Genomic DNA, 284,908 nt, shown 5'->3' with positions numbered 1-284,908 from the left:
TTTAGTGCATTGTGTACTTTACAAAAGCATTCTCAACTTTATCCACAGTAAGTAAAAACCTAAATGAACAGACAGTATACGTTTTAAAAAGCAGGAAAAAATGCCTGAGAAATAGCTATATATAGCTGTATCTATCTATACATATAATATTGCTCTATTCAAAGTAGTTTGGCACCTGCTCCATGGAAATAAGACACCATGATTAAGCGTGTTCAAATACAGCATTTCAAAACAGTGAGGGAAAGAATGGAGTATTCCAAAGAGCATGTCATTCTGAACAATTTGGAATATAGAGATGTACATAGATCACACGTGATAAAATTAACATGTATACAATATTGAAACATTTAAGCCAGTAAACGAGTATAAATTTTTGAAAATTGACATGTGGGCCAGGCACAGTGGCCAACACCTGTAATTCTGGCACTTTGGGAGGCGGAGGCAGGAGGACCACTTGATCCTTGGAGTTCAAGACCAGCCTGGGCACTATAAGATGGGACCCCCATCTCTACAAAAAATTAAAAATAACAATTAGCCAGGGATGTAGGCAAGCGCCTGTGATCCCAGGTACTCAGGAGGCTGAAGTTGGACGATCACTTGAGCCCTGGGTTGCAGTAAGCCATCATGGCACCACTGCACTCCAACCTGGGTGACAAAGTGAGACTTTGTCTCCAAAAAAAAAAAAAAAGAAAAAAAAAAGAAAAGGGATGTGATGCCAAAGACAGCAACTATAAATTTAGTATCAGTTACATTTTATAATAGAGAAAAATAAGCAGCTCCATTCCAGCAAAACTTTTAAAGTCCATTATGATAATTGAAAGAAATGCAAATATGGCCAGGCATGGTAGCTCATGCCTGTAATCCCAGCACTTTGGGAGGCTGAGGCAGGCAGATCATGAGGTCAAGAGATCCAGACCATCCTGCCCAACATGGTGAAACCCCTTCTGTACTAAAAATACAAAAATTAGCTGGGCGTGGTGGTGTGCACCTGTAGTCCCAGCTACTGGGGAGGCTGAGGCAGGAGAATTGCTTGAACCCGGGAGGTGGAGATTACAGTGAGCCAAGATCAGGCTACCGCACTCCAGCCTGGTGACAGAGTGAGACTGCGTAAAAAAAAAAAAAAAGCAAATATTTGGATAAAAATATGTGAAACTTTTATTGAAATTTACATTTTTAAATTTATGCTTTATATACTGAAAAGTTCACTTTATTTGGTGCATAATTGTATGAGTTTTGACAAATGCATAGATTTGTGTAACCACCACCACAAGCAAGATACAAAATTGTTTCACCTCTGTCAATAAAATTCCTCCATGCTACCTTTTTAAAGTCAGATTCTCTCACCACTCTTAGCCTCTTGCAACCACTATCTATTCTTTGGGCCTATATGTTTGCCTTTTTAGAATATTACATAAATGGAATCATATAGTATGTAGTCTTTGAATCTGGTATATTTTACTAACACAATGCAGTTGAGATCCTTCCGTGTTGTTTTGTGTACCAATACCTCTGTTTTTCTTGCTGTTAGAAACAAGTGCCCAGTACCTCAAAGAAAACCAGCACATAGGCAGAAAATTCCTAAGCAGGGCAAATTTACTTCTGCAGAAGGGTGCAGCTTGCACGAGTCACGATCACAAGAGTACACTCAGAGGGGTGGGGCAGGGGTTTTTATCCCTGATGCAGTTCCTAGCACTTCTGTGTCCCTTCCCCATTGGCTGGGGTTGGACCTCACAATCGAAGCTAACTCAATTGGCTAAGGTTTAAAATTGAATAAGTCTATTAGGCGGGAAGGAAGTGGCACTGTCTATTACTAGGTGGGAAGGCATATCTGGACTTGTCTGGGCACGGCAAAGGCGGGAAGGTTGTTTACAGAACAGGTAGCTAGGAGACAAGGAAGTACAAGGAAGTAGGTCTTAAGCAACAAAGAACAGGGAACTAATGCTTTTTGAAGAGGAATGTATCACCTCTGACATTGCTGACTCCTATTTCTTGGTATGGATTTACCAGTTTCCTTATCCATTCCCCTGTCCAGAGATATACAAGTTGTTTCCAATTGGGGAAATTGTAAATAAATAAAATATTTTTAAGTTTAAGATTTGAAAATACTGAAAAAAACACTAATATACACCTATGGTATGGGCTTGGGGAAATGCTTATTCCCAGTGTATTAGTCAGGATTCTCCAGAGAAACAGAACCAATAGGAGGGAGTAAGAGAGAAAGAGACATTGATTATGAGAAATTGGTTCACATGACTGTGGAGGCTAAGAAGTCTCACAATCTGTCATTTGCAAGCTGGAGATCCAGAAATGCTGGTGGTGTAATTCTGGTATGAGTCCAAAGGCCTGAGAACCAGGGAAGCCAATGTTGTAAATCCCAGTCCAAGGACAGAAGAGGATGAGATGAAATGTCCCAACTCAACAATGAGGCAGAAAATATGGGTTAATTCCTCCTTCCTCTGCCTGTGTTCTATCCAGGCCCTCAGTGGATTGAATGATGTCCATACACATGAGGACGGCGATCTGCTTTACTGAGTCCAGTGATTCAAAAGCTAATCTAATCTGTAAACACCCTCATAGACGCACCCATAAGTGATGTTTAATCTGGACACCATGTTACCAAGTCAAGCTTACACACAAAATTAACCATCACAGCTATACTTTTTTTTTTTTTTTTTTTTTTTGAGACGGAGTTTTGCTCTTGTTGCCCAGGCTGGAGTGTAATGGCATGATCTTGGCTCACTGCAACCTCTGCCTCCCAGGTTCAAGTGAGGCTCCTGCCTCCGCCTCCAGAGTACTTGGGATTACAGGTATGCACTACCACACCTGGCTAATTTTTTGTGTTTTAACTAAAGATGGGGTTTCTCCATGTTGTTCAGACTGGTCTCGAACTTCTGACCTCAGGTGAGCCACCAGCCTCGACCTCCCGAAGTGCTGGGATTACAGGCATGAGCCACCACACCCAGCCACAGCTATTCATTTTTATTATGAATTTGATTAAATCTGGAGGCTCATTTTTTCCTCTCATTTCTTCTTCTTTTTTTGTACCTTTTCCGATTTTATATTTAGTTGACACCTAATAATTGTGCCTATTTGGGGGATATAGAATGATATTTTGACGTGTATAAAATGTGTAATGATCAAATCAGGCTAATTAGCATATTCCTCACCTCAGACATTTGTGTGTGTGTGTGTGTGTGTGTGTGTGTTGTAAACATTCAAAATCCTCTCTTCCAGCTTTTTGAAAATATACAATAAATTACAGTCAATCATATTTATCTGACAGGGCTGTGGAACACCAGAGCTCATTTCTTCTCTCTAGCTGTAATTTTGTATTCATATACCAACCTTTCCCCACCTTCCTCTCCCCATTACCCCAACACCCTCTAATGCCCGTAATTCTACTCACTTCCTCTATGAGCCCCAATTTTTTTAGCTCCCAAATATAAGTGAAAATGTGCAGTAATTATCTTTCTGTGTCCGACTTATTTCACTTAATGCATCCATGTTGTTGCAAATGAGAGGATTTCATTTTTATAGCAGAATAATATTCCAGTGTGTTTATATACCAGATTTGCTTTTTCCATTCATCTGTTTGTGGATGTTTAGGTTGATATTATATCTTGGCTATTGTGAATAGTGTTGCTATAAACACAAGAGTGCAGGTATCCCTTTGAAATATGGATTTCCTTTCCTCTGGATATGTGCCCAGCAGTGTGATTGTTGGATTGTGTGGCAGTTCTATTTTATTTTTTGAGAAACTGCCACACTGTTTTCTATACTGGTTGCACCAATTTACATTCCCACCAACAGTGTCTAAGAGTTCCCTTTTCTATGCATCCTACCAGCACTTATTTTTTGTATTTTTTATAGTAGACATTCTAACTTGTGTGAATGATACTGCATTGTGATTTTGATTGGCATTTTTCTGATGATTAGCGATGTTGAACATTTTTCATACATTTGTTAGCCATTTGTATGTCTTCTTTTAAGAAATATCTATTCAGATCCTTTGCCCACATTTTAATCAGATTACTTGTTTTTGTTTTTGTTTTTGCTGTCGAATTGTTTGAGTTATTTGTATATTCAGGATATTAGTCCCTTTTGGATAGTTTGCAAGTATTCTCTACCATTCTGCAGGTTGTTTCTTCACTCTCATAATTGTTTCCTTTGCTGTGCAGCTTTCTAGTTTAATACAGTCCCACTTCTCTCTTTTTGTGGTGGTTGTCTGTGCATTTATTTATTTATTTATTTAGAGACAGGGTCTCACCCTGTTGCACAGGCTGGAGTGCAGTGGTGTGATTATAGCTCACTGCAGCCTCTACCTCCTGGGCTCAAGTGATCCTCCTGCCTCAGCCTCCTGAGCAGCTGGGATTATAGGCACCCACCACCATGCCTGGCTAAATTTTGTATTTTTAGTAGAAATGAGGTTTCACCACATTGCCCAGGCTGGTCTCAAACTCCTGTGCTCAAGAATCTGCCCACCTCACCCTCCCAAAGTGCTAGGATTATAGGTGTACGCCACTGTGCCTGGCCTGTCTGTGCTTTCTCTTTTTTTTGATGGAATATTGCTGTGTTGCCTGGCTGCAGTACATTGGCATGAACTTGGCTCACTGCAATCTCCACCTCCCAGGTTCAAGCAATTCTCCTGCCTCAGCCTCCCGAGTAGCTGGGACTACAGTTGTGCACCACCACGCCCAGCTAATTTTTGTGTGTGTGTGTGTGTGTGTGTGTGTGTGTGTGTGTGTGTGTGTGTATTTTGAGTAGAGATGGGGTTTCACCATGTTGGCCTCAATCTCCTGTCCTTGTGATCCACCCACCTTGGCCTCCCAAAGTGCTGGGGGTGAGTCACCATGCCTGGCCCTGTCTGTGCTTTTTAAGTCTTAGTCATAAAATTTTTGCCTAGACCAATGCCATGAAGAGTTTTCTCTAGGTTTTCTTCTAATATTTTTACAGTTTTGGTCTTATGTTTAAGTCTTTAATCCATTTTGAGTTGATTTTTGTATATGGTGACAGGTAGGGATCAAGTTTTGTTCTTCTGCATATGGATATCCAGTTTTCCCAGCACAATTTATTGAACAAGGGACCCTTTACACAATGTACATTCTTGGCATTTTAATTACACTTTAAAGGACTTATAATATTGTAATTCCACTTATATGACTTTATAATACTAAAATAAATTTGTATTGATGTATGTGCAAGTATATTTACATCTATCAGGGTTCAAATGGTAAAAGAGAGATGATTCAAGTATTACAACTGAGAGAATTTGATGAAGATTAGTTAAAGCAGGTATTTTAATGGTAAAAATGAACACTGAACTAACACAGTATGACAACATCAGGTAGCAGCTACCTGTCTAGGGCTGGGAAACAATGGAAAAGATTAAGGTCCTCAGAACCTAGAAACTCACAAGAGCAGCCCCAGAGATCTAGAATTAGACAGACAGCGGAAGCAGGGGCAGTGCCAGGATCATACTGATACCTCAGGTATTCAGAGAAGAACTTTGCAGAACTGGCATTCAGACCTCCAGAAGGGCACTGTCCAGTTGCTAACTGAACTTTCAGAAAGGCATGTTGAGGCACGTTGTGTTCACCTCTGAGAGTCCTTACTGTCCAGCTGGTGCTGGCAGCCACAGTGGGATCAATGTGGAGAGTTCTGGGAGAGCTAAAAGAAGCTAGAGGGTGATCAAAATGTTCTGGAAGTAGATAGTGGTGATGGTTGTGCAACTTTGTGGCTATAATTATTATTGAATTACACACTTTTAAGGGAGTAAATTTTGTATGTAAATTGTATCCCAATTTTACAAATCTTTTTTTTTTTTTTTTTTTTTTTTTTTGACAGAGTCTAGCTCTGTCACCAGGCTGGAGAGCAGTGGCATGATCTCGACTCACTGCAACCTCCACTGAAGAAGGAATTCATGAATTTTACAAGTATAATCAAAGACCACCAAGAAATTTTTACTTTTTCCTTCAAAAGCTAAGTGTAGTGTAGCACCCCTCGCCCATAGTCTATGTTAGAGAATAATATTAACTGCCGGTTTTTCCTTCTGTGCTCCGTGAGCCTTATCTGTACTCAACAGTTTCACATTCCTTGAGGCTCAGTGAGTTCCTGTTTCACCTCTCTAGGGCAGCTGCAAAGTTACAAGGTTGGTAAGCATATGTTACAGAAACGTAGTTTCCCAAGGATGTGGAACATGTAGTATAGATAAATGTAAAACACTGATCAACTGCCTTTGTTCTCCCTTCTGTAAGTATACTTCCCGCATCACATAGCTCCCGGCCACTGACTGCTTAAAAGGTGGCTGCATTCTTTTTCCAGGGCTTAGACTTTCCTGGATGCTAGTCCTACTGAGCCAGGTGATCACCTCAATAAAGGCTTTCCTGAATTCTATTCGGTCTCTCCCATCTCTGATTGTCCTGTAACATTTTCTGGGGGCCTGTCTGGGATTGGAGATGGCACATTTCTGTCTCCTTTGCCTGTGGGCTAAAGCCACAGGATGTGGGAGATTTTGGACCCTTGGTGCTACCGAGGAAGACTTAGCCCAGAAGGAGAACAGCTCTCCTGTGTATTGGAGCCTCGCCCTGACAGCTCAAATGGAACTGACTCAGGAGTTGCAGGACAGTCACAGAGCAGCGCGCAGGCAGAATACTGAACCATGGTAAGGTTGGGTGCTGGAAAAGCCCATTCCATAAGGACAGAAGGGGAGCTTGATCCCCTTCCCGGGAAAGACCAGTTATCCAACCCAGAGTGGCTTGGGGTGGCAGGAGTGGCCTGCAAATTGGATGAACCTCGTGTCCCCACTAACAAGTGAAAGTGGTTTACTGGATCTGGAGACAGAAACTGGGAGTGTGTGGGTGCATGTGAACCTACCCGAGACATGAGAAAGGCTCGTTTCATCTGATGAGGAGTCCTGGGGCAGGAGTGCTGTGTGCATGTGTGTGAATGTGGAAGCCTAACTAGGCTCACCCAGGACATGAGAGAGGCTCATTTCATCCGATGAGGAGTCCTGGGGCAGGTGAGGTATGTGAAAGTGTGTGAAAGAGACGGTCTCAGGAGAAGCCAACGTGGGGAGTGATGTGGAGAGGTGCATATTTCTGAGTGCAGACTGTATCCTCTGAGGTGAGTGTGGGATGAGCCAGACCTAGGTAACTGCATAAGACCAACAAGATTCACTTCATAGCTTTACAGCAGTAGTTGGCTGTGACCTGGCCAAGCAGCATCCAAATCTCCCATAATAGGACCCCATCTGGTGAATCTGAGAGTGAAAGTGAGAGTGAAAGTGTGCCATGAGGGAGGAAATAGGAGGAAAAATGTCAAAGCCAACTTCATTAGAATGTATATTGAAGAACTTTAAGAAAAGCTTTGATGGTAATTATGGAATGAAGTTAACACTGCAGAGGCTAAGAACACTTTGTGAAATTGACTGCCCCTCCTTTAACCTAGGGTGGCTGGCTGAGGGAACCATAGATAGGAAAATAATGGGCCGACTGTTCTCACTGGGGTCGGAGAACAGCCTGGGCACCCTGATCAGTTCCCATACATAGACTCCTAGCTGAGCATGATTCAGACCTGTCCGAAATGCCTACAGGCCTGTTTTGAAAATTATTGTAAGACTCTAGTGGCTAGTACAAAACAAGGAACCACAGAAAAGACCTGCAAAGTGTAGGCCCAGGAGAGAGAGCGGCAACTCCCTCCGGAGGGTCAGACTTGGAGGAGAGTACCCCGCAAAGTTCACCACATAGGGAAGAGCCAGGGCCACTGCCTGATAAATCAAAGGAGGAACTCCAGGATGAGATTGGCCATCTCCGGTCAGGACACGCCTGAGCTATGCAGATACCCCTCAAAGAAACTAGGGGACAGATCTATTTAGATGCACAAAATGAGGTTCAAGGAGGAGAACGGCTTTATGTTTATCATCCCTTCTCTACTATAGATATTTTCAACTGGAAACAGCATACCCCCTCCTATACAGAAAAACCCCAGGCTCTTATTGACCTGATGCAGTCCATCTTCTTAACTCACAACCCAACCTGGGCTGACTGCAAGCAGCTCCTTCTGTCACTGTTCAATACAGAAGAACTCCACGGAGTAATACAAGCAGCTCATCAGTGGCTAGAAAGCAATGCTCCAGTAGGCACAGGAGATGTCAGACAGTATGTTCAGCAGGCTTTGCCAATAGAAACTGACCCAGGCTAGGACCCAAATGAGGCACAAGGGCTGCCGAACTTGCTGAGATACCAAGAGGCTCTGATACAGGGAATAAAGGCTGGAGGGAAAAAGGCAACAAACATTGGAAAGGTTTCAAAGGTCCATCAGAAACCAGATGAAAGTCCCAGTGCATTCTATGAGAAGTTTTGTGAGGCTTACTGGCTCTACACACCTTTTGACCCAGAAGCGGCAGGGAATCAGTGCATGGTTAATGCAGAATTCGTGAGTCAGGCACAAAATGACATTAAGCGAAAGTTGCAGAAGCTGGAGGGGTTTGAAGGTATGAACATTTCCCAGCTTATCCAGGTGGCAACCAAAGTGTTTGTAAATCGAGATGAAGAAGCAAAGTGGGAAGCCAAGCATAGAGCAAAGGAAAAGGCAGAGTTCTTGGCCGCAGCCCTGGTTGAAAGAGGCTGGATTTGCAAGAGGACATGGACAATGTCGTGGATGTGGTCATGGTAAAGGACAAGCTAGGGCTAGGCCAGGTCAGGAGACCAGGACAGGTCAGGAAGGTTGGCCTAGACTAGAGAGAAATCAATGTGCTAGATGCATGCAAAGAGGGCATTGGAAAGATGAATATCCAGAGAAAGGAAAGGACAAAGGCAACAACCAGGGACAGAATATCTGGACAAGGTCTGCTTGCACCACTGAGCAAGGCATAGTAGTATCCGATGTGGATCTAATTGGGCTGGCAGAGCCACTGACTACCTTGAAGACTGAAACTGACCGGGCTTCATCTCATTAGGCCCTGAGGAGTCCATGGTCTCAATGGTAGTAGGGATGGTAGTAGGGGGCGGAAAAATAGACTTTATGGTAGACACAGGTGCTGAACACTCAGTTGTGATTCAAACAATTGGGCTATTGTCAAAACACTATGCTAATATTATTGGGGCCACAGGTATCACACAAAAAAAAAAACACCTTTTTTCAAATCAAAGAGATGTATAATTGTAAACTGAGAAGTCCAACACAAGTTCTCATACTTGCCAAACTGCCCAGTGCCCTTGTGAGGAGAGACTTGTTGCAAAAGCTGCAGGCTCAAATCTCCTTCACAGCAAGCAGATATATGACCTTGAGCCTATGGCAAAAGAAGGCGATAGTACTAACTCTTACAATACTCAAGGCAGAAGAGCAGATATTTTATAAAAGTAGTTGCCAGGAGTGTGGAAAGGAGTACAGCACAGCTGAGAAAGAAAAACTGTTCAAGGACTTACTCCTTAAGTTACCAGGAATCTGGGCGGAGGACTATCCCCCAGGGTTAGCAGTAAATCAAGCACCTGTCATAGTAGAGGTACTACAAGGAACCTACCCAGTGCAGATCCATCAGTATCCCATTCCCATAGAGGCTAGCCAAGGACTTGCAAAACACTTAAAATGGTTCCTTGAATTTGGATGTGTCTCCTCGTGGAATACTCCCCTATTGCCAGTGTTAAAATCTTCTGGCAACTACCAGCCTGTACAAGATTTAAGGACAGTCACCAAGGTAGCCGCTACACTGCATGCTATTGTGCCTAACCCATACACTATGCTTGGAATACCTGCTAGTGCTGCTTGGTTCATATGCTTGGACATTAAAGATGTGTTCTTCTGCATCCATTTAGCCCCCGTAAGTCGAGACATTTTTGCCTTTGAGTGGGGCCCATCTCAGTATACCTGGATGAGACTTCCCCAAGGATTTAAAAACTCCCCAACTATCTTTGGAGAAGCACTAGCCTCAGACTTAAAGGCTTTCACACCACCAAGCAAATGCTGTGTCTTACTGCAATACATAGAGGATCTGCTGTTAGCCACACCAACAAGAAAATAATGTATCCAAGGAACAGAGAGTCTCCTTCAAGTGCTGTGGGAAACTGGCTATAAAGTGTCTAAGGAAAAGGCACAGATCTGTGGCCAAGGACATCGGTATCTTGGCTTTTACATCTCCCAAGGGCAGCATGAGCTTGTGCAGGAGTGAAAAGAGGCTGTCTGTAGCATTCCTTGACCAGACACAAGGCAGCAAATGTGGGAATTCCTAGGGGCAGTTGGTTTTTGCCTCATATGGATTCATGACTACTCACTGCTAGCAAAGCCTTTATATGAGGCAACCAAAGAAGGGGAAAAGGAGCCCCTCCTTTGGAGAAAAGAACAAGACATGGCTTTCAAGGAAATCAAGAAAACTTTAATCCAGCACTAGGACTGCCAGGCATGACAAAGCCCTTTTACCTGTATGTTAATGAAAGAAAAGGAATGGCTACAGGAGTCTAAGTGCCAATGCTAGGGTCATAGTATCAGCCTGTAGCATACTTGTCCAAGCAACTAGACTTGGTGGCTATGGGATGGCCACCCTGTTTCAAGGTGCTGGTTGCCACTGCCTTGTTAGCTGAAGATGCTAACAAGCTCACATTTGGGCAGAAGCTGATAATTTGGGTACCCACACAGTTGTCAACTTGATGGAACAGAGAGGACATCGTTGACTCTCTAACCCTAGGATGCTAAGATACCAAGGACTCCTATGTGAGAATCCATACATCACCTTAGAGACTGTGAATACCCTAAATCTGGCCACACTGTTACCAGTAGAATGTGCAGAACATGGAAGGCCCCTGTTGTGTGCCCCAGGGTACCACTGCTGTGTAGAAACAGTGATTGAGGTCTTTTCAAGCCAGAAAGACTTAAAGGATCAACCCTTAAAAAACCCAGATGTTGACTATTTTACTGATGGAAGCGGCTTCATATCTGAGGGTATCAGAAATGTTCTGTCATCACATTAAGCTCAGTGGCCGAAGCCCGCCCGCTACGGGTAGGAACCTCAGCACAGAAGGCAGAACTAATAGCTCTCACAAGAGCACTATTTCTAGTGAAGGGAAAGTCAGTGAATATCTATACTGACTCAAGATATGCTTTTGCCACCTTGCATGCTCATAGAACCATTTACAATGAAAGAGGACTGTTAACTACTGAAGGAAAAGAAATAAAGAACAAAAAAGAAATAGAGCAGCTCCTAGAGGCTGTATGGGCTCCAAAGGAAGTAGCAGTCATCCACTGTAAAGGACATCAAACAGGAGGAAGTGTTAAAGCTACAGGAAACAGAAAAGCAGACAATGAAGCAAAATAGCCTTCAATGACAGAAAAAACAAAGACAGAAGAGACTTATGCCATGCCGTTATTACAGCTTCCCCTTGCATGCACTCCTAACTACTCATCCAACAAGAAGGTGGAGTTTGTGCAGGAAAACAGGAGATATCAGAAAGGAGGCTGGTGGAAGTTTTCAGACGGGAGGCCTGCCATTCCAGAAGCCACTGCTTCCTGACTTATAGAGCAGTTTCACCAAGGAACACACATGGGGAACACAGCTTTAGAGATTCTCATAGGGCAGTATTTCTATGTGCCATGCCTAACTGCCATCACTCAAGCCGTCTGTGAGCAGCGTGTTACTTGCACCCAGAATAACTCATGGCAAGGGCCTACTTGGCCTCCAGGAATTCAGGAAACAGGAGCGGTGCCAAGTGAAAACCTACTTGTAGACTTTACTGAACTGCCTCAGGCTGGAGACTATCGGTACATATCGGTGTTTGTCTGCACTTTTCAGGGTGAGTCGAGGCATTCACCATCAGGACAGAAAAGACATGAGAAGTAACCAGGATATTATTAAAAGACATTATTCCTAGATTTGGACTTCCTCTAAACTTAGGTTCAGACAATGGACCAGCTTTTGTGGCAGAAGTAGTACAGCAACTAACTCAGATGTTAAAAATTAAATGCATACAGCCTATCACCTACAAAGATCTGGAAAGTTTAAAAGGATGAACCAGACACTGAAACAACTGTTGAAGAAGTTTTGCCAAGAGGCTCATTTAAGGTGGGACCAGGTATTGCCCATGGTCCTTCTCTGAGTCAGGTGTACCACTACAAAAGTACCTGGGTATTCACCCTCTGAGATAGTGTACAGCCCACCATCCTACTTGTATCTCAAGTAAAAGGAAATTTAAAGCAAATTGGAGAACTGACCCTAAGAAGACAAATGCAGGCATTAGGTAATGAGGTAATGCAAGAAGTACAAGGGTGGGTAAGAGAAAGAAAACCTGGCCGGGCGCGGTGGCTCAAGCCTGTAATCCCAGCACTTTGGGAGGCCGAGGCGGGCAGATCACAAGGTCAGGAGATCGAGACCATCCTGGCTGACACGGTGAAACCCCGTCTCTACTAAAAAATACAAAAAAACTAGCCGGGCGAGGTGGCGGGCGCCTGTAGTCCCAGCTACTGGGGAGGCTGAGGCAGGAGAATGGCGTGAACCCGGGAGGCAGAGCTTGCAGTGAGCTGAGATCTGGCCACTGCACTCCAGCCTGGGTGGCAGAGCGAGACTCCGTCTCAAAAAAAAAAAAGAAAACCTGCTAGCCTTACAGATGCAATACATCACTTTCAACCTGGGGACCCTGTATGGGTTAAACGCTGGAATCCTACAACCCTCAGGCACTTATGGGATGGCCCCCATATTGTGACCATGTCTACCCGTACTGCTGTTAAAGTTGCAGGTATTACACCTTGGATCCGTCACAGCTGACTGAAACCTGCAGCCTTAGTTCAAGACCAGTGGATGAGGCAGCAAGATCCAGATCATCCAACTCAACTGATCTTGCAGAGGAACCAAGGCACAGCAGGAAAAGACAACTGCCCTGCTCCTACCACACTGGAGGCTGGTCGGTCGACGTACAGTTGAAGCTTAAGGAAATGTCAAACCCTGCTCTTGTCATACAACTGGAAGGTGACTAGTCTATGCATGGCTGAAGCTTAAGGAAAAGTCAAGCCCTGCTCTAGTCACACAACCGGAAGCTGACTAGTCTATGCACGGCCAAAACCTGAGGAAGCCAGCACTAGATAAGTAAATGTAGATTGAATTTGCAAGTGTAGTTATACTATTACTTATACTGATTGTCTTGCTGTCATGCTATCTTTGCAATTGCTATCAAACTTGTTGCCAGGGAGGATGCCCGTGCATAGTATAAACTTAATTGCACTAATGACAATAATGTTAACAGGCACGGGAGGAAACCAAGATAACTGTCATCATTGTATGTTAGAAGGTTGGTCTAGTAAAGCTACAACTAAAACCCTGTTATATCAAACTTATTATGAGTGTACAGGAACTCCCCTGGGGACATGTGTTTATAATCAAACCAGCTTCTCCATCTGTAACCCAGGAAATAGGTAACCTCAAGTATGTTATAATCCAGGCCTCCTACCCTATGACTTCTAGTCTGAAATTCAAATAGGGAAACTTTTATTACCCTCATATGCCAATCCTAAAGACATTAGAACTGGGTAACTCATAAGCAAAACACAGGTATTCCCTTATTTACATAAACGATCTGTTTCTATATATTTTGATGCCTGTCAGGCTGCACACCTCAGCAACCCAAACAATCTAGGCGTAGTCTGCAAGAACTTAGGAAAAGAAAGAGTCAGCAGCAAGGCTGCTAAGACCATAACAGGAAAACTAGAAGAAGAATGTCCTGATTGTAACATTCAATGGACTACATATGAGTTCAGCCAATGCCTTTATGCAGGGAGAGTAGCTCTGCTAACCAACCAAGAAGCAAAGATTGGTTGTGTGACTAAAATATGCAACCCCCTTAATATGACCATATTAAATCCAAACATGCCTTTTTGGACTAAAGAATACTAAGGAAAGCTAAGCTTTGCTCGAGAAGGAGCAAATCTAGGTGTTCCGTTAATCATTATTAAAAAGACACAGCGAGCTAAAGCTCAAGTCAGTCCAATGTCACAGTTCAGATTTTTCAAATCCTTCAATAAACATTTTAACCCCAAGGAGCCAAAAGTTCAGATTCCACCGATGTCAGCCAAGAACCTATTCACTCAGCTAGCTGAAAGTATTGTTACTAATCTTGGAGTCACCTCATGTTATGAATGTGGAGGTATCAGTATAGGTGACCAATAGCCCCAGGAGGCTAGAGAACTAATGCCACAAGATAACTTTACCATACCAGAATCTGTTACAAGGTTCAATTCAAGCCCAGGTGTCTGGCTATTAAAAACCCCTATCATTGGAAGATACTGCATAGCACAATGGGGAAAAGACTTTCAAGTAGGAGATATGACTTGTTTAGGTCAGCAACATTTTGAAGAGTCTAAGAACAAGACAGAGTGGAGAAGCTTTATAGACAATTTCTCTGTACCATATTTTAACCCTCTCTCAGTTTCCAGTGCTAAATCAGTTGTGGTATCAACTAGACACTCCAAATGTTTGGAAAGCACCGGCAGGACTATATTGGATCTGTGGGACAAAAGCCTATTAACTATTGCCCAAGAAGTGTACTGGAGCCTGTGTATTAGGGACAATAAGGCTATCCTTCTTCTTGCTCCCACTGAAACAAGGGGAAGATTTTAGTTACCCAGTCTGCAATGAAGAAAGAAAAAAGACCAAAAGTAATGTCTTTACTCAGATAAGTACTGTGGAAAAGATAAGCACAAATATAAAGAAAGACATTGAGATAGGTAGCTGGAAGATAAAGAATGGCCTCCTGAAAGAATTATCGAATACTATGGGCCAGCTACATGGGCCCAAGATGGATCATGGGGCTACCACACCCCTATTTACGTGTTAAACCAAATTATAAGATTGCAAGCAGTACAAGAAATCATAGTCAATGAAACAGCCTGAGCCTTGGATCTCTTAGCCATACAGACCACTCAAATGAGAGATGTTATATACCAAAATAGGCTAGCATTAGACTACCTCCTAGCCTCAGAAGGAGGAGTTTGTGGCAGGTTTAATTTGACCAACTGTTGCTTACAAATCAATGATAATGGAAGAGCTGTTATGGAAATTACTGTTAGAATGTGGAAGTTAGTCCATGTCCCAGTCCAGATTTGGTCCGAGTAGAGCCCAAACTCACTTTTTAGAGGATGGTTCTCATGGTTTGGAGGCTCTAAAACCTTGATAATTGGTTTTATAACTATGGTAGGATGATGTCTAATACTGCCTTGTCTTTTACCTCTCCTCATCAGAAGCATGCAGTCTACTATTGAAGCAATAGTGGACCAAACAACTACCACCAAAATAATGGCATTACAAAAATACCAACCATTCCCCCCAGAAGAATATGAGCCTACAGAGGAAGAGATAAATGATTGTGGTGATTTTTATTAATCTACATTTATGGTGAGCACCAAAGGTGGGGAATTGTTGCAGGAAGTCAGGGACCCCGAATGGAGGGACTGGCTGAAGCTGTGGCAGAAGAACATAAATTATGAAGATTTCATGGACATTTATTAGTTCCCCAAATACTTTTATAATTTCCTACACCCATCTTTAAAGCAATCTCTGAACATGAATTGTGAAGATTTCATGGATATTTATCACTTTCCCAATCAATACTCTTGTGATTTCCTATGCCTGTCTTTACTTTAATCTCTTAATTCTGTCATCTTTGTAAGCTGAGGATGTATATCGCCTCAGGACCCTGTAATGATTGTGTTAACTGCACAAATTGTTCATAAAGTATGTGTGTTTAAACAATATGAAATCTGGGTACCTTAAAAAAAGAACAGGATAACAGCGATGTTCAGGGAACAAGGGAGATAACCATCAGGTCTGACTACCTGAGAGCCGGGTGGAACAGAGCCATATTTCTCTTCTTACAAAAGCAAACAGGAGAAATATTGCTGAATTCTTTTTCTCAGCAAGGAACAGCCCTGAGAAAGAGAATGCATTCCTAGGGGGAGGTCTCTCAAATGGCCACTCTGAGAATGTCTATCTTATACGGTTGCAGATAAAGGATGAAATAAGCCCCGGTCTCCTGTAGCACTCCCAGGCCTATTAGGATGAGGAAATTCCTGCCTAGTAAATTTTAGTCAGACCGGTTGTCTGCTCTCAAACCCTGTCTCCTGATAAGATGTTATCAATGACAATGCATGCCTGAAACTTCATTGGCAATTTTAATTTTGCCCCAGTCCTGTGATCTTGCTCTGCACCCATTTGCCTTGTGATATTTTATTGCCTTGTGAAGCATTTGATTTCTGTGACCCACACCCTATTCGTACACTCCCTCCCACCCAGGGATTTGAAAATCACTAATAAAAACTTGCTGGTTTTGCGGCTTGAGGGGCATCACGGAACCTGGTGACATATGATGTCTCCCTTGGACACTCAGCTTTAAAATTTCTCTCTTTTGTACTCTTTCCCTTTATTTCTCAGACTGGCCGACACTTAGGGAAAATAGAAAAGAACCCATGTTGAATTATCGGGGGCTGGTTTCCCCCGATAGGGGATGAAGAAGGAATTCATGAATTTTACAAGTATAATCAAAGATCAAGAAATTTTTACTTTTTCCTTCAAAAGCTAAGTGTAGTGTAGCCCCCCTCCCTGCCCCATAGTCTAAGTTAGAGAAGAATACTAACTGCCTGTTTTTCCTTCTGTGCTCAGTGAGCCTTGTCTGTACTCACCAGTTTCACATTCCTTGAGGCTCAGTGAGTTCCTGTGAGTTCCCGCTTCATCTCCCTAACACAGCTACAAAGTTACAAGGTTGATAAGCATATGTTACAGAAACATAGTTTCCCAAGGATGTGGAACATGTAGTATAGATAAATGTAAAACACTGATCAACTGCCTTTGTTCTCACTTCTGTAAGTATACTTCCTATATCATGTAGCTCCTGGCCACTGATTCCTTAAAAGGTGGCTGCTTTCTTTGTCTAGGGCTCAGACTTTTGTTGATGCTAGTCCTACAAAGCCAGGTGATCACCTTAATAAAGGCTTACTTGAACTCTATTCAGTCTTTCCCATCTCTGATTGTCCCACAACATCATCTCCCAGGTTCAAGTGATTCTCCTGCCTCAGCCTCCGGAGTAGCAGGGATTACAGGCACACACTGCCACATTCAGCTAATTTTTGTATTTTTAGTAGAGATGAGGTTTCACCATTTGGCCAGCATGGCCTCAATCTCCTGACCTCGTGATCTGTGCACCTTGGCCTCCCAAAGTGCTGGGATTACAGGCATAAGCCACCGTGCCCAGCCCAAATACTTCTTTAAAAGAAGAAGCTGGAGACTAGAACTAATGGATAAAATAAAGGGCTATTGCTGGGGTGAGATTAACAAGCGCATACTGCAAACAGGAAGGAGGAAATTCCTTAATCTGTTATCCTTCATACAGTCATCATTATAAAAGTTAAAAATTAGGCCAGGTGTGGTGGCTCACACCTGTAATCTCAGCACTGTGGGAGGCTGAGGTGGGCAGACCACTTGGGGTCAGGTGTTCAAGAGAAGCCTGGACAACACGGTGAAACCCCATCTCTACTAAAAAATACAAAAATTAACCAGGTGTGGTGGCAGGTGCCTCTAATCCCAGCTACTTAGGAAGCTGAGGTGGGAGAATTGCTTGAACCTGGGAGGCAGAGGCTGCAGTGAGCAGAGATCGCACCACTGCACTCTAACCTGGGCAACACAGCAAAACTCTGCTTCAAAAAAATAAAAATTAGGCTGGGCATAGTGGCTCACACCTGTAATCCCAGCACTTTGGGAGGTTGAGGCAGGCAGATCACCTGAGGTCGGGAGTTTGAGACCAGCCTGATCAACATGGAGAAACCCCATCTCTACTAAAAATACAAAATTAGCCAGGTGTGGTGGTGCATGCCTATAATCCCAGCTACTCTGGAGGCTGAGGCAGGAGAATCACTTGAACCCGGGAGACAGAGGTTGTGGTGAGCCAAGATCGCACCATTGTACTCCAGCCTAGGCAACAAAAGGGAAACTTCGTCTCAAAAAAAAAAAAAAAAAAATTAGAATGATATTAAATGTTAAAAACAATGCTTCATTAACTCACCCAAAAAAGATTCCAAACCACATAAGACAATTCTATGCTTTATTTGTAGGCCCTTGACATAAACGAAGTTAAGGGCACCACCACATAGCTTTCACATAAATATGGGTCACAAGGCACTGCTGACACTGAAATTCTGTAATTCCTATGACTCTTTCAAAAATTTTGAGGGAATTGAACTATTTCGACTTTTGAGCATAACAGGAGACTTTATTTATAAACATGATTTAGAATTCCCTTAAAGTATGACAATTTAAATTCTTATAAAATATGGAGAATATATGTTTTCTATAGACTCATGTATAATGTATAAAATACAAGGGAAAGGTTCAAAAGAGCTTCACGAAACTGACAGCAGTCATTACCTTTGTGGAAGAGGCAACACTGGGAACGCTGGTCAAAAGAGCTTTTATACTTACATGAAAAGGTAATGCATTTTACTATTACTTGTGACAGTGTAAATTAATAATTTTAAAAGATAGACAACACAAACCTGATACATACACTCACATGCAGGACAGCAGGAGAGGGGACAACCTAACATGGCTCTTTCTCTATGGCATGGGAACTTCTCCTCCCTGGTTTTCACTCTTGCCATCTTCAAACTGGGTCAATCTACTCTACCACCCAGGGTTCTGAAAATAAAATGCAGGAGCTCCTAGCCCAAGACCTACCTGGAATATTGTAATTCCTCATTAAACGTGCTTTAAGTATTATATCAGGGTTCTCCAGGGAAACTAAGTGTGTGTGTGTGTGTGTGTGTGTGTGTGTGTTTGTACATTTGCACATATATGTGTGTGTATATACGTGTGTGTATATATTTATGTATATATTATGTGTGTGTGTTTGTACATTTGCACATATACATGTGTGTATATATTTATGTATATATATTGTGTGTGTGTATATATATATAGAGAGAGAGAGAGAGGAGAGATTTAGTATAAGGAATTGGCTTATGCAATCATGCAATTATGGAGGTTCACAACTCCCTTGAATAAAAGAACTGCAAGCCTCATTCCAGGAGAGGCCCTTTACTTCCAGGAGAAGCAGCCCCTCTTACCAGGATCTCCTTCATACCTATTCCCCCTGAGCAAAAGGGGCTTGCTGGCTGCTGCAATCTGCCTTGCTCCCACAAACACAGTGGTAGAGCCCCAGAGGACTTGCAGCCTCAGAAGAGGGGCTGAAAAGACTAGGGGACTATGGCAGCCTCAGAACAGCCACAAAGAGTAACTCCTGAACATGTCAGTGGTGGGAGCAACAGGTTCAGTGTGGACAGTGGTATGATATAGTAACATACAATGATCATGCCTTTGCTTCTCTTATTTTCTGGAATATATAAATAGCTATGGAACTTATGCTTTTAGCCAAGATGGAGTAACAGGAACCAAATTTATCCTCCCATCTGAAAGAACTAACAGCAGACAAAATATAGGAAATGGTGGCGCACCAGACTACATCAGGCAGTCAAAGGACAGAGACAGGGATCAAGTGAGGTGAGTCCCCGACTGCCCCAGCTTACAGCCTGAGACATTCTAAGCAGTGGCATAGGGAGGAGAACCCCAGGCAGAGCTCAGCGCTCTTCCTGGTTAAAGGAAATGAAGCTGGGGCCAGGTGCGATGGCTCACGCCTGTAATCCCAACATTTTGGGATAGGTGTGGATGGCTTGAGGTCAGGCACTCAAGACCAGCCTGGCCAACATGGCGAAACCCTATCTATCTCTACTAAAAATATAAAACTTAACCAGGCGGTAGCGGCATGTGCCTGTAATCCCAGCTACTCAGGAGGCTGAATAGGATAATTACTTGAGCCTGGGAGGCAGAGGTTGCAGTAAGCCGAGATTGTGCCATTACACTCCACCCTGGGCGACAGAGCAAGACTCTGTCTCAAAGTATAAAATAACAATAAAAATAAAGGAAATGGAGCTGGCATTTGCAGGACTGAGTCTGCAGGGGAGGGAGCTGCACCAAGAGGAAGCTCCAGAGATGATAAGCAGAGGGAAAAAAACAAACAGAAGAACTTAAGGGAACAGTGTCAAGCATTAAACTCTAGCTTTTTAAATATACTTTACCCATCATTCTGTCTTTTCCAGCTGGGCTCACTTAGCACTTCCAAGTTCCCAGGGAAGTTCTGGAGTGGGTATGGCATTGGAACTTGCCAAATACAAGTTATCTTTCTGTGATTTGCTCCCTTCAGAACCCTGGGACTTATACCTTAGTCCAGTGCCCCTCTGTGCTGGAAGAGAAGGGTCTGTCACTCTGTGATAAGGCAGTCCCCAGGCAAGCAGGCAATTCCCTTGGACTTCTCTCTGGAAGCCACCACACAGTCATGGCCCTGATGACACCCAAGGGTGTGTAGAGCACAGGACTCCAGATGGAGCTCTGAGAGCAGATCTATCCTCTTACTTTCAAAATCATGGAAGTGAAGTTTGTGGATAGGTCAGAATTTGAATCTCCTTTGGAAAGTGACTTGTTTGGGGAAAGGGGGCACAGGTTAAGAATCTGATGTGTGCTATGAGCTGTCTCTTCAGAAACGTGAACTTACTCAAGCAGTGACACAATTTTGCTCATTCAGTGAAGTTCATTAACTTCCTGCATCTCCTTAGCAGGCACCAGCTCAACAACTGCTGGAGACAAAAATGTCAGTTTTCTGCTTATCTGCATATGGAATCTGTCACTGTTCTTCAAAGTGGGGACTTGAGGAGCCTGAGCTTGATAAAGAGAGCCAGTTGGTCACCCCAGGCCATTCCATTCCATCTGGGTTAGGTGCATATGGCCTCCTGCTGGCCATTCTGATCCTAAGACCAGAGAAAGGGTCGACAGTAGTCATTTAGCCACTTAATTATGCAGATGCTCGGGGAAGTCTGTATGTAGTCTAGATTTTAAGGCTTTGTTGGTGAGAGCTGGGCAGGTGGTTGGTTAGAATTCAGTCAGCCAGTGAATCAGGCAAGCAAGAGGGGTTTGGCAAGGATCAAATCATCAAGCCAAAGTTTCCCAAACACAGCAGTGTGATAACCTCTGTGCACAGATCCCCTCCCTCTGTGATGGGCTGAACTGTGTCCCCTTCAAAATTCCCATGTTGAAGTTCTAATGCCCAGTACCTCAGAATCTCACATTTTGAGACAAGATCTTGGAAGATGTAATTAAGTTAAAAGGGGAGCATAATCCAATATGACTGGTGTCTTTATAAAAAGAAGAGATTAGAACACAGACACACACACTGGGATGACCATGAGACAGACACGGGGAAAAGATGGCTATCTACAAACCAAGGAGAGGCCTCAGGAAAAATCAGCCTGCTCCATGATCTTGACCTTCCAGCCTCCACACAGTAAGACCATAGATTTTCATTGTCTTTGCTGCCCAAGCTGCAATGCTTTGTTATGGCAGCCGCAGCCACCCTGCCACCCTGCCACCCTGCCACCCTGCCAAAGCACACTGAAGATGCTTTAGCATGGGTGTCCAAGGGAGAGAATACAGTCATGGGTTCTTAGTTTCTGTTTCTGGATGGACCAGCAAAGCCCATTCCTCATCCTTCTTTTCCACTTATCACTAGAGACAGAAACTAAAACCCATGGCCTCAGACTGCTAAAATCCTGAAACAAAAAACAGGACAACAATAACAACAACAACAAATAGGGTGGGTTAGACAATTTTGGGAGAGTAGACAGAAAGTCTTACTCCTCCTGGGAGTCCAAATGAGACTTCCGTTTGCTGAATGAAAGACAGAGACTTGGCTAGGTACAGTGGCTCATGCCTGTAATCCCAGCGCTTTGGGAGGCTGAGGAAGGAAGATCACTTGAGTCCAGGACTTCAAGACCAGCCTGGGCAACATAGTGAGACCCGGTCTCCACTAAATATTTAAAAAAAAAAAAAAAAAAAAACTGGCCAGGCACGGTGGCTCATGCCTGTAATCCCAGTACTCTGGGAGGCTGAGGCAGGAGGATCACTTGAGGTCAGGAGCTCAAGACCAGACTTGTCAACATGGTAAAACCCTGTCTCTATTAAATAATACAAAAATTAGCGAGGCATAATGATGGCACATGCCTGTAGCTACTTGGGAGGCTGAGCTGGGAGAATCACTTGAACCTAGGAGGGGAATCTTGCAGTGAGCTGAGATCACATCAGTGCACTCCAGCCTGGCTGACAGAGTGAGACCCTGTCTCAAAAAAAAAAAAAAAAAAAAAAATAGGCATGATGGTACATGCCTGTAGTCTCAGCTACTCAGGAGGCTGAGGTGGGTGGATCGCTTGAGGCCCAGAGGCAAAGGCAGAAGTGAGCCAAGATTGCACCACTGCACTCCTGCCTGAGTGACAGAGCGAGACACTTGTCTCAAAAAAAAAAAAAAAAGACAGCGACTTGGTAAGGAGGAGGAAGGAGACCCAGGCAGGGAAAGATGGCACTCATGACCATGGCCCAGAGAGCCCTCTTCAGAAGACAGTGTGGGGTGGGGCGTGAACAGTGGGAGAGAGGAAATGGGGAAGGGCAATTGCAGCTCAAGCCCCTAGGCACTGGATCTGTCTCCTGGTCTTCATGGAATGGCTCTAGCAAGCTTGTTCTATCCAGTAGAACAAAAGTTGAATCCAAATCTTAAAAATTCCATCCCTGAACGTGTAGAGGTGGGGTGTCAAAAAGATTCTAATAATTCTAATACATTCTACAATATATTAAAAAATATTAAAAGTTGGCTGGTTGCAGTGGCTCACACCTGTAATCCCAGCACTTTGGGTGGCCAAGGCAGGTGGATCACCTGAGGTCGAGAGTTTGAGACCAGCCTGCCCAACATGGTGAAACCCCATCTCTACTAAAAATACAAAATTAGCTGGGCGTGGTGGCGCATGCCTGTAATCCCAGCTACTTGGGAGGCTGAGGCAGGAGAATCGCTTGAACCTGGGAGGCGGAGGTTGCAGTGAGCTGAGATCGTGCCATTGCACTCCAGCCTGGACAACAAGATCAAACTCTGTCTCAAAAATGAAATAAAATAAAATAAGTCATAGTGATTAAAATATGTTTAGCACAGTATCAATGAATAATTGATTGCAGCAGAACTCAAAACAGATGATGATACATAGAAAATAGTGATGTGTATGTATGCATTAAGTATTTAGAGACAGGGTCCTGTTCTGTCACCCAGGCTGGAATGCAGTGGTACGATCACAGCTCACTGTAACCTTGAATGCGTGCACTCAAACAACCTACCACCTCAATCTCACAAACAGCTGGGATGACAGATGCACATCACCCCACACACCTAATTTTCTTTTATTTTTTTTCTGAGACGGGGTCTCATTATGTTGCCCAGGTTGGTCTCCAGCTCCTGGCTTCAAATAATCCTCCCAAAGCACTGGGATTAGAGGTATGAGTCACACATGCCCAGCCAGATAATTGGTATTTATTGTCTTCATAGAGAAGCCACAGCAGAGGTATGGTGTGGGTCTTTGAGCTGTAGAATCAGCAGCTCAAACACTGCTTGAGCCTGTTCACCATCATACTTCTCTTTGCTTTCCTACATTTCCACACATTTTTTTCTCTTACTGAAAATGCATTCCAGTCACCAAGTAATTGGAACATAAACACCTCCAGTTATGAAAATCTTAGGATAAGCTATCAGTGGTTCAACTTAATCAAATACTCATCAATGAAATCTTCAATGTGAGACTAGGAGGGTGAGGTCCTGTGACTGGCCCATCTGGGTTAAGCACTAGCAGTAGAGTACTGTGAAAAGTAACGCAGAGCCTACAAATGCAATAGCCACTCCAAAGGATAATTTTGCATGCAAACATGGTGAAACCCATCTCTACTAAAAATACAAAAAGTAGCCGGGGGTGGTGGCTTGCACCTGTAATCCCAGCTACTCAAGAGGGTGAGGCAGGAGAATTGCTTGAACCCAGGAGACAGAGGTTGCAGTGAGCCAAGATCATCATCATGCCATTGCACTCCAGCCTGGGCGACAGAGCCAGACTCTGCCTCAAAGAAAAAAAAAAAAAAAAAAAGGACAGATTCTACAGATTCTACATATATTAAAATTAAGCAAGAGGCTTAATTTGACCCATGGGTCAAATTAAAAATTAAAGGTGGGAAATTAGAAGGCAATTTGAACTGAATGAAAATAAAACACATCACAATTTGTGGGATGCCATTAAACTGAACTTGGAAGAAAATTTATAGCACTAAACATTCAAAAAAGAAGTCTCTAGTGAATGATGTCAGCTTCCCACCTTAAGAAACCAGAAACATTTAAGAGCAAAAATAGCTAAAAGTAAGCAGGAGAAAGGAAATAATAAGCATCAGAGTGGAAATCAATGAAATAGAAAAAAAAATAGAGAAAATAAATGAACTGAAAAGCTGGTCCTTTGAGAAGAGAAATAAAATTGACAAGTCTCCAGCCAGAGCGATTAGGAAATGAGGGAACAAACAAATGACTAATATCAGGAATAAGAGTGGTTACATTGGCCAGGCACAGTTGCTCATGCCTGTAATCCCAGCACTTTGGGAGGCCAAGGCGGGCAGATCACTAGGTCAGGAGTTCAAGACCAGCCTGGCCAACAAGGTGAAACTCCACCTCTACTAAAAATACAAAAATTAGTGGGGCATGGTGGCATGGGCCTATAATCCCAGGCACTTGGGAGGCTGAGGCAGAAGAACCACTTGAACCCGGGAGGCAGAGGTTGTGGTGAGCCGAGATTGTGCCGCTGCACTACAGCCTGGGTGACAGAGCAAGACTCTGTCTCAAAAACAAAAGAAAAAATATATTCCATGTCTCTGCTTGTCTCTGAACATCCAGAACACAGTTATGGAAACTTGTTTAATGTCCTTATCTGCTAAGTCTGACATGTGTATCAGTTCTGGGTCAGTTTTGCATAGTTGATTTTTCTCCTCATAGCGAGTTATTTTCCTGTTTTTTCGCAAATCCTTTTTTTTTTTTTTTTTTTTTTTGAGATGTAGTCTCATTCTGTTGCCCAGGCTGGAGTGCAATGGTGTGATCTCAACTCACTGCAACCTCCATCTCCCTGGTTCATGCAGTTCTCCTGCCTCAGCCTCCAGACCAGCTGGGACTACAGGTGCCCACCACCATGCCCAGCTAATTTTTGTATTTTTAGTAGAGACAGGGTTTCACCATGCTGGCCAGGCTGGTCTCGACCTCCTGACCTCAGGTGATCTGCCTGCCTCGGCCTCCCAAAGTGCTGGGATTACAGGCATGAGCCACTGCTACTGCCAAGTCTGCTAATCTTTGAATGAGATTAGCAGATATTATGATTTTATGATGCTTTTAGCCCCATAAAATGTTTTTATATTTCTCTAAATATTCTTGAGGCTTCTTCTGGGGTGCAGTTAATTGATAGTGTTGGGTCTTGCTTTTAACATTTGTAGTGTTTATTCTAGGGCTAATTATTCTTTGTTGCGGAGGTGAGACCATTCTGAGTACTCTACCCAGTCTCATGAATCATGATTTTTTCACCCTGGCTGGTGACAGCAGGCACTTTTCCCAGCATCACTGGGCTCTATTCTCTTTCAGTCTTTTTGGATGATTCTGCAGCCTCAGGTGGTTTCCTCATAAGCATGTTCCAGATAGCACTCTGCTGAGTTATCAAGGGGACCTTCTGAAGATCACCAGAGTTGTGTCTCTGTGCAGCTCTCTTCCTTGGTAATTTGTCCTGCAAACTCTAGCTGCCTTGGTCTCTCTGGACTCTCAGCTGTGTCTCCTCAATTCAAGGTCTACGATACTCAACCTGGGATCCCCCTCCTTGTGCCACAGCCTAGAAACTCCTTTAAGGCAGTAAGCTGTGGCAAATGTAGAGTTTACTTATTTCATGTTTCATGGGTCACTGTGCTCATTGCCTGATATCCAGTGACTTGAAACCATTGTTTCATATATTTTATCTGGTTTCTTCAGTTGTTTTAGGCAGGAGGGTAAATCCAGTCCCTGTTACTCTACTTTGGCCAGAGACGGTTTTTGTTTTGGTTTGTTGGTTTAGACACAGTCTCCCTCTATTTCTCAGGCTGGTGTGCAGTGGAGTGATCTCGGCTCATTGAAACTTCTGCCTCCTGGGTTTAAGCAATTCTCCAGCCTCAGGCTCCAGAGTAGCTGGGACTACAGACGCGGGCCACCACGTCCGGATAGTTTTTGTATTTTTGTAGAGATGGGGTTTCACCACGTTGGCCAGGCTGGTCTCAAACTCCTGACCTCAAGTGATCCACCAGCCTCAACCTCCCAAAGTGCTTGAATTATAGGCATGAGCCACCACACCCAGCCCAGAAACAGTTTTTGAATTGGATCTTGAATCAGAAGAAGAATTATCTATAAAAGTCTTCATTGAAGGCTGGGCAGGGTGGCTCACACCTGTAATCTCGGCACTTTGGGAGTCTGAGATGGGTGGATCATGAGGTCAGAATATTGAGACCATCCTGGCTAACATGGTGAAACCCCGTCTCTACTGAAAAAAAATTTAAAAATTACCCAGGTGTGGTGGTGCATGCCTGTAGTCTCAGCACTCAATCAAGTGATTGAGGCAGGACAATCACTTGAACCCAGGAGGGGGAGATTGTAGTGAGCCGACATCGCACTATAGCACTCTAGCCTGGGTGGCAGAGTAAGACTCCATCTCAAGAAAAAAAAAAAAAAGACTTATTTGAGACAATCATTGAAATTTGAACATGGACTGTACATTATAGATTAAATATTATATCTTTGTTAAATTTTTCTGATTTTGAGCACTATACCATGGTTACCTAAGAATTTTATCCTTGCTGATAGGAAATACACAGTTAAGAACTTAGGAGTAAAGTGGAATGATTCCTACAACTGACTCTCAAATGATTAAGAAAAATAAATACATGATATACACAAGTAGCACAAATTATGAAGCAAACGTGCCAAAATATTAATGATGGAAATATCTTGGTGAAGAATATATGATAATTCTTTTTTCTTTTTTTTTTTTTTTGAGGTGGAGTTTCAGTCTGTTACCCAGGCTGGAATAAAATGGCATGATCTCAGCTCACTGCAACCTCCACCTCCCGGGTTCGAGCAATTCTTCTGCCTCAGCCTCCTGAGTAGCTGAGATTACAGGTGTGCACCACCACACCCAGCTAATTTTTGTATTTTTAGTAGGGACAAGATTTCACTATGTTGATCAGGCTGGTCTCAAACTCCTGACCTCATGATCCACCTGTCTCTGCCTCCCAAAGTGCTGGGATTACAGATGTGAGCAACCACGCCTGGCCTATATGAGAATTCTTTATCCTACTTTTGCAATTTATTTTATAAGTTAAAGATTACTTCAGGCCAGGTGCAGTGGCTCATGCCTGTAATCCCACTACTTTGGGAGGTGGAGGAGAATGGATCACCTGAAGTAAGGATTTCGAGACCAGCCTGGCCAACATGGTGAAACCCCAACTCAGCTAAAAATAGAAAACATTAGCCAGGTATGGTGGCACATACCTGTAATCCCAGATACTTGGGAGGCTGAGGCATCTTAAACCTGGAAGATGGAGGTTGCAGTGAGCCGAGATTGCACCACTGCACTCCAGCCTGGGCAATATAATGAGACTTTCTCTCAAAAAAATTAAAAATAAGATTACCTCAAAATAAATGAATAAAAGAAATTGCAATAATAAATTGCAAAACTGGTCTTTATTGTTAGAAGTGAGGATGGGGGCCAGTTGTGGTGGCTTACACCTGTAATCAGCATTTTTGGAGGTCGAGGTGGGTGGATCATCTGAGGTCAGGAGTTCCAGACCAGCCTGGCCAACATGGTGAAACCCTGTCTCTATTAAAAACACAAAAACTTAGCCAGGTATGGTGGCACGTGCCTGTAATCCCAGCTACTCAGGAGGCTGAAGCAGGAGAATCACTTGAGCCAAGGACGCAGAAGTTGCGGTGAGCTGAGATCGTGCCATTGCACTCTAGCCTAGGCAACAAGAGAGAAACTCCATCTAAAAAAAAAAAAAAAAATAGAGATCAGGATGGGGCACTACTTCTGAGAAGGAGAGTCATAATAGAGAATGGGTCCTTCAGGGAGACTTCAGGCACTGATAATACTGTCTTTGAATTCTTTGGTGTTTACATGGTTGTGTTCACCTCTCTTCATCATTCACTTATCAATTATACAGTGATACACATGCCATTGCATACTTTTGTATTTTTTATACTTCAATAAAAAAATTTTTAAGTAAAAAATAAATTATTCAGATATAATACCTTAAGGATTGCTTTCTTTCTGTGTCTTCTTTCCTGAATCCCTAGTGAAGTCCTCAGGTCAGGGTGATAGTCTCCTAGGTGGTTCTCTTCTTCATTTCACAAGAACAGTTTTATTCCTTATGCTGTGGAGAAACCAAACGTAAAAATTCACCTTGTGTGAAGCCTTCACCAGTGACCTCAAATTGCTACCTCTCTTGGAACTCACTGACTTTTAAAAATTAAGGGTGGACTTTTAGTAAATTTGAAATGAAACTTTTAACATATGGCACACCAAATATCCATGACACCAAATCCCAGGAGCCCCACAGGGATAGTTTATAGCCACCCTCAGGTGAGAAAGACCTCAAGACCAAATTAGAAAGAAAAGAAAGAAGAAGTATATACATATATATACACACACACACACATATATCTCCACACTATTTTGTTTTCAATGAAAATTTTAACATATACTAAATTCTCATGTATATTTGGATCTTTCTGTGCTTTTTCGAAACTAGCACCAAGCTTAAATTACTTTTTATTTTATTTATTTATTTTTTGAGACAGAGACTTGCTTTGTCATCAGGCTGGGGTGCAGTGGTGCTATCTCGGCCTACTGTAACCTCTGCCTGCCAGGTTCAAGTGATTACCTGCATCAGCCTCCCGAGTAGCTGGGACTGCAGGCATGCACCACCACGCCCAGCTTATTTTTGTATTTTTAGTAGAGACGGGGTCTCACCATGTTGACCAGGATGTTCTCGATCTCTTGACCTCGTGATCCGCCCACCTCGGCCTCCCAAAGTGCTGGGATTACAGGTGTGAGCTACCATACCCAGCCTTAAATACCTTTTAAATTTGCATTTTCAAAAAAAGTTCTGTCCATAAAAAATGTCAACTCTGTGAAATATTTAAAGAGATTTATCCTGAGCCAAATGTGAGTGGACACGGCCCTTGACACAGCCCTCAGGAGATCCTGAGAACATGCGCCCAAGGTGGTTGGGGGTGCAGCTTGGTTTTACACATTGTAGGAAGGCATGAGACATCAATCAAATACTTTTAAGGAATACGTTGGTTTGTTCCAGAAAGGCGGGACAAAGTGGAGGGGGTGGGTGTGCTTCCAGGCTATAGGTAAATTTAACCATTTTCTGGTTGACAATTGGTTGAGTTTTTGTCTAAGGATCTGGGATCAATAGAAAGGAAGTGTTCAGGTTAAGATAAAAGATTGTGGAGACCAAGGTTCTTTCGAAGTCTCATAGTGACTGTCCTTAGAAACAAGAGATGACAAATGTTTCCTATTCAGACCCTTTAAAAGGTGCTACACACTCAGTCAATCTATTCAGAATTGGAAGGGCCTGGAAGGAAAAGGTCTAGCTATGTTAACAGAGATTATTTAGAGATGTGAATTTTCCCCACTGTGATACCCTACCTTGTTTTAACCTGAGTGACTCTCTCCTATCAGAGAGAGCCAGACTCCATTTTAGTTTCTTCACCTGCAGCCCCCTTTCACCTCCCTCCCTTAAGGCATAACTAGTGTAAACCTGACTCAAAGCACGTCCAGGAATGCACCTACTGATAAGATATTGACGAAAGCTGCACCAGCAGCTCCTGGGGACGCGCTCAGTGGATGGCACCCAAAACCCCTGCATTTATCTCTTTGTGATAGTTTAAGCCCCTGCACCTGGAACTGTTTATTGTTTTGTAACTGCATTTGTAACCAATTACTTTTTTAACCTTTTGCCAGTTCTGCTTCTGTAAAAATTGCTTCAGCTAAAATCCCCCCTCCCCTATTTACACCACGGTATTAAAAAAAAAAAAAAAAAAAAAAAAACTAGCCCGTTCCTCAGAGACGAGAGAATTTTGGGCATTAGCTGCCTCTCAGTAGCTAATAAAGGACTCTGATTTGTCTCAAAGTGTGGCATTTTTCTATAACTCGCTTGGTCACAACACCACAAAGGACGGCTTGCAGGGCCATTCCAAAATATGACAAAGAAACATGTTTTGGGGGTAAAATATTTTATTTTCTTCCTTGTCTCGTAATGTTATGCTAGAGTCAGGTTGAAAAGTAAGTCACATTATGTAGGGTTAAATAAAACCCATGTGAATCTATGGTTTGTAGGGCATAACTCCTGAGACCCCTTAGATAGAAATTTGGGTAAGATAAAAAAATCAGAGTTTAGTCCTCAGTTCCTTGCTATTCCCTGAGGTTGTTTCCTGAGGAAGTTAAAAATTATTTTATCAAGTAAAACAAAACTAAGCTCCCCATTAAGATTTATTTAAATTTGATTGAAATTGTGTTAAATTTTATAGTTTTCTGTAAGGGTAAATATTAAACATAAAAATTTGGGCTGGGCGCTCATGCCTGTAATCCCAGCACTTTGGGAGGCCGAGGCGGGTAGATCACGAAGTCAGGAGCTCAAGACCAGCCTGGCCAAGAAGGTGAAATCCCGTCTTTACTAAAAATACAAAAAAATTAGCTGGGTGTGGTGGTGGGCGCCTGTAATCCCAGCTACTCAGGAGGCTGAGGCAGAGAATTGCTTGAACCTGGGAGGCGGTGGTTGCAGTGAGAAGAGACCATGCCACTGCATCCTAGCCTGGGCGACAAAGGGAGACACTGTCTCAAAGAAAAAAACAAAACAAAAAACAACTGAATTTTTCTTCTTGCAAAAAGGGAAAAAGACCTTTCCTCCTCTCTTTTCTTACAGCATTTCCTTAAGAAAACTTGTAATTTTTTGTTTGTTTGTTTGGAGACGAGTCTCCCTCTGTCGCCAGGCTGGAGTGCAGTGGCCGGATCTCAGCTCACTGCAAGCTCCCCCTCCTGGGTTTAGGCCATTCTCCTGCCTCAGCCTCCCGAGTAGCTGGGACTACAGGCACCCGCCAACTTGTAATTTTAAATCCTTTCTCTGTCTCTGTGAGATTTAGCAAAACTTTTAAAAAAGTAAATAAGCTTCTTGCTAGTTTAACAGCCCAGGAAGGTCTTTCTTAATGGCCTTGGGTCATGTCTTTGAAATGTAAGCATCAAGGAAGATCGCACCCCATCTCCCTGCCTCTGTGGTAAACTCCCAGGCTCCTGCCTACCTGTTATTAACTACCTGCGTGTCATAGAGACACCAGAAACTTTACTTTTCATTTGCATAACGGCAATTAACTAACACTGATGGCTACCCTAATTATCACTTGAATTTCAGATGAATTATGCATAGCAAATGGTGTTGTACAGTCGTCTTGAGGACACGTTATCTTTTACCATGAGAAAATGGAATGCGTTATACCAGAATGGCTAATATAAAAAAAGATAGTTCTTCCTGTCTTCGTAAACTCATTAGTGGGCTGCGTGTGACGCACATAGCAGTCTGGTTTAATGTTTATTCAATAATGTAACTGTTTTGTCCTTTTCTCCATCTGTGGAGAGAATTTTCTGGATTGGCAAGAGGCTTTATTTTAAATTATTTCCTCAACACCTCGCATCCAGAAAAGTGGTGTGTGTGTGTGTGTGTGTGTGTGTGTGTGTATGTATTATGTGTGCATATTTTTTGTATATATATATGTGTGTGTTTATACACATGACTATACATACATATTTTTTCTAGATGATTCTACATATTTTAATATAATAAAGTTATTGACCAGGAAATAATTTGTTTTACATATACAGCCAAGTCCTCTTTCTGTATCCGAGGGGGAATTAGTTCCAGGACCTCCCTGGATTACTCAAATCCAGGGATGTTCAAGTCTTTGGTAGAAAATAACCTGGTATTTGCATAACCTACACACCTCCTCCCCTATACTTTAAATTACGTCTAGATTAATTGTAAACCTAACACAATGTAAATACTATGTAAATACTTTTACTGTATTGTTTAGAGTATGACGAGGGGAAAAGTTTGTACCTGCTCAGTAAGATATAATATTTTAAACCATTTCTTTTTTTTAGAGAAGGTCTCACTGTGTTGCACAGGCTGGTCTCCAACTCCGGGCCTCCAGTGATCCTCCCAGGTGGCTGAGATCACAGGCACAAGCCATCCCCGCCCAGATCATTTTTAAGTATTTTCAATCCGAGCTTAGTTGAATCCATAGATATGGACCCCCGGGATAAGGAGGGACGACTATATGTATTTCTTAGTGAAATGATAGTCATGATATTCTATACAATTAGATTAAAACTTGTGTAAATTCATGAGAAGGATGTACACCTAACATTACGCGCTTTTGCTTTTGGGAAGTGGTATACTCGTTTTCTGTTTTAGCTTATACATACTTTGTAGTTTATTACGATTCGCGTATCGTTTGCACAATTGTCAAAGGTACCATTCCTAACAGGAAGCGGTTACAGGACATTATCCTTCATTACTCCACGTACTCCTGCACCCACCGAGTTCAATCACTTTAACAAAACTGCCCATCAGTGATCCCTGGAGCACCTCACGGGGGCCTTCTGTCTTCAAGCCCCGACGTGAGCAGTGCAGCGCTCCAGCCATCACTGAGCAAGGCCAGCGCCCGCTACAGGAAACCCGACAGCAATCACTCAGGCCGCTGGAGGAGGGCGCGCCTCACGACGTCATCCAAGATGGAGTCGCAGCCGGGCCTTCTGGGAAGCGTAGTTTTGGAGTAGGGCTCGGGGAACGTTCTGCGCATGTGCAATGCTATCTCCTTTCTGGAGTTGGCGTTTTTCGCGCTAGGGTGGGGAGAGGATGTTCTGCGCATGTGCAATGCCATCTCCTTTCTGGCGTTGGCGTTTTTGTCTTACGCCCTATGGTGGGGAGAGGACTCTGGTGCCCCCGGGTCGCGGCTAGGCCGCAAAGGGCGGGGCCTGGGCTCGGCGCAGGCCGGGAGCAGAGGCCGATCCCCTACAGCTGTGCCAAGGCCCTTGCGGGCGGGCAGGACGTGGGAGGCGGGATCTAGAGCCTGGAAGCCGCCTCCAGGCCCCGAAGCGGCCTCCGCGGAGGGCCCCGTGTGGGAGCCGCCTGGCTGGGAGGTTGGCCGTCTGCGCTGGCGCCCCTTCCGGGAATGGCGTTTGCGCTACCTGCTTGAGGGGCGGCCAAAGGAGGCTTGCAGTGGCGGGGCAGTGGGCGCCCAGAGCAGCCGCATGTATGACGTGAACCGGAGCCGCCACGTCAGGCGCGTTGGCCGCTGCAGACGCCGCGCTCAAAAGCCGCCGCGACGTGGGCTCCGGTCCTGCGTATGCAGGTGGTCCCAGGGCGGCTGGATGCCCATCTGGCAAATGATGGGGGCCTTTGGGTACTGAATAGGGTAGTAGATGTAAAGTATGATACAGAACTAAATAAAGGTGAGCTGCTTCTGTTACAAGACATGCTGTTTTCATTATTGGCTCATTTAATCATCGTAACCATTCTTTCGATTTAACCACCTCCATTTAAATGTGACTACTAAAGATTCAGAGAGAGAAATTCGTTTACCCACGGTATTAGCAGGTGGGATGTAAATCCTCACTTTTTTCTGCGAATTCATGCGCCTTCCCACACTAAAATCCAGTCTTGCCTTGTATTTAGCACAGCATTTGTCCCTTGAGCACCACCAGAATGTAGCTGTGGAGTGTACTGAACCCAGTCTTAACCACGTAGTGTTCTGTTTCCAAAAATGCTTGGGGGAATCTTCAGAGCCCTTGAATCAAAAGGTTAATTATTTAAGGCCTTCCTGCATCCTTAAACCTTAGTTTCTTCTTAGAGGACTGTGAAACCTGTAAATTGAAACCACAATTTGAGCCCTCAATTTTGCATTTTACAGAAGCTGGGAATCCCATCCATCCCAGACGCTAGTTTCTGAAGAGAGGAAATGGGTCAAAGAATTTTTTTTAAAGATGAAAACTGCAGTTCATCAGTTCCACAATTTTATGGTGGTGATATAATACTTCTCATTGGCTGATAACTGAGCTTAGGTATTTTCTAAGCACTATGCTAGCTGGAAGTGGTTTTTGCTGCTTATTTTAGTTTTTCTTTTTTTTTTTTTTGGTACATAATGTACATATTTGTGGGGTACATGTGATATTTTGATATATGCATACAATGTGTGATCAAATACAGTATCCACCACCTCATTTCTTTGTTTTGTGAATATTCCAAATCTTCTAGCTACTCTGAAACACACAATAAATTATTGTTAACACTTGTCACCATACTGTGCTATTGAACACTAAGACTTATTCCTTCTACCTATTTTTGTACCTATTAACCTCTCTTCATGCCTCGCTCCCTGCTTCCCTTCGCAGCCTCTGGTAACCATCATTCTACTTCCTACCTTCATGAGATCAACTATTTTAGCTCCCATGTATGAGTGAGAGCATGATATTTGTCTTTCTGTGCCTGGCTTATTTCATGTAACATAATGTCCTCCAGTTCCATCTTTGTTGTTTCAATGACAAAATTTCATTCTTTTTATGGCTGAATAATACTCCATTGTGTATATATACCACAATGTTCATTACCTATTCATGCATTGATGGGTACTTAGGTTGATTCTGTATCTTGACTATTGTGAATAGTGCTACGATAAAAATGGGAGTGCAGAGATCTCTTCAATATACTGATTTCCTTTCTTTTGAATATATACATAGCAGTGAGATTGCTGGATCATATGGTAATTGTGTTTTTTATTTTTTGAGGAACCTCCATACTGTTCCACAGTGACTGTACTAGTTTACATTGCCACCAAGAGTGTATGAGGGTTCTCCTTTCTCCATATCCCCCAGCATTGCTTTTTTGTTTGTTTGTTTGTTTGTTTGTTTTTGCCTTTTTTATAATAGCTATTTTAAGGGGTAAAATGATATCCCATTGTGGTTTTGATTTGCATTTGTCTGATGATTAGTGATGTTGAACATTTTATCATATACCTATTGGCCATTTATATGTCTTCTATTGTGAAATGTCTGTTCAGATCATTTGCTCAATTTTTTTAAATCAAATTTTTTGTTTTCTGGCTATTGAGTTCCTTATATATTCTGGTTATTAATTCCTTGTGAGATGGGTGGTTTGCAAATATTTTCTCCTATTCTTTAGGTGTCTTTTCACTGTGATTGCTTACTTTGCTGTGCCGAAGCTTTTTAGTTTGATGTAATCCCATTCATCTATTTTTGCCTTTATTGCTTATGCCGTCAAGGTCTTACCAAAAAATTTTTGCCCAGACGAATGTTCTGAAGCATTTCCAAATGTTTTCTTCTAGTAGTTTCATAGTTTCAGCTCATACATTTAAATCTTTAATCCACTGTCATTTGATTTTTGCATATGATGAGAGACAGGGTCTAGTTTCATTCTTCTGCATATGAATATCCAGTTTTCTCAGCACCATTTATTGAAGAAACTGTCATTTCTCCAATGTATGTTCTTGGTGCCTTTGTCAAAAATGAAATTGGCTATAAATGCATGTATTTATTTCTCAATTCTCTTTTCCATTGGTCTATGTGTCTCTTTTTATGCCCGTAACCTACTGTTTTGTTTACTATAGCTTTATAGTATGTTTTGAAGTCTGGTAGTGCAACACCTCCAGCTTTTTTTTTTGCACAAAATTGCTTTGGCTATTCGGGGTCTTTGGTGGTTCCATATAAATTTTAGGATTTTTTTCCTATTTCTGTGAAGAATGTCATTGGTATTTGGATATGGATTGCATTGAATCTGTAGATTGCTTTTAGTACTGTGGACATTTTAACGATATTAATTCTGCCAGTCCATGAGCATGGGATATCTTTCCATTTTAATGTCATTCACCAGTGTTTTTACTCTTTTTTTTTGAGACAAGGTTTCAGTTTGGTGCAATCTTGGCTCACTGCAATCTATGCCTCCCAGGTTCAAGCGATTCTCCCATCTCAGCCTCCTGAGTACCTAGGATTACAGGAGTGTGCCACCACACCTAATTGTGTGTGTGTGTGTGTGTGTGTGTGTGTGTGTATTTTTAGTGGAAACAGGGTTTTGCCATGTTGGCCAGTCTGATTTTGAACTCCTGACCTCAGGTGACCCAGTCGCCTCCGCCTCCCAAAGTGTTGGGATTACAGGTGTGAGCCACAGTGCCCAGCCTGTTTTATATGTTTAATTGTAGCATCTTTTACTTTTTTGGTTGAATTTATTCCCAGGCGTTGGGAGTTTTTTGGTAGCTATTGTAAATGAGATTGCTTTCTTGATTTCTTTTTCAAATTATTCACTGTTGGTGTATGGAAATGCTACTTTTTTTTTTCTTCTTTTTTTCTTTCTTTCTTTTTGTTGAGACAGAGTTTCTCTCTTGTTGCCTAGGCTGGAGTAAAATGGCATGATCTTGGCTCACTGCAACCTCCATCTCCAGGGTTCAAGCGATTCTCCTGCCTCAACCTCCCGAGTAGCTGGGATTACAGGTATGTGCCACCATGCCTGACTAATTTTGTACTTTTAGTAGAGACGGGTTTTCTCCTTGTTGGTCAGTCTGGTCTCGAACTCCCGACCTCAGGTGATCCACCCACCTTGGCCTGCCAAAATTCTGGGATTACAGACGTGAGCCACCGCACCTGGCCTGCTACTGATTTTTAATGTTGATTTTGTATCCTGCAACTTTACTGAATTCATCTATCAGTTCTACCAGTTTTTTTGGTGGAGTCTTTATGTTTTGCCAAATATAGGGTCATGTCATCTGTAAACAAAGATAATTTGACTTTTTCCTTTCCAATTTGGATGCCCTTTATGGTTTCTGCTGCTTATGAAAAGGACCTTAGGATTATGACATGTAGTTGTCTTTTGTTACGTACATGAAGTGCTTTTAGAAGCTAGATTTGTGTCACTGTCAGCAGATTAGATTCTCAAGTCAGAGTTCATCAGGGCCCAATTAAATTTTACCTTAGGCCTAGCCCAAGTTTTGAGGGGACAGTGCATTGCTGGTACTGTCTGTGTTGGTGATCCTGGGTGAAGACTTATAGAATCAGAATGGTACCTGAAGGGTTGTTCAAGATTATCTCATTCCTACTCATTTTAAAGACAAAAGCGTTGAAACTAAGACAATCACTAAGTTTACTAATAGCAGAGCTTAGGGTAGAACTGAGTCTTTAAGTTCGTTATATCATATGTACATCAAAAGAAGGTTCTTGGAGAAGTGGTTTTTGAGAAATTGCAATTTAGGGAGAAGAAATGTCCTATTTTTGACAACTTTGAAGAGACTTTCTAACCTTGGGTTTATAATAGGAAAAAGTGGTTATAATATGTAACTTAATTACCTTTTATGTGCCAATAAATATATCTCTTCAACATCATTTATAGTGTCAGCAAAGGGTTCCATACATTGGATATATCATACATGTTATTTAATCTGTCGTTATTGGATATTTAAGTTTTGATTCTTTTGTGTTATTCAGAAAATGGAAACATAATTTTCAAAACAGCCAATAGGAAAGAAATGTGTAGATTCACTCAAAAATGTCCCAGGCTCATCAAGATTAATATCAGAGTCAGAAGTGGACAGGTGGGTGCTACTTCATCATGCTCCTTACTATTCTTTCTAATGGGTCAAAGGGACGTTTTCTCAAAGGTTTTGCTAAAATGTTGTATGGAAATTTCTCACTGTTGATTCCTGGAACTGCCAGATAAGGTCCCTTATGATTTCTGCTCTGGCTTTGTAGTTTTCAGCCTTTCCCAAGAACAGCAGAAAATGAACAAGCTCCAGGTGAGTCATTTATTTAGCCCTTACTTTGTTTCACTGTGCGTGTGTGTGTGTGTTAATAGTGAGTTTTATGAATGGGACCCATATACTAAATTAGAAACGTAGAAATAGTTAAAAATCACCTTCAGGCAAAATACTATTTGAATAAAATAGCAATTCTCAAAATGTGGTCTGCAGATCCCTGGGAGCTCCAAGACCCTCTCAAGGGGTCTATGAGGTTGAGACTCAGAGTGCTAAGATGTAGATTACCTTTTACACTGTTGATACTTGCACTGATGGCATGAAAGCAATGCTAAATAGGCTACTGCCTGTTTGGCATAAAATAGACAATGACATTGATACAAACAAATTTTTTTTTTTTTTTTTTTTGAGATGGAGTCTTGCTCTGTTGCCCAAGCTGGAGTGCAGTGGCATAATCTCGGCTCACTGCAGCCTCTGTCTCCCAGGTTCAAGTGATTCTCCTGCCTCAGCCTCCTGAGTAGCTGGGATTACAGGCACCTGCCACCATGCCCAGCTAATTTTTGTATTTTTAGTAGAGAAAGGTTTCCCCATGTCAGCTAGGCTGGTTTCAAATTCCTGACCTCAAATGATTCTCCCACCTCAGCCTCCCAAAATGCTGGGATTACAGGCGTGAGCTACCGTGCCAGGCCACAAATGTGATTTTAAAAGTATATTTTAGCCAGACACGGTGGCTCACGCCTGTAATCCCAGCACTTTGGGAGGCCGAGGCGTGAGGATCACAAGGTCAGGAGATCGAGACCACCCTGGCTAACACGGTGAAACCCCGTCTCTACTAAAAATACAAAAAATTAGCCAGGTGTGGTGGCGGACGCCTGTAGTCCCAGCTAATCGGGAGACTGAGGCAGGAGAATGGTGTGAACCCGGGAGGCGGAGGTTGCAGTGAGCCAAGATCGTGCCACTGCACTCCAGCCTGGGTGACAGAGCCAGACTTTGTCTCAAAAAAAAAAAAATATATATATATATATATATATATATATATATATATATATATAAAATATCTTTTATAACAATGTGTCAACATTTGAGTAATATTTCTGAGGTATATGTTCAGAGACAAACTCAAGCAATTTAGGAGGACAAAGTGATACAGAGAAGTGAGGAATAAGTTATAGGTTGATTAGGATAATACTACCCTAAAATATAATATTTGAGGAAAGTCTGGAATTAAATGAGAGAGAGCGCCAAGTAGAAATCTGAGGGAGCAGCATTGTGGGTAGGAAAAACAGCAATACAGACACCCCAAAGCATGTTCCAGAAACAGTATGTAGGATATTGAAGCTAGAGAGATATGACTTAGGGAAAGAATGTTAAGAGGTAACATCAAAAAGGTAGAGGAAGCTAGAATATGTACGGCCCCTGTAGGCTGTAGAAAACATTGAATTTTGATTTTTTTTTTCTCATTTAAAAATAATCCTTTACATAATCAAAGGAATATACATAATGAAACCTTAACTTAGTGTGGAAAGAATTTAGCCATTCAATAATAAGAATGGTATAAGCTATAGATTTTATATAAATGTCTTTTAACAGATGAAGGAAGTTCCCTTCTTTTCCTAGTTTGTTCAGAGATTTTGTCATGAATGGATCTTGAATTTTGTCAAATGTTCTTCTGCTTTTTTTTGAGATAATCATGTTGTTTTTCTTTTTTAGTTTGTTAGCATAGTGAACTACATTGATTGATATTGAAATATAGAATCAACCTTGCATTGCCAGGATAAGTTGGTCATAATGTGTATATTTTTATATATTGTTGAATTGGATTTGCTAACATTTTGTTGAGGATTTTTGCATCTATCACCATGAGGAATATTGATCAGTGATCAATATACTAGTAAATGTTTAATAATCAGATTTTAGGGATTGGGAAAGAAATTTGGTTTATACTGTTTACCAATTTCTGTGGTATAAATACTCCCACCATGGCAAATTTCAAGCTACAACATGCTAGCCAGTTCCTGAAAACTTAACCATCAGCTCTTCTGAGCTGATACAAACTGGTGCCAGCAGCCACTGTAGTTGTCATTTCTGATAATGTTTTTGTTAGATTTGGGTCTCAGGGTCATGTGAGCCTTATAAAATGAGTTGAGAATGGTTATTTTTTCTTGGTTTTATGGAAGAAATTACATATAATTGGTATTGTTTCTGCCTTATTGTTTGATTGAATTCACCAATGAAACTATTTAGGCCTGAAGTTGTCTTTGTTCAAAGGTTTTGTATACTTGTTTTAATTGAAGTGAAATTCACATACTATTCATCATTTAAAATTATACAATTGTGAGGTATTAATATATAGTACATTCACAGTGTTGTGTAACACCACTTCTACCTAGTTTCAAAACATTTTCACCATCCCAAAAGAAAACCCTGTACCCATTAAGCAGTCATTCCCTGTTCTTTCTCCCACTATCCCCTGGCAACCACTAACATGTTTTCTGTCTCTATGGATCTACCTATTCTAGATATTTCATGTAAGTGAGATCATACATTATGTGACCTTTTGTGTCTGCCTTCTTTCACTTAGCATATTTTACAGGTTCATCCACCTTGAAGCATGTATCAGTACATCATTCCTTTTTATGGCTAAAATGCCATTGTGTATATACTCCACAATTTGTTTATCCATTCATCCATTGACAGACATTTGGTTGGTTTCCACTTTTTGGTTATTATGAATACTGCTGTTATGCAAATTTATCTATAAGTATTTGATACCTAGTTTTAATTATTTTGGGTATATACCTAAAAATGGAGTTGCTGGGATGTATGGCAATTCTATGTTTAAATTTTTGAGAAACTGCCAAACTTCCACAGCAGCTGCACCATTTTACATTCCCATAGCGATGTACAAGGGTTTCAGTTTCTCCATATACCCCCAACACCTGTTCTCCATTTTTAAAATTATGCCCATTATAATTGGGGTGGGGGGGTGAAGTGTTATTGTTGCGGTTTTGCATTGCATTTCTTTAGAGTTGAATGATGTTGAACATCTAGTTTGCTTTTTCTTTCTATTTTTTTTTCTAGTGTGCTTTTTAGCCATTTGTATATACTGTCATTATTTGGTATATGCAGGTGATTGGTTCCAGGACCCCTGCATGTACTAAAATCCACACATACTCAAGTCCTGCAGTCAGCCCTTCAGAACCCATGTATGCAAAAACTTGGCCCTCCATATGGGTGGGTTTCCAATCTTGCAAATACTATATTTTCAATCTATGTTTGATTGAAAATAATCTGTATCCAAGCCTGTGTTGTTCAAGGGTGAGTTGTGTGATTTGGAGAAATGTTCACTCAGGTTCTTTGCCCATTTCCTAACTGGACTGTTTATCTTTTTGTTGTTGAATTATAAGAATGTTTTATGGCCAGGCACAGTGGCTCACGCCTGTAATCTCCGCATTTTGGGAGGCCAGGGTGGGCGGATCACTCAAGGTCAGGAGTTCAGACCAGCCTGGTCAACATGGTGAAACCCTGTCTCTACTAAAAATACAAAAATTAGCTGGGCTTGGTGGTATGTGCCTGTAGTCCTAGCTACGTGGGAGTCTGAGGCAGGAGAATCACTTGAACCTAGGAGGTGGAAGTTGCAGTGAGTCGAGATGGCACCACTGCACTCCAGCCTGGGTGACAGAGCAAGACTCTTCTTTTTTTTAAAAAAAAAAAAAAAAAAAAAAAAAAAAAAGATCGGTCGTGTGCAGTGGCTCACCCCTGTAATCCCAACAATTTGGGAGGCTGAGGCAGGTGGCTCATGAGGTCAGGAGTTTGAGACCAGCCTGGCCAACATGGTGAAACCCCATGTCTATTAAAAATACAAAAATTAGTTAGGCATGGTGGCGCATGCCTGTAGTCCCAGCTACTTGGAAGGCTGAAGCAGAATTGCTTGAATCCGGGAGGCAGAGGCTGTGGTGAGCTGAGATGGCGCTGCTGCACTCCAGCCTGGGCAACAGAGGGAGACTCTGCCTCAGATGATTTGCAAATATTTTCCACATTGTGGGTTGTCGTTTCTCTATTGTGACAGTGTTCTATAATGCACAAACATTTCAAATTATGATGAAGTACAATTTATTTTTCTTTTGTTTGTGCTTTTGGTGTCATATAGAAGAATCTCTTGCCAAATTCAAGGTAGGCTGTGTTTTCTTCTAAGATTTCTCCGTATTTAACTCATATATTTAGGTCATTGATCCGTTTTGAATTTATTTTTGCATATGATGTGAGGTAGAGGTCCCATTTAACTCATGCATGTGGGTATTCAGTTTTCCCAGTATTATTTGGTGAAGAGACTATTCTTTTCCCACTCAATGGTCTTGGCAGCCTTGTTGAAAATCAGTTGGGGCTGGATATAGTGGCTCATGCCTGTAATTCTAACACTTTAGGTGACCAAGGTGTACAGATCTCTTGAGCCCAGGAATTTGAAACCATCCTGGGCAACACGGCAAGACCCTGTCTCTACAAAATACAAAAATTAGCCAGCTGGGTGGTGTACACTTTTAGTCTCAGATACTTGGGAGGCTGAGGCAGGGGAATCACCTGAGCCTGGGGAGGTCCAGGCTGCAGTAAGCCGTGACTGTACCATTGCACTCCAGCCAGTGAGACCCTGTTTCAGAAAAAAAAAAAGAAAGGCAAAGATGAAGAAAATCATGTGGTGGTAGATATGTGGGTTTATTTCTGAACTCAGTTCTATCCCATTAGACTGTATGTGTGTCGTAATGCCAGTACCTCACTGTTTTGATAACTGTAGCTTTGCAGTAAGTTTTGAAATTGTGAAGTGTGAGTCCTCTGACTTTATTCTTCTTTTCCAATGTTGTTTTGGCTACTGGGAACACCTTGCAATTCTGTATGAATTGGAGGGTAATCTTTTCCATTTCTGTGCAAAAGATAGGGACTGGTTTGAATATGTAGATTTCTTTGGGTAGTATTGTCATTTGAACCATATTAAGTCTCCCAGTCCAGGAATACAGGATGCCATCTCATTTATTTAGGTCTCATCTTAGTATAGCCAGCCAGCTCTCTTTTGGTTACTGCTATTTTTGTGAAATGCCTTTTTCCATCCTTTCTTTTCAGCCTACTTGTGTCTTTGCGTCTAAATTTAATTTTAGAAGGCATGTATTCAAATCATGTTTTTAATATCCATTCAGTCAATATCTGCCTTTAACTGTTGAGTCTAATCTATTTAAAGTGACGTTTGATAAAGACTTACTTCTGCAACTTGGCATTTTTCTTTGACATACTTTATATCTTTTCCTTTAATTCCTCTGTGATATGGTTTGGCTCTGTGTCCCCAACCAAATCTCATATCAAATTGTAACTCTCAGTGTTGGAGGAGGGGCCTGGTGGCAGGTGATTGGATCATGATGGCAGACTTCCCCCTTGCTGTTTTTGTGATAGTGAGTGAGTTCTGACAAGATCTGGTTAAAAGTGTGTAGCACTTCCCCCTTTGCCCATTCTCTCCTGCTGTGCTGTGTGAAGATGTGCCTACTCCTTCACCTTCTGCTATGATTGTAAGTTTCCGGAGGCCTCCACAGTTATGCTTCCTATACAGCCTGTGGAACTGTGAGCCAATTAAACCTCTTTTCTTTGTAAATTACCCCGTCTCAGGTAGTTCTTTTTTTTTTTTTTTTTTTAAATTGAGATGGAGTCCTGCTCTGTCACTCAGGCTGGAGTGCAGTGGTGCAGTCTTGGCTCACTGCAACTCTGCCCCCTGGGTTCAAGCGAGTCTCCTGGCTTAGCCTCCCAAGTAGCTGGGATTACAAGTGCATGCCACCATACCTGGCTAATTTTTGTATTTTTAGTAGAGATGGGGTTTCACCATGTTGGCCATGTTGAACTCCTTGCCTCAAGTGATGTGCTTGCCTCAGCCTCCCAAAGTGCTGGGATTACAGGAATGAGCCACCTCACCCAGCCTCAGGTAGTTCTTTATAACAATGTGATAACACACTAATACCCTCCAATAGTGCTTTCTTTTTACGTTTTTTCTAATATACCATTTTGCTTTCCTCCTCATTTCTTTTTGTGGATATTTAAAGGTGTTTTTAGTGATTACTCTTAGCATTACAATTAACCTTTCTAATTTTTAACCATCTTCTTTGAATTTGTACCAACTTAGCTTCAGTAGTATATAAAAATTGCTGATATATGGCTCTGTTTCTCCCCCCTTTATGCTGTTACTGTCACAAATTACATTTTTGTATGTTGTGTGGCCACTAACATATATTTATAGTTACTATTTTATGCATTTGTCTTTTAAATCCTATAGGAAGCAAAAAGAGGAGATATAATTTAAAAAATACAACAACATTGGCTTTTATATTTACCTATATAGTTGCATTCACCTGTGTTCTTTATAGCTTCATATGGCCCTGAATTATTGTCCAGTGTCCTTTCATTTCAGACTGAAGGACTCCTTGTAGCATTTCTTATAAGGCAGGTCTACTAGAAACAGAGTCCTTTAGCTTTTGTTTATATTGGGATGCCTTACTTTCTTCTGCATTATTGATGGATAGTCTTAATGGAAAAGAGTTGTTGAAATAGAATTCTTTTCTTTCAGCACTTTAATATGTCATCACACTGCATTTCGGCTTTCATAGTTTCTGTTAAGAAATCTGCTTTAATCTTAATGGATTCATGGATTAATCTTAGTGGTTGGAGTTGACCGCTTTCAGCTTTTCCATGCCGAGGTTGCAAGTGGCTGGTGGCTCTAGCATTCCAAAGTATGCAGGCCCCCTTCCCACAGCTCCATTAGGCAGTACCCTGGTGGGGGCTCTTTGTGGAGGCTCCAACCCATTTCCCCTCAACATTGCCCTAGTAGTTTCTCTGTAGGGGCTCCATCTCTGTGGCAGACTTCTGCCCGGACACCCAGGCTTTCTAGTACATCCTCTGAAATCTAGGGGGAAGCTGCCAAGCCTCCTTCATGCTTGCATTCTAAGCATCTGCAGACTTAACACTAGATGGAAACCATCAAGGATTACAGATTGTGCCCTACTGAACTGTGGCTCAAGCTGTACCTGGGCCCCTTTGAGCTGAAGCTGGAACCAGAGCAGCTGAGATGTGGGGAGCAGTGTCACAAGGCTGCACAGGGCAGCACTGCTCTAGGCATGGCCCCTGAAACCATTAATTCCTCCTAGGCCTCTGGGCCTGTGATGGAAGGTGCTGTCCTGATGATCTCTGAAATACCTTTAAGGCTTTTTCCCCATTGTCTTGGAGTGTTACTTGGCTCCATTTCAGTCATGCTAATCATTCTAGCAAGTAGTTGCTCCACAGCTGCTTGGGCTTGGAATCTTTCTGTACCATAGGCCCAGGCTGCAAACTTTCCAGACTTTATGCTTTTATTCCCTTTTAAATATCGGTTCCAACTTTAAGTCATTTCTTTGCTCCTGTATTTGATCATAGGCTGTTAGGAGCGGTCAGGCCACATCTTGAATGCTTTGCTGCTTAGAAATTTCTTCTGCCAGATACCCTCGGTCATCACTCTTAAGTTCAGTCTTCCACAGATCCCTAGGACATGCAGCCAAACTCTGTGCCAGGACAAAACATGGGTGACCTATACTCCAGTTTCCAATAAATTCTCATTTTCTTCTGAGACCTCATCAGCTTAGCCTTCACTGTCCATATCCCTATCAATATTTTGGTCACAACCATTTAACCAGTCTCTTAGAAGTTTCAAACTTTCCCTCATCTTAGTATCTTCTTCTGAGCCCTCTGAATTCTTCCAACCTCTGCTTGTTACTCAGTTCCAAAGCTTCTTCTGCATCTTCAGGTATCTTTATAGCAATGCTTTACTCCTCAGTACCAATTTTATGTTAGTTGTTTTTTGCATTGCTACAAATAAATACCTGAGGCTGGGTAATTTATAAAGAAAAGAGGTTTAATTGGCTCATGGTTATGCAGGCTGTACAGGAAGCATGGCACTGGCATCTGCTCAGCTTCTGGTGAGGCCTCAGGGAGCTTTTACTCATGGCAGAAAGTGAAGCAGGAGCCAGTACATCACATAGTGACAGTGGGAGCAAGAGAGAGAGATAAGGGGTAGGTCCTAGACTCTTTATTTATTTGTTTATTTATTTATTTTTTTGAGGTGAGTCTCGCTCTATTACCCAGGCTGGAGTGCAGTGCCATGATCTTGGCTCACAGCAACCTCTGCCTCCCAGGTTCAAGTGATTCTCCTCCCTCAGCTTCCCGAGTAGTAGGAACTACAGGCATGGACCACCACACCCTACTAATTTTTGTATTTTCAGTAGAGACAGGGTTTCGCCATGTTGGCCAGGCTGGTCTCAAACTCCTGACCTCAGGTTATCCACCCATCTCGGCCTCCCAAAGTGCTGAGATTACAAGCGTGAGCCACCACACCTGGTGCCAGACTCTTTTAAATAACCAGATCTCATGTAAACCGAATGAGAACTCACTCATCATCAAGAGAATGGTGCTAAACCATCCATAAGAGATACACCCCCATGACCCAAATGCCTCCCACCAGTCCCCAACTCCCACACTGGGGATTATATTTCAACATGAAATTTGGAGGGGACACACACCCAAACTATATCAGTAGGCCAGTAAGAAAAACGTGCCACACACTTTCTCCCCAAAATTTAGCAACCTCTTTCTTTATTAAGTACTCCACTGAGGCTGAGTGCAGTGGCTCATACCTATAATCCCAGCACTTTGGGAGGTTGAGGTGAGTGGATCACCTGAGGTCAGGAGTTCTAGACCAGCCTGGCCAAGATGGTGAAACCCTGTCTCTACTAAACATATGAAAATTAGCTGGGCATGGTGATGGGCACCTGTAATCCCAGCTACTTGGGCGGCTGGGTGGAAGAACTGCTTGAACCTGGGAGGCAGAGGTTGTAGTTGCAGTGAGCTGAGATCATGGAGTTGCACTCTAGTGTGGGTGACAGAGCAAGACTCTGTCTCAAAAAAAAAGAAAAGAAAAGAAAAGAAAAAGAAAGTACTCCACTGGTTGATGGTTTAAAAAAAAAAAAAAAAAAAAAAAAAAAAAAAAAAAAAGATTCTAGAGTCCCAAAAAGTTGATTCTATCAGTTTTTGTCAGCTTTAATGATTGCCTTAGTGGAGGGACCAATTCTTAGAGCTCCTGAAGTCACCATTTCTCGTGAAGTCACTCTTGTTGAAAGGTTTTTAACTACAGATTCGGTTCATTTAATATAATTGATACTAGGATTATTTATCTTAGGTATTTTTTCCTGAGTGAGTTTTGGTAGTTATCTTCTTTCAAGGAATTAATCCATGTAATCTAAGTTGTCAATTTTATGCACATAGACTGGTTCTTAGTATTCTCTTATTATCCTTTTACTGTTTGTATGGCCTATAGTAACTATTTGCCTTTTCGTTTCTGATATTGTTAACATGTATTTTTTATCTTGGTCATTCTGGATACAGGTTTATCAGCTTTGTTAGTTTTGTTCAGAGAACCAACTTCAAATGTTATTTTCCAATAATATTAAACAAAGTGCTCACCTATTATTTTCAAGGATTTGATGACATTGCAGATAAGTTTCTGTTACTGATTTCTAGTTTAAGTCTACTGTGTTCAGAGAATATATTTGGTAGATTTCAATTCTTTTAGTTTAAGATATTTTTCTGGCCCAGAAAATGGTCTTTCAGTGAATATTTCATGAAAAGATGTGAGCACTTTGTTAACATATTTATAAGTATTTTGAAGGAGGGTTTAGTATACAAAATAGTCTTTTCCTTTTCCCTTCTTCTGTAAGCAGTCTGTTTTAAATTTTATAGTTTAGTTATGGCTATATGAGATTTTTTTTTTTTTTTTTTTTTTTTTTTGAGATGGAGTTTCAATCTTTGTTGCCCAGGCTGGAGTGTAATGCCACGATCTCGGCTCACCAGAACCTCCATGTCCTGGGTTCAGGCAATTCTCCTGCCTCAGCCTCCCGAGTAGCTGGGATTACAGGCAAGAGCCACCACGCCTGGCTAATTTTGTATATTTAATAGAGACGGGGTTTTTCCATGTTGGTCAGGCTGGTCTCGATCTCCCAACCTCAGGTGATCCGCCCGCCTCGGCCGCCGAAAGTGTTGGGATTACAGGCGTGAGCCACCGCAACCGGCCCTGTTAGCTTTTATATCTGATTTGCCATGTGGTTTTTTGTGTAGTTTCTATTAAGTATATTCTAGAATGCCTTGCAAAATTAGTGCTTCATTTGTATGCTTTTAACATCTTTGTATTTATGAAAACATCTTTTTTTATTATCCTTGAATGAAAAATTAGGCAGGGCATGGAATTCTAGGTTCAAAACCTTTTTCCTTTGTGGGTGTTTTTTCTTTGTCTTTAACATTGGGTTCTACATATGAAAAGTCATATGTCAGTTTTGCCCTTATTCTCTTAGGTAATCTCTTAATTGCTGAAATAGAATTGCTGTCATCAAAGAAACTAGTACTTGTATGTTTTCACAGAAATAGAAGTGTTGCTTTAAATAAATACAGATGTATTTCAACAGAATAAAATGTCTACCTGTGTATATCACACAATTTTGTGTTTCTCTTTTTGTCTGTATTGTGCCCATATTTAGGGACCTTGGTGAAGTAATCGTGTTGCCCAATTGACCCTGGTACCATTATGTGGTGGGGTCTCTTCATCAGCTCTTGCTTTATACTGGATGCTCTTTGGTTTTTGTTGTTGTTTTTTAAGTGGGGAATCTTTAATAATTTTCCTATCAGTCATTCTTCTGTCCTTGCCAAACCCCAGCCCTTTGACTCTGAGCATAGAAGTTGACATGAGCTCTTTGTTAGGATGTGTGTCCAAGAGCTGGATTCTCTTATCTGGTCTTAGGAATTCTAGATATTTCCAAAATTTCTCAAAAGGCCTGCTTACTAATTACAGCTTTCACTCCTTTGCTGTGCTGGTGTGTGGTTATGCAAATTTGGACTCTTTACATTTGGATTTTGAACTACTACTGTCCCTTATTTGTAAATCTCCCTTTCTTTGGTTTCCTAGATACTCCTCCTGGTCTCTTATGTTTAGAGAAGTTCTCTCAGGCTCCATAGTCTGGGCCTAGTCTCCTGCCATTATCTCAGATACTGCTGTTCCTACAGCTGCTGCTGCTTCTTCTTCTTCTTTTTTTTTTTTTTTTTTTTGAGACAGAATCTCACTCGGTCATCCAGGCAGGAGTGCAGTGGTTCGATCTTGGCTAACTACAAGCTCTGCCTCCCAGGTTCACGCCATTCTGCTGCCTCAGCCTCCTGAGTAGCTGGGACTACAGGCGCCTGCCACCATGCCCAGCTAATTTTTTTTTTCTTTTTTTTTAGTAGAGACGAAAGTGCTGGGATTACAGGCGTGAGCCACCGTGCCCGGCCCCCACAGCTTCTTTTTTGGGCTCTCCTAGAACTCTATTTTTTATATATTTGAAAATTCTGTTTGTGGAAACTTACTCATATGTGTATCTGCCAAAATGGACAATTCCAGCTTTATGTTCCACAGTCACTTTAAGCACAGAATAAACGAAATTCAACTCATTAACTCCTGCCCAACTCATCCTTTTCCTTGTATTCCTGTTTCATTTACAGACTTCCTTGTTGCCACACAATAATGTTAGTTTGTAAAAAATTAGCTGGGTGTGGTGGCGGGTGCCTGTAGTCCCAGCTACTTGGGAGGCTGAGGCAGGAGAATGGTGTGAACCTGGGAGGTGGAGCTTGCAGTGAGCTGAGATCCCGCCACTGCACTCCAGCCTGGGCAACAGAGTGAGACTCCATGTCAAAACAAACAAACAAACAAAAAACCAAACCGACTGGGCATGGTGGCTCAGACCGGTAATCCCAGCACTTTGGGAGGCCAAGGCGGGCAGATTACCTGAGGTCAGGAGTTCAAGACCAGCCTGGCCAACATGCTGAAACCCTGTCTCTACTAAAAATACAAAAATTAGCAGGGTGTGGTGGCAGGCGCCTGTAATCCCAGGTACTTGGGAGGCTGATGTAGGAGAATCGTTTGAACCTGGGAGGCGGAGGTTGCAGTGAGCCGAGATTGCGCCATCCAGCCTGGGAGACAGAGCCAGACTCCATCTCAAAAGAAAAAAGAAAAAAAAAAAAAAAAAACAAGAATTTATATCCAGCCAAGATGTTCTGCAAGTAAAAATACTGCCTTTCAGATTTCATGGAATATAAATAAAGCAATGATCAGAAGAAATTTCATAGCCTTAAACAGTTCTACCAATAAAAGTGAATGAATGAAAATAATTGGCACTATGACTGTACTCACAAGCAAGGCATACAGACACTATGGGAGCTGCCCTCCCTCTTTCTGTTTTGTTTCTCTATTACTATTATTAATAGACACAAAGACTAAATAGCAATAAAGGCCAAAACGAGCAAAGAAAGTGGCAGCCCTTGCATTTGCAAATATGCACACACTCTTGGGTGAGGTTCACTGGTCTGCGGGAAAGGGCCAGGGAAGTCACACCTGCACTCTGGGGTGAGGTTCTCCAGTCCACGAATGCAGGGGCCAAAGAAGTCACGCCGGCTCCTGCTGGTGGCAGACTTTTATGCATTGGTACTGGAAGGGGGAGGGCAGTGGGTGGGATAAGGGCATGATAGGGGCGTCTCCATAGGCATGGCCAGGTAAGTTTCGACCTCTTTGGATTGATGTCACCTGGCGCATGCTTGGTTGATCTGCATCTTCCCAGGCATGGGCTGCATTTTCCCACCTGCAGGAAAGTTGGTGAGGAAGAACCTGGAAGCAACATGGATTGTGCCTTCTTGTTCACCTTCCTCCATCTTGTCCTTTCTCCCTCACCCAAACAGTCCAACCTCTTATTGATTATAAGAATTTAGGGCACCATTTTCTGTCTGGCTGCTTCCTGCTGTTAGGGGGCGTAGTTAGGGCCTGAGGTTGGCAGTTGGGTGTAGGGATGCAGGAGCATTTGGTTGAAGGTGACTCAGGTGATCTCTTGGACCCTGACTCAGAGAAATTTTATTAGAATGGGAGCAAGACATAACATAAGACAGAGGATTAGTATGGGAATTAGGAATGGAAGCATCTGCTGTACTACAGGCAGCAGCCATACTGGTGGTCTGGGGGTTAAGGGGGTGTTAAATTGTTGAAGCTCCTTTTTGATTTTGTTTAATGTTTGGACGTTGGTGTCAACCAGGCCTGATTCATTTACATAGTAGCAACACTCCTCTCCTAGGAAGAGGCATGTTCCTCATTTTTCAGCAGTAAGAAGATCTAATGCTCATCTATTTTGTGCTGCTACCTGGGCCACTGAGGTGATTTGACGTTGTAAAGAGGCTAAGCTTTCAGCTGAAGCCTCTATGGCTGCCTGGACCTGAGTGGAGAGGGTCTGTGTGGATTGAATCGAGTGGGTGAGGGCCCCTGTTCCAAGTCGTGAGGCTACTAGGGACGATGCTAGGGAAACTCTGATATTTAAGGGAAGAAAAACGGCCCACTTTTGGATGTTATTGCTGGGGCTGAGCTGGGAAGCTAGTTCGGACAATTCTCCTTCCCTATATAGGGTTAAGCTAGGCACTAAAGATACTGGAACACAAAGGGATTGGGTGATGCAGGTGTGGTTAAGAGTTTTATATAGAGTTTGGTTACACCAAAAGTAGCCTCCAACAGGGGCCATCTGGGTCCTGCTGGGAGCTTGGGTGCAATTACACCATGAAGAGTTTGGAGTAGAGTAGCAGAAAGGAAGGGTTTGACTGTGGATTACGGTATAATGGGACTTGAGGCAAGGATATTGCTTGAGAGGAGCTGGTAGAGTTAGTGGTGATATTGAATGCGGCTGGTAGAGGGACTGCCACTAAGGGAGCTTTTCCAAGTGCAGTGCAAAAAAAGCAGTTGGAGAGGTTTCTTACTCCAGCAGCCTGGGTTAAGTCCCTAGCGAATAAGTGTTAGCCATGAGAATGGGTCCTCATTGTTAGGGGGGCTTGGGGGCTTAACAGCTTCTGTATTTTTTGTTCATGAGATTCTATGGCTGAGGTTAAATTTTGTAGGGTCTGTACATTCTTAGGAAGATGTACTTGTTTACTCTTAGGGAGGTGTACTTGTTGCACGTATAGTCTCTTTATTTGGAGGGTTGCGGTGGGATATGAGGACCAAGATGTTGCATATACTCCACCTTTAACTCCCTGAGCCCACCGGGGGTCCCAGGGATCCTTAATATTAAGAATGTATCCTCCTGATGTTCTATTTCTTACAAAAGGTCGATCATTGGGGGTGCAAATGCCATTTGCACACATTAAACCTATCTCATGCATGTTGCAATAGTTGTATGGACACCCCAGGTTGGTCTCTTGCCAGTCATTTTTACACTTATATTCAGTTTGGTTGTACAAGAAACATATGACTGGGCGGTCGTAGTTGCCAACAGAACTCAGGTGAAAGTTAAGGAGGAGGGCAGCTTGACAGCCCTGAGGGGAGCAATCTGCAGTACCTTGCATTTGTGAGTGAGCCTGGTTGTCCGTAGACCAGGTTTCAGTTATAGAAAATCTCCATACAAATTTAGGATTAGTAAGGCTAGCAGGAATAATTAGAGTGAACCATAATAGTGGTAACAAAGGTGTAGAGGGTAAGTTCAACATTGCTGAAATCATAAAGGGCACCTTGCCAAGCTAGGTCTTCTATGAGAGTAAAAAGTCGGGAAACCCACTGATTGGGGGAAGGGTCAGGAAGGAAGGTTTCTGGAGGGTCTATGAGGGGAAATTCAGTTAAGTTGAGATGGAGAATAGTGAGAAAGCGGGAGAATTTCAGAAGAGCATAGCTCATTTAGTTTTTATTTAGCCTGGTTATTCTCAGACGGGTGGGTGACAGTTCAGTGGACTGCCACTGAGCCTGAGGGGGTGGGGCTCTTTTCAGTTGAGTAAGGTGGACCCAAGAACTGTGGCCTAAGAGTTTGGCTGCTGTGGAAGTGGTAAGAATTAGTGTGTATGGACCTTTCCACTTAGGGGTAAGGCGTTTTTCGTGCAGGTCCTTGAGTAAAACCTGGTCGCCTGGTGAAAGGGCTGAGGGGGCTTCTGAATTTCCTTGTGTAGGGTGGGAAAGTGACCTCTCAGCGTGTTCTCTAAGTAAATTGTCTTAAGAGAGAAAAGTATGGAAGGTATGGTGCTAACGGCGTGGGGAGGGTAGTGAGTTCTTGTAGTGAGAGGGGGCGCCCGTATACTAATTCAAAAGGACTGAGGCCTGTGGGGCCTCTAGGTGTAGCTCGTAGCCGGGTAAGGGCAAGGGGAAGCAAGGTTACCCATGATTGACATGTCTCTATGGAAAGTTTGGTTAGTTGTTGCTTGATGAGTCCATTGGCCCGTTCAACCTTTCCAGATGACTGGGCAGACAGGAGACATGATTTAAGGTGTGTGAAGTGTGTAGCTATTAATTTTGGGTCTGATAGGGGTCCTGTTGGGGATTCCTTGGCAGCTTGGTAGAGGGGTTTGGCCAAGACCCCAAATTTGTAGCTTCCAAGTAATGTTGAGAGAATCTGCCACTAGCTGGATCACTTGGAAATAAAAGCCGGGCCGTTATCAGATTGGATTGACCAGGGAAGCCCAAAATGAGGAATGATTTGTTCTATGAGAATAGAGGCTACAATGGATGCACTTTCTCCTGTGGTGGGGTAGGCTTCTATCCATCCTGAAAAGGTATCTACCAGGGTGAGTAGGTAACAAAGCTTTTTGTGCCTAGGCATGTGGGTGAAATCAATCTGCCTATCCTCTCCAGGTTGATGACCTCTAAGCTGATGACTTGGATGGGTGTTGCGTATTTCCCCCTGAGCATTTGCCTTTAGGCAGATTAAACACTGTTGGCTAATTTTCTTGAGGTGAGAAAGAAGGGATGGACACTCAATTATGGGGTTTAAAAAGTTGTATAGAGCCTGGTGTCCGATGTGTAAAGAGTTGTGAATATCTCTTAAGATGTGTTGTGTTTGAGCTTCAGGGAGGATGACACGGTTATGGATAAAGATCCATTGGTCGGGGGTAATAGTTGCATGTGGGTTCTGTAAAAGCTTGTTTTTTTCTTCTGAGGAATAAGAAGGGGTGTATTGAGGAGTTAAGAAACATAGTGATTGAGGGTTTTCTGTAGATAGTGCTATGGATTTTGCAGTGGCATCGGCCAAGTTGTTGCCTTGGGCAATGGGGTTGGTAGGTTTTTGATGTCCTCTGCAATGAACTATAGCTACCTCTTTAGGGGAGGTTAGAGCTTCTAGCAACCATTGGATATGTTTCCCGTTTATGATAGGGGTTCCTTTGGTGGTTAAAAACCCACGTTCTTGCCAGAGGATGGAGTGTGTGTGTGCTATCATGTATGCATACTCAGAATCAGTATATATATTAACTGTTTTTCCTCAGAGAGATGGAGTACCCAGGTTAAGGCAGTGAGTTCTGCTTTTTGTGAGGTTGTGCCTAATGGTAGAGGCTTGGCTTCTATTACCTGTGTGTTAGTGACTACTGCATATCCCACGTGTCTGTTTCCATGGGGGTCAATGAATGAACTCCCGTCCACAAAGGATGTCAGTTGTGGGTCTGGGAGGGGTTGATCCTGTAAGTGGAGATGGGTTGGGAGAGCTAACTGGATAATCTCTGGGCATGGGTGTTCTGGGGTGTGTGAGGTATTTGGGGTAGGCAGGAGAGTAGCAGGATTGAGAGAAGAACAGGTGGCTATTTTAATGTCAGGATTTTCTAAAAATAGGACATGGAATAACTGTATGCAGGAAGGAGTGAGATGACTGATGCATTTGTGGGAAATTAAGTCTTGAAGACGATGTGTGGAATGGACCATAAGGGGGCCTCCTAAGGTAAGTTTTAAAGCTTCTTTGGTTAGTTCTGCCGCTGCAGCAAGAGCACGTAGGCAGGGCTGCCATCCCTGTACTGTGGTGTCTAGTTATTTGGAGAGATAAGTGACCGGTCTGAAGGTTGTGCCTATTGGCTGGGCCAGGAGACCTGTAGCTATCTTGTGACGTTCATCAGTGAAGAGGTAGAATGGGTACAGGGGGTTGGGTAAGGAGAGAGTAGGGGTGGACAGAAGACATGATTTAAGGCATGTGAAGTGTTTAGTTATTAATTTTGGGTCTGATAGGGGTCCTGTTGGGGATTCCTTGGCAGCTTGGTAGAGGGGTTTGGCCAAGACCCCGAAATTTGGGATCCAATGTTGGAAGAATCCTACAAGACCTAAGAAAGATAGGATTTCTTCTCTGTTAGTTGGGGGGGTGAGACTCTGAATGAGACTTAATCTGTCTGTAGTCAGTGATTTGGACACCGAGGTAAGTTCTATGCCTAGGTATATAACCTTGGGAAGGCAAAGTTGGGCGTTTTGTTTGGTAATCCTATAGCCCAGCCTACCTAAGAAGTCAAGTAGGGTGGCAGTATCCTGTTAGGAAACGTCATGTGAGGGGCTACATAGAAGTAAATCATCAACATACTGGATAATGGTGCTGGAGCAGAATGGGCACTGGGCTAGGTCTTTGGCCAATGCCTGCCCAAAGAAGTGGGGGCTGTCTTGGAAACCTTGGGGAAGAACCGTCCAAATGAGTTGAGTAGAGACATGGGTTTTGGGATCTTCCCAAGTGAAGGCAAAGATAAAGTAGCAATCAGGATGTAAAGGAATAGAAAAGAATGCATCTTTTAGATCAAGGACGGTGAAGTGGGAAGTCTCAGGCGGTATGCATGAAAGAAAGGTATAGGGGTTAGGGACTACTGGGCGTGTTGGGATTACTGCCTCATTAATGATACGTAAGTCTTGAACTAGTCTGTAAGCTCCTGAGGGTTTCTTCACAGGGAGGATGGGGGTGTTGCATGGAGAATGGGTAGGGATTAAAATCTGCTGTTGGAGTAGACGGTCAATGATGGGTTTGATTCCTTGCCAGTGACGCAGTGGGAGAGAGAACTGAGGGCGAGACAGAAAGTGGGTAGAGTCCTTCAGGTGGATAAGGACTGGTAAGTGATGTCGAGCAACAACTGGGGTAGATGTATGCCACACCTGAGGGTCAACTGGCACTGGGAACACTGGGGAAGGTGTATTGGGGCCCTGATTATGGGTACACAAAGGCATTATTAGGGTAACATTGGAGCTGGGGAGGGGATGAGAGGGCAGGTTAATGGAAGCCTTGAGCTTGGTTAAGATGTCTCATCCTAAGAGGGGGGTGGGACAGGAGGGCATGATGAGGAAAGAGTGGGCAAAATATGCATAGTCCAGGCAACAGTTTAACATTGGGGTCTGGCGAGGGTTAGATGGCTTACCGTCCACCCCCACCACTGAAATCGTGGAGGATTGGCTAGGTCCACTATAGGACGACAAAACAGAGTAGGTAGCTCCCGTATCGATGAGAAAAGAAGTTGCCTTACCCGCTACCTGTAGCGTTACCCTGGGCTTGGCGAGGGTGACTGGGGTCTCCGAGTGTGGGCACCGTCAGTCGTCATCAAGGTGTAGGAGTTGGAAGGAGCCTTCCGACCTTTGAGGAGAAGCACCACGTTGAGGCGCGGTGCCTGTCCTGACAGCGGGGCAATCAGACTTCCAATGCCCTTCCTGATGGCATACTGGACATGGCGCAGTAGGCGAGTGAGGATTTGGGCACTTCCTGGCCCAATGCCCAGTTGTGCCACACTTGAAACAAGGATTGGACGGTAGACTCCCCTTTGCCTGAGGGCACTTATCGGTCCAATGCTTGTGGTCTCTGCATTTGAAGCAAGCATCCTTAGGAGACTTGCCCTGTGTCTTCCCTGCCAGCAGAGTGGGCAACGCTGGTTGGAGGGCAGCCACTAGAGCTTGCGCCTGAAGCACAGCCCTTCTTTTCTCCTTGTCTAGCTCTGCGGCCTCAGCTGCTTCTTCTCTGGAGTTAAAAACTTTAAAGGCCAATTTTACTAAGTCCTGTATGGGGGTTTGAGGCCCATCTTCAACCTTTTTTAGCTTTTTTCGAATATCTGAGGCTGACTGGGAGATAAAATAGGAGGCTAGGACAGCTGCTCCGGCTGGGGAGGTAGGGTCCAGCTGGGTAAATTGGGCTAGTGCCTCTGTAAGGCGATTTAGGAAGGAAGCCGGGTTCTCATCTGGGTGCTGGATGATTTCCTTTAGTTTATCAAAATTGACCACTTTATTAGAGGCTGCCTGCATACCAGCCAAGAGACATTGAACCATAATGTCTCTCCTATGGCGGCCAGGCTGCTGTGGTTGGTAGTCCCAATCTGGTTCTATGGACGGGACAGCCATCTCTCCTAACGGGACGGTGGCATCAGTTTAATGCCATTGATCTGCATGTTGCCTGGCGGCTGCAAGAATACACTCTCTTTCCTCTTGTTTAAGGGAGGAGGACAAAATGACCTGTAAGTCATGCCAGGTTAGATCATATGCCTGACATAGGTATCTAAACTCCTTGGAATATAAGATGGGGTTAGCAGAGAAATCGCCAAGCCATTTTTCAATCTTGGAAAGGACTGCCAAGGAAAAAGGGACATGGACTCTAACTAGTCCTTCAGCTCTGGTGACCTCTCGGAGGGGGGCCAACAAACTAACAGGGGAAGTTGAAACAGACTGACCAGTTGGGTAGGTTGAGACCAGCTGACCGGTAGAGGGGGTTGGGGCAGGCTGACCGGTAGAGGGGGTTGGGGCAGGCTGACCGGTAGAGGGGGCTGGGGCAGGCTGACTGGTAGAGGGCTGACTAGTGGGGGCTGCTACCGCGGTCTTGGAGCAAGTGTGGATGGAAATGGGAGAGGTAAGAGGAGCGGCTGAGCGAGGGGCGGTAGGAGGAGCATAGGGAGGGGGGTTGGTAGGTTGGGAGGGAGGTGACCCACTGTCGGCCCTGTCTGAGATGGAAGTAGAATCTTCCTCTGCTTGTGGTGTGGGGGCCGAGGGCTGGGTTTTAGCTAACAAGACCTGGGCCATTGAACACTGGGCGCACAGGTCTGGGCGAGAGTGCAAGTCCCAAAAGCCTTGGACATAGATAATCTCTGACCACTTTCCAAGCCTTTGGCAGAAATTAGAGCGATCTAATAGAATGTTATAGTCAAGTGTGCCCTCTGGTGGCCACTGAGATTGGTTGTCTAATTTATACTGTGGCCATGCCTCAGTGGAGAGGAAAATTAGCTGCTTTCGTTTTAAATCCTGAGCCAGATGTAAGGCTTCTAAATTTTGGAGTAGACACCCTAAGGGGGTGTTTCTGGGGACTTTTGATTGTGAGGCTCCCATTGTTTAACCAACGGAAATAGGAACCGATCTCACACGGTGACAAAGCGTCCCTTGCTGCTGCAGGAGACTGGGGGCTCTGGAGCGAGCCACTAATGGAGAATTGAGGAGCTTCAAGTTGGACGTCTCCGGGTTGAAGACCTCACTGCACCACAGAGTGGCTACATCCTTGGGCATACGTATGACTCTAGGCCAAGGACACGGAAATGGATAGAGATGGTTAACAAAGGGAAGTACTCACGGAAGAAGAAATTCTCAGAGCGGCACCAGTGAAAAGCTGGAACACTTACTCGGTGTTGGTGGCTGGTTGGGTTGGGAGCTGGTTCGCTGGGGAGGAGGTTCCTCAGACCCCTAGGGGATGCTGAGGAAGTGTCTCCTCCCAGGTTTGCGGCACCACCTGTTTTGTTTCTCTATTACTATTATTAATAGACGCAAAGACTAAATATCAATAAAGGCCAAAACGAGCAAAGAAAGTGGCAGCCCTTGTATTTGCAAATATGCACGCACTCTTGGGCGAGGTTCACTGGTCCGCAGGAAAGGTCAGGGAAGTCGCGCCTGCGCTCTCGGGTGAGGTTCTCCCATCCATGAATGTGGGGGCTGAAGAAGTCACGCCGGCTCCTGCCAGCGGTAGACTTTTATGCATTGGTACTGGAAGGGGGAGGGCAGTGGGCGGGATAAAGGTGTGATAGGGGCGTCTCCATAGGCGTGGCCGGGTAAGTTTCGATCTCTTTGGATTGACGTCACCTGGCGCATGCTCGGTTGATCTGCATCTTCCCAGGCATGGGCTGCATTTTCCCGCGCATGGGAAAGTTGGTGAGGAAGAACCCGGAAGCAACATGGATTGTCCCTTCTTGTTCACCTTCCTCCATCTTGTCCTTTCTCCCGCACCCAAACACTTTCTCCTGGTGGTTATTAACTAATTTCCAATTAATTACAAAGTCACATTATACTTCTTTCCCCCACTGCTATTGCTTTCATATAAATGTTTTTCTGATTTTTCTAATTTGCCATTTGCTACTTCTACATTAAAGTTTTCTCCTAAGCCACTGATTTACCCCTGTAACTCCAGTGCTTACCTGACACATCTCTTCAGTGGCTCCTAGTGTCTGTATTTTCATCTACACAGTGAATGGTGAGCATCCCAGAGATATATGACATTTCACATAATATGAAATAGCAGAATATCTATTTATGTTTTCTCTTATATGAACAAAAGAAACTTGTTAAGTTTATTATTATTGTTATTATTATTATTGAGATGGAGTCTCGCTCTGTCACCCAAGCTGGAGTTCAGTGGTACGATCTTGGCTCACTGCAACCTCTGCCTCCCAGGTTCAAGCCATTCTCTTGGCTCAATTTCCTGAGTAGATGGGACTACAGGTGCGTGCCACCACGCCTGATGAATTTTTGTAATTTTTAGTAGAGATGGGGTTTTGCCATGTTGGCCAGGCTGGTCTCAAACTCCTGCCTTCAGGTTATCCACCTGCTTCGACCTCTAAAAGTGGTGGAATTACAGGCGTGGGCCACTGCACCCAGCCTAATTTTTTTTTTTTTTTTTTTTTTTAGGTAGAGTTTCGCTGTGTCTTACTGCAGCCTTGACTTCCCAGGTTCATGAGATTCTCCCATATCACCCTCTCAAGTAGCTGGTGTTACAGGCCTGAGCCACCACATCCACCCCCTTAATTCTTAATAAACATTAATGCATGCAAATGTATGTAATATATTAATAAGCAGAGATTTATTTGTTAAGTGTGTATGCAAAATATACTTTACTGGTCCAAAAGACAGATTCAGAATTTCTTCTTGTCCTGACCCTTGACTTTACACTGTAACCTTCTAACTAATCTTGGTCCTATGCCCTACCATAGGTATGTACCTACCAAGGTATATACCTACTATAGGTATATACCCACTGTAGATATCATACCTACCAAGTTACATGTGGTTTCCTAAACTTGCCATTTCTATGCATCCATGCCTTTGCCAATTGTGTTTTCTTTATTCCTAAAGTTAGTCAGTTTGACCACCTAATAAAATCTAACATGACAATATGAAATGCAAATAATGACCCCCATTTGTGATAGTCTCATATTGTGTACATGTTTCTATCATGGCACCTGCTTCACATACTGTGTTTTAGCATTTGTCTCATATTGTGTACATGTTTCTATCATGGCACCTGCTTCACATACTGTGTTTTAGCATTTTCACCTTTGTCTCCCTGGCAAAATATAAGCTCCTTGATCACAGGAATAGAGTCATGTGTCACTTAGTGATGGGGATATGTTCTGAGAAAGGTATCATTAGGTGACTTCATCATGCAAACATCATAGAATGTCCCTACACAAGCCTAGATAGTATAGCTGACTGCACACCCAGGCTATGTGGTGTCGCCCTTTGCTCCTAGGTTACAAACCTATATAGTATGTTACTGTACTGAACACTGTAGGCAATTTGTGACACAATGGTAAGAATTTATGTATCTAAACATAGAAAACAGACAATAAAAATACTGCATTTTCTTACAGGATCTTCATCATATATGGATTCTGTCATTAACTGAAATGTCATTATGCAGCATGTGACACTCGTTTTTTTTTTTTCTTCTTTGTATCTTCAGTAGAGTTCCAGGCATGGAGTGGGAATTCAGTAAATATGTACTGAACAAATATTCCTTCTATGAATAAAGCAGGGTACAGCATGGCACATATTCTAACTCTCCAGAGTGAACTTTGCAGTTAGTACACTAAGAGCTAGCTCACATGTCTTTTCAATGGTATGCTATCTATTCTGGTTACTTTAGATTGAACTGAAGTTTGTTATTCCAGTGACCCATGACATTAAAGGATGTTATTGTGGAATTCACCAAGGAGGAATGGAAGTTACTGACCTTTGCTCAGAGGACTCTGTATAAGGATGTGATGCTGGAAAACTATAGTCACCTGGTCTCAGTGGGTGAGGAAAACTTCCGCAGGTGTAAATCCCGCTAGTTTGCATCTCCCTTCTTGGTTGCTGGAATGTAAGAGGTCCCTATAGGGTTGAATGATTGACATTAGCTATGATTCAGAGGTTGAAGTTAATAAATCCATTTTGGGTACTAGAAAAAATATTTGTGTCCCTGTCTCCCCACTGAAAGAATCTAAATTTGCCAAGCCTAACTGCAACCTTCATCATTCTCCTGAAACTCCACTTCCTCATCTTTCACAGTCCCTAAATTCCAAACAATTTGTATCATTTCCTTCATATTTTCATTCACAGGTTACCATGTGAATAAACCAAATGCGGTCTTCAAGTTGAAGCAAGGGAAAGAGCCGTGGATATTAGAAGTAGAATTTCCACATCGGGTCTTGCCCTGTGAGTTAGAAGAAATTATATCCCATGTTACTGGTGAGTGGTTGGTGCCTCTTGCCTTCTGAAATATATTTTTCGGCAATCTCTCACTTTTTTTTTTTTTTTTTGAAACATAGTTTCACTCTTGTTGTCCAGGCTGGAGTCCAATGTTGCCATCTCAGCTCACCGCAACCTCCACCTCCCAGGTTCAAGTGATTCTCCTGCCTCAGCCTCCCGAGTAGCTGGGATTACAGGCATACACCACCATGCCTGGCTTATTTGGTAATTTTAGTAGAGACGGGATTTCTTCATGTTGGTCAGGCTCGTCTCGAACTCCAGACCTCAGGTGATTCACCCTCCTCGGCCTCCCAAAGTGTTGGGATTACAGGCGTGAGCCACCACGCCCGGCCTTGGCAGTCTCTTTATAAATGCCTTATAGTTTTGGCAACGATTAAGGACACTTGATTTGCACATGTTTAAAAAACCTAAGTCATACCTCCAATTTTTGTTCTCTCCACTTAAATTCTCTCCTTTGCTAGACATGTTTTAAATAGATTTACTTCTCTTTCCTATATACAAACTCTAATCCCTCCTTACCCTTGTAAGATTTTTTTTGTCTTTTTCTCTAGAATCACCAGTTACTCCCTGCCATTAGAGTATGCAACTATAAAGTGTTTGTAAATCTGACTTATAACGTTTTTAAATGGCATCTCCCTCCTTTTATTAACAACAAAATACCTCAGTTATTTTGGCACCAATTTTAACTTCCCATTTTTTCTTTAAACTCTGAGCTCAGATTAGAAATTGTTATGCCGCTCATCAATTCTTTCATTTCAGAGTTACTACTTCCTACTATGCAGTGTTTATCCTTCCCACAAAGCACTGCTTAACCTCCCTAAAATCTACTGCACCTTATTTAGATAACACTACAACAATCTCATCCTGCCTCCTTAAATGTTTGTCATGTATTTCCTAACTTGTGCACAGATGTGTTGCCAGTATCAGGAACAATGCCTAGTACATAGTAGTTGCTCACTAGATATTTGTTGAAAGAAAGAATATTAATTAACAAGAGACTGGCCGGGCATGGTGGCTCACGGCTGTAATCCCAGCACTTTGGGAGGCCAAAGTGGGTGGATCATAGTGAGACTCATGTTCATGAAAAAAAGAAATAAAACATATATAAAATAATTAACAACAGACAGACACTCTCTACTTTCTGCTCTGTGCTTTTTAGTAAGTCCTGAAAGAGCTCATCCATTCTTAAGGCCAATGCACTGGTTTTTATGATGAGGACTCCTAAAATTGACCTCTCCAGCATCTTTGCCCTGTTTATATTCTGATCCTGTATTTTTACTTTCTTATAAGATAGTTCTGCTTATTCTACTTCCTTCCTTGTTAGGCCAAAACAAAAATTGTTGATTTAAATTCCCACAGTAGCTGTGTAATGCAGCATATGTACATTGCCAGAAGCCTGCATGGTATGACTAATACTGACTCAGTATTAAGTCATTTAGTATTAAGTCATTTAGACAAAATAAAAATCTTACAAGAGTAAGGAGGTATTAGTAATATTCATTTAAATAAATTTTCTGTCAAGAGCTAGTCTGGCCCTCTCCTGCCTATGCAACTTATTTCTCCTTGTGGTGTCAAGACACCTGTTAATCTCCATTTTACTCTGCTCTTAAATGTTTTCCAAACATAAGATTTATTCTTTTTTTTTTTTTTTTTTTTTTTTTTTTTTTTTTTTTTTTGAGATGGAGTTGTACTCTGTTGCCCAGGCTGGGGTGCAGTGTTGTGATCTCAGCTCACTGCAACCTCCACCTCCCCAGTTCAAGTGATTCTTCTGCCTCAGCCTCTTGAGTAGCTGGGATTACAGGTGCCCGCCACCACGCCCAGCTAATTTTTGTATTTTTAGTAGAGGTAGAGTTTCACCATGTTGATCAGGCTGGTCCCGAACTCCTGACCTCATGTGATCCACCCACCTTGGCCTCCCAAAGTGCTGGGATTATAGGCATGAGCCACCATTCCCGGCCCATACATATGATCTTATGTCATGTGTATCTGAGTTAACATTGCATAAGTCCCTGTCAAGTGACTTTTCTTATGTATTCCCCACCATTGCTATGAAATTCCAACCCCAAGCCTCTACTGATAATCTTTCACTTGCTTTCATGGATTTAAAGATGCATAAATATGAAGGTCACTAAAGATTCTAGAAAGATGTTTAATAACTGAACCTTTAAAGATCCTGTAGTAAATTGGAAGCAGAGATGGAGAAAGCAAGAGATGAAATTGAAATTCAAGACTAGTGCTGAGTCATAAGTAACAAGTGCTTTAGAAGTGCAGGATTTGGTGGTCAGGATATGTTCAGGATTGAAAATCTCTGGTGTTACAACTAGGAATTCATCCTCATATAGATGGCTTATCCTGATGCTTTTAAGAAAATCTTTCCTTTTGGATATATGTGGTCCTCCATCTTCCTGTCCTGAAAACAAAGCCAGCTAGATGGAGAGTGAAAGCCCAAGCTACAGGACTCTTCCTCTAAGCCTGAGGAAACTGATGTTCTGAGAAAGTCCCTTTAGTATTGACACATAGATTGCTGTAGATGGATGAAGAGGAAATAAAGTAGAAGTTTGTCTGCTAAATACTAGCAATCCTAGCACAGTAATCTAGGTTTGAGGGAATAAAGACCTATACTTCAGTATACTTCAGCTCCTTCTTCCAGTTTAGTCTTCCATGTAATTCCAGGGAACACTGTTGTCCAGTAGTTTTGCTTAACCTGCTTACTGTTCATGGTCCTTAAGGGGCTCACAGCATTCTCTATACTTCCCACACTCTTGTTCAGCAACACTTCAAATGTCCTGTGTTCTCCGCTCCCAGTTTTTTGTTTGTTTGTTTTTGTTTTTGTCGTTAACTTTTGCCTCCAGGCTCTTAAGGTCATACTTGTAAAAATGTCAGAGTACATGGGTCTACAACTAGATTCCTTCTTCTTTGTGTGACAGCAGTTTTTAGTGTTTGTTTTAGTTTATTTTTCCAAAACAATGGGCTAGAGGAAATTTGCATTTGAGGTTCTTTCATTATGAGAAATTGACCTGAAGCCTAAGAATCAATGCTATGACAATATTAATGTGTTCATGTTTATAAAGTATTAAATTTTTGATTCCCTTGTAGAAGACCTATGGAGTATTCATGATCTAGAATCAAGATACCGGGAAAGCCAAGCTGGAAATTCAAGGCAAGTTCAAGAATTAATGTTTAAGATTAAAGATTTGTAAGCAAGAGTCTTGAAGGAGTTACTGGAAATGGGAGGACACTAGTTAATACTAACTATGAGAAAACTAACACTGCAGAGCAAATCCCGAGGAATATAATCCAAATGGGAATACCCCTTTTCATAGAAACTTTGTGCAGGATCAGGAGACTGAAACTTTGAAGTAGTCTTTTTACTCTTCTGAATTAAATAATAAAGGGAGTCTTGATTACACAAAACAGAAAGCAGGCAATTGAGAGACCCTGTGAATAGAATGCAGATGCAGATTCACCTTACTAAGTGTTAAACTACAGTGCAGGTCAGAGAATGTTCACAGTGGAGAAACCCTATGGAACCAATAAATATGGGAGCATCTCTAGAAATCAGTCCTCAGAGGTACTTGGAAAATACACCTAGTGGGGGGAAAAAGCCTTAAAAGTCTTACACATTAGTGAATGTGGAACTTTCTGTCTAGGAAAGTTAAACATCAGAAAACTCGTACCACAGAGAAAGCCTATGAATGTAAGGAATGTGGGAAGTTCTTCTGTCAGAAGTCTGCCCTCATAGTACATCAGCATACTCACTCAAAGGGCAAATCCTATGACTGTGACAAATGTGGGAACTCTTTCTCCAAAAATGAAGACCTCACAAGACATCAGAAAATTTACACGAGAGATAAAACCTACGAGTGTAAAGAATGTGAGAAAATATTTTACCACCTATCATCTCTCAGTAGACATCTGAGAACCCATGCAGGAGAGAAACCCTACGAATGTAATCAGTGTGAGAAATCCTCCTACCAGAAACCACATCTCATAGAACATCAGAAAACACACACAGGGGAGAAACCTTTTGAATGTACTGAATGTGGGAAGTTCTTCTATGTGAAGGCATACCTTATGGTACATCAGAAAACACACAGAGGGGAGAAACCCTATGAATGTAAGGAGTGTGGGAAAGCCTTTTCCCAGAAGTCACACCTCACAGTACATCAGATAACACACACAGGGGAGAAACCCTATAAATGTAAGGAATGTGGGAAATTCTTCTCTAGGAATTCACACCTCAGAACTCATCAGAGAACTCACACAGGAGAGAAACCCTATGAATGTAAGGAATGTAGAAAATGCTTCTACCAGAAGTCAGACCTCACAGTACATCAGCGAACTCACACAGGGGAGAAACCCTTTGAATGTAATAAATGTGGGAAAACCTTTTACTATAAATCAGACCTCACTAAACATCAGAGAAAACACACAGGGGAGAAGCCCTATGAATGCACAGAATGTGGTAAATCTTTCTCTGTGAATTCCGTCCTCAGATTACATCAAAGGACTCACACAGGAGAGAAGCCCTATGCATGCAAGGAATGTGAGAAGTCCTTTTCTCAGAAGTCACATTTTATTATACATCAGAGAAAACACACAGGGGAGAAGCCCTATGAGTGTCAGGAGTGTGGGGAAACCTTTATCCAGAAGTCACAACTCACTGCACATCAGAAGATACACACAAAGAAGAGGAAGGCTGAGAAGCAAGATGAGTTGAGAAATTCTCTTGACTGAATTCATCCTTCAGAACAATCAGATAAGTCACACAAGAGGTACATCTTATGAATCACATCAATATAGGGAAATTTTCAGCTACAATCTTTGCTCATTCTGTGTATCAGCAAATACATAGAGAGAAATTCTGTACATTTATTTGGGAGAAAATTTTATCATATTGTAGACTTTTCTAAATCCCAGATAACATAAATGGCAGAAGTCATGCAAATTGTAAAACAGGAGGGAAGCCTTTCAGAAGGCATACTTTTGTTTTGCAACATAGAAATCACACAGGAGAGAACTCCTGTAAGTAAAGGAATGTCAGTACATTTTCTGTCAGGGCAGCCAGCTGTAGACATCCAAAAGTTCAAGAGTGAGAAGCTCCTTAAGTATCCAGAAATCTCTTTACACAATTGGAGGTCATATACTAGAGAATTCAAAGGGATAACTGCAAAGACAGTGGTAGATATAGAAACCTTTATTAAGAATTGCTGTTTCATTCAATGTCAGATCACTGGTACTTGGATAGATATTTTAAATATTTGGGAGGTGTTCAACAAAAATTCAAATAATTTGTACTGAGGGAAACAGTTATACTAGAAATCATGTCGCCGATCTGATGCCAAGATTGTTCTATTTTAAAAGGAAACCTGCAAATGTCTACATATATGAAGCTTTTAAAAAGCACAAATTATCAGGCAACATCATTAAACATACATTAAATGTCTTTTAGTATATAGGACTTTGTATGTGAGTGTGCTATAACATGTAACTTACGGATGTTCAACATGCATGTGGAATCCATCCATAATTGTACATATGGAATATGTAACCTTAGTTCAGTGACTATTATGTGTATGAAGATGTTGCACATTAAGTCTCACTAGTGACTCTTGTTAATATTTGTATTGTAAGTGTAGTATTCCTTTTAAATTATAAGGCTTATTTTTCTCCTATTTTTTAGTGTTTGTAAATGGATATAGACAGGGGTACTAAACTAATCCTTCAAAAAGAAGTTAAAATGTTTTTGTAAAATTTTCAAATGTCAGCCAAGTTTTGCGTTAGGGACACATTTATATATAGCAAAAGCCTGAGCTGTTTTTAAACAGCTAAAAACAGTAATATTTATTACAATCTATACAGTGAAAACAAATAGTGTAATGTAAGAAGTATTATGTATCTTACTGTTGATGTGTGAGCAGGGAGCAGAGCTATCTGCATTTGTATTTTGTCAGAGAGTCCTAAGTGTTCTTCACCAACATTTTCTTCCTCATAGAAGCAACATGAAATAGTTAAGGGTGTGAACTCTGTACTCCTGCTGCCTGGGCCCCAATTCCAGCCTGGGGTATGCTACTCTGTGTGCCTCATTTCCCTTCCCATAAAAGAGTAGTGATAGTGACAACATCTTAGGATTGCTTTGAGGTCTAAATGAGTTGAAATTTTCAAAGCACTTAGAATAGTGTCTGAGACACAAGAGCTATATGTTAGAGGTTATTATCATCATTATTTGTATTTTGTGAATTACGCTGCAAAAAAAAAAAAAAAAAAAAGTTGGCTACCCAACATTCATCCCCCACCTTCTTGCTGCCAGTGCCTTGATTTGGTTGTTTGTTGTTTGTTTTCCTAGAAGTGATTTAGGGGCAGATCCTGACTATGCTAAGTCAGGGTTTGACAAATGATGGTCTATCGGACAGATCTAGCCCACTACCCATTTTTGTATCCTGCAAGCTAAGAATGATTTTATATTTCTAAATGGTTGAAAAAAAATCAAAGAATATTGTGACACATGAAAATTATATGATATTCAAATATCAGTGTCCATAAATAAAGTGTTGAAAACACGAATACAAACAAAAACATCTGTTTATGTTTGACCTGTGGCTGTCTTTGCACTACTCCAGCAGGGTTGAGTAGTTGTGGCAGACACCTTATGCCCTTGAGCCTATGATCTAGCACTTTACAAAGTAAGTTTTTCTTTTACTTAGAACTGAAAATAAAAGCAATGTAGAGTTATGCTTTTATAAATATTACATGTTTCAGAAATGACGCATACAGCAATTTGTAGGTGGGTAGGGTTTTTTTTGCAGTATATTTATTTTGTGCATTATATTTATATGTTAAGAGCCTGAGCTTAGAAGTATTTTTTCAAAGAAATGTGTTTTTTACTTGCTGACTTGTCATAACATCAAAACAAGAAATTTCTTGATGGAATGTAGCAGTAAAATATGAAATAAAACACTGTCTAAATTAAATTGAAGCAATTCTTGTGCCTCAGCCTTCCAAGTAGCTGGGACTACAGGCATGCACCACCATACCTGGCTAGGTTTTGTATTTTTAGTAGAGATGGGGTTTATCCATGTTGACCGGGCTGGTCTTGAATTCCTGACCTCAAGTGATCTGCCCACCTCAGCCTCTCAAAGTACTAGGATTACAGGCATGAGCCACTGTACTCAGCCCACGTCTTCTTTGTTCATTCATCTGTTGATGGACACTTAGGTTGCTTCCAAATCTTGACTATTGTGAACAGTGCTGCAATAAACATGGGAGTCCAGATATCTCTTCAATATACTGATTTCCTTTCTTTTAGGTATATACCTAGGAGTGCTGGACTGTACAGTAGCTCTATTTTTAGTTCTCCGAACCATTCTCCATAGTGGTTGTATAAGCTCAGTTTTGGATACATTACGTGCAAATTTGGATACATTTCTGCAAAATGGAAAAGGAGAGTAGTCATTTGGAAATACAAGTTTGAACCTTGGGGAAAAGCTCATACGATAGGTAGTTACAGATTCTGATAAGAGACTCATCACTATACACACAGACAAAGTTCCTAAATGAAATCACCAGAGTAGGTAAACTCATCCAGAGATAGCATACAGTCAGGGAAGGAAAGAGGTCCAAATGATGTCAAATGTTGTGACAAGATGAAACAGTGTGAGAACAAAAGGAGGCTGCTGAGTTCTGCAAGCAAGTCATCACAAACGAGAGCCTTTCATTGGGATGGTGGACACAAAGCTTGGCTATAGTGGCTCACAATGACAAAAGGAGTAGAAGAAAGACTGTTGAGGTAGTTTGATGGTAAAGAAAAAAAAGGCACAGAGAGTCTGAAGAAGAGATAAGCTTAAAGGAATTTTTATCTTAGGATGGAGAAAACCTGAACATATTTACAAAGAGTCACTAGGAACAGACAAAATATATATGTATATGCCCAGAGACCTGCCTCTGAAATAGCAGGGAATGTGGTGAGGACTGGTAAAGACTACAGATAAATTGAGACATAAAAGGTAAATTCCTTATTGAGTTTATAAGGTGGGGTGGAGTAACAAGTTTGAAGAGAATGAAAGTCTGGAATGGCTGCTGTAGAAAAAAATGAATGGCAGTCAACCAGAAGAGAATAAAAAGGTTTCAGGATAGGATTGAGAGCCAAGCTGTGACTGGAGCTCATAAATCTGTAATAGAGTCAGTCAGCACAGTGTTATGGAATGGCACTCGGTAGCTCAGTGGAGACAATGAACACAGGTCCAGCAATGGGGATAGAAAAGACAGGTGTGGAAGAAAAACAAAGATCTGAGAATGCCAGTATAAGCCCTGTTGTAAGTGATAGATCAGGAAGCACTGACACCATAAAGGGGCTGATAGACTGGGAAATAGCGGAGAACAGGTTTAATGTGCATATAGAAAAAGAGTAGTGGAAAAAAGGAGGTTGTGACCAGATTCTGGGATGTCTAAGAGGAATAGAGCAATTGCACATCACCTGAAATACCCTCCCCAAAACACTTAGTCATCTATAAGACCAAAACTGGTGAGGCACAGTGGCTCACACCTGTAATCCCAGCACTTTGGATGGCCAAGGAGAGAGGATCATTTAAGCCCAGGAATTCACGACCAACCTGGGCAATATAGTGAGGCCTTGTCTCTATTAAAAAAAAAAAAAAAAAAAAAAAAAGACCAGAATTGATGCCATGATGACTTGACTTTCAGGCCATGCTCTGATATATAAACTAGTTCTTCAAATGGGGCTGACACCTCACACGTTGTTTGAAGGAAATTCCAATGAGAGAGTGGCAGGGTGAAGTTCTCCTCTAAGCTTCTTCCTTCCTTAAGATTTGATCTGGATCCCTGGGTGCAATATCTATAGCTTCAATAACTTTTCTTTTTATTGACTAGGACATTATGAGAGCTCTCATATATGTGGAGTTGCTAAAAATAAAAGTTTAAGAAATTACTGGCCGGGCGTTGTGGCTCACACCTATAATCACAGCACTTTGGGAGGCCAATGCAGGTGGATCACCTGAGTTCAGGAGTTTGAGGCCAGCCTGACCAACATGGTGAAATCCCTGCCTCTACTAAAAATACAAAAATTAGCTGGGTGTGGTGGCGGGCACCTGTAAGTTACTCAGGAGTCTTAGGCAGGAGAATCACTTAAACCTGGGAGATGGAGCTGGCAGTGAGTCGAGATCATGCCATTGCACTCCAGCCTGGGCAACAGAGCAAGACTCCATCTCAAAAAAAGAAAAGAAAAAAAGAAAGAAAAGAAATTGCCTAATTACTGACTTGGTGATTCCCTCAGGGTCTTGGAACTAGCCAATGTAGGACAACTGTCACTGTCCTTTCCAGAGCCTTGGATCTTTCTCCCATTGGTAATGTACAACAGTAAGGGCAACCTGCATAAGAAGTGTATTCAACAGAGAGGCAGAAGTTGGGGTCTGCAAATAACATAAGTAACCTCCAGGATGAGGGTGGGAAAGTGAGTTTTCTTCCTTTCACTGCAAATGGAGGGATTAAATCTAATCCTTGAGCCCCTACCTCACAAGGGCAGGAAACCCTAAACAAGTCACCTTCTCATTCTCTACAGATCTGCCGTCCCTTTTCTCCTATTGTCCTGGCCTGATACAGAAAGAAAAAGAGATTCCAATCTTCTCCAAGATGTTACAAATAAATCAGACATTGCCACCAAAAAGTGTATCTTTGATATACCAAAACGTATATCAAAAGCTAGCTTGTATCAATGATTCACTCTAAGAGCCCCATCTTCCTTCCAAACCTTTTCCTATTGCCCAAAGACAAGCAGTACAATGGTTATGAAAAGTAACTTCTGATCTTAAGGTACATTGATAGAAAGAATAAATATTCAAGGGTTAGTTGGCTATCGTGATAAGCCTCTGGAATGTGGTTACCACATTTAGCCTGATCTGCCATTCTATTTGGACTGAGATGGACCCTCCTGTGTACGATAGAAAAAGTAACTCCAAATGTGTGTTTAATGCAGCTCTGCTTCACCTTCACTCGGGTCACCGCCTTCCTTTGCTCACTTAATTGTCCCTGTAAAGTAGGTCAGCACCTTGTGTAACAAGTTGGAAGGAGAGCTAAGACCAAGCCTATCACTCCAACAGACTTGGAGAGGTACAGGGTGTAGGGGACATAGTTCAGGCTTGGTAGCCAGATATGCTCAGATTTGAACACTCAAGAGTAGCTTCATCTTTCACTGGCTATGTGACCTTGGTTGGGTAAGTTTCTTTGCCCTCTGCCACAGTATTCACAACTATAAAGTGGGAGTTATGGAGGGGCCTCTGTGGAACACCACAATGGCTACATACCCCCAGCTCCAAGGGCCATCATGCAGTTGTTGTGAGGGTTAAAACACCTGACACATCAAGGGCGCTTAGGAAAGGGCAGCCCATTCTGGTTTTATTCCAGTTTCATTTGTTCAGTCATTCTTGGAATGGCCAGTTGTATTCTGAAGCACTGAACCTTAGCCCTAAGCAAAGCAGTCCAAGCTCATGACAGATATATTCCCAGAGATGTCAGCCAGAAGGCCAAGGCATTGGAGACCCCTTATTTTCTTCTCTGAAGTTTGTCACAGCTGACAGATGATGGATGGGTATGCATCAGTCCAAGTGACACCACAGAATCCATTTGATTTTCTGTTTCTCATTTTAGCCTCTTGAGCTTGGCTCTTTCCCTCTGTCTGTGGATAACCCCCCACCCCCTCCATCTCTCCACCCATTTCTCCCCAACCCAATCCCTGACCCCAATCACATCCCCCACTCACTTACAATCACAGATATGTGGAGGATGTGCATCTGCTCCTCAACAATCTCTGAGGGCTCTTGGAGAGTGGGGGCGGTGACTTGGGCCAGCTGCCTGGAGCTGCTCATGGAGACGTGGAAGTACAAGGTGCTATTCTCCAGCCACTGCTGTCTCCAGTGCACCAGCAAGATGTCCGCCACCATGCCAGACATCTCTGCAAGACAAGACCTGAGGCACTGGGTGAGCTGTACACCTGGTCTTGGTGCTGCAGGGAGGAAGAGAACCCACATAATCAGGAGCTCAGAGGCACCTATTTTTTGCCAGGATGCCTTTCCTCACATCAAGTCCATGAGCCAGGAATCATCACTTTCATTTATAGATGGGTCAACTGTGACCAAGATTCACCTAAAGTAACAGAGTAGTGGAGGCAGGGTTTGCACCCAGATCTGCCTGAGCCCCTTTTTAATACACCATGCATGATCAGGTAATTCATTCTACTCTGATAGTGGACTAAAACTAAGGATAATATGCTTTCATTCTTTTGAGGCTATGGAACTAGAAGAAGACAAAGGAAAGAAATCCATGAAAGGAGTGGGAGTTGAGAGTGTAGATTCTTTAGAAGTTGAGCTGGAAGTACTCATGTCCAAACCTCACAGCCAGAAAGGCCCAAAAAGGCACCAGCTCAGCTGAGGTAGCTCAGGGTCATCTTGCACAGGAAAGGAGCTTGGCAAGAGGTTTGCCCTGACCGTGTTCCTCTTGCTTCCACGAGAGCAGCTCCATTTTTTGGTAAGTTATATAGTGTACTCCCAAGCAAGAGAATGTTGGCACAAAGGTTTCCTTGGCTAAAAAATACTTGCAAAGCTACTGCCCCATCCCAACATTCTCATATAGCCAGTGGGGTTGAGGACTTTCTAGTAAATTATAAAATTCAATCTCCTGACTTGAAGTTTCTTACTCTTATCTCTATGCTAGTTTTCCTTCTGTAAATAGTTTTAAAATGATTATCGTTTGAATAGTATTTTTGTTCAATGTGTCATACCTTTTTATTAGTGAAAAAGGGTGATGGCATAAGGTGCCAAAAGTGTCATCACAAGGGATTGTACAATTGTTCCACAGTCCCCTCGACTAAAGGGGTGTGTACCTGCAAATATCCTAGAAAGACAAGGCCTATCAGTGCATCTTATGGATGAATACAAGAGAAGGGTGGTGGAGTTCTTGGAGGATTGTTACATATGCACTCAAGGGGGACAAATAGGAGACAAATAGCCTTTATAGTGTCCATCAGTAGACAAGTAGCCTTAGTAGTGTTGGAGGCTTAGAATCTTGGCTCCTCCCTCCTGAGACAGCTATGACCTTGGACAGTATTCCTACAGTCCCCAAAGGCATCAAGTGCATTCACACACACACACACACGCAAACACACACACATAACGAGGACTGATAAGCAAACTGAGTTAAGCCTCTTATCCAATCAGCTCTCCCCATGTCCCACTGCAGGGCCCATCATATCTGGTGACACGAAATGAAAAAGAATCATCTTGAAAAGAAGGGGAGATGATACCACCAAATCACCTACTCATCACCCAATTCTGCTGAATTATTCTTTTTTTTTTTTTTGACAGAGTCTTCCTCTGTCGACCAGGCTGGAGTGCAGTGGTGCAATCTTGGCTTGCTGCAAGCTCCGCCTCCCAGGTTCACGCCATTCTCCTGCCTCAGCCTCCCAAGTAGCTGGGACTACAGGCACCTGCCACCACGCCCAGCTAATTTTTTGTATTTTTAGTAGAGACAGGGGTTTCACCATGTTAGCCAGGATGGTCTCGAACTCCTGACCTCATGATCCACCGGGCTTGGCCTCCCAAAGTGCTGGGATTACAGGTGTGGGCCACTGTGCCCGGCCTACTGAATTATTCTTATATCACCCATGTCCAATAGACTTTCCCTCCTTAAGGTTCACAATCAAAAATCCTTAGGAGGTGTTTAGCACTTAATAAGGGCTAAAAAATGTTAGCTATGAATTTTTAAGTTAGGTATTGATTTATTATCATCGTCATCATTACTGATAGGAACAGAATCTAATTCATCCTTCAACTGCTCTGAAAAGAATAAAAAACAAAAACTGTGAGCCATCTTTGACAGTTTGCTTTCTCTCCCACTTCTCATCCAGTAAGGGCTTCTTAACCTGACTCTCTTCTTCCACTTGTCCATTCTATTCTCAATCAGGAGCCAGAGGAATCCTGCCAAGCAAAAGTCATCTCACATCACTAAATCCTCCGTTTACAGTTTTTCCATGGCCTCCTACTCATTCCAAGTAAAAGTCAAAGTGGCGAGAACATAGTAAGTTATTAGGCCAAGTGAACACACATTTGGGCTTCCCTTGCAGCTGGAAGAGTTGAACAGGCCTTCAGACAATCACAAAGGTTTGTCAGCACTTAGAGCACAAGCCCCAAAGGGCCCTGCAAACCCGCTGTAGTGCCCAGGGGGAGGGACTGGCTGGGTGACCAATTTGAACAGCAGGTCTCCTCTCAGCACCTTCTCTTCATCCCAGGCTGGGGTGATCTGCTGCCCCACTGACCCCCTCCCAGCCTCAGCACCCGAGGCCTTGGCAGTAGCTTCCCTGGCAGACAGCCAGCTGGGCCAAGGCAAGGTGAAGACATTATGGTAAATGGCCTGGTTCATTTTTCTCTCAGTGCATCAAAGCCCAAAACCAGAGTTTCAGGGAACCCAAGGCTGAGAGCTAGACTAGAAATAACAGCGTCTAATTCTGTAGTTCCACGTGCTGCTGGCTAAGCAGGCACTCCATATGCTGAGTGTCCCTGGAGTGGTGCCAGAGAAAAAGCTCCAAGGTAGGCTACATCTGGTTGACACAGCCTGGCATAGATGAAGGCGGAATGAACAGAGGGGTGCTTGTGGAAATCTGAGGTCCTCACTTCTAGCGCTGTCTCCAGCCAGTGCCTGAAATCTCACTATTAAAGAGGCTTCCCTTTTCCTTGTTCAGATGAGAAAGCAGAAGGTTGCAGAAGGTTAGTGACTTGTTTAAGTTCACTGGTGAATTTGTACCTAGCTAGAACGAGTGGATTTCCAGTCCATGCAATTTCTACTATGCCAGTTGCATTTAACATCTCCTTTTTCTTGACTAAATTAGCCCATGGACCAAAACTAGATTGAGCTCTTTGTTTGCTACAGTGATGAGTGCACAGTCAGCAGAGAGTAAATGTTAAATGATAATAACAGTGTGTGAAACACAGTAAATATTTAATTACAGAGAGTAACTCCAGACTTACTTTATTACAAAGAAAAGAAACTGTTGTTGAAGACAAGAGAGGAGGGGTATGAAATGTTAAAGGGAAAACTGCTTTAGCAGAAGCAGAAGGCCGTGCTCATTCATTCACTCATTATTCGTTTATTCATGCATTTGTTTATTTATTCAACATATTTATCAAACACCTACTCAATTCCAGGCAGCTCAGTAGCTCAGAATATGGGGTTAAATGAGACATAGCCTTGCCTTCAGGGAACTCATAGCCATTTGGCAGTGGATATTCTACCCAGCCCACTGTCTCTTCTCTCATGTTACTGTCCACACGCATGCACGCTCTCCATTTACCAAGATCCAGGTGACTGTGTGTTATTGGGACTATCTCCTGCCATCACCCCTTCATCATATACTCTATCCCTGCAGGACTTAAAACTATTCCTGAAACAGGCCAGACTCCCACTTGTCCCAGGGCATGAGTATTTTCTGCCCAACACTCCTAGCACTCTCCTCCAAGAACCTGCAAGCTGGCTTCTTCTCAGTGTTTGTCTCTCAGTCCAAATGATACCTGCTTAGAGAAACTAACCCTGTCCACTCTAGCTGAAGTAGTCCTCTTCATGCACATCCAATCTTTATTACATACCTTTTACAAAAACTTTCGATAGCAGTTATCACGATTAGAAATTCAGGCCTGGTGCGGTGGCCCACGCCTATAATCTCAGCACTTTGGGAGGCCGAGGCAGGCAGATCACTTAAAGCCGTGCATTTGAGACCAGTCTGGCTAACATGGTGAAAGCCCATCTCTACCAAAAACGCAAAAATTAACTGGGCATGGTGGCATGTGCCTGTAATCCCAGCCATGACTCAGGAGGCGGAGGCACAATAATTGCTTGAACCTGGAAAGTAGAGGTTTCAGGGAGTGGAGATCATGCCACTGCACTCTGGCTTGGGCAACAGAGTGAGACCATGTCTCAAAAATAAAAATAAAATAAAATAAAATAAAATGAAAGAAAGAAAGAAATTTATGCTCTACATTTCCTTGAACATGTATTTATTGTCTCTCTCTCGAGGAGAGCAGAAACCTTGCATGTCTTATTTCCTGCCATCTCTCAAGCACTTTGGAAAGTGCTTGGCACATAATACATGCTCAGTAAATAATTACTGAATCACTGAAATACATATAGATATATGTGTATGTATATATATTTCAAATACTCATGCCCTTTTTCATATTTAAAATGCTTAATGCACATGTATATATATTTCAGTGATTTGGTATATATATATTTTTGTATTTACATATATTTCAGTGACTCAGTAACACACTTACTTACACACATTCATAATAAAATGCTGGAGGGACTAAAAAGTAAAATTCAAAGAGTGTTACATTTCATCAGAGAATTTAAAAAAAAAAGAAAAAGTAAAGGTCTATTGAAAACTCAAAAGACTCTCCTAGGTTGCAGCCAAGAACTACTTCCAAAAGGTGGTGGTAGGAGCAATGTAGAAGATGGACATACTGGTGTCCCTCAGAGGAAAGGAGGAGAAGGCATAGAGATCAGCTGGCCATCTCAGGGGCATGAAGCTGTGTGTGTATGTTGGAGTGGAGCAGAATGCCAGGTTAGAAATGTAGTTCAGGGCTGGGTACGGTGGCTCATGCCTGTAATCCCAGCACTTTGGGAGGCCAAGGTGGGCGGATCACAAGGTCAGGAGTTCGAGACCAGCCAGACCAATATGGTGAAACCCTGCCTCTACTAAAAATGCAAAAATTAGCCAGGTGTGGTGGCACACACCTGTAGTTCCAGCTACTCGGGGGGCTGAGGCAGAAGAATTGCTTGAACCCGGGAGGCAGAGGTTGCTATGAGCCAAGATGGCGTCACTGCACTCCAGCCCGGGTGACAGAGTGAGACTCTGTCTCAGAATAAATAAATAAATAAAAATAAATGTAGTTTAGACAGAGTTAAGGGCTTAAGGGCTTTGAATGCTTGGTGATACTGTGCACATTTTATTCAGAACTAGTAGAGTACACTTGGTCAGAAAACCAGTCCTGTGTCCCTTAAAAACAGGTGAATAAAACAGTAGCATGACCAAAACCAACTATTGAAGTTCTCTGCTGATTGATTTTCCAATTGCATCTTCCCTTTTTTCTTCCCCTACTCCTTCCATATAAACATTTCATTAAGTCTTCAAGTCATATTACAATCCATCTTAAAGCAAAAGGGGGACTAAATGCATTTGGTCGGGAACCAAGATGATTCCCATAAAGGCAGATTATGCTGACATGATGAATATAAAATGAAACAGCAGATATTAAAGTGGGAGAATTGGTGTACCATGCCTTCCAGCAGTAAGCTGACTCCAGCACCTGCCTCCCTCCCACCCTGGATAGCTTGGTTTTGTGTTGGAATCATAAAGAAACACAGGGATTGCATTTTCACCTTTTTCTGTTCTCCCCCGTGGACTACAACTCATGAAATATTCAATAGGCTCAAATTCCCTCAACTGCCCCACAAAAGCCGAGAGAGGATCAGCCTTCATCAGTGATTCTGGGTAGACTGCCATCCTGCCTCGGTGGCCACTGATGCCTTTCAGCCTCCTGGAAAAGAAATGAAAAATCCCGAAGGCATGTTGTGCTTTTAATCGGCTTGTTCCTCCTAATCCAGGCACTCACTGTATTTTTATTTAATTCCTGAAGGTCATTAAGAAAATAAGCAGCTCGGCCGGGTGCAGCGGCTCATGCCTGTAATCTCAGCACTTTGGGAGGCCGAAGCAGGCGGATCACAAGGTCAGGAGATCGAGACTATCCTGGCTAACACAGTGAAATCCTGTCTCTACTAAAAATACAAAAAAATTAGCCGGGCATGGTGGCTGGTGCCTGTATTCCCAGCTACTTGGGAGGCTGAGGCAGGAGAATGGCATGAACCCAGGAGGCAGAGCTTGCAGTGAGCTGAGATTGTGCCACTGCACTCCAGACTGGGTGACAGAGAGAGACTCCGTCTAAAAAAAAGAAAAAAGAAAAGAAAAGAAGCAGCTCTTCTCATCACCAGCCATCTTGGTAACATCTCCCAAGTGGCTAACCGACCTTCTGATTCTACGGCACCAGCTGACCCCCAGAAGATTATTTGCTGAAGCCCAGAGAAAGTTTCCAATGAGTTTGCAAATGGTCTTTTTCTTGCCATGGAGAAAGCAGACATTACATGAGATGAGCTCACTGCCTGGGCAGAAAGAACTGGGAAATGTAGTGATGTTTACTTTAACCAACCTTGCCACTAGTTGTTGCAGCATTCATGGGTGATTGTCACACATCAAGTCTTGCTGAGTGGGCCTGGGAAATAATCACAAATACTCACGGCCTTTTTGATCTCTAAAATGCTTAATTAATGCAAAGCTTTATATCTCTCTCAGGGGCTATTGCAAATGGTTCTGTGCCAGTCAGAGTCTCACCAGAGAAGAGGAGACATACTCAGGAAGGTCATTGGGAAGTGTTTAATGAAAGGAGCATTCACAAAGGCTTGGGCAGTTTTAAGGCAAACCAATAATGAGCAACAAAGTACTCCAAGATCAACAACAGCAAAGAACTGTCACCACCCTAGGCCTGAAGGCACAAGGGATGGTGGGGGATGGAGTATTATAAAACCCAAAAAATCCAGAGCTGTAAGAAAGGGCTACCATATAGCTGCCAGATAGGAACTATAGCCTTTACTAGAATAACCCAGCCACTGCCAATGCACAACCCAGGATGGAAGTTTTCAAGAGAGTAAATTCCCAACCTCATTCTCCTTCTACCCACCAATTTTTTTGTAGGTGTCTCACACAGGTTGACCTCAACCAAACACCCAAGGATGCTTAAATGAAACAAATCATACAAGTCAGCCTTCCTGAGGACAGCAGGTGGGAAAGGGGATCTCAAGAAGCAAATGAAGACTATTCAGTAGGCCCCTTAATAGGTATCCCTACCTTCAGGCTTCCTTCCTTCCAGCCATCCATCAAATGGCTACCAGGATGAAATTTCTAACTTCTCAATCTGACTATATAATTCTTTTGCTCAAACCCCTCCAATGTTTTCTACTGTCCCTCAGGATAAAACCTAATTTATTGAGCCTGACACACAAGGCCCTTCCTGGCCTGTTATATGCACTTCTCCCCAGTCTGATCTCTTGCTATGCCTTTCCTTGCACTTATGTATGAATTCTGACCAGATATTTATATAACGTACCACATATACTATGATTTTTTCCTAATTCAATATGTTATGGTCCTCCATGCTTTCATAAGGAGGACTATTGCATGCTGCATAAGATCACAGGGTCTGAAGACCAACTACTTGAATTTGCATCCCAGCTCCCCCATGTTCAACCTGTGTGATTTTGGGCAAGCTCTTCACTTCTTCATGCCTCAGTTCCCCCATCTACCAAATGAGGGTAATAACAGCACCTGCCTCACAAGGTTGTTTTTATAATCAAATGAGATAGTACAAATTAGCTGTAAGGTTGGTCTTGGTATTTAGAGAGCACTCCATAGTTACATTTATTATATATATAGTTATAGCGTCCTCTTTTACCACCATCTTGAGATATATATATACACACACACAAACACTATATATATATAATATACATACAATATATGTTATATATATATATATATGGTCTCTTTATATAGCTGACTTCCCTTATTGGATCCTAGTGCAGGGACATGTCAGAATTATTTATGTAGCCTGGTGCCTGGCACAGCAGCTGAAGAGGGTAGGGTAAATGTTCTGTATGTTTAACATAAATGTTCTGTATGTTTAACTGAGCTGTCCCATATTTGAAGTCAGATAAGTATTTCCAGAGAACAGAGAGAAGAGACAGCAATTTGGGGTGTCAATAATGGCTGGATTCCTGTACAGCAACTCTACAGAAATTTACCTAACATCTGGCTTAAATTCAGGCATCATGGAGAATGCACATGAAAAGAAAGTGTTAACTTCCAAGGAGCTTATATTTTCATGAAGCGAGATAGGGGAAGTTCATATAGAAAATGGACACCCTTATGATTCTGTTTAGACATGAATATATCTATATACAGCTGGAAAAATAATGGACCACAAAGAATGGCACTTTCTAAATAGTGGGATCAGAGATGATTTTAATCATGTTCTGATTCATTTTTCTATGTTTTTCTATATTGACTATATATTACCTCTATAGCAGATACAAATAGACACTCACTTTAAAGATTCATTTAGTCAACCAGCTTCTTCTGAGATCTGGCATTGTGGGACTCTGTCCTTAGGAACTTAGTCTAAGGGCCTGAGAAAAGACATGCTATAAATAGCTATAAAGCAAAGTAGGAAGCTTAGAGGAAAGGAGATTACTTCTGGCTAGATCTAGAAAGTCTTCATGGAGGAGTCTCAAATAATTGGCAAGATTTTGACAAATGGCTATGGCAGAGGGTACTTCAGATGGAGGAGCGGCATAAGGGCAGGAGGGCAAGAAGGTCACAAATGTACAAAGGGATACAGTGGGGGAAAACCAGTATAAAATGCAGAAGCCACCATTACAGAGAGAGGCTGGGGGCTACCAACGCTTGCCCATGGACCATCACCTAGCAGAATAATATAAGTGCTGGGTTCCACTTGGGGCTCTCTTATGCAATCAGACCAAGGGCAAGCTCAGAAGTTAATGAAGCTCTCCATATACCACGAATTAAGATGACAAGGTAGATTGACTGGTCGGTGAATGGATGAGTGGATGGACCCCAGTCATTCCAACCTACTTAAACAGCCCGGGTTAGTGAAAAGCCTGGGTTACTGAATTTTGAGTCAGAAGCTTATATTTGTGTGATCCCTCTACAGTACCTGACTGGTATCTTTGAGCACAAATTACAGAGCATCTGTGATTTTCTTTACTTGTAAAATGGGGGTCACAGTCTGGCCTACTTACCTCACATCTAAAGTAGAATGGAAAGAAAATAAGGCCATACATAGCAACGTGCTTGGAAATCTGCAAAGTTTTACAGTTAGTTCTGAAGGCAAATGCAATCATTCAATGACATACTTCATCCACCAATATACCTTCCAATAATTATCTACGGACTGTTTAAAATGTGCCAGGCACAGTGCTAGGTCCTAAGGATAGATTAGAGGAAAAGATTGATTTGACTACTACCTCATAGACTTTCCAATTTAGTCTCGATATTCTTCTGTTCCCTCTAAGCAGCAGCAAACATTTCCCCTTGCTTCATTTTTTCAGTCATCCACCCATTTGATCATTAATTCATAGTAGAAGAAGATGCCTTCTAGGACATTGCAGTCTTCATTGTTTAGCATGCAGCAGATGTGCAATAAATATTTGTCTAATCAATGCATCACTAAATGTACATTTCCTGAGTTTCTTGTCCTCAAGAAAGTCACAATCTAGGAGAGCAGAAAAAGGAAAGTCAGCAAAGGTGATGAGTGTGTGGTAATGACCTCAAGATAGGAGGCACAGCATGTTACAGGAAAACATGTGATAGGTCAGTTAACGCTCCTCATTTATCAGGGGTTTGGAGAGGGCAAAGTGGGAGAGTCTATAATCTGGACATTTCATAATTCTAAGAGATCCTGATGTCAGGCCAGGTTAAATGCCCACAGGATAACGCCAATGGTGTGCTAGGTTTGGGAAGTCGCCCATGGGGACAGAAGGTGGAGAGGTGGCAGGGACCATGACATGGCCAAAGTTCCTTGACAACAGCTGGAGAAGAGATTCAAGCTCCTATGGAGGGGATGGTACTCTTTAAATAGTGGGACTAGAGTCTCCAGACTCCAGAGGTGCCTCAGACTCCTCATCCCCAACCCCAGCTGTCAGCACTCATCTCTGCCTCTGCCTTCAATCTGCCCATTTCCACCTCCTTTGCTTTGGGGGGCTAAGGTCGGCAGATCAATTAAATCTATCCTGGTTTCTTAAGAGCTGTATATATTCCTTTTAAATGTATTAAACACATAGGGACCCATGGTTAGGATGGGTCCCTGGAGGCTGGAGGTGACACCATCCCACAGGACCCAGTGCCAAGATAATCCCCAAAATGACCCCTACGCCCATGGTCTCATGAGAGCAGGGACCAGGGCTGGGCTTGGCCTGAGTCTCTTGAGCATAGAAGGCTCAATAAAGCCCCTTCTGAATCTGTCCCAATTTAGTTATAGGGACACTATGGCTAGTGCAGGGGTCATGTGACAGGGGAATCCTGAGAGGCAGGAAGTTGAGGAGGCCTTTCTGAACTGAGATCCTAGAGCTAAGACAGGAAGTGAATTCCATGCAGAAGAAACAGCAGGTACACAGATCTCAAGGAGGGAGAGAAACAGCAGTGAGGTTGGAGTGGTTGGGGAAGGCAAGAGGCCACAAAGGCTGGGCCACTCTGGGCCTTCTGAGTTATGGGAGACTCTGAGTTTTAGTCTAAGAGCAAAGAAGAGCTACGAGAGGGTTTTGAGGAGAGAAGGGATGGCGCTGATTTATTATTTTCACATGCAGCTCCTGGCTGCCATGGAACGCAGGACTATCAGAACTGGGAAGGTGATGGCAGGAGGCTGGAGATGAGGTCAGCGCTGTGATCATCTGAGCAGAGCATGTGGTGGTACCCTCTCTGTGCTGGTCTGTACCTCACACTGTAAGTCACTGTGTCCCAGGACTTATCTGACCCTCCAGAACATCAGGAGGTCCTCCACCAACTCTGGCGCGAGGGGACAGGTACAGATGAGCTCCTGTGGGGCTTGACTCTCCTGACCCCCCATGACACTGGAACTCTCCTGATTCCCTCACCCAAGAACCAAACTGTCCCCTACTCTTGCCCCTGAGAGATCAAGCTCTAATCATGGCCTCCCTTGCTCACATATTCTCCATGGTTCCACACTGGCCTTGTGAGAAATTCCTGCACCCAGCCTGACATTAAAAGACCCTGCCCTAATCAGCTCCTGCCTACTTCTCTCTATCTTTGATAAATATTTCTGTCTAGAAGGCCTTTTTTTCCCTTCTTCACCTGCCCAACTCCTATTCACACTTCAGAACTCAGGTCAGGTCAGATGAGGTGGCTCATGCCTATAATTCCAGCACTCGGAGAGGCCAAGACAGGAGGATTACTTGAACCCAGGAGTTCAAGACCAGCCTGAACAACATGGTATAACCCCATCTCTACAAAAAAATACAAAAATTAGCCGTGTGCAGTGGCATGTGCCTGTAGTCCCAGCCTGAAGCAGGAGGATCAATTGAGCATGGAAGGTCAAGGCTGCAGTGAGCAGTGATTGTGCCACTGCACTGAGCTACAGAGAAAAAATAACTCAGCTGAAAAAAAACCCATTCCTCCAGCAAGCCCTCCTTGCCATTCCTCTGGAATCCCACAGTCCCCATCCTTCTCCTCTAGTTCTGACCCCATGGGGCTGGCAGTAGATCTATCCAGACTTGTCTCACCTAGACTAGACAGCCCTCTAGATCAGGCCTAGGAAAGGACAGTAAAATTTGGAGAGTGCAACAGGTCAAGAGAGACATTACTGACTGCCTCCTCTTTAGCTTCCCTTGACAACTTCCTCTCAGACTGCTCCAGCTGACACCCTGCCCTGAAATACACACGCTTGCAAATCCAGCCACTCACCATTGACCTGTCTTAGACTCAGGTGTGAAGAGCCAACCAACAAATGCAGGTGTGGAAGCCCAGGGTGTGCATGTGTATTCGTAGTCATGTGAGAATCCCACCCAAGCTCCAGACAGACCCCTGCTACCCAATTGGCAGATGCTGGTGAGGCTGGTATTTCTGGGGAGATGTCAGCAAAGGCTGAATGTGCCAGACATGAGGCAAAAGACCAAGGTTTAGGGAGGCATCTTCTATACACACACACACCTGCCCCCCTTGGCTTGTCCAGCCAGAAAGCAGAAAGCTGTGGCATCTGCCCAGAACAAAGGAAGATGGGTGGATCCACTGACCCGAGGATAGAGCAGAGCAGAAAGGATAGGAAAAATCCAAGAGAGCTTTTAAGGAGAGGAGTCATGTAGTTGGGCTTAGATGCAGAGGCTAGACAGGGGTGGGAGCAGATGAGCAGGGGACTGGGCATTTGAAGCTGAGAGTCTTGCACCTCCCTACCCCTTTCTTTGCACCCTCATGCTTAAGCATTTATTATCAACTTGTGCTAACCACTGAGCTAAGCTGACCTCCAAATAATTAGAAAGCTGAAGTAAACCAACATCCATAGAAGATGAGACAGGTGACTGAGGACCTACTGTTACAAAGCCAAGGTGGTTTGAGGCTGCAATGAGCTATGAATAACTATGTTTTAGCCTGGGAGACAGAATGAGACCCTCTCTGTAAAAAAAGAAAAAATAGTAATAACAAAGTATAAATTAATCTCAATTTAAAAAAAAAAAAGGCAGATCAGATGACCTGTAGTCCCAGCTAACCAGGAGGCTGAGGCAGGAGAATGGCGTGAACCCAGAAGCTGCAGCTTGCAGTGAGCCAAGATTGCGCCACTGCCCTCCAGCCTGGGTGACAGAGCAAGACTCCGTCTCAAAAAAAAAAAAAAAAAGAAAAAAGAAAAAAAGGCAGATGGTTTTACAGTTGTTTTATCAAAACTCAAAGAACAGGAAAGCCCAAGTTATTTCACCAAAGTCAGACCTTTTAAATAGATGATAGCTGCCCAAGTCATTTTTACGAAACAACTTTTTTTTCTTTTTATTTTTGAGACGGAGTCTCGCTCTGTCACCCAGGCTGGAGTGCAATGGGGTGATCTCGGTTCACTGCAAGTTCTGCCCCCCGGATTCACGCCATTCTCCTGCCTCAGCCTCCTGAGTAGCTGAGACTACAGGCACCCGCCACCACGCCTGGCTAATTTTTGCATTTTTAGTAGAGACAGGATTTCACCGTGTTAGCCAGGATGGTCTCGATCTCCTGACCTTGTAATCTGCTCGCTTCGGCCTCCCAAAGTGCTGGGATAACAGGCGTGACCCACCGCGCCCAGCCGAAACTTCTTTATGTCAAAACCTAAGTCCAAAAAGAAAAAAGTGTCGACCATGATAGGGGCTGTTAGGCAGGGATTTCAAGGAAGTCCTCTCCAAAGAGGTGACATTTGGGCTGAGGCCTGAAGCATCAGAAAGAGGCAGCCAAGCCAGGAAGAGGCAGGAATAGGAAGGTCTGGGGAAAGACTGGTCCTGGCAGGGGAAACTGCAAAGGCAAAGGCCCAGGGGTGATCAGGAGCTTGGCATTTGGAAAAATAAAGAGTCTATGTGACTGGACAGCCTGATAGTGTGGGCGAGTGGGCAGAGGAGGAGACGGTGACAGGGTCTGCACTGGTCAGGCCACCTAGGTCCTGGAGCCCACAGTGAGAAGCATGTGCTTCACTCTGAGGACAAGAGAGAGCCACGGAGAATTTGGGGACAGAGGAAAGTTGGCATTTAATTTTATAGCTTTTTGAGATTGTTTTGTTTTGTTTTCTTACAAACAGGGTCTCAGTCCGTTACCCAGACTGGAGTGCAGCTCGAAATATTTTCAAATTTATCTTGTGGTTTCTTTTTTGATCCAATGATTTAGAGGTGGGTTGTTAAATTTTCACATATTTTCAGATGTCCAATATTTCTTTCTGTTGTTAATTTCTAATTCTGTTTCAGTCAGATAACTATTTGTTTTTCCTCTCTCCTGTCTTCTGATCCTGTTTTTCCATTGACTACCATTTTTAAAATAAACTTATTTCAGTGTGGCATTTACAATCCTATTTTATTATTTTGCTCTATTTCTGACGTATTTTTCAGTGATTGTTCCAGGGATTATGATGTGCTTTTGATTTTTTCCAACGAATGACGGACGAAGTGATAGACTTCTTGCCCCGGATGGGGCTCTGGAGCGCTGCCCGGAGGCAGTGGATGGAGGGCGCCGGGCATGACATCAAGAGCTCTGCAGCCAGGGTCTGGGGCACCCTCTTGTTCCACCTCCCAGGAGGCACGCAGCCAGCACCCGCAGCGGCCTGTGCGCCCCAGCCAGGCTTGACCTCAGCGCTGTGGCAGCCGTATACCTCACCTGGGCAGGCCAAAGGCAAGCAGAGAGCTGGATCTGCACCACGGCCCTGGGGAATGGATGATGTACAGGCGACGAAGCTACACTGTCTTTCCTTTTGGAGGGGGGGAAGAAAAAAGAAAACAAGGAAATGGAAGATTGAAAATGTATGGGCTCTCCTTCCTTTCCTTTGCTCCTGCGTGCTTTCTGGGGTTGAGGGGCGCAGCGAGCTTCAAGACGTGGCCGGGATTCCCCCTGCCTCACCCCCAGTTCCCTGGGAGAGGTCAGTAAGGCCCCTCCCGTGGGCGTCACAGAGACCAATGCGGGTCCCCCTCTCTGGGAAGGGGCGGGTCTGGAGTCCGCAGGGCCCCTCGCAGGCGCTGACGCAGAGGGAAGCTGAGGTGGCACCGTACCCCAGGGCCCCTGCCTGCCTTCTGGGGAGCCTGGTGACCCAGGCAGCCCTGGTGAGGCCGCGGTTGTCTGGGCCCTACCGAGGCCGCCGGGCTCCCACAGGATGGATGCGGACAGTGAGGCCGGGGAGGCCCTGCTGCCCTCGGTACTGTCCCTCCAGCTCCCAGCTTTCGGTGGTTCTCTGGGCCTCCTCTGCAGAGGGTCAGGGGAGCCCATCCTAGATCCTGAGGCGCCGAGTTTGAGGGACCCCAGAGCTCCGGCCAGGCCGCTTCCTTTGCGGATGGTGAAGCTGAGGTCCAGAGGAGTGCAGGGGCAGGTCCCAGGCGCTAGGGAGCCGATCTCGGGGCTGGGGTCATAGGGAGGCTCCTGCGACCTCCAGGGCCTTAGAGCCGGGGAGGATGAGAGACTGGGGGCCTTTCGTCCAACCCTGTGGGTGGGCAGAGGCTCAGCCTATGCCGCAAGGCAAGCTGCTTCTGGCCAATCCGAGCCGCGGCCCCTTTAAGAAGGGGTGGTGCTTCAGCCTGGCGCGAGGGACGCCGCCAGCCTGCATTCCCCTGGAAGCCGAGACTGCGCTTCGGGCGCGGTTCCAGCAGCAGCAGCAGTTGCGTGGTCAGAGCGAGGTTCGGAGAAGCGGTGGTGGTTTCTATATGACGGTGGAGGAAGAGGCAGGTCTTGGAGGTAAGTGGCGGGGGCATGGACCCCGCCGGGAACCCTCCTGGCCTCCCTGCACCTTCCTGGCAGCTCTCTGCTCCTTTCTGGCCGCTCCCTGCTTTCGGGCTCTGACTTCTTGGTAGGCATCTGGGCCCGAGTTGTCTACGTGGGGTCGGTTGTGGGGCCTTGGCCGCGGCAACGTCTGCATCCCAGACAGGAAGGCTATGCCCCTGTCCGACCCGCGTTCAGTGTACAGGAGCGCCCTGGCCTAGAGCCGGCGGTGAAGCGCGGGACCTGGGTCCCTGTGAGCCCCACGGGACTCTGAGCTGGGGTCTAGGGTTATTTTTGATGCCCCAGGACCGTTAGAAAGAGATCTTGCTAGAGCAAGAGACCTTGCTAGAGCAACTACAGCTGTAGTTTCAATTCTTTGAGGAGTCTCTAGCTATTTAGCTGTTTTCCATAGTGTGTATCGTAGTTTTCATTTCCACCTACAGTGTATGTATGAGTTCCCCTTTTTCGAAAAGCACACCCACATTCCTTTTTTTTTTTTTTTTTTTTTTTTGAGATAGAGTCTCGCTCTGTCTCCCAGGTAGAGTGCAGTGGCGCCATCTCGGCTCACTGCAACCTCTGCCTCTCAGTTTCAAGCAATTCTCCTGTCTTAGCCTCTGAAGTAGTTGGAACTACAGGCGCCCACCACCATGCCTGGCTAATTTTTGTATTTGTAGTAAAGACAGGTTTCACTATATTGGTCAGGCTGGTCTCAAACTCCTGACCTCGGGTGATCCTCCCGCCTCAGCCTCCCAAAGTGCTAGGATTACGGGTGCGAGCCACCGCTCCCGGCCCCTCCTATTTTGAAAAAAATTTCTAGGAGTATTCAATAAGTGTGAGATTATCTGCGTGTGGTTTTGAATTACAGTTTTCTAATGAATAGTTAATTTTGAGGACCTTATCCCTTATCTGTTGTTAGATTTTATGTCTGCGCAGAATTGTTCAGGTTCTTTGCGACATATTAGATTGGATTATTTTGCTACTTTGTAGTGTTTTTTTTTGTGTGTGTACACATTAGATGACAACTCTTCATGAATTACCTGATTGCCTGAAGTTTTTGCCTAATCTATAGGATACTTTTTTTTTATTTGGAAAGTAGTTTTCTTTGCTGTGTAGAAACTTTTCAGGTTAATGTAGTCCCATATGTTTATTTTTGCGTTTCATGCATGTAATTTTGGTCACCCATATAAGAAAATATATATCAGTGACAAAGCACTTAATTGTCAATGAGGTTTTTCTTCCAGGGTATTTCTTCCACATTGTGATGTTCTTTATCAAAGTCGGTTGACTATGTCCATATTTGTGTTGGCCATGTTTTTGTCCTCCTTGTTTTTGTCCATAGTTCTAGGTATTTGTTTTTATGCAAGTACCATATATCTGCTGCATAACTACAACCTGGCAGTGTAATTTGATATCAAGCATTGTGGGTCCTCGCTTTGATTGTATTTCTCAGGATTCCTTTAGATATTCATTACTTTTGTGGTTTCCTGTGATTTTTAGCAATATGTATTTATTTCTTTTAACATTTTTTCACAACATAAAGGTCCATAATTAGGGGTACATTTTCATACATGTAGATTGGGTAATGATCAAATTAGGGTACTTCAGGATGTCTATTCTCTCATCTAGGTATTTTTTCTGTGTGTGTAGAGAACATTCAAAATTCTACCTTCTTGCTCTTTAAAAAAATGTAATCTTGTTAACTCCAGTCACCAGGCTGAGGAGGAGAACACTTAGATTTATTCCTATAAAGTTAAGGTAACTTTGTTTCCTTAACCAATCCTTCCCCATTCCCCCTCTATCTCCCAGACCCTGGTAACCAATATTGTGCTTCCTACTTCTTTAAGATAAACATCTTAAGATTTCACATGAGTGGTATCCTGCAGTGTTTGTCTTTCTAGGCATAACTCATTACATTTAACATAATGTTTTCCAGGTTCTTCTGGGTTGCTCTAAATGACACTGTTTCATTATTTTGATGGCCAAATAGTATTCCCTAGTATATGTATATGAGAATTTCTTGATCCCTTTATCTGTGAATGAACAGGTAGGTTGAATGCATATTCAGGAGTGCTAGATGGTATGTTATTTCTTGTTTTTCTATTATTTGCAGGACCCCCAACTGTTTTTTGTAGTGTTAATACTAATTTACATTTCCACAAACAGTTCCACTTTCTGGAAATTTATACCAGGAATTATCTTTTAAATATTTTTATTTTTTTGTAATATTCATTCTAGTTGGAGTGAGATGAGATCAGAGTGTGGTTTTGATCTACCTTTTTTCCATGAGTAGTAGTGTTAACCACGTTTTTGTAAACGTTGGGTCAGTTTCCTGTCTTCTTTGCACAAATAGCTGCTCAGGTTATTTGCCCCATTTTGGACTGGTTATGTTTCTGTTTGTTTGTTTGTTTGCTTTTCTGCTAGCTGGTAGTATTACTGGCTTATACCTTTTCAAAAATAACCACTTATTCACTGTATGTTTGCCCAAACTTTTCTTTTTTTTTTTTTATTATTATACTGTAAGTTCTGGGGTACATGTGCATAACGTGCAGGTTTGTTACATATGTATACTTGTGCCATGTTGGCATGCTGCACCCATCAACTCGTCAGCACCCATCAACTCGTCAGCACCCATCAACTCGTCATTTACATCAGGTATAACACCCAATGCAATCCCTCCCCCCTACCCCCTCCCCATGATAGGCCCCGGTGTGTGATGTTCCCCTTCCCGAGTCCAAGTGATCTCATTGTTCAGTTCCCACCTATGAGTGAGAACATGCGGTGTTTGGTTTTCTGTTCTTGCGATAGTTTGCTGAGAATGATGCTTTCCAGCTGCATCCATGTCCCTACAAAGGACACAAACTCATCCTTTTTTATGGCTGCATAGTATTCCATGGTGTATATGTGCCACATTTTCTTAATCCAGTCTGTCACTGATGGACATTTCGGTTGATTCCAAGTCTTTGCTGTTGTGAATAGTGCCGCAATAAACATACGTGTGCATGTGTCTTCATAGCAGCATGATTTATAATCCTTTGGGTATATACCCAGTAATGGGATGGCTGGGTCATATGGTACTTCTAGTTCTAGATCCTTGAGGAATCGCCATACTGTTTTCCATAATGGTTGAACTAGTTTACAATCCCACCAGCAGTGTAACAGTGTTCCTATTTCTCCACATCCTCTCCAGCACTTGTTGTTTCCTGACTTTTTAATGATTGCCATTCTAACTGGTGTGAGATGGTATCTCATTGTGGTTTTGATTCGCATTTCTCGGATGGCCAGTGATGATGAGCATTTTTTCATGTGTCTGTTGGCTGTATGAATGTCTTCTTTTGAGAAATGTCTGTTCATATCCTTTGCCCACTTTTCGATGGGGTGGTTTGTTTTTTTCTTGTACATTTGTTTGAGTTCTTTGTAGGTTCTGGATATTAGCCATTTGTCAGATGAGTAGATTGCAAAAATTTTCTCCCATTCTGTAGGTTGTCTGTTCACTCTGATGGTAGTTTCTTTTGCTGTGCAGAAGCTCTTCAGTTTAATTAGATCCCATTTGTCAATTTTGGCTTTTGTTGCCATTGCTTTTGGTGTTTTAGACATGAAGTCCTTGCCCATGCCTATGTCCTGAATGGTATTACCTAGGTTATCTTTTAGGGTTTTTATGGTATTAGGTCTAACATTTAAGTCTCTAATCCATCTTGAGTTAATTTTCATATAAGGAGTAAGGAAAGGATCCAGTTTCAGCTTTCTACTTATGGCTAACCAATTTTCTCAGTACCATTTATTAAATAGGGAATCCTTTCCCCATTTCTTGTTTTTCTGAGGTTTGTCAAAGATCAGATGGCTGTAGATGTGTGGTATTATTTCTGAGGATTCTGTTCTGTTCCATTGGTCTATATCTCTGTTTTGGTACCAGTACCATGCTGTTTTGGTTACTGTAGCCTTGTAGTATAGTTTGAAGTCAGGTAGCGTGATGCCTCCAGCTTTGGTCTTTTGACTTAGGATTGTCTTGGCAATGCGGGCTCTTTTTTGGTTCCATATGAACTTTAAAGCAGTTTTTTCCAATTCTGTGAAGAAACTCATTGGTAGCTTGATGGAGATGGCATGAATCTATAAATTACCTTGGGCAGTATGGCCATTTTCACGAAATTGATTCTTCCTATCCATGAGCATGGTATGTTCTTCCATTTGTTTGTGTCCTCTTTTATTTCACTGAGCAGTGGTTTGTAGTTCTCCTTGAAGAGGTCCTTTACATCCCTTGTAAGTTGGATTCCTAGGTATTTCATTCTCTTTGAAGCAATTGTGAATGGAAGTTCATTCAAGATTTGGCTCTCTGTTTGTCTGTTACTGGTGTATAAGAATGCTTGTGATTTTTGCACATTGATTTTGTATCCTGAGACTTTGCTGAAGTTTCTTATCAGCTCAAGGAGATTTGGGGCTGAGACAATGGGGTTTTCTAAATATACAATCATGTCATCTGCAAAGAGGGACAATTTGACTTCTTCTTTTCCTAACTGAATACCCTTTATTTCTTTCTTTTGCCTGATTGCCCTAAGCAGAACTTCCAACACTATGTTGAATAGGAGTGGTGAGAGAGGGCATCCTTGTCTTGTGCCAGTTTTCAAAGGGAATTTTTCCAGTTTTTGCCTATTCAGTATGATATTGGCCCTGGGTTTGTCATAAATAGCTCTTATTATTTTGAGATGCGTTCCATCAATACCGAATTTATTGAGCGTTTTTAGCATGAAGGGCTGTGGAATTTTGTCAAAGGCCTTTTCTGCATCTATTGAGATAATCATGTGGTTTTTGTCTTTGGTTCTGTTTATATGCTGGATTACGTTTATTGATTTGCGAATGTTGAACCAGCCTTGCATCCCAGGGATGAAGCCCACTTGATCATGGTGGATAAGCTTTTTGATGTGCTGCTGGATCCAGTTTGCCAGTATTTTATTGAGGATTTTTGCATCAATGTTCATCAGGGATATTGGTCTAAAGTTCTCTTTTTTTGTTGTGTCTCTGCCAGGCTTTGGTATCAGGATGATGTTGGCCTCATAAAATGAGTTAGGGAGGATTCCCTCTTTTTCTATTGATTGGAATAGTTTCAGAAGGAATGGTACCAGCTCCTCCTTGTACCTCTGGTAGAATTCAGCTGTGAATCCATCTGGTCCTGGACTTTTTTTGGTTGGTAGGCTGTTAATTATTGCCTCAATTTCAGAGCCTGCTACTTCAGGAATTCAGCTTCTTCCTGGTTTATTCTTGGGAGAGTGTAAGTGTCCAGGAAGTTATCCATTTCTTCTAGATTTTCTAGTTTATTTGTATAGAGGTGTTTATAGTATTCTCTGATGGTAGTTTGTATTTCTGTGAGGTCAGTGGTGATATCCCCTTTATCATTTTTTATTGCGTCTATTTGATTCTTCTCTCTTTTCTTCTTTATTAGTCTTGCTAGCGGTCTATCAATTTTGTTGATCTTTTCCAAAAACCAACTCCTGGATTCATTGATTTTTTGAAGGGTTTTTTGTGTCTCTATCTCCTTCAGTTCTGCTCTGATCTTAGTTATTTCTTGCCTTCTGCTAGCTTTTGAATGTGTTTGCTCTTGCTTCTCTAGTTCTTTTAATTGTGATGTTAGAGTGTCAATTTTAGATCTTTCCTGCTTTCTCTTGTGGGCATTTAGTGCTCTAAATTTCCCTCTACACACTGCTTTAAATGTGTCCCAGAGATTCTGGTATGTTGTATCTTTGTTCTCGTTGGTTTCAAAGAACATCTTTATTTCTGCCTTCATTTTGTTATGTACCCAGTAGTCATTCAGGAGTAGGTTATTCAGTTTCCATGTAGTTGAGCAGTTTTGATTGAGTTTCTTAGTCCTGAGTTATAGTTTGATTGCACTGTAGTCTGAGAGCCAGTTTGTTATAATTTCTGTTCTTGTACATTTGCTGAGGAGTGCTTTACTTCCAAGTATGTGGTCAATTTTGGAATAAGTGTGATGTGGTGCTGAGTAGAATGTATATTCTGTTGATTTGGGGTGGAGAGTTCTGTAGATGTCTATTAGGTCTGCTTGCTGCAGAGATGAGTTCAATTCCTGGATATTCTTGTTAATTTCTGTCTCGTTGATCTGTCTAATGTTGACAGTGGGGTGTTGAAGTCTCCCATTATTATTGTATGGGAGTCTAAGTCTCTTTGTAAGTCTCTAAGGACTTGCTTTATGAATCTGGGTGCTCCTGTATTGGGTGCATATATATTTAGGGTACTTAGCTCTTCCTGTTGAATTGATCCCTTTAGCATTATGTAATGGCCTTCTTTGTCTCTTTTAATCTTTGATGGTTTAAAGTCTATTTTATCAGAGACTAGTATTGCAACCCCTGCTTTTTTTTGTTCTCCATTTGCTTGGTAGATCTTCCTCCATCCCTTTATTTTGAGTCTATGTATGTCTCTGCATGTGAGATGGGTCTCCTGAATACAGCAGACTGATGGGTCTTGACTCTTTATCCAGTTTGCCAGTCTGTGTCTTTTCATTGGAACATTTAGTCTATTTACATTTAAGGTTAATATTGTTATGTGTGAACTTAATCCTGCCATTATGATATTAACTGGTTATTTTGCTCATTAGTTGATGCAGTTTCTTCCTAGCTTCGATGGTCTTTACATTTTGGCATGTTTTTGCAATGGCTGGTACCGGTTGTTCCTTTCCATGTTTAGTGCTTCCTTCAGGGTCTCTTGTAAGGTAGGCCTGGTGGTGACAGAATTTCTAAGCATTTGCTTATCTGTAAAGGATTTTATTTCTCCTTCACTTATGAAACTTAGTTTGGCTGGATATGAAATTCTGTGTTTAAAATTCTTTTCTTTAAGAATGCTGAATATTGGCCCCCACTCTCTTCTGGCTTGTAGAGTTTCTGCTGAGAGATCTGCTGTTAGTCTGATGGGCTTCCCTTTGTGGGTAACCCGACCTTTCTCTCTGGCTGCCCTTAAAATTTTTTCCTTCATTTCAAGTTTGGTGAATCTGGCAATTATGTGTCTTGGAGTTGCTCTTCTCGAGGAGTATCTTTGTGGCGTTCTCTGTATTTCCTGGATTTGAATGTTGGCCTGCCCTACTAGATGGGGGAAGTTCTCCTGGATGATATCCTGCAGAGTGTTTTCCAACTTGGTTCCATTTTCCCCCTCACTTTCAGGCACCCCAATCAGACGTAGATTTGGTCTTTTTACATAGTCCCATACTTCTTGCAGGCTTTGTTCATTTCTTTTTCTTCTTTTTTCTTTAGGTTCCTCTTCTCGCTTCATTTCATTCATTTGATCCTCAATCGCTGATACTCTTTCTTCCAGTTGATCGAGTCGGTTACTGAAGCTTGTGCATTTGTCACGTATTTCTCGTGTCATGGTTTTCATCTCTGTCAATTTGTTTATGGCCTTCTCTGTATTAATTATTCTAGTTATCAATTCTTCCACTCTTTTTTCAAGATTTTTAGTTTCTTTGCGCTGGGTATGTAATTCCTTCTTTAGTTCTGAGAAGTTTGATGGACTGGAGCCGCCTTCTCTCATCTCATCAAAGTCATTCTCCGTCCAGCTTTGATCCGTTGCTGGCGATGAGCTGCGTTCCTTTGCAGGGGGCAATGCGCTCTTATTGTTTGAATTTCCAGCTTTTCTGCCCTGCTTTTTCCCCATCTTTGTGGTTTTATCTGCCTCTGATCTTTGATGATGGTGACGTACTGATGGGGTTTTGGTGTGGGTGTCCTTCCTTTTTGTTAGTTTTCCTTCTAACAGTCAGGACCCTCAGCTGTAGGTCTGTTGGAGATTGCTTGAAGTCCACTCCAGACCCTGTTTGCCTGGGTGTCAGCAGCAGAGGCTGCAGAAGATAGAATATTGCTGAACAGTGAGTGTACCTGTCTGATTCTTGCTTTGGAAGCTTCCTCTCAGGGGTGTACTCCACCATGTGAGGTGTGGGGTGTTGGTCTGCCCCTAGTGGGGGATGTCTCCCAGTTAGGCTACTCAGGGGTCAGGAACCCACTTGAGCAGGCAGTCTGTCCGTTCTCAGATCTCATCTTCCGTGTTGGGAGATCCACTGCTCTCTTCAAAGCTGTCAGACAGAGTCGTTTGCGTCTGCAGAGGTTTCAGCTGCTGTTGTTGTTGTTGTTTAGCTGTGCCCTGTCCCCAGAGGTGGAGTCTACAGAGACAGGCAGGACTCCTTGAGCTGCTGTGAGCTCCATCGAATTTGAGCTTCCCAGTGGCTTTATCTACTTAAGCCTCAGCAATGGCGGGCGACCCTCCCCCAGCCTTGCTGCTGCCTTGCCGCGAGATTGCAGACTGCTGTGCTAGCATTGAGGGAGGCTCCATGGGCATGGGACCCTCCCAGCCAGTTGTGGGATACAATCTCCTGGTGTGCCTGTTTGCTAAGATCCTTGGTAGAGTGCAGTATTGGGGTGGGAGTTACCAGATTTTCCAGGTGTTGTGTGTCTCAGTTCCCCTGGCTAGGAAAAGGGATTCCCTTCCCCCTTGCGCTTCCCAGGTGAGGCGATGCCTCGCCCTGCTTCAGCTCTCGCTGCTCTGGCTGCAGCAGCTGACCAGCACTGATTGTCCCGCACTCCCTAGTGAGATGAACCCCGTACCTCAGTTAAAAATGCAGAAATCACCTGTCTTCTGTCTGCCCAAACTTTTCTTATAATTTTTAGTATACTTTTTCATTGTGTTCATTGTTTCCTTTGCTGGGCCCAAACTCTTTGGTTTGACGTGGTCCCAAATGTGTATAATTTCTTGGTTAGCTGTGCTGTTGTTTACTAATCAAGGAAAAAAAAATCAGCAAAGGAGTTCATTGTCAATTATTTTTTTCCCTTGTATTTTTGTTACTTTTTGCATACATGAGCAAAAAGTGAGCATACATCCGAGTATATGCACATCCCTAAGTATATGCACACCTGAGGTTGTCTTTATAGTAACTTTATGGTTCCAAGTTTTGTGTATAATCATTAATCCTTTTGAGTTGATTATTGTGTATTTAGTACCATAAGAGTCTTGTATTTTTCTTTTGCATATGGATATCTAGTTTTTGAAACCTTTTCCATTGTGTCATTTTGGTGGTGTTTTGAAAAATGTGTTCACTCTATATAAATTTATTATTGAGTGTCCTCATTTTGCTTATTGGTCTGTGTTTCTCTGTGTATGCCAGTAACATATGGGTTGGTTAACTAGGGATTTTCATTTAATTAGAACTCAGGGAATGTGATGCATCCTGTATGGTTTGTATTTCTCAGGATAGCTTTGGAAATTCAGGGTGTTTCACATTTCTGCATAAATTTTGGCATTGTTTCTTTATATTTCTTAAAACACTATTTGCTATATACTAAATGTATATATTTAGAGGGTACAAGGAAGATTTTGATACATGTATATGTTGAGTAATGATAAAGTCGGGTTATTTAACATCTCTATACCTCATATAGTTAATATTTTTTGAGTGGTAACAATATTCAGAATCTTTCCTTCTAGCTACTTTGAAACATATGATACATTAGTGTTAAGGCTAGTCACCCTGCTGTGGAATGGAAGACCAGAATTGATTACTGTTTTCTGAGAGTAAGTTTGTACCCATTACTGATTCCTTCCCAGACCCCCTCCACCTCCCCGGCAGCCTCTGGTAACCCCTATTGAACTTTCTACTTCTAGGAGACAAAACTTTTTTCAGTCTACATGCCTGCGATCACATGGCATGGGACTTTCTCTACCAGGCTCATTTTTTAGACCTGATGTTCTCCAGATTTCTTTATGTGGCTGCAGATGGCAGGACTTCCCAAAGCTTTGTGGCTGAAACATATTTCGTGGTGCATCTGTACAGCAGTTTCTTCATCCCTGCAGCTGTGTACGGACAGGTAGGTTGGTTCTGTACCTTGGTCACAGCTACAAGTGCTTTAGTACCCATGGGAAGGCAGATAGTTCTCTTCAACCTAGGGATTTCAACTGCTTCAAATGTGGAACCAGTGGTGGGGGCTGCAAGCTGACATGGTAGTTCTACTGTGAATTTTTTCAGGAACCTCTAGCTGTTTTTTCATAGTGTATATACTAATTTACAAACCCACCAATAGCGTGTAAGAGGTTACCCTTCTGTAAATTTATACTGGCTATCACCTTCAAACATTTTGTTTTGTTTGTTTTTGATAGTATTCATTCTGAGAGGAATGAGATGGAATCTTGGTGTGGTTTTCATGGACATTTTTGTGAGGATTAGTGATGTGGAGAAAATTATTTGAGAAATCCCCACATTGCTTTCCATGGTGTCTGAACTGGTTTGCATTTCCACCAACAGCAGACCAGCATCCCTCTCCTCCCCTGCCTCACCGGCATTCATTCTTGTGGACTGTGTCATAATTTTCATTCTGACAAATGTAAAATGCTATCTCATGGACCTTTTGCTTTGCATTTTTCTGATGATTACTGAGGTAGAGAAATGTTGTCCTGTCCGTTGGTAGCTGTAAACCTTTGAGATGGCGTGTTTTCATGCCCCTTGCCCTTTTTCTTCATTGAGTTTTTGTTTTGCTGATTTATTTACTTAACATATTTGAGGTACATTCTCGATATTAGACTTCATCAGGTGCATATGTGGGAACATTTTCTCCCGTTGTGTAGGCTGTCTGTTTACTCTGTTGGTAATTTATTCTGCTGTGCAGCAGCTCTTTTGTATATTAGGTCCTACTTGTCAATAATTGTTTTAGTTGCACTTGCTTTTGGGGACTTAGGCATATCCATGCTCTGCCAAATCCTCTGAAGAAGGGTATTTCCTAGGTTCTCTTGCAGGCTTTTCATAGTTTGAGGTCTTGCATTTACATATTTCATTCATCTTGAGTTAATTTCTGCACATGATGAGACACAGGGGCCCGCCAGTTTTTCTTCTGCAACTGGCTAGACATTTATCCCAGCGCCATCTATTGAGAGGAGGGAGTCCTTTCTCCAAAGCTTAGTTGTGTGGATTTTGTTGAAGATCAGATGCTGTTTGGGGTGCAGGTTTACGTCGGGGTTCTCTAATCTGTTCCACTGCTCTGTGTGTAATGGGGTCCTTAGCTTTTCAATGAAATTTAAAATCGGGAAGTGTGACACAACTGATGTAGTTTGGATTTCTCAGGATTGCTTTGGAAATTCAGGGTGTTTTGTGGTCCATATGAATTTTAGCCTTGCGTATTTACATATTTTTCAAAAGGTTGGCCACATAGTAAAGTTATACAATGGGGGAAGTTAGAATGGGGCGTTTTGGTTAATGCAGACACAGAGGAATGGTAAAATCAGGATATTTAGAGTCTCTGTTGTCACAAACAGTTGTTCATTTCTTTGTGGTGAAAACAATTTGGAATCTTGCATTTGCAAGAGTCTGTATTATCACAAACAGTTGTTAATTTCTTTGTGGTGAAAACATTTGGAATCTTTTTTTCCAGATTTTGTGAAAAAGGTATAATGTTGTGTTAACCTCTAGTCACTGTACTGTGGAACAGAGAGGAACATCTCATTCATCTAAGTGTAACTTTGCACCTATTTCTGATCCCTGCCCATGCCCCCTCTTCCCCCCAATATCTAGTAGCCACTATTGTGTTCTCTAGATCTATGCAATAAAGACTTTTATTTTGGATTCTACGTGAGTGAGATGTGGCAAAGTTTTTCTTTCTCTGCCTGGCTTAGGTCATTTACCATGATGTCCTCCAGGTTCAACAGTGTGGCTCCAAATGATGAAATTTCATTCTGTTTTTCTGGCTGAAGAATATTCTATTCGTGTACATCCACCACAGTTACTTTATCCCTTCATCTGTGGATGGACAGGTAAGTTTATCCTTTATCTTGGCAATTGTGAATAGTGCTGCAGTCCACATAGGATGGCAGATATCTCTTGCATGGACTGATTTCTTTTGCACTGAAAGTGTACTTAGTAGTAGAATTATTAGTGAATTCTAGTAGTTGAATTGTTAGAACTACCACTGCAGTGGTAGTTGTAGGTTTAATTTTTGGAGGAACCTCCCACTGGTTTCTGTAGTATGTACACTAATTAACATTCTTATCAAATGAGTTCCTTTCTGGAAATTTACACCAGCATTTTTGTCTCTTTTAATATATTTTATCGCTTTGGTAACATCCATTTGAATTATAGTGAGATGATATGTGTGCTGTTTTGATTTACATCTTTCTCATCATTTGTGATGTTATCCAAGTTTTAAAAACTTGTTTTCAATGTTATGTCTTCTTTGCAGAAATGTCTATTCAGGTTATTTTGCCCCATTTTGTTTGGTTATTAGTTTCTCTTTTGTGTTTTTGCTGGTAAGTAATGTTAGTTGCTTAGACATTTTGAAGACAATCTTTTTTCAGATGTGTGTTTGCTGAACCTTTCTTGTAAACTTCAGGATAATTTTTAATTTTTTTTCATTTTTTTTTTTTAATCTGCTTGGGCACAAACTCTAGAGTGTGATGAGTCCCACATGTGTCTGTTTTCTTGGTTCCCTGTGATGTAGGTGACTGATGAAGAAAATCAAATTATAACCAAACTAATCCATCACCCATGAGTTTTCCCCCTGTATTTTTTGTTTTGTTTTGGCATACTGTGAACACAGATCCACGCTGACCTAAATATACCCACATCGTATGTCTTCTCATTGGAGGAGCTTGATGCTTTCAAGTTTTGTGTATGAGTTTCTAATTCATTTGAGTTGATTGTTGTGGCTTTTATACAACAGGGGTCCTATTTTATTATTTTACATAGGAATATCCAATTTTCAAAACAATTTATTAAACAGATTCCCCTTTCTTCATTGTGTTTTTTGGTGTTCTTTTACAAAATGTGTACACTACCTAGGAATTTGGGTTTGTGATTGAGCTCCCTTATTCTGTCTGTTGGTTTGGGTTTCTTACTTAATGCCAGTCATCTATTGTTTAGATAACTAGCTTTTCAATATATTTTGAAATGGAGGACAGTGATGCATCCCATGTGCTTTGTATTTCCAGGATTGTTTTAGAAATTCAGGATGTTTCATGGTTCCATGTGAATTTTAGCATCATTGGCATCTTTTTTTTTTTTTTTTAAAGAAATCGCCCTAGAGTGTATGTATATAACTAGAGGGTGCAGGAGCCATTTTGATATAGGTACACCTAGCATATTGATCAAATCACAGTATTTAGCGTCTATGAAGTCCTCTAAGTGTTACTTGACTATGGAGAGGATATTCAGCATCCTTTCCAGCTATTTGAAAAATTCGCTACAATATTAACCCTAGTCACCCTGCTATAGAAGAGAAGGGCCGGATTGATCTCAGTTTTCTAAGTGTAACTTTGTACCCATCACCAATCCCTGCCCAGGCCCCCTCTTCTCCCCAGCCTCTGGTAACCACTGTTGAACTTTGTACTTCTATGAGGTCAAGTATTTTAGATTCCACATGCGTGTGTTTTAGATTCCATATGCGTGAGATTATGCAGTATATGCCTTTCTCTGCCTGGCTCATTTCATTTAACATAATGTCCCCCAGGTTTTTCCACATGGCTGCAAATGACTAGATTTCACCCATTTCTATGGTTGAAGAATATTCCGTTCTGGATGAACATTGCAGTTTCCTCATCCCTTCATCAATGGATGAAAAGGTAGGTGTATTTCCTATCTTGGCTATTATGAGTACTACAGTATACAGGGCAAGGCGGGTAGCTCTTCCACATAGGAATTTCATTGGCTGTAAATGTACAGCCAGTGGTGGGTGGCTAGATGAAATGGTGTTTTTACTTTGTTTGAGGAGCTTCCAGCTGTTTTTCCTAGTCTGTGTACAAATAGACATTCCCACCAATAGTGTATGAGAAGAGTTTCTGCAAGTCTATACTGGTGGTTTCCTTTTCAAACTTTTATTCATTTATTTATTTTTTTGTTTTCGGTAACATTCATTCTATGTGGATGGAAGTGGTATCTCAGTGTGGTTTTCCTTGACATTCTTGTGAGGATTAGAGCTTTGGAGAAGCTTTTCTTTTACCTGTGAGTCAATTTCACATCTACTTTTCAGACATATCTATTCAGGTCATTTGCCCAGACTTAACTTGGGTATTTGTTTTTGTTTCTTTTTGTTTTTCCCTCACATGGTACTGTTAGTTTCTTACACATGTTTTATAATGACCCCTTTCAAAGATAGGATTTTCCCTAGTTTTCTTTCAATCTGTGAGATGCTTTCTCTTCTGGTTCATTGTTTCCTTTTCACTACATAAGAGCCAATGTTTTCCATAGTCCCACATGTTTATATATTAGTGGTGATTTGTGTGTGCAATTAAAAACAGTGAAAAAGATTGCCAAACCATGGCATTGTCTATGGGTTTTTTTCTTCTAATTTTTCTTTTATTTTTCTTTTTGTATTTTACATTTTGCAACTTGTGTGTGTAGATTAGTCTTCTAAAGTATACTCTCACTCTGTGTTTTCCTGAGAGAAGTAAGTGGTTTCAAGGTTTAGTTTAGGACTTCAGTGTAATTTACCTTGACTTTTGTCCTATTTCACTGTTTTTCATGTGGTTATCCAGTTTGCTCAAAATTGTTTATTGAACAGACTTTCCTTTTCCCATTGTGCCTTTTTTTGTTATTTTGAAAAATGTGTTCCCTGTATATACATTTGGGTGGCATATGGGACTCCCTCATTCCGTCCATTGGGTAGCCTTTATATTTTTATTCCAGTAGCAGATTGTTTGGATAAATATAGTTTTTAGTTGTTTTGTCTTTTTGCCCACTTAGTACCTTTAGTCTCTTGTGTATGTTAGATAACAGTTCCTTTCAGATACATGATTTTCCGTAATTTTATTCCAATCTGCAGGATGCCTTTTCTTTGGGTTCATTGTTTTCTCCTTGTTTAGAAATTTTAAAGTTGTCCCTTGTCTAACATGTTTATATTTGCTTTTGTTAGCAGTGATTTCTGTGTCCCATTGGGAAATAAGAGAGATGGCGAAGCTATCGTATTATTTATCATTATATTCTCCTTAATTTTTTCTTTTTGCAACTGGTGTGCACAGATTCAGGTTTCCCCAAAATAGACAGTCACCCTATGTTTTTTCCTAGGAGTTTTTTTTGGTTTCAGGATTAGACTTAGGTGTTCAGTTTATTTTGTGTTGATGTTTGTGTCTCGTGCAACATAAGGGTCTTTAGTCCTTTGCATGTGACTATCCAAGTTTCTCAACCTGGGTGCCTTTGGTGTGTTTCTAAAAAATGTGTTTACTCTATATAATTTTGGTCTGATTATCTGGCTCTCTCATTTAGTCTGTTTGGTTATCTTTCTGTGTTTATGCCATTAATGGATGGAGAGGATCGGTGTTAAGTTTTATTTTGTTCCCTTTGTGTGTGTGTGTGTGTGTGTGTGTGTGTGTGTGTGTTTAAGCTTTCAACCTTGATTTTCTAAAAGAATACCTACTTTTGCTGTGATTAACGATATTACGAACACAGTACCAGTCAGGTGGTTCATCAATTTAGAATCAACAGGGGTAAACGTTAATGAAATAATAGAAATCAGAGAGATATTTATCAAAAGAGCGCTCTAATACACAAGTAAGTTCCAGTATAAAAAGTTTCAGTAGGCCAGGCACGGTGGCTCATGCCTGTAATCCTGGCACTTTGGGAGGCCGAGGCAGGCAGATCACCTGAGGTCCAGAGCTTGAGACCAGCCTGGTCCACATGGTGAAACCCTGTCTTTACTAAAAATACAAAAATTAGCCAGGCGTGGTGGTGTGCGCCTGTAGTCCCAGCTACTCGGGAGACTGAGGCAGGAGAATAGCTTCAATCCCAGAGGCGGAGGTTGCAGTGAGCCGAGATCATGCCATTGCACTCCAGTCTCGGGGACAGAGCGAGATGCCATCTCAAAAAAAAATAAAAAATAAAAAAGAAAGGTAAACAAATGTCACTTAAACTGTGTAAGAGTTATAAAGTAGTTAAACATTACCCCCAAAATTTTGGGGTGATATAAGATCATTAACTGGATTGAGACACGCAGAATGCCACAGACAAATAGGACATATGGATGTAAAAGTACAATTTACAAATATTAGAAGCCATTGTATCAACACATTAGGATATTGTAGCATGACCAGACATCCTTTGTGGCAGGAGCGCAAGTGAGGTTCAGCATTAGGGAATCCACTAATACTATTAAGCACATTCATAGAGTTGATGAGAATGCCATGTGTTCATCATCATGGATGTAAAAAGACGTTGTCAGGATTCTACAGCACAGTATATTTTAAAAATTTAACCAAATTAGAATTGCTGTAAAAATGTATAAAATATTAAATGGATTTGTACAAATAAAAAACCCCACAATTTTAGAAAAGTATATTTAACAGTATGAAGAGGTCAATGATTGTTTAATCAGTTGATAAATTGAGCTTTACTGCAATATAGCTACTATCTGATTGTGCTCTGGAGATTAGAAAATTCATTGTAAAGAAGAATAAATAAAAATATGCATGAAAGTCTGAATATAAAAAATAACTTTTCAGACCAGGCGCGGTGGCTCACGCTTGTAATCCCAGCACTTTGGGAGGCCAAGGCAAGCCTAGATCACGAGGTCAGATCGAGACCATCCTGGCTAACACGGTGAAATCCCATCTCTACTAAAAATACAAAAAATTAGCCAGGCATGGTGGCTGGTGCCTGTAGTCTCAGCTACTTGGGATGCTGAGGCAGGAGAATGGCATGAACCTGGGAGGCCTAGCTTGCAGTGAGCTGACGTTGTGCCACTGCGCTCCAGCCTGGGTGACAGAGGGAGACTCCATCTCAAAAAATAAAAAATAAAATAACTTTTATTTTCATGTATTGTAAATACTTGGAAATTGAAAGTGAGATGTTGATTCATGACTGAGAGAACAATGAAGTATAGAATTCAAAAAATAGAATTAAACATATATGGAAATGTGCTGTACAATAAAAGCAGCAGTGGTAACAGAGGAGATGTAGGCTCTAAGTATCTCACTGGAGACTGAAGCCCACAGATATGCAGCAAAACCTTTGTCTCCCTGATGTTTTTGCCTCCTGTTGGTCGTGTGCTTTCACACATCAAGAGAGGACATTTAACATTTGAGCCTGAGTGTCTTTTGCTGTTGTCTTATAGGTGATACTTTTGCTGGGATAATCCATATTGTAATATGTTCTTGGGCCCCACAGGATTAGTCTTGGTCATCTAAGATGTTACTGACATTTTATCACCTCAAGATGTTACCGACCTTATCACCTTCAACTGACTTATATTTATTCTTTGAAATAACCAGACACACACATTGTTTCAGCAATTCTTTCAGTTGGTGATTTTCCTGGTGCAGTACTCTGTGAGGTCACCTCCCCTCAAGTGGACCCACGGGTGGTAACAAACAGTTTATAGGAGGGACCAACCATGTGTGGACATGGAGTGGGTCATTTCAAGGTGAGGTAGTCAGCCTGTACCCTAAAATGGCACAGACAGGAGAAGCCACAATCCTTTAGAGAGAGAAAAAAATTACAAAGTATAGATATCCTTTGTTAAGAGAAACAGACCATCTTCAGAGGATGTAATAGTAGTAAAATGTGTTCTTATTGTTCAGCTCCCACTTATGAGTGAGAATATGCAGTGTTTGGTTTTCTGTTCCTGTGTTAGTTTGCTGAGGGTCATGGCTTCCAGCTTCATCCATGTCTCTGCAGAGGACTTGATCTTATACCTTTTTATGGCTGCATAGTATTCCATGGTGTATATGTAGCACATTTTCTTTTTCCAGTCTATCACTGATGGACATATAGATTGGTTCCATGTCTTTCCTATTGTGAATAGTGCTGCAGTAAACACATGGAGCAGATGGTGCTCACAGCAAGATGGACCTCTGAGCAAGATGAGCTCCAAGCATGTTGAGCTCAGAGCAGATGGAGCTCCAGAGGAGAGATGGAGCTCTGAGCAATATGAAGCTAGGAGCAGATGTTGTCAGAGTAAGATGGAGCTCCAAGCATATGGTCTCAGAGCAAGATGGAGCTCAGAGCAGATGGTGCTCAGAGCAAGATGGAGCTCGGAGTGATTGGAGCTCTGAGCAAGGTGGAGCTCAGAGCAGATGGTGCTCAGAGCGAGATAGAGGTTAGAGTGATTGGAGGTCCGAGCAAAATAGAGCTTGGTGCAGATGGAGCTCTGAGCAGATGGAGTTCAAAGCAAGATGGAGCATGGGGTGATTGGAACTCAGAGAAGACAGAGTTCAGACAAGAAGGAGCTCCAAGCAAGGTGGAGCTTGGAGCCGATGTTTCTCTGTGTAAGATGGAGCTCAGAGCAAGATAAAGCTTGGACTCACTGGAACTCCGAACATTGCTTTGAGCAGTTGGAGCTCTAAGCAAGATGGATCTCTGAACAAGATGGTCCTCAGAGCAGATGGAAGGCTGAGCAATAAGGAGCTCTAAGCAAGATGGGACTTTGGTGCAAATATTGCTTGATTTTAGATATAGCTCTGAGCAAGATGGATCTTGGAGAAGATGGAGCTTTGAGCAACATGGAACTCGTAGCAGATGTTGCTCAGGGTAAGACGGAGTTCCAAGCAGATGGTACTCAGAGCAAGAGAGAGCTCAGAATGATTGGAACTCCAAGCAAGCTAGAGCTCAGAGCAGATGGAGCTCTCAGTAAGGTGGAGCTCAGAGAAGATGTTGCTCACAGTAAGATGGAGCTCCAAGCAGATGGTGCCTAGAACAAGGTGTAACACCGAGTAGATGGCGCTCAGAGCAAAATGGAGCTCAAAGTGATTGGAGCTCTTAGCAAGATGGAGCTCAGAGAAGATTGAGCTCAAAGCAGATGGTGCTCAGAGCAAGATGGAGCTCAGTGACTGGAGCTCCAAGAAGTAGGTTTGAGCAGATGGTGCTCAGAGCAAGATGGAGGTCAGAGTACTTGAAGCGCTGAGCAAGACGGAGCTTGGAGCAAATGGAACTCCGTCCGAGCAGATGGGGCTTAGAGCAGATGGTGCTCAGAGCAAACTGGAGCTCAGAGTGATTAGAACTATGAGCAAGATGGAGCTCAGAACAGATGGAGCTCTGAGCATATTGTGCCCAGAGCGAGATGGAGCTCAGAATAGATGGAGCTCTGAGCAGGATGAAGCTCGGAGTAGATGGTGCTCAAAGTAAGATGAGCTCTGAGCATATGGTGCTCCTAGCAAGATGGAGCCTGTCAGAGTGATTGGAGGTCGGAACAGATGGAGCTCACAGAAGATGTTGCTCACAGTAAGATGGAGATCCAAGCAGATCGTACTCAGACCAAGATGGAGCTCCAAGCAGATGGTGCTCACAGCAAGATGGAGCATAGAATGATTAGAATTCCAAGAAAGATGAAGCTCTGTGCAGATGGTGCCGAGAGCACGATAGAGCTTGGAGTGATTGGAGCTCTGAGCAAGATGGAGCTAGGAGGAGATAGAGCTTTGAGCAGGAAGTACCTCCAAGCAAGATGGAGCTTGGAGCAGATGTTGCTTGGTGTAAGATGGAGCTCAGAGCAAGATGGAGCTTGGAGTGATTGGAACTGTGAACATTGCTCTGAGCAATTGGGACTCTGAGCAAGATGAATCTCTGAGCAAGAAGGAGCTCTAAGCAAGATGGAACTTGGAGCAGATGTTGCTCGGTTTTAGATGCAGCTCAGAGCAGATGGTGCTCAGAGCAAGATGGAGCTCAGCGTGATTAGAGCTCCAAGCAAGATGGAGCTCAGGGAAGATGGAGCTCAGAGCAGATAGCGCTCTGAACAAAAATAAGTTCCAAGCAAGATGGAACTTGGAGCAGATGTTACTCGGTGTAAGACGGGAGCTCAGAGCAACATGGCGCTTGGAGTGATTGGAACTTAAAAACATTGCTCTAAAGGATTGGAGCTCTGAGCAGTTGGTACTTGGAGCAAGATTGAGCTCGCAGTGATTGGAGCTTCGAGCACAATGGGGCAGATGCAGCTCTGAGCAAGATGTAGCTCAGAAAACATGTTGCTCATAGTAAGATGGAGCTTGAGCAGGTGGTGCTCAGAGCAAAACGAAGCTAGAAGTGATTGGAGCTCTCAGCAAGATGGAGCTTGGAGCAGATGGATCTCTGAGCAAGATGGAGCTTGGAGCAGATGAAGTTCTGAGCAAGAAGGAGCTCTAAGCAAGATGGAGCTTGGAGCAAATGTTGCTTGATTTCAGATGGAGCTCAGAGCAGATGGTGCTCAGAGCAAGATGGAGCTCAGAGTGATTGGAGCTCTGAGCAAATGGAGCTCTGAGCAGAGGATGCTCAGAGAAAGATGGAGTTTGGAGTGATTGGAGCTCTGAGAAAGATGGAACTTGGAGCAAATGGAATTCTGAGTAGATGGAGCTCTGAGCAGATGGTACTCAGCGCAAAATGGAGGTCAGAGTGATGGGCGCTCTAAGCAAGATGGAGCTTGGAGCAGATGCAGCCTCAAACAGATGGCGCTCAGAGCAAGATGGAGCTTGGAGTGATTGGAGCTCAGAACAAGATGGAGTTCACAGATCAGACAGACCTCTGAGCAAGAAGGAGCTCCAAGCAAAATAGAACTTGGAGCAGATGTTGCTGGTATAAGATGGAGCTCAGAGCAAATGGTGTTCAGAAGAGCAAGAGGGAGCTCGGAGTGATTGGCACTCTAAACATTGCTCTGAGTGATGGGAGCTGTGAGCAAGATGCAGCTCAGAGCAGGTAGGGCAGAAAAGGAGCTCTAAGCAAGAGGGAGTTTGGAGGAGATGTTGCTCGGTGTTAGTTGGAGCTCAGAGCAAATGGAGCCCATAGTGATTACAGCTCCAAGCAAGGTGGAGCTCAGAGCTCATGTTGTTCAAAGTAAGATGAGCTCTGACCAGATAGTGCTCAGAGCACAATGGAGCAGGAAGTGATTGGAGCTCCCAAAAAGATGGAGGTTGGAGTGATTGGAACTCCCAGCAAGACAGAGCTCAGAGTAGATGGACCTCTGACTAGATGGAGCTCCAAGTAAGATGAATGTCTATGCAGATGGTGCTCACATCAAGGTGGTGCTTGGAGTGATTGGAGCTCCCAGCAAGATGGAGCTTGGAGCAGATGGAGCTCTGGGCAAGATGGAGCTTGGGGTAGATAGAGCTTGGAGCAAGAAGGAGCTCCAAGCAAGATGGAGCTTGCAGCAGGTGTTTTTCAGTGTGAGATGGAGCTCAGAGAAGATGATGCTCAGAGCAAGCTTGAGCTCAGAGTGATTGGCACTCCCAACATTGTTCTGAGCCATTGGAGGTCTGAGCAAGATGGAGCTTGGAGCAGATTGTGCTCAGAGCAAGATGGTGCTCAGAGTGATTGGAGCTCTGAACAATCTGGTGCCCAAAAAAGATGTTGCTTAGAATAAGATGGAGCTCTGAGCCAATGGTGCTCAGAGCAAGATGGAGCTCAGAGTGATTAGAACTCTAGCAAGCTAGAGCTCAGAAAAGATGTTGCTTAGAGTAAGATGGAGTTCCAAGCAGATGGTGATCCAAGCAAAATGGAGCTCAGAGTGATTGGAGCTCCGAGAAGATGGAGCTTCGAAAAGATGTTGCTTAAAGAGTAAGATGGAGCTCCGAGCAGATGGTGCTCAGAGCAAGATGGAGCTCAGAGTGATTGGAGCTCCAAGCAAGCTGGAGCTCAGAACAGATGGAGCTCGAAAAAGATGTTGCTTAGAGAGTAAGATGGAACTCCAAGCAGATGGTGATCAGAGGAAGATGGAGCTCAGAGTGATTGGAGCTCTGAGCAAACTGGAGCTCGGAAAAGATACTGCTTAAAGATGGAGCTCCAAGCAGATGGTGCTCAGAGCAAGATGGAGCTCAGTGTGACTGGGGCTCAGAGCAAGCTGGAGCTTGGAGCAGATGGAGCTCAGAAAAGATATTTCTTAGAGTAAGATGGAGCTCCGAGCAGTTGGTACTCAGAGCAAGATGGAGCCCAGAGTAATTGGAACTCCAAGCAAGCTGAACCTCAGAGCAGATGGAGCTTGGAAAAGATGTTGCTTAGAGAGTAAGATGAAGCTCCAAGCAGATGGTGATCCGAGCAAGATGGAGCTGAGAGTGATTGGAGCTCCAAGCAAGCTGGAGCTCAGGGCAGATGGAGCTTAGAAAAGATGTTGCTTAGAGAGTAAGATGGAGCTCCAAGCAGATGATGCTCACAGTAAGATGGAGCTCAGAGTGATTAGAGTTCTGAGCAAGCTGGAGCTCCGAGCAGATGGAGCTCAGAAAAGATGTTGCTTAGAATAAAACGGAGCTCCAAGCAGATGGTGCTCAGAGCAAGATGGAGCTCAGAGTGATTGGAGCTCTTAGCAAGCTGGAACTCAGAGCAGATGGATCTCCAAGCAAGATGGAACTCAGAGATGTTGCTCACAGTGAAATGGACCTCTGAGCAGTTGGTCCTCAGACCAAGATGGAGCTTCGTGCAGCTGCCGCTCAGGGCAAAATGGAGCTCAAAGTGATTGGAGCTCCGAAGAGGATGGTTTTCTGACCAGGTGGTCCTCAGAGCAAGGTATACCTCCATGCAGCTGGTGCTCAGGGCAAAATGGAGCTCAAAGTTATTGGAGCTCCAAAGAAGATGGATCTCTGAGCAGATGGTGCCCAGGGCAAGATGGAGCTCAGAGTGATTGGAGCTCTGAGCAAGCTGGAGCTCAGAGCAGATGGAGCTCTGAACAAGATGAAGCTTGGAGAAGATGTTGCTCACAGTAACATGGAGCTCAGAGCAAGATGGAGCTCAAGGTGAATGGAGCTCCAAAGAAGATGGATCTCTGAGCAGATGGTGCTCAGGGCAAGATGGAGCTCAGAGTGATTGGAGCTTGAAGCAAGATGGAGCTGGGAGTAGATGGTGCTCAGAGCAGGATGGAGGTTGGAATGATAGGAGTTCTGAGCAAGATGGAGCTTGGATCAAATGGAGCTCTGAGTAGACAAAGCTCCGAGCAGACGGTGCTCTGAGAAGATGGTACTCTGAGCAAGATGCAGCTCAAAGGGATTAGACCTCCAAGCAAGATGGAGCTCAGAGCAGATGGAGGTCTGAGCAAGATAGAGCTCAGAGCAGATGTCGCTCAGAGCAAGACAGAGCTCCGAGCAGATGCTGCTTAGCAAGAGGGAGCTCAGAGCAGATGGAGCTCCAAGCAAGATGGAGAACCTTGAAGATGGTGTTAAAGGCAAGACAAAGCTCGAAGTGATTGGGCCTCTTAGCAAGATATAGCACTTGGAGTAGATAAAGCTCTGAGCAAGATGGAACTTGGAGCAGTTGGAGCTCTAAGAAGATGGTGCTCTGAGCAAGATGGAGCTTGGAGCATGTGGAGCTTGCAGTTATTTGAGCTCCGAGTGAAATGGAGCTCAGAGCACATGGAGCTCAAAGCAAGAGAGAGGTTGAAGCAGATGTTGCCTGGAGTATGAGGGAGCTCGGAGCAGTTGGAGCTCTGAGCAGATGGAGCTACAAGCCAGATGGAGCTCATAAGCAGATAAAACTTTGAGCAAGATAGAGCTCTGAGTGAGATGGAACTCGGAGCAGATGGAGCTCTGAGTGTGATGGCACTTCAACTAAGATGGAACTCAGAGCAGATGGAGCTCCAAGCAATATGGCGCTCCGGTCAAGATTTAATTTGGAGTAGATGATGCTCGGAGCAGATGGTGCTTGGAGCAAGATGGGGCGGATCACATGGAGCTCCGAGCAACATGAAGCTCAGATCAGATGGAGCTATGAGCAAGAAGGAGCTCAGAGCAGATGGACCTCACAGCAGTTAGAGCTCTGATCAAGGTGGAGTCCTTATCAAGGTTTAGGTTGGAGCATATGGAGCTCAGAGAAAAAGGTGCTTGGCGTAAGATAGAGCTCGGAGTGATTGGAGCTCCAAGCAAGATGGAGTCATTTATGTTTGTCTCTAAACTGTTTATTCTAGTTAGCAATTATTCTAACCTTTTTTTTCAAAGTTCTAAGCTTCCTTGCATTGGGTTAGAACATCCTCCTTTAGTTCAGAGGAGTTTGTTATTACACACCTTCTGAAGCCTTCTGCCAGTCTGTCAAGCTCATTCTTCATCCAGTTTTGTTCCCTTGCTGGTGAGGAGCTGTGTTTTTTTTGGAGGAGAAGAGTCGTTCTGGCTTTTGGAATTTGCAGCCTTTTTGCGCTGTTTTTCCTCATCTTCGTGGATTTAGCTTTCTTTGGTCTTTGACGTTGGTGAGCTTTGCATGGAGTTTCTGTGTGGATGTTCTTTTGGTTGATGTTGATACTATTCCTTTCTGTTTGTTTTCCTTCTAACAGGCCCCTCTGCAGCAGGTCTGCTGGAGTTTACTGGAGGTCCACTTTAGGCCCTGTTTGCCTGTGTCACCAGCACAGGCTGCAGAACAGCAAAAATTGCTGCCTGTTCCTTCACTGCTTCCCAGAGGGGCACCTGCCAGATGCCAGCCAGAGATCTCCTGTGTGAGGTGTCCGTTGACCTTTACTGGGAGGTGTCTCCCAGTCAGGAGGAATGGGAGTCAGAGAATCCCTAAAGGAGAGCTCGAGTGCTGTGCTGGGAGATAAGCTACTCTCTTCAGAGCCAGCAAACAGGCACGTTTAAGTCTGCTAAAGTTGCTCCTACAGCCTCCCGTCCCCTAGGTGCTCTGTCACAGGGAGATGGGAGGTTGACCTATAAGCCCCTGACTGGGGCTGCTGCCTTTTTTTCAGAGATGCCCTGCCCAGAAAGGAGGAATCTAGAGAGGCTAAGCTGTAGTGGCCTCCACCCAGTTCAAACTTACTGGCAGCTTATACTGTGAGGAGAAAATCGCCTACTCAAGTCTCAGTAATGACAGATACCCCTCTCCCCACCAAGCTTGAGCATCCCAGGTTGACTTCAGACTGCTGTGCTGGCAGAGAGAATTTCAAGCCAGTGGATCTTAGCTTCCTGGACTTTGTGGGGGTGGGATCCGCTAAGAAAGATCACTTAGCTTCCTGGCTTCAGCCCCCTTTCCAGGGGAATAAACAGTGCTGTCTTGCTGGTGTTCCAGGTGCCACTGGGGGATGAAAAAATACTCCTGCAGCTAGCTCAGTGTCTTCCCAAACAGCCACCCAGTTTTGTTCTTGAAACCTAGGGCCCTGGTAGTATAGGCACTGGAGGGATTCTCCTGGTCTGAGGGTTGTGAAGACTGTGGGAAAAGTGTGCTATCTGGGCTGGAGTGCACCGTTCCTCACAGCACTGTTCCTCAGGGCTTCCCTTGGCTAGGGGAGGGAGTTCCCCAACCCCTTGCACTTCCTGGGTGAGGTGATGCCCCACCCTGCTTTGACTCACACTCTGTGGGCTGTATCCACTGTCTAACCAGTCCCAACGAGATGAGCCGGATAACTCAGTTAAAAATGCAGAAAGCAGCTGCCTTCTGCGTTGCTCTTACTGGGAACTGCAGACTGGAGCTTTTCCTATTCGGCCATCTTGCCACTCACCAAAAATGTCTATTTCCTATTGAAATGTCTTGGCATCTTTGACAAAATAAGCTTACCAAATTAATATGATTATTAATGGACCTTCAGTTTTATTCTACTCGTGTACTTAATCTCTTTTTTTTATTTTTTATTTTTTTTATGAGATGGAGTTTGCTGTGTCGCTTAGGCTGGAGTGCAGTGGCATGATCTCAGCTCACTCCAACCTCTGCCTCCCAGGTTCAAACAATTCTCCTGCCTCAGCCTCCTGAGTAACTGGGATTATAGGTGTTCGCCACCATGCCCAGCTAATTTTTTGTCATTTTAGTAGAGAAGAGGTTTCACCATGTTGGCCAGGCTGGTCTTGAACTCCTGAACTCAGATGATTAACCCGCCTCAGCCTCCCAAAGTGCTGGGATTACAAGCATGAACCACTGTGCCTGGCTAGATTTATCTTCATAATAGCACTATACTGTTTATTTACTGTAACATTGTAATAAGAATGGATATTTTTAGTATAAGCCATTGAATTATTTTTCAAATTTTGTTGTGTATATTTGATTTTCTTTGGACATTAATATTTTATAAAGAGCTTGTTGGTTTCTATTTTAAAAGGTAGTTGGGAATTTGAATTGAATCTGTAAATGTTTTGTTATTTTTATCTAAATACGAAATATTGTTATCCCAAAACATTGACTGGCTCTCAATCTATTCAATTTTTCTTCAATTTATTTCATTATTTAAAATATTTTATTTCATCATTTAAAATATTTTAGTGTAAAGAACTTATGTGTGTCTTGTACTTCTGGTGTTAATTATTAAGTTTTTAGTGAATTTGTCACATTTTAATGTAGAAGAGCATGTATTGTGTAATACAATTTTTTTTTTTTGGCTAATCTGGATAATTTTGCTTATTTTTCTAGTATAATTTTCTTGGATAATACCTCTAGTACAATGTTGATTAAATTGGTTTAATACGAAATTCTTGTCTTGTTTCCAAGCTTATAAATAATGCTTTCATTCTTTTACTATTATGTATGTTAGCTCTAGGTTTTAATAGATGATTTTAAGCAGGACTGAGATGTCTATATTAGTAGTTAGCTGTGAGTCTTATTCCAAATTGATATTGGATTTCTTAAGTCTTTTTCTATGTCTGTTAAAATAATCATTTCCCCTTTATTAAAGTAATATTATGCAATACTTTAAATTTTGAATATTTTGCCAACATTGCATTTTTGAAAATATCTTACTTTGTCATAGTATATAATCCTTTTTATATGTTGTTGGATTCAGTTTGTTAGTAGTTTTGATAATTTATGTGTCTATATTCATATAACATATTGGTTCATGGTTTTTTTACTTGGGATTTTTTTGTATTTTTTTTTATCATGCTAATACTAACTAATAGATGGATTGGGAAATGTTACCTTTTCTTATATTGCTGGGAGTTTTTGTATATAATTTGCATTAATTCTTCATTAAAAGCTGATGTAATTTACCATTTAAGCAATTTGTCACTGAGCTTTATGTCAAAACATTTTAATTAATATTCTCTTAACATGTAATTATTTATAAATTTTGTTTCTTCATATATGTCTATATAATCTATTTTTAGTTAACTTTGATAGTTTGTACCTATCGAAACATTTGTTTCTATTTTGTAGTATTCCATAAAAATTTTGTTTTTTGTTTTTTGGTTGTTTTTTTTTGAGGCAGAGTTTCGCTCTTGTTGCCTAGGCTGGAGTGCAGTGGCACAATCTCGGCTCACCACAGCCTCCACCTCCTGGGTTCAAGTGATTCTCCTGCCTCAGCCTCCCGAGTAGCTGGGATTACATGCATGTACCACCAAGCCCAGCTAATTTTGTATTTTTAGTAGAGACGGGGTTTCTCTATATTGGTCAGGCTGATCTCGAACTCCCAACCTCAGGTGATTCACCCACCTTGGTCTCCCAAAGTGCTGGGATTACAGGTGTGAACCACCACACCTGGCCCCGTAAAAATGAATTTTCTCGGCAGTTGACATGAAAAACTCTGGAGTGGCCAGGCTTAGTGGCTAATGCCTGTAATCCCAGCACTTTGGGAGACTGAGGTGAGTGGATCACCTAAGGTCAGGAGTTAGAGCAGCCTGCCCAACATGGTGAAACCCAGTCTCTACTAAAAAAAAAAAAAATAAAAAAAATAAAAATCCAGGCATGGTGATAGACACCTGTAATTCCAGCTACTCAGGAGGCTGAGGAAGGAGAATCAATTGAGCCCAGAAGGCGCAGGTTGCAGTGAGCCAAGATCATGCAACTGTACTCCAGCCTGGGTGACAAGAGTAAAACTCCATCTCAAGTGAAAAACAAAAAAACTCTGGAGTAATAATACAGAATAAGGCTTTAGCCCAGTTAATGAATGACTTAAAATTTTCTGTGTTATAGGACAGAGAATATAACTACTGTTTAAAACATGTATTTACTGTTTGATAAAAATGAGTTACTGTATCTAAAGGAAATTCGTGAAACTGCCATTTCACTTTGGAATTTATAAAGGCGGAATATGCCTACCTCCAATTTTTTAGCAAAATTGAGGAAGGTCAAATAATAAATTTTAATAAAAATACAAAATAATACTGTATTTGAATAATTGTTTGAATAAAAGACAATTTTGTGAATAAGAGTTGCCAGCACTTAGCATATACAATATGCTAGGTATAATTCTAAGGTATTATTTATAAGGTTAATACCTTAGAATTTCAATTTAATAACCCAAAGATTCCTTGGAAAGAATAAAGTTCACACATTTTTATTTATATATTTATATTAAAATTTTCATAAAAAGCAACTGCTTTGGCATATAACAAAAAATATACATGAATAATGTTATATAACTTTATTAGAAAGCTTGAGTAAAGCATATAAATAGGCAGCCTCTTTGACCAATAAAGAGAGACTGTACATTACTTTCAAATATCAAAGTATATTAAATGGAAAAACTTAAGGTTTAAAAAATGTCTTTTACTTCATAATGGCAGAAACCCAGCAGGTCGTACATTTTGGCCACTGAAAATGATAATAGAAACCATTAAAGTGTAAGCAACAAATAATATTTAGCCACATAGTCATTTCGTTAAGATCTTCTTCATTAACTTCTAGATTCAGTGAGAAATTCAAATGTATTATTTTTATGGATTCAGGAAAAGTCTAAGGAGGAAACATTGTGATTGCAGCCAAAAACCTTAATACAAATAAATAATTCTACCAATATAGCTTAATGCTATGGAAAAAATGATAATTTCTGGCCCTCTGTAGGTATTATTCTTTGTAACAGAGTATTATTAACTCAGCAAGTTGTGTAAAACATAAAATAAAAATACACTCTATAAATTATTTTTATCTTTTGATATACTGGGGAATGGGAGTGTGTTCCACTTGAGAATTCTCATGAGATGCTGATGTGCCACAAAACAATACATGGGAAATGTTTTCATAAGTAGTAATGAATTGATGTTTGTGCTTTTTGGAAAAATATATATTTTTAAAAGTCTAAGCAGGCAGCTGCAATTTTCAGAAAAGTACAAGAATAACTAAAAATATCTGACATCCCTAAAGCAGGATTTGAAAAAAATTTCTTATGAACAGAAACCAAAAGCATGTAGAAGTAATTATACTTATATAACATAAGATAGACTTTAATTCAAAACCAGTAAAAGAAGAAGGACAGTATGCAATGATAAAGGAATGAATTCAGCAAGAGAATTTAACAATTTTAAATATATGGGCACCCAACACCAGACCATCCAAATATATAAAGGAAATATTATTAGATCTAAAGAGATAGACTTCAATACATAATAGTTGAAAACTTCAGTACCACACTTTCATCATTATACATATCATCTTGACAGAATATTAAGTAACATTAGATTTAAACTGAAAATTAGACCAAATGCATCTAACAGACATTTACAGAACCCTTCATCCAACAATGACAGAATGCATATTTTTCTTAAAAGCACATGAAACATTCTCTAAGATAGATCATATGTCAGGACACAAGTCTCAACAAATTTTTAATCAAAACCATATCAAATATGTTTTCAGGCCACAATGAAAATGAGATTTCAATAACATGAGAAACTTTTGAAACTGTACAAATACATGGAAATTAAACAACATGCTCTGGAATGACGTTTGGGTCAAGATAAAAATTTTAAAAAGACATTTTTTAGAGTTGTTGAAACAAAAATCAAAACACAATTGCACCAAAACTGATGGAATACTGCAGAAACAGTGCACAACTATACTAACAAACTAGAAAACCTAGAGGAAATGAATAAATTCCTGGACAAACCTACCAAAATTGAATCAACAAAAAAATAGAAAACCTGAGTAGATAAATAATGTGTAATGAGATTGAGTCAGTAATAAAAAGTCTCCCAACAAAGAAAAGTCCAGGCCTGGATGACTTTACTGTCAAATTCTACCAAACTGTCAAAGAAAAGTTAATACCGGTTCTCAAACCATATCAAAACAATGAAGGGGAAGAAATTCTCTCTAACTCATCTTATTAGGTTAGCATTACCTTGATATCAAAATCAGACAAGAACAGAAGACTGAAAGTGTTGCAGGAAGTCAGGGACCCTGAACGGAGGGACCAGCTGAAGCCGCGGCAGAAGAACATAAATTGTGAAGATTTCATGGACATTTATTAGTTCCCCAAATTAATACTTTTATAATTTCTTATGCCTGTCTTTGCTGCAGTCTCTAAACATAAATTGTGAAGATTTCATGGACACTTATCACTTCCCTAATCAATACCCTTGTGATTTCCTATGCCTGTCTTTAATCTCTTAATCCCATCATCTTCTTCGTAAGCTGAGGAGGATGAATGTCACCTCAGGACGTGTGATGATTGTGTAAACTGCACAAATTGTTTGTAGAGCATGTGTGTTTGAAAAATATGAAATCTGGGCATCTTGAAAAAAGAACAGGATAACAGCAATGTTCAGGAAACAAAAGAGATAAGACTTCTGGCCGCTAGTGAGCCGGACAGAACAGAACCATATTTCTCCTCTTTCAAAAGCAAATGGGAGAAATATCGCTGAATTCTTTTTCTCAGCAAGGAACATCCCCAAGAAAGAGAATGTGCCCTGAAGGTAGGCTTCTAGATGGCCCCTTTAAGGAGTGCCACCTTTAACGGTTGAAGCCAAAGGGATGAAATATACCCTTGTCTCCTGTAGCACTCCCAGGCTTATTAGGAGGAGGAAAATTCCTGCCTAATAAATTTTGGTCAGACAGGTTGTCTGCTCTTGAACCCTGTTTCCTGATAAGATGTTACCAATGCACCATTTATTCACTGGGAAAATTGGCTAGCCATAAGTAGAAAGCTGAAACTGGATCCTTTCCTTACTCCTTATATGAAAATTAATTCAAGATGGATTAGAGACTTAAATGTTAGACCTAATACCATAAAAACCCTAAAAGATAACCTAGGTAATACCATTCAGGACATAGGCATGGGCAAGGACTTCATGTCTAAAACGCCAAAAGCAACAGCAACAAAAGCCAAAATTGACAAATGGGATCTAATTAAACTAAACAGCTTCTGCACAGCAGAAGAAACTACCATCAGAGTGAACAGGCAACCTATAGAATGGGAGAAAATTTTTGCAATCTACTCATCTGATAAAGGGCTGATATCCAGAACCTACAAAGAACTCAAACAAATTTACAAGAAAAAAACAACCCCATCAAAAAGTGGGCAAAGGATATGAACAGACATTTCTCAAAAGAAGACATTCATACAGCCTACAGACACATGAAAAAATGCTCATTATCACTGGCCATCAGAAATGCAAATCAAAACCACAATGAGATACCATCTCACACCAGTTAGAATGGCAATCATTAAAAAGTCAGGAAACAACAGGTGCTGGAGAGGATGTGGAGAAATAGGAACACTGTTACACTGCTGGTGGGATTGTAAACTAGTTCAACCATTATGGAAAACAGTATGGCGATTCCTCAAGGATCTAGAGCTAGAAGTACCATATGACCCAGCCATCCCATTACTGGGTATATACCCAAAGGATTATAAATCATGCTGCTATAAAGACACATGCACACATATGTTTATTGCGGCACTATTCACAATAGCAAAGACTTGGAATCAACCCAAATGTCCATCAGTGACAGACTGGATTAAGAAAATGTGGCACATATACACCATGGAATACTATGCAGCCATAAAATGGATGAGTTTGTGTCCTTTGTAGGGACATGGATGCAGCTGGAAAGCATCATTCTCAGCAAACTATCGCAAGAACAGAAAACCAAACACCACATGTTCTCATAGGTGGGAACTGAACAATGAGATCACTTGGACTCGGGAAGGGGAACATCACACACCGGGGCCTATCATGGGGAGGGGGTAGGGGGGAGGGATTGCATTGGGTGTTATACCTGATGTAAATGACAAGTTGATGGGTGCAGCACACCAACATGGCACAAGTATACATATGTAACAAACCTGCACATTATGCACATGTACCCTAGAACTTAAAGTATAATAATAATAAAATAAAAATAAAAGATGTTATCAATGACAATGCGTGCCCGAAACTTCATTAGCAATTTTAATTTTGCCCCATGCAGTGGTCCTGTGATCTCGCCCTGCTTCCATTTGCTTTGTGATATTTTATTACCTTGTGAAGTATGTGATCTCTGTGACCCACACCCTGTTTGTGCCCTCCCTCCCCTTTTGAAAATCTCTAATAAAAACTTGCTGGTTTTTTGACTCGGGGAACATCACGGATCCTGCCGACATGTGATGTCTCCCCCAGACACCCAGCTTTAAATTTCTCTCTCTTGTGCCTTTTCCCTTTATTTCTCAAACCAGCCAAGACACTTAGGAAATAGAAAAGAACCCATGTTAAACATCGGGAGTGGGTTCTCCCAATAGAAAGGAACTATAGGCCAATATTCCTGATATACATAGATACAAAAATACTCAAAAAAACACTAGAAAACCAAATTCAATAGCACATCAAAAAATAATACAGTATGATGAAGTGGGATCTATCTCTGGGATGCAATGATGGTTCAACATATGCAAATCAATACATGTTTTACTTTACATCAACAAAATGAAGGGCAAAAATTATATAATTATTTCCAAAAGTGCAGAAAAAGCATTTGATAAAATTCAACAGGTCTTCACAATAAAAACTCTCAGCAAACTAGGCATATCATAGAAGAAACAACTCAACATGATAAAGGTCATATATAACAAAGTCACCACTAATAGTATGCTGAATCGTGAAGAGCTCACAGCCTTTCCTCTAAGCATGGGAACAAGACAAGGATACCCATTTTCACTACTATTTATCATAGTACTGGAAGTCCTAGCCAGAGCAATCAGGTAAGAGAAAGAAATAATATTCGTCCATAAGAAAATTGTCAAATTGTCTCTTTTTTTTGGTAGATGTCACCATCTTATATCTAGAAAAACGTAAAGACTCAACAAAGAAAACCTCTAAGTTCAGTACAGTTTTAGATATAAAACCAACACATAAAAATCCATAACATTTCCATATACTAATCATGAATTAAGTGAAAAATCAACAAGTAATTTCATCTACAATAGCTAAAAAAATAAAATATTTAGGGAATACATTTAATCTAGAAGGTGAATTACATCTACAAAAATACTGTGAAACTCTGATGAAAGAAATTTTAAAGGACACAAACGAATGGAAAGACATCTCATTTTCATAGATTGAAAAAATTAACACCATCAAAATGACCATACTACCCAAAGCAAGCTACAGATTAAATGCAATCCCTATGAAAATATTAATGCCATTTTTCACAGAAATAGACAAAACAATCTTAAAATTTGTATGGAGTATCAACAAATCTTCAAATTATACAATGTATGATCTAGGAATCCCACTACTGGGTATTTCTTTAAAGAAAGAGGAATCACTATATTAAAGGTTATCCCTACTTGTGTGTTTATTGCAGCACTATTCACAATAACATTTATATAAAATCAAAGTTTCCACCAATGAATAATTGGACAAATGTATATGTATGTGCATGTATATATATATATATATACACACACACACACATATATATGTACAGTGGAATACTATTGGGCCATATAAAGAATATGAGTGGAACCAGAGGTCATTATGTTAAGTGAAATAAGAAACAGAAAGAAAAACTTTGCACACACTCATTCATATGTGGAAACTAAAAAGATGATTTTTATAGAGACAGAGAGTAGAATAGTATATTCCTGAGGCCTGGCACAGTGTGTAGGTGAGAAAGGGGATGAAAAGAGGGTCGTAGATGAGTACAAACCCACAGTTGGAAAGGAATAAAATCTAGTGTTTAGTTGCACTGTAGGTTGGCCGTAGTTAACTATAAGGTATTTTATATTTCATTGCTGGAAGAGATAACTTGAAATGTTCCTGACATATAGAATTGATAAATGCTCAAAGTGATGGATACCACAGATACCCTGACTTGATCATTACAAATTCTATACATGTAAAAACATATTGCATGTGCCTTATAAATATGTAAAATATTGTGTAAATCAGTTTTTAAATCTACTTTTAGCAATTTTGACATATACAGTACATTATTAATCATACTCATTATTTTTTGCACTAGATCATTCAATCTTATTCCTCCTCTGTAAATGAAATTTGGGTAGTTTCTGATCAACATCTTCCCTTTCTCCATCCACCTTCTTCCCTATTGTCTGACACATTTTTTTGCTCATATTAGGTGACATTCAAATTCTAGAAATTAATGGTTTTTGTATACAACAAGCAAATAAACATAATGTTAAATAAACTTGTTAGAAAGTCTGACTAATTAGGAATAAAAATAAATGGGCAGCATTTTTGGCCATAAAACAAAGGATAGCTATTATTTTTAAATACCAGACCCAAGGATTTGAAATGGAAATGTTTAGGCCTAAAATATGTTATTGAATTTATGACAGTGGAAATTCAGCATATCATATTTTCTGAGCATTCTTAAGTAATAGAAATTATTCACTAATATGTAGCCAACCAATAATATCTAGCTACATTCAAATTTTATTAAGGTTTTAAAAATTAACTTCTGGGTTAAATGGAAGATTCATACTGAGATTGCATTTATGGATTGAGGGAAATGTTAATGAGGAAGCATGTGATGAAAGCCAAAAACCTAAATTCAAATAAGCAATTTTGACAATATTAATTCTATAGAAAAACAGGCAAGTACTCATTTCAAAAATTTGTGCAAAATGTAAAATCAGTTTTCTAGTATTAAAAAGTTACACACTACAAATTTTTGTTACCTCATAGTATATTGGAGGAGAGTTATCTTTTAAATGAAGTAACTTGGGATTTTTTATGAGATGCTATTGTCTGCAACCAAAATATATATTTATATATATTTTATATATATAAATATATATATTATTTTATATAGATTTATATAGTTTTCCTCATGTGTACACTGTTGATATTTGGGCTTTTTAGGAAAATATTATACATATTAAAAACATTTAATAAAGAGAGCTAAAATTCTCAGAAAGTCATAAGAATTCTTAAAATGCTGAATAGAGTTGAAGGGAAAATATGAACATCTCCCAGGTATATAAGTAAAATAAAGAAACAATCCAGAAACAACTCATCAAGCTAAGAAGCAAGTGCTGCTCTTAGATATGGGTGAACACAATGATGCCAAATCCATGCAGGTTGTCCGACTTGCCATAAAGCAAATGAAAAAAACTGACTGCAGATACCTCAAATCTGAGAACCAAATTATAACTTACATTGCACACAGAGAAATAAGTTACTAGAATGAGTGTCAGAAGAAATTCAATACAATAAAAAAAGAAAAAAATAACATGGAAAGAACAAGAAGCTATAAGCTTAAGAAGTTATATTTGGAAAACAGCTGTGTAGAAGATAGATATTTAAAAATACAATTAATGTAATAATTAACATATAGGTTAAAAATTAAAGTTTTATCTAAGCTGATGAGATTAGTGAACAGAAATTAGCACCATTATTATAGTCCAATACAGTAAAAAGAGAAAACATAATGGAAAACACAAGTATAATTATACATATTTGAAGAGTAGAGGTAGAAGAATGAGAAATTAACTGTTTCCTTAAAATATATTTTAAAATAAATAGCTATAGTCAAAGAGTTGGTAATTTATAAGTGTCTACAATTGAAAACATGAATTCAGAAATTCAGTGCGTCAACAAAGAGAAAAATAATACATAAAAAACATAGTTAATCTGCATAATACCCAAAATGAGGAAAACACTAAAAATCAGCAAAAGAAAAATACGTAACTTGCAAAGATGAGAGGACACAGCTTTGTAGAGCCACAGCCAGAGAAATGAATACTAATAGAGGTGAGTAAAGTTATCATTAAACCAATAATTAGATACTTAGCTAAAATACCTTAGTCAAAAAAAGAATAAAATATTTTCAAAAGAAAAAACACTAAGTGATTTGGTTATGAATGGCAGCTTCTTAAGAGTACACTTCAAGAAGAAAGAAATGCTTTTTGTGTGTAAAAATTAAAGAGTAAGAGACTTGATTTGGGAATATCAAAACCTGGTGAACTTTAAACTAAATAAACCAAATAATTCTTGGTAGCATCAAATTCAAAATATTTAGATATGAAATTACAATTTTACACATTTTACTTAAGTCAGATGAAAATCCCATGCTACTTCAATAATTTAACTGAGGGAGGAAAAATATATTTTTTCAGAGGATTATTTTTCTGTTATATTCTTATTAAAAATTGATGCCTCTTTTAGTTTATGTTTTGTAGAATATTGATTATTATTTTATCAATTGATTTGTACCAAAAGACAAATTTATTTGTACCAAAGAACAAATGAAAGCATAAAGATGGACTACAAACCTCTAGATATCCAGGATAACTGAGTTAAAAGCCCACCACCTGGTTAAGGAGGATAAAATAATGATGTCCACTGAACCCGTGACAACAAAGCAACTCACCAGCAGCAGGATGTATAGTTGGCCCTTTTCTCTGGAGAGGAACTGGAGCAGAGGCTGGGACTGTGAAGGTGCTGGGATCACCTCTGGTGCTTAAACTAGGGTGTCACCATGCACACACTTGAGAGCAACATAATTTCTACAAAGAAAGCATTCAGGGAAAATGCCAGAATAAAAATTAGTCCCCTGATTATAGAGATTATCTAGGAAAATGAGCAGTATTTACTTGTCAGTATTTGTGAGTTGATTGGTCTGTGTCACTTGAAAAAAGCTACTGTGTACATGATTATGTTACTTCTGGAAAATGAGGAACCAAAAAAAGAAGAAAACATGGATAATGTAATTTGTGGATTTATGTTTAACTCTTGCCAAGCAGGAGGTGCTAGGATTGATGGTGATGGCCTGGAGAGTACTCAGGAGGCAGGTGGTACAGAAGGAGAGGCCCCTTGTCACTCTGCTCAGGTAGAATTACATTTTATATTTGAAGTCATTCCAAAAATGCAGTGGCTCAAATACATCCAGACACAACAAACACATTACTATGAGAAGCATCACTATGTGAATAAAGGCCAAGTGACAGGTGATCAGGCCATGAGGCTTAGGCTTGTTATTGAGAGAGAATGTGAAAATGTGGAGGGGGGGGAAAAAGTAAGTGCTGGCTTACTCCAATGCCAGCTTGGAAATAAAAGGCATCTTTTAATGATAACATAAGTGGAAAGTATGTTCTTCTAAATGGCAAAGAGGAAACGTTTTGTATATCTGGAAAAGAAAGACTTCATCTCATTAGTGTTTATTATTTAGTAGTCAATATCTTTATCACAAATCATCTTCATTTTTACATTATCCTCTTATTCTAAATAAATCCAGACTATCTCATATGACTTCTTGATAATTCAGTCTCTACATTATTTCCTGCATTAAATTGTGTATGCAATAATATTAATAAAACATATATGTATTAATATTTGTCTCACCAAGTCATCCACGATGATGACCTTATAGGATGCACACTATCTATACTCTCATTGTACCTGGACCTCCCCTTTTAGATTTTGTTTTATATTCTCTCATTTTATATTTAGCACGTTGATACTATTAACATATAAAATTATTCAATTATATGTACAGTTTATGCAACTGGGTTGAATTTTTTGATAATATGGAGAAAATTACCAGAGCAAACAGTTGAAAAAATATCTGTTTGTCTTTCTAAGGTGCCAGCATTTTGACACTTTTTATTCTCCATTGCTTTCATATTTCTGGACCCTTGTTATTACACTGAACTCACCATTCTAATTCATGATAATATCCCCATTTTTCATAAGAAGATTAGCAATCTTGATCTTATGTACAACTTTATATGCCTATTGCCATGAGTTATAATATAATCCCAGTATCTGAGAAGTAGAACATAAACACCTTTGGAGGGCATTATTGTACTTACCAAAACCCTCTTAGCTGTACCACCTAAAAATGATCTGGGTCTTTCCCAGTTTCGTTTCCATATAAGAGATTCTTTATGTAAATTCTTTTCAACACATCAGCATATTTCTGATGTCTATCATTGACTTTTCAAGAGGATAAACACTAAACACTACTTGCAATAACTTTATGAAAACCATAAAGTTACATCAAAATGATCACATCATGATCCTTTTTTTGGAGATCCTATTCAAGATCCTACATAAGAGGAATACCCTCTTATGCCTTGAAAAATACTTTGGTCCCAATTTAAAATATACTTTTCCTCAAATTGTCTCAGGAAATCCACAACATCAGAACACCTTGCATGATTTCACTGAACAATTTTGCAGCTACTAATGTTATTTGCCAGGATGTAGGCATCATTGTGTTATCAAATTTATTTAATCCAGTGACTCAAATGATGTCGCTTTACAACACAGAAAAAAATGAAAAACTACCACAATGACTCAGCTTCTTCTGAGATAAAAGTGGGTCCAGTTATATTTCATTGTCAATTATCACTATACTGTATAACATTGCTCTACAACCTACTGATATCTATCAGTTTAGAAGAAACACATTTTGTAGTTAAAATTATTGTTTATCTTTGTCTAAAAGCTTAAGTTAGTAAAGAAACACATTTATGTTACTTCCAGAACCAATAACTGATAGTTCTTCAGCATTTGTCTGCACCCTCAGCAAAATTTTGCTCTGCTGTCATGATGGAATCAAGAAAAGCATCAGGATACTCTTAACTTAAGAACTTAATAGTCTCTATATGTTGACGGTTCAAAATTCTTAAATCAGTTGAAAATTACACATACATCAGGAATTCCCTATAATTCCCAAGGACAGGCCATAATTGAAAGAACTAATAGAACCTCAAAACTCAATTGGTTAAACAAAAAAAAAAAAAAAAAAAAGAAAGAAGAAGAAGAAAGAAGGAAGAAGAAGAAGAAGAAGAAGAAGAAGAAGAAGAAGAAGAAGAAGAAGAAGAAGAAGAAGGAAGAGGAAGAGGAAGAGGAAGAGGAAGAGGAAGAAGAAGAAGAAGGAAGAAGAAGAAGAAGAAGAAGAAGAAAAGAAGAAGAAAAGAAGAAGAAGAAGAAGAAGAAAAGAAGAAGAAGAAGAAGAAGCAGAAGCAGAAGCAAGAAGAAGAAGAAGAAGAAGAAGAAGAAGAAGAAAAGAAAGAAGAAGAAGAAGAAGAAAGAAGAAGAAGAAGAAAAGAAGAAGAAGAAGAGGAAGAGGAAGAGGAAGAGGAAGAAGAAGAAGAAGAAGAAGAAGAAGAAGAAGAAGAAGAAGAAGAAGAAGAGGAAAAGAAGAGACAGTAAGGAGTGTAACACTCCCCAGATGCAACTTAATCTAGCACTCTATATTTTAAAATTTTTTAACATTTATGGAAATCAGACCTCTACTCTGCAGAACAACATCTTACTGATAAAAGGAACAGCCCACATGAAGGAATGAAGGAAAACTGATTTGGTAGAAAGATAATAAAAATAAAACATGGGAAATAGGGAAGGTGATAACATGGGGGAGAGGTTTTGCTTACTCACTAGACATTTAAAGTTCTACAATGAACCCACTGGAGATGGAAAGAAAAGCACCTCCATGAAGATGGAGACACCTCAATCGAGTATCATCAACTAGCCAGGTAAACAAAATGGAGTTTCTTATGTCTTCCTTTTCTACATAGGCACAGTAACAGTCTGATCTCTCTTTCTTTTCCCTACGTATCCCCATTTTCTTTTGACAAAACCAGTAATACAATACTTAAACATACATTAATAATATTGGCAACTATTTGTAAATTACATGTTTATATACTTTTATTAATATAATACATTATAAGCCACACACCAAAAAAGATTTAAAAAATCAGATAACATAAGAATTTGAATATTTTTCTCTCTTACCTAAGATATATTCAGCTCACCCCATGTATTTTATGTCCCTCTTTCTGCTAATAACAATAACACACTAAAAAATACTTGCTCTGAATCATCAGATGGAGTCTTCAACAATGCTCTTCAGGGCATTGGTGCTGAGGCAGGACAAGAAAACAGCATGATATCATAGATTAGAATTGATAACTAAAGTATAAATATTCTCATTATTTCTTTGGAAAATTTATCTACAGAATCTAACAACTGATAATAGCCAACAGAATACGTGTGCACCCCAAAGTTATTTGTTGTTTATTTAAATTTTAGAGTTAATTTTATGTCCTATATTTTTATTTGATGAATCTGTCCACTATGACAAATCATAAAACTTGCAATAATATGGTACAGACATGAAAGTAATAGTCTAAAATAAAAAAAACAGAGAGCTCATCTATGGGTGGGTCAGAATGCACAAGAGAACTGCATTCTACCTGCTACATTAAAAGCTCATGAATCTGAATGTACACGTCAGTTCTCACTCTGAGAAATGTCAACCAGAAGCTGCTGGGAATGACGATCAAGTTCTTGGGCACCTCAGGAGACAGATAACACAGATCAAGTTTATCCTGATTACATTGGCTTTCACCTTAGACTATTCAAAATATTGTAAGCCTAATGTGTCTGTGTAGTCACAAATAATGTGGGGAAAATATTACTATTAAATAAACCCAAAACAAAAGACTGATTATAAAGTCTATGGGCTTAAAAGACACCTCTGAAGAAAAAAGGAATATGCTAAAAGAAACAAACCATTTATAAAAATTTAGGAGCTACTTTGCATGAAACTAATACATTATTTGAAAAAAAAGTTTGTTTAAATATCTTTTTAAAATCTTTATCATAATGTATCATTTTAGTGTTATTTTATTTATAAGAATGATGTTAGTGTATAAACAAATATACAGTAATCTTTTCAGTTGAGTGTAATCTATATGAGAAAATTATTCTGTGTTTTGTCTTATTACTGAATTAATCAAAAATGTCACTTCAGTATACATTTTATCATATTCATTGAGTAGCATTTTAAGACCTATGACTAGTCACTGACAACAGAAAATGATTGTGAGGATTTCAGGTGAAATAGCAATGAAATATTTAGGTACAAATCTAATAAAATAAATAGAAGATATATATGAAGAAATCTAAAAAACTGTGATTAAAAACCTCAAAGAAGATCTAAATAAGGGAAGAGATAATCCACGTTTAAGAATAGAAAGATTCAGCATTGTTAAAATGTTCTCCACTTTATCTACATATTCAATGCAGCCCCACTCAAAATTCCAGCAAGTTAATTTGTGAATTTTGACAAACTGATTCTAAAATTTATATTGAAAGACGAAAGACTCAGAATAGCAAAGAAAATATTTAAAAAGAAATGCTATAGAAGTGACACTACCCAGCTTCAAGAACTCCTATAAAGCTATAGTAATCAAGCAATGTGGTACTGGTAAAAGAACAGAGAGACAGATCAATGGAACAAAAGAGAAAGCTCGGAAATTGACCCACACAAATAAGTCAGCTTATCTTTGAGAATAGAGGAAATGCAATTCAATTGAGAAAAGGTAATTTTTCAACAAATGGTACTGGAACAACTGGACATCCACATGCAATAGGAAAAATTAAAAAAATTAAAAAAAACCCCTAAGCTCAGACCTTGCAATTTTTACAAAAATTACTAAAAATGGATTATAGACATATGTAAAGGGGAAAACTACAAAACTCTTAGAAGATAACATAAAGCAGAATCTCAATTACCTTGGGTTTGGCTCATTTGATACACCAACAACCAAAAACATGGTCCATGAAAGCAAAAACTGCTGAAATGAACTATATTAAAAATAACATTTCTGAACTGCAAAAGACACTGTTAAAAGAATAGAAGGAAAAGGCACAGAATGGGAGAAAATAATTGCAAAACACTTAACTGATAAGAGACTGGTAGCCACAATATGCAAAAAAATAAATTAATTAAAAACATTTAAAACTCAAGAATAAAAAACAACCCAATTATAAAATGGCAAAGGATTCAAACAAATATGAATGTAAAAGTTGTGAGGTCTCACTAAAGAGCTTAAAAGCATGACAAATAAGCATATGGAAAGATGCTCAGCATCATGTGTCCTTAGGAAACTGAAATTTAAAATAACAATGACATACTGCTACACCCATATTAGAACAGCTAAAATCTAAAACACTGACTACACTAACTGCTAGTGAGGATGTAGAGTAACAAAAGCTGTCATTTATTGCTGGTGGAAATGTTTATATATTCTATTTCTATATTCTATAGTTTTATATATTCTATTGGATTATATAAATGTATTTTTACTTCTCATTCTTCGTATATCTATAATTATATTTTTATTTTTATACTTTGTCTCTATTTGATGATATTCGTTCTGCTCAATATTTCAGTTTACTAATCTTTTTATCATGTGAGTCTAACTTAATATTTAACCCAAATATTGTGTATTAAACTTATTCATTTTTAAAATTTCTCTTTGGCTCCTTTCCAAATATGCTTGTTTAGTTTACAATTTCTTAGTCTTTTCAAATCATTTTTAAAAATTTTCCATTTTACCCATTGTCTTTAGTTAAATATTTTAAGTATATTTAAAATAACTAAAATTTATACAAATAATTTTTTTCACATTATTTATACTGGTAGCTTATTTTCTTGTGTGTTTTATATTTTATGATTTGCTTCTCACATTTGGGATAAATTCAGTCAGTACTTTTTCTTTGTTTATTTCAAGGGGGTAAATTGGGCAATCCACACTAGTTTGAGGTCCTTGCAATCAACCAAGGCCTGAAGGGAGCAGCGGCTTTTCAGTGTTATTACTCCTGTAAACGCTTCTAGTTTTCTAGTTTATTTCTGGTCCTGCGGAAATATTTTTTCTATCAGTTGCATCGGACATGTTGAGGATTTTTTAAACTTTTGAAGATTTTCAGTTCTCTGCATTAAATAATACTTGGGAATATATATATATATATATAATGTGTGTATATATATAATGTGTATATATATATAATTTTTTTGTTCTACATCATATAGCCACACTGCACATAGATATTGTCTGGCAAAACAGTATCTCATAAAAAAATCTTAAGATTCTATAGTTAGAATACCATAACCTTCATATGCTACATGGTAATATTAGTAGAATATACATTTTTTTTAAAACTTAAAAGTATGTTTATATTTTGTACAAATTTCTTGAGTAATAATCCTCCTCTTTAATTAAAAATATATGTGGATAGCCAAAAATCATGATTTTTCTGTGAACTTAAGACAGTACTGGTAGAATTAAATAATTTTTGATTCTTTGCCTCCAGTCAAAATGCTTTCTTAGCAAATCTCAGGCTCTATAAAGGTAATCACAGTTTAAATTTTCTATTTACTCCAATAGTTACTTAAAATAATCTTAGAGGAAATTCGCATGTGATTAGATATTGCTTATTGGGTATACTTTGATACTTTCGTCTGTCATTTCATAATAGTTAGATATTACCTGTAACACTTAAGGTTTTATCAAGTTATTGATACTTTTTTCAAGCTTTAAACCTTGTTTAGTGCTCATAATTGCTGTTCATTTGTGTATCTAGTCAAACTTTCTAATAAAGCTATTCCACACTCTTTATAGTTGTTTGTTTTATGTCAGAACAGTTGATTTCTCTAATTATTTAGTAGTTTAACCATTACCAAAAGGAGTTATCTCAAAAATACAAATTAGGCTAAACATCCAAAAATTACTCAGTGTAACACAGAAATACAACAAAATACAAAAAAAAATTATTTGATATACACAAGAACATTTAACAAAACCAACATTTATTTGTAATAAAACCCCAAAGCAGTCTAGAAATACAAGAAAACTTTCTAGGCCTGCTATACGACATCTATAAAATGTGCAGCTAATGTCACATGTAATGGTTAAAGCCTGGGTTTGGGAACATTACTTCAGAAAAAACAAGAATGTCTGTTTCTGCCACTTCTATTCAACATTATACTTGAGGTCTTAGCCAAAGATATCATGTAACAAAAATAAATTAATGGCCTCCACATGGGGATTGGAAACTTTACAGATGACATTATCATGCAAATAAAAATTTCTCCCCGTCTCTACGAAAAATACAAAAAATTAGCCAGACATGGTGGTGGGCACCTGTAGTCCCAGCTACTCAGGAAGCTGAGGCAAGAGAATGGCGTGAACCTGGGAGGCAGAGCTTGCAGTGAGCTGGGATCCCACCACTGCACTCCAGCCTGGGTGACAGAGTGAGACTCCATCTCAAAAAAAAAAAAAAAAAAAAAAAAAAATTCGAAGGAATTTTTAAAAACCCACCAGAACTAATACATGAGCTCAGCAAGGTGGCATGATTCAAAATCATACAATTTTTTAAAGATGACTGACTAGGAGTATTTCAAGCCAGTCTCATCCATGTAGTACCATAATAGCATATAGACAATCACACACTGAGTAACATTATCAAAGAGAGAACACAAGAGTTCAACAGAAAACTGACAGGAAACTTCAGAAACTAGAAAGGGGGAAAAAAGGCAGCCTGTGTGCCCAAGACTGACTGGAAATCAGAAATGACTCTATAATACAGGAGAAAGTAAGCAACAGCTTTTCTGTGGTCCATTTTCTCACTGGGGAATCATACAATCTAGATCACAGGAGAGCACTTTGACCCTCCCAATCACTGAATCTAGCACAGGGAGCAGTCAGGCGACTGAGAAAAGGAACTACTGAAGGGAGGGAAAATGCCATTGGTTCCACTCCCTTCCTGAAGGCTAAGCAGCTATAGCAAGATGCCATTCTTAATCCTCGATCTTAACAGTGTTCACGGTCCTAGCTACCAGGGTCCTAGGCATTAAGGAAACTCAAGCTGCTGCTCACGGAACTGGGGCATGAGCAGGGAGGGGGCTAACACAACCAAGACTGAGAAGCAAGCATGGCATGGACTGCAGCCAACAGCACTGAAAGTGGGCATTACCCCCAGGATTTGAGCAGTGTGACAGTTGTCACAGTGGCTTGGTCTTGAGCTGGGGAGGGGCTCCTGTGACCCAGGGTTGAACTAAAGAACAGCATAAATTTCTCTGTTCTGACAGAATAGCTAGGTTTTCTGTGACAGATGGGAGGAGGGAGCAAGCCCCAGTAGGACTAGGTATGAGAGGGATAAAAGTTCCCCACCCACCAGTCAAAGCTGTGGCTGCTGAGACCACCACCACCCTCCCTGTGGCAGGACCTCATAGCAGTGACAGTTGCCCCTTACCCAAGCATTTCACCAGTCCCCCGAGATTGTCTCACTCCTACCTATTATATCTGTGCAGGTACTCATCAGTGGGGAAACCTGAGTGCAATTCAGCTCCACCCAGCATCAGCCCTTCCTTGATACAAAGTGGAGGATCCAGGGTCCTGGGGAGGTTCCTCAACGTAATCCACCACCTAGGACAACCAATTGTGTCTTTAGGGGGCACTGAGGGTGGGCAGAAACACTCTACTACTACCACTTCTGCTGGCCTTTACCTACAAGTGCCACCAACTAGCCTAGAGGCTGGCCTACACAGCCCATTGCAACCATTGCCAACACAGTTGGGACTCAGAAGAGCACTTGAGACTTGGAAAAGCATTTCACCACCACTGCTACCTCCATTGTCCATGCCACTTTGGCCGTCCAGAAGTTTGAGAGTCCATTTGCCTTCCCAGTACACTACAATTACAACTGGCATCTGAGTAAGCTATGCTGCTGGTGGCCTGCCTGGAGTCACTAACACAGGTGACAGCATATGTCACCCTATGGCAAAAGGATAGATAAGCTTAGTCCACCAGTGCTACCACTGAAACCTAGAGATGAGCCCACACAGCATTTCAGTGTAGCCATCACAACTCCACTGTAGCCTCTAGCAATAACCACACTGTAACACACTGAGGAAATCACAGATACCACTAATGATATGATATTTACAGCCAAAGAAATCACACAGAGATATCACGATTGAATGCAAAGCCAAAAAAACCCTACCCAACCAACATTAGAGTCACATCTTCAGGAAAAAAATCCTCACCCTCAAGGAAAGTAAATTCAAAAATAAAAAGTGACTTATATCAGATGCACAGAAATCAATGTACAGACACAAGAAATGTAAGAAAGCAAGGAAATATGACATCCCTAAAGGAACATAATAATTCTTTAACAAAAGATCTTAACCAAAAATAAATCCTCAAAATATCAGAGAAAATATCCAAAAGATTGATTTAAAGTCAACAGGTTCACAAAACTTCTTACCACCACATAATGTGTCATATGTTCTCCAGCTCTAATAACATTTTCATCATTGTCCTTCAGCCTTTCACTATCGGTCTCTTCGTGGCTCTTCCAGCTTCTGCCCACTGCCCAGTACCAATGTCAAGGCCACATGTTTTTGTTAGAAAAGCACTCCTGACTTCCATGTGCCAATTTCATTTCTTGTTATCTACTGCTGCATAATAAACCGCCCCAAAACTGTCCAATGGTTTTAAATAACAGATGTTGCATTATAATATATCCCACAATTTCAGAAGTCAGGAAATCAAACAGGGCTCAATTGGGGTAATATATTTTTTCCACGTGATAATATATTTTTTGCCACATAACAAAGGTTACCCCGTGGTATTCAGATGACATTTGGGCTGGTCTGAGCTGGTCACTCACATATCTGGCACTTTGATGGAGAAGGCTGAGCTCATCTGGCAGCTTCACCTGGAATATTTACACATGGCCTCTCTAGCATCACAGTCTCAAGGTAGCCAGACTTCTTAAGTGGCAGCTCAGAGCTTTCAGAGAGTGTTCCCAGACAGCTGTGCCAAAGATGCAAGACCTCTTAAGACCTATGTTCAGAAGTCCCAGTATCTGCTATATTCTAATGGTCAAATGATGCACTGAGGCCAACCCAGACTCAGCGAGAAGAGAATTAAAATCCATCTCTTACTGAAACAGAAAAGAGTTTGTGGCGCTATTTTAACATCCTGATTGATGTATAATTGCCATACAATAAATTGTACATGTTTGTAATATAAAATTTGGTTAAGATTTGACACATGTATACCCATAAAACCATCACCACTATCATGATAATAAACATATTCATCATCCCCTAAAAAATACAAAACATTAATTGTAAAGAAGCTTAGATGCAAGAGATATCTGAAAACCAATAAAAGAAACTCAGAAAATCAATTCAGGTTACAAATGAGAAAGGAAAGAGATATCTTGAAAAGAAAAGAAAAACCAGAAATTCTGAAAGAAAAAAATTTATTGGAGGTGTTGGGAAAAAGGCTTATGGGGTGCCTGCATAAACTGACCTTAAAAATATGGACAATAAGTTGTGGAAAGCCACAAGAGGCCTCTGAGGAGGAAAGCCTTCTTATCGCCATTATGTTCCCATGCTCTGAGTACAACCTGCTCTCTTTTAAACCCTGTGCTCAAGGAGAAAGACACTCCTCTGAAGCATTGGAATGTGGCTGGATATGCAGGCTCCTAGTTAAGCCTGCTCCCACCAGCTAACTAAAGATATGCTGTTTGAGCACAAAGGAGGTTCACTTAAACTGCCACTGCTACAGATCACGTGTATGACGTGCTGTCTCCCTTTTCCCGTTTCACCCTTGAACATCTGCTTCTCGGATCTAAATGATTGTATTCAACATAGTGTGAAGACTAGAGTTCTGAGCCTTTGCAGTCTCCACATTTGGCAATGGCCCCCTGGCTCCCCACCTTTCACTCTTAACTTGTCTTTTTTCATTCCTTTGTCACCACCAAACCTTGGGTACCCATACATGGTGTTGAGGCTGGACCCCAACACTCTGGCCCCCAACATGGGGCTTGAAGTACCAGTGAAGGAATGGTCAAGCATGTGAAATGGAGGACTGACAGACCAAGGACTTCCAAGGATGAAAAAGTTTTAAGCTCTGCAGGTAAGTGGGGCACTCAGACAAAGCCAGGGACACAAATGAGACAAACTGAAAGTAAGTATGCCATGTATTTGAGCTTTCTGTGGCAGCTCTTGAAGTGTGGTGGTTCAGTTGATACAGAAAATCTTACAGATTTGTTTCATGCTGTGGAACAATTTTGCCCTGGGTTCCCTGAACAGGGAACTTTGAAATTAAAAGATTGGGAAAAAGTTGGAAAGGACTTTTAAAAAGCACATAGAGAGGGAGAGGAAATTCCTTTGCCTATTTGGTCAGTTTGGTCATTGGTGCATGCAGCACTGGAGCCTTTTCAGACAGATGATGAGGCTGAGTCAGAGGAGAAGAGAGAGGCAGAGTTTGGTTCAATTGGAACAGTTTAAGCCCAAAAAAAGAGAGGTGCCAACAATCTCAACAATGGTCAGAGAATTTAGAAATATTAATTTGGGAGGATTACATTACTGATCATGCTGTGGTACTGCAAAATAATTCCTATGGCAGCATCATTGATTGGTCCCCTAAGGGCACCTTTACAGTTAATTGTACCAATCAGAATAACAGATGCAAAACAAAACTAGAACAGATTCTATACTGTCAAAGAGATAACACTACTTACACTGAAAATTGTGCTTGTTTTCCCATAATTTGGATCAATTTTGGTATGGCCAGCCTACATCCAAAAATGATTAATCCAGTAATAGGCCCTAAACATCCCAAATTATAGAAATTATTGATGGCCCAATCTCATATTCAGGTTTGGGAAGGAAAATATTATCTTAATGGAGAAGGTGAGAGACTTCAATTTGTGTATTGGTTTTCTTCCAACCAAACAGTACCCATTCAAAGCTGTGTCAAACCTCCTTTTATGTTGATTGTTGGAAATATTGATATTCAACCTAATTCTCAAACTATTACTTGTCAAAACTGTCACATTTTCACCTGTATTGATTCCATGTTTGGTGTGAAAACATCTGTGTTGCTGGTAAGGTCCAGAGAAGGAGTTTGGATACCGGTTTCTCTCAATAAACCTTGGGAAACCTCTCCTTCAATTCATATCATCACAGAAATGTTAAGGGGAGTTTTTACCAGAATATAAAGATTTATTTTTACACTTCTAGCAGTTATTATGGGCCTTATTGCAGTCACAGCTACTGCTGTGACTACTGGAATTGCTTTACACTCCTCTGTTCAAACTGCAGAATATGTAGATTATTGGTAAAAAGAAATCCTCAAAATTGTGGAATTCTCAAACCCAAATAGACCAACAACTGGCAAATCAAAGAAATGATCTTAGATAGACTGTTATTTGGATGGGGGATGGTATAATGAGCTTAGAGCATCGATTGCAAATGCAATGTGATTGGAATGCTCCTGATTTCTGCATAACTCCCCATTTATATAATGCTACTGAACATCATGGGAAAAAGTTAGATGTCATCTGGAAGGAATGGAAATTTAACATTAGATATAGCCAAAATAAAGGAGCAGGTTTTTGAAACATCTCAGGCTCATGTAACTGTCTCGCCTGGGACTGACGTTCTCACTGGAGCTGCTGATGAACTTTCAAATGTAAATCCTTTTAAGTGGATTAAGACCATTGGAGAATCAACTATTGCAAATTTTGCTTTAATGTGTATCTGTTTATGCTGTTTGCTTTTAGTCTGCAGATGCAGAAGACGCTTCTGGAGAAAGACCAGGCAGGGCAAACAAGCCTTAATAGCAATGGTGGTTTTAAAAAAGAAAAAAGGGGGGCATGTTGGGGAAAAGGCTTGTGGGGTGCCTACATAAACTGGCCATAAAAATATGGGACAGTAAGTTATGGAAAGCCATAAGAGGCCTCTGAGGAAGAAAGCCTTCTTATCGCCATTATGTTCCCATGCTCTGAGTACAACCTGCTCTCTTATCTATAAACACTGTGCTCAAGGAGAAAGACACTCCTCTGAAGCATTGGAATGTGGCTAGATGTGCGGGTTCCTAGTTAAGCCTTCTCCCACCAGCTAACTAAAAATATGCTGTTTGAGCACAAAGGAGATTCACTTAAACCACCACTGCTATAGATTACATGTATGGCTTATTGTCTCCCTTTTCCCCTTTCACCCCTGAACATCTGCTTCTCAGATCTGAGTTATTATACTCAATTAATAGCGTGAAGACCAAAGCTCTGACCCTTTACAGCCTCCACATTTTTCACTGGCCCCCTGGCTCCCCACCTTTCACTCTCAACTTGTCTCTTCTCGTTCCTTTGTTGCCACCGAACTTTGGGTACCTATGGGTGGTGTTGAGGAGGAAATACAAAGCACATTAAAAACCTTCAAAAATAGGCTATACCAAAGAAAAAAGTTCTATGACTTGAACATAGGTCTTTTGAAATAATCCAGACAAAATTTTGCAAAATAAATTTTTAAAAATAAGTGAAACTCTTTAAGACATTTGGGACTACATAAGGCAAACTAATTTATAAATTATCAGTGTTCTTAAGGGTTAAGAGAAGGCCCAAAGAATCCATTTAATGAAATAATAGATAAAATCTTTCCACATTTAGCAAGAGGTTTAGACATTCAGATATGGAAGGCACAGTGATCCCTAACAAATGCAATGCAAAAAGGACTTCACCACAGCACATTATAATCTGACTGTCTAAAATCAATATGAAAGCAAAGATTCTAAAATCAGGAAGAAAAGTGCATCTAGTCACCTAGGAAGGAGACCCCATCAGACTAAAAGTGGGCTTCTCAGCAGAAACCTTAAAGGCCAGAAAAGAATGGGATGGCATTTTCAAAACGCTGAAAGAAAAAAAAAAAGTCAGTGAAGAATTCTACATTCAGCAAGACTAAATTTCATAAATAAAGTAGAAATAAAGTATTTCCAGACAAGTAAATTCTGAAGAAATTTGTCACCACCAGACTGGCCCTACAAGAAATGCTCAACTGAGTCCTAAACATGGAAGCAAAAGGACAACATTTAAAACCAGGAAAACACATGAAAGTGTAAAACTCACTGGTAAAGCAATTACATGAAGGAGGAAGAGTAATGAATAAAAGGATTCTACTATAGAATTCCACCAAACCACAATGACTGTCAAAAAAACAAAAAATTCAAAGAATTCATAAAATAGAAAACAATAACATAACAGGAACAAAACCTTACATATCAATGTAAACCTTTATTGTAGATAGATTAAATGTTCATTTAAAATAAATAGACTGGCTTAATAAATTTAAAAACATTTTCCAGCTATATGCTGCTTATAAGAAACTCATGTTACATGTAAGGGAGTGGAAAAAGATATTCCATGCAAATGGAAACTAAAAGGAAAAAGGAGAAGCTACACTTATATCAAGTAAATGAGACTTTAAGTCAAAAAGAGTTAAAAAAAAAGCAAAAGGGTTATTATATAATGATAAGGGGGTCAATTCATCAAGAAGCTATAATTATAAATATATATTTATAAAACACTGGATCACCCAGATTTACAAAACCAATATTTAGTCACAAACAGAGAGATAGGCAGCAATACAATAATACCTGGGAAACTCAATACTCCATTCAGAGTATTAGACAAATTATCTAACAGAAAATCAATAAATAAACATTGGACTTAAATTGGACTTTATTCCAAGTGACTTAAGAGATATTTACAGAACATTCTACTCAACAACTGCAGAATATACATCCTTCTAATCAGCACATGGATTATTGTTCAAGATAGACCATATTTTAGGCCACAAAATAAGTCTCAACAAATTTTAAAATACTGAAATCAGATTAAGTATCTTCTCAGACCACAGTAGAGTAAAACTAGAAATCAATATCAAGGGAAAGTCTGGAAACTATACAAATACATGAAATTTAAACAACATTAATGACCATGGAGTCAACAAATAAATTAAGATGAAAATTATTTATAAAATGAATTATAAACTTGGAACAAAAAGGATAACATTTATGAAAACACATAAAAGTAAAAAACCATTGGTAAAGCAAAGATGCAAATGAGGAAGAGCAAGGACTCATAGTGCCACAACAAAAAACTAACAAAGAGCAATGACAAAATAAGAGAAAAAGTGAGAAACAAAGAATATGAAAGGAATTTACAATATAACAGAAACAATACCTTAGACATCAATAACAACATTGAATGTAAATGGATTAAATTATTCACTTAAAAGAATAAACTGTGTGAATAAATTTAGAGAACATGATCTGACTATGCTGCCTACAAGAAATGCACTTCATCTATTAAGACAAATATAGACGAGAAAGTAAAAGCACGAAAAAAGATATTTAATGCAACGAGAAACCAAAAGTAAGCAGAAGTAGCTATACTTATGTCACACAAACAAGAATTTAAGTTAGAAAAAGAAAAGAAACTCATTAATCAATCCAACAACAGAATATAACAATTCTAAATATATATATTCACCAAACACTGAAGTACCCAGATTCATAAAGTAGATACTACTACATCTAAAGAGAGAAATCGACTGCAACACAATAATTGTGGGAGACTTCAACACTTCACCTCAGCATGAAAAAGATTACTGAAACAATAAATCAAAAAACAAACACTGGATTTAAACTTGAATTTAGGCCAAATGATTTCAATGGATATTTACAAAACATTTTATCCAACAACAGCAGAATAAGCATTGTTTTTGTTAGCACATTCTCCATAACAGACTACAAATGTCAACATTTAAAAAAAAGGCTACAAATGACAACAAATTTAAAAAATTATAGCAAATATGTCAAACCACCATAAAATACAACTAAAAATCAACACCAAGAAAATCTTTGGAAACTATATGCATACATGAAAATTAAATAACCTAATCTTGAATGACCACTAGGTCAATTAATAGTTAAAATGGTCATTTTTTAAAGTGTTAAATCAAAATCTGTAGTATACAGCAAAAGCATTGGGAATAGATAGGCTATAGCAATAAACATCTACATCAGAAAGCAGAAAGATATCAAATAAACAATCTAACAATGCAGCTCAGGAAATGAAAAAGCAAGAATAAACTAAACCCAAAATTTGCACAATGAAAGAAATAATAAAGATTGGAGAAGAACTAAAGAGGGAGTAAAGAAAGAAATACAAAGAATCAATGAAATGATAAATATGTTATTCAATAATATATCCAATATTGCTAAAGTGTTAGCTTGACTGATCAAGAAAAGAGATAAGAACCAAATCAGCATAATTAAAAAATAGGCATTACAACTGATATCACAGAAATACCAAAGATAATCAGAGAATATTATAAATGCTAGCAAACAGAAAAATCTAGAGGAAATGATTGAATTTCTATAAATACATAACCTATCCAAATTGAATCAGAAATAAAAAAACTGAACTAATCAATGAGTAATGAGATTGAGTCAGTAATAAAATGTCTCCTAACAAAAAAGAGACAAGATCAGATCAATTAACTGCTGAACTCTTCCAAATTTATGTAAAAAAAAAAAAAAAAAAAAATGAACACCAATTCCCCTCAAACTATTTCAAAAACACTAAGAGAAAGGAATGCTTTATTCATTCTGAGAGGCCCCAATACCAAACCAGACAAGGATCCAAAACAACAACAAAAACTACAGGCCAATATCTGTAATAAACGTAGATGCAACAATCCTTAATAAAATGCTAGCAAACCAAATACAAAAGCACATCAAAAGGTAATACACCATAATCAAGTGAAATTTGTACCAAAAATGAAAGGATGGTCACATACACATATCCATACACTAAATACATTGCCTCAGTAGAATGATGGACAAAACCCATATAACTAGGTCAATAAATGTAGAAGAAGCAATTGATAAAATTCAACTTCTGTTTTTATTAAAAACTCTCAACAAACTAGGCATAGAAAGATCATTCTGCAAAATTATAAAGGTCATATGTGACAAACCCAAAGCTTACAATATACTGAACAGACAAAAGCTGAAAGCTTTTTCTCTAAGACCTAGAACAAAACAAGAGTATTTACTTCACAAATCTTATTGAATGTGAAAGTCCTAATCAGTAATCTTCCAAGAGAAAAAAATAACAAACATCCAAATTGACTTGCAAAAGGAAGTCAAATTGTTCACTTTGAAGATGACATAACTTTATCTATAGAAAAACCTAAAAAGACTGCAACAAAAGACTCCTAAACAAGGCCAGGTACTGTGGCTCATGCCTTTAATTTCGGCACTTTGAGGGGCCAAGGTGGGTGGATCACCTGAGGCTGGGAGTTCGAGACCAGCCTGGCCAACATGGTGAGACCCTGTATCTACCAAAAATGCAAAAATTAGCCGGGCGTGGTGGCACAGTCTCGTAGTCCCAGCTAGTTGGGAGGCTGAGGCAGGAGAATTACTTAAGCCCAGGAGGCAGAGGTTACAATGAGCTGAGATTATGCCATTGCACTCCAACCTGGGCTAAAGAGAAAGACTCCATCAAAAAACAAAAAAAAGAACTCATAAACAAATTCAGTAAATTTGGAGAATACAAAATCAACACACAAAAATCAGTACTGTTTCTATACATTGATAATAAAATAGTCAAAAGAATGAAGCAAGAAGGCAATCCTGTTTACAATAGCTGTATAAATTGCCCAGGTGTAAATTCAACCAAAGACGTGAAAAATCTTTACAAAGAAAACTACAGAACACTCATGAAAGAAATTGAAGAGGTCATAAACAAATTCAAAGAAATCTCATGCTCATGGATAGAAAGAATTCTTATCATTAAAACGACTACACCGCCCAAAGAAATCTAGAGTCAATGCAATTGCTGTCAAAATAACACTATTTTTATAGAAATAAAAAATCCCAGAAAGCTAACATTTGTATGAAACCAAAAAAGAACCATAATAGCCAAAGTGATCCAAAACAAATGAAACAAAATAGAGAACCCAGTATTACACCTATGTTTTTATAGCCAATTAGTTTTCAACAAAGGCAGCTAGAATGTACTCTGGGGAAGGAATACCCTCTTCAATAAATGGTGCTAGGAAAAATTGAATATCCATATGCAAATAATGAAACTATATCTCTGACCATACACAAAGCCAACCCAAGATGGATGAATGACTTAAACATAAAACCTAAAAGTATAAAACTACCAGAAGAAAACATTTAAAAAATCAGAACATTGGTCTAGGTAAAGATTTTATAGTTAAGACCTCAAAACCACAACCAACTGAAAGCAAAATTGACAAAATGAAACTATAATAAACTGAAAGGCTTCTGCACAGCAAAGGAAATAATCAAAACAGTTAAGAGACAAAATGTTGCATAGGAGAATATATTGCAAAGTATTCAACTGACAACCAATATTTAGAATATATAAGGAACTCAACTCAACAATTAAAAAAAGATCTAATTAAAAAGTGGTCAAAGGACATGAATGGATGTTTCTCAAATGATGACACGCTAATGGAAAACAGGCCCGTGAAAAAATGTTTAATATGCTCTGGGAAATTCTAATCAAAAGCACAATGAGACATCATCTTACCCTGTTAGAATGGCTAAGATTAAAAAACAAAAAATAATAGGTGCTGTTGAGAATATTAAGAAAAATAATGCTTATATGCTCTTGGTGGGAATGTAAGTTAGTACAACCACTATAGAAAACAGTATAGATATTTCTCCCAAAAGTAAAAATAGAACTTCCAGATGATTCAGGAAACCCACTACTGGGTATTACACAAAGGAAACTAAATCAGTATATCAAATGGATACATGCACTCACATGTGTATCACAGCATTATTCACAATAGCAAAGACGTAAAATCAACCACTATTTATTCAACGAACCAATGGATACAGAAAATGTGGTACACGCACACAATGGAATACTATTCAGCCATAACAAAGAATGAAATTATGTCATTTGCAGCAACATGGGTGCAACTGGAGGTGACTATGTTGAGTGAAATAAGCCAGGCACAGGAAGACAAATACCACATGTTCTCAACTCATACATAAGAGCTAAAAACTTGATCTCATGGAGATAGAGAATAGAATGATAGATATCAGAGGCTGGGAAGTATGGAAGAGTGGGAGGGGGAAATAAAGAGAGGCTGGTGAATGGGCAAAAACATACACTTACATGGAAAAGAAGTAAGTTTTAATGTACAGGAGAAGGCTAGGGCAACTTGTGTTGACAATATATTGTATATTTTAAAGTAGCTAAAGGAGAGATCTTGAAATGTTCTCATCACATGGAAATTATATATATTCAAAATTATAGATATCCTATATACCTTGACTTGACCATTACACATTCTATGCATGTAACAAATACTCATATGTATCCCATAAATATGTAAAACATTATGTGTCAATAAAAGAAAAACAAAAAATATAATGTTCAAATCTAAGCAACTTTAAAATAAACAGAATATAATATCCCATAACAAAAATTTTTATATTGTTAATTTGCTTTAATGCCCCATTCTCTGTGACAACTAATGAATAAACTCAAGATTCCAACCTTCTTTATCATTGGCTTTTTCTTTCAAGACCGGGTGATACATTTCCATACAATGAATGCATTCATTACTAAGAAAGAGCAAAATAAAATTTAAGTTTCTTGAGACTAAATCGTCTCAATAGAATATAGGTGTTTATAAACCTCCTTAGGCTAATATTAACTAATTTTTATGTATCTCTACATTTACATGAAGATGAAAAATTGTACTCATATATTGCTTCCCTGGCCATGATCTATAAAATGATGTATACTCATTATTAAAAGTTTGAAATACATGGAAAATTATCCACAAATATTTTTCATATATTGGTATATTTTCAAACCTTTTATTTTTATATATTTATTTAAATATTTTTATTTTTATTTCAATGGTTTTTGAAGTACAGGTGGTTTTTGATCACATGAATAAGCTTTCTAGTGTTGATTTCTTAGATTTTAGTGCACCCATCACCTGAGCAGTGTACACTGTACCCAATATGTTTTTTATTTCTTATCTGCCTCCCAACCTTCTGTCTTGGGTTAGGATTAGTGATGTTTAGCATTTTTCCATATGTTTTTGACTCCTTTAGTATCTTCTTTTGATAATTGTCTATTCGTGTACTTTGCATACCTTTTGATGCAATTATTGACTTTTTTCTTGCTGATTTGAGTTCCTTGTAGATTCCAGATATTAGAATAATATGAGTCTATTATTTTATTTTTAGGCATTTGCATCCTCATAGCTTAGCTCCCCCTTCTAAGTGAAAACCTACAATATTTGTTTTTTTATTCTTGAGTTACTTCACTTAGAATAATTTCCTCTAACTCCATTTAAGTTCCTGCAAAGGACATTATTTTGCTTCTTTTTATGGGGGAGTAGTGTTTCATGGTACATATATATCACATTTTCTTTATCTGCTCCTTGGATGATGGACACTTAGGTTAGTTACATATCTTTGTAATTGTGAATTGTGCTGCTCTAAACATGCATGTTCATGTGCCTTTTTCATATAATGACTTAGTTTTTGGGGGGGTAGTAGATACCTAGAGGCAGGATTGCTAAATTGAATGGTAGTTCTACTTTTAGTTCTTTAAGGAATATCCATACTGCTTTCCATAGTGGTTGTACTAAATTATGTTCTCACCAGCAGTGTAAAGTGTTTCCTTTTTATCACATCCATGCCAATATTTATTATTTTTTTTAACTTTTTAATTATGGCCATTCATGCAGGAGTAAGGTGGTATCTTACTGTGATTCTAATTTGCATTTCCCTGATAATTAGTGATGTTCAGCATTTTTTCTTATGTTCGTTGGCTGTTTGTATATCTTCTTTTAAAAATTGTCTGTTCATGTCCTTTCCCTACATTTGATGGGATTATTTGTTTTTGTCTGGTTAATTTGTCTGAGTTTCTTGTAGTTTTTGGATATTAGTCTTCTCATATGCATAGTTCTATCCGTGGTTGTCCCTTTAATTATTATTATTATTGTTATTATTATTGTTATTGATTTTCTATCTGTGGGTTGTCCCTTTACTCTGATTATTATTATTGTTGTTGTTGTTGTTTGCCGTGAAACTTTTAAATTAGGTTCCATTTATTTATTTTTTATTTGCTTATGAGATCTAAGTCATAAATTATTTTTCTAAGCCAACGTCTGGAAGAGGTTTTCTGATGTTATCTTCTAGAATTTATATGGTTCCTGGTCTTAGATTTCAGACTTTGATCCATCAGAAGTTGATTTTTGTATGAGGTGAGAGATGAAGATTTAGCTTCATTCTTCTATGTGTGGTTTGCTGGTTTTCAAGCACTATTTGTTGAATATGGTGTCCTTTTTTCAATTTATGTTCTTATATGCTGTGTCAAAGACCAGTTGGTTGTATTTGTCTTTATTTTAGGATTCTCTATTCTGTTCTATGGGTCTGCATGCCTATTTTTATACCAGTACCATGCTGCTTTGGTAACTATAGCCTTGTATTATAATTTGAAATCAGGTAATGTGATGACCCCGGATTTGTTCTTTTTGCTTAGTATGGCTTTGGCTCCGCAGGTTCTTAATGAGTTCCACATGAATTTTAGAATACTTTTTTTTTCCAGTTCTGAGAAGAAGAGTTATGGTATTTTGATAAAAATTACATTGAATCTATAGATTGCTTTGCACAGTATGGTCATTTTCTCAATAATTTTTTTTATATCTGTATTAGCCTGTTTTCATACTGCTATAAAGAAGTGCCCATGACTGGGTAATTTATCATGGAAAGAGGTTTAATTGACTCACAGATCAACAGGACTTGGGAGGCCTCAAGAAACTTACAATTACAGTGGAAGTTAAACGGGAAGCAAAACAAACAAGGCACCTTCTTCACTTGGCAGAAGGAGGGAGAATGAACACAGAAGGAGCTACCAAGCACTTATAAAACCATCAGATTCATGAGAATTTACTATCACAAAAACAGCATGGGGGACATCACCCCCATGATCTAATTACCTCCACCTGGTCTCTTTCTTGACAAATGGGGATTATGGGAATTATAATTAAAAATGAGATTTGGGTGAGGACACAAACCTAACCATGTCACCATCTATGTACATGACATGTGTTTCCATTTGTTAGTGTCATTTATTATTTCGTTCAACAGTGTTTTGTAATTTTCCTTGTAGAGTTCTTTTATTTTAATTTTTTAAAGATGGAGTCTCACTGTGTCGCCCAGGCTGGAGTGTAGTGGCACGATCTCTACTCACTGCAAGCTCCACCTCCCGGGTTCACACCATTCTCCTGCCTCAGCCTCCCGAGTAGCTGGGACTACAGGTACCCACCACCACACTCAGCTAATTTTTTGTATTTTAAGTAGAGACAGAGTTTCACCATGTTAGCCAGGATGGTTTCGATCTCCTGACATCTTGATCTGCCCACATCGGCCTCCCAAAGTGCTGGGATTACAGGCATGAGCCACCATGCCAGGCCTCTAAGTATTTTATTTTTAAAATTATTTTTGCAGCTATTGTAAAACAGATTGAGTTCTTAATTCTTAATTTGATTCTCAGCTTCATTGTTTTTGGTGTATAGCAATGTGTACATTGATTTTGTATCCTGAGACTTTCCTGAATTTGCTTATAAAATCTGGAAGCTTTTTAGATGAGTCTTTCAAGTTTTCTAGGTATAAGATCATACCATCAGTGAACAGAAACGGTTTGACTTCCTCTTTTCTAAGTTGGATGCCCTTTATGTATTTCTTTTGTATGATTGCTCTGGCCAGGACTTCCAGTACTATGCTGAATAGAAGTGATGAAAGTGGGCATCCTTGTCTTGTTTCAGTTCTCAGTGGGAATGCTTTCAAATTTTCTTATTTAGTATGATGTTGGTTGTGAGTTTGTCATAAATGGCTTTTATTTGTTTGAAGTATATCATAAAATAATCCTGAATTTCATCACATGCTTTTTCTGAATTTTTTGAGATGATCATACTTTAAAGAAAAATTCTGTTTATGTGATGTATCACATCTATTGACTTGCATATTTTGTTTGTTTCTTTTTTTTTTTTTTTTTTTTTTTTGAGACAAAGTTTTGCTTTTGTTACCCAGGCTGGAGTGCAATGGCACGATCTTGGCTCACTGCAACCTCCACCTCCCAGGTTCAAGTGATTCTCCTGCCTCAGCCTCCCAAGTAGCTGGGACTACAGGCACTCACCAACACACCCAGCTTAGTTTTGTATTTTTAGTGGATATGGGGTTTCGCCACGTTGCCCGGGATGGTCTCAATCTCTTCACTTCGTGATCTACCCACTTCGGCCTCCCAAAGTACTGAGATTACAGGCATGAAACACCGTGCCTGGCAGACTTACATATGTTAAACCATCCCTGCATCCCTAGGATAAAACCTACTTTGTCATGATGTATTATCTTTTTGAGGTGTGTTGAATTCAGTTAGCTGTATATTGCTGAGAAGTTTTGCATCTGTGTTCATTAGGGACATTGTTCTGTAGTTGTCTGTTTTTGTTATAGCCTTTCCTGATTTTACTATTAGGATGATACTGGCTACACAGAATAATTTAGGGAGGATTTCCTCTTTCTCTGTCTTTTGGAATAGTTTTAGTAGAAATAGTGGCGATTCCTCTTTGGATGTCTAATCAAATTCAGCTGTGAATCCCTTCGGTTTTAGCCTTTTTCATTATTGGCAACTTTCTTTTTATTACTGATTCCATCTCGCTGCTTGTTATTGGGCTTTTCAGGGTTCCTATTTCTTACTGATTTAAAAGAGTTGTATATTTCCAGGATTCTGTCAATTTTCTGTAGATTTTCTAGTTTGTACATGTAAAGGTGTTCATGGTAGCCTTAAATAATTTTTTAAAATTTTTGTGATATTGGTTGTAATATCTCCAGTTTTATTTCTAACTGAGCTTATTTAGATTTTCTCTTTTCTTTTCATGACAAATCTTGCAAATGGTCTATCAATTTTGTTTATCTTCTCAAAAAACAGCTTTTTGTTTCATTTATCTTTTGTATTTTTTTGTTTCTATTTAATTCACTTCTGTTCTTATTTCTTGTTTTCTGCTTTGTTTGGGTTTAGTTCTTGTTTCTCTAGTTTCTTGAACTGTGATCTTAGTTGTCTATTTGTGCTCTTTCAGACTTTTTGATGTAGGGATTTAATGCTATAAAGTTTCCTCTTAGCACCACTTTTGCTGTATTCCAGATGTTTAGACAAGTTGTGTCACTATTATCATTCATTTTAAAGAACTGTTAAATTTCCATCTTGATTTCATTTTTAACTCAAACATCACTCAGGAGAAGATTATTTAATTTCCATTTATTTTTATAATTTTGAGGGTTCCTTTTTGAAGTTAATTTCCAGTTTTATTTCATTGTGATTTTTCTACTTTTTTTTTCTTTTTTTTTTTTTTTTTTGAGATGGAGTCTCACCCTGTTGCCCAGGCTGGAGTGCAGTGGCATGATCTAGGCTCACTGCAACCTCTGCCACACAGGTTCAAGCAATTCTCCTGCCTCAGCCTCCCAAGCAGCTGGGATTACAGGTGCCTGCCACTGCGCCTGGCTAATATTTGTAGTTTTAGTACAGATGGGGTTTCACCTTGCTGGCTGTGCTGTTCTCGAACTCCTGACCTTGTGATCTGCCCACCTTGGCTGAGCCACCGCACCTGGCTGACTTTTCTAAATTTATTCAGACTTGTTTTTTTTGGGCCTATTACATGGTATATCTTAAAGAATTCTCCATGTCCTGATGAGATTAATGTATATTCTGCAGTTTTGAGGAAGAATGTTTTGTAAATGTCTGTTAAGTTTATTTGTTTTAGAGTGTAATTTAAGTTCATTGCTTCTTCTTTACTTTCTGTCTTGATGACTTGTCTAGCACTGTCAGTAAAGTATTGAAGTCCCCCATTGTTACTGTGTTGCTGTTTATCTCAGTTCTTAGGTATAGTAGGAATTGTTTTATAAATCAGGGAACTCCAGTGTTAGATGCCTATAAATTAGGATTGTAATCTCTTCTTGTTGGACTAATCCTTTTATCATTGTATAGTATCCTTCTTTGTCTTTTTTTAAAACAAAAAAAGATACTGAACCTCCTGTTGGATTAATCCTTTTATTATTATATAGTATTCTTCTTTGTCTTTTTTTTAAATATAAAAAAGAATACAGACCTTAAAGCAGCAGACTTTTGTTCCTTTAAGGTTTGTTTTGTTTGATATAAGAATAGCTACCTCTGCTTGCTTTTGGTTTTTGTTTTTGTGGAAAATCTTTTTCCACCTTTTTACCTTAAGTTTCATGAGTCCTTATGTGTTAGGTGACTCTCTTGAAGACAGCAGATATGTGGTTGATGGGTTTTTATATATTCTGTCATTCTATATTTATTTTAGATGGAGCATTTAGGCCATTTACATTCAATGTTAATGTTAAGATGTGAGGTACTGTTCAATTAATCCTGTTAGTGTTACCTAGACACTTTGTTTTTTTCATTGTGTTATTGTTTTATAGGCCCTGTTGTTGCAGGAAATCAGGGACCCTGAACGGAGGGACTGGCTGAAGCCATGGCAGAAGAACATAAATTGTGAAGATTTCATGGACATTTATTAGTTCCCCAAATTAATACTTTTATAATTTCTTACGCCTGTCTTTATTGCAGTCTCTGAACATAAATTGTGAAGATTTCATGGACATTTATCACTTCCCCAATCAATACTCTTGTGATTTCCTATACCTGTCTTTAATCTCTTAATCCTGTCATCTTCATAAGTGGATGTATGTCACCTCAGGACCTTGTGATGATTGCGTTAACTGCACAAATTGTTTAAACAATATGAAATCTGGGCACCTTGAAAAAAGAACAGGATAACAGTGATGTTCAGGGAACAAGGGAGACAGCCATTAGGTCTGGCTGCCTGAGAGCCAGGAGGAACAGAGCCATATTTCTCTTCTTTCAAAAGCAAATGGGAGAAATATTGCTGAATTCTTTCTATCAGTAAGGAACAGCCCTGAGAAAGAGAATGCGTTCCTAGGGGGAGGTCACTGAAATGGCCGCTGTGTGAATATCTGTCTTTTATGGTTGTAGAGAAGGGATGAAATAAGCCCTGGTCTCCCGTAGTGCTCCCAGGCTTATTAGGATGAGGAAATTCCCGCCTAATAAATTTTGGTCAGACTGGTTGTCTGCTCTCAAACTCTTTGTCTCCTGATAACATGTTATCAATGACAATGCATGCCTGAAACTTCATTAGCAATTTTAATTTTGCTCCAGTCCTGTGATCTCGCCCTGCCTCCATTTGCCTTGTGATATTTTATTACCTTTTGAAGCATGTGATCTCTGTGACCCACACCCTATTCGTACACTCCCTCCCCTTTGAAAATCACCAATAAAAACTTACTGGTTTTGCAGCTTGGGGGGCATCATGGAACCTGCTGACATGTGATGTCTTCCCTGGACACCCAGCTTTAAAATTTCACTCTTTTGTACTCTTTCCCTTTATTTCTCAGACCGGCTGACACTAAGGGAAGTAGAAAAGAACCTATGTGAAATAACGTTGAATTATTGGGGGCGAGTTCCCCCAGTACCCTGTGAGATTTATGCTTTAAGGAAGTTGTATTCTGGTGTATATCGAGCTTTTGTTTTAAAATTTAGAACTCCCTTTAGAATTTCTTGTAGTGCTGGTTCGTTAGTGGCAAATTACCTCAGCACTTGTTTGTCTGAAAAAAGTCAATGTGAAGGAAAGAATTTTAAGAGCTGTGAGACAGAGTATCAGGTAGCCTATAAAAGAAATCTGTCAGACTAATAGCAGATTTCTCAGCAAAAACCTTACAAACCAGAGGGACTGGGGTCCTCCTGCTTTTAGCCTGAAACAAAATAAATCTCAGCCAATAATTCTTTTTTTTTTTTTTTTTTTTTTTTTTTTGAGACAGAATCTCACTCTGTCACCCAGGCTGGAGTGCAGTGGTGTGATCTCAGCTCACTGCAAGCTCTACCTCCTGGGTTCATGCTATTCTTCTGCCTCAGCCTCCTGAGTAGCTGGGACTACAGGCACCTGCCACCATGCCAGGCTAATTTTTTGTATTTTTAGTAGAGATAGCGTTTCACTGTGTTAGCCAGGGTGGTCTCAATCTCCTGACCTCATGATCCACCCGCCTTGGCCTCCCAAAGTGCTGGGATTACTGGCATGAACCACTGCACCTGGCCAACCAAGAATTCTATATCTATCAAAACTAAACTTCATAAATGAAAAAGAGATAAAGTGTTTTTCAAGCCTTTTAGTGCCTAGTTTCTGGTTTTGTTTTCCTCTATATAATTGCCTATACCAATTATAGAATTTTCAATTCTTTTTATTTTTAACATGCACATTTTTCTATTTGATTATAAAATTATTTTAAATATCTTAACATCATTTAATTGACTGCATCAGTAAAATTTTTCATAATTAACTTTATTTTACAGTATTCTATCACATGTGCCTTTTATGCCTAGGTAAAATAATAGATGCAAAAATATTCCAAAATCTAAATAGATGTCACCCGGGTGTGGTGGTTCACACCTGTAATCCCACGACTTTGGGAGGCTGAGGCAGGCAGATTGGAGATCAAGACCATCCTGACTAACATGGTGAAACCCCATCTCTACTAAATATACAAAAAATTAGCCATTCACAGTGGTGGGCACTTGTAGTCCCGGCTACTTGGGAGGCTGAGTCAGGAGAATGGCATGAACCCAGGAAGCGGAGCTTGCAGTGAGCCAAGATCATGCCACTGCACTCCAGCCTGGGGGAAAGAGCGAGACTCATCTCAGAAAAAAAAAACAAAAAAAAAACAAAAAAAAAAAACAAAACTAAATAGATGTTATTCTTGCATTTATGAAACTTAAAGTGAAGGAAATAGAGATCAAATAATCATACACATATTAATATTATGATGAAAAGTAAAATGTGCTTTGACAGAATTTTAAAATGTAACCACTGAGATTAACAGTCTAGAGCAGGCATCTCTGAAAAAGTAACACATCAACTAATAAGTAATCCTTAGAAACAATTTCTGTTGTTTTCACTTACTCAGAATTCCTTTCATGTCTTTCCTAAATAGCAATTTTTTTCTATCAGTGAATTGTACCTCCAACATTTCATACCCTCTTGTCCCATGGGTGAACATGTGACCCATGCCAAGACACTAATAGTTTCTTTTAGTTGTTTCAATCTTAAACGTGTACTCAAAAGAGCAGAAAATGGTCATACCTATGTTAGTCCAATGGTAGTAAAATGAAGGCTATTGGCTAATTCTTGTTCATCTAACTCTTAAAACCAGGCTTATTTCTGTCTTTCCAGAATTATGAGACAGACTTTTTTTTTCTCAACAATAAACATAAATAGGCAATAAATTCCCCCTTTTTGGTTAAATTGCACAGAATTCATTTCTGTGACTAATGTAACAATCAACTCTAGCTGACACAGTCATTATGGTATAGTAAGAAAAGAAATAAGATGCTCACAGATGAAGTTAGGAGTCAACTGGTGTAGGCTTTCAGGCCATAAAGGACTTTTAAATTTCATTCTAATGGAAAGCCATTTAAAACATTTAAAGACAGAACTGCATAATCAGAAGTATGCTTTCATAATAAAACAGCTTCATTGTCTGGAGTAACACTGGAGGTTCATTGTCTCACAGCTATGGAAAACTAGGACATGGACATAGAACAAAGAGTGAGGGTGAGAGCAGAAGTTTAATAGGCAAAAGAAAGAAAATAGCTCTCTGCTTCAGAGGTCCAGAGGACTCTGAATTTCACCACAGACTGCTGGTCCAGTGTCCAGAAGGAAGTCCAGCCTCCCTCCTTCAAGTTCCAGTATCACCAGGGCTCCTGAGCAATAATGGCAGTTTTAGCCACTGGAGCTGGGGGTCTGAGCCCTGGGACCCATCAGTCCTGTTGGACTTTTGATGAAACCAGTTTTAGACCTGGTGAACTCCGTCTCTGGGGGCAGTTAGATTTCCAGTGGCTGCTGCCACAGGCTGGACAGGGTCAAGGTGGCTTCTTCTTGCTGCCTGGGCAATTCTTCTTAAAATGCCCCTGACTTGCCACATTGGTATCAACTAGCAGATGCACCTTGGGGATCCTGGATTTTGCAAGCCTGTAAAGCAGCTACTACAGCCTTTGTCCTTCTCTGTGTTTTTCCTCTTTCTCCTGGGCCTCCTCCTGGTCCCTATTATAAAATACCAAGGTGGCCATCCTCAAGAGGTTTTCCAAGGTGGTATCTGGTCCTATACCTGCTTCTACAGTTTCTTTCTAATATCAGAAGCTTCCTGTGTAATAAATTTGTCCTTTAAAATTAGCTGCCCCTCGACTGATTCAGGAAATAAGGAGGTGAGTTTTATTAGTGCCTCTCTCAGCCTTGCCATAAAGGTTGTGGGATTCTCATCTGGGTTTTTGTCTATCATGGACATTTTAGAGTAACTAAGAGGTTTGGCACTAATTTTTTCATAGGCCCTCCAATATGCACATTAAAGAGTGTTTTCTTTTCCATTCATCTGTGGAGTTACTGGGGTTCTAATCAAGGTTGTCAAGAGGTACTTCCTCTCTTTCTATTGGGAATGGTGTTTCTTTCTTTCTTTCTTTCTTTTTTTTTTTTTTTGAGACAGAGTCTCACTCTGTCTCCAGACTGGAGTGCAGTGGCACAATCTTGGCTCACTACAATCTCCTCCAACTCCCAGGCTCAAGTGATTCTCCTGCCTCAGCCTCCTGAGTAGCTGGGACTACAGGCACCCACTACCACACCTGGCTAACTTTTTGTATTTTTAGTAGAGACAGGGTTTCACCAGTTGGCCAGGATGGTCTCAATCTCTTGACCTCATCATCCACCCTCCTTGGCCTCCCAAAATGCTGGGATTACAGGTGTGAGCCACCATGCCTAGCCTTAGCGTTTCCCCTTTTTTTTTTTTTTTTTTTTTTTGGTCTTACCTATTTTCTCTTCTGCTTTTTGGCCTACTGTAGGAGACATAGTGCTCATCTTTGAATTTCTCTGGTGCCTGCAGAGCTGCCTGTTTTTCAGCAGCAGTTAGAGCTTGGCTTAGGAGCAGCATAACATCCCTCCATGAGAAGTCAAACACCTGAATTAAAATTTGGAAGGCTTCTATATACCTATTAGGGTCATCAGAAAATTGGCCTAAGTCTCCCTTTATTTGCCTACGGTCCTGAAATGAGGAGGGAACTTGAACCCTAGTGATATCACCTTCATTGGCCATTTCCTATATGAGCAAGAGCAAAGCTGGAGGAGTGGGGAGTTTTGAAGATGGTGGAAGTGGAGGAGCCTATGATGTGGTTGGAGGGGGTCCTGAGTAAGGGGGACAGGAAGGGCTGGGACACTCGATAGCTTTCTCAGGTGGTTCTCCTAGTAGTTGCATTTCTAGTTTTGGAGAGTTATTCCCTTTGGGCCTGCCTGATATGACTGCTAAACCAGCTGGGTCAATTGTCCAATAATTGCAAAAATCTGGGTTGTCTCATGGAGCAAAGAAAACCTGTGAATAGAAAACCTGGAACCATTTGCTCTCTCATCTGCCGAAATGATATAATTTTTGGATAGTATTAAAATTGAGGCTTCCCTTCAAAGCCAAGTAGTTCAAGATGGTAAGAAGGCCACACCCTTGTGCAACAGAAAATGAGCCACTTTTTCTTCAAAGTCTTGGGGTCATATGAATCCCAGTGCTTCAGAATGAACTCCAGAGGAATGCAGGCTGAAGATAGTCTGGTACCCATCTAGAAAGATAGGTGAGAAAAAGGCATTCCATTTTAGTCTCCTTCCTTTCTTTTGGAATGACCCAAGCTGAAGGGGACAACAATGGGGGCATCCCTTCAACTGTTTCCTTCCTTGGTTCCCTGAGCCCCAGCGTCCATGAAAGGTGAATGCCACCATCACCCTCAGCCATGGATCCAGAGGAGTTAAGCAATGGGATTAGTCACACTCACCAATAAAACTTTAGTCCTCTCTTGGTGATTTCCCTTTGACTTTCTAGACTTCTGTGATCTGCATGACTTCCCAATAGATGGCTCTCAGGACAGATTATGTAACAGTTTTATGTGGGCAAGGCCTCTTAATGGAAGGAGATTACTGGGTTGCATTCTATATTTTGTTATTATACACCAGATTAAAGTATTTATTCTTATGCATTGGTTCTGGTTAACATCCATGCTACATAAAATTCCCTTATTAGTTAAGTATCTTTCTAATTGGAGGTAGAATAGGTGCCTTAAAAACCACAGGAACTGAATGTCAGTGCAGTTTTTCTGCTGATGGGAAATTATTGACACAAAATTTGGTTTTGGGAGAGATCTTCCTTCTCATTATTGAGTTTTCCCAGTCACAGATGGGGCCCAATACTTGGTTTATAGTTGAGGGGTGCATAACGGGAGTAGAATTGGGAAAGTACAGTATTTCAGCAAAGGCCTGACAAGGTACCTCTTGGAGAAGATTCCTATTACACTAGGTGATGCTGTAGTAGGTCTTGAAATACCATGTGCTTTCCAGACAAAAGGCATAGAGAAAAAGATGTTCACTGGTTGGGGGAGGGAAGACCCTCTGTTCCTAGAAAAATCACAAAAGTGGCAATCCCTTAAGCTATATTCCCAGTTACTATGGCATTTGCTGATCTTGCCTAACAGGATTATTTCCCTTAACTGGAAAAATTATTGCAGCATTACATATAGAGAGTGAACAGGAGACATGGTGGTCATGGAGAGGAAAGAAAAAATATTTGATGCAAAAAATTGGAGATTCTGTTGCTGATGCCCAGTGGGCAGTAAGATGCAGGAAGAGTAACAGTCCAGAAGCCTTCAGGTAACCTTGGGATGTAGCCGTGGCCAGAAACTGTCAATTACCTCTGGATCTCTTTCAGCCCCACATGACAGTAGGCTCTTTGTGAAAGTCACCCAGTTCAAAACAGAGCCAACATTCCCAGCACCCTTGAAGGCACTGGGGGATTTGCTCAGTAGTCCCCAGCAAGTCTGTCACCTGAGTCTTGAGAGTGGTGACAATCATAATGGTCTCTTAACTGGCCATCAAATGCCCCAGTTTTAAGTCTGATTTTACAATTTAAAATTGAGGACAGAAGGCCTCAAAATACAAGAAGAGAGTTGGGTCCACTCCTATACTTAACTCTTCTGATGAATCTACCTTGGATTCTGGATGAGCCCCACAATGAAACAGCCACATCTGGAGTAACACCCAAGATTCCTTGTCTTATGGCCATGGAAAACTAGGATGCAGACACACAAAGAGGGAGGGTAAGAGTGGAAGTTTAATAGGCAAATAAAGAGAATAGCTCTCTGCTGCAGAGAGTTGTCCTGGAAAAATGGGTTGCCTGTCCATGGCAAAATACACAGGGTTTTAAAGATCAGCTGGTGAGAAGGCAGTGTCCGATTTACATAGAACATGAAAAACTGGTTAGATCAGGTGTGCTATTTGCATAGAAGGTGAATTTCTGGTTGCCCCATCCTAATCTTTTATTATGCAGGCAGGTTCTCTGCCTGAGCTGTGCCATGCTGCCCATTTCTTTGTTCCTGTAAACATGGTAATAAAAAGAGAGGATGGAGCCTCCATGCTGAACATGCATGCCCCCCAGGTAGCCCTTTTCTCTTGGCATAGCTGCCACAATTCCCACATGCAAGCTTCCAGCTTGCTTATCTATGTCTGCAGCTCAATTTCTCAGGCTGCTCTTTGTTAGAAAAGAAAATAATTTTCTGGGCTGCTTTCTGTTAGAAGGGAAGTTCTGTCAAGGACTCTTTAACCCTCATTATTTGCCTTCATGATTTCTTTCTACCTCATGTATCCATAAGATCACTTTGGGCCAGGCATGGTGGTTCATGTCTGTAATCCCAGCACTTTGGGAGGCTGAGGCAGGTGGATCACCTGAGATCAGGAGTTCAAGACCAACCTGGCCAACATGGTGAAATGCTGTATCTACTGAAAATACAAAAATTAGCTGGAAATGGTGTTGGGCACCTGTAATCTCAGCTACTCAGGAGGCTGAGGCAGGAAAATCACTTGAACCCCAGAGGTGGAAGTTGCAGTGAACTGAGATTGTGCTACTATACTCCAGTCTGGGTTACAAGAGTGAAACTCTGCTTCAAAAAGTAATCACTTTGACTGCAGCGTGGACAATGCCTTTAAAGACAACAGAAGAGTAGAGTCTGGGAGATCACTTCAGTAGTTATTGTCATATTGGATACCAAATATTTTAAATACTGAAATCTGGTAAAAATTGTGGATTGAGAAAGGCAAATGCTCAAGGAATTTTTATACAATTTAAGATACAATAAAGCTATGGGAAAACTAAAAATTGTCAGAATATTAAGACCATGGAATACTATGCAGACATAAAGAAGAATGAAATTATGTCCTTTGCAGAAATAGGAATGGAGCTGGAGATTGTATTACTTAGCAAACAAATGTAGAAAAAGAAAGCCAAATACCACATCTTCTCAAATATAAGCGGGAGCTAAATGTTAACAGAGAGACACATAAAGGGGAACAAGAAGCACTTGGACTTATCAGAGGGTGGAGAGTGGGATGAGAGGGAGGATCAGGAAAAAAGAGGGTACTAGGCTTAATACATGAGGTGATACAATAATCTGTGCAACAAATCACCATGACACTAGTTTACCTATATAACAGACCTGCACATGTAGTCCTGAAAAAATAAAAGTTAAATAAAGGAAGAAAGAATAGGACAGCCAAACTAAGCACACTGTTACAAAATTTAAAAAAATTAAAATATTAGAATGTGTTTCCAACCAGAATGTCTCAATGAAAACAATTTTGATGAAATGTTGCCTAAGATGAAGACAAAATATTTACTGTCTTGGCAATGTGAAAGTCATTCCTGACTTGAGTGGAGTTGTAGTTGTAGAGGTCACTAAGAAGTTGTTTGAAAAATAAATCACTGAAAGAATTTCTGTTTCCAGCAATAAGGCAAACTAGACAACCTAAAAACTATCCTAATTAAAATTACCTAAAATGAATACCTGAGTCCACAAGACAGTGAGGAAAATCTTTAGGAGTCAGAAATATAATGGAAACCTTAAAACGTAAAGCTCAAACAGGCTGCCTTGGAGAAGTTAGCCTGTCTCAATAATGCATGAACTTTGGTTTTAATGTTCAAAATAAAAAGACTTCATGCTTCTAATGAATGGAAGGTTGAAACTGATCAGACAGTGTTCATATGACTGAGACTTTCAAAGGGGTACGCTTTTAGTGGAAGGGTAGAACATTTAATAACAACAACAAAAACACAAACGCACATGCACACAAATCACAAAACCCAAAACCACAGCATTGGGAGACAATAATGAAGTGTGTCCAATTTGTTCTATACTATGGAAAGGAGGGAAAAAGCATACTATTAAAATGTATAGCCAAACAGACTTGCATTCAAATAGATTGAGGGTTTGAATTTACACTATGTGCCTGGTTTGATAAATTCCAAACATTAAATTAACGTAAGGAGTCAATAAATCAACATAGGTGGTAGAGTAAACACAAAACCTCTCTTAAAGGGACATATCCTCAACCCAGGCTGAAACATAAATTTACAATCCAAAATAAGAAAACATGAAAGGAACCAATCCCTATGATGACAAATTAACAGATAAAAACATTTAGACAGCCCTACAAGGGTCTTAGAAAACAGAAATGCAAACAAAGAGTATGAGATAAGTATTTTCAATGATTAAGGACCTAAGAGGAGGAATTTTAAAATATGAGAAAGAAACAACACTCTATATAAAAGAGAGGAACCCAGAATATCTTCTTGTAGTAGGCAGAATTCTCAAGAAACCCCCAGTTCCCTATCCCCAGGTAATTCAATGAAACACAAATGTAGGTTCTGCTGTGAAGGGACTTTGCAGATTGAATTAAGGTTACTTGTCAGCTGACTTTAAAATAAGTAAATTATCCTGCATTATCTGATTATCTGGGCAGATCCAATGTAATCACATGAGCCTTCAAAAGCAGAAGGGGAAGATAGAAAGCCAGTGGAAGATGTGGCAAAAGAGAAAATAAGAGACATGCATCAGAAGGGGAAGTCAGATAAATTCTAAGTATGAGATGGATTAAACTCATCTTTGGTAGCTTGAAGATGTAGGGATACATGCAAAGTCCTTATAAAAGCCTCTAGGAACTAAAAGTGTCCCCTGTCCTACAGCTGAGAGCTAGTAAGGAATGGTTACCTCAGTTCTATAAATGCAAGAAAGGCAATGGATTCTGCTCACAGCATAAATGTACTTGGAAGACGTTACTTTCCAGAGTCTTCTGATAAGAACCCAGCTGACCAACACCTGATTTCAGACTTATGTAATGTTTTCTTGTAGAATGTTTTCAAGGAGTTTTAGAACTTTGCTCTGAAATTCTCATTTTACTTAGAAATTACTTATGCTTGCTCAGCAAACATTGTGTATACTTGAGAACTCTTGAGATAAAAGAAAGCCTATAAGTTGTTTCTAAATATGATAAACTTCTCGTGCTTCCTAAGCTTAACAGTTATTACAACTGATACTCATTTTACAATGTTTTAAGTATTTCTTTATTTCATTATGCAGAGGTTTCCTGCTGCCCAATTTTTGGAGCCTATAAATATATTTTCTTCAGGTCTCAAATAATGTTGTAGGCCCTTAAAACTCTAGTAGGTTCTGAGCCCGGTGCTTAAACCATGTGAAAGATAGAACATTCCTGTGGCTGCCTTAGTCACATATAGTGGTTGTATATACACCTGCAGTAAAATCAGCCTGCTATCCCCACATATTCACAATTTTAAGCTTATTGTACACAGTGCTTTTTGTGTTGTTGACTGATGATATTTTAGTGGCTAGCATAGGGGCTATAAAATGAATGCTTAATAAACCTACTTACTTAAAATAATCAAAAACCCACAACTTCAACTATATGTCATAGTCTTCTTCCTAAACTATCCATTGAAATTATATTTGTAAAGCCTCTCAAAATTTTTGGATTCTCTTTAACAACAAAAAAATTGCTTTATCTTTATTGTGTTAAAAGATGGTACAAATAAAACCATACACAAAGGTATAAAACCATACACAAGGTGATAATCTCTATAAGTGTTTGACTTCTACATATTTGTTTCATTAGAAGTTAGTTATGAATTTCTTTCTAAGCCTTTATAGAATCATACTCAGAATATTCTAGACGTTCCATATCCTTAATACAGTAATGGCTTTCTAGTACTCTGAAAATCGCTCTCAGGCCCAGGGAAATTTTCTGTGGTGGTATAGAGATTTTAACAAAGTGCACTCTAACAGCATCTTAACATATGTGATGAAACAAAAACTATGCACAAGTTTAGCTGTTATATGCAGGAAAGGGCAGGCAGACTGATGTTCATGAGCAATTAGCAACGTAAGCAGCAATATTTGTTCCAAAAGTTCACATGATCCTTCTCAACCCCAGCAGAAAATATTAATTAATTAAAAGCAACCCCTAGATATGCTCAAGTGGGATTAAGAAGATTTAAATGAATAATAACATGAATTATTTCACATGCAAACCTTCATGTGAGATACTCATTCTTGGGAACAATAATTGGATCTGAAATCCAAAGGCCTAGCTTTAACTCCTCTGTGGAATCCTGCTAAACCTGGACCTTTCCACCTTAAGATAATAATGCTATGACATTGATTTTGTGCGCATGGGTAGTTTTGCTCACTTCTAAACCCAATAAAACCCACAGTCTTACCCAGGGACAGACCCAGTGACCCAGAAAAATCAGATTTCATGCGGCCACTGAAAGAGTGCAACTTAAATCTGAGAATAACCAAAATGCTTAAAACTCAGCATGTTGTGCTCCTATCGAAAAGCAAGATGGGGGAAAAAATGTATAAATAGAAAGAAAAACAGGGAAAGGGACAAGGAGAATTTGTGTTCTGTAAGTATCGGGATGAAGCTCCCTACCTCTTTCCATTGCTGTTCCACAGCACTGCTTTTGCCAGGACTGGAGACTTGATTTCCAGCTCTTGAACCTCCTCCAGCAATGCCGTTTTGCAGATGTGCTTGGCCTTGTATTATGAGGAAAAAACAAAAAGAACATGGCATAAGAACTTGACACAGCTGAAAAGAGAGGTTACTCCCATCTCAGGCCATACCGAAATGCCCTTTGATAGAGGTCGAGGCTTCAGAAGTGGTGTAGCATGTACAGTCTCCATGCATGACTTGTAATCCATCTCCAGAGCCTGGAGGCATCCCAAGTGCTGCAGACCAGACCCAGACAATAAACATCAAGAGTCACCACCACCCCAAAAAGAACTAGAAGTCTGTAGATCTACTGAAGTCTGTAGATATACTGAGGAACCCAGTCATTCAAAGACAGGTTGGGGTTCACAAAGACCCAGCGTCTTCCTCTAAAGCTTTTCTTTGCAGAATCTGAAAACCCAGAAGATGCTTTAAATCCTCACCCTAGGGAAAAGACACTGGTTCCCTGGTCCCTGGTCTGACGGCAGTAAGAGAGTCTAGGAGTTAGCCAGTTTTCTCCCTCCCTTTTTCGTGTGAAAAGAGCCATTGCCACAGCAGCCATGGACTTAGGATGCTAGAGTGCATGGTCTGGATGCAAAGCCTTTGACCTGAAATGTGGTGTCAACACAAATACAGAACACAGATTTTTCATCTTCCTCTGGTGATGACTCATCATTCGGGATCACACATATAGGCTCTGATGGCATACTACAACTTATGAAATAACCCTCAGCCTGGGAAGTTCACTGTTCTGGAACCGTAGGAAGTGTTCCTGTACCTTTTCTTTTCTGATTAAACTGATCAATACCTTACAATATTCAAATAATTGGCTAATCTCATGGTTTTTCCAAAATTGAGAATGAACAACGCTAAAATTGATCTACTATTGAAAACAATCTAGGAGAAGAAGAGACATTTAACAAGATATAGATTATATAGGAGGAAAAAACTAGAAAGAGAATAGGTTCATGATTTAGTAACACCTCAAGGTAAAAGCCTTTGCATTGGTTTAATTTCAACATAAACACATGTGAGAATCCTGCTGGGTAACAGAACTCAAAGATAGAATGAGAACAAAAACTGAGCACCTTTGCCTCAAAATAAAAAGTGTCAGGAGGACGGGGCGCCAGTGGCTTATGCCTGTAATCCCAGCACTTTGGGGAGGCCAAGGTGGGCAGATTGCGAGGTCAAGAGATCAAGACCATCCTGGCCAACACTGTGAAATCCCATCTCTACTAAAAATATAAAACTTAGCTGGGTGTGGTGGTGCACGCCTATAGTCCCAGCTACTTGGGAGGCCGAGGCATGAGAATCACTTGAACCTGGGAGGCGGAGGTTGTAGTCAGCCGAGATTGTGCCACTGCACTCCAGCATGGGTGACAGTGGGAGACTCTATCTCAAAAAAAAAAAAAAAAAAAAAAAAAAAGTGTCAGGAGAACATTCTGAAGACATGGGCCACTTCTGCAGAATCTCATCCTACCCCTACCCACCCTCCACTTTCAATAAAAGAAAGCATGTTAAGATAATATGAGTCATCTCCCGACATTGTGAGTTAATCCATCATGGAGTATTAGCACTGAGACACTGTATATGTGCCTGGAATCCTTTCCCCCAAAGTAAACAAGAGAAGGCCACACAGGCTTTAACACATAATACCTTAATTCCATCAAATAATATTCTGTGACTCAGGATAGATTAAATACTGCAGGTCAAAGCAGAGCCTGTGGAATTTTAATTTAAACAATAAATGAGAAAATGTCTTTTGTTGGAAAAGAGACAGCCAAAAAGGATGTTAAAATATACCCTGTTTATTATGAAATATTTGGGAACTCAAACACTGCCTTTTATCTTATGGACTTCTGGAGCTAAACTGACAAGGCTACTGAGTGTGTTCCCCACCTGCTATGAGCCACCAGCTTGCACAGGTACCAGGAGAACATTCTGGCTACTCCTTAATAACTAGCATTTGTCTTTCTTCCAGGATACCTCTTCCTACCATCATCCTTCCTCTCCTTACCTCTGTACACTTTCCCCTGCACAGGGGAAGAAAAGCACCCATTGTTTTCTCCTAATCTGGGAAAAAAGGAGGTTTCTGAGGAAGCTGAAATAGGAAGTCTGGGCCCTGAAAATCTACAGCGTGGCTACAGACCAAGAAAAAAAGAGAACCCGACCCACCATAGAAGCTGCCAGTTTCCACTTATTCAATACAAGGCCTCAGAGGGCAATGGTCTGAGCATCTCTATGCTCCCAGGCATTGTGCATGGTCTCAGTGGATGAAACTGCATTCATATCTTAGAGTTACTCAGCAATTTATTAATATTTCCACTAGGCTAGCCCCTGTGAGCTAGCCTGGAGACTTTGCTGCTATTAGGGATCACTGCATTGCAATGCTGGGGATGATTCACCTTCTTTCTGCATGTAGCACTTGAGTAGAAGAGGTGCTGATGATTTAAAACAGTGTTCTCAAGCATTTTTTATCTCATAAGACCTGAATTAGGAAAAAAAAAATGATTCTAAAATCTTTCTTGTTTAAAGTCTACATGAGAGTGGCCTAAAATTAATATTAATATTTATAGGTTATAAAGTGAGTTGTTAAGGATTAGCCACTGCCATGTCACTTAAGTCTCACCAGGAGTCAGGATTTTGTGTGTTCTGCATCACAACTTTGTAAGCCCCATTATCTGTAACTGGCTTATCCCCCAGTGGTCCAGGGCTTGCTTCCTCTAACCCCCACGTCAAGAGGACAGATGATCACAGAATGGACAAAGTGGGCTTGTTGGCTACTGACACATGAGTATGAGACTTGTGACTTTTCAGATATACCTAAGAGGGTCTCCAGGTTGTTAGGGACTTTTAAAAGAAAGAGATTGATTTGGGATTTTTACCTTCCATCTTTTTGTTTCGGAAACTTTTTTCCTGGACTCTTTTTGCATGCAAATATAGCCAGTCAAAGTGTTTAATTCTAAATGTGGATGAAAATGTGAATGTACTTCAAAATAAATTAGTTTAGTTAGAAAGTTAAAAAAAATCAAGGCCTATGTATATATAGAAATAGCTCATTACCTCTTATTTCCATTTAACTGCCTATCTGGGATTATAAGAAGAAAATAAAGGCCAGGTGCAGTGGCTCACGCCTGTAATCCCTCCCCCCTCCCCCCGCCCCCAAGTACTCTGGGAGGCAGGAGTTCGAGACCAGCCTGGCCAATGTGGTGAAACCCCTTCTCTACTAAAGAATACAAAAATTAGCCAGATGTGGTGTCACATGCCCATAATCCCAGCTGCTCAAAAGGCTGAGGCAGGAGAATCACTGGAACCTGGGAGGCGGAGGTTGCAATGAACTGAGATTGTGCCACTATATTCAAGCCTGGGTGACAGAGTGAGACTCCATCAAAAAAATAAAATAAAATAAAATAAAAAAAGGAAGGAAGGAAAAGAAAGTCATTCTAGAATTGGGGACTGTATTGTTTGAAGCATGGTAAAATACAGGAGATACAGTTGGATAAATGAAAATAGGGTTCTCTGTATTCAGTGGTCTGGAGTTTATATTATTTTTATAAAGGAATACTAACAAATTTCTCCTAAATGAGAACTGGTACATGGTAGCTTACCTAAGAATGCTGTCATAGGCAAACATTTTCTGTGAACATAAAGTAAGGGATTTTAAAACAGTCCTGAGTAATTTAAACTTCATACTTCTAAGACAAATATTCATTAGCTAGGTATCACATATAATCAATCAATTATTTTCATAAAAGATAGGTTAGTTTGGTTCCTCATGAAAATTCTGGTTAAAAGGATAATAGTGTAGGCATTTTATGGAGTTCCAAATCTGGACTTAATTAGTGTAATAATAATGGATCTGCATCCAGAAAGTTGACTTGATGAAAAAAGTGACTGAATTACCTCATTCTGGTTCTCTTTCTTTCAGGATTACAGGTCCTGAAATGCAAGTGAGAAACTGGGCAAAAAAAATAGAGAAGGTGCAGAAAGATGGAGCAGCTCAGTTTCTTAAGTGCTCACAAAAATATATATGAAAAGGTAGGCCTGCCTTGCACTGGAATTTAAAGCTCTTTCAAAAGAGTGATGGCCATGAAAATGTAAAACAAAACAAAATATCCTTAAGATTGACCAAAGGTGGCTGGGTGTGGTGGCTCACACCTGTAATCCCAGCAGTTTGGGAGGCTGAGGTGGGCGGATCACAAGGTCAGGAATTTGAGACCAATCTAGTCAACATAGTGAAACCCATCTCTACTAAAACTACAAAAAATTAGCAAGGTATGGTAATGTGTGCCTGGAATCCCAGCTACTCCAGAGATTGAGGCAGGAGAATTGCATGAACCCAAGAGGTGGAAGTGGCAGTGAACTGAGTTCGTGCCATTGTACTCCAGCCTTGATGACAGTGAGAGACTCTATCTCAAAAAAAAAAAAAAAAAAGGAAAGAAAGACTGGCAGAAGGCAAGATGAAAGAATAGCAGCATCACCTTGGAAGCTCCCTAATATCACCGTGTGTTGCCATCACAAAATAAGACCTTCAGCTGCTCCTCAAATGAAAGCCTGCTCCTCAAAATGAAGCTGCTCCCCAGTTCCCTCTCACTACTGTAAACCTATTCTGGGAACTTTAAGGTGCATATCATAGCATACTGCACCTCAGCAGATATTTGACAACTTATATCCAATGATGGGTGGTTGGGGACAGTCAGGATTAATATTTTTCTTCAGTGTATGGGAAGAAAAAATCAACATGTTTTCTAAAGCTGCAATTCAGAAAGATAAATCACAGTGAAGCACCGTAGCCTTCTCAGAGGAAAACAATTTACAACATGCCTTTTCTCCTTGGGAGAAGCATTTTAATTTACTTGCCTCAACAAATATTTTTGGCTTGGAGTATAATATGAGACATAATATGGGCCTCATGATCAAAGAAAAAATGCCCAAATAAACTCACCAAATTCTTGTTTTTGAGCAGAGGGGTGAGTGTAGTTTAAATATTAAATAGATATTACATATTGAGCATATATGTACTTTAGGCAAATATTGCAGGTGACAGTCAATATAAACTCTCTTCCCCTCTCCCCTCAATGAAACAAGACAAAAATGCCTTTCAGAATGTGCCTCTGGACTTCAGTAGGTGTCTTTCTGACTGAGTCCAGAGATGAGATGCTGTGGACTCCTGGAAATAGCTGAGTTTGGGGGCTGTGATGCCAGGCGGTGGGCAGAAGCTTGTTTCTGTGGGCAAGACTAATCCATGTTTATTTAAAACTAATTTATCTCTGCAAAACTGAACAAATTCAGGAAGGGAATATGTTGTGTCACAATTGGGCATATCAGCTGAAAGAGAAAATAACAGAACTAATATTTCATACAGTATATCCATTAGATTAAGAAAATAGTTTTTCTGTCTATAACTTTTTTATTTCCAAAGGATTCTGACTCTGCTATTTTCAGAACATGGTTTTACCAAAGAGAATGGAAGTAGTGGTCAATCAAAACATTTAAGAAATTAAAATGATTTAATTTTTATGAGCAGTTAAAAAACTTAGTGAATGGGCGAAAAAAAACAAGAAAATGTGGCTGTAATATTCTTTCTCCCCTCTCTCTTTGCATTAGATATCATTGGCTGTCAAAATAATGCCAAAATGAAGACTTTCACAAAAGACATCCTTGACTGTCAGACAAGAAAAATTCTTAATGAGTGTAGGAAAAAATGGTGAGATAAAAATGAAATCTGATGTCTTTTCCTGGAATGATTGAATTAAAGTCTCAATTATCAACCTTGGGAACCCAAAATAATTGTGTTTGCCCAAAGTAAGGCTAAGCTCAGAGTCTCAAATTTTTTTTTTGTTTGTTTGAGATGGAGTCTTGCTCAGCCGCCCAGGCTGGAGTGCAGTGGTATGATCTCAGCTCACTACAACCGCCATCTCCTGGGTTCAAGCAATTCTCCCTTCTCAGCCTCCAGAGTAGCTGGGATTACAGGGACCAGACATTACACCTGGCTAAATTTTGTATTTTACTAGAGACAGGGTTTCACCATGTTGGCCTGGCTGGTCTTGAACTCCTGACCTCAGGTGATCCACCCACCTGAGCCTCCCAAAGTGCTAGGATTACAGATGCCACCGTGCCCAGCCCAGAGTCTCAATTTTCAAGGAAGTTGCCACCTATTTGCAGGAGAAATTGGGACCACCCAAAACAACAATCATTGTTATGTTTTTCAAGCAGCCCCTCCTTTTGCTCATGGATAAAATTAAAATTTACATGATCTTGGAAATTAGCCACTGCATTTACTTTGTACACGAAATATCTTGGAAATAACATGTTTTAGAACATAAAAGCAAAAATTGAGTAGTATTTTCTATTTTACCTACATAAATAATGCCATCTTTGTGACTGATTTGCTCATAGATATGTGAGCTACCTCTCTAGAAGAATTTATTGTAAGTATTTCTATTTTGGGATATTTGGAAAAATGAAGAATACTTCACTCTTCTAATTTGAAATGCCTTAACCTATACACAGTTTTTCTCAAGCATGGGATGTGAAGCCAGGCCATATTTGTGACCTGTTATTAAGAATAAGGCTGCTATGAACAAGCTTCTACAAGTCTTTTTTTGTGGACATGTTTCCAATTTTTTTAAATGTAAACAACTGGAAGTGGGATTGCCCTGTTATTTGGAAAGACTATGATTAGCTTTATAAGAAACAGCCAAAGAGTTCTCCCAAGTGGCTGAGGACAAAGTAAATGCACATGCATTCCAGTTGCTTCAGGTCCTGGCCAGCATTTGGTATGGCATCTTTCTGATGTGAGCCACTCTAGCGGCTCATGGGGAAATGGGTTTTTGCATGAGATGGAACTACTCTGATGAACTTTCCCACCACCTATGAGCTATTTAAGACTAAACCTGCATGACAGGGGTTGCTCTCTAATGACTCGCAGGACAACCCAAGGTTACAAGCTTCAAAAAGAAGGCTGATCTGGAGGCAGTGAATTATCTCAACTGATTGTTCACAGTCAATTACAGATTCAACTCCTCCTTCTATTCTTTCCCTACTTCTCAATACTGCACCTGAGTAGTCTTTAAACACAATGTTTTTACTTAAAAAAAGAAGTTCCAGAAAGGAAATTTTGGAGCAAAAAAAGGTCTCCCTCTCCCTCCAGAACACAAATAATGAGGTGTGTTTTGTTTGAGTTGGTGGCAACATTTAAACTCTTATTTTTCCCCCCGGTGGTAAGGAGAAGACATTTTCCAATTTTCCCAAACAGGGTATTTGGAAGTAAAGTTCTGTGAGAGAAAGGCAAGACCCTTAAACCTGTCAAATGATTAACTAATTTTTCTTCTACAGATAGTGATTATTTGAATTTTCTATCTTTCTCTTTAGCATCCAAATTTAGAGACCAAATGGTTGGTCTAACCAAATAGTTATTTGGGGTCATCCAGAATGACCCCTTGCATTTCACTCTTCAGTAACTTCCTGAAGCTCTTATCTGGATGTAAAAACAGGGCATTTTCTACACCATTCTCCACAGGGTGTGATGTAAGAAATTGAGGCAGGGAAACAGCATATTGCTGCTAAACATGTGACTCTATTTCAAGGTGAGAATAAAACAGGTTAAAACTGGTACTGTGTGGTTTAAAGATAAGCAGCTTGTACTGTCTTTTATTTTTAGAAACAACATAATTAAATACTGAAGACAATGTGAAGTCTCTATCTTCTCTGTTTTGGGGACAATTGTCTGGCAGGAGCCAGAGGAAGGGTTGCAAAGGCACCCAGATGCCACCCAGAGTTCCCAACGTGACTCTCCTCTGGCAGAGGTAAGACCACAGCTTCCAGAAACTATGCTCGGGGCCTGTGTGTCTGTGGCATATTGTTTATATTGTGTGTTTATAGGCAATTTTTACAATCACTATTTCTGGATTGCAATCCTCCAGATTTCTAGATTGCAACCCTCCTGAGACACTGTGCTGACACAGAAGTTATTCCTCTTCCCGAAAAGAAAAATTAGAGGTCTAACCACCACAAAACCCCTGATAATTCAGAGTATTAGCATCAATGTCAGAGCACAGTATTTAGGACAGATACTGATAAAGATAGGACAGATGACTACCTTGCCTTGTCACCACCTGAGTGAGGAGCCCATAAAAGATGAATTCCCTCCCCATGGTTATGGCCTGTTGGCCTCTGCATTTGGAAGGTGCAAGGACCCAGGACTGGGTTGAGGCACAGATAGAGCTGTTTTCTTGGCCCTGCAGAGCAAAGCCCTGGAATGGATAAATACCATTTCATTTCATTCTTTCGCTGTTGGCTGTAGTACCTGAACACATGCCCTGTGGCATCATCTGTGAGTTACCCACACTTCCCACGACAGATGCATAGGGAGGAGGTACTTTACTTACCCCTCCTGTGACAGAAAAGGATGAAGTCAAGGGTCTGGTGGAGGCACCACTAAGAAAGGGCATCTGAAAGGACCAGAGTGACCAGCAAGTATTTTTTTGCAAGGCTGAGGAGCTGAGAGCTTCCATAAAAGGCTGGACCACACAGTGGTGAAAAGCATCATTTGGGTTACCATATGGGCTGCCATAAAACATACCAGAGACTTGGTGACTTAAACCACAGATAGTCATATTTTCACAGTCCTGGAGGCTGGAAGTCTGCAATTAGGGTGCCAGCATGGTCAGGTTCTGGTGAGGGCCTCTTTCCATCTCACTGTGTGCTCTTTCTTGTGCATGGAGAGAGAGCATGTGTGAGCCCGCTACTATCCTTTCTTAGAAGGGCACTAATCCCATAATAAGGGCTCTACCCTCCTGACCTCAGCTAACCCTAATTATCTGCCCAAGGTTCCAATCTCAATACCATCACATTGGTGGTTAGGGCTGTAATATTGGGATATGGGGAATGACACAAACATTCAATCCAAATCAAGCATGTTTACACTGTTGGGACTCCAATCCCACCTTTGCCATTGAGTCATTTCTTAACCACTGTGCCTCAGTTTTGTCCTCTGTAAAAAGGAAAATAAACCTTGTAGGGATACTGTGAGACTTAAATTAATTACTAAATGTAACAAACTATACAAGTTCTTGGTACATGGTAAGTGTCATACGTATTACCTATAACTAACTGACTTTTTACACTATGAACCATAACCACAATTCTTATTTAAACATCTTGGACGAGGCCAACGTGTGAAATGTGATGATTTCTGAATGAGTTTTGAGAAGAAACTGACTCTCAAAGAGTGCAACTTTCTCCTGCTGTCAGAAGGCCTACACACCACTCTTCTCAGAGAGGTAGAAGGGTTGAGCTGTGCTATGGAACTCTAAGATTACACTGGGAACAGATTGCTGATCGGTGACAGACAGCAAGTGTTAATAGTGATGTTGGTGCTAAGAGAAAGCTGACATCTCTTCATCATGCTCCAATACAACCATCATTCCCTTGTGCCCAATGCCCATTGACTGCCTTCTATTTTAATTAATTGATGCAGATAAACTTTCTCTTACAATGAGGTGGCAAGCCATGCTTCTTATCTCCACAGAACATCACTCAGGACACACTCAGATATTGCTCTTTGATCATGAAGGATGTTCACCAGCAATTTAGTGCCCAAATAGACAAGAGAAAAGGGGTGATGATCACTCATGAAAAGTGTTGTTCACATAGCTGCATATCAAACTGCTGAACTGGGTGCCTGCCTGAGTCAGGGCCCCAGGAAGAAGCGGGTGATTCTCAGCCTAAGTTGTGCTTCAGAGCCTCAGCAATTTCTGCAGGGCTGGGGAGGGAATGAGGCCACCTCTATTACACAGAGTGGAACTGTCCAGGCCATTTGCTTATCTTATCCTTATCACTGAGAAAAGAAATTTCAGAGCTGGCAGTCCTGAGAACATCTTGGCACTCAGGCTTTTCTGTAGCCTCCCAGATGGCAGGAATCATAAACTGGAGACATCCAGTCATTGTTGCTGCTGCTGATAAAGACTCCTCCCACCCCAATGGTGAGCCCTACAGGTGCTAAAGACAAGTGGTCACCCACAGGGCCTAACGGCAGTGACTCTGGGAGGGACAGGGTCCCCAGCCTCTACTTTTCTACATGGAATTAATGAAAATGTACAGAATAGAAGTCACAGAATGTGTATACACACGAACATATCCTGAATATGAGCTATTTTATCTCACTGAAAAGTTCCTATCTAGCACTTATTGGGGCATTCAGAATACTTTTAAAAATGGTAGTATGACCTGAAGATTCATGGATCCTAAATTAGAGTACTACCTTTGGGTAGTTGCTTTAAGCCAAATGATCAAGAAGATCAAGATACATCTTCCTGGATCTTCAATCTCACCCAAAGATTTGGAGAACATATCATTTTATATTAAAACCAATAACATTTTCAGAATACATTTGAATAATTTATTTTACCTAAAAGCAGAGTCTTTAAATAAATATCATTGTTGAGATGTAATGCCATAGGATACATACTGGGGCGTCTTCTGTTTCTCTTACCCTATTAGAGGCATTTCAGGGCAAGTTTGCGGAGCATGGAATTAACAGTCATCAGTGCACTGCTGGGTTTAAAAATGATTTACATCAATCAGCGGAGGACCTCCACTGGTGATGTCAGCAGGAGCTGAGGATGTTCAGGTAGACACGGAAGGCTTTGAATCACCAACCTTGAATAACATTATGACTGTGCTTATAGCCAGGCTTCCCTTGCTTGTGGTCATTGCTGTGGATCAAGGTTGTTTTGCCTTCCATGCAGTGGATTTGCTGAGGTGCTTTTCAAGCTGTATCTCAGAATTGAGATGTATGAGAATGGCTCACAGGAGGGAAGAGATGTCCTCTTGGGGACATGGCCATTGGCTTTCTTGGCCTCACTGAATAGCAGTGCAAATAGACTGGGGGAGGAGAGTGGCAGGACTCACAGGGATGGTCTCAGCAGTGGAGCATGGTGGCAAAGAGGGAGGACTTAAGATTCAGATGGACCTTGCTTGGAACTGTGCTTCTGTGCCTTAGACTGCAACACTTAAAAGGTTAATTAACCCCTCTGTGCCTCGCTTTCCCCCTCTGTAAAACCAAGACAGCAGTAGAACCTGCCTCACAGGGCTGCCCTGCCTAGCATAGTTAGCTGTGCTCCTACTTCCACACGTTCCATTTCACCAGAAACCCAAGAAGCCATGGAACGAAACCTTCAAAACTGAGCATTTGCTTCTTCCTTCCTCAAATTCTACTTCTCCACCCACAAATATCTGTACAGTGCCTTGCACTGATCTTAAAACAGTTCTGGCTGTAAAATCACTTAGCTGGAGCCAATAAGATAAGAGGCTAGAACACTGTACCAGGAATCTGACCCCTGCAGGCTGGCCATGATCCATCCCTCAGGCAGCCTTCCCAGGGCAGAAAAATCCAGGGAGCTGCTTAATGAGACATTTCCCCTAATGTTTTCTTCAACTCTGACAACTGCAACTGAAATTTAGCAGCAGCTTGTAGCCCCCCAAAATTCATTCTCTTTCTCCTTCTCTCCTTCCGTCCGTCCCTCCCTCTTGCTGTTACTCTTTTTACTGCCTTTACGCACCAAACATCAGTGTTTTTTTTTTTTTAATAGAATGATGTTCTTGGGGGAGAAAAGATTTAATAAATATATCATTGTAATCCCAATGAAAACCGTAATGAAAATGGAAAAAATGTCCACATTTAAAAGTTAAAATAATTCTATCTACTTTTAACATTGATTGATTTCTTTTTTTTATTATTATTATACTTTAAGTTCTAGGGTACATGTGCATAACGTGCAGGTTTGTTACATATGTATACCTGTGCCATGTTGGCATGCTGCACCCGTCAACTCGTTAGCACCCATCAACTCGTCATTTACATCAGGTATAACTCCCAATGCAATCCCTTCCCCCTCCCCCCTCCCCGTGATAGGCCCCAGTGTGTGATGTTCCCGTTCCTGAGTCCAAGTGATCTCACTGTTCAGTTCCCACCTATGAGTGAGAACATGCAGTGTTTGGTTTTCTGTTCTTGCAATAGTTTGCTGAGAATGATGGTTTCCAGCTGCATCCATGTCTCTACAAAGGACATGAACTCATCCTTTTTAATGGCTGCATAGTATTCCATGGTGTATATGTGCCACATTTTCTTAATCCAGTCTGTCACTGATGGACATTTGGGTTGATTCCAAGTCTTTGCTATTGTGAATATGCCGCAATAAACATACGTGTGCATGTGTCTTTATAGCAACATGATTTATAATCCTTTGGGTATATACCCAGTAATGGGATGGCTGGGTCATATGGTACTTCTAGTTCTAGATCCTTGAGGAATCGCCACACTGTTTTCCACAATGGTTGAACTAGTTTACAGTCCCACCAACAGTGTAAAAGTGTTCCTATTTCTCCACATCCTCTCCAGCACCTGTTGTTTCCTGACTTTTAATGATTGCCATTCTAACTGGTGTGAGATGGTATCCCATTGTGGTTTTGATTTGCATTTCTCTGATAGCCAGTGATGATGAGCATTTTTTCATGTGTCTGTTGGCTGTATGAATATCTTCTTTTGAGAAATGTCTATTCATATCCTTTGCCCACTTTTCAATGGGGTTGTTTGTTTTTTTCTTGTACATTTGTTTGAGTTCTTTGTAGGTTCTGGATATTAGCCCTTTGTCAGATGAGTAGATTGCAAAGATTTTCTCCCATTCTGTAGGTTACCTGTTCACTCTGATGGTAGTTTCTTTTGCTGTGCAGAAGCTCTTTAGTTTAATTAGGTCCCATTTGTCAATTTTCGCTTTTGTTGTCCTTGCTTTTGGTGTTTTAGACATGAAGTCCTTGCCCATGCCTATGTCCTGAATGGTATTACCTAGGTTTTCTTCTAGGGTTTTTATGGTATTAGGTCTAACATTTAAGTCTCTAATCCATCTTGAATTAATTTTCGTATAAGGAGTAAGGAAAGGATCCAGTTTCAGCTTTCTACTTGTGGCTAGCCAATTTATTGGCAGCACCATTTATTAAATAGGGAATCCTTTCCCCATTTCTTGTTTTTCTGAGGTTTGTCAAAGATCAGATGGCTGTAGATGTGTGGTATTATTTCTGAGGACTCTGTTCTGTTCCATTGGTCTATATCTCTGTTTTGGTACCAGTACCATGCTGTTTTGGTTACTGTAGCCTTGTAGTATAGTTTGAAGTCAGGTAGCGTGATGCCTCCAGCTTTGTTCTTTTGACTTAGGATTGTCTTGGCAATGCAGGCTCTTTTTTGGTTCCATATGAACTTTAAAGCAGTTTTTTCCAATTCTGTGAAGAAACTCATTGGTAGCTTGATGGGGATGGCATTGAATCTGTAAATTACCTTGGGCAGTATGGCCATTTTCTCGATATTGATTCTTCCTATCCATGAGCATGGTATGTTCTTCCATTTGTTTGTGTCCTCTTTTATTTCACTGAGCAGTGGTTTGTAGTTCTCCTTGAAGAGGTCCTTTACATTCCCTAGTAAGTTGGATTCCTAGGTATTTCATTCTCTTTGAAGCAATTGTGAATGGAAGTTCATTCATGATTTGGTTCTCTGTTTGTCTGTTACTGGTGTATAAGAATGCTTGTGATTTTTGCACATTAATTTTGTATCCTGAGACTTTGCTGAAGTTTCTTATCAGTGATTTATTTCTTTTATAAAATGAATAATGTTACAACCACTACTACCATGCCTTCCTTCCACCAGCAGTCTTTGAACAGTTTTTGCACATCAACCTCTTGGTTATTTCTCAGAGACACAAATATGAAGAAAGCACATTCCCCAAAGCTTGCTGATAGGCACAGGTTCTACATGTTTGCCAGAATGGGATGTGTATCCTAGAGTAGTGATTCATTTATACACACACACTTCTGAGTGCACAAGAGGATTCACCAGCACACCCTGCAATCACTCCAAACTTCCAAAAAAAGTTTTCCAAATCATAAACACATACAAATTTAGTCTAAAATCAAACCTCACTTTCTCCTCCTTTTCCCTAGTACTTCCTACTTTCATCAATGACGCACTGCCACCAGGCGTAAGTGAGACGTGGGTCTTTGTTTCAGTTTCTACTCTCTTCTATCCACACCTCTTCCTGGGTACTCCCACATAGATTATTTCAAAACCCTTCTGATAGAGATACTAATTATTCCCATTTCACAGATGAAGAAAATAAGGCTCAGGGGTTCAACCCAATGTCATATAGTAAAGGGCCCAGGCAAGATTTGAATCCAGGTCTCTCCAATGCTAGAGTCAGTGACTGTTTCATGGATATCGTATTTTTATTTTTAAATACAATTTTTATGAAAGACAGAGTCTGGCTATATTGCCCAAGCTGGAGGGAAGTGGCTATTCACAGGTGTGATTCAACTACCAATAAGCATGGGAGTTTTGATCGGATCTGTTTCTGACCTGAGCTTGTTCACCCCTCCTTAAGCAACCTGGTGGTTCCCTGTTCCCAGGAGTTCATCATATTGATGTCGAGCTTAGTGGAGATACCCTTTCAGTGTGACATTCTACAGCCCAGAACTGGGCTCAAACAATCCTCCTGCAGACCTATATGCTTAGCAGACAATGGCTTTACTTTCTACTTCATAATTTGCTAATATTATGATTTGCTCTCATTTTAATAATTTTTATTTTAATGAATTGCAAGCCCTACAATTTGTATAAAATGGCTTCAATTTTTAGCCCAGCAATCCTAGTCTGGCTTTACCTCATATACATTAATTATTTTACCATATTCCTGACCATTTTTCTATTTTGCTTAAAATGTAACAGTTTAAAATGATAAATGTAATAATTGGACTGTTTGCAAAGAATGTTGTTGCTATTCCTCCAGCACACTGCAGCTGTGCTATGTGAGCAACCAGTCATGTATCCTTACTCAATAAAGCAAAAGCTGCTGTATCCTGGTGCTCAGTTAATAAGCAACACAGAGCTCATTCATAAATAGAAGATTGGGAATCTAAACTGTCCATCACATTTTATTGGATTTCATGGGCCCTCACTATTCCTTAGTAGGACAAGTCCTTTTAAGGTTGCTACCTTGAAGTAAAGATAAAATTAGTCTTCAAATCATGCCAGAGGGGATAAACAGTTTACAAAATACAGAGGCATATCACTTAACAGTGGAGATGCATTTTGAGAAAAAGCATCCTTAGGGGATTTTATTCTTGTGGGAACATCCTGGAGTGTACTTACACAAACTTATCCAGTTGCTTCGCCTCTTCCACCTGTTTCCCTTCAGCACTTCCTTCCTCACTGGAGCAATGAAGCCACCCCACAGTTCAGCACTAATTTCAGCACTAATTATACCAACCAACCCCTGGTATAATTTCAGCAATAATTATACCACCCCGGTATAATTTCAGCAATAATTATACCACCCCCTGGCTTCTGAGATGAGGCATGCCTTAGACATTCTCTTATACTAAACACATAGTCTTTTTGCCCATCATGATCCAAACTCCATGAAGTCACTCATGGGTGCTCTGTTGTTTCTCTGTGTCACCTACATTAGCAACTGATATGACTGGAATGGAGGTGTGGTTCCCTACAAGCCCCCTCCTTTCTAAGTGATTTCCATCTTGGCCAACAGCTCTACTACCTCCCCAACTTCCTGCTTAGGCAAAACTCTAGCAGGTGGCTCTGATTCTTCTTTTTCCCTAATCTTTGAGAAATACAAATAAAATCTTAAGCCCCTAGTCAACTGAAAAGACCCCTCTCTTGGCCAAGAGGATTCCAGATAAACCTTAAAAGCTCAGTTATCGGCCATGTCAGATGGGAGGTCAAGCATGCCTCAGTATGCCCCTTCTTTATCAACCTTTAGCCAAAACTCTTTCCTAAGGAGTAAACAGAGACCAGCTCTGGAAAACAAGAAATAGATGACTCATTTCTTTTTCATCTTTAGGTAATCATCTGAGGCTGCTAGCAGACTCCCCTTCCTCTTCACTGCTTACAAGTGACAGCTCACCAGTCACACAATGCATTTCTTTCTAAACAGTGACCAATATCACTGGGTGTGTTTTGGCGGACTCTCAAAGGATGCAGTGGGGGTTTTGGTGTCCTTCACTTTACCTTTTGACGTCAGAGGGTTGAAAACTCCACCTCAGATTACACTAACGCTGCCATTTTTAAAAACATGCAATCCATGAAGAGGCATTAAGAATTGTTCATGAACAGGTTTCCCCTCTCAGAAATATTTGTAACTCCTCCTATAGCTCATTATAGCTCATTAAATACGTATATTTGGCCACCCCACTCAGCGTGAATTTCTGACTTGCCTTCCATTCCCTCCAAGTGTTTCCTCTCAGCTATGCCTCCCAGCCAGCAGGATGGCCAACCTTCAGTTTGTAACCCTTTATGGGAAATCAAGCTCTTCCCAAATTTTGAACCTCGTGATTCTTCAGTTGACGGCTTCTACTCCATTCCCTGCACAGGTGCTAGCATCCTAAAGACAGCCGTGTTCCTTGTGTCCATCTGACCCTCAACTGCAAGTCATCACTGAACTGGCCTCCCTGCCTCCACTCCTTCCCCTGTACCATCTATTTCCTAGACAGTCAGGGTCAGCTTTTAAAGTGAACATTGAACATCAGAGGATGTCATTTTCCTGCTAAAGCTCCCCATAGGCTCTCCATCCCATCTCCAGGAAAAGTCAAGTCTCTTGCTCTTTTACAAAGATCCCCCTGGTCCAGCTGCTGTGCACCCCTCTTCTCTCCTTTCTGCCACTCTCCCTGCCACCTGCTTTTTCCTGCCTGCCTGGCTGGCTGTGACCTTGTCCTCAAAACATACCACATTCTGTGTCCTTGGCTCAGCTTGGCCTCTCCTGGCATGGGCAGCACCAGGTCTGCTCCTCACTCAGATCTCTGCCAAGATGGTGCCTCCTGTGGGAGGCTTCCATTACCATGTGATCTACAGGAAGTACCCAGTCCCTCACTATGGTAATTCTCAACATAACCATAGTATATATTCAGGGGAGTATACAAGACACCTTTATGTGTTCAACCTGGCAAAACTCTAAACAAATTAGGCCCTATATCCTCAATTTGTCAGACATACCCAGGCTCAGGGCGTTACATGTGTTGTGGTATGTCACAACACAAGGAGCAGAAAGAACAGCTCCTGTATTACAGAATTACCAGGACACACTGGCAGGACGTCTTAAGCTGTCCTGACTCTATGGAGCTCCAGCATTCAGACTGGGAACCAATGCATGCATGCAGCCATAGTTGTCAGTAATAAACTCCTCCAGATTTATGCTAAAACCAAATTTTATTGATATGTCCAATATGTTTTATGTAAACAGTCCCAAACTTGGGTTTATCTAATATTACCATCCCCTTAACACTTGTGCTAACTTTTTATGCTTTCAGCCCTGGATATTCTTTGAAGAATATTTTCTATCAGTAGTTCTAAAATCATTCGGTCCTCATATTGATGCAAAAAATAAACATATGAACAAAATCTCTGTGCTTCACACAAAGGTAAGATCCAACCTGTGACCCCAGACAGTCACCAATGTCATCAACTAGGCCACTACAGAGGAGGGGGATACAGGGGGCAGCTCCAAGGCATGGATGAGAGAGCATTGCACTCTGTATGCACAGTGTCCTAGAATACCTGTGTGAAACAAGCAGAAGAAAAAAAGATGACTAACCTGTGTGTGTGTGTGTGTGTGTGTATGTGTGTGTGTGTGTGTGTGGTGACAGAGAGAGAGAATGGGAGAGTGAGAGAGAAAGAGAGAGGTGAAAGTTTCTATTTGTTGTTGCCATTGTCTTTTAACTTATTTTTCATAGGCATCAAGAAAATTCCACCCCAAAGCCAAATTAAATGTCTCATAATCAAAGAGATTAGTAGGTGGTATGCAAGATAGGCTCTGCATGGAACGTACTCAAGCTGAAAACACTACTAATAAAAATGAGAAAAAGGCTCTGAAGGTCACATACCTCCATCTTTTTAAAAGACTATGAAGTCTCAAAATCAGGCAAACTATACACACACACAAAAACAATTCAGTACAACAAATCTGTTAAATATATTATGTTGGAATTTTTAAAATTATCAGACAAAAGAAAACCTTGTTTGGCCTGTTTTCTCTTCTTTTCTCAGAGTGGGACACATTGGCCATCCCTGTAAAACACTTATACACTTAAATGCAGAGGCAGGAACTGTAGCATAAACCTTCCAACATCAGTCCAAACCCACCTCACAGAGTCTCCTAATGATATTTATATACTGTAAGTTAATAGGGATGAAAGCAGGAATCAAATGGCTCAGATCTAAGAAGCAACTTGATTTCTACCACATTCAGAATATAATGAACTTTCAACCCTATCATTTTTGACTGACAGAACATCGCCCTAAAGAAACATCAAATACCTGTTGAGGAAAACCACAGATCACTCTAAAAATGAGTGAAACGAATGAACAACATGTATTAAAACACGCTTCTATTAAACAAAGTAAACCTCAGGGACCATCTTTGGCTTTGCTAAATCCACTCAGGAAGAGACACAGCATGTTTCTAGGGCAATGTGAGGTTCATTTCCTCATCCACAGCTCGATAGAGCACTTATGGCCCATCACAGAACATGACACTCTTTTATCATCATAGTCTCTCAATTCAGAGCTTTGCTGATTTGTAAAAATGTATTTTAGCTTGTAACTTGGCACACATAACTTAACCTGGGAGTAATGCTCTAAAACAAATTTCATGACATCTGCCATGTCATTTTAAACCAATATCTTCTATTGCCACAGAACTTAAATGCAGCTCTGTTTTTAAATGCTAAAAACATAGATCTTTCCTAAGCTCTATGGAATATTCACTTTTAGCAATAAAAGGCTCCAACTAAGAAAAAGAAAGTTTCCAAATATTTTCTCATTTCTACTCCACAGACTTATGCTCAAAATCAGTATGTCCCACAAGAATAAAGAAAACAATTATTGTGTAATATGACATCTAAATTCCTAACATGCATTTCTGTCTCTTAGACGCTTGAGTTAAAAATGAATCAATTGTGAGGGTAGTCTGTTGGTCATTAGGACGTAAGTACAAATACACATCTGGGGAAAAATATCTACAGCATTCATTTTTTTTCCAGTGAATCACTGGAAAAATATTTCATTACAATACAATCCTAAAGTTGATATAGAAATTATTTTAAAAATTTAATTGGTGTACAGTTTTTTTCTACCTAGTATTTGTGTGCCAAGTATTCTATTAGGTATTTAAAGAAATACAAAATATAAAAGAGATGTATCTCCACTTTCAAAGTAAATTGAGTTGTAGGCAACTATAAAGTGTTGTGCTAGTGACATATATTTGGAAGTTATTAGCTTTTTGCATTCTCCACGAATACTTAAATTTTATTTGCATGCTACCTTCAGACAGTAATTTGTTTTACTATTTTTGTTGTTGTTGCTTCAGCCCTGATCTTTTTCTCCACATCCTAATACAGATTAATGTCTTTTAGTTGCTGTTAAATTTGTTTGCTCATCCTTTGTCATATGTATAATTTAAATGATTTATTAAAATTAATGAAAAACTAAATCTTTATATTGAAAGGATGAAAAATCCTCTAGATGAAAGCTTGCGTGGGAAATCCCCTAGTGTTTTTCTAAATCACTTAATTTTCTCTATTTTGTGGCTATAGAAATCTTTAAGCAATAATTGCCCTGTTCTTTATTTTTTCCTGTTTTTTTAATTTTTATTTATTATTATTATTATTATTATATTATTATTATACTTTAAGTTCTAGGGTACATGTGCATAACGTGCAGGTTTGTTACATATGTATACTTGTGCCATGTTGGTGTGCTGCACCCATCAACTCGTCAGCACCCATCAACTCATCATTTACATGCCTTGTTCTTAGAAAAAAATTTTGAGATGTGCTTTCATCGTAACCCTGTTCACACTTGCTTGAGGTCAACTGGTGGATTGGTGCTTTTCTTTAAAAGGACAATTATCTGAGCCTTGGTGTAGGTTTTTGTGCACCTTAGCTGTTTTCTTGCAGCATGTTGTCATTGTCACTTTGGCATCCTCCTTCCCAAATGCGTGACTTCTCCTTAACCTTCACATTGGTCACTCTCCTGGCAGCACTTACTTCTGCCCGTTCATTTCTTCTAGAAATTCTTTGTCTTTTGCTCCAGAAGCATAATTCTTTTCTAGATTTCCTTACTGATATTTCATTAGTTTTTCTCCTCTATCACTCATCACTTAAACTGGTCTGAAGAATTTTGTCCTTAATTTTTTTATTTAAAAAAATTTTTTAAATATCACCCAAACGGCAGTAATATCCAAGTCAGTATGTTGAAATAAATTTCTAGATTATTTATTGCATAAGCAGCCCACTGAAAAATTTATTCAACAGTATTCCATTGAGAGTCAAAAACATATTGATTTAATTATTATTGATCTGTTAAAGAAAACAATCTAAAAAAACCAAACTGGGAATTTTCAATAAACAAATCAAAACTTAGATGTGATTATAACCTAAAGGACTCACGGGGTGAATGTGAAATAAGCTGCTGTCTCAGGGCCTTCATATGGAAGACATGTAGTACTTAGATTTGTTGTCTTGCCTTCCTCCTGTCTGAACTTAGTATTAATAAAAGTTAGGCTGAGAAATTTTTTTTTTTTACAATCTTATGGGTTATTTTTAGTGAAAACTTTTTAGAAGTAGAATACCCATAAAGTGCACAGATCAAATGTGTGCATCTCAAGTGGTGTTCCATTTTCAAAAAATGAATACATGTGGACAGCACTTCTATTTTTAAAAAGTCAGAAACTGCCTCCTCATGCCCTTTCCATTTCTTATTCATTATTCCTCAACCCAGGCATAACCACTCTCCTGACCTCCAACACTATAAATTAGCTATGCAAGCTTTGGAACTTAACCAAATGAGTCATACAGGATGGATGTTCACAGAGCCTACTTAGATATTATGGATCCTTGCCAGGAATATAAAAAAGTGTTGCAGATAAGGCCAACAAATACTTGGGCTGGTGGTGCAGGGGCAAAAGAATTTACCAAGTCAGTTGTAGATAAAGAAAGGCAGATTTATTAGAGAAAGTATGAAAATATATTGTAAGAAAGCAATGATCACATCAGCATGAGAGAAAGAAACTGCAATAAAGCAAGGGCTTGCTGGAGATTTTATAGGATAGTGTTTCTGCTGTGTGCTGAAGAGGGCTTTGTGCGGTACTGATAATACCAAGGTTGCAAGTGAGCTAACTTGCAAGTACCTGGTGATAAGTTGGGTGCACGAGGGTTACATGTTCTGGACCATGACGAAAAGCAGACTTACAGCTTATTTGCTTTCTTTTTTTGCTTTTCCTTGGTCCTGCCAGCCTGACTCCTTTTTCCAAATAGGACTCCATAAAAAGTGCTCTGGGTCAGCTAGCTGGCCAGCTGTTGTCAATGTACCTGAGCTGACTACCCTTTTCTTTGTAAATTTGACCCTACAATGACCAACCAGCAAAGCCATGTAAAGCCTATGGAAAAACCTGGTTGACTAGTGTTGGGCCACAGATCCAGACCCCAGAGGTGGCATAGAGGTGGAACCAGCACCATTTGAATGTATGTTCAAAAAAGGGCAAGGGATCACATCCTTAAGGGATTAAGGATGTGACCAGAAGAAAGGGAAATGAATGCAGAGCAAGCAGAAGATGACAAGATGCCACTGCACCTGCACAAGAGATGTCTTCACTACTGCTGAGCAAAGTGATAGGGTTTATCATCTGAGGACACTGAAAAATATTTGCACATTTAATTATGACCTTGTTTCGGTTTCCATCTTTCAATGAAATCAGGCCACAATCATTACAGAAGTATTGTGACTCTAAGAACACATAGGAGCACAGACAAAAGCAACCTAGATTTCTCTTTTTTGCCTTTAGCCAAAGAAATGCCAAACACTTATGACGGCTGGTAACTCAAAGTTCAAATATGGGCTGGCAAGATGGCCGAATAGAAACATCTTAGGTCTGCAGCTCCCAGCGAGATCAACTCAGAAGGTGGGTGATTTCTGCATTTCCAACTGAGGTACCCTGTTATCTCATTGTAACTGGTTAGGCAGTAGGTGCAGCCTACAGAGGGTGAGCAGGAGCAGGTTGGGGTATCACCTCACCCAGGAAGTACAAGAAGTGGGTGGAGGGGTGCGCCCTTTCCCAGCCAAGGGAAGCCATGATGGACTGTGCTGTCTGGCCCAGACACTACATTTTCCCCACAATTTTTGCAATTTGCAGACCAGGAGATTCCCTAGTGTGCCTACACCACCAGGACCCTGGGTTTCAAGCACAACACTGGGCAGCTGTTCAGGCAGACACTGAGCTAACTGCAGGAGGTTTTTTTTTTTTTTTTTCTTACCCCAGTGGCGCCTGGAATCTCACTGAGACAGAACCGTTCACTCCCCTGGAAAGGGGGCTGACGCCAGAGAGACAAGTGGTCTCCCTCAGCAGGTCCCACTCCCACAGAACCCAGCAAGCTAAGAACTACTGGCCTGAAATTCTGGCTGCTAGCACAGCAGTCTGAAGTTGACCTAGGATGTTCCAGTTTGGTTGGGGGAGGGGCATCCACCATTACTGAGGTACATCCACCATTACTGAGCTGTCCCCTGACAGTGCTAAAAAGGTCTAGAGGTTCAGACCGGGCAGAACTCAACACAGTGCAGCAAAGCAGCTGTGGCAGACTGCCTCTCTAGATTCCTCTTCACCTGGAAGGGCATCTCGGAAAGAAAGGCAGCAGCCCGAGTCAGGAGCTTATAGATAAAACTCCCCTCTTACTGGGACAGAGCATCTTGGGGAAGGGGTTGCTGTGGGCACACCTTCAGCAGTCTTAAACATTCCTGCTTGCCGGCTCTGAGGAGAGCAGCAGATTTTCACAAGTAGAGTTCTACCAGTACAACACTTGAGCTCTGCTAAGGGACAGACTGACTCCTCAAGTGGATCACTGACCCCCGTGCCTCCTGACTGGGAGAGACCTCCCAACAGGGGTTGACAGACACCTCATACAGGAGAGCTTCCACTGGCATCAGGCTGGTGTCCCTCTGGGATGAAGCTTCTAGAGGAAGAGGTGGGCAGCCATCTTTGCTGTTCTGCAGCCTCTGCTGGTGATACCTAGGCAGATAGAATCTAGAGTGGAACTCCAGCAAACTGCACTCCAGGAGAAGAGGGATCTGACTGTTAGAAGAAAAACTAGCAAACAGAAAGCAATAACATCAACATCAACAAAAGAAACCCCCACACAGAAACTCCATCCAAAGGTCATCAGCCTCCAACATCAAAGGTAGATAAATTCATGAAGATGAGGAAAAACCAGCACAAAAATGCTGAAAATTCCAAAACCAGAATGCCTCTTCTCCTTCAAATGATCACAACTCCTCTCTAGCAAGGGCACAAAACTGGACAGAGAATGAGTTTGATGAACTGACAGAAGAAAGCTTCAGAAGATGAGTGATAACAAACTCCTCTGAGTTAAAGGAGCATGTTCTACCCCAATGCAAGGAAGCCAAGAACTTTGACAAAAAGTTACAGGAACTGCTAACTACAATAACCAGTTTAGAAAAGAACATAAATGACCTAATGGAGTTGAAAAACACAGCACAAGAACATTGTGAGGCATACACAAGTATCGATAACTGAATCGATGAAGCAGAAGAAAGGATATCAGGGATTGAAGATCAATTTACTGAAATAAGATGTGAAGACAAGATTAGAGAAACAAGATTGAAAAGGAACAAAAAATCTGTAATAAATGTGGGACTAGACCAAACTTACAATTGATTGGGGTCCCTGAAAGCAATGGGAAGAATGGAACCAAGTTGGAAAACACACTTCAGGATACTATCCAGGAGAACTTCCCCACCTAGCAAGACAGGCCAACATCCAAATTCAGGAAATACAGAGAACGCCACTAAGATACTCCTTGAGAATAGCAACCTCAAGACACATAATTGTCAGAATCTTCAAGGTTGAAACAAAGGAAAAAATGTTAATGGCAACGAGAGAGAAAGGTTGGTGACCTACAAAGAAAAGCCCATCAGACTAACACCAGATCTCTCTTCAGAAACCCTACAAGCCAGAAGAAAATGCGAGCCAATATTCAACTTTCTTAAGGAAAAGAATTTTCAACCCAGAATTTCATATCCAGCCAAATTACATTTCATAAGTCAAGGAGAAATAAAATCCTTTTTAGACAAGCAAATGCTGAGGGATTTTATTACCACCAGGCCTGCCTTACAAGAGCTCCTGAAGGAAGCACTAAATATGGAAAGGAAAAACCAGTACCAGCCACTGCAAAAACACACCAAAATATAAAGACCAATGACATTATGAAGAAACTGCATCAACCAATGTGCAAAATAACCAGTTAGCATCATGATGACAGGATCAAATTCATACATACCCACTTTAACCTTAAATGTAAATGGGCTAAATGTCCCAATTAAAAGACACAGACTGGCAAATTGGATAGAGTAAGACCCATCTGTGTGCTGCATTCAGGAGACACATCTCATATGCAAAGACGCATATAAGCTAAAAATAAAAGGTTGGAGGAATATGTACCAAGCAAATGGAAAGCAAAAAAAGGAGGGGTTGCAATGCTAGTCTCTTATAAAATAGACTTTAAACCTTTAAACCAACAAAGATCAAAGAAGACAAAGAAGGTCATTACGTAATGGTAAAGTGATCAATGCAATAAGAAGAGCTAACTATTCTAAATATATATGCACCCAATACAGGAGCACCCAGATTCATAAAGCAAGTTCGTAGAGACCTACAAAGAGACTTAGACTCCCACACAATAACAGTGGGAGACTTTAATACTCCACTGTCAATATTAGACAGATCAATGAGACAGAAAATTAACAAGGATATTCAGGACTTGAACTCAGCTCTGGACCAAGCAGACTTAATAGACATCTACAGAACCCTCCACCCCAAATCAACAAAATATACATTCTTCTTAGCACCACATAGCACATATTTTAAAATTGACCACGTAATTGGAAGCAAAACACTCTTCAGCACATGCAAAAGAATGGAAATCATAAGAAATAGCCTCTCAGACTGCAGTGCAATCAAATTAGGACTCAGGATTAAGAAACTCACTCAAAATCACAAAACTACATGGAAACTGAACATCCTGCCCCTGAATACTGGGTAAATGAAATTAAGGCAGAAATAACAATGTTCTTTGAAAACAATGAGAACAAAGAGACAATGTACCAGAATCTCTGGGGCACAGCTAATGCACTGTTTTGAGGGAAATTTGTAGCACTAAATGCCCACATCAGAAAGTGTAAATGATCTAAAATCAACACCCTAACATCACAATTAAAAGAACTAGAGAAGCAAGAGCAAACAAATTCAAAAGCTAGCAGAAGACAAGAAATAACTAAGATCAAAGCAGAACTGAAAGATTTATAGACTTGAAAATCCCTTCAAAAATCAATAAATCCAGGATCTGTTTTTTAAAAGATTAACAAAATAAATAGACCACTAGCCAGCCTAATAAAGAAGAGAGAAGAAACAAAAAGACACAATAAAAAATGATAAAGGGGATATCACCACTGATGCCACAGAAATACAAACTACCGAGGGGGCGGAGCAAGATGGCCGAATAGGAGCAGCTCCAGTCTCCAACTCCCAGCGCGAGCAACACAGAAGACCGGTGATTTCTGCATTTTCAACTGAGGTACTGGGTTCATCTCACTGGGGAGTGCCGGACGATCGGTGCTGGTCAGCTGCTGCAGCCCGACCAGCGAGAGCTGAAGCAGGGCGAGGCATTGCCTCACCTGGGAAGCGCAAGGGGGAAGGGAGTCCCTTTTCCTAGCCAGGGGAACTGAGACACAACACCTGGAAAATCGGATAACTCCCACCCCAATACTGCGCTTTAAGAAACAGGCACACCAGGAGATCATATCCCACACCTGGCCGGGAGGGTCCCACACCCACGGAGCCTCCCTCATTGCTAGCGCAGCAGTCTGTGATCTACCGGCAAGGCAGCAGGGAGGCTGGGGGAGGGGCGCCCGCCATTGCTGAGGCTTAAGTAGGTAAACAAAGCCGCTGGGAAGCTCGAACTGGGTGGAGCTCACAGCAGCTCAAGGAAACCTGCCTGTCTCTGTGGACTCCACCTCTGGGGACAGGGCACAGTAAACTAAACAAACGAGGCAGACACCTCTGCAGACGCAAACGACTCTGTCTGACAGCTTTGAAGAGAGCAGTGAATCTCCCAACACGGAGGTTGAGATCTGAGAAGGGACAGACTCCCTGCTCAAGTGGGTCCCTGACCCCTGAGTAGCCTAACTGGGAGACATCCCCCACTAGGGGCAGTCTGACACCCCACACCTCACAGGGAGGAGTACACCCCTGAGAAGAAGCTTCCAAAGCAAGAATCAGACAGGTACACTCGCTGTTCAGAAATATTCTATCTTCTGCAGCCTCTGCTGCTGATACCCAGGCAAACAGGGTCTGGAGTGGACCTCAAGCAATCTCCAACAGACCTACAGCTGAGGGTCCTGACTGTTAGAAGGAAAACTATCAAACAGGAAGGACACCTACACCAAAACCCCATCAGTACATCACCATCATCAAAGACGAGAGGCAGATAAAACCACAAAGATGGGGAAAAAGCAGGGCAGAAAAGCTGGAAATTCAAAAAATAAGAGCGCATCTCCCCCGGCAAAGGAGCGCAGCTCATCGCCAGCAACGGATCAAAGCTGGACGGAGAATGACTTTGACGAGATGAGAGAAGAAGGCTTCAGTCCATCAAATTTCTCAGAGCTAAAGGAGGAATTACGTACCCAGCGCAAAGAAACTAAAAATCTTGAAAAAAAAGTGGAAGAATTGATGGCTAGAGTAATTAATGCAGAGAAGGTCCTAAACGAAATGAAAGAGATGAAAACCATGACACGAGAAATACGTGACAAATGCACAAGCTTCAGTAACCGACTCAATCAACTGGAAGAAAGAGTATCAGCGATTGAGGATCAAATGAATGAAATGAAGCGAGAAGAGAAACCAAAAGAAAAAAGAAGAAAAAGAAATGAACAAAGCCTGCAAGAAGTATGGGATTATGTAAAAAGACCAAATCTACGTCTGATTGGGGTGCCTGAAAGTGAGGGGGAAAATGGAACCAAGTTGGAAAACACTCTTCAGGATATCATCCAGGAGAACTTCCCCAACCTAGTAGGGCAGGCCAACATTCAAATCCAGGAAATACAGAGAACACCACAAAGATACTCCTCGAGAAGAGCAACTCCAAGACACATAATTGCCAGATTCACCAAAGTTGAAATGAAGGAAAAAATCTTAAGGGCAGCCAGAGAGAAAGGTCGGGTTACCCACAAAGGGAAGCCCATCAGACTAACAGCAGATCTCTCAGCAGAAACTCTCCAAGCCAGAAGAGAGTGGGGGCCAATATTCAACATTCTTAAAGAAAAGAATTTTAAACCCAGAATTTCATATCCAGCCAAACTAAGTTTCATAATTGAAGGAGAAATAAAATCCTTTACAGATAAGCAAATGCTTAGAGATTTTGTCACCACTAGGCCTGCCTTACAAGAGTCCCTGAAGGAAGCACTAAACATGGAAAGGAACAACCGGTACCAGCCATTGCAAAAACATGCCAAAATGTAAAGACCATTGAGGCTAGGAAGAAACTGCATCAACTACCGAGCAAAATAACCAGTTAATATCATAATGGCAGGATCAAGTTCACACATAACAATATTAACCTTAAATGTAAATGGACTAAATGCTCCAATTAAAAGACACAGACTGGCAAACTGGATAAAGACTCAAGACCCATCAGTCTGCTGTATTCAGGAGACCCATCTCACATGCAGAGACATACATAGGCTCAAAATAAAGGGATGGAGGAAGATATACCAAGCAAATGGAGAACAAAAAAAAGCAGGGGTTGCAATACTAGTCTCTGATAAAACAGACTTTAAACCATCAAAGATCAAAAGAGACAAAGAAGGCCATTACATAATGGTAAAGGGATCAATTCAACAAGAAGAGCTAACTATCCTAAATATATATGCACCCAATACAGGAGCACCCAGATTCATAAAGCAAGTCCTTAGAGACTTACAAAGAGACTTAGACTCCCATACAATAATAATGGGAGACTTCAACACTCCACTGTCAACATTAGACAGATCAACGAGACAGAAAGTTAACAAGGATATCCAGGAATTGAACTCATCTCTGCAGCAAGCAGACCTAATAGACATCTATAGAACTCTCCACCCCAAATCAACAGAATATACATTCTTCTCAGCACCACATCGTACTTACTCCAAAATCGACCACGTAATTGGAAGTAAAGCACTCCTCAGCAAATGTACAAGAACAGAAATTATAACAAACTGTCTCTCAGACCACAGTGCAATCAAACTAGAACTCAGGACTAAGAAACTCAATCAAAACCGCTCAACTACATGGAAACTGAACAACCTGCTCCTGAATGACTACTGGGTACATAACGAAATGAAGGCAGAAATAAAGATGTTCTTTGAAACCAATGAGAACAAAGATACAACATACCAGAATCTCTGGGACACATTTAAAGCAGTGTGTAGAGGGAAATTTATAGCACTAAATGCCCACAAGAGAAAGCAGGAAAGATCTAAAATTGACACTCTAACATCGCAATTAAAAGAACTAGAGAAGCAAGAGCAAACACATTCGAAAGCTAGCAGAAGACAAGAAATAACTAAGATCAGAGCAGAACTGAAGGAGATAGAGACACAAAAAACCCTCCAAAAAATCAATGAATCCAGGAGTTGGTTTTTTGAAAAGATCAACAAAATTGACAGACCACTAGCCAGACTAATAAAGAAGAAAAGAGAGAAGAATCAAATCGACGCAATTAAAAATGATAAAGGGGATATCACCACCGACCCCACAGAAATACAAACTACCATCAGAGAATACTATAAACACCTCTACGCAAATAAACTGGAAAATCTAGAAGAAATGGATAATTTCCTGGACACTTACACTCTTCCAAGACTAAACCAGGAAGAAGTTGAATCCCTGAATAGACCAATAGCAGGCTCTGAAATTGAGGCCACAATTAATAGCCTACCAACCAAAAAAAGTCCAGGACCAGATGGATTCACAGCTGAATTCTACCAGAGGTACAAGGAGGAGTTGGTACCATTCCTTCTGAAACTATTCCAATCAATAGAAAAAGAGGGAATCCTCCCTAACTCATTTTATGAGGCCAATATCATCCTGATACCAAAGCCTGGCAAGGACACAACAAAAAAAGAGAATTTTAGACCAATATCCCTGATGAACATCGATGCAAAAATCCTCAATAAAATACTGGCAAACCGGATTCAGCAACACATCAAAAAGCTTATCCACCATGATCAAGTGGGCTTCATCCCTGGGATGCAAGGCTGGTTCAACATTCGCAAATCAATAAACATAATCCAGCATATAAACAGAACCAAAGACAGGAACCACATGATTATCTCAATTGACGCAGAAAAGGCTTTTGACAAAATTCAACAGCCCTTCATGCTAAAAACGCTCAATAAATTTGGAATTGATGGAACGTACCTCAAAATAATAAGAGCTATTTATGACAAACCCACAGCCAATATCATACTGAATGGGCAAAAACTGCAAAAATTCCCTTTGAAAACTGGCACAAGACAGGGATGCCCTCTCTCACCACTCCTATTCAACATAGTGTTGGAAGTTCTGGCTAGGGCAATCAGGCAAGAGAAAGAAATCAAGGGTATTCAGTTAGGAAAAGAAGAAGTCAAATTGTCCCTGTTTGCAGATGACATGATTGTATATTTAGAAAACCCCATTGTCTCAGCCCAAAATCTCCTTAAGCTGATAAGCAACTTCAGTAAAGTCTCAGGATACAAAATTAATGTGCAAAAATCACAAGCATTCTTATACACCAGTAACAGACAAACAGAGAGCCAAATCAGGAATGAACTTCCATTCACAATTGCTTCAAAGAGAATCAAATACCTAGGAATCCAACTTACAAGGGATGTAAAGGACCTCTTCAAGGAGAACTACAAACCACTGCTCAGTGAAATAAAAGAGGACACAAACAAATGGAAGAACATACCATGCTCATGGATAGGAAGAATCAATATCGTGAAAATGGCCATACTGCCCAAGGTAATTTATAGATTCAATGCCATCCCCATCAAGCTACCAATGAGTTTCTTCACAGAATTGGAAAAAACTGCTTTAAAGTTCATATGGAACCAAAAAAGAGCCCGCATCTCCAAGACAATCCTAAGTCAAAAGAACAAAGCTGGAGGCATCACGCTACCTGACTTCAAACTATACTACAAGGCTACAGTAACCAAAACAGCATGGTACTGGTACCAAAACAGAGATATAGACCAATGGAACAGAACAGAGTCCTCAGAAATAATACCACACATCTACAGCCATCTGATCTTTGACAAACCTGAGAGAAACAAGAAATGGGGAAAGGATTCCCTATTTAATAAATGGTGCTGGGAAAATTGGCTAGCCATAAGTAGAAAGCTGAAACTGGATCCTTTCCTTACTCCTTATACGAAAATTAATTCAAGATGGATTAGAGACTTAAATGTTAGACCTAATACCATAAAAATCCTAGAGGAAAACCTAGGTAGTACCATTCAGGACATAGGCATGGGCAAAGATTTCATGTCTAAAACACCAAAAGCAACGGCAGCAAAAGCCAAAATTGACAAATGGGATCTAATTAAACTAAAGAGCTTCTGCACAGCAAAAGACACTACCATCAGAGTGAACAGGCAACCTACAGAATGGGAGAAAATTTTTGCAATCTACTCATCTGACAAAGGGCTAATATCCAGAACCTACAAAGAACTCAATCAAATTTACAAGAAAAAAACAAACAACCCCATCAAAAAGTGGGCAAAGGATATGAACAGACATTTCTCAAAAGAAGACATTCATACAGCCAACAGACACATGAAAAAATGCTCATCATCACTGGCCATCAGAGAAATGCAAATCAAAACCACAATGAGATACCATCTCACACCAGTTAGAATGGCGATCATTAAAACGTCAGGAAACAACAGGTGCTGGAGAGGATGTGGAGAAATAGGAACACTTTTACACTGTTGGTGGGATTGTAAACTAGTTCAACCATTATGGAAAACAGTATGGCGATTCCTCAAGGATCTAGAACTAGATGTACCATATGACCCAGCCATCCCATTACTGGGTATATACCCAAAGGATTATAAATTATGCTGCTCTAAAGACACATGCACACGTATGTTTATTGCAGCACTATTCACAATAGCAAAGACTTGGAATCAACCCAAATGCCCATCAGTGACAGATTGGATTAAGAAAATGTGGCACATATACACCATGGAATACTATGCAGCCATAAAAAAGGATGAGTTTGAGTCCTTTGTATGGACTTGGATGCAGCTGGAATCCATCATTCTTAGCAAACTATCACAAGAACAGAAAACCAAACACCGCATGTTCTCACTCATAGGTGGGAACTGAACAATGAGATCACTCGGACTCAGGAAGGGGAACATCTCACACCGGGGCCTATCATGGGGAGGGGGGAGGGGGGAGGGGGGAGGGATTGCATTGGGAGTTATACCTGATGTAAATGACGAGTTGATGGGTGCAGCACACCAACAAGGCACAAGTATACATATGTAACAAACCTGCACGTTATGCACATGTACCCTACAACTTAAAGTATAATAATAATAAATAAAAAATAATAATAAAAAAAAAAAAAAAAAAGAAATACAAACTACCATCAGAAAATGCTGCAACAGCTCTATGCAAATCAACTAGAAAATCTAGAAGAAATGGACAAATTCCAGTACTCATACACCCTCCCAAGATGAAACCAAGGAGAAGTTGAATCACTGAATAGACCAATAACGAGTTCTGAAATTGAGGCTGTAATTAATAGCCTACCAACCAAAAAAAGCTCAGGACCAGATGGATTCACAGCTGAATTCTACCAGAGGTACGAAGAGGAGCTGGTACCATTCCTTCTGAAACTATTCCAAACAGTAGAAAAAGAGGGATTCCTCTCTAACTCATTTTATGAGGCCAGCATCATCCCAATTCCAAAAGCTGACAGAGACACAACAGAAAAAGAAAAATTCAGGCCAATATCCCTGATTAACATTTACATGAAAATCCTCAATAAAATACAGACAAACTGAATCCAGTAGCACATCAAAAAGCCTATCTATCCCGTTCAAGTCAGCTTCATCCCTGGGATGCAAGGTTGTCTCAACATAGGCAAATCAATAAATATAATCCATCATATAAACAGAACCAATGACAAAAACCACATGATTATCTCAATAGATCCAGAAAAGGCCTTTGATAAAATTTAGCACCCTTGGTGCTAAAAACTCTCAATAAACTAGGTATTGGTGGAACATATATCAAAATAATAAGAGCTATTTATTATAAGCACATAGCCAATATCATACTGAATGGGTAAAAGCTGGAAGCATTCCCTTTGAAAACCAGCACAAGACAAGAATGCCCTCTCTCATTGCTACTATTCAACACAGTATTGGACGTTCTGGCCAGAGCAATCAGGCAAGAGAAAGAAATAAACTGTACTCAAATAGGAAGAGAGGAAACCAAATTGTCTCTGTTTGCAGACGACATGATTGTATATTTAGAAAACCCCATCATCTCAGCCCCAAAACTTCTTAAGCTTATAAGCAACTTCAGCAAAGTCTCAGGATGTAAAATCAATGTGCTAAAATCACAAGCATTCCTAAGTAACAACAATAGACAAGCAGAGATCTAAATCATGAATGAACTCCCATTCACAATTGCTACATAGAAAATAAAATACCTAGGAATACAATTTACAAGGGATATGAAGGAACTCTTCAAGGAAAATACAAATCACTGCTCAAGGAAATAAGAGAGGATGCAAACAAATGGAAAAATATTCCATGCTCATGGATAGGAAGAATCAATAAAAATGGCCACACAGTCCAAAGTAATTTATAGATTCAATGCTATTCCCATCAAGCTACCATTGACTTTCTCCACAGAGTTAGAAAAAACTACTTTAAATTTCATGTGGAAACAAAAAAGACCCCTTATAGCCAAGGCAATCCTAAGAAAAAAGAACAAATCTGATGGCATCACACTACCTGACTTCAAACTATACTACAAATCTGCAGTAACCAAAATAGCATAGTACTGGTACCAAAACAGATGTATAGACCAATGGAACAGAACAGAGGTCTCAGAGATAACACCACCCATCTATAAACATCTGATATTCGAGAAACCTGAGAAAAGCAAGCAATAGGGAAAGGATTCCCTATTTAATAAATGGTGCTGGGAAAACTGGCTAGCCATATGCAGAAAACTGAAACTGGACACCTTCCTCGCACATTATAAAAAAATTAACTCAAGATGTATTAAAGACTTAAATATAAAACCTAAATCTATAAAAACCCTAGAAGAAAACCTAGCCAATACCATTCAGGAAATAGGCATGGGCAAATACTTCATGACTAAAACACCAAAAGCAATTGTAACAAAAGCCAAAATTGACAAATGGGATTTAATTAAACTAAGGAGTTTCTACACAGCAAAAGAAACTAAAATCAGAGTGAACAGGCAACCTACAGAATGGGAGAAAATTTTTGCAATCTACCCATCTGACAAAGGTCTAATATCCAGAATCTACAAGGAGCCTAAACAAATTTACAAGAAAAAAATCAAACAATTCCACCAAAAAGTGGACAAAGGACACAAACAGACACTTCTTAAAAGAAGACATTTATGCAGGCAAGAAACATGAAAAAAAAAGCTCATCATCACTGGTCATTAGAGAAATGTAAATCAAAACCACAATGAGATACCATCTCACACTAGTTAGAATGGTGATCATTAAAAAGTCTGGAAACAACAGGTGCTGGAGAGGGTGTGCAGAAATAAGAACGTTTTTACACTGTTGGTGGGAGTGTAAATTAGTTCAACCATTGTAGAAGACAGTGTGGCAATTCCTCAAGGATCTAGAACCAGAAATACCATTTGACTTTTCATAATGTACATAAAAATTAAACACTGCTGTTTGAAACCTGCTTTACCATAGGAAAGATTGGGCTTGTGGACAAAAGATTGCAGCTCAAACACAAAGTCTGCTTATTCCTTATAACTCTACATTTGTATATTTAAAATTAGATTGCATTGGAGGGTAAGTCACTTCAGATTAAATTTATTAAGTGCAAAATGTTAAAAAGAGTTAACCGTTTCTCAGATGCCTGGTTCATTAACACTGTAGGTGCTATCCAGAGTCACAAAGTGAGGAAACTCACAGCTTGGAGTCTGACTGACTGCAGGGGAAATCCCAGCTACTCTGCTCCCTCCCTGGTTAAGGACCTGATTCTTCCTCTTTAAGCCTCAGTTTCCTGAGGTTCCAGATTACTGAATAAGCTGATGATAAACTTATGCATGTAATTGCATATAGTAAAAACATATTTTCATAAATATATTGTCTGACACATAGTAATTGTTCAATAAACAATAAACTATTTACATGCCTTATTTTCTTTAATTTCCATATAAAATCCAAAGATAGATATTATCTCTTTCATACACCTGAAAAGCTGAGGCTCAGAAATAACACAAGTATACCTATTATGAACAATAGACTTAACTTCATAAATAATTTAGGCATTAGTTTAATTTAGTTCAAATCCTACTTTCACAGTTATAATTTTAACTGAATAGGAAAAACTGGATTTGGGTCACTTTAATCCAAAGGATTCAAGAGAATCCAGAGGCAATTATGATAAAGGGGGGTGCCGTGCCCATCACTGCCTATAAAAAGAATCTGAAACCACTTCCAACTTTATATATACATATATACACACACACACACACCCCTATACAAATATATATATATATACATATATATATACACGTACCTTCTTTTTATTTGTTAATTAGAAAAGAAAAACAAAAACCAGTTGGCATTACATATGACAATGACAAAAGTAATTCTGTGACAGAATTGTTGTCGATGGATGCCTGAGTTTTCTGATTATAGAACCCAAATATTTACAGGCTGTGAGAACGCACCTCTCTAGCACTGGTCAAGTTAATGTTTCTGACTTTTTTATTATCAGTGAAGATGGCTTTTTGTTATAGTTTTTTTTGTTGTTGTTGTTGTTCTAGAAATTGCTTCAGACAGGGATTGATATCAGGAGCCTTCAAGGAGAGAAATACACGTGAATGGGGGACCGCAGGGTGCAGGTACAAGAGTCACAGGTATGGGAGAAACCAGGAAGTCTGTGCCAGGTTAACTTTGCTCATCTCATCGTGCTTTGTATTCAGATGAGAATATCATCTAGAAAAACAGCATATCACTTGTTGTTAGTGAGTCTTACTATTCCACAAAATGTACAAGTTTAAAAGGCAGAATGGAAAATGCACTTCAACAAATAATTCAGCCAACTTCAATATTCAAGAAAACTGTACAAAAATATGCCACAATGTCATTTCAAACAGAACGGCAAGCCTCTGCTGATGGGACTTCCTCCTTGATGAGGCTGACTGCTCCTCACCAGACAGGGCTCAGGTTTCTGAAATATGATACTTGAGGAAAACTGGACTGAGTCTATGAAATACTGTGTTAGATATTAATTCAAATAAGCTTAAGATATGATTATTAGGCATTTTCTGGGATGTTATTACCTAAAAACCTGATAATTGCAACACTAAATAATTCTTTACAAGGTTCGTAAACCAATCTGTAACTTCAGGTGTAGTAAAACAGCTAAACATGCTATACTAAAGATTTTGTTCTTAAAAAGCATTTACTTCCTTGGCTGACCAGGAGCTTATGAAGCTAAGGAAACATCTTGACAGCCTCACTTGGGTGAAGAGAAGCTTCCTTGACAAGAGCTGCCCACAATGCCAGGCCACACACAGGAGACACTGAGTGCCCCATTTGGGTTGGTCTTTGAAGCTGGCTTTATATAGGGTCTAACAATCATGCAGAGACTTTTGGGTTTTATTTACTTGTCAAATAATAAAGCAGTAAGAAAGACACTTTTGGTTTTGTTTGCCTTTTTGTCTGCAAGCAGTAGGATTCTGAGGGTGGTTTTCCTCCTTTGGCCAAACCATTCCCAGCATCACAGCAGCAACGACAGCATTCAGATGAGAAAGCTATCTCTCTGATGGATTTCTTTTAGGAGCACACTTGCTGCTATCCCAGAAGCCCCTGACAAGTGTCTCCCCATGTCTCTAGGCTTCATTAATCAATCACTACAGAAGAGGGGATGGGATTAAGTTTTCCCCAGGAGTAAGGGGGAAAGTCACAGCACGTACAGGAACAATTAGGAAAGGGTGAAGAAGAATGGATGGTTGGGCAACCAAACATGGCCCCAGACCACAAACCTTAACGTGAAAACAAGTCCTCTCCTGACCCTAGGCCTATTCCCACTCTTAATTTCTCCTCCTCCAGAGACATTCTCAGCTGTGACTATCTTCAGTGTACCATAGAGCTAAAACATTCTAGTGGAGCCATCATATTTTAGGTGTTTTGGAGCAGTGGTTCTCAAAGTTTAAAGGAAACAATCACCTGGAGATTTATTAAAATTTAGGTGCTGGCGTGCCACACCCAGAGGTTCCTATTCATTGCATATGTGTGTGTGTGTGTGTGTGTGTGTGTGTGTGTGTGAGAGAGAGAGAGAGAGAGAGAGAGAGAGAGAGAGAGAGAGAGAGAGAGAGAAACAGAGACAGAGAGAGAGGGAGAGATTGCCTGCAGGTGGAGTGGTTGTCATTTTAACAAGCAACCCAGATGATCTGAATGCAGGTGGTCAATGGACCTTGCTGAGAAACATCCAATTTAGAACCTATAAAATGTTAAAATTATGTGGCAAAAAGAATTTGGAGTTTAAATCACAGCAATCTTTCTATTCATGAAGGTTTACAAATAATCACTCCAGGAAAAAGAAGAGCATGCCTGTTTTAGATTTTCCACAGGTTGTTATATCATTTCCACAATCCTCTAAGGTAATTAGGGTGAGTGGTATTCTAACTTTGCTGATTGGAATATTAATGCAGGTAAAGTGATTTGCCAAAGGTTATATAACTGCCTGTGCATAAACCCTGCTAGGTCTCCTGACTTTCATACAGCGGTCAAGTAACATGGCATTCCCTCTACCAGTACTAAAGTCAAAACTATTGGGAAAAGCATGAAGAAAATATAAACACATTTCCAAATCTAATTTTGGATCAAGTTTTCCTCATCTCTCCAAATCTCCATCAGCAGGCAACTTTGGGAAAGACAGTGAGCTAAAAATATTTAGTCATATTCTACCTTTAAGTATTTGCCTTGATGATCCTTTATGGGGAAACTTTAATCTCACAGATATGTTACTGGGGGAAAAAACACATAGTCCCCTAAAGAAAAACATTGTCGCATATTTTCCATAGCTGAAGACTTAGCTGGCATTAATCAGGATAGACAGAATCTGAGATTTTAACTTAGATCTAAGCTTAAGAAGAGAGAAATGGAAAAACAGGGTTCCTTTTAAGATCCCACAAATGTGGAATATTTTCAAGACAGGAAGGATGCACATGGCTTCTTTGATTTCAAAAACTTCGACTGGAACTTTCTAATATGTTGTCTGGTTGGGTTTCACATACCATATCATGAGGTTCTTTACAGAAGATAAAGACTCTTTTTTTTTTTTCATTTTTTCCCTTGCCATTTAATTGTGAAAACAGAGTAGCAAAATATACAAATTAAACCTTATTTAGAAAAAGCATCACAATTTCATCATCCAAACACAACTATTTTAATGATTTATATATCCAGTCTTTCTATATATTTGTATAATGTCAAGTAACCTGTGTTCTTAGTTTGAAGAGTATCATGGAGGAATTTCAGCAGAATTGTCAGAAGCTCAAACTCCTTCTTGTTCTTGGCAGAGTATCCTGTGAGGTATTTGGCTTCTGTATTCCCTTTCATGGCCTTTAAGTTACTCTTGCTGTCACCTCATGGCCTCTGTTGCTGTTGGCTGTGTTTATTGCCAAAGGTTGGGATGGCTTTATGTGGTTTGAAGGTTTGTTACAGCTGAGTTCATTTGAAGATTTTTTTGTGTATCAAGATAGCAGAGTTTCAGCTCGAATCTGGGCCTGTCCAAGCATGTCTGGGGAATTTGTGAAGCCAGCCTGTTTTCCTGGAACCTGAAGAGCCTATAGGAAAGAGCTTGAGCTTTGTCTCCTGCTTGGGCCACTAGGCATTTTGAATAAATTGTGAGATACCCTGACAGCAGTCTAATTGAAGGAGGGCTATAGAGTCCTCTGGGAGAGAACTCATCCTAAGGATGGAAGGTGGGAGTCATAAGGAGCCCCCCAGTTTCTTTCCAGAGGAGAATATGGATTCTGAGTATAACTTTGCGACTATGACTCATATCTGTTCCCAGCCAAATTCCATAGATGCGTGTGTGGGTCCTAGGCAAAGTGAGAGCCACAGGTAAAAACTGAAAAAACATTCAGTGAACACTATAAATATTAAGGCACACACACACATAGTGCACTGTTTTTAACACCTCAGATTAAAAGTTACAAGGGAGAGAGAGGTAACCACAGCAGAGAGTTTGCCATAGACCACCGAGCTTTATTGCTGTGAAATTTTCAGAAATGCTCTAGAGTGTGGTAAAGTCCTTTGTGGTCAGTGAAGCAGCAGTGGGGGTTTGCTGAAGAACGTTATGAATGGAGGAACAGGACCTAGGAGAGTAAGTGATCCTTGGAGGATAAATGTGGTATCTACAAGGCAGTGAGAGAATTAATAAAGTTAGATTTTTTCTTAATCACAAGTGAGACACTCCCTGGGGACTCTCAGAAATGCTGAAGGGGACATCTTAAGGACTGAGGACAAGCATTATGCAAATAAAGGAAGTAAGTCCTGAAATCAGGCAGTCTTCATGTAACCCTGAATGTACCTACAGGTGGGTGAAACCTTTTGGCAAACTTGCATTTCACTTGCATTTGCCTAGTCCCTCAGAGCAGGCTCTGAACACACATATGGAGGATACTGCTATAGTTAACTACACTATCTGGTCAAAAGTGTCTGGCCTGGACTTTTTAGAGTGTTCCTGGATTTATAACTCTTGACTTATTATTCTTCTTTCACTTTTATTCAGCACATATTTATTAAGTATGTCTCCTGTGTGTGGAGATACAGTAATGAGCAAAACAGACCTTGATCCAGTCCTTTCAGACCTCATAGCCTGGTGCACAAGACAGACCAATTCATTGGTTCAACAATTTTTATTAACTACCTTCAATATGTACCTCACAAGAAACAGCAGCTGGACACGGTCTAGACTTGGGTGAACCTGGGGGATTTTGTTTACTTCTGCACAGTGAGGCAGAGATAGCAGACAGCTGTGCCATGCACAGGCCTGCCCCTAAAATATGTATTCCTGGGTCAGAAACACCAATTAAAGTCTGACCCACTGTTCTTCCCTTCCCACCTGGGTTCCATGCCCCAGCATGAACATCCTCTTCTAACGTGTGTGGAAACACCAGTGCAAACATCAATCTACTCAGTGCATGTCCCTTGCAAACAGCTGCCCCTAGGGCCCAGGATTGTGCAAACTGGCCTGGATCTGGAAGGAGGCCCAGGCAGGCCTGGGCAGTGGGCATTTCCTGTTTGAGAAAGAGACTCGGGTTCCTGGGAGACCAGAGAACAGATTAAAAGTGGGAAGACTGGCTGTGTGCATCACAACTTTTCACTCTGTGCAGAGGAACACACCCAGCTAGGGAGGGCCATTGCAGAGGTCTCTAAAGCACAGGGTCCCACAGCCTGTTTTGGGGATCTAAGGACAGGAACGCTGTGGGTTCCTGGGATGAACCTGGAGACCTGAGCTTGCACAGCTTCCTTGGTAAATTGAGGTGTTGTGGACCACAAGATTGCCAAGCTCCTTTATATCCAAACTTGATACTGTGAAATTCCATGATCCAGTTTGTCACTGTTGATGGCTCAATCTCATGCACTAGACAAAGGTAATATAAAAGAGAAGAATAGAGAGACATTCAAATGAGTATAAAGGTCTTTAATCTCAGCCTCTCTAGTTCAAAGAGATGAACAATGAGAGATGCTGGTTCATAGAGCTGTTACATTTAACTTCCATAGGTGACTCAGCAGAGGATAACTACTAATCAGAGTACAACATCAAAACTGTAACCAATATAATCACTGGATTATGAAAAACTCAAAATAACTCCAGTTTCCAAAGGGCCACAAACTGTACATGTCAGTACTATGTGCAATTAACACATAATTTATTATGAAAATGTGGACATGCCAGGTAACTAAGAGGATTTTAGTTGACTTTTTATAATACACTAAATTTAAAATGCCATTTCTGTGGACTGAGTGACATCTTCCAGGTGCTAAAATTTGGTTTACCTCCTGATAGATCTGGTAGAAACAGGTAGGGGACCAGCCTCTACTGAACCTCATTGCAGTTGTAAAACACAGAAGGCCCGTTTACCCACACATAGAGAAACATTGTTGTCACAAGACACAGAAGGCAAACTCCAAATTAGGCATACTTATCTGTATTCTTATATTTGGGGCAATGAGAATGGCGGGCCAGATGGTTGAGTAGATGCCAAAAAACACCAGCCAGGTCAGCATACTCCCCCAGACAGCCAGATGACTGAACTGAAGAGGAAGACAGTCACTCAGACAGGGCTTCTCAGCTGGCCTGGCAGATTCATCCAAACTCCACCTGCTACAGAATCCCTGCTTCCAAGTTACCTCTCCTTATGGAAAGATTCTTATGACTCATAGCTTACTGGGGAGTTGGATCTTCCTAACTCCCTTGTCTCAGAATTTTTAACAATGACTTCCAGTAATGAGTGTCCCCAAAGTACTCTGAAGATGAACATGCTTTTGCTGTCACGGCTGGCCTTCCTCTAAGATTTATCCCATAGTGACAGAAGGCCCCTCTCAGTTCATGGCAAGTGTTTGCTCCAACCTAAGGCCATATACAACATGGATTCATTAATCTGTTAAGAGAGTAGCTGAACGGACAAAATCAGTAAGTTGTTTTTATTGATCATTTTGGGACTTCAATTGTTCTGTACATTTCGTAAAAAGTTTTTTTTTAATATGAAATGGATATTGCCTCTTAACGATGTTCCTTTAAGCATCTACCGAGTTGTTCATTTTTCCTCCTTTGTCCTCTTAAAAAGATGAATCTTCTTTCACTTATGTACCTGTGGAAGTTAATTTGAGCATACACATATATACATACTTGCATACATATGTGTACATGTATGTTTTTTAAGTAAGTTACTTTTACCATTAGAATAAACCTAGACACTACAGGGACAACTCTGGGAACAGTGCGGTCTGCCTTAGCAACCCTTCTCTAGGTTGAGGAAGGCAGGTATAGTTCGCTGAAGGATGTGATGAGGCTGTAGTAAGTCTTCTCGTCATCTGTTAATCCTGCGTTGCCTGGTCTCACCACCACAGCTACGTGCACATCTGCTTCCTCAGCAGCACTGGCCTCTCGAGTAACATCTGTCAGAAACAAAATGCTGTTGGTTGAGCACCCAATGCTGTCTGCAATCTTTCGGTAACTTTCACTCTCCACTTTGCGTCCAATCTTGGTATCAAAGTGACCATCGACAAGCTCAAGAATATCTCCCTCCGTAGAGTGCCCAAATAACAGTTTCTGTGCCTCCACACTCCCTGAGGAATAGATGTACACCTTCATTCCGGCCTCTCTCCATTTCCTGACTGCTGGAACTACATCTGCAAAGAACTCTGCTTTCATGCGCCCAGCTGTGAATGCCGCCCTCCACATGTGGCCCTGAAGCTGTTTGAGTGCAGTGGTCTTTCGATCCAGGGACATCTGCCAGCACACATTATCTACCACGGCCTGGATCATCTGCTGCAGATCATCCACTCCATTCCCAGATGCTGCAGGGATAGGAACAGCCCCATCCAGGTGGGCGTCCTCTTCCGCCTGTTTCCTCAAAAGACTGACATCCTGCTGGCACTCCTCTTCTTCCCAATGTGTCTGCAGATACTCTTTAACATTTTCTTCGATGTAAGGAAATAAAATGTCCTTCACGAAAGCAATCGGGGTTGTGGTACCTTCGATATCTAACAGGATCACGGTGACTTCGGCGGGGACCGAAAGCACGACCATTTCCCTACCGGATGCTACGGGACTCGGCCTGCAGTCGGGGAGGGTGGAGGGCGGCGCCGGCTGCGGCTGCTGCCCCCGGTACCGTCCTGGGCTTCCGACGGCCCCGCGCGATCTTGGAGCCAGCGACCAAGTGCAGCCCGCCGCGCGTAGGGAAGAGAACACCTCTGCACACCTGGCACTGGAAAAGGCGGCCGCCCAGGAGCCCCTGAACTCGTGGACAGCAGTATTTATCCTGGTTTAATTCTAATAGGATATCTGTTGATTTCATGTTGTGATTAATAAAAGCATTTTCTTCAAAAAAAAAAAAAAAAGATGAATCTTGACTTATTTCTTTCTTCCATAACTCACAATCTAATCCATGTGCAAGTTCTGTTAGATTTTAAAAAGGTAAAATAAATTCAGACTCTGACCACATCTCACTGCCTTCTCCTCTAACATCCCAGGCTAAGACATCATCACATCCAACCTGGATTAATCACCACTGTCTCTTAGGGCAGGGGGCCCCAACCCACAACACAGGCCATGAGCTGGTACCAGACCATGGCCTGTTAGGAACCATGCCCCACAGCAGGAGGTGAGCAACAGGTTGGCAAGCAAAGCTTCATCTGTATTTACAGCCATTCCCTATCACTGGCATTCCCACCTGAAGCTCTGCCTCCTGTCAGATCAGCAGCAGCATTAGATTCTCACAGGAGCATGAATGCTATTGAGAACTGTGCACAAAAATGATCTAGGTTGAGTGCTCTTTCTGAAAATCTAATCCCTGATGATCTCTCACTGTCTCCCATCACCCCCAGATGGGACTGTTCAGTTGCAGGAAAGCAAGCTCAGGACTCCCACTGATTCTGCATTATGATGAATTGTATAATTATTTTCTTATATATTATGATGTAATATATAATATAAATAAACTGCAAAATAAATGTAATGTTTTTGGATCATCCTGAAACCAGCTCCTAGGGGACTCATGGAAGTCCCCTTGTCCATGGAGTAACTGTCTTCCATGAAACTGGTCCCTGGTGCCAAAAAGGTTGGGGACTGCTATCATAGGAGATTACTGATTCCACATAGACTGATCACCTCATACTCATGTTTTTTTTTTAGTAGAGTATTTAAACATTAGCAGGTTATGACAGTTCATGACAGGCAAACATAACAATTTAGTTATAATCTTTAAATGCTGGAAATAACCAAAATGTCTAAAATAGGAGACTGCTGAAATAAGTGACGGAACATCTGTAAAACTTAATACTCTTTAATCATAAACAATAATTTTGTTGAATTACATTTTAAGGCATAGAACATGTGTCTAATTTTTTTAAAATAACAAAGCCTTTTGTTGTATAATGCATCATCTTATTTAAAAATACACATACACACACACACACACACACACGGACATAGAACAACGTTTCGAAGGATTCCCAGCAAAGCATTAGTAGTGACTGTCTCTTTGGTGATAAAATTACAAAAATCAAATTTTTTTAGTCTTTATTTTCTATACATTTGGGTATGTATATGGTTTTTGTTTTTACGGTGAGGCTTTACATTTGAAATGAGATGACTATTGTGAACTTAGAGCTGTATTAGGTGCCAAACAAATAAATCACCTAAAGACTTTCCATTGCAAATTTGCTCCAATAAAAATCAATCCACAATTTTTACATATCAAATTTGAAATAAGATAGCCAGACATTGCTTATTGTTTCCCCTAGGCTTAAAAATAAATCATAGCATGAAAATGTCTATACTGAATAAAGAAACAATTCTAGACAAAACTTTAGTCCAAGCTGTAGTCTCAAAACCAGATTCTGACAATCAGCGACAAGAATATACTGTGAAAAGACAGAAGAGTATGAAAAAACCTTATTCTTAGTGAGTTATTTTCACTTTCCATGAGAAATCCCATGTCTCCACTCCAGAACTGCTTTCACCAAGGCAGCTAAGTTTGAAAATATAGCCATCTCAGTAGCTAACTCTCTAGGGGTTGTTTGTAGGGAACATACAGGCAGATTCACTTCCAGAAGAGCTCTCAATCTATGATGGACCTTCTCATTAATAGTAGAGAAAGACTTTCTCTTAGCTTGGATGATTTGGGAGACATCACCTTTCTGAGTGTTGTTCTCCTTTGCAGGTAAATGTGAAATGGTCATTTGAAGAATGGGGTAATCAGCTAACCACCTGTCAAAAAATTCTGATTTTATGTAATCTTCAAAAACAACAATGTAAACATTTCATAACCATTCAGGCCTTTAAAGGATCTATCAAATACATTGTGAAGATTTAAAATAAGGAATAGTAACAAGGAGAGTTCTTATATAAAGGGTTCAGAGAAGTACAAGCCACACATGAGCTAAGAATGGCTCAATAAACAGAGGCAAACTTACTGTGTAAACAATATTTTCAACAAATAAATAGGCAGTGGCATCACCACTGGTCAACACAGTATCTGAAAAAGAAAGAAGTTACTATTAACTTCCAAGGTCCTGAGCATAGCCACCTATTTTATTCAGAATATTAAACATGGAACTTTAGGAACGTCTATAAACTCACAGGGGCATTTCAAAATCCCATTCTCTGTGATTCTAGTGCTTAATTCTCTTACTAGTGCTAAACTTTTTCATCTTATAGTCTCTCTAAATGAAGCAAACAAAGTCACGCTTTCAACAAACAAAACAACCAAATATTTGATCTACATTGGAATTTACATTTTTATGAAGATTAAAATTTCTCTTCATCCAGTTTTTTTATGAGAAAGGAATAAGAACATATTAAACTATTTTTATTAAATGCCAACATTGAACCTTTTTCCAAGTGTTCATTTATGATTTATCTTTAATTTATTGCTAAATTTGAATTATGGATCAATAAAAAGATAACTATATGAATAAAAATCAATTTATAATTGCTGAGTTCTGAAATAATTTGGGGGTATATTTACTACTCATGTTTTCATTTGCAACTATGTGAGCTTCTGGAATCTATCAGTTGGAGGAATGCAAGCAATACAATAAGAGATATTTAGAAAATACAGGAAGGATTTTGAAGCTTCAGTTTTCCTGTCTTGTTTTTTTCTTTTCAAGGATGGCTATAACAACGTATATGACAACCACTAAGGCAGAACTCTAGTAGAGTTGTCTAATAATGTCAACTAGATCTGCACGAAGAAGTCTGATTTTTTTCCTCATGGGTCAGAGACTAATTTTAAGATAAGTCATAGTATTTTTGTATGACACAGCCAATCACCTTTTATTCTTTTTATTTTTTCAACTTTTATTTTAAATTTGGGGGTACAAGTGCAGGTTTGTTACAAAAATATATTGTGTAATGTTGAGGTCTGGAATACAAATAAATCCATCATCGGATTAGAGACTTAAATGTTAGACCTAATACCATAAAAATCCTAGAGGAAAACCTAGGTAGTACCATTCAGGACATAGGCATGGGCAAAGACTTCATGTCTAAAACACCAAAAGCAACGGCAACAAAAGCCAAAATTGACAAATGGGATCTAATTAAACTAAAGAGCTTCTGCACAGCAAAAGAAACTACCATCAGAGTGAACAGGCAACCTACAGAATGGGAGAAAATTTTTGCAATCTACTCATCTGACAAAGGGCTAATATCCAGAACCTACAAAGAACTCAAACAAATTTACAAGAAAAAAACAAACAACCCCATCAAAAAGTGGGCAAAGGATATGAACAGACATTTCTCAAAAGAAGACATTCATACAGCCAACAGACACATGAAAAAATGCTCATCATCACGGGCCATCAGAGAAATGCAAATCAAAACCACAATGAGATAGCATCTCACACCAGTTAGAATGGCAATCATTACAAAGTCAGGAAACAACAGGTGCTGGAGAGGATGTGGAGAAATAGGAACACTTTTACACTGTTGGTGGGATTGTAAACTAGTTCAACCATTATGGAAAACAGTATGGCGATTCCTCAAGGATCTAGAACTAGATGTACCATATGACCCAGCCATCCCATTACTGGGTATATACCCAAAGGATTATAAATCATGCTGCTATAAAGACACATGCACACGTATGTTTATTGCGGCACTATTCACAATAGCAAAGACTTGGAATCAACCCAAATGTCCATCAGTGACAGACTGGATTAAGAAAATGTGGCACATATACACCATGGAATACTATGCAGCCATAAAAAAGGATGAGTTTGTGTCCTTTGTAGGGACATGGATGCAGCTGGAAACCATCATTCTTAGCAAACTATCACAAGAACAGAAAACCAAACACCGCATGTTCTCACTCATCGGTGGGAACTGAACAATGAGATCACTTGGACTGGGGAAGGGGAACATCACACACCGGGGCCTATCATGGGGAGGGATGAGGGGGGAGGGATTGCATTGGGAGTTATACCTGATGTAAATGACGAGTTGATGGGTGCTGATGAGTTGATGGCTGCAGCACACCAACATGGCACAAGTATACATATGTAACAAACCTGCACATTATGCACATGTACCCTAGAACTCAAAGTATAATAATAATAAAAACAAAAAACCAAAAAAACAAAAAACAAATAAATCCATCATCCAGGTAGTGAGCATAGCACACAATTCATAGTTTTTCAACCCTTTACTGCCTCCCTCCCTTCTCATGTTCCCCAGTATCTATTGTTCACATCTTTATGTTTATGTGTACTCAATATTTAGTTCCCACTAATAAGTGAGAACATGTGGTATTTGGTTTTATTCTTTTTTATACTCAGTCCAGATTTGTGGCCCACAGACTGGGGTAGATAAAGATTTTTGTGTTCAAATTTCCAACTAGTAGCTGCTATGCACGCATATTTGGGCCTGCTGATTTTCCCATTTGCTTGCTGAGTAATCCCGCTCTTATGAAAGAATCAAGATCTGTTTATTTTCCTAAAATAGTGTAATGATGGAGTCATAAGTGGAATTAAGTAATCATGGATCTCTGAATCCAGCTCCAGGGCACACACTTTCTCCTGATTCTAGACAGGTAAGTTTATGGATAAGGGAAGATTAATCAGAAAAGCAACATCATGGGCTGCCCCAAACAGAGGGCCTGCTGCTGGGTAATGTAAGTGTTACACTAAGAGAACAGGGAGAGACATGATCACTGACTTAAAAAGGAACAATCTCAAATCTTAAGGGAGATGTGGTAAATAGAGTCTGGGGCTTAGGCAGGACTTTATTTAAAGGGAAGGAATGGAGCAAGTTAAAAAATGAATGGACTTTTATTACAGGGAAGGAAGGGAGCAAGTTAAAAAAGGAAGCTAAGCTAACCCCAAGAAGGCAGCAAATCAATGTATTAGCAAATAGCTATTCAAAATTGTAGGGGTTTACTTTTTAGTAACTGGCCTTAAGATTATTTTTACTAACGAGTGCAACACTTTTTTTGTTTGTTTTCTCTCTTTTTTTTTTTTTGTCCCCTTTATAATGGAAAATTTTAAACGTACACAAAATGGAAAGAATATTACACAAACCCCCAGGTTTCCATAACCCAACAGTAACAATTGTAAGCATTTGGTCACTCATGTTTCTTTAGTGCCCCCACACCTCCTCCCTATCCTCCCAGCTTCCCATTGAATTATGTATCATTTTATTCATAAATAATTCCGTATGTTTAGTTACAGTTCAATGAATTTCCACAAAGTTAGCATGCTCATGTAAACCCCACCTGGATTGGGAAATAGAAATTACAAACACTCAGAGCCCCCTCTGTAGTATTCTCTTAGTCCTTTCCTCACTCCTTCCCAAAGGAGTAGCCACTATCACCTATTGTGAACTTTGCATATATGGATTCATAGAATATGTGCAATTTCTGGTTTGGCTTCATTTGTCTAGCATTGTTGGTAAGATTTATCCATCTTGTTGCATATAGCCATAGTTTATTTATTTTCATTGCGCTATAGAATTTCATTGTAAGAATACACTACAATCACTACAATTTATGCGTTCATTCTACCATTGATGTACAATTGGGTTGTTTCCAGCTCTTGGCTATTACAAACAATGCTTCTATGAACATTGTTATACATGTCATTTGGTACACTTGTATGCATTTCTGTTGGGTATATAACAAGAATGGAATTATTGGGTCTTAGGAAATGTATATATTAACTTTATTAAATACTGCCTAAGAATTTTTCAAGGTGGTTGTGCTATTTTACCTTCACCAGTTCTAGTTGCTCCATACCTTTGCTGTCACTTGGCATTGTCTGTATTTTTCATTTTGACCAATCTGGTCTGTGTGTCATGGTATCCCATTGTCACTTTAAGTTGCATGTGCTTGATGAACACATTTTCTGATGCTTAACTGGCTCTTTGAATATATTCTGTAACTGATTTGTAGGAGATTATTAATTTATTTATTTATTTTATTATACTTTAAGTTCTAGGGTACATGTGCACAACGTGCAGGTTTGTTACATATGTATACATGTGCCATGTTGGTGTGCTGCACCAATTAACTCATCGTTTGCATTAGGTATATCTCCTAATGCTATCTCTCCCCCCACCCCCTATCCCACGACAGGCCTCGGTGTGTGATGTTCCCCAATCTGTGTCCAAGTGTTCTCATTGTTCAATTCCCACCTATGAGTGAGAATATGTGGTGTTTGGTTTTCAGTCCTTGCAATAGTTTGCTCGGAATGATGGTTTCCACCTTCCTCCATGTCCCTACATGGACATGAACTCATCCTTTTTTATGGCTGCATACTATTCCATGGTGTATATCACATTTTCTTAATCCAGTCTATCATTGATGGACATTTGGGTTGATTCCAAGTCTTTGCGATGGTGAATAGTGCTGCAATAAACATACGTATGCACGTATCTTTATAGCAGCATGATTTATAATCCTTTGGGTATATACCCAGTAATGGGATGGCTGAGTCAAATGGTGTTTCTAGTTCTAAATCCTTGAGGAATCACCACACTGTCTTCCACAATGATTGAACTAGTTTACAGTCCCACCAACAGTGTAAAAGTGTTCCTATTAATCCACATCCTCTCCAGCACCTGTTGTTTCCTGACTTTTTAATGATTGCCATTCTAACTGGTGTGAGATGGTATCCCATTGTGGTTTTGATTTGTATTTCTCTGATGGCCAGTGATGATGAGCATTTTTTCATGTGTCTGGTGGCTGCATAAGTCTCTTTTGAGAAGTGTCTGTTCATATCCTTCACCCACTTTTTGATGGGGTTGTTTGATTTTTTCTTGTAAATTTAAGTTCCTTATAGATTCTGGATATTAGCCCTTTGTCAGATGAGTAGATTGCAAAAATTTCTCCTGTTCTGTAGGTTGCCTATTCACTCTGATGGTAGTTTCTTTTGCTGTGCAGAAGCTCTTTAGTTTAATTAGATCCCATTTGTCAATTTTGGCTTTTGTTGCCATTGCTTTTGGTGTTTTAGACATGAAGTCTTTGCCCATGCCTATGTCCTGAATGGTATTACCTAGGTTTTCTTCTAGGGTTTTTATGGTTTTAGATCTAACATTTAAGTCTTTAATCCAACTTGAATGAATTTTTGTGTAAGGTGTAAGGAAGGGATCAAGTTTCAGCTTTCTACATATGGCTAGCCAGTTTTCCCAGCACCATTTATTAAATAGGGAATCCTTTCCCCATTTCTTGTTTTTGTCAGGTTTGTCAAAGATCAGATGGTTGTATATATGTTGTATTATTTCTGAGGGCTCTGTTCTGTTCCATTGGTCTATATCTCTGTCGTGGTACCAGCACCATGCTATTTTGGTTACCGTAGCCTTGTAGTGTAGTTTGAAGTCAGGTAGCGTGATGCCTCCAGCTTTGTTCTTTTGGCTTAGGATTGTCTTGGCAATGTGGGCTCTTTTTTGGTTCCACATGAACTTTAAAGTAGTTTTTTTCCAATTCCGTGAAGAAAGTCATGGGTAGCTTAATGGGGATGGCATTGAATCTATAAATTACCTTGGGCATTATGGCCATTTTCACAATATTGATTCTTCCTATCCATGAGCATGGAGTGTTTTTCCATTTGTTTGTGTCCTCTTTTATTTCATTGAGCAGTGGTTTGTAGCTGTCCTTGAAGAGGTCCTTCACATCCCTTGTAAGTTGCATTCCTAGGTATTCTCTTTGAAGCAATTGTAAATGGGAGGTCACTCAGGATTTGGCTCTCGGTTTTTCTGTTATTGGTGCATAGGAATGCTTGTGATTTTTGCACATTGATTTTGTATCCTGAGACTTTGTTGAAGTTGCTAATCAGCTTAAGGAGATTTTAGGCTGAGACAAAGGGGTTTTCTAAATATACAATCATGTCGTCTGCACACAGGGACATTTGACTTCTTCTTTTCCTAACTGAATACCCTTGATTTCCTTCTCTTGCCTGATTGCCCTAGCCAGAACTTCCAACACTATGTTGAATACGTGTGGTGAGAGAGGGCATCCCTGTGTTGTGCCAGTTTTCAAAGGGAATTTTTCCAGTTTTTGCCCATTCAGTATGATATTGGCTGTGGGTTTGTCATAAATAGCTCTTATTATTTTGTGATACATTCCATCAATACCGAATTTATTGAGAGTTTTTAGCATGAAGGGCTGTTGAACTTTGTCAAAGGCCTTTTCTGCATCTATTGAGATAATCATGTGGTTTTTGTCTTTGGTTCTGTTTATATGCTGGATTATGTTTATTGACTTCCGTATGTTGAACCAGCCTTGCATCCCAGGGATGAAGCCCACTTGATCATGGTGGATAAGCTTTTTGATGTGCTGCTGGATCCGGTTTGCCAGTATTTTATTGAGGATTTTTGCATCGATGTTCATCAGGGATACTGGTCTAAAATTCTCTTTTTTTGTTGTGTCTCTGCCAGGCTTTGGTATCAGGATGATGTTGGCCTCATAAAATGAATTAGGGAGGATTCCCTCTTTTTCTATTGATTGGAATACTTTCAGAAGGAATGGTACCAGCTCCTCCTTGTACCTCTGGTAGAATTCAGCTGTGAATCCATCTGGTCCTGGACTTTTTTTGGTTGGTAGGCTATTAATTGTTGCCTCAATTTCAGAGCCTGCTATTGGTCTATTCAAGAATTCAGTTTCTTCCTGGTTTAGTCTTGGGAGAGTGTAAGTGTCCAGGAAATTATCCATTTCTTCTAGATTTTCTAGTTTATTTGCATAGAGGTGTTTATAGTATTCTCTGATGGTAGTTTGTATTTCTGTGGGGTCGGTGGTGATATCCCCTTTATCATTTTTAATTGCGTCGATTTGATTCTTCTCTCTTTTCTTCTTTATTAGTCTTGCTAGCAGTCTATCAATTTTGTTGATCTTTTCAAAAAACCAACTCCTGGATTCATTGATTTTTGGAGGGTTTTTTGTGTCCCTATCTCCTTCAGTTCTGCTCTGATCTTAGTTATTTCTTGCCTTCTGCTAGCTTTTGAATGTGTTTGCTCTTGCTTCTCTAGTTCTTTCAATTGTGATGTTAGAGTGTCAATTTTAGATCTTTCCAGCTTTCTCTTGTGGGCATTTAGTGCTCTAAATTTCCCCCTACACACTGCTTTAAATGTGTCCCAGAGATTCTGGTATGTTGTATCTTTGTTCTCATTGGTTTCAAAGAAATCTTTATTTCTGCCTTCATTTTGTTATGTACCCAGTAGTCATTCAGGAGCAGGTTATTCAGTTTCCATGTAGTTGAGCGGTTTTTTTGATTGCGTTTCTTAGTCCTGAGTTCTAGTTTGATTGCACTGTGGTCTGAGAGACAGTGCGTTATAATTTCTGTTCTTGTACATTTGCTGAGGAGTGCTTTACTTCCAATTATGTGGTCAATTTTGGAATAAGTGTGATGTGGTGCTGAGAAGAATGTATATTTTGTTGACTTGGGGTGGATAGTTCTGTAGATGTCTATTAGGTCTGCTTGCTGCAGAGATGAGTTCAATTCCTGGATATCCTTGTTAACTTTCTGTCTCATTGATCTGTCTAATGTTGACAGTGGGCTGCTGAGGTCTCCCATGATTATTGTATGGGAGTCTAAGTCTCTTTGTAAGTCTGTAAGGACTTGCTTTATGAATCTGGGTGCTCCTGTATTGGGTGCATATATATTTAGGATAGTTAGCTCTTCCTGTTGAATTGATCCCTTTACCATTATGTAATGGCCTTCTTTGTCTCTTTTGATCTTTGATGGTTTAAAGTCTGTTTTATCCAAGACCAGGATTGCAACCCCTGCTTTTTTTGTTCTCCATTTGCTTGGTAGATCTTCCTCCATCCCTTTATTTTGAGTCTATGTATGTCTCTGCATGTGAGATGGGTCTCCTAAACACAGCAAACTGATGGGTCTTGAGTCTTTATCCAGTTTGCCAGTCTGTGTCTTTTAATTGGAACATTTAGTCCATTTACATTTAAGGTTAATATTGTTATGTGTGAACTTAATCCTGCCATTATGATATTAACTGGTTATTTTGCTCGTTAGTTGATGCAGTTTCTTCCTAGCCTCGATGGTCTTTACATTTTGGCATGTTTTTGCAATGGCTGGTACCGGTTGTTCCTTTCCATGTTTAGTGCTTCCTTCAGGGTCTCTTGTAAGGCAGGCCTGGTGGTGACAAAATCTCTAAGCATTTGCTTATCTGTAAAGGATTTTATTTCTCCTTCACTTGTGAAATTTAGTTTGACTGGATATGAAATTCTGTGTTTAAAATTCTTTTCTTTAAGAATGCTGAATATTGGCCCCCACTCTCTTCTGGCTTGGAGAGTTTCTGCTGAGAGATCTGCTGTTAGTCTGATGGGCTTCCCTTTGTGGGTAACGCGACCTTTCTCTCTGGCTGCCCTTAAGATTTTTTCCTTCATTTCAACTTTGGTGAATCTGGCAATTATGTGTCTTGGAGTTGCTCTTCTCAAGGAGTATCTTTGTGGTGTTCTCTGTATTTCCTGAATTTGAATGTTGGCCTGCCCTACTAGGTTGGGGAAGTTCTCCTGGATGATATCCTGCAGAGTGTTTTCCAACTTGGTTCCATTTTCCCCCTCACTTTCAGGTGCCCCAATCAGATGTAGATTTGGTCTTTTTACATAATCCCATACTTCTTGTTCATTTCTTTTTCTTCTTTTTTCTTTAGATTTCTCTTCTCACTTCATTTCATTCATTTGATCCTCAATCACTGATACTCTTTCTTCCAGTTGATCGAGTCGGTTACTGAAGCTTGTGCATTTGTCACGTATTTCTTGTGTTATGGTTTTCATCTCTGTCAGTTCGTTTATGGCCTTCTCTGCATTAATTATTCTAGTTATCAATTCTTCCACTCTTTTTTTAAGATTTTTAGTTTCTTTGCGCTGGGTACGTAATTCCTCCTTTAGTTCTGAGAAGTTTGATGGACTGGAGCCTCCTTCTCTCATCTCGTCAAAGTCATTCTCCATCCAGCTTTGATCCGTTGCTGGCGATGAGCTGCGTTCCTTTGCAGGGGGAGAAGTGCTCTTATTTTTTGAATTTCCAGCTTTTCTGCCCTGCTTTTTCCCCATCTTTGTGGTTTTATCTGCCTCTGGTCTTTGATGATGGTGACGTACTGATGGGGTTTTGGTGTGGGTGTCCTTCCTGTTTGTTAGTTTTCCTTCTAACAGTCAGGACTCTCAGCTGTAGGTCTGTTGGAGATTGCTTGAGGTCCACTCCAGATCCTGTTTGCCTGGGTATCAGCAGCAGAGACTGTAGAAGATAGAATATTGCTGAACAGCGAGTGTACCTGTCTGATTCTTGCTTTGGAAGCTTCCTCTCAGGGGTGTAGTCCACCGTGTGAGGTGTGGGGTGTTGGTCTGCCCCTAGTGGGGGATGTCTCCCAGTTAGGCTACTCAGGGGTCAGGGACCCACTTGAGCAGGCAGTCTGTCCATTCTCAGATCTCAACCTCCATGTTGGGAGATCCACTGCTCTCTTCAAAGCTGTCAGACAGAGTCATTTGTGTCTGCAGAGGTTTCAGCTGCCTTTTTTTGTTGCTGTTGTTGTTGTTATTTAGCTGTGCCCTGTCCCCAGAGGTGGAGTCTACAAAGACAGGCAGGAGTCCTTGAGCTGCTGTGAGCTCCACCCAGTTCAAGCTTCCCAGAGGCTTTGTTTACCTTCTTAAGCCTCAGCAATGGCGGGCACCCCTCCCCCAGCCTCGCTGCTGCCTTGCTGGTAGATCACAGACTGCTGTGTTAGCAATGAGGGAGGCTCCATGGGCCTGGGATGCTCCCTGCCAGGTGTGGGATATAATCTGCTGGTGTGCCTATTTGCTAAGATCCTTGGTAAAGCGCAGTATTGGGGTGGGAGTTACCCAATTTTCTAGGTGTTGTGTGTCTCAGTTCCCCTGGCTAGGAAAAGCAATTCCCTTCCCCCTTGCACTTTCCAGGTGAGGCGATACCTCTCCCTGCTTCAGCTCTTGCTCAACGGGCTGCAGCAGCTGACCAGCACCGATTGTCCCGCACTCCCTAGTGAGATGAACCCAGTACCTCAGTTGAAAATCCAGAAATCACCAGTCTTCTATGTTGCTGGCACTGGGAGTTGGAGACTGGAGCTATTCGGCCATCTTGCTCCGCCCCCGGTTTAGTGATTATTGAGTTTAAAAAGCTAGGGGACAGATACCCTCTCAGGTCATTCATAAATTTTCAGATTGTGCACAAGCATTTACAATGCTCATGGGGAAGGAGTAGGAAATTGTCAGGTTACCAGAGAAGAGCAAACAGTCATGGGACAGCCCAACAGTTTTCTTTACATATTGAGTTCAATGAAACATTCATGTGGGATATTTTCAGTAGGTAATGGGATTATAGGCATTTCTAGCTGGAGATAGAACTCTGGTTGAAGATGCAGGTTTAGAATAATTTTATTATAATTATTAGGCAAAGCCATAGATCTCAATGAGCTTTTCCATGATATAGTAGATGTAGAATAAAAAGAAAGTCATTGACAAAACTCTGGGAATATCAAAATTTCACAAGAGTCAAAGGACTTGGTAAAGGAGACTGAGCAGTGGCTAAAGAAACGTAGAAGAGGAGTCAGAGAAAGTGATGTTGCAAATATCTTTTAAGTGTGAGAATTTCAAGCAGTAAAATTACTGAAAGGTCTACTGGATTTAACTTACAAGTTCTTTACTGGTAATCTGTTCAAAAGAATTATTTTAGAGTTATTAGGTATACTGTTGATGTGGTTGATATTTCTGGTATCCAAGAAGAAATCTCCCAAGAGCCTACCTAACTTTTTGTAACTAAAGCAGCATACAAACACAGGGGTGGGAAAATGTCTAGACTGGTGAGTACACATGCCAACATTTTTCCAGAATTTTCTGCCTCATTATACCACTTGAGTAAGGGGTTTAGAAATTTTAGACTATACTTGGGAATTTGTCCATTTCTTTTGCAGTTCTATCAATTTTTGTATCATGTATTTTGAAGCATTTATGTTATTATGTACATCAATATTTAGGACTGTTATGTTTTCTTGATTAATGGAACCATTTGTCACTATAAAATAACCTTGTTCATTGCTGGTAATATTTTTGCTATGAAATGTACTTTGGTATTAATACTCTTCCTCAGCCTTCTTTTATCAAGTGTTAGTGTGGTGTATCTTGTTTCATCTTTTAACCAATTTTTGTCTTTATATTTAAAGTTTATTTCTTTTAGGCATTATACATGTAAGTCTTGCTTTTTTATCCATTCTGAAAATCCACCTTTGAGCAGAGGTCTTTAGACCACTTTAATTTATAATGTAATTATTGATATGATTAGAGTTGTCTGTCATCACGCTGTTTGATTTCTATTAGTCCCAGATCTTATTTGCTTTGCTTTTTTCCTTTTTCTGCTTCCTTCAGACTAGTTTAGTAATTTTTATGATTTAGTTACATATCTATACATGTATAACATTTTTAGTTATTAATCTAGTTTTACATTTCTTTATAATTTTGTCATATCTTTTTTGGTATAAGTTTATTTGGTATTAGGTATAACTCTTTGCTGTCTTAGTAGTTGCTTTAGGATTTATAGTGTATGAATTTACCTCATCACAACCCACCTTCAAGTAATATTATATAGTAACATAGATGGCATAAGAAATTACAATCATATATTTTCATTTCTTTTCTATCAGCCAGATCCCAGCCTAGATCTGTGGGATTATGACTTTCATTAAGTTTAGAATATATTTAGCCAATTTTTCCTCAAATTTTTTTTCTGCCTCTCCTCCTACCTCTTTGGGGACTTACATATTATCTGCTGGAAGTTTGCTCATAGTTCACTAGTGTCTCAAATTTGTGAATCTTTTCTTTCGTGATGGCGAATTAATCTATGCTCATATCTACTCAGTGCAGCTTTCATCTCCGGCATTGTAACTTGTATCTCTACAAGTGCAATTTGGTTTTTAAAAGTATCTTCTATGCTTTACTTATCTTCTTGATTTTTATAGTAGAATAGAGTTACTTATAAACAGCTTGACCCTTTTCATTTTTGCTTTTTATGGTATGAGCTAACTCCCCACACCTGAGGCAAGGCCTTTCTGACTATTCATTTTCCCATGAAGTCTGGGTTTTCCCAGGCAAATCTATAAAAATAGACACACTTCTTGGCACTGTGCAAGCACCAGGTGTGATTTCCTCTAATTTTATAAGCCACCCCCCACCCCCTTAGGTAGTTTTCTAGCTCACATGCAATGTTCAAAATTTTGCTGAATACTGACAGGGAGTTTACAGGGATTTCTTGCCGTTGCCTCTGTACCTCTAGCTCCTCCTCAGTGTTTATTCTATAATGTCTGTCTGTTTTGGTTTTACCAGACACTAAGCTTCATCAGTGTAACCAAGAGAGTCTGGTAGATCCCACCTCAGTTTTTTCTTCCTGTGTCATGTCTCGGAATCTCTGTCAAGGTAGGAAGCTGAAACTTCATAAAACCTTTTTTTTTTTTTTCTGTTTTTCAGGGATTATTATCTTCTTTGCCTAATGTCCAGTGTCTAAAAAATTGTTTAATGTATTTTGTGGGTTTTGATTTTATTTATTTTAGCTACAAAGAAAAATCAGTACCTGTTGTTCTCTCTTGGCTAGAGGCAGACTACACTAGAGCTTCAGCACATGCCACACACTGGCTAAAATGCTTTCCTTCCCTGTTTGGTCAACTGCTTCCTTTTCAGTCTTCATTCCTCAGTGTAGCTATACATTCCTCGGGGGAATTTTCCATGAGCCTAGTATAGATCTAATTCTTAGCAATCTGTTTTCTTATAGTATCTATCTGAATTTATAATTGTCACTTTTCTGGGGCTTTGTCTTTCAGCACATTTTAAGTTAAGGAAGGGCAGAGGTTTTTTTTCTTTTCTTTTTTTTTCTGTTTAATCTGCAGAACTTAGTATAATGCCTTACACATGGTAGGCAATCAATATATATTTGTTCAGTGTATGAATTAGTGATTGTTGAAATATGCGGTTCTTTATGTCCCAAAAGTACTAATATATTTTATTTCTATCTCCTCCTTGAGACAGATTCAACTAGCCTATCAAAAATCTTGGATGCAGTTCTTTCTTGTGAAAAAGCAAGGGAACTTAAAAAATATCCCTGTGGGCCGGGCGCCTTGGCTCACACTTGTAATCCCATCACTTTGGGAGGCTGAGGCGGGAGGATCATGAGGTCAGGAAATCAAGACCATCTTGGCTAACACAGTGAAACCCCGTCTCTACTAAAAATGTAAAAACAAAATTAGTCAGGCGTAGTGGCGGGTGCCTGTAGTCCCAGCTACTCGGGAGGCTGAGGCAGGAGAATGGCGTGAACCCAGAAGGCGGAGCTTGCAGTTAGAGGAAATTGCACCACTGCACTCCAGCCTGGGCGACAGAGCGAGACTCTGTCCAAAAAAAAAAAAAAAAAAAAAAAGTCCCTGTGAACAACTTACAGCAAAACTGAAACAAATGAAAAAGAAGCTTTGTGTACTACAAAAGGAACGATCAGAAGCAAAAGAAATAAAATCACAGAGAATCAAAAAATTAAATGGAAACAAGAGCTCTGTAGGGTGAGGTATAACATACTAGTATATAGGATACTTTTTGTACTAGCTGACTTACCTTCTGAGGTTTAACTGGAGAAAAATATATCTGTCTTATAGAGTGCCAAATTCTTTTAAATAATACAAGTTTTTAACTGTGAATACTTCTCCTGATAATTAAATGCATATTTATTTAAATCACAATTTTAATGGTTATATAGAAGGCCATTATTTGGAAACCCCATTATTTACTTAACAAGTTAAATTTTCTTATTTTTATTTTTTTGTGTGTTATAATAAGTGTTGCAAGGCATAACTGTATGTAAGTCTTTTTCTACCATTCTAATTATTGACTTGGAATAAATTCTTCAATATAAAAATATTTGGTTAAGTTATAGGAAGTTTTTAAGAAGTTCTTTGTTCATTACTTCTTAATTGTTCTCACGAAAATTTATATTCATTCATAGTTCAACAAAGAGAGTGTGAAATGGCCATTCCTCTACCCCCGATAATCATTTTCTTTTAATTATACACTTGTAATCTTAATATGCATGGAGTATAAAGAAAAATATAGAGTAATTTATGATTAGCATATTCAATATCTCTCTCTCCTACATAAATAAAATTAATTCAGAGTTCATGTTAAAAATACATATTATTTTTGTTGTTTAATTAAATATTATATTCTGTCTTATTCTAAAAGAGATTTAAAATTTGTTGATAAAATATATAATAATCAGCAAGATACATTTAAATTATTACTAAAAAAAGAAACAAAAGATACATGGGATAATAGATGTTAGATTATTTAGCCTAGTCTCAGATTTTAATATTATAATTATTTTTAGGGATACTTGCCTTATTTTATAAAGATGAATATTTATATCTAATAATTCTGTAAACTTGTTTACAAAAGTAATGTCATTTTAATTGGTTAACTCTAAATGATCTGTCCACATTGAGGAGTAATTTTGACAGTTATATTTTTAAAATAATACTTTTCAGCTTATAAATTTACTGGATAGCTTCCTGTATTCTTTTCCATAACAGTTGTTGAAGTTACTAGTAACAGAACATTTTTAACTAGAAGATGTTCTTTTCTCACTATTTTTCAGGTATGTGTGTCATTTGGAAGAGAGTCTAGTAATAAAGTAAATACCTCAGAACTAGAAAAGAAAAAAATATTCAAGAATATAGGAATTTTTTTGGAATAATAAACCAATATAGGAAGAAGTAGATCTCAAAGTGAATTCTATTTTCTAACAAAATGAATTTTAATATAAGTATATTTAATGGCAGATTGACTTTAAACCAAGAAGAAGAGAAGAAATGCCAATATATTAAATGAAAAAATTAGGCAAGAATTAGGAAGAATCGAAGAGCAACGTAAGAAAAAGTTACAAGTGAAGCAACTTGAACTGGCTCTCCGAATATACAAAATATGAAATTGAAGACTGTAAGAAGTAATTTGAATCAGGTAAATCAGTCTCTGGTAAAAATTTTATATTTTTAACTTTATTTCTACAATATTACTTTTAATATCCCTTCGATTTAGTGTGTATTATTCAGAATTATGATAATACTGCTATAATATTTAGAAACAAGCTTTCGTACGTTTCATTCATAAGTTTTCATTTATCTTGGGTATGTACGTAGGAATGGAATTGCTGGGTCATAAAGTACCTATGCATAACCTTTTCAGCAATCACCTCACAGTTTTTCAAAGTGTGTGCTATTTTACTTTCCCACCGGCAATGTATGAAAGATCTAATTTCTCTACGGCCTCACCAGGCTGGAGTCCAGTGGCGTGATCTCAGTTCACGGCAAGCTCCGCCTCTCGGGTTCACGCCATCCTCTAGCATCAACCTCCCAAGTAGCTGAGACTACAGGCACCCGCCACCACGTCCGGTTAATTTTTTGTATTTTTTAGTAGAGACGGGGTTTCACCATGTTACCCAGGATGGTCTCAATCTCCTGACCTCGTGATCTGCCCGCCTCAGCCTCCCAAAGTGCTGGGATTACAGGTGTGAGCCACCGCATCCAGCTGTTTGTCATTTTTTATTGTGGGTACACTAGTGGGTGTTAAGTGGTATCTCCTTGTGGTTTTGATTTTGTATTTTCTTGATGGCTTGTGATGTTACGCTTTTCTTCATGCATTATTGGACACTCATATCTTCTTCACAAAAAATGCCTATTTAAATATTTTGCCTATTTTTATGTATTTTTTCTGTTTACTGTTGAGTTGTAAAAGTTTTTTGTGCATTTTGGATACAGATTTCTAATCAAATATATATGTTGCAAACATTTTCTCCACTTTTCTGGCTGTCCTTTTATTTTCTTTGTTATGTCCTTTGAAACACAAATGTTTATCATTTTGATGAAGCCCAGTACATTTTCTTTTATCACTGTGCTTTTGGTGCCATATCTAAGAAACTATTGCCAAATCCAAGGCCATGAAGATTTATTGCTATTTTTTATTCTAAGAGTTTTATAGTTTTGCAATTCAGAAACATAAAATCAAATACTGCATGTTCTTACTTAAAAATGGGAAATATATAATGTGTACACATGAACAAAGAGTGTAAAATGATAAGACACTGTAGACTCAGAAGGGTGAGAGGGTGGGAGGGGAAAGGATGATGAGAAATTACTTAGTGGATTCAGTGTACATTGTTCCAGTGATAAACACACTAAAAGCCCAGACTTCACTCCTACCCAATATACCCACATAACAAAATTGCACTTGGACTCCTTAAATTTATACAATTTTTAAGAATGGTTTTAGAGTTTTGGTTCTGTGATTGATTTTATAATGTTTTATTGTGGTAAAGCATACGTAATAAGCTTTGCCATTTTAAACATAAAATTCAGATGCATTAATTACATTCAGAATGTTGTGCAATCATCAAAACTATGTATTTCCAAAAAAATTTTCACCCCAAACTGAAACTCTGTACTCATTAAGCAATAACTCCTCATTCTCCCTTTCCTCCCAAGCCCCCGGTAGGGATAAATTTTATGGTATTTTAATTAATTTAAGTGTAAACAACTAAATGCAGCTGGTGGCTGTCATACTGGACCTCACAGTTCTAACACCACCAGTATCAACCCCTGGACAGATATAATCATTTCTAACTTGCTTTTTCATTTATTATTATTCTATTTATGGCAATCCGTAATCTGTTCTCCCATAAAGCTGGACTATTCCTGTAAGAACATATCTTACACCATTTCATTCCCAGCTCTGAATCCTCCAGTGGTTACCTATCACAATTAACAAAGAAATCCAAGCTGTTTATTACGGTCTGTGTTTATCTGCTCCTCGGATTGTGTGCATTCTCCTTTCCTCCTCCCAGTGCCTGTAGCCTGACTGGTCTTTGTAGTGGTCTTTGAGCTCATCAAGTGCTGTCTGCATTCAGACTTTGCACAGTGTTTCTTCTCTCTGCCCTCTAGACATTTGCTTAACTCACTCCATCATAGCTGACCTGCTCAAGTGTCATCTCCTCAAAAAGATTGTTCCAGAGCTCCCTATCTAAAGTAGCAGCCCCTGACCCCTGAATGTGATTACCCTACCTTATTTTCTTTGTATTATTATACTTTTTATTTAGAAAGTGTCTCACTCTGTCACCAAGGGTGGGGTGCAGTAGCACAATCATGGATCACTGAAGCCTGGGGCTCAAGCAGTCCTCCTGTCTCAGCCTCGCAAGTAGCTGGGACCACAGGTGAGCACCACCACACTTGGCTAATATATTTCTTCATGGCACTTAGTACATCCATCACTTTAATGTGGAACTGTTTATGCATTTATGTTCTACCTCTGTCACTATACTGCAAACTCCATAAAGACAGACCTTCTCTCTCCAGTTCCCATAATACTACCCAGCATAAAATAGGCTGTAAGTAAACATCTGTTGAGTACATAAAAGAAGAATCTTATTCATTTCAAGGCTATAATCTATGTTAGATTTAAAGAGATAGTCTCCTGACTAAATGGAAGTGTTTATTGAAGCATGACTCTTAAAAAAAAGTGTTGCACTTAGTGGATAAGCTTTTGTATGTGCTGCTGGATTCATTTTGCCAGTCTTCTATTGAGGATTTTCACATCAATGTTCATAAGGGATATTGGCCTTAAATTTTCTTTTTTTGTTGTGTCTCTGCCAGGTTTTGGTATCAGGATGATGCCAGCCTCATAAAATGAGTTAGGGAGGAGTCCCTCTTTTTCCATTGTTTGGAATAGTTTCAGAAGGAATGGTACCAGCTTCTCTTTATATCTCCAGTATAATTCAGCCATGAATCCATCTGGTCCTGGGTTTTTTTTTTGGTTGGTAGGCTATTAATTACTGCCTCAATTTCAGAACTTGTTATGGGTCTATTCAGGGATTCGACTTCTTCCTGATTTTGTGGCGGGAGGGTGTATGTGCCAGGAATGTATCCATATCTTCTAGATTTTCAAGTTTATTTGCAGAGAGGTGTTTCTAGTATTCTCTGAGGGTAGTTTGTATTTCTGTGGGATCAACAGGGATACCCCCTTTATCTTTTTTTTTTTTTTTTTTTTGAGATGGAGTCTCACTCTGTCACCCAAGCTGGAATGCAGTGGTGCAATCTCGGCTCACTGAAACCTCCACCTCTGGGGTTCAAGCAATTCTTCTGCCTCAGCCTCCCCAGTAGCTGGGACTACAGGCATGCACCACCACACCCAGTTAATTTTTGTATTTTTAGTACAGATGGGATTCACCATATTGGCCAGGCTGGTCTTGAACTCCTGACCTTGTGATCCACCCACTTTGGCCTCCCAAAGTGCTGGGATTACAGGCATGAGCCACCATACCAAGTCCCCTTTATCATTTGTTATTATGTCTACTTGATTCTTCTCTTTTTTCTCTTCCTGTGCTCCCCTTCCTGTGTCCAAGTGATCTCATTGTTCAGTTCTCATCTATGAGTGAGAACATGCGGTATTTGGTTTCTTGTTCTTGCAATAATTTGCTGAGAATGATGGTTTCCAGCTGCATCCATGTCCCTACAAAGGACACAAACTCATCCTTTTTTGTGGCTGCATAGTATTTCATGGTGTATATGTGCCACATTTTCTTAATCCAGTCTGTCACTGATGGACATTTGGGTTGATTCCAAATCTTTGCTATTGTGAATAGTGCCGCAATAAACATACATGTCATGTGTCTTTACAGCAGCATGATTGATAATCCTTTGGGTATATACCCAGTAATGGGATGGCTGGGTCATATGGTATTTCTAGTTCTAGATCCTTGAAGAATCGCCACACTGTTTTCCACAATGGTTGAACTAGTTTACAGTCCCACCAACAGTGTAAAAGTGTTTCTATTTCTCCACATCCTCTCTAGCACCTGTTGTTTCCTGATTTTTTAATGATTGCCATTTTAACTGGTGTGAGATGGTATCTCTTGTGGTTTTGATTTGTATTTCTCTGATGGTGAGTGACGATGAGCATTTTTTCATGTTGAACACATTTTTTTTCATGATGAGCACATTTTCATGTTGGCTGTATGAATGTCTTCTTTTGAGAAGTGTCTGTTCATATCCTTTACCCACTTTTTGATGGGGTTGTTTGTTTTTTTCTTGTAAATTTGATTGAGTTCTTTATAGGTTCTGGATACTGGCCCTTTGTCAGATGAGTAGATTGTAAAAATTTTCTCCCATTCTGTAGGTTGCCTGTTCACTGTGATGGTAGTTTCTTTTGCTGTGCAGAAGCTCTTTAGTTTAATTAGATCCCATTTGTCAATTTTGGCTTTCGTTGCCATTGCTTTTGGTGTTTTAGACATGATGTCCTTGCCAATGCTTATGTCCTGAATGGTATTACCTAGGTTTTCTTCTCGGTTTTTTTATGGTTTTAGGTCTAACATTTAAGTCTCTAATCCATCTTGAATCAAATTCGTATAAGGAGTAAGGAAAGGATCCAGTTTCAGCTTTCTACATATGGCTAGCCAATTTTCCCAGCACCATTTATTAAATAGGGAATCCTTTCCCCATTTCTTGTTTCTCTCAGGTTTGTCAAAGATCAGACGGCTGTAGATGTGTGGTATTATTTCTGAGGGCTCTGTTCTGTTCCATTGGTCTATATCTCCATTTTGGTACCAGTACCATGCTGTTTTGGTTATTGTAGCCTTGTAGTATAGTTTGAAGTCAGGTAGCGTGATGCCTCCAGCTTTGTTCTTTTGACTTAGGATTGTCTTGGCAATGCAGGGTATTTTGGTTCCATATGAACTTTAAAGCAGTTTTTCCCAATTCTGTGAAGAAAGTCATTGGTAGCTTAATGGGGATAGCATTGAATCTATGAATTTCCTTGAGTATTATGGCCATTTTCACAATATTGATTCTTCCTATCCGTGAGGATGGTATGTTCTTCCTTTTGTTTGTGTCCTCTTTTATTTCACTGAGCAGTGGTTTGTAGTTCTCCTTGAAGGGGTCCTTTACATCCCTTGTGAGTTGGATTCCTAGGTATTTTATTCTCTTTGAAGCTATTGTGAATGGGAGTTCATTCATGATTTTGTTCTCTGTTTGTCTGTTACTGGTGTATAAGAATGCTTGTGATTTTTGCACGTTGATTTTGTATCCTGAGACTTTGTTGAAGTTGCTTATCAGCTTAAGGAGATTTTGGGCTGAGACAATGGGCTTTTCCAAATATACAATAATGTCATCTGCAAACAGGGACATTTGACTTCTTCTTTTCCTAACTGAATACCCTTGATTTCTTTCTCTTGCCTGATTGTCCTAGCCAGAACTTCCAACACTATGTTGAATATGTGTGGTGAGAGAGGGCATCCCTGTCTTGTGCCAGTTTTCAAAGGGAATTTTTCCAGTTTTTGCCCATTCAGTATGATATTGGCTGTGGGTTTGTCATAAATAGCTCTTATTATTTTGTGATATATTCTATCAATACCGAATTTATTGAGAGTTTTTAGCATGAAGGGCTGTTGAATTTTGTCAAAGGCCTTTTCTGCATCTATTGAGATAATCATGTGGTTTTTGTCTTTGGTTCTGTTTATATGCTGGATTATGTTTATTGATTTGCATGCATTGAACCAGCCTTGCATCCCAGGGATGAAGCCCACTTGTTCATGGTGGATAAGCTTTTTGATGTGTTGCTGGATTCGGTTTGCGTGTTCTTAAGTGAGCACTCCTAAAGCTACCCCATTATCCACGTTGACGAAAAAGTAGAATGGCTTTTCTAGGGAAGGTAAGGCTAAGACAGGGGTGGTTATAAGCCTTTTTTTCGGCTTTTCAACCTGATCAACTTCCTCAGAAGTCCACAGGAGACCGTCAGTCTTCCCCTGGGCAAGTGTTGGATGTAGAAGTTTACTGTTTAGTGCCTGTGAGTTAATCCATAAGCAGCAGTATCCTACTAACCCTAAAAAATTCCTGAGTTCTTGTTTAGTTTGAAGCAAGTGTAGGGACACGATTCCCTCAACTCGTTCAAGCCCTATTCTTCACTTGCCTACACTTATCAAGTGGTCTAAATATTTAATTTCAGGTTTTACATACTGAAGCTTTCTTTCCCTTTGAGACTCATAACCCCTCAAACTGCAGATGATTAAGAATATGTGTAGAGAAGCCAGCTACCTTCTCTATATCTTCACCAGATATAAGAATATCGTCAACATATTGGAGCAGGCATATTTGTTTGGGATGACTTTTTCTAATACTTGTTCTAAAATTTGACGGAAAAGGTTAGGGGAGTCTGTGAACCCTTGGGGTAAGCCTGTCCCTCAATACTGTTGTTTCCACCCTGAATGGGGATCCTCCCACTCAAAAGCAAATATGTCTTGGTTATCTTCAGCCAGGAGACATACCCAAAAAGCATCCTTCAAATCTATAATAGTAAACCATTGATGATTATATGGAATCTTGCTGAGAATGGTGTAAGGATTGAGGATAATGGAGTGGGTAGTTTAGACTATTTGGTTAATAGCTCTAAGGTCCTGTATCAGCCAGTATGACACTTCTGATTTCTTGACTGGCAATATTGGGGTGTTATAAGGGGACATACAGGGCTCAAGAAGCCCATCTTTAATAAGACCTTCAAGTATAGGTTTCAATCCTATCCTGCCCTCTAGGAGAATGGAGTATTGTTTCTTCCTTACTAATTCCCTGGGAGTTTTAGATTGATGTGGATTGGAGGGACTCAGAGTTTCCCTTGGATTCCTTCTTTGGATCAGACATCAGGATTAATATATTTTTCATCTGCAGTGGTGAGTAGCTTTAATGAGGTGAGAAATCCTCTTGGGCTGAGTTGCATGCCTATGCCTAACTTCAACATTAAATCCCTCCCTAGTAAATTAGTCCCTGCTTTAGAGATTAACAAAAACTGAATATGGGCTGATTGAGCCTGGTATCTGACTTCTGTGCTTTCTAAAATTTTTGCTTTAAATCCTTCTTCCTTTACCCCAGAGACCAAAAGTTCCTCTGAAGAACAGGCAATATTAGATTGGGGGGAAAACAAACAGAGGACCGAGTCACTCCTGAATTGATTAAAAAGGTTATAATCTCATGCTTAGGTCCCACTTCTAGACTTATCAAAGGCTCCTGGTAGGACTCAAGACAAAAGAGACAGAGCCCCTGACTCCCTTATTCTTCTTCAAAAGCCATGAGTGGAAGAGCTTCTTTTTCCTTTTCTAATTTTGGACATTATCTCTTGAAGTGGCCTGTTCTTCCACATTTGTAGTGCCTACCTTGCCCTTCCCCTGCCTCTCAGCTCTGGGATCCTTTGATTTTACTCCCCCATACTATTTAGAGGGCCTGGTAGACAACAGCCTTGATCCTCTGGATGGAGGCTTGTGTCCTTTAAAGGAAGGTTTGGAACCTTTATAGTTTCTGGCCCACTGGAAGCTCTGTTTAGGGGTACATAGGTTTGGAGCCATCTGTTGGAAGGTGAATAACATAAGCTTTGTCCTTTGTTTTTGCTTTTCTTCGTCTCTCCTCACATATACTTTTTGAGTCTCTCTGAGAAGTTCACTTGAAATCAGTTTTCCCAATCTTCTAATTTTTGTAACTTTTTTGAAATATCTGGACAACTTTGGCCAGGCGCGGTGGCTCACGCCTATAGTCCCAGTACTTTGGGAGTCCAGGGTGGGTGGGTCACAATGTCAGGAGATCGAGACTATCCTGGTTAACATGGTGAAATCTCGTCTCTACTAAAAATACAAAAAAATTAGCTGGGCATGGTGGTGGGCACCTGTAGTCCCAGCTACTCGGGAGGCTAAGTCAGGAGCATGGAGCTAACCCGGGAGGTGAAGCTTGCAGTGAGCCAAGATCGCACCATTGCGCTCCAACCTGGGTGATAGAGCGAGACTCCATCTCAAAAAAATAAAAATATATGGACAACTTTTAGTGACAAAATGGAGCTTTAACATTCCCTGTCCCAGGGGATTTTCCAAATTTAGGCCTGCATATTATCTCATTTGCTCCTTTAGTCTAAGAATTTCATAGTCCCCTCATCTCTCTCCTGTTGTATATCAAATGCTTTAGAGAGATTTTGAGTTTGGGGTGCTGATTCCCTAGTTTCTTTCATTATCATTTCCCTTATGTCTTGCATGTTTTCTTGGTGAGCTGTGTTATTGTCCTACTGGGGATCTTGGGTGGGGAATTTTTGGTCCATGGTAGGAATGTTTTGACAAAGAGGGTGTTCACATTCCCAAATTGCCATAGCAGCCCTATGGATCAGATCCTGCTTCTTTCCTCCTCTGAAAAGGGAACGCCTAGGATGGACATAAACTCAAACCAAGTGTGTAACTGAGGTCCCAAGAACTGATCAATCTCTTCTGCCACCTCATAAGGGTCGTCTAACAATGGCTTAAATTCCTTTTTCAAACTTCAGACTTCTGAACTGGTCAAGGGAGCATTCACAAATACAATAGCTCCTCCTCCTTGTGGCATGTCTTTTAAGGGGAAGAGAGTTGCGGCTGACTCCTTAGGTGTGGAGGGAAAAGGGAAGTTCTGAATGTCCTTTTTACATTGCTGTACCTCATGCTGGAGTCCCTTTAGGGAGAGGTATTTAGGCTGACAGGGGACAGGCTCATGGGATGATAACTCCCAAGAATTAGAGTTGTAAGGAGAAGGAACAACATGAGCAGGAGAAGGATCTGGGGTGGTATCTGGGGTGGCAGCAACACCCTGAGGGGAAGGATCAGAGGCACTGAGTGGGGGAAAATGGTATAGGGGATCCCATGTGCTGGCTTTAGGTGTTGGAGTCAGCTTGTCTGACTTTTCAATTTGAGATGCTGGATTGTGTTCTTCCCTAGTTGCCTTTAAGGGAATAAGGACAGGTCCCTATCTCCAACAAAGAGCATAGTCTAGTTCTTCTTGAGAAACCAGATTTTTATCATTAACATATTGAATTAGAAGTTGACACATTACATGCTCATTCAACCCAAACTTTGACCAGAAGATTGAGGGTTTTGAGGGTGGGACCTTGGTTCCAAGTGAAACAGCAGTATTTCTACTGTTCATCTAATGCTTTTTCTTATGTTTAGTCCTCTCATTATCCTTCCAATATTTTAACATGAGACCCAGGGGACTATCAGCGGGAATATCTTTTTTACTATCCTCTTCCTTTTTGCTCCCTGTCTTACTTGGGGCATTTCTCATGTTAGGTCCTGGTTAGGCTTAATCCTTCATGCTAGAGAATATCTTGCCTTTCCTTCCCTGGAGGCTTTGCTATGGCTCAATCCCGCGTGCTAGAGATTTCTTTCCTATCCTTTAGCCCCACCTGCTGGAGGCTCCTTGCACCCTTCTTTCGCTTCATCACTCTGACTACTTCCCTCCCAGGAATTTTAGGTCCCTCTTAGCATTAGCATCATGGTATAAACCCCACAGCAGGATCGACCTTAAGCCATATGAGGATACAGTTAATTCCTCTTCAAAGGTTTTTTATTCAAATAAAAAACCGCAGATAGGACCCACTCACTGCTTATAGCAGTAATGCCTAGTATCATCCATGCAAACAGCACCACAAGCAGTAGTACTTGTGATCATTCACACACAATTTTAACCTCCAGAATATTGTGACCACCAAGGAAACACTTTGTCACCCCTGCGACGTTTCTTACCTCAGTCTGTGCACAGTTACCTGGTTGCCACGGTATGTGAAGATCCTGTCCCCCAAGTTGCTGGCCTGTTTCTTTCCACGTTGCTGAGAGCCCAGGTTTATTAATTGCACCAGGTGAGTCTCAATTCCTTACCTTTATGGCCACTGCAACGAGGCAGCGGGGTGCGCCTCCTCATGGGAGAGAACTGGACCCTTCCCCAGAGGAGAATGGGAATGCTGGGTGGGCCCCCAAATTCGTGAAAAATAAATTGTTGGTGCCGCAAAGAAGAGTCAGCACTCTGACAACAAGTTTTGTCAGCAAGGCAAATTTACTTCTATAGAAGAGTGGTCTTTCAGATGGAGCAATGGGCAAGATCACACTGGACAAGGGAGGGGAAAGGGTTCTTATTCCTAATGCAGCTAGTCCCTACTGTTGTGTCTTTCCCGTACTGGATAGGGTTGGACTGCACACTCTAAGCTAATTCAGATTGGCTGTTTCAAAGAGGGCAGGGGTATGAGCTGGGGTGGCCAGGTGAGTAGTTTCAGAGGGAAAGACAGTTATAGAGCAGGTATCTAAGGATGACTAAGGACAGTGCAGGTGACTAAGAATGACTAAAGACAGAGCAGGTGTTAGAGGCTAGAAGGGGGTTGTTTAATGAAACTAGGGGCAAGGAGGCATAAAGAACAAGGAAGTTAAACTTTAAAATGGAGAATAAAGAACAGAGAAGCTGAACATACTGACATATTTGTTCTTTGAAGGGGAACTCAGAACTCGTTGTACTTAATCTTCCTCCTCTTGAATTTTAAAGGATGTTTACAGGCTAAAATCTTTGAAGAGGAATTTACTGTATCCTATTCGTCAGGTGTTCTTTCCACCGAGCATTTAGCCTTGTCAGGTATTCTTTCCGCCAAGGATGCAGCCTCCTCAGGTGTTCCTTCAGATGTTCCTTCTGCTAAAAACAGTCTGGATAAATTTTCCTTCTGCTAAATATCATCCTTCTGACTCTTTACCTGGCAAACTTCTACTCATTCAGTTTTCCTTCCTTAAATACTACCAAACTTTTGTTAATTCTTTTTTTTTTTTTTTTTTTTTTTTTTTTTTGAGACGGCGTCTCATTCTGTCATCCAAGCTGGAGTGCAGTGGCACTATCTCAGCAGATCACTGCAACATCCACCTCCTGGGTTCACGAGATTCTCCTACCTCAGCCTTCCATGTAGCTGGGATTACATATGCACGCTACCCAGGCCCAGATAATTTTTTGAATTTAGTAGAGATGGGATTTCACCATGTTAGTCAGGGTGGTCCCAAACTCCTGAGCTCAAGCAATCCGTCCGACTTGGCCTCCCAAAGTTCTAGGATTACAGGAGTGAGCCACCGCTCCTGGACACTACCAGACTTTTTAAAGCTTTAATTCTTCACGTTGGATATAAAATGTCTGACACATACTGAATATGGTAACAACATAATAAGTGACAATTATAAGCTCCCAAAGGGGTTCTGGCACAGAGTAAGCACTAAATAAAGTAGTAAATAATAAAAAAGATGATAATAACAAGAAAAATGCTTAATATCTTAATAAAGTAGTAAATAATAAAAACTGACAATGATAATAACAAGAAAGATGCTTAGTACCTTAAAGATACCTGACAGTTATTTGTTAAGTGGACAAGTAGATAAATGAATAAAGAACATATTTAGGAAATTCTGTTGGAAAAATGCAGAAATTCAATAGAGACGGCTCTACTGTTTTATGAGCACCTTAAAGACCCAGACTATGTGTATTCCATCTTGGTCTCCTGCAGCTTGCAAAATCTAACTTATAGAAGTCCTTTGATAAATATATAATAATTTAATTTATTATATATTTATAATATATATAATGTGCTCATATAGTTCATATTGTACAATGTATTGTGTTACATTTAGGTATCACAGTAGCACTTTTGTTATTGTGTAAATTTTTTCCACTTTTATTATAATTTGTTGAGCCTAGAGTTGAGCTATTTGAATATTTATAATGATAATAATTTGGCTAGTAGGAACAGAGTATCTTGTTGTAACAAAATTACTATTAACACACTAATTATCCAGCAGATAGAACAACACATCTTGTTCTAATGAAGTAAATATATCTTATTTGGTTTCAACTTAGAGGGAATGAAGTTGATAATTGTGAGACCTTGTTGGTACAAGACTATGTAACATAACTTGCGCTTCTCAACAAAGAATTGCTTTTCTGACTTCTGCACTCAGTAGGTATCTTTGAAAAACAATCTCCTATTGGTACTGACGCACCCTGGCTAAGTTATGTTAATTCTTATTGACATTCATTTATGGTGCAAGAAAAGTATTATTGAGTTCCAAATTCTAAAGATAGTTACTTTTTTAGTGACACAAGTCACTATGTCACACAGTTGATCCTTGAATAAGGGTTTTCAGTCTAGGAGCCCACTAATAGACAGATTTTTATTTTCCTTTGCCACTGCAAGGTAGCAAGACAAATCTCTCCTCTGCCTCCTCCATATCAGCCTACTCAACGTGAAGGCAATGAGAATGAAGTCCTTTACATATAATAATTCACTTCCATCTAATAAATAGTGAACATATTTATTCCTCTTTATAACAGTTTCTTTTCTCCAGCTCACTTTATTCTAAGAATACAGTATATAGTACATATAAAATAGAAGCTATGTGTTAATTGACTGCTTATGCTTTCACCTTTTCTCAGGCTCCAGGTCAACAGTAGAATATTAGTAGAGTTTTGGAGGAGTCAAAAGAAACAGATTTTCATATAAAGCAGATTTTCAGCTGCATGGGGGGATCAGCACCCTAACTCTCATGTTACTCAAGACTCAACTGTAATTAATTCTAATTTTCTAAATGCAAATCATTTATTGTAAAAATTAAATAAAGCCCAGAAGTTCAAGACCAGCCTGGGCAACATAAGGAGACCATGTCTCTCCAATAAAGAAACAAACAAACAAATAAATAAACTGTGTTTCCTTATAGGTTATAATATTCAAATGTTGCAGTTTTCTATTATTAATTCCTACTTTTCATCATTAGATGTTCTATTATTTGTGGCTTGTAATTCAAGGCATCTAAGCTATTTTATAATTTGTAACAATATTTATAAATATATTAATTCATTAAATTGGATAAACTGATAATTCCCTATTGCTGAGCTCATCAATTACTCCACGGATTATACATTTTATAACAAACCTAAGTTGTTATGACAGTTGAGGAAACATACAATATGCAAACTTAAAAATTGTTTTACTTATTTATACAAAAGTATTATATAGGATATTAGGGACTGCAATTAAATATTTTTCAGATAATATTTTTGAGATTATAAACTACCTACAACTAAATTCTTAACTAATTCTGAATTATAAACTAAAAAATTAAATCAAAGCTATGTCTATATATGCAAACACTTACATATAGGTATATATATATATGTAAACACATGTTATTTACAGATTGCTTTTTTAATAGCTATTTTGTGATCAACACCTCTATAATCTTATGGTAACACCACCAAGAGTAGTTTACTATCAGAGGTCTTACCTGGATTGCTATTTTGAGAATTTTTAGATATCTTTTGTTTATATTCCAAAAGTTGTTGATGAATGCTATGTATAAAAATGAAATAAATGAAGTTACTATTTTAACATTGCTATAAAAAAATTTACCAAATTCATTAAGTTCTTAGAGTATTTCAGACAATATTAGAGCTAACATCAGAACATTACTTTTTCCATAGACTTTAAGTTTGTAAGCTCTATGAACTTATTAAGCTTCTAATTAAAGAAGAAAGAAAGATAAAACACTCATGAATTGAGGGCAGTATAACTCAGTAAATTAACTAGAGTTAGCTTGACATATGGAAAATGTCCTTAACTCAGAATAAGTCCTAGCATGGCTACCAACAGATATTTTTTCTTGAACAAGTTGCTTCTCTTAGACTCAATGTCTTCTAAAAATGAGGATTTTAGGGCCTTATTTCACTAGGTTATTATAAAGATTTAACAAGATAACATTTTTTAAATGCTCAAAGAAATAGTAGAGCAAAAAAATAATTTGTTCTTGAACCTTATTGCTGAAACTATTTTAAAAATCCCAATAAAACCCAATATATTGGCCTGCTGCAGTGGCTCATGCTTGTGATGCAAACACTTTGGGATGTTGAGACAGGAGGATTGCTTGAGTCCAGAAGTTCAAGAACAGCTGGGCAACATAGGGAGACCCTGTCTCTACAAAACATAAATAAATTACAAAAAAAAAAAAACACACACACAAACGTGTTTTTTCATAGATTATAATATTCAAATGTTGCAGTTTTCTAATTCCTACTTTTGGATATTAGATTTTCTATTATTTGTGGCTTGTAATTCAGAGCATCTAAGCTATTTTATATTCTGTAATGAAACTTATTTATAAATATGTTAAATCATTAAATCAGATAACCTAATTATCTTCTATTACTGAGCTCATTAGTCACACCAAGGGCAGAAAACTAATAGATGTCAGCATCTGGCTTGGACTACGACTGCTCTTTATCCACCTCCTTAAACTCTGAATCAACAAATCTTTATTAGAATGATGCTTAGTCACTATGTTCATTTCCAGCTGCTGTGGAAGAAAAAATCCCACCTTTATTTTTTGTAAGTTCCACAAAGAAGATGCAAGTTGGTATTTTCTCATTTCTGAGATCCCTACTAACAAAATATTGCACATAAGACCCTATGTGTTACCACCATCTCATTTCATAGATCACCTTACATAAATAATTTTTTGTATGAAAATCACAATTGCAACATTGGTGTCACCCATTTTGCTTTGACTCACACCATTTCCTTGGAGCTAGTTAAAAAGTAGTAAAATGTCTTTTTGGGGACTGCAAGAAATACACAACACTTCACAGATTTGTATGTCATCCTTGTGCAGGGACCATGCTGACCTTCTCAACATTGTTTCAATTTTACCATTTGTACCACTGAAGCCAGCACAAATCCTTACTTTTGTATGTGAAGACTGATCAGTCACAGATGAGGCTTAGCTCTGTTAAATCTAACCAACTTACTTGAGATTTAGTGAAGTCTATTGAATGGCTTCATGGTGATGCAGAATTTGAAAATATTTTTAAAACTTGAGGTAGAGATGCAAGTAGCATGGAAGATTTTTACTTTTAGGAAAAAAGAATAACTCGAGGGGACAACCACAAGTTGGAACACACTACAACATGGGAAAGATGACATGGGATCTTACAGAATAAGATGAGACCTTCCACTACCTACAAAATGGTGCTACACAGGATATAAAGGGCCAGGGACATAGATCTGGTAACAAAGACAAAATGGATCTCCAATTTCTTCCTGTAACATTATTTCAACCAGACTTATGGTTTCAAACTACTACTAATATTGGCTAGAGAATATAGAAAAAGCCACTCGAAGGATAACTTACAATGAAGGTCTAGTCGTGTCCAGGCTAAGATGTGGGTGTCACATCAGGTTTTGAGCGTGAGGGGAAGGGTCAATTTGCTCACTATGTGTGTTGCTAAAGCTAAAAGTTCTAGCTACCAGAGCGGGGTGCTGGTACTTTGGAAACAATGGCTGAGAATATGTATGTGAATTTTTACAAAAGTGTAATAACTTTGAAGTCTACACCATGAAGACTGAGGGATCTGTATTACTAAGGGCATCCTGGTCACAAAGGTCAATCATTACCAGATTGCAGGAGCAGTTTCAATGGCACCGATGCAGCAATAGAATCAATGGAAACAACAAAATGAAGAGAATGGCCATTTCCCCCAACATCCTTCTGACTTGTACAGAACGAATGTCTTCCTTGGACTTAGGTTCAGATTCTTTTAAAAAATTCAAGAATTAAAGACAGCCCCAGGGGACACTATCAGGTTGTCTGCTTAAAGTGAATATTTCAAGACCCAAATAACTAATTAGAAAAATCAAAATTGTGACATTATGTTTATCCCATGCATAGGGATTATACTTCAAATCAAGTAGCCAACATCAGCATCCCTAAAGCCCTAAAATAAAGAATCCTGGAGTCATTACTCCTTCTAATTAGTCTAGCTTGTTTTGCCTAGTTTCTGGCTGATGAAATGAACTAACTCACTGTCATTCAAAAACTACCTGAAACAAACTATAAAATCTCACCTAGCCTTTAAATGTAAACACTTACAGATTAAATCCACAAGCAACAGCATAACGTTCTGCAGTCATTCCACACGTATCTTCAGCACAGATGTCAACATTTTGCTGAAGAACCATGCCGACTATCTCTGATGATCCATGACATACGGCAAGCATTAGGGCTGTGCTAAAATAACAAAGAGATAACTTCATTATTAGGAACAGAACCAGTTTAATATGTGCCTGTCAGTGTAGAATTAACCATCTACATGCATTAACAAACGTTAAATATCTTGAGTGCTCAAGTGTTTATCCCTGTAAATCACCACCAAGGTTAAAAGGAAGGGGCAAAAAGACTCGTGTCCCACTGGGATATGGCATAGTAGAATTGGCTAAAATGAAGTCCACTGAGGGGCAGGAAAATATGCTCTGTTCACTAATCTAAAAGAGGCAAAGTTTTAAGTGAAGAATTATCTATTTCTTCCTTAGTCTGATAAAATATTTTGTACTTCAAAATTACCTAGAAGTCAGACAAGTGAGAGCAATCTGAAGGCTTAAAACAATATTAGGAATAATATTGTCCTAAGTAGCTGGGACTACAGGTATGTGCCACCATGCCTGGCTAATTTTTATATTTTTTGTAGAGATGGGATTTTACCATGTTGGCTAGGCTGGTCTTGAACACCTGGCCTCAAATGATTCACCCACCTTGGCCTCCCAAAGTGCTGGGATAACAGGCGACAGCTACCATGCCCAGCAAATATTGCATTTTTTAAAAAGTGTATGAAAAACAGAAGTTAGAAAAATACTATAAAGGTGCTAATAATTCAATATTGAATTATAAAGTTAACTAAAAATTCATACTTCTTAACACTAATACAGAACCACTTTAGCTAGTAGAAGATAATGCAACCAAAAACATCAGATTACAAATAAGAATCAGTCAATATAATAAAAGAAGATAAATCCTACTATATACTGTTCTTTATATTGATCAGTCCAAATAATTGCTTTTCTTCCTAACTGATAATTTGTGTTAGTATTTTTCTCTATAATCTAGTAATTTTAAGTAAATGTTATTAATTTAACATTTCTGACTCGAGTGTTATTACTCTAGCACACTACTCAAGTGTTTTTTAATTTAAAAAACTACTATACCATTTAAACTTATCAACTGCATTTGCATTTGCATTTTTTGTCAGTAAAAATTCCACAATTTGCTCACTTCTTTTCCTTATGGCCAGTAAAAGTGGTGTGTGGCCAGCCTGTAAAACAGCAAAAACAATTTACAATTCATGAAATTACATATTTCTCAGCTGAACTGAATACTTTATGTAATACCCTATGAACTTAAACAATAGAAAGTAAATCAATAGCAATCCCTTCTTTGTCACTTTTCTGTGCTTGCCCATGCACTGCACCTTCACTTGTAAACATTCAGCCTCTGCATCACCACATTAACTCTGGTTTTCTCCAAAAATCATTATTTTGTAATGATTTTATTGTTTCCTATGTAAATCAAGAGCTTCTTGAGGGCTGGGGCTGTATCTTTTTTTTTTTTTTTTTTTTTTTTTTTTTTTTTTTTTTTTGAGACGGAGTCTCGCTCTGTCGCCCAGACTGGAGTGCAGTGGCGCGATCTCGGCTCACTGCAAGCTCCGCCTCCCGGGTTCACGGCATTCTCCTGCCTCAGCCTCCGGAGTAGCTGGGACTACAGGCGCCCGCCACCACGCCCGGCTAATTTCTTTTTGTATTTTTAGTAGAGATGGGGTTTCACCGTGTTAGCCAGGATGGTCTCGATCTCCTGACCTCGTGATCCGCCCGCCTCGGCCTCCCAAAGTGCTGGGATTACAGGCTTGAGCCACCGCGCCCGGCCTGTATCTTTTATCTCTATATCTTTAAACCCTAAGACATGGTAGTAAATACTTTGTTTTTCACAAAATTAGTAATCTAAATTATTATTTCTAGAGCAGTGTTTCTTCAACCTTATTCCAAAGAATACTTACCTTACCAGAAGCACTGTACCCCAACAGATTCCACCATTATCTATGTTCAAGAAATGTTATAAAACTGTGAATTAAATGTTCATTATTCAAGAAATGAATTGAACTTTGCCTAATCCTTATTTGACAATGTATTTTTGTGGCAAACATTAATATTTGGCAAATTAGAATTTCAGGGATGCAGTTCTGAAAGCTTCCCCCAAAAAACGGAGGTTTCCTCTGGGTGATACAAACTCACTTGATTCTCTTCTATCAATGATCCCAAGATCCCAGATGTCAATGTCAGGCACTCCTGCTCTAAATGGGTCACTAAGGAAGTGGCTCTAAATTGAAACAGATTAGCTTCAAATGAACTTTGATTGCTTATTATTAAATGGTCCATTTTTTTATTATACTTTAAGTTCTAGGGTACCTGTGCACAACGTGCAGGTTTATTACATATGTATACTTGTGCCATGTTGGTGTGCTGCACCTATTAACTCGTCAGCACCCATCAACTCGTCATTTACATCAGGTATAACTGCCAATGCCATCCCTCCTCCCTCCCCCCTCCCCATAATAGGCCTTGGCGTGTGATGTTCCCCTTCCAGAGTCCAAGTGATCTCATTGTTCAATTCCCACCTATGAGTGAGAACATGCGGTGTTTGGTTTTTTGTTCTTGCAATAGTTGGCTGAGAATGATGGTTTCCAGCTGCATCCATGTCCCTACAAAGGACATGAACTCATCCTTTTTTATTGCTGCATAGTATTCCATGGTATATATGTGCCACATTTTCTTAATCCAGTCTGTCATTGATGGACATTTGGGTTGATTCCAAGACTTTGCTATTGTGAATAGTGCCGCAATAAACACACGTGTGCATGTATCTTTACAGCAGCATGATTTATAATCCTTTGGGTATATCCCCAGTAATGGGATGCCTGGGTCATATGGTATTTCTAGTTGTAGATCCTTGAGGTATCGCCATACTGTTTTCCACAATGATTGAACCAGTTTACAAGCCCACCAACAGTGTAAAAGTGTTCCTATTTCTCCACATCCTCTCCAGCACCTGTTGTTTCCTGACTTTTTAATGATTGCCATTCTAACTGGTGTGAGATGGTATCTCATTGTGGTTTTGATTTGCATTTCTCTGATGGCCAGTGATGACAAGCATTTTTTCATGTGCCTGTTGGCTGTATGCATGTCTTCTTTTGAGAAATATCTATTCATATCCTTTGCCCACTTACCATTCAGGACATAGGCATGGACAAGGACTTCATGTCTAAAACACCAAAAGCAACGGCAACAAAAGCCATAATTGACAAATGGGATTTAATTAAACTAAAGAGCTTCTGCACAGCAAAAGAAACTACCATCAGAGTGAACAGGCAGCCTACAGAATGGGAGAAAATTTTTGCAATCTACTCATCTGACAAAGGGCTAATATTCAGAACCTACAAAGAACTCAAACAAATGTATGGTCCATGGGTTTTATCCTATTACCAGACAATAGGATTTTATCTCAGCTATTAGAAATTCAGTATAAAAGGCCAGGCGAGGTGGTTCACACCTGTAATCTCAGCACTTTGAGAGGCCAAGGTGGGCAGATCACAAGGTCAGGAGATGGAGACCATCCTGGTCAACATGGTGAAACCTCATCTCTACTAAAAATACAAAAAATTTAGCTGGGTGTGGTGGCACATGCCTGCTGTCACCGCTACTCGGGAGGCTGAAGCAGGAGAATTGCTTGAACCAGGGAGGCAGAGGTTGCAGTGAGCCGAGATCACACAACTACACTTCAGCCTGGTGACAGAGCGAGGCTCTGACTCAAAAAAAAAAAAAAAAAAAAGAAAGAAAGAAAAAAAAGAAATTCAGTATAAAAGTTTATTCTCAATTATAATGATACTCCTAGGATCTTAATGCATATCTACTTCTTAAAATGCAATAATCCATTTTTATTCTGGTTTCTATTGTAATTGCTACTTAGTTTTTGGCAAAATATCAGAAATATGAATAAAATGACTTATTAATGAAAGTTCTAACTCATGTATATGGATTAGCAAAATAGAAGCCACTAAATCACTTGAATTTTAAGGGACAATTCTGTGGAGAAAGATATATTTTCTGCAATATGCATAACCTATTCAAATATAACCATGATTAATCTGAAAAGGCTTAAAGGCATTCTAATGAAAGATTATTATTTATGGTTTATATGAAGAAAAATCATTGTTTAAAAAATCTTCTAAATTCTAGAAGACAACCCCGTTATTAATGAATTAATGTAAAATATAAACTATATATTATAAACACCTATAAACTGTCATCAATAACTTGAAATCTTTACCAAAATATACTATAAGAGAGGAATTGATAACTGAAATATTTACAAAGGCAAAAGAGGTAAGTTGAGTAAGTGATGTAACTAGGTGGGCACAGTAACAAACTGGAAACATATGATTCGTATATAGCTAGAACATCTTCATAGCATACCAAACAGTCATATGGGCTCAAGAGACACCAGATTCAATCCTTTAAGAGGAAATCCAGATTTCTGCATGTCTCCTAAATTTTACATGTTGACTGAATTTATGCAGACAAATTTTACTTTCCTGTAGTTTTACACTAACTGGAAAGAAAAAAAGAAAACTTGAGTAGGTAAGAATATTTGAAAAAGTTTTACCTTTAACAAATTCAAATATTTATCATAAATGCACAGAAAAGCCATACTCTTTAATAGTTCTTATAAAATATTAATATTTAAAGTAAAATCCTAGACAAGTTCTGTCAAACTATTTTCATAGAAAAATGGGAATATTTGAGCTTCCAAATATAAAATAATTTACATACGTTAATGTTAAAACAAATGGATTTCAAATATTTTGAAAATGACATTGGTTAATGTCTACCTTGTTCTTCACTTCGATGTCTGCACCACAGGACAGCAATTTTACCACCACTGACAAATTCTCACTGTAAACAGCATAATGGACAGCCGTGTTGCCATACACATCTACAATATTTGGATCAGCACCAGAATCTATGAGAATATTTGCACAAGCCTCCCTCTGGCATTGCAGAGCCTGTTAGTATTAAAGCAAGAAGTAAATTATAAATTATAAGAAATATAAATAAATATTCCACAGTTTTCACAAACTAGTTATATTTCAATGAGATAAATTCATTTTTATTCTATGTATTTAAATCAAATCGATCTCCTGCTGAAAGAACTGGCTACTATTTACCTTCATCAGAGGTGTCCTGTTTTCGCCATCAAGGACATCAAGCTGGCACTTTCTATCTACCAGAAGTGTTACTACTTCCGCATGGCCATTGGCACAGGCCCAGTGTAGAGCAGTCCTATGAGAGTGAGAGGACTTTTTAGGAAAGTTTAGTCCACTGTCTCAAAACATATAATGATTTATGTAATTGTCAACATTAAATACCATGCTCTTTCTCTGCCTTCAAAACAAATATTTAATATTCTCCTGAAGAAAGTACAACACTCATTCGCTCTTATTACTCACTACATTAATGAAAGAGTGGCCTATTTGAATAGAAAAAGCTTGGCCTTTGGATTCAGTTCAACTTGGGCTTGAATATTACTTTAAAGTCTTTCACCTTCTAGCTATCGCTTATCCTTTCTGTGCCTCAATTTTCTTGTCAAAGTGAAGATGAATACAGCGGTTATCTCGCCGGACATCACTGTGATGCCTCATGAGAATCTATGCAAAGTATTTTGAAGAATTCCTAGCACATGTAACAGCTCAGTAATTGTTAGATATTGTAATTATTTCTACTACTTAACAAGGACAACATTTTAAGTAAAATGGTACAATTATGCCTACTTTGTGGTATGCTTTAAAGGTTAGAGATAACACTGTATTTTAATGATTCTAAGATACTCTATGTCTCATATTTTAACATCTCTGACATTGAAATGCCACTTATAATTCATTATTTATTACAAGTATATTTTGCAGAAATTTAACAATCTTTCATTGGTACATAAATAAGGAGGCATCACACAATTCATGGTGCCTTCCATGAAGTGGAATATGATATACACAACAGGATGATGGCAGTCCTAGTCACAGGATTAACCCTTAAAGAAATTTTAGCTTTTAAGAGTATACACAAAAGGAGAGTTGAAATAAAAACAACAAACTGTTAAAACAAAGTACTTCTTTAATATTTTTAAAACTTCAAGCCAAAGAAAATGGGATTCAAGTAGGTATGGCTCATTTTATTCCGTATTTAGATTTACAGAATGTATGTAAATTCATATTTAGATTTATAGAATGCATGTAAATTAGGTATTTTCAATGATTAATATTACTATTTAAAGCTGTTATAAATTTCAAAAATAGTGGTTGATAGTTATCTTTTACTAGTTTCTCACTTCAGAAGTGTTTTTGTTTGAAAGATGAGAGGAAAAGCTTCAACTGAGATTCAGTCCTAGTAACCCAACTTTAAATCTCTCACTTTGCTCAGGCTGAGTAGGTAAATGTGAAACTTTTAAGGATTAAAGGGTCTTGAAAGTTAATGTACCTTCTACATAGTAGGCATTCAGCTTACATGTGATAGATTGATTAAAAGGATAAATACAGTTGAGAAGTTCAATACCTTAAAAAAACTGCTATAAACAAAGCACTTATATTTACTATTTTATTTTCTTAATAATAAAACTATACTAATTAATCTATAATTATTGACATATATGTAATAAATCTATATATAATAAAATATGTGCCTAATAAAATATGTAAATCAACAAGCACAGGTAAGATTGTCTTTTGAAGATGTTAAAAGTTCATAGAATATACTAATCCACAAAAAATAATAATTAAAATATGGAAAATGAGAAATTATTTTTATTGGTGCAAAATTCATATTCCTGCTCTTCCCCAAAATTATTTCATTAATAATAAACTTTTTCTAATAGCATTGTACATGCTCAATGTGGAAATCAAAGATAATAAAAAGGAAAAACATTTTCTATTAAAACAAATGCCCTCAAATAACAAATTTTATCATATTTCATACATAATTTCAAATAACACAAGACTTTAGTCTGTGTGTATGTATAATCAAACTGAACTTTACCCTCACTTGATGCACCAAAATACATTTTCAAATGTCACCTACTTCTGTATATATTTCTACCTTCAATGGTCACATATTATCCCATACTGTAAATTCAATGAAATGTATTTATAAAAGTCATTATATGGATTATTCTTAATAATATGGTATTTACCACCAAATTGCCTATTTGAAAAGTCATCTGCAATTTAAACTTTAAACAGCAGTATAAATATTACTGCTCTTTATCCTCACAAACTTTGTAGATAGAAAACAGTATTTGATTCCTCTTCTAACTTAAATGCCTTCTCTAACCAGAAACACTAAATATTGTTTTCTGTGTGCATAGGTCACTTACAGATCTTAAGAAAGTACTTTGCCCAATTTTAAATTAGAGGCAAAGTACTTTTTTTAGATCTTCAATTTAGAGCTCTAATTAAAATTGCCCAATTTTAAATTAGAGAGTTTTATGTTGATTTAAGTGAAAAATTATCTACAAAATGACAGTTTTAAAATCTAATATGTAGACACACACGCACATACATATGTAGTAAGTATGCTGCCTTTTTTATTTTTTCTCATTACAGGTTAATTTAATTTTGTTTTGCTTAATTATCCTTCAGACTTCTTGCTTCTGAGCTTCTTAGAAAGGTGTTGTCAACATAAAAATGTACCTGAGTAAATAGGCATTTATGTTTTCTTCTGGTGCTTTTATCATTTTTATATTAAAATTTTTTAATCTCTATTTCGTCGGAAAGTTAATTTTTGGCATAAAAATCTAGTTTTCTCCAAAAAAGCAGGCATTTCCGTTATGAAACTAATTCTCTTCCTACTAGTATAAAGTGTGAGCATTATCAAGTTCTAAATTCTTAGATATTTAGGTGTTTCTGGATTTTCTATTCTGCTGTATTCATTTACCTGTCTTTTCAGCTGTTATCAAACAATTTGTGATTTATTTATTTATTTATTTATTTATTTATTTATTTATTTTTGACACAGTCTCACTCTATTGCCCAGGCTGGAGTGCAGTGGTAGGATCTCGGCTCACTGCAACCTCCACCTCCCAGTTTCAAGCGATTCTCTCGCCTCCGCCTCAGCCTCCCGAGTAGCTGGGATTACAGGCACCTGACATTGTGCCTGGCTAATTTTTATATTTTTGTAGAGTTGGGGTTTCACCATATTGGCCAGGCTAGTCTTGAACTCCTGACCTCACTCGCCTCGGCCGCCCAAAGTGTTGGGATTCTGGGACTACAGGCGTTAGCCACTGCGCCCGGCTCTATTTTTTTTTTTTTTAATTTTATTTATTTATTTATTTTATTTTATTTTTTGAGACGGAGTCTCGCTCTGTCCCCCAGGCTGGAGTGCAGTGGTGCTATCTCAGCTCACTGCAAGCTCCGCCTCCCGGGTTCATGCCATTCTCCCGCCTCAGCCTCCCGAGTAGCTGGGACTACAGGCGCCCGCCACCACGCCCGGCTACCTTTTTGTATTTTCGGTAGAGACCTTGTTAGCCAGGATGGTCTCAATCTCCTGACCTCGTGATCCGCCCACCTCGGTCTCTGGATCTCCTGACCTCATGATCCGCCCACCTCGGTCTCCCAAAGTGCTGGGATTATAGGCGTGAGCCACTGCGCCCTGCCATGGCCCATTTTGTGCAAATTAATAGCACATTTTGATATCTAGAAGGGCAAGACTTTTCTACTCCGTTACAAAATTTTAAAAATGTCATCACAATAGTAAAAGACAGCATGTGTGATTTTAAAAATGTTAAAACGTTGATAACTTTATTTCGTTTATGTAAAACTGATAAAGAGCTTGCATCTTGAGAAAAATGAGTCGTCTTAAATTCCAAAACATAAACCATCTTCCCCCCTCAAAGTTTCCTTCTAAGGCCCCTCAGCAAAGAATATATTTATATAGACATTTATTGATATCAAAATGGATACTGGACTTTATCCACAAAATTTTTAGCCAAAAAGTTAATGTATTATGGGAATTGTTTCATTATGCACCATTTCATAATGTATCTAACATTATCTTTTAAAACCTGTATATTAAAATTAAAACCCTGTATGCACTTAATTTTGTGAGTTAAATCTCTTTAAAATCCTCTAAACAGTGCTCTGTGAGAGGAAGTGGAGTGAAGGAGAAAGCAGAGAGTGTTTGGGGTTGATTTTAAGGTGCCCTGGGCCCTCCGCCCTGCAGGGCGCCCCAATCCCAGACCTGGGGGTCCTGCCTGGAAAGAAGGCCTAGACCCTGGGGCCCAGGACGGCCGCCCAGCCGCCCGCCACTCCTCCACCTGCTCCCCTTGTCTCCAGGCCCCCCAGCCCCCACTCTGAAGGGGCGATCCTCCCACAGCCGCCACCTTCTCCTGCAGCCCCGGCTCAGGTAGGGCCTGGTACCTCTTCTTCGCATCTCTTATGTTCAGGTCCATTGTCGTCTTCTTCATCATCCTCTCCAGTTTCCAGGCTTGGCCCTGGGAGGCAGCTTTGTGGATCTTCCTGAGATCCCCATGGTGAATCACGTAAGAGTCGTTGTTGGTGTAGACCAGCTGACTGAAGGGGCTCGGGCGCTCCGGGCCCGTCTCGCCCTTGACAGCGGCAGCAGAGAGTCTCTTCATGACTGCGGCCACCTGTTAGAGAGAGCCCGCGCCTCCTGCTGCTGGCCCTTCCCCAGTCCTCGCCGCTCGCCCTCGCCCTTCTTCTGTCCCCGCACCCGCCCCGACACCAGGAGAAATGGCAGTTGGGCCAAGCTTTTGGACACTCCAGCCTCTCCCGGGAGAAACTGGCTGAGCAAAACCGTTAGGTAGCTGAGCAGAACCGTTAGGCAGCTGAGCAGAACCGTTAGGCAGCTGAGCAGCGCCTTTAGGCAGCAGCGCATGCGCAGCTCAGCAGGCCTAGGAGACAAGAGAGGCGGGAAACCGCCCTGGCGGCGCTTCGCCGGGCACCGCGTGCAGGTGGCACCTGCCATGAGGCGCTGCCTTACTGGCGGAGCTCCCTGGAGTGGAACGTGGGGAGCGCCCTGCCACACGGCCGGCTTGACAGAGTCGCCCCAGCCCCTCCTCAACCCGAAATCCAGGAGCTGGGCCCTGGCGTTGGGCATCGTGCAGCCTCCAGGGTGGCACTGAGCGTCGGTTCCCGCCCTCCTGCTGCCAGGGACCCACCTCCGACTTAGGCGCCCTGGAGGCTTCCGGCCCAAGTATCCGCGCTGCTGGTGGCTCTGGCAGGGTCAGGGTTGAAGCCTCTGCTACCACGTGCCATGTTCAGGTGGCAGCTGCAGCTGACTCCACGGTGGAGGCTACAGGGCTGGGCCCAGACCGCTGAGCATCGCCAAGTACACCGCCCTTCCACCCTGGGCTCTGCTCTTTCTTGGCTGGCGCTGGCAGTGCAGGCTCGCGACCTCTGGGCCCTATACAGCTGCGGCAATGAGGCTTTGCAACAGGTTCCCACCCTCCTGCCGCTGAGGTCCCACTGCCTGACTTAGGCGCAGTAGCGGTGTCCGACCCTGGGGTTCGCCTGTTGGTGGCACGGACAGGTTCTGGGGTTGCCACCGCTGCTGCCACCTTCAAATGCCAGCTGCATCTGAGTCCACTGTAGAGGCTGCAGGGCTTGGCCCGACTGTCTGAGGGTCGCCGTGTGGCACACGACCTCCCACTCTAGGCCCTGCTCTTCCTTGGCTCGCGCCCAGAGCGCTGGTTTGCAGGCTCTGGGCACTGTGCAGTCGCCAGGATGGGGCTGAGCGGCAGGTTACTGCCCTGGTGCAGATAAAGGGTGGACCGACTGACTTCAGCGCAGCAGTGGCATCTGTCTCTGGTCAGCGCTGCCTGGGCCCAGAGGGGAATAGGGGAGTTTGGGGTTGCTTGGCCTTATCTGCCTGTGCTCCAAGTGCAGGTAGCGGCTACAGTTCTGACAGGCACTGATGGTGGGTCCCGTTTAGAGGGCTTCAAAGTTGTTGAGAGCGCCCGCAGCCAGGCATCAGGGTCCCTTCCTCCTTGACCAGCATCTGGAGTATGGCGGTGGTGCTGGGTAATCTGCAGCCATCCTGGATGGGTCTGAGCTGCGGTTCTCTCCCTTGGACTGAGAGGGAAACTTAGCTGAGTAGAGCAGAGGGAGAAACAGATAAATTGAACTCATCTATAACGATTTCCAGGCTGGGTGCAGGACCTCATGCCTGTACTTACAGCACTTTGGGAGACCGAGATACGAGGATCACTTGATCCCAGGAGTTTGAGACCAACTTAGACAACAAAGGGAAACTTCACCTCTACAAAAATAAAACAAATGAGCCAGGCATGGTAGTGCATGCCTGTGGCCCCAGCTACTTGGGAGATTGATTGTGGGAGGATCACTTGGGCCCGGGAGTTCATGGGTACAGTAAACTGTGCCACAAACAAGGAAGGAGAGGGCCTGTTGCTCCACATCCTTGACAGCATTTCACTTTTTCAGTCTTCTGGATTTTGGTTATTGTTTGATTGTTTGTGCCCCTGCGCTCCAAGCCTGGGCAACAGAGAATAAATAAATAAATAAATAAATAAATAAAAGACTTCTAGTCACTATATCATATCTATGTTGAATCCTTTACACATCAAACTTGCAGAGTTAAAATCCACAGCGCCCTCTGATTATGTGATAGGGACCATGTGATTAAAGTGGGTGACCATGTTCTTGCCTCCAGGAGGCCCAGGTCAGGGGATGGGTCCCCAGCTGCAGGAGGATGAGAATGGAGGCTCAACACCACCCGGGAGGCTACACAATGCCTAGCTCCAGGGCCCAGCTCCTGGATCCCAGGTTGTGGACAAAAACCCAAGAACTGAAGACTCGAGTGTTAGATATGCTCATTTCTGCTGGGATATAATTGGTTCTAGACCGTCTTAGCTTACAGAGCAAAGAAATAAGTGTGTGTATACAAAGCTGTATATATACACATAACTATAAATATTTATATATGTAAAGTGTGTAAGTGTTAGTTCATACTGATGTCTATGACTCAGTTCTTTTATCACATGATCATTCTGGCCTTCTCCCCTTGCTTATATGTAACCTCCTACTTTAATAGTGAGAAACCTGGCTCCTGTCATTTGTCATCCATTTGCTTAACTGTCTAGTTCCAATATACATTTATTCTCTATCAATATCAGAATCGCTATCCCATTTCCTGTAGGAAACAGCTATAGCAACCAGATCACATGGGTTGTTTGCAGCTTCTCTTCCTGTCAGTCTTCATGCATTTTCTTTCCTTTCTTTCTTTCTTTTTTTCTTTTCTTTTTTTTTTTTTTTTTTTTAAGATGGAGTTTTGCTCTTCTTGCCCAGGCTGGAGTGCAGTGGCATGATCTCAGCTCACTGCAACCTCTGCCTCCCAGGTTCAAGCGATTCTCCTGCCTCAGCCTCCTGAGTAGCTGGGATTACAGGCACCCGCCACCATGTCCAGCTAATTTTTGTGTTTTTAGTAGAGACGGGGTTTCACCATTTTGGCCAGGCTGGTCTCAAACTCCCAGCCTCAGGTGATCCGCCCTCCTTGGACTCCCAAAGTGCTGGGATTACAGGTGTGAGCCACCAAGGAAGGCCCATTCATTTTCTAAGATGCTGATGTCAGCACATTTTTCCCTATAAAGAGTGAAGCGGCTTTATACATTTGTAGTACTTTAGATTTTTTATCACATTCTGCATTCCATCCCAGGATCCCCAGAACAAATCCTACATTTGTGTTGTTGTTGTTGTTTTAAAATTTGCATATATTAAGTGACACTCTTTGTGCTGTGAGATTCTTTGTTTTTTAACAAATGCAGGTTGGGCGCGGTGGCTCACGCCTGTAATCCCAGCACTTTGGGAGGCTGAGGCAGGCAGATCACGAGGTCAGGAGATTGAGACCATCCTGGCTACATGGTGAAACCCCGTCTCTACTAAAAATACAAAAACAAAATTAGCCGGGCATGGTGGCAGGTGCCTGTAGTCTCAGCTACTCAGGAGGCTGAGGCAGGAGAATGGTGTGAACCCGGGAGGCAGAGCTTGCAGTGAGCCAAAATCGTGCTACTGCACTCCAGTCTGGGCGACAGAGCAGACTCCGTCTCAAAAACAAACAAACAAACAAATGCATAGTATCATGTTTCCACAGTTATGGTATCATACAGAATACTTTGGTCCAAATAATGCCCACATGCTTCACCTATTAAACCTCCTCATTGAATCTTTTGCCAGATCATTTACTTTTTTAGGAAGTAATATTCCCTTATATGATGTATCATGGTGTTTTTGTTTTTTGTTTTTTTCCATTCATCAATTATGAGACCTCTTGGTTTCTTCCAGTTTCGGGAATTATAAACAAAGCTGCTATATATATTGATGTGCCAGTTTTGGTGTGGACAGAGTTTTCAAATAAGGTGGATAAACACCTAAAAACACATTTGCAGCCAGGTGCGGTGGCTCACACCTGTAATCCTAGCACTTTGGGAGGCCGAGGCGGTCGGATTGCCTGAGCTCTGGAGTTGGACACCAGTCTGTGCCACATAGTAAAATTTCCCAAATCAACAGGTGTCTCTAGTAAAATACAAAAAAAAAAAAAAAATACACACAAAAAAATAGCAGGCATGGTGGCGGGTGCCTGTAGTCCCAGCTACTCTGGAGGCTGAGTCAGGAGAATTGTTTGAACTCAGGAGGTGGAGGTTGCAGTATCTTTCTATTGCACGACTGCACTCCAGCCTGGGCGACAGAACAAGACTCCATCTCAAAACAAACATAAAAACCACGATTGCTATATTATATGTAAGACTTTTCTTTAAAAAATATAGTATAGCAACTGTGGGCATAAGAAATTGCCCATCTGTCTTCCAAAGTGGTGGTTTCAATTTGCAAGTGGTGAAAGAAAAAAAAAAAAAAACTTTTCTTGCTCCTAGTTTTTTGGGAAAAAGCATCCCATTTCTCGTCATTAAGTATGATAGTTTTAGGGGTTTTGTAGATGTTCTTTGTCAAGTTAAGAAAATTTACCTCAATTCCTAGTTTTCTGAGAGTTTCTCAAATTATGGATGGGTGATAGATTTTGCCATAAGCTTTTTCTACATCAGTTGATACAGTCACATGATTTTTCTTCCTTAACCTGCTGATTTGGGAAATTCTGCAGATAATTTTCTAATATTGAACCAGTCTTGCATACTGGCATACCTAGAATAAACACATAGTTAGATTCAATTGTCTAGTATTTTGTGAAGGATTATTGAATCTTTGTTCATTAGAGATATTGATATATTGTTTTTATTTCATGTTATGTCTACAGGAGTGTTCTCTCTACTTCCATTTTCTTGAAAAGTCTGTGGAAAATTGGTATAATTTTTCCTTTAAATGCTTGGTAGAATTCACCACTAAACCCATTTGGGCCTGGAACCATTGTGGGGGTGGGTTATTAACTCTTTATTCAATTCCTTTTATAGATATAAGAGTACTCATGTAATCTGTTTTTTTCTTTTGTGAGTTTTGGCATATTGTGTCTTTCAAGGTATTTGTCCATTTTATATAGGTTATTGAATTTGTGAATATAGAGTTTTTAATATAGTAAATATATTATCCTTTTAATGTCCACAAAATCAGTAGTGATAACTCATATCCCTCTTTCACTTCCAATATTTGTAAGTTGTGCATTCTCTCTTTTTTTCTTTATTAGTTTGACTAAATGTTAGCAAGTTTATGGATCTTTTCAAAGAAACAGCTTTCTGTTTCATTGATTTTCTCTACCGTTTTCCTGTTTTCTATTTTACTGGTATCTGCTATACTTTATATAATTTTTCTCTTGTTACTTACTTTGGATTTTCTTTTTCTAGTTTCTTAAGGCAGAAGCTTAGGTTACTGATTTTATATCTTTTTTCCTAATATATGCATTTAATGCTATAAATTTATGTACTAGTTCTACTGTATCTCATATATTTTAATAAGTTGTGATTCCATTTTCATTTAATTCCAAATATTTTAATTACTCTTTAGTATTCTTTTGGGATGCATTCAGATGTTTTGTTAAGTCTTCAAATATTTGAAATTTTTTTCAGTTCTTTCCGTTATTTATATCTACTTTAATTTTTATTGTGGTCTGAGTGTGTACTTTGTATGAACTCTATTCTTTGAAATTTTTTTTTTTTTTTTTTTTTTTTTTTTTTTGAGACGGAGTCTCACGCTGTTGCCCAGGCTGGAGTGCAGTGGCGCGATCTCGGCTCACTGCAAGCTCCGCCTCCTGGGTTCACGCCATTCTCCTGCCTCAGCCTCCTGAGTAGCTAGGACTACAGGCGCCCGCCATCGCGCCCGGCTAATTTTTTGTATTTTTAGTAGAGACGGGGTTTCACTGTGGTCTCGATCTCCTGACCTTGTGATCCGCCCGCCTCGGCCTCCCAAAGTGCTGGGATTACAGGCTTGAGCCACCGCGCCCGGCCTCTTTGAAAAATTTTAAGACATTTATGGCCCATAATGCAGTGTGTCTCATACAAACTAGAAAAGAATGTGTATTCTACTTTTGTTAAGTAGAATATAAACATTAACTATATTAATTTATTTTTATTTTATTTTGAGATGGGGCCTCACTCTGTCACCCAGACTGGAGTGCAGTGATCGTCTTGGCACACTGCAACATCCACATCCCAGGTTAAAGTGATCCTCCCACCTCAGCCCAGAGTAGCTGGGATTACAGGTGTGTGCCACAACACCCTGCTAATTTTTGTATTTTTAATAGAGACGGGGTTTCGTCATGTTGGTCAGGCTGGTCTTGAACTCCTGGCCTTAGGAGGTCCACCCACCTTGGCATCCCAAAGTGCTGGGATTACTGGTATGAGCTACCGTGCCTGGCCTGCCTCCTCTTATCTTAACTGAGCATCTTCTATGATTGCATTTTTGTCTCAGGTCTTGGTATATCTCATCACCTCATGAGATGTGATCTCATCACTTCTTTTGAAAACTTGTGGTAGTTTTCTTAGAATTGATTACATGCATTTTAAGTCTATCTTTAAATAAATTAGAATTGATTGTATACATTTTAGGTCTATCTTCAAATAAAATTGTTACTTCACATGTAATGTAGGCATCTCATAAAAATACTGCCGAATTGTACCTCCTGTACCTCATGACATTGCTATTGTTCATTTCATCTATCCACATTCTATAATTACCCATTTTTTGTTACTAAACAGTTATCTTATGGATCAATAAGAATAAAAAAGTTTTTAACTTTAATTTATTATTTTTTATTTATTGCTTCTTTATTGTGTATCTGAATTTCTCACTTGCATCATTTTCCCTTCCCTTGAAGAACTTCCTTTAGTATTTCTTGCAAGACAGGTCAGCTGACAATGTATCACTTAAATTCTGTTTTTCTGAGAAAGTTTTCTATTTGCTTTCTTAGTTAAAGGAAATTTCAATATATAGAATTGCTTTATCCCCCTAAAGTCATATGTTGTTGAATATATTTTCAAATACTTATTTGCCATTTTTATATTTCTGTTGGTGACTTATCCATTTATATTGTTTCCCCATTTTTAATTGAATTGTTTGCTTTCTTGTGAAATTTGAAGGGTTTCTTGTGGATTTTGAATAATAGCCTTTATTACAGATAAGTGGATTAAAAAAATGTGGCATATACATACAATGAAATATTATTCATCCTTAAAAAAGAAAGAAGTTCTAAAATTTGTGATAGCATTGATGGACTGAGAGAACGTAATGCTAAGTAAAATAAGCCAGACACAGAAAGACAAATATACTGCATAATCTCACTTATCTGTGAAATCGAAAAAATTTAAACTCATTAGATGCTAGGAATTAGGAGGTAGGAAAAATGGGGAGATGCTTTTAGTTAAAAGATGAACAAATTCTGGAGACCTAACATATATAGCATAGTAGCTGCAGCTGATAAGAATGTACTGTATACTTGAATTTTGCTAACAGGGAAGGTCTTACATATTTCCATATAAGCACACATAGACACATACAGAGAAAGTGTAACTTTGTAAGTTGATGAAAATGTTAATTGACTGTGGCTATTACTTCACAACGTATACATACATCACATATTATATACCTTAAATATGTACAATTTTTATCAATCATACTTCAATGAAGCTAGAAAAAAATAAGAAAAATACATATTTGTATAGCATAAGTAATTAATTATGAAAGGGATACATTTTCTAACAATTATGATATCTTTTTCTATGTTAGAATATTGTATTGTCATTGGGATTATTCCACCATTTTCTTCTCTGCACCTGTATTCCTATCTTTATCATAGTGACCAAATCTCCTCTGATAACACTTGATTTTTGCCCATCTGAAATTATATCTTAAATTCCAAAAAGTAAATATTTTCTGATTTTTAGGGAAAAAGAAGTATTTTTTAGATTTCCTAGGTGACCTCTAGAAAAATCGTGACAAATTGCCTTATAAAATGAGTGAGGCTAAAATAAATGGGACTTTTTTGGTGTATCCCATATTTCTTCATTAGTTCCACACATCTGTGTGAGTTGCATGAGGTCAAATCTAAAGGGCTCAGCCTTCTGAGTTCATTTTACATAATCTTACATATTAAGATGAATGGTGGCCGGGTGTGGTGGCCCACGCCTGTAATCCCAGCACTTTGGGAGGCTGAGGTGGGCAGATGAAGAGGTCAAGAGATGGAGACCATCATGGCCAACATGGTGAAACCCCATCTCTACTAAAAATACAAAAACTATCTGGACTTCGTGGTACATGCCTGTAGTCTCATCTATTCGGGAGGCTGAGGTAGGAGAATCACTTGAACCCAGGAGGCAGAGGTTGCAGTGAGCCAAGATTGCATCACTGCAGTCCAGCCTGGTGACACAGGGAAACTCTGTCTCAAAAAAAAAAAAAAAAAAAAAAAAAAAAAAGAGAGAGAGAGATGAATGGTTTAGGAACTGTAGACATTTAACTCATAGATTAGAGATTGTAATAGGAAATTGGAGAGTTATATGCCTTCAGGTGAAACATTGGTCAAGTCTTTATGAGATAGTATTGAACCTAATGTAGAATTTTATTCTTCTCCATTTTTATATTATTGTTTACTGTATAAATTAAACACAGTCATTTAGCTGCATCACTAGGTGGTTTTTGTTTTCCTCTAACACTTACTCGAATGTTCTCCTATAAAGTACTGAGCACAACAACTTACTTCTAAATCTCATTGTTTTAGGGATTTATCTTTTTGCCTCATTGGTAGATAATTTTACCAAAGCAAAAAACTGACTCATCATGCAGTAGACTGAGTATTAATTACACAGTTTCTTTTTCTGTCTCTGATCCTCAGTTTTATATACTCCACCTTGTAAATGAAATACATCATTCAAACACTGTCTAATTTCTATTTTTCTCTGAGAATTCAGAACAATATACTTGTATTGACTCTCCATGCTTGTAGGACAACATATTATTATTGTAGGACTTTCTCCTTAGTTCAGCTAAAAGCTGCATTCTTGTCACACGGCCATGAAATATTAGGCTCACAGACACTTTGAAGGGTGAGAAAAATGATTTCCATTTTTCGTCCAATAATTTCTATTGGGCGAAAGGGAAAAAAGGGGAAATAGAGACTATCGAGTAAAGTGAGTCCTGCTGCCCAGCTTCCTGCCTCATAGATTGAATCCCAACTTCCACCCTAGAACAGAAGAGGCCAGGTTCCTTCACGCTGCAAACTTCCCGAGGCTCCACCTCAGTGTGAACTCCTCCCAGTGTGCAAGCTGTTTGGAGGTTCTGCTGGGGAGCCCTTTTTACTTGCTGTCTCATTATTTGCATAATTTCATCAAGAATCTGTCCTTTTTCCTTGGGATTTAATTGGACATCCAAGGCCCTACATCTGTTTATAAAGTATGAAAATACCTATTAAGGAACAAGATTGTACTTTAAATGTTGAGCCAATACCTACTAAGTCCTCCATGAAGAAGCACCTGTTCTATGGTTCCAGCCTCACACTGGTAAGGGAGTCTTTTCAGAAGGCCATGAATCTTACCATATTTAGAACCTGGTGGAGGGAAGACTTCACCTATGTGTTTAACTCCTCTTTCTGAAGCTACATGAATAATCAGGGTCAAATATAGTATGACAAACTTTTTCTTTTTTTGATTAAGAATAACACTTGGAGGCTGGGCCAGTGGCTCACACCTGTAATCCCAGCACTTTGGGAGGCTGAGGCATGCGGATCACGAGGTCAGGAGATCAAGACCATCCTGGCTAACACAGTGAAACCCCATCTCTACTGAAACTACAAAAAATTAGCTGGGCATGGTGGCGGACGTGAACTCAGGAGGCGGAGCTTGCAGTGAGCCAAGATCGCGCCACTGCACTCTAGCCTGGGAGAGAGAGCTAGGCTCAGTCTCAAAAAAAAAAAAAAAGAATAAGAGTTGGAGATTATTGACATGAAAATAAGGAACTAAGTTAGTTATGGATTGCCACTAACCGAGGACATTTTTGTGATAGGGGACTGCTAAGGAAAAGTATCTAAAACTCTGACATAAGACATGCATTTTTAGTGTAATATTACATTATTAAAAGCTAACATCTAAAAGGCCAACCCAAAGATTACTTCATTTTCTTTTGACTTGGCTATGTGTTAGTTGATTTGATCCTAGACACTATGCGATTATGTGATAACTTGTAGGTTTCTCTCTAGTAGAAAAAGACAATGCCAGACCTTATGGATCTGTTTCTGTGAAGGATATTAATCAGTTTTAATTCACAACTGATAGGAGTTCATCAAACATCAGAAAAACTGCTCTTGAGTGCATTTACTGTACACATTTTTGTGAGTTACTGCATTATATCACATTTCCAAATCCCTTTTTCTAATAAGTTTAATAAAGTTTAAAATTTATACTTAATAACCAAAAATACAGTGCAATTGGGAATACATTTTTCTTTTAATTTTCTTTTTTAAATTGTGGTGAAATATACATACTGTAAAATTTATCACTTTAATGAATTTTAAATGAAAAGTTCAGAGGGCATTACATTCACCATATTGCACAACGTTTACCACCGTCCATCTCCAGAACTCTTTAATCATCCCATATAGAAACTCTGTACCCATTAAATAATAAGTGATTCTTTTTCCTCAGCCTCCCAAGTAGCTGTGATAACAGGTGCACACCACCATGCCCAGCTAATTTTTGTATTTTTAGTAGAGATGGGGTTTCACCATATTGGCCAGGGTGGCCTCGAACTCCTGACCTTACCCGCCTCAGCCTCCCAAAGTTCTGGGATTATAGGCGTGAGCCACCATGCCCAGCCAATGGTGACTTTTAATGCACAGAACTTTTACTTTTGATGAAAACAATTTCTTTGTTATTTTTTTCATTTTCTGTACCTTTGATGTCATATCTAAGAAATCATTGCTAAATCTAACATCAAGTATATTTTCTCCTATTTTTTTTTCTAAGAGTTTAAGGGTTGTAGGTGTTACTTTTAAGTCTTTGATCTATTTTAGTTTATTTTTGTATATTATGTAAGTCAAGGGCCCAAACTTTGTATTTTGCCTGTGGAGATCCAGTTTTCCCAGTACTATTCGTTATTATTAATCAATTTTGCATCTTCTTCTTTTTTTTTTTTTTTTTCTGAGATGAAGTTTCTCTCTGTCGCCCAAGATGGAGTGCAGTGGCGCAATCTTGGATCACTGCAAGCTCTGCCTCCCAGGTTCACTCCATTCTTCTGCCTCAGTGTCCTCAGTAGCTGGGACTGCAGGCGCCTGCCACCAGGCCCAGCTAATTTTGTTTTTGTATTTTTAGTAAAGACGGGGTTTCACCGTGTTAGCCAGGATTGTCTCGATCTCCTGACCTTATGATCCGCCCGCCTTGGCCCCCCAAAGTGCTGGGATTGCAGGTGTGAGCCACCGCGCCTGGCCCAGTTTTGCTTCTAACATAGTTATCTTATTCTAACATTTCTTGTTTTGGGAAAAAAAAATCTGTAATTTTTTTTTTTTTTTTTTTTTTTTTTTTTTTTTTACTTGATCTTGGAACCAGCTTTCCCACCTACTGATTTCCTCAGGAATAAGTGAAATAAATTTTGACAGAGGTTTATTTTGTATTTGTATGTGAGTTTTATTATTAAGCTTATTATTAAGTTTTATTGTTAAGCAGAGAAAATTATACTCTGGCCATGTAAATATCCACAGTGTATTACTTCAGAATGTCCTGATTTTTTCTCTTGCTGTAAAGACGACTCAGGGAATTTACAATAACACACCTGAATGTTAGAGTCAGGCAGCCATTGTCAATTGGTGGGTCAGAACTGTACATAGATTTTGAAACAAACAGCTACAATGACAATTTCTTATAGACAGAGAATGTAAACCCATGCTTTATTTACTCCTCTCCCAAGGAACATAACTAGGCCCAGTTTTTATTCTGAGACTTCTCTAAAGGGGTCTTTCATTTGTTCTATAACAGATAACTTGATGGATCTCAAGTGGGTTAAAACTATAATAATAGTGTGAAACACCCAGTTATGTCCTTGTAAGCATTATATGCTGACATTTGCAGTAGGCTTTCATGAAATTATTTAAGGCTTTGAGACCCTGGAACAAACTTAGAACCACTGTATTAATAGTGGCTACAAACTACTATTAGCCAGAGGGGTTTTGGAAGATTATATTGATTTCTTAGATATATTTGTGTCAGAGAGGCAACTGCAAGTTAATCTCTACTCTCAGTGAAAGGCTTAATGTGGACACCTATAAAATCCCCAGTAGTCATAACTTGCAAGAATCTCTCCAGAGGGACAGCATCATACCCAAAAGGGCAACATTAATTTCCTCAGGACAGATCAGCAATTAAAAAAAATACAGAACTAGGCATGAGTCAACTTCTCCCTTAAAATTGTATTTCTCAACTAAATGAAAGCACATTTTGAGAAAGAAAGATGTGTAAGATATAGAAATATTAAAGTAAGGGCTACAGTACATATAATACAAAGCAAATGAAGAGAGGAGGCTAAATATCAAATTTGTGGGTAGTGAGTTATACTCAGCTACTTCATTTGACAGTTTAAGAAGTCAGATCTAAGTCAAAAGGAGTAACTTCTATCTCTTTGGAAAAGTGAATTGATAATATGCCATTGTCAATGACTGAAGATGGTATCAGTGTTCTCTAGATGTTTAAAATATTGTAAGACATTGGTTCATATAAAAATTGTTAATCATCTTGCTTGCTATGGGCTTTTTAAAAAGAATTAAGGGCTACTCCTTTTAGTAAACATGTAACTCTCTATATTGAAAAAATCAGATTGTAAATTCACTTGCTATCCTTTCCTTCAACACAAACATTAGCCTCAAATGCAAAAGTGGCATGGATTCAGAGTAAATTAAGTGAAAATAGAAATGATTGTTAGCAACAGAAGAAAACTAATACAAATAACTTATCTTTTAAAAGTAACATATTGGCTGGGCATAGTGGCTCATGCCTGTAATCCCAGCATTTTGGCAGGTGGAGGAGGGCAGATCACTTGAGGTCAGGAGTTCGAGATCAGCCTGGCCACCATGGTGAAACCTCATCTCTATTAAAAATACAAAAAATGGGCTGGGCATAGTGGCTCATGCTTATAATTCCAGCACTTTGGGAGGCTAAGGCAGGCAGTTCAAGAGGTCAGGAGTTCAAGACCAGCCTGGCCAACATGGTGAAACCCTGTCTCTACTAAAAATAAAAAAATTAGCCAGGCATGGTGGCACGTGCCTGTAATCTATATGGTAAACTATATGGTAAACTGAGATATTTTTAAAATAGGCTAAACTAAGGCCTAAACTAGAAAAATATTTTTTCTAAGAGAAATAATGTGTTGGTACTATTAAACATGATAGGGGGAAATTGATAGGAATCAGTCACTAATTAAACATGAGATGTAAGGAAATAAAATAATTTGATAGAATTCTGAGGTTTTAAGCCTCAGTATTGGGAGAATGGTGATGCCTTTTGCAGAGGTAGGAAATGTTGAAGATATAGCTGATTTTTTATGGCTAGTAATTTTACAGTCATGAACCATGTAAATACATTTCAGTAAATGGCAGACCACATATTGGTCCTGTAGGATTGTAATGGAGCTGAGAAATTCCTGTTTCCTAGTGATGTCATTGTCAGTGTAACATCATGGCACAATGCATTACTCACATGTCTGTGCTGATGCTGGTGTAAACAGACCTATTGTGCTGCCAGGCCTCTAGCACGTACAATTACTTACAGAACATAATACCTGATAAAGATAGTAAGTGACAATATTACTGGTTTATACATTTACTACTCTATTCTTTTTATCTTTTTTTGGGGGGGGGATGGAGTCTTGCTCTGTTGCCCAGGCTGGAGTTGCAATGGTGCAATTTCAGCTTACTGCAACCTCCACCTCCCAGTTTCAAGCGATTCTGCTGCCTCAGCCTCCCAAGTAGCTGGGACTACAGGTGCTTACCACCGCACCTGCCTAATTTTTGTATTTTTAGTAGAAACAGAGTTTCACCACGTTGGCCAGGCTGCTCTCGAACTCCTGCCCTCAAGTGATCCTCCCACCTCAGCCTCCCTAAGTGCTGGGATTACAGGCATGAGTCACCATGCCTGGCCCTTTTTATCACGTTTTGAGAATGTACTATTTATTAAAAAAGAAAAAGAAAACTGAACAGTAGAGCAACTTCAGGCAGGTCCTTCAAGAGGTATCCAGAAGGAGAGATTGTTATCATAGGAGATGGCAGCTTCATGCATGTTATTGCCTCAAAGAACTTCCATTGAGACAGGATATGAAGGTGGGAGACAATGATGTTGATGATCCTGACACTGTATAGGCCTAAACTAATGTGTGTGTTTGTGTTTGTTTTTATAAAAGAATTAAAAAGTAACACAAAAATAAAAAATAGAAAAAAGCTTATAGACTGGGATATAAAGAAAATAATATTTTTAGAGCTGTACAATATGTTTATCTTTTAAGCTAAGAGTTGTGACAAAAGAGCCAAAAAGGTTTAAAAAAAAGTATATAAGATTAAAAAATTATAGTAAGCTAAAGCTAATTTATTATTGATAGAAGAAAACAATTTAAAAAACAAATTTGGCATAGCCTAAGTGTACATCCAGTATTGCTAAAGTCTACAATAGTGCCCATAATGTCGTAGGCCTTCATATTCACTTACCACTCACTCACTTACCCAGAGCAACTTCCAGTTGTGCAAGCTCCATTCATGGTAAGTGCCCTCTTCAAGTGTACCTTTTTTTTTTTTTAACTGCACATTTTCTATGATTAGATGCAAAAATACCTACCACTGTGTTACAATTGCCTGCAGTACTTAGTACAGTAACAGGCTGTATTGATTTGTAACCTAGGAGCAACAAACCATACCATATGCTCTAGGAGTGTAGTAGGCTATCCCATCTATGTTTGTGTAAGTACACTCTAAGATACTTGCACAATGACAAAACTGCCTAATGACACATTTCTCCAAATTTATTCCATCATCAAGTGATGCATGCCTATATGCACACATATGCAGGGGCATGCAAAGTGGGCAATTCCTGTGTCCCACACACTGCTTTATGCTTGATAAACCTGTTATGCACCCTCAGTACAATCTTACCCAGAGACAGGCACCATTATTTTCCCCATTTCACAAATAAATAAACTGAACACAGGTACTAAGATCACATAACTAGGAAAGAGAGAAAAGAAATTTAAGCTGATTATAGAGCTCTTTCTATTAATGATTATGATATACTTTGTAATGTTCTTTCTAGCTTTGGTCATCATTTTATGAAGAAAAACAAAATAGATTGACAAAATTCAAAAATTTTTAACATAAAATTTAAAAACAACTTGATTCAAGTTATACAGTGAGGGATAGTCCAGGCATGGTGGCTCACGCCTGTAATCCCAGCACTTTGGGAGGCTGAGGTGAGCGGATCACAAGGTCAGGAGATCGAGACGATCCTGCCTTATATGGTGAAACTCCATCTCTACTAAAAATACAAAAAATTAGCCGGGCGTGGTGGCGGGCGCCTGTAGTCCCAGATACTTGGGAGGCTGAGGCAGGAGAATTGCTTGAACCTGGGAGGCTGAAGCTGCAGTGAGCCAAGATTCTGCCACCACACTCCAGCCTGGGCGACAGAGCGAGACTCTGTCTCAGAAAAAGAAAAAATAATAAAATTTAAAAAAAATATTAAAGTGAGGGATAAATGGGGCTGGGCGTGGTGGCTCATGCCTATAATCTCAGCACTTTGGGAGGCTGAGGTGGGCAGATTGCCTGAGCTCAGGAGTTTGAGACCAGCCTGGGCAACATGGTGAAGCTCCATCTCTATTGAGGATACAAACAATTAGCTGGGCGTTGTGGTGGGTGCCTGTAATCCCAGCTACTTGGGAGACTGAGGCATGAGAATCACTTGAACCCAGGAGGCAGGGGTTGTAGTAAGATGGGATCATACCACTGCACTGACAAAGGGAGACTCTGTCTCAAAAACAAAAAAAAAGAAAGAAAGTGAGGGATAAATGGAGAGAAAGAAACAATCATAGAGATTCCCCTTAACTTCTACCACTAAAAGCAGACACACACACACACTCACTATTTAAGACAAGGTCAAAAAGAAAATATCTTTACATATGAAGCCTTCCATTTATGGCTTAACTATCCCTGGAGGCCACATCTAAGAACAACCCTTTTAAAAAGCCATGGTGTGTAAATTAATATGTATTTTGTGTATATTCAGTATATTCAAGGTAAATGGTTGTTTTTATTAAAATAACAAGAGAAAAATAGCGGACCTTCATCTCTCATGAAGAACATGACAGGATGAATTGTTTAGGTCAAATTTTAGGAAGACCAGGCTGGGGGCGGTGGCTCATGCCTGTAATTCCAGCACTTTAAGAGGCCTAGGCGGGCAGACCACCTGAGGTCAGGAGTTTGAGACCAGCCTGACCAACATGGAGAAACCCCATCTCTACTAAAAATACAAAATTAGCCAGGCATGGTGGTACATGCCTGTAATCCCAGCTACTCTGGAGGTTAAAGCAGGAGAACGGCTTGAACTCGAGAGGCGGAGGAGGTTGCTGTGAGCTGAGATTGCGACATTGCACTCCAGCCTGGGAGTGCAATGAAGAAAAGAAAGTTGTACAAATAGGTACAAAGAAACATAGTGTTTAAACAATATCCAATGTGAGCCCTGTACTCACTGACACAATAGCTTGTTGTGTGCATGACATGAGGGGTGCTGGCAGTCCATGCCCAAATGTGCAGAAATGTGCAGTGCTCTATTTTCATTCCTCCTATGGACTGTCTTTCTTTCTGATCACATGACTTTTGAGGATAACAGATATCAAGCACACAGAATTACTATTTGTGATCTCTGATTACCAAAGCACATACAAACAAACCTCCCACCACCAGATTGTATAGCGAGGATATGGTCAACATCTGGATGTGTGGGTGACCTTCCGCAATTTGAGCCAAACCAGTTACAAAATAAACGTCCTCATTTAGTAAACAAAGGGAACATTGAAGATTTTTTTTTTAACTGAAAATTTGTAAACATGAATGTGTCTGTTCATCACAATTTTGGAATGCCTTGAAATGCCAGGGTAAATAAGGAATAGAAATGTCTGCTTTCAGTAATTACAGTTCTACAACTCAAAGAGGAAAAGCAATACCAATGTCTTTCATACGTCCTGAATGCATGCAGCACAGATACAGAAATTAAGAATCATAAATTGTGTAGAGTGCAGAAATTGCACTGTGTAGTGAGAAACTGTCTTTACAAAAATTGTGATGATCCAGTTGCACAAGATGGCTCAAAATGGTGGGAAGTTTCTCAAATAACCATTTGAAATCTGGAATGGTGCTGAAGCACTATTTCTGTTTCACACACATCCATTTTTAATCTCTTAATTTAGACTACAAGTAGTGCCTCTAAATGATTATCCTTAATACTTAATATACATATTGAACATAATTTCAAAATATGTTCAGATTGTTACATTCTAGAGTTTCAAAAAGTAAAACAAAATGTCTTCATTTGAATTGAGATTGACATAATCTAAACTGTATCCCTTTATTTTCCTCTTAATTGAAAATAAGAATACTTTGAAAATCAACTTCCTGAAAGAATGTTTGAAGAACACTAGGCTTTTAAAATATTTATGAACCTGAATAGAAATATAGTTTTATTAATTTTGAAATAGTGTTCTTCATATTACTTTTCTCCTCTTTTCAATTTTTATTTTCTACCTAAATTTACACTTTGTTTCCTTTTATTTACATAGATTACCTTTCAGTTAACAGACCCTTAATAGGTGATCAAACAAAATCTTATTTTTTGGAAAGTTTAAGGAAGATAAAACAGAACAAAACCTCTATTCTAGAGCATATCATATATTGAGAAAAACAGACAATTCTTGGACAAATTCTAAAATAAAAAATGAGATATAATTTCTAAGTCTTTATTCTTATAAACAACTGAAATACTGCTTTTAAAAAAACAGAAAATGTGCAGAGGTAAGCAATATGGAAAATTGCTTTCATCTCTTCTAACCACGTTTTCACTTACACTCACACACACACACATACACATACACACACACAAAACCTGAAGACTATAATTTTGTAAAAGCACTGCAAAAGAAAAGTAATGTAGACGGAAAATGGAAATGAGACCCTGGCAAGTAATTGCATTTCTGTTTTATCAGTGATAAAAGGTAAGGTCTTTCCAATAGTCTTTCAGATGTTTCTCTTGTGAGCATTTGAATATAACTCCAATGTGTGGAACAAAACATCCGCCTACTTGGATTAAAGTTCATCCTGTAGAAAGAGCTAAGGTCACAACTGCAGATGTGCCTTTGCAGCATACACACTTCAGAGGTCTTAGTGTCATAGAAGCTAGAAGTCAGTCAAAAGAGTTGGTTTTGACATCACAATTCTCAACCAAAATAAAATTCCATAAAGAGACTGGAAAATATTCTACCGGTAATTTAAATATAAGCTGTCCGTGTTTTCATTCTACGCCCAATCACTTCACAGCAAAAAGACATTCTTTATTGCGCAGGCAGAAATAATACATCTTGAAAGCTAAAATCCTGATCTCAGTTTAAGGTTTATAAAATACATTTATAAGATATTGCTTGAGTATGACAAAATTTTACTGACATATGCCTATCTTTAAATCTTTTCTCATAATAACTGAATCTTGTCTATATCAACATTCATTCTTTCCCATTCTAAAGTTAGCAAAAGTCTATCTTTGCTCTAAAATATACATTTCAAATTTAATTTCATATATTCTAATTCTCATTTTTTCCTAGCAAGCAAGTATCCCAACCTCATAATTTTTTGCCAAGCCTTGGTCAAGAAATGTTATATTTAAAAAGCAAACAATGTTTGTGCCTGCAAATCCAGGAAAGCCTTTATTGAAAACCAATGAACTTTTGGGGGCTGTTGAAAAACGACCAGAGAGGCCAATTAGCTGTTGCACAACTGGTATCTTCATGATGCTTTGTCAATAATTTATAAAATGGAGAGGGCAGAAGGGGTCACTGTCACTAAAGGGAAATTAAAACTAAAATGTACTTCTTACATATTGTGCTCCAGAAAGCAAGAGGATAATTTTTTCTCCAGAAGAAATTCATTTTGATGTAAAGCAGACAATAAACTGTACTTTATCAAAGGCTAAAGTTGTGCAGTAGTTATAATCTGTTTTTATATACTCTCTTTCTTACCTGCCTTGTATTTCAAATTGTTGGTTGATGCAAATACATTGTTTTAATTTTTTCCCCTATTGCTATTTCTATCCATTCCTATAATTCTACTTATTCCCATTGCTTCATTTCCTTAAAGAGAAGAATAATTAATCTTTATTTTTTTCTTTTTTTAATCAGTAAATGAAGAAGCACAGTAGACAAAAATATTTCTCATTTACCTTTTGGTCTTAGGCATCAAGTTTTATATTATTCACAAAGAAATGAATGTGAATTTCTCATTCTATTTCCCTTTTAGTGTACTCTAAAACTAGGAGTCCTGTCGAGAGGTGACAATGTGCTAGCAGCCCTCACATTCGGAGCCTCCTTGGCCTCCGCATCCACTCTGGCGGTGCTTGAGGAGCCCTTCAGCCCGCGACTTCACTGTGGGAGCCCCTCTCTGGGCTGCCCTAGGCAGGAGGTGTGGAGGGAGAGGCGCCGGCGGGAACTGGGGCTGCGCACAGTGCTTACAGGCCAGCATGAGTTCTGGCGGGTGCGGGTTTAGCAGGCCCCACACTCGGAATGGCTGGCCGAGCTGTGGGCCCAGGGCAGTGAGGAGCTAGGAGCTTAGCACCTGGGCCAGCTGCGGAGTTTACGAAGGGTCCCCCAGCACTGCCAGCCCATGTGCACCACAGCTGGAATTCTAGCTGGGCCTCAGCCACCTCCCCATGGAGCAGGGCTCGGGACCTGCAGCCTGCCATATCTGAGCCTCCCCGCTCCCTGCTCCCTCTCCCCCATCCTCCCTCCCAAAAGGGCTGAGATTACAGGGGTGAGCCACCACTCCCGGACCATAAAATTCTTTAAGTGAAAATAAATTTACTGCATTAGCATCTAGAGGAGTCTTAAAACCTTGTTTTCTTTTAGCTTTTGAACAGAATTAACATGAATGATTTCTTTCCAGCCTCTGTCTTAAGTTTAATTTAAATCATTTCCCTATGCCATGGCATGAAAGGTAGACCAAATTCTGATGGAGGAAAGGGGAGATAAAAAATAGTAACTTATATTAAGTAATCAAAATTTATTCAGGGACAATTAAAGGATGCAGATCAACATACGTAGCCACTCAGAAAAGTAATTTAACCCACAAACTTTACCAAGTAGATTCATCTTAAGTGCCCCTGAACTGTTCCAGAGTCATCTCAGCACCCAATATTCTTGGCACTAAGGCCTGTGCTCCTGGGTCTTTCATGTGTTGAGAAAGTAGCCCCTCCATTCAGTCCATGATGCTACCACCTTTCCTTTGAGCATATGTAACCATGGTTCCACCTCCAAACATTTTTTGCTTTTGTCTTCTACTTTGGGCAGTCCCATGCAACTTCCTTGCCTTCAATTATAACTTAACATAGAGGACTCCAAAACCTTGATTTGATCTCAATTCAGACCCATCAAGACTGACTTACTTGGTCAACTCTTTCTGTATCAGACTGTGTTTGAGTACATCCTTCTCAGTCATATCCAAATCACTTGGACCTCTGTGAAATACTTCTGTAGATACTGCTTCAGTGATTCCTATATTCCTCCTTGTTCCTTTTTTACCCTCAGCATAGACCTCTCTCATGGTTATCCAATAACTTCTTCCCTGAATGCTCACTTTCAGAGTAGCAAACTCTTTTGCAACGTAGAGGACTCTGAAATCTTGATCTGATCTCAATTCAGACCCATCAAGACTGACTCACGTAGTCAACTCTTTCTGTATCAGACTGTGTTTGAGTACATCCTTCTCAGTCATGTCCAAATCACTTGGACCTCTGTGAAATATTTCTGTAGATACTGCTTCAGTGATTCCTATATTCCTCCTTGTTCCTTTTTTACCCTCGGCATAGACCTCTCCCATGGTTATCCACCAACTTCTTCACTGAATGCTCACCTTCAGAGTAACAAACTCTTTGGCAAGTCTACCTGGCCGGGTGCAGTGGCTCATGCCTGTAATCCCAACTTTTTTTTTTTTTTTTTAAACAGAGTGTTGCACTGGAATGCAGTGGAGTGATCTCAGGTTCAAGCAATCCTCCTGCCTTAGCCTTCCAAGTAGGTGGGATTACAGTCACCTGTCACCATGCCAAGCTACTTTTTTGCATTTTTAGTAGAATATATACACTACTATATTTTGTATTTAGTACATATATGTACATATAAATACACACACACACACACATCTATATACATATATATAGAGATCATCAGAGGTCTGATATATATATGTGTATATATATGTATAAAATCCATACCTCTATATATATATCTCATCAGGGGTCTGATATATATATATCATATATATATGTGACTATTTTACATAGGAACATTTTACATAGGAACATATATTTTTATATATATATATAAAATCAAACTCCATTTTACATAGGAACACAATCTTCTTTTTAAACAGAAATCATTTCTGTTTATCTTCTATTACAATTATTCAGAAAGTTCTCCACTATCTATTTTTATAAGATCCTTTAATACTGATATTTTATTCCACTTGAGAATAAAACAATATATCTTATTGTTCTGAAAGAAAGCTTTTTTAAAAAAGAGAATTCATACATATGCAAATTCAGATCATTCAAAAGTTGAAAATAACTAGAAATTAATAATACAAAAATGTGTTAAAATATTGGAAGCTCAAAGCAAATATAAATTTTAGTTTTTCTTTTAGGTGGATCTGAACTGGTCTTGTAAAAACATTCTAAGTTTGGAGAAATACTTTAAAAAAATTAAGAAAGAAGTAATGCAAATAAAAATATCAGTTAAAGCAAATTTCAAAGAAAAGCAGGGAAAAGATTTCAAGAGCATGAAGTATTTGGAAAGAATCCAAAGTTCTTATATAAATACAGAAATAGTATGTGAATGTGCTAACATATTGTGAAGAGAAGTTCTCTAAAGAGGAATTTGGAGGAAAGAGATTTTATTCCAGTGAACCGTTTGCAAACTGAGGAGACATAGCCTTCTGTGTTCCAGAGAACAAATGAGGAGTCTAGCTTTTATAGGGAATGTTCTTGCCCAGGTTCCCAGTCAGGTCCTCCTATGTAAATAAAGGATTCACATTTGCTTAGTTCTGATAGATGGATGCAAGCCACAGCCTATCGGTTAGTTTAGATGTTATGAACGTGTACAGTCAGCTATGAAATTCTTGAAGTTAAGCAGATATGTGTATTTTCCAGAAACTCAGAGGAAGATGTGACCTCCAATCAGCAAATGGTCATTTTGGCTCCTTTTTACATTTAAACCCAGTTAGCCACTTGAACTTTATCTTGAGAGACTGGCTCTTTCAGGTTCATAACATTCAGGGACTCTCCATGCCTTCAACCTGATTTTCTTTTCTTTGTTTCTTCTATTCTCAGAAACCTTCCATTGATGGCAATGCTTCATCCCTTAGGAAGAATGCCACATCACCATGCACAGAAATCGCAGACAGGAAGTAATCTGAGACTTTAAGCCATCAACAAGATGACTCACACAACAGGAGAATGAAATAATTAAGAGTCTAGCACTACAAGGGCTTCTGTTTTTACAATTGATAAAAATGGTCACACCTTTCTATTACTTTTTTTTTCTTTTTCCTTATTTTCTATTATTTTATTATTTTATTTATTTATTTATTTATTTTTTGAGACAGAGTCTTGCTCTTTTGCCAGGCTGGAGTGCAGGGGCACGATCTCCGCTCACTGCAAACTCCATCTCCCAGGTTCAAGCGATTCTCCTGCCTCAGCCACCTGAGTAGCTGGGACTACAGGCGTGTGCCACCATGCCCAGCTAATTTTTGTATTTTTAGTAGAGACAGGATTTCACCATGTTAGCCAGGATGGTCTCGATCTCTTGACCCCGTGATCTGCCCACCTCAGCTTCCCAAAGTGTTGGGATTACAGGCGTGAGCCACTGCACCTGGCCTGCACCTCTCTATTTCTTATTTTGACCTAGAAGTGCTAAAAGAAACTAAAGAAAAACTACTTTGCTTATGAAGTTAATCTAACTGAAAGTAATACATCTCTTTTATGGATTCTTAAAAATTTTTATTTCTAGATGATATAATTTTATGCTGGATAAATAAAACACACCCAATGTCATACACAACACACAAGTGGCTTGTACTGATCTGGGGCAGAGACCCACTACTGCACTTGGCTGGTTTTAAAACAATACTTAAAGAAGATGTCTGGCATTTAATATGAAGAAGGAGAGAACACCATCAAATTCTTTGAATTGATCAAGAACCATAAGAAAAAAAAAACATACATATGACATCTTAGAATATCTGAAAAACCAAGCATCTCTTTTCCTACAAAATTACATTACTATTACCCAGGTATAGCATAGTATATTAAAATATATTAGGTCATAAATTTACATTAGTGCATAAATACTCCATAGAACATTATCAAAGAGATTAGTGACCAAAGCCTAAATATCCCTGGTTGACTTCATCCAGTGAATTAAAAAATTGCAAAAGATAAATTTTCTGTTTCAAGACAACCGTGGTACTACAAAGGATGAGATATGGAAAACACAAGGCAAGATAATACTGAGATTTCAGTCAAATAAATAAAATAGAGAAACTCAAATTAACTTGTTAACAACTCCCTCCCTGACTTAGGTATTACACCCCCAATGTATTTGCACACAAACACAAACACACACACACACACACACACACACACCAGGCACAGTGAAGATCACTGATGGGATGGGCAAGGGGCATGACTAGGGGAAGAACTAGGGTGATTAGATTAGTTATCCAAGAAATCATTGTAGTGCCAAGGAAGTAGTGAGTAGATTTTCATTTCCCCTTTCTAATGGAGTTACATTGGGTGTGTTAGGGGTTGTTAATTAGTCTTTTAGCTGTAAGTTGCTAGACCATGAGAAACCACATCCAGACCTGTCTCAAAAGATGCTTATTACCCAATACGTTGGCTTAGAAAAAATGTGAGATAGAGATTTGTTTGGGGTTATATTCCTTTGGTGAGAGAAAGATTGCATTTCTTATTGTACATAAATAATTTCTGGTATTAGGTAGGAATACTTCTGGAAAAGTATATATAGAGAAATAATAATGCAGCCAGGCACAGTGGCACATACCTGTAATTCCAGCTACTTGAGAAGCTGAGAAAGGAAGATGGCTTGAGCCCATGTGTTCCAGGTTGCCGTGAGCTATGGGCAACAGAGCAAGATCTTGTCTCTAAAAACAAAACAAAATAAAATGCAAAGTAAAAGAAGGAGAAACAGTTGAAAAAAAAAAAAAGAAGAAATTATAGTGCACACCAAAGTATCTTTCTTGAAAAGAAAGACCTACCATTACCTTTCCAAAAATCCTTAGTGGCCATAGGGCCAGATACACAATCTATGCTGGATCATTCAGAGAATCTTGTTATTCTATCAACAATTGGTTCAAAAAAGATTCTGTAATATAAGTACATATAAACTGATATTTTTTCTGGAACTCTATACTAGGATCAAGAGGAAGAAAAAGAGATTGGGAAGACAAAGTTAGAGTGAGAGAAACAAAAAGATACACAACGAGAGAAAGAGATCTTACATCTATGTGTCAAACTTTGTAACTAGATGTATGTCAGTCAGAGGCTGCCAAAAGCTAAATATATGCATATAAAAGTAAGCCCTAGACAATCAGGCAAGAGAAAGAAATAAAGGGTATTCAGTTAGGAAAAGAAGTCAAATTGTCCGTGTTTGCAGATGACATGATTGTATATTTAGAAAACTCCATTGTCTCAGCCCAAAATCTCCTTAAGCTGATAAGCAACTTCAGCAAAGTGTCAGGATGCAAAATCAATGTGCAAAAATCACAAGCATTCTTATACACCAGCAACAAAGAGAGAGCCAAATCATGAGTGAACTCCCATTTACAATAGCTTCAAAGAGAATAAAATACATAGGAATCCAACTCACAATGGATGTAAAGGACCTCGTCAAGGAGAACTACAAACCACTGCTCAGTGAAATAAAGGAGAACTAAAAACAAATGGGAGAACATACCATGCTCATGGATAGGAAGAATCAATATTGTGAAAATGACCATACTGCCCAAGGTAATTTATAGATTCAATTCCATCCCCATTAAGTTACCAATGACTTTATTCACAGAATTGGAAAAAAACTGCTTTAAAGTTCATATGGAATCAAAAAAGACCCCGCATTGCCAAGACAATCCTAAGCCAAAAGAACAAAGCTGGAGGCATCACACTACCTGGCTTCAAACTATACTACAAGGCTACAGTAACCAAAACAGCATGGTACTGGTACCAAAATGGAGATATAGACCAATGGAACAGAACGGAGCCCTCAGAAATAATACCACACATCTACAGCCATCTGATCTTTGACAAACCTGATGAAAACAAGAAATGGGGAAAGGATTCCCTATTTAATAAATGGTGCTGGGAAAATTGGCTAGCTATAAGTAGAAAGCTGAAACTGGATCCTTTCCTTACTCCTTATACAAAAATTAATTCAAGATGGATTAGAGACTTAAATGTTAGACCTAAAACCATAAAAACCCTAGAAGAAAACCTAGGTAATACCATTCAGGACATAGGCATGAGCAAAGACTTCATGTCTAAAACACCAAAAGCAACAGCAACAAAAGCCAAAATTGACAAATGCGATCTAATTAAACTAAAGAGCTTCTGCACAGCAAAAGAAACTACCATCAGAGTGAACAGGCAACCTACAGAATGGGAGAAAATTTTTGCAATCTACTCATCTGACAAAGGGCTAATATCCAGAACCTACAAAGAACTCAAACAAATTTACAAGAAGAAAACAAACAACCCCATCAAAAAGGGGGCAAAGGATATGAACAGACACTTCTCAAAAGAAGACATTCATATAACCAACAGACACATGAAAAAATGCTCATCATCACTGGCCATCAGAGAAATGCAAATCAAAACCACAATGAGATACCATCTCACACCAGTTAGAATGGCAATCATTAAAAAATCAGGAAACAACAGGTGCTGGAGAGGATGTGGAGAAATAGGAACACTTTTACACTGTTGGTGGGACTGTAAACTAGTTCAACCATTGTGGAAAACAGTGTCGCGATTCCTCAAGGATCTAGAACTAGAAATAACATTTGACCTAGCCATCCCATCACTGGGGATATACCCAAAGGAGTATAAGTCATGCTGCTATAAAGACACATGCACACATATGTTTATTGTGACACTATTCACAATAGCAAAGATTTGGAATCAACCCAAATGTCCATCAGTGACAGACTGGATTAAGAAAATGTGGCACATATACACCATGGAATACTATGCAGCCATAAAAAAGGATGAGTTTGTGTCCTTTGTAGGGACATGGATGCAGGTGGAAACCATCTTTCTCAGCAAACTATCGCAAGAACAGAAAACCAAACACCACATGGTCTCACTCATAGGTGGGAACTGAACAATGAGATCACTTGGACACAGGAAGTGGAGCATCACACACCGGGTCCTATTGTGGGGATGGGGAAGGGGGGAGGGATAGCATTAGGAGATATACCTAATGTAAATGACGAGTTAATGGGTGCAGCACACCAACACGGCACATGTATACATATGTAACAAACCTGTACGTTGTGCACATGTACCCTAGAACTTAAAGCATAATAAAAATAGATAAATAAATAAAGTAAGCCCTAGAGAAAAAGTAGAGTAGAGAGATTGGGGGAAAGGGACACAGAGTCCTGGCTGACAATATTGGGTTTTTTTTAGATGGAGTCTCGCTCTGTCGCCCAGGCTGGAGTGCAGTGGCAAGATCCTGGCTCACTGTAAGCTCCGCCTCCTGGGTTCACACCGTTCTCCTGCCTCAGCCTCTGGAGTAGCTGGGACTACAGGCGCCTGCCACCATGCCTGGATAATTTTATTTATTTTGTGTGTGTGTGTTTTTAGTAGGGACAGGGTTTCACCATGTTAGTAAGGATGGTCTCCATCTCCTGACCTCGTGATCTGCCTGCCTCGGCCTCCCAAAGTGCTGGGATTACAGGCGTGAGCTACTGTGCCTGGCCTGGCAACATTGTTTTAGTACCTGGATTTCACTGGGCCTGATGATTCTCCTTGAGAACTCCCAGTAGGGTAAACCAGAAAATTCTTAAGCTAGTTTGAATTGACTTTCTGATACTTGAATGTAGGAATTTTTAATATGATCATGTAAATCAAGTAAGACACAAATAACAAGCACCAGAAAATACAACATAGTCCTACAGAAAATTTGGAAATTTAGAAGTCAATATTAGGAAGTGTTGGGCAAATTATTTCTGCACTAATACATGAGCAAAAACTTGCAATTATGCCCCAGGGTTTTAGCTACATATGATGGAGGGAAAAGAGCATTCATTTAAAATTAAGAATTTACATATTAAGGAATTGAAGAGTAAAATCATCGGCTATAAGTCAGTCCAGTAATTATAATTTGTGATATCCTGTCATAAAGACAAAATAACAGAAAATGACAAAACTTACTCATTCAAAGTTTGACCTACAAACACATGTGTACACGAGCTGCATATAGATATACAACAAACACAGGAGAAAGGTTGAAAAACATATACATATTTATTTAAAAATAAATCCTTTTTGAATTTGCCAGAAGAGCTTAATTCAAAATTAGGTATGATTATTAGAATCTATATTATAACTCTTACATGTGTTATTTTAATTTAGGAGAGCTAAATAATTAAACATGAAGCCAAAGTACATAAGAAAGCGGCAGCCTTTTATTGGAAATATGCACACACTCTCGGGCGAGGTTCTCCGGTCCTCAGGTATGGGGCCAGGGAAGTCGCGGTGGCACTCTCGGGTGAGGTTCTCCGGTCCACAAGTAAGAGGGGCTGAGGAAGTCACACCGGCTCCTGCCGGCAGCGGACTTTTATGCATTGGTACTGGAAGGGGTAATGGGTGCAGGCAGTGGGTGGGACAAGGGCGTGATAGGGGTGTCTCCGTAGGCGTGGCCAAGTAAGTTTCAATCTCTTTGGATTGATTCACCTGGCTCATGCTCGGTTGTCCTGCACTTTCCCGGGCATGGGAAAGTTGGTGATGAAGAACCCAGAAGCAATCGGGACTGTGCCATCTTGTTCACCTTCCTCCATTTTGTCCCTTCTCCCTCACCCAAACAGTCTAACCTCTTAATGATTATAAGAATTTGGGGCGCTGTTGTCTGTCTGGCTGCTTCCTGCTGTTAAGCGGCATAGTTAGGGTCTGAGGTTGGCAGTTGGACGTAGGGATGCAGGAGCATTTGGTTGAAGGTGACTCGGGTGATTTCTTGGACCCTGGCTCGGAGAAATTTTATTAAAATGGGAGCAAGACATAACATAAGACAGAGGATTAGTATGGGAATTAGGAATGGAAGCATCCGTTGTACTACAGGCAGCAGCCATACTGGTGGCCTGGGGGTTAAGGGGTCATTAAATTGTTGAAGCTCTTTTTTGATTTTGCTTAAAGTTTGGACTTTGGTGTCAACTAGGCCTGATTTGTTTATGTAGTAGCAACATTCCTCTCCTAGGAAGAGGCATGTTCCTCATTTTTCAGCAGTAAGAAGATCTAATGCCCACCTATTCTGTGCTGCTACCTGAGCTACTGAGGTGATTTGACGTTGTGAAGAGGCTAGGCTTTCAGCTGAAGCTTCTATGGCTGCCTGGACCTGAGTGGAGAGGGTCTGTGTGGATTGGATTGAGTGGGTGAGGGCCCCTGTTCCAAGTCCTGAGGCTACTAGGGATGATGCTAGGGAAACCCCGATAACTAAGGGAAGAAAAACAGCCAGCTTTTGGATTTTATTGCTGGGAGTGGTAAGCTGGGAAGCTAATTTGGACAATTCTCCTTCGCTATATAGAGTTAAGATAGGCACTAAAGACACTGGAACGCAAAGGGATTGGGTGATGGAGGTATGTTTAAGAGTTTTAGAGTTTGGTTACACCAAAAGTAGCCTCCAACGGGGGCCATCTGGGTCCTGCCAGGAGCTTGAGTGTATTTACACCATGAAGGCTTTGGAGTAGAATAGCAAAAAGGAAGAGTTTGACTCTGTGGATTACGGTATGATGGGACTTGGGGCAAGGATGTTGCTTGAGAGGGGTTGGTAGAGTTGGTGGTGATATTGAAAGTGGTTTGTAGAGGAACTGCCACTAAGGAAGCTTTCCCGAGTGCAGCACAAAGGAAGCACTGGGAGAGGTTTTTTACTCCTGCAGCCTGGGTTAAGTTAAGTCTTTGGCGAATAAGCGTTAGCCATGAGAATGGGTCCTCATTGTTAGGGGGGCTTGGGGGGCTTAACAGCTTCTGTATCTTTTGTTCATGAGATTTTACAGCTGAGGTTAAATTTTGTAGGGTCTGTACACTCTTAGGGAGATGTACTTGATTATTTTTAGGGTGATGTACTTGTTGTACATATATTCTCTTTATTTGGAGTGTTGCGGTAGGATATGAGGAAAGAGATGTTGCACATAGTCCACCTTTAACTCCCTGGGCCCATCGGGGGTCCCAGGGATCCTTTATATGAAGGATATATCCTCCTGATGTTAAATTTCTTGTAAAAGGTCGATCTTTGGGAGTACAATATCCATTTTCACACATTAAGCCTATCTCATGCATGTTGCAATAGTTGTATGGACACCCTAGGTTGATCTCTTGCCAGTAATTTTTACAATTATATTCAGTCTGGTCATACAAGAAACATATGACTGGGCAGTCATAGTTGCCGACAGAACTTAGGTGAAAGTTAAGGAGGAGGGCAGTTTGACAGCCCTGGGGGGAGCAATCTGCAGTACCTTGCATTGCTGAATGTTCCTGATTATTAGCAGACCAGGTTTCCATTATAGAGAATCTCCATATGAACTTAGGATTAGTAAGGCTAGCAGGAATAATTAGAGTGAACCATAATAGTGGTTACAAAGGTGTAGAGGGTAAGTTCAACATTGCTGAAATCACAAAGGGCACCTTGCCAAGCTAGGTCTTCTATGAGAGTAAAAAGTTGGGAGACCTACTGGTTGGGTGAAGGGTCAGGAAGGAAGGTTTCTAGAGGGTCTATAAGAGGAAATTCAGTTAAATTGAGATGGAGAATAGTGAGAAAGTGGGAGAATTTCAGAAGGGTGTAGTTCATTTAGTGTATATTTAGTCTGGTTAGTCTCAGACGAGTGGGTGACAGTTCAGTGGACTGCCACTGAGCCTGAGGGGGTGGGGCTCTCTTCAGTTGAGTAAGGTGTAAGGCATACAGGTCCTTGAGTAGAACCTGGTCACCTGGTACAAGGGCTGAGGGGGCTTCTTGATTTCCTTGTGTAGGGTGGGGAAGTGACCTCTCAGCGTGGTCTCTAAGTAATTGTCTTAAAAGAGAAAGATATGGGAGGTAGGGTGCTAACGGCATAGGGAGGGTAGGGAGTTCTTGTAGTGCAAGGGGGCACCCGTATACTAGTTCAAAAGGACTGAGACCTTTGGGGGCTCTAGGTGTAGGTCGTAACTGGGTAATGGCAAGGGGAAGTAATGTTACCCATGATTGACGTGTTTCAATGGAAAGTTTGGTTAGTTGTTGCTTGATGAGTCCATTGGCCCGTTCAACCTTTCCAGATGACTGGGGATGGTATGGAATATGTAACTTCCAGGTAATGTTGAGAGAATCTGCCACTAGCTGGATCACTCTGGAAATAAAAGCCGGGCCATTATCAGATTGGATTGACCAGGGAAGCCCAAAACGAGGAATAATTTGTTCTATGAGAATGGAGGCTACAATGGATGCACTTTCTCCTGTGGTGGGGTAGGCTTCTATCCATCCTGAAAAGGTATCTACCAGGGTGAGTAGGTAACGAAGCTTTTTGTGCCTAGGCATGTGGGTGAAATCAATTTGCCAGTCCTCTCCGGGTTGGTGTCTCTAAGTTGATGGCTTGGGTGTATGTTGCGTATTGCTCCTTGAGCTTTTGCCTTTAGGCAGATTAGGCACTGTTGGCTAATTCTCTTTAGGTGAGAGAGAAAGGATAGACACTCAATAATAGGACATAAAAAATTATATAGAGCTTGGTGTCCAATGTGTAGGGAGTTGTGGAAGTTGTGGATGTCTGTTAAGATTTTCTGCGTTTGAGCTTCAGGGAGGACAACATGGTTTTGGATAAATATCCATTGGTCAGGCATTATGGTCACCTGTGGGTTTTGTAAAAGTTTGCTTTTTTCTTCTGAGGAATAGGAGGGGGAGTATTGGGAGTTTAGGAAACAGATAGATTGGGGATTTTTTGTGGAGAGTGCTACTGATTTTGCTGTAGCATCGGCAAAGTTGTTACCTTGGGCAATTAGGTTGGTAGGCCTTTGATGTCCTTTGCAATGAATGATAGCCACCTCCTTAGGGGAGGTTAGAGCTTGTAGTAGCAGTTGGATTTGCCTGCCATTTATAATGGGAGTTCCTTTGGTGGTTAAGAATCCCCACTCTTGCCAGAGCACAGAATGTGTATGTGCTATCACGTATGCATACTTAGAGTCAGTATATATATTAACAGTTTTTCCTTCAGCTAGATGGAGTGCTCTGGTTAAGGCAGTGAGTTCTGCCTTTTGTGAGGTTGTGCCTAGTGGTAGAGGCTTGGCTTCTATTACTCGGGTGTTAGTGACTACTGCATATCCTGCGTGTTTGTTTCCGTGGGGATCAGTAAAGGAGCTTCCATCTACAAAGAGTGTTAATTGTGGATTTGGGAGGGGTTGGTCCTGTAAGTGGAGATGAGTTGGGGGAATTGACTGAATGACCTCAGGACAGGAATGTTCTGAGGCGTGAGGGGTATTTGGGGTCGGCAGGAGAGTGGCCAGGCTAAGGGGAGAACAGGTGGCTAATTTAATGTCAGGGCTTTCTAAAAATAGAACATGGAATAATTGTATGCAGGAAGGAGTGAGATGACTGATGCACTTATGGGAAATTAGATCTTGGAGACGATGTGTGGAATGGACCATGAGAAGACCTCCTAAGGTAAATTTTAAAGCTTCTTTGGTTAATTCTGCTGCCACTGCTAGAGCTCGTAGGCAGGGTTGCCACCCTTGTACTGTGGTGTCTAGCTGTTGGAGAGGTAAGCAACTGGCCTAAAGGTTGCTCCTATTGGTTGAGTCAGGAGGCCTGTGGCCACCTTTTGGAGCTCATCAGTGAAGAGATGGAACGGGTATTGGGGATTAGGTAGTGAGAGAGTGGGGGCTGACAGTAGACACGACTTAAGGCGCGTAAAATGAGTGGTGATTAATTTTGGATTAGACAGGGGTCCTGTTGGAGTCTCCTTAGCAGCCTGGTAGAGGGGCTTGGCCAGGACTCCAAAATGTGGGATCCAATGTCAGAAGAAACCTACCAACCCTAAAAAGGATAAGATTTCATCCCTGCTAGTTAGGGGGGTGAGGTCTTGGATAAGACTTAACCTATCTATGGTAAGAGACTTGGACACAGGGTTGAGTTCTATAGCTAGGTATATAATTACAGGGAGGCAAAGTTGGGCCTTTTGTTTAGTGACTCTGTAGCCTAGCCCCCCTAGATAATTAAGGAGGAGGGTGGTGTCCTGTAGGGAGGTATTATGTGAAGGACTACACAGAAGTAGGTCATCAACATACTGAATAATTGTGCTAGAACTGATTGGGCACTGGGCCAGATCTTTGGCCAATGCTTGTCCAAAAAAATGGGGGCTGTCTCGGAAGCCCTGGGGGAGAACTGTCCAGGTTAACTGAGTAGACATATGGGCTTCGGGGTCTTCCCAAGTAAAGGCAAACAGAAAATAGCAGTCAGGGTGTAATGGAATGGAAAAGAAAGCATCTTTTAAATCAATGACTGTGAAGTGAGAGGTTCTGGGGGGTATACGGGATAAAAGGGTATATGGGTTTGGGACCACTGGGTGTGTTGGGATTACTGCCTCATTAATGATACATAAGTCCTGAACTAATCAGTATGCCCCTGAAGGTTTTTTGACAGGGAGGATGGGGGTGTTACAAGGAGAATGGGTGGGAATTAAAATGTGTTGTTGGAGTAGACGATCTATGATGGGTTTGATTCCTTGTCAGTGACGCAATGAGAGAGAGAACTGGGGGCGAGATGGAAAGTGGTTGGGGTCTTTTAAGCGAATGAGGACTGGCTTATGGTGTTGGGCGACTACTGGAGTAGAGGTGTCCCATACCTATGGGTCAACCACCACCGGAAACATTGGTGAGGGGGGTTTAGGACCTTGGTTATGGGGGCACAAAGGTGCTATGAGGGTGATGTTAGAGTCAGGGTGAGGGCGAAAGGGAAGGGAAATAGATGCTTTGAGTTTGGTTAAGATGTCTCATCCTAAGAGAGGGGTGGGACAAGAGGGCATGATGAGGAAAGAGTGAGCAAAGCACGCATAGTCCAGGCAGCAATTTAACATTGGGATCTGGCAAGGGTTAGATGGCTTACCGTCTACCCCAACTACTGAGATAGTGGATGGCTGGCTAGGACCTCCATAAGTTGGCAAAACAGAATAGGTAGCCCCCTTATCGATGAGAAAAGAAATTGGCTTACCCACTACCTGTAGAGTTACCCTAGGCTCGGCGAGGGTGACTGGGGTCTCCGAGTGTGCGCACCGTCAGTCGTCATCCAGGTGTAGGAGCTGGAAGGAGCCTTCCGACCTTTGAGGAGAGGCACTACCTTGAGGCGCAATGCCTGCCCTGCTGGCGGGGCAATCAGACTTCCAATGTCCCTCCTGCTGGCAGGCTGGGCATGGCATGGTAGGCAGGTGAGGATTTGGGCACTTATTTGCCCAATGCCCAGTCGCACCACACTTAAAGCATGGATTGGACGGAGTGGCCATTTTGATTTGGGGACACTTGTTTGCCCAGTGTCCTGGGTTCCCGCATTTATAGCAGGAGCCCTTAGGAGACTTGCCCTGTGTCTTCCCTGCCGGCAGAGTGGGCAACACTGGTTGGAGGGCAGCCACTAAAGCTTTTGCCTGAAGCGCAGCCCTTCTTTTCTCCTTGTCTAGCTCTGCGGCCTCAGCTGCTTCCTCTCTGGAGTTAAAAACTTTGAAGGCCAATTTTACTAAGTCTTGTATGGGAGTCTGAGGCCCATCTTCAACCTTTTTTAGATTTTTTCGAATATCTGAGGCTGACTAGGGAATAAAATAGGAGGCTAGGACAGCTGCCCCGGCTGGGGAGGTGGGGTCTAGCCAGGTAAATTGGGCCAGTGTCTCTGTAAGGCGATTTAGGAAGGAAGCTGGGTTCTCATCTGGGTGTTGGATAATTTCCTTTAATTTATCAAAATTGACCACTTTGTTAGAGGCTGCCTGCATACTGGCCAAGAGACACTGAATCATAATATCCCTCCTACGGTGGCCAGGCTGCTGTGGTTGGTAGTCCCAATCTGGTTCTATGGACAGGACAGCCATCTCTCCTAATGGGACAGTGGCATCAGTTAAATGCCATTGATCTGCATGTTGCCTGGCAGCTGCAAGAATGCGCTCTCTTTCCTCTTGTTTAAGGGAGGAGGACAAAATGACCTGTAAGTCATGCCAGGTTAGATCATATGGCTGGCAAAGGTACCTAAATTCTTTGGAATATTGCATGGAGTTGGCTGAGAAATCGCCAAGTCATTTTTCAGTTTTGGAGAGATCAGCCAAGGAAAAAGGCACATGGACTCTAACTAGCCCTTTGACTCCGGCGACCTCTCGGAGGGGGGCCAGTAGATTGGTAGGGGAGGTAGGGTTAGGTTGGTTAGTGGAAAGTTGATTTGTAAGGTTTGGTATAGTGGTCTTTGAACAGGTATGGGCTGCAATGGGAGAGGTGAGAGGAGTGCCTGCTGAGGGAGGAGCATTGGGAGGGGCAGTGGGAGGTGCATATGGAGAGGTAAGGGGAGTGGCTGAGGGAGGAGCATGGGGAGGGGTGGTGGGAGGTCCATAGGGAGGGGGGTTGGAAGGTCAAGAGGGAGGTGCCCTACCATCGGCCCCATCTGAAATGGAGGTGGAGTCCTCTTCTGTTGTTGAGGTGGGGGCCGAGGGCCGGGTTTTAGCTAACAAGACCTGGGCCATTGAACATTGGGCGCACAGGTCCGGGTGAGAGCGCAAGTCCCAGAAGCTTTGGACATAATTGATTTCTGACCACTTTCTTAGCCTTTGGCAGAAATTAGACAAATCAAGTAAAATATTATAGTCAAGGGATCCCTCTGGTGGCCATTGAGATTGATTATCTAACTTGTATTGTAGCCATACCACCATGGAGAGGAAAATTAGTCTTTTTCATTTTAGATCCTGAGCCAAATGTAAGGTTTGTAAATTTTGGAGGAGACAACTCAGGGGGTGTTCCTAGGGATTTTTGACTGTGAGGTTCCCATTGCCTTAGCTATGGAAATGGAAGCTGGCCTTGCGCAGTGGCAAAGCATCCTTTGCCACTGTCAAAGACCAGGGGCTCTTGGAGCCACTTACAGAAAAGAGGAACTCCAAGATGGACGTCTGCAGGTTGGAGCTCTCTCAACAGCCACCTGGTGGCCTAAGCCTCAGGCATGTACACAACTTCTGGCCAAGGGGGCTTTTGGCAAATAGCTAGGGAAGGGGAACACTCATCAAAGATGGCGACTTCAGACCGGTGGCGAAAAGGAGCCGGAATGCTCGATGTACCCAGGAAGGTCTCTGGAGCTGGAGTAGTAGGTTCGTGAGGGAGGAGGGTCCTAGGATCCCCCTGGGAGATACCAAGGAAGGGTCTCCTCCCAGGTTTCAGCACCAACTGTGTTATTTTAATTTAGGAGAGCTAAATAATTAAACATGAAGCCAAAGTACATAAGAAAGCGGCAGCCTTTTATTGCAAATATGCACACACTCTCAGGTGAGGTTCTCCGGTCCTCAGGTATGGGGCCAGGGAAGTCGCATCGGCGCTCTCGGGTGAGGTTCTCCAGTCCACAAGTAAGAGGGGCCGAGGAAGTCACACCGGCTCCTGCCGGCAGCGGACTTTTATGAATTGGTACTGGAAGGGGGAGGGCAGTGGGCAGGATAAGGGCATGATAGGGGCGTCTCCATAGGCGTGGCTGGGTAAGTTTCGATCTCTTCAGATTGACATCACCTGGCACGTGCTTGGTTGTCCTGCACTTTCCCAGGTATGGGAAAGTTGGTGATGAAGAACCCGGAAGCAATCGGGACTGTGCCATCTTGTTCGCCTTCCTCCATTTTGTCCCTTCTCCCTCACCCAAACATTAAGAATTTTCTAAGCCAGCCAGGCCCATGCCTGTAATCCCAGCACTTTGGGAGGCTGAGGCAGGCAGATCACAAGGTCTGGAGATCGAAACAATCCTGGCTAACATGGCGAAGCCCTGTCTCTACCAAAAATACAAAAAAATTAGCCTGGCTTGGTGGCGGGCGCCTGTAGTCCCAGCTACTAGGGAGGCTGAGGCAGGAGAACGGCATGAACCTAGGAGGCAGAGCTTGCAGTGAGCCGAGATGGTGCCCCTGCACTCCAGCCTGGGCAACAGAGCAAGACTCCATCTCAAAAAAAAAAAAAATTCTAATCCATGACCCAGAGAAAGAGAAACAGTCAGCCATCTCCACATTGACACCATCAAGTAAGGGAGGTGTAAGGCATTCTGTCATGCTTTGAGGGACTCTGAGATTAAGGGAGGTGTGGTGAGCAGAATAGATCCATATTTGGGAATAATTTTTCCCGTCTTCATCACTGCCTGCCAATCTAAACACACACATGTGCACACACACAGACCACCACTGCCACCGCCACCACCACACATGTTTCATTCTATGGTTTCTCCCCTAGCATTTCTAAAAAAGACCACAATATCTGATTCCAAAAATTAATAAAAGTGTTTTTGCTGCCTGACTTCTTGTACTCCAAGTGTCAATCCCTGTATCCCTAATCAAGCTTGTAATCCAGAAGCTTAAAACTCTTGTAATTATCAAACATTTCTTCTAACTAATAGAATTCTCATTACGATATTATGCTTTAAGCACCAGGAAGCTGAAAGTCAGATTTGCAGCAGCTCATTAGACAGCCCTGTGTGCTTCTCTGCATACAGTTAGGGGCTGAATCACACTCCCCATCCCCCAAATTATCATGTTGAAGGCCTAACTCCCAGCACCTCAGAATGTGACTGAATTTGGAAATAAGACCTTTGCAATGAAGTAAAAAGAAGTCATATGGGTGGGCCCTCATTTTGTTCACTGTGTCTGGTTCCCACCCAATTCTCACTTTGAATTGTAATAATCCCCACTTATCAAGGGTGGGGCCAGGTGGAGACAATTAAATCATGGGAGCAGTTTCCGCCATACTGTTCTTGTGGTAGTGAATAAGTCTCACAAGATCTTATAGTTTTATATTAAAAAAAAAAAAGTGAGTGGTCAGTGTTGCTAAGAAGTCATAAGCAACCTAAGAAATGATCCTTCTGGTGGGGCACGGTGGCTCATGCCTGTAATCCCAGCACTTTGGGAGGCCAAGGTGAGTGGATCACGAGGCCTGGAGTTCAAGATCATCTTGGCCATCAAGGTGAAACCTCCCCTGTAGTCCCAGCTACTCGGAGGCTGAGACAGGAGAATTGCTTGGGTTGTGGAGGCTAACTCACTGTTGTTGCAGTGAGCCAAGATTGCACCACTGCACTCCAGCCTGGCAACAGAGCGAGACTCCATCTCAAAAAAAAAAAAAAAAGAAAAGAAAAAAAAAAGAAAAAGAAAAAAGAAATGATTCTTCCAAGTCTTTGGGGCAAACATTTTAAGATAAATGAATAAATGCATCATCAATCATCAGGGATAACCTGAAAACAGTTAACCAAAGTAGTTTCTTTTTTTTTAATGACAACTGGGAAATCTAAATCCCCCATGCAGATTAATTCTGCTATCCACTTCAAGGAAATGACTCACATTCCAAGTCACCAAATTATTCATTTTCAGTGTTATCAAAGGTACCTGGACAGAGATTGGGATGAAAACTAGAGAAACACATTCTCTGTTTTTCACCTGCAATTGTTGATTCATATGTATTTCCTAGATACCTAACAAATTATTCTTTTTCTTATATTTTTGAAGTACACTGAAATGAGAAGTTAGAGAAGGAAGGCTGGGAGTGAGATAAAAGAAAGGAGGGAGATGAAGAAATGAAGGAAGGAGGTGAGAAGGGATGAAGAAAAGAAGGAAGAAAGGGAGGAAGGAGGATAGTAGGGAAGTCACGACAGAAGGAAGGAAGAAAAAAAGAAGAGAAAGAATTAAGTAAAAATAGAAGAAAACCAAAAAGAAAGGAAGGAGCAGGAAAAGAAAATAATGAAAAAAAATTAAAATACACATGTCATTAGGCCAAAAATGTAGTAGAATGCCTTCAGTCATTCAGCCTTAATTGGTGTGTTCCATCCACCCAAAATATGATAAAATATATTCAATATGAATTATTCTGTACTGGTTTATAATATGAAATATTCAAGAGGTACTTTTATCTCCTTGGTGATACTAAGCTTACTGCTCTGAAATGTAACAAGCTACAATTTGTTAGGACTCTACAGCTGTGAGGATTCCTGAGGAAGTGACAAGAAATACCTTCTTGTCTGTGTGGGTAGGCTTTATGCTAATTGGGATTTATTTTTTGGTTTAAATATGTAAACTGCAAACTGCTTATTACTCTTCAAAGCCATTAACTCGACACCTGTCAGAAAAAGAAATGAAATTCATATAAATCTGTGCACAGCAGTTGGAATTGAACCATGCTTCCAACCCTCCTGCTGTCCGCATAAA

General features: G+C 40.2%; 5 protein-coding genes, 2 long non-coding RNA genes, 1 other non-coding gene and 1 pseudogene across 37 annotated transcripts; 4 read left to right on the top strand and 5 right to left on the bottom strand.

Annotated features, from left to right (window-relative positions):
• Positions 1-32,891: 32,891 nt before the first annotated feature.
• Positions 32,892-37,635, top strand: LOC144331106 (uncharacterized). Its single transcript, XM_077946258.1, has 3 exons — positions 32,892-33,489; positions 36,440-36,537; positions 37,525-37,635. The coding sequence occupies exon 1, from the start codon at positions 32,905-32,907 to the stop codon at positions 33,445-33,447; it is 543 nt and encodes a 180-aa protein (XP_077802384.1). The 5' UTR covers positions 32,892-32,904; the 3' UTR covers positions 33,448-33,489; positions 36,440-36,537; positions 37,525-37,635.
• A 23,156-nt stretch (positions 37,636-60,791) lies between these two features.
• On the top strand, positions 60,792-67,947 carry LOC106996139 (uncharacterized). The gene is made up of 4 exons (XM_077947959.1): positions 60,792-60,918; positions 61,222-61,317; positions 64,471-64,567; positions 65,001-67,947. The coding sequence occupies exons 1-4, from the start codon at positions 60,798-60,800 to the stop codon at positions 66,106-66,108; spliced, it is 1,422 nt and encodes a 473-aa protein (XP_077804085.1). The 5' UTR covers positions 60,792-60,797; the 3' UTR covers positions 66,109-67,947.
• A 17,807-nt stretch (positions 67,948-85,754) lies between these two features.
• LOC106996136 (uncharacterized) lies at positions 85,755-168,907 on the top strand. Of its 29 annotated transcripts, XR_013398009.1 has the most exons (6): positions 87,033-87,451; positions 97,118-97,320; positions 99,116-99,253; positions 100,945-101,056; positions 165,028-165,137; positions 168,763-168,907. XR_013398009.1 is itself a non-coding variant. In XM_077946252.1 (5 exons), the coding sequence occupies exons 1-4, from the start codon at positions 87,172-87,174 to the stop codon at positions 165,131-165,133; spliced, it is 612 nt and encodes a 203-aa protein (XP_077802378.1). In that variant the 5' UTR covers positions 86,750-87,171; the 3' UTR covers positions 165,134-165,137; positions 168,763-168,907. The 29 variants fall into 29 exon arrangements, 9 of the variants coding, with proteins under 9 accessions (XP_077802382.1, XP_014984731.3, XP_077802378.1 ...); XR_001442506.3 differs by lacking the exons at positions 165,028-165,137; positions 168,763-168,907 and adding an exon at positions 111,634-114,270 and having other exon boundaries at positions 86,744-87,451; XR_013398016.1 differs by lacking the exons at positions 165,028-165,137; positions 168,763-168,907 and adding an exon at positions 111,634-114,270 and having other exon boundaries at positions 86,750-87,451; positions 97,229-97,320.
• LOC144331105 (uncharacterized) lies at positions 86,073-87,213 on the bottom strand. Its single transcript, XR_013398019.1, has 2 exons — positions 86,854-87,213; positions 86,073-86,477 (listed from the first exon to the last, which is right to left on the bottom strand). It is a non-coding gene; the product is annotated as an uncharacterized LOC144331105 (long non-coding RNA).
• On the bottom strand, positions 123,624-124,509 carry MACMULV1R-PS1023 (vomeronasal 1 receptor macMulV1R-ps1023 pseudogene; annotated as a pseudogene).
• A 14,089-nt stretch (positions 168,908-182,996) lies between the features above and the next one.
• LOC144331104 (uncharacterized) lies at positions 182,997-198,884 on the top strand. Its single transcript, XR_013398001.1, has 2 exons — positions 182,997-183,115; positions 196,316-198,884. It is a non-coding gene; the product is annotated as an uncharacterized LOC144331104 (long non-coding RNA).
• Positions 198,885-201,869: 2,985 nt separating this feature from the next.
• On the bottom strand, positions 201,870-203,537 carry LOC699388 (enolase-phosphatase E1). The gene has a single exon (XM_001094685.5). It carries the CDS (start codon positions 203,320-203,322, stop codon positions 202,537-202,539), a length of 786 nt encoding a protein of 261 aa, XP_001094685.4. The 5' UTR covers positions 203,323-203,537; the 3' UTR covers positions 201,870-202,536.
• A 27,096-nt stretch (positions 203,538-230,633) lies between these two features.
• Positions 230,634-246,417, bottom strand: ANKRD30BL (ankyrin repeat domain 30B like). Of its 2 annotated transcripts, XR_013398000.1 has the most exons (7): positions 245,950-246,417; positions 241,711-241,825; positions 241,375-241,548; positions 237,641-237,747; positions 236,507-236,669; positions 233,895-233,959; positions 230,634-231,267 (listed from the first exon to the last, which is right to left on the bottom strand). XR_013398000.1 is itself a non-coding variant. In XM_077946250.1 (6 exons), exons 1-6 carry the CDS (start codon positions 246,165-246,167, stop codon positions 231,170-231,172), a joined length of 777 nt encoding a protein of 258 aa, XP_077802376.1. In that variant the 5' UTR covers positions 246,168-246,414; the 3' UTR covers positions 230,634-231,169. The 2 variants fall into 2 exon arrangements, 1 of the variants encoding a protein (XP_077802376.1); XM_077946250.1 differs by lacking the exon at positions 236,507-236,669 and having other exon boundaries at positions 245,950-246,414.
• On the bottom strand, positions 235,230-235,336 carry LOC114670172 (U6 spliceosomal RNA). The gene has a single exon (XR_003719658.2). It is a non-coding gene; the product is annotated as a U6 spliceosomal RNA (small nuclear RNA).
• Positions 246,418-284,908: the final 38,491 nt, after the last annotated feature.

The sequence above is a fragment of the Macaca mulatta genome, chromosome 9 (genome assembly GCF_049350105.2).
Source record: "Macaca mulatta isolate MMU2019108-1 chromosome 9, T2T-MMU8v2.0, whole genome shotgun sequence".
Lineage (NCBI taxonomy): Eukaryota > Metazoa > Chordata > Mammalia > Primates > Cercopithecidae > Macaca > Macaca mulatta.
This window is presented reverse-complemented; position numbering and strand designations above follow the sequence as displayed.

Coding starts and splice junctions, on each gene's coding strand:
- LOC144331106 (XM_077946258.1), top strand. CDS start 32,905: ATGTGCAATGCCATCTCCTTTCTGGCGTTGGCGTTTTTGTCTTACGCC.
- LOC106996139 (XM_077947959.1), top strand. CDS start 60,798: ATGACATTAAAGGATGTTATTGTGGAATTCACCAAGGAGGAATGGAAG. Junction 60,919..61,221: donor TAGTCACCTGGTCTCAGTGG/GTGAGGAAAACT, acceptor TTTCATTCACAG/GTTACCATGTGAATAAACCA. Junction 64,568..65,000: donor ATGTTTAAGATTAAAGATTT/GTAAGCAAGAGT, acceptor TACACATTAGTG/AATGTGGAACTTTCTGTCTA.
- LOC106996136 (XM_015129243.3), top strand. CDS start 87,172: ATGAGAGACTGGGGGCCTTTCGTCCAACCCTGTGGGTGGGCAGAGGCT. Junction 87,452..99,139: donor GGAAGAGGCAGGTCTTGGAG/GTAAGTGGCGGG, acceptor GATGTCCTCCAG/GTTCAACAGTGTGGCTCCAA. Junction 101,057..111,633: donor CTTCATCAATGGATGAAAAG/GTAGGTGTATTT, acceptor TCCTTCTAACAG/GCCCCTCTGCAGCAGGTCTG.
- LOC699388 (XM_001094685.5), bottom strand. CDS start 203,322: ATGGTCGTGCTTTCGGTCCCCGCCGAAGTCACCGTGATCCTGTTAGAT.
- ANKRD30BL (XM_077946250.1), bottom strand. CDS start 246,167: ATGAAGAGACTCTCTGCTGCCGCTGTCAAGGGCGAGACGGGCCCGGAG. Junction 237,748..241,374: donor ACATCGAAGTGAAGAACAAG/GTAGACATTAAC, acceptor GCTGTTTTACAG/GCTGGCCACACACCACTTTT. Junction 233,960..237,640: donor GCAGTTGATAAGTTTAAATG/GTATAGTAGTTT, acceptor TTTTATACATAG/CATTCATCAACAACTTTTGG.